At 42.3% G+C, this 288358-nt stretch overlaps 6 protein-coding genes across 15 annotated transcripts; 2 read left to right on the forward strand and 4 right to left on the reverse strand.

Moving 5' to 3' along the window:
• Positions 1 to 10207: 10207 nt before the first annotated feature.
• Positions 10208 to 11848, reverse strand: CPN2 (carboxypeptidase N subunit 2). Its single transcript, XM_036243936.1, has one exon. It carries the CDS (start codon positions 11846 to 11848, stop codon positions 10208 to 10210), a length of 1641 nt encoding a protein of 546 aa, XP_036099829.1.
• A 13118-nt stretch (positions 11849 to 24966) lies between these two features.
• Positions 24967 to 26721, reverse strand: LRRC15 (leucine rich repeat containing 15). The gene has a single exon (XM_036243902.1). It carries the CDS (start codon positions 26719 to 26721, stop codon positions 24967 to 24969), a length of 1755 nt encoding a protein of 584 aa, XP_036099795.1.
• Positions 26722 to 63354: 36633 nt separating this feature from the next.
• On the forward strand, positions 63355 to 63595 carry LOC118617840 (cytochrome c oxidase subunit 6C-like). The gene has a single exon (XM_036243869.1). It carries the CDS (start codon positions 63355 to 63357, stop codon positions 63574 to 63576), a length of 222 nt encoding a protein of 73 aa, XP_036099762.1. The 3' UTR covers positions 63577 to 63595.
• Positions 63596 to 66638: 3043 nt separating this feature from the next.
• Positions 66639 to 71700, reverse strand: GP5 (glycoprotein V platelet). 2 transcript variants are annotated; one of them, XM_036242423.1, is made up of 2 exons: positions 71549 to 71700; positions 66639 to 70680 (listed from the first exon to the last, which is right to left on the reverse strand). In XM_036242423.1, exons 1-2 carry the CDS (start codon positions 71631 to 71633, stop codon positions 69002 to 69004), a joined length of 1764 nt encoding a protein of 587 aa, XP_036098316.1. In that variant the 5' UTR covers positions 71634 to 71700; the 3' UTR covers positions 66639 to 69001. The 2 variants fall into 2 exon arrangements, with proteins under 2 accessions (XP_036098316.1, XP_036098317.1); XM_036242424.1 differs by having other exon boundaries at positions 66639 to 70787; positions 71549 to 71636.
• Positions 71701 to 75341: 3641 nt separating this feature from the next.
• Positions 75342 to 189519, reverse strand: ATP13A3 (ATPase 13A3). 9 transcript variants are annotated; one of them, XM_036242420.1, is made up of 34 exons: positions 189473 to 189519; positions 188650 to 188693; positions 157343 to 157429; positions 155725 to 155898; positions 154844 to 155026; positions 154480 to 154550; positions 151927 to 152007; positions 150685 to 150754; positions 148641 to 148775; positions 148129 to 148201; positions 145550 to 145681; positions 143972 to 144151; positions 143539 to 143696; positions 141554 to 141742; positions 139705 to 139766; positions 134178 to 134328; positions 131264 to 131380; positions 130643 to 130660; positions 130397 to 130550; positions 130181 to 130301; positions 124016 to 124140; positions 121662 to 121837; positions 121029 to 121151; positions 120870 to 120949; positions 119976 to 120018; positions 119778 to 119887; positions 119372 to 119468; positions 118398 to 118470; positions 115777 to 115954; positions 114338 to 114525; positions 101235 to 101323; positions 88554 to 88634; positions 86863 to 86952; positions 75342 to 78800 (listed from the first exon to the last, which is right to left on the reverse strand). In XM_036242420.1, the coding sequence occupies exons 3-34, from the start codon at positions 157391 to 157393 to the stop codon at positions 78603 to 78605; spliced, it is 3771 nt and encodes a 1256-aa protein (XP_036098313.1). In that variant the 5' UTR covers positions 157394 to 157429; positions 188650 to 188693; positions 189473 to 189519; the 3' UTR covers positions 75342 to 78602. The 9 variants fall into 9 exon arrangements, 8 of the variants coding, with proteins under 8 accessions (XP_036098313.1, XP_036098314.1, XP_036098315.1 ...); XM_036242421.1 differs by lacking the exons at positions 188650 to 188693; positions 189473 to 189519 and adding an exon at positions 168894 to 168916; XM_036242422.1 differs by lacking the exons at positions 188650 to 188693; positions 189473 to 189519 and adding an exon at positions 166374 to 166395.
• A 94797-nt stretch (positions 189520 to 284316) lies between these two features.
• On the forward strand, positions 284317 to 284637 carry LOC118617720 (60S ribosomal protein L34-like). The gene has a single exon (XM_036243698.1). It carries the CDS (start codon positions 284317 to 284319, stop codon positions 284635 to 284637), a length of 321 nt encoding a protein of 106 aa, XP_036099591.1.
• Positions 284638 to 288358: the final 3721 nt, after the last annotated feature.

The raw sequence follows: 288358 nt of genomic DNA on the forward strand, positions 1-288358 counted from the left end.
CAAAGAGTAGTGGCTGGCACCCAGATTCCAGAACAAAAATAGAATGTGTCCAGGGACTGACTACAGATTCCCCATTCAACCTCCAAGTGTGCGCCAGAGGCCCCCTCCTCTCCTAAGAGTCACATGTCCTCTCATGCAGGAGGAGGTGTGCACCCACACTGGCTTCAGGGGGACTCAGTGGGATTTCCCACGGGGGAGGAATTCTGTTCTGGGCTCACCTCCCTCCCCAGCAGCTTTCTCAGCTTCAAGGGCACAGGGACAGACCTCTGGGTGCCATGGCTGATGACGCAGCTGGTAAAGATGACAAAAGACCCAGGCTTCAGGGACAGATGCAAGAACAAACTGCAGCAAGCATGTTGATCATAGCGTACTCCTGCACCACCACCACCACCAAAGCCCTGGATGATGGGGGAGAATCAGAGGTCAGTGGAGCCATTGCCATCTCTCTTGGCCTGCCGGGGTCGGTGCAACACAATGAGCCACAAGCACATGCAGGTAGGGGTGAGGGGAAGTATAGCAAGGGAGCAAGCGCTCCAGATTTTTGGATGCAGCCCAATTTATTAGCAGAGTAGTTCCCCAAGTTACATGTGGATTTACGTAAATAATTTCCTTGAGACAGCACCTCTGCAAACCCTATAGCCTAGCCTTGTCTCTCACTTTTTACGGCAGAAAGAGACTTCAAAGCTAAAAAATAACAAACCCAGGCATGCCTGGGCCCACAGCCCATTATCCTCACTGGGTGGTCTTCCAACCCTTTGTCATGCAAACCTTATCTTATTCACATGCAAAGGAAGCATCCAGTGATACTCAAGGCGGTTTTCCAGCCTTTCAGCCAAACCTATCTGTCCACACACACTTTGATCCTAGGCTGGACAGCTCAAAAGAATGCATATCACAAGGTTGCAATCGTTCATCCACCAAACCCCCATCCCTACAGCCATCACTGAGTCTTTGTGGTGCTGCTGAGAACAAGGTGATTTGTTGTGGGAAAGGTGAACCCAGACAGAGGGAGGCCTTGGCTGCAGGACCTCCCAGGACACCCAGTTAGTGGGAGTTCCTCCTTGGATGAGCTTAGCCCCACCTGGTGGTGATGAGCTCCCAGCTGGAGAGGGTCTGGGAGTTCAGACAGAGGAAAGCATATCCCAATGGGGCCTGGGCTCTGATCCAATGCTGGGAAGACCTCAAAGACTGGTGTTCTGGGCATGAGGGTAGGTAATAGAAGGGTTCAAGTTGAAGGTCACCAGGGGTGGGTCACTGTGTGGTTTGATAGTAGTTCGCTGAGAGGAAGCAGATGAGGATGTGGTAGGAGGCTCAGTGTGGTGGGCTGCAGGGGGTGGTGGCTGTTGGGTGCCCTTGGTGACAATAGTAATGCTCCTGAGGATAGTGCAGCCTCAGTGAGGTCATCTATAAGAAAGCAGGCCTCTGTGTTGTTGCACAGGATGGCAGTGAGGAAGACCTCCCACCTGGGGGGTCTTCTGGGACCACCTGGGGAGCAATGTCATGGATGAGAGCTTAGGTGGGGATGCAACAGCCCCTTGAGACAAGTTCACCACCTCAGCGACTGCTGGAGGGACTTCAGATTTTGCAAAAGAAAACACACTCTCTCCAAAGAGGCTATTTAATTGGCCTCCATGCTAAATCCATGATTCCCCAAGCAGAGCTGAAATCTGGTTATGAGAAACAACCAGCTTCTTGACTGAGGGAGATCTGGCAGAAGCACAGAGCGGTCAGGAGTTCCAACCACCTCCTGGGAGAGTGGCGTGGCGCTGTGTACCGGGCCTGGGGTATCCCAGTGAGTTTCCCTGTGTGTGTTCCGCTCACCCAAAGAGGGCATAAGAGGGAGCCTCCCAGGAGGATGCTTTCCAAATTCATAATTTCCAGTTCAAGGAGTTCCCAGAAACATTCGGTACCATTGTCCTGAACGCTCAATTCATTAGGTTGTCCTGAATCCTGACGGGTGGCATCCAGTTCTGGCTTCTGCTAGTGGAAGGGTGTCAGTGGGACAGTCTCTGAAAGATTATATTAGGAAGGGCAGCGATCTTTCTCTCTCTGCCAAATACACAAAGGTCAGCTGGTACCCTTGTCCCATGGGTAAGAAAGAAGTGTCAGTATCATATAGGAACAGTTCTCCAACTCTCAAGGTCATCAAACAGTCTCTTTTCCTGATTTATCTGTCATTCTCAAGACCGCGTTTCTGCTTCTGCAGCTGGCAGGGTGGTGTCTGGGGACCTCAGGGATGGGCCTGCAGGGGGTGAAGGAGGGGCCTCGAGAAACACTGAGCACACCTGCCTTCCAGACAGCTCCTGCTTCAAACGTCTTGGACAAATGCTGTGCAAATTCCAACTTGTTCAACCTTGCAGGAACATAATGTTCCCCATGAAATAACAGAAATGTCCTTGACCGTGAAGTTTCTCTCCATGAAGGCTGGCCCCAAAGTCTCTGGAATGTCTGTGAAATCCAGCTTGACAAGGAAAAGTTGTTGTTGAGACCATCTATTCTACAGGATTGGAGCCAAAGGACAGAGGCCAGCCAGCCACATTGTCTTGAGAAAAATAAAAAGAGCCTTGGAGTCTGCGATGGATGAAACGTATTAAACAATGGCATCAAGGAAAATGGCCTTCCTGTCCGCCATGGGGCCACTGGCCCAAAGCCCCAAGAGCCCCAGTCCTGCAGAAAGGTGCTCCACCCACAGCAGGAAGAGGGCACATCCTTCAAGCCATGGCTTCTGTGAAGACCACACCTGTGAGAAGCAGCAGCTTGGGAGAAGCTGAGACTGGGGGTATTTAGACTGGAGTTGGGAGGGTTGAAGAGCTGGGATGATTGAGGGAACTGAAGGCTGCTTCCACATCTAAAGGGCTGTTGTGCAGACAGGGGTGTTAGGCCAGCAGGAATGTTATAGGGAGGCTCACGTGGATAGTCGCTGCTGCCCAGGGAAGCCTGGGCTGCATCAGAAGGGAGGGAGCAACTGTCACTGGGCACAACCAATGTGCATTTCCTGAGAGGTCAGGCTACAAGGCCATGACAGCACTCTGCACATCAGCTGTGGCCCAGAAGTCTAGCTGCCGCAGAGATCTAAGAATCTAGACTCTGGCTGGGCCCTCCCCCAGGTGCCCAGGTGCCCCAGACCAGGTGAGCATACCTTGGAGGGTATGTCTGTGAGGATGTTTCCTGAAAAGAATAGTATTTGAATCTGTAGGCTGAGTAAAGAAGGTCGCCCTCACCAATGTGGGTGGGCACCATCCAGTCCACTGAGGGCCAGAATAGGGCAAAAAGGCAGAGCACGGAGGAAAGGTGAATTTGCTCTCTGTGGTTGAGCTGAGACACGCATCTTCTCCTGCCCTCCAGAGCTCCTGGTTCTCAGCCTTCGGGCTCCGGTGGAATCACACCACCGACTTTCTGGTTCTCAGCCTGAGGGGCAGGCAGATCGTGGGACTTCTCGGCTCTATAATTCCATGAGTCAATTCCTATAATAAATCTCCCCTATATATATCTCGATAAATCCTACTGGTTCTAGTTCTCTGGAGACCCTGACATCTAGCTTTTCTCCTTCTGTTACTTTGAACAGCCGATCTCACTGACATCCAACACCCTGTTTATGGCAAACAATCTTTAACATCGCCTTCAAGCTCCTAAAATAAACATCACGGGAAATATAATCAGATCTCACAGAGAACCTTAAAACTAAATGTTCTAACTGTAATAAATTAGAAATAAAAGGGAGGTTATAATTTAAAATATATATTCATTTCAGGTGCAAATGCTTGGCTAAGACCTCAGGGGACTTGGTGAAGTAATTAGAGGCTCTCACCTACTTATACTGAGTGAAGATGCATTTAAGAGGAAAGGAGCGTTGAAGTTGCTTTTCCTTTGTATTTGGCTGTTTAAAGATGAAGCATTCCCAAGGGGGAAAGATTTTCCAAACTGCTGCCCTCTGATAAAATTCCAAAGAAAACGAAGCACCATCTTCCAAACATGGATATGCTACGATGCGGTCCTGGAAAGAAAGACACGAACCGACTTTGGCTTGTACCTAAAGGGTCGCGGCGAGGCGGAGGTCGTCACCCCAGGACGATTCACCCAGCGCAGTCGGACAGCTCACGGCCCGCGGAACGCGCCCCTTCTCTGGGACAACGAGGCCGCCCGAGCCCATGCAAACGCGGCGAGGTGGCGGGGCCCGGGATGGGGACGTCAGCCTCCGCACCGGCTGCTCCTCGGGCGCGGGCGGCCAGCGGACCCAGCACGGTTCCAGGGTTGCAGGAGACAGAGCCTCGCCAGCTCCGCCCGTCTGCCGGGAAGGTGCTCGGATGTGCCGGCGGGAGGGGGTGGGGCGGTTCCCGGGGGACCCGGCGGGACTTCCTGGGAGTAACGCGCGGCGTCGCCCTTAAGGACGGTGGCTCCCGGTGAGGGGAGCTGTTCTTCAGCACGCCACGGAGGGGCGCCGGAGACCCCGCCTCGGAACGTTTGCAGGTTTGTGAAAAGTTGAAATGGAATGTCTGCTGCTGCAAGCTAAACATGGATGAGAAAGAATTCATTATTGGACTTGGGTTGTGCTAAATGGCGCTCTCTCTCTCTCTCTCTCTCTCTCTCTCTCTCTCTCTCTCTCGTACGTGCCCCTAACGGGAACCAAACCCGGGACTTCTGGTCCGCAGGCCGACGCGCCAACCGCTGAGCCAAAACTACCAGGGCTAATTAGCCCACTCTAAAACCATAGAACTTATATACATGTATGCGTAACCATGGGCATGGACAGCAATGCTGGAGACGGGGATCGGGAGGAGGGTGTCAATGGGGAGAAGAGGAGAAACATCTGTAACAAAAATAAATAAATAAACAAACAAATAAATGGCCCAATCTTTGGCAGTGCCATTCAGTTTTCCAATATCCACAGTTAGCACTGAAAATTTTTGTAAATGGCCTTTCCAATCCTCCCAAATAATACAATTTTGATATGACAGCAATTTTAATGTGCTCCAGCAGCAGAAATGGAAACAGGCAACAAAATGCGATGCCGCCCGGCTGGTGTGATGCTGCCCCGCTGGTGTGGTTCAGTGGTTGAGCGTCCTCCCATGGGCTGAGAGGTCCTGGTTGGATTCCCCATCAGGGCACATGCCTGGGTTTCGGGCTTGATCCCCAGTGGGGGACGTGCAGAGGCAGCCCAACGATGTTTCTATGTTTGTGTCTCTCACATGTGTTTCTCTGTCTCTCTAAAAAAATAAAATAAAATAAAACAAAACATATTTTTAAAAATTGTGATGGCCAAGCAATTGGCCAGTTCTTGCCTCCCTCAACACCCACCACACTTCTCTAGAAATAATAATGGCATAATAGATACTGTTTGGTTTTGTGTGTGTGTGTTTGAGAACATACCATGTGTTATTGTTTGGGGTTCTTTACAAGAATGCACATATTTTCTATTCTTCAGTAACACTGTGGGTGTTACTATTATGCACATGATAAACAGTATGAATGAGGCAACTGTAGCACAGAGAACTGGAGTAACTTGGCCAGGGTTACACTGCTGGCAAGTGGCAGAGAATCACTGAAGAAGGGTGAACATTAGAGGCAATAGGTAAGGAGCCCCACCTGCTGGAAGGAGGTGCTTTGGAATGACTCAGGCGTCCTCATACTATAAGAGAACAAGACAGCATGTACTCAGCTTGTTCTTTCTTCAAAATCTACTGAGAACACAAAGATGATAAGATAAAAAAACATCAATAAGAAAAACACCTATAAAATATTTTTATCTTCAGTGTTGTGGCTTCTTTTGTTTCATGAGTTCATCCAGAGCATTACACCAGGTGTGTCTGACACATTGGCTCCACTGCCTGGGTCTGAGCTACAGATAGTGGTGCAGCCTGGAACTGAACAGAATTGAGCCCTGAGTTTTCAATCCTGGCTGAGCATTAGAATCCCTGGGGGAGATTTTTTAAATAGCTAATATCTGGGTCTCCCCCAAGCCAATTAAATCACTTTCTGGAATAAGGTCCAGGCAACTGTTGTTGGTTTTTTAAACCTCCCCAGGTGATCTAGCGTTCATTCAGCAATGAGACCAAACTCCTTTTTATGTAGATGAGGAAACCGAGGCCCGAAAGGAGCCATGCTTTGCCAAAAACTAAATGTTAAGGAAGGGAGGAGCCAAGTGTCCTGGTTTCCACTCCAGAGCTCATCCAAACCTCTACAGCTGCACCAGCCCGGGATTGCCCACAAGGAGCCAGCAGCAGGCCCTGGGGACCGCTGGGGTGCATGGCACGCTCAGAGCTGACCCTTCACCTGCTTACCTCAGTCTGAGCTGGGGGATGCTGGGCGCCTCCTGCCCTAAGATCCCAGTACCCCTGAGTGGTCAGGACTTCCCGCTGCAGAATCTGCCCTGGCCTCCGACCCCAAGGAGAACCGTCCACCACCCTCACCTCCACCCCATTGTTTTTCCACCTTCATCAGGCGGTTGAGTCGCCAGATTATATACTGGCTACCCAGTTAAAATTTGGATTTCAAATTAACTATGTATAGTTTTTATTTTTATTTATTTATTTATTTTATCCTCACCCAAGGACATTTTTCCATTTTTTCTTCAGATAAAGTGGAAGGGAGAGAGAGAAACATCGATGTGAAGGGACACATCGAGTGGTTGCCACCCGCAGAACCCAACCAGGGCCGGGGACAAACTGCAACCGAAGTACATGCCCTTAGCGGGAACCGAACCCGGGTCTCTCCGGACTGCAGGCCGATGCTCTAACCGCTGAGCCAACCGGCCAGGGCAACTGTGTATAGTTTTTAGTATAAGCATGTCCCATGCAGTACACGTATGTTTCTTTGCTAAATCTGGCGTTCCCACCTACAAGCGCACAGTGACTCTGGCCTCAGCTAGCGCACTGCAAAGGGAGAACAAGCAGCCAGGCCAGACTCCACAAGCCCTGGCTGCCGGCCAGTGCTCTTTCCCCGACACCGTTTGGCACAGAGAGAAAGTACTGTATTTTCACTTAATAAAGAGTTATAATTGGGGGGAATATATAACTAAGAGAAATGTATGCTCAATTATCTTGTTCATTTATTCCCAGCAGTAGACGTGTAACTATTTGGACCATGAGCTGGAGACGTGTGAGGCGCCTGTGTGTGCTAGGTGTGAAGCCGCTTCCCGCCGACAGGGGGCCTCACACCAGCTGGAGGCCAGCAGCCTCATGCGGCCACACACCTGCCCAGTGAGAGCAGAAGACTGGGGGCCGGCCTTACAGGATGCTCAGTGGCTCAGGGCCTCGGCCTTCCTGGGGAGGCAAAGTTCCCCAACCTTGGAATGATCTGGTAAGGTTATTCTTAAATCAAATGTTTCTGGGACTTGAACCAAATGAATTGGGGACAGAGAGTTTGTTCCTTTGGTGAACCTGCTGAACTACCTTCCATCACCTTAGAGTTGAATTGATTTGAGCCTCAGGAAATGTGTGTTTTTTAAGTCATCACTGGGGCGCAGATGGTGTGGCTCAGTGGTTGAGCATTGACCCATGGACCAAGAGGTCACCAGTTCAATTCCTGGTCAGGGCACATGCCCAGGTTGTGGGCTCCATCCCCAGTAGGAGGCATATAAGAGGCAGCCGATAGATGTTTCTATCCCTCTCCCTCTCCCTTCCTCTCTCTCTAAAAATCACTAAAACATTTTTTTTTTTAAAAGTGATCACTGGAGATGAGGGAGAAATGTGCTTTCTTGTCTGAAGTGGCATCTTGCTCCTTCCTTTCTTCAAACCTGCTCCTGTCTTTGCTCAGTGGCTTCACTGTCCTCCCTGCCACCCAGGTAAGAAACCTGAGACTCACTTCAGGGTTCTCCCCACCCCCCATCTTTCAACCCCACCCACCCAGCCCTTGACACCCCTCAGCAAACCCTTTCTTTGACTCAGACCTGCTAGAGTGTCTTTGGAGACACTGTGCCCACCAGCAGTACCTGGAGGGCCCCCTATGCCCACACCCTGGCCCACACTGGATGTGATCCAGTTTTCTCATTTTTGTAAGATTAAGAGGTACAAAGTGATACCTGTAGAGTTTGAATTCACATTGAGGTCTTTTAAAGCATCCGTGTACGCGCTGTTCAGATGCTTCAACCTTTCAATGTCCTTAGTGTCTGGCCCTTGTGGCTCTGATCTCAAGTCAGACAAGAGTCCTCACTGTTTTCCCTGCCTCTTGCTCTCCTCAGGGGCACTCGGCCAACCGTCTAAAGCACGGGCAGGAGCGTGGACCTCCTCAGCATAAAGTCCTTCAGTGACTGCCAGGCGTCCTTAATGACCACCCAGACGGCTCACTCGGTCCTTCAGGGTCTCACAGCATCTGTCTCCAGCTGGCTTTCCAGCTTTGTCTCCTCCTTTCCTGCCACCAGGAGCCACTGCAGACACTCACGGCCTTGGCCTCGCGTCTTGCCTGTCCCTCCTTGGCTCACACTCCTTGCACACATCTCGCTTGTTGCCCCCTCAAGGCGTGGGGTCAAAGGCAGCCTTCCCCAAGGTCTGCGCGAGCCAGACCTCCACCTGCCCTGAACTCCGCAGGGCTGGCCCAGCACCGAACACATCGTGCTGGTGTCTTTGTCCCCTGTGCCCTTGTCCGATATCGCCCACCAGAGTTCGAGCTCCCAGAGGGTCTGCTGTACATCTGATTCCTTTCTCCCTTCCCTACCGCAGCCTTTCACCCAGGCCAGTCCCCCGCGCAGGCAGGAGCACCAGGCGGGAGCTGCAAGGTGACTCGGTGCAGGGAGACGAAGCGCCTCTCTGGGCTGGGAGCTGGGAAGGAGAAATGGACAGAGGGCTACTCAGAAGCACTTTTTGATTACTTGGCCATGAGGGTTAAGGGGAGGAGAGCCTGGAGAACACCCCCAGCTCCTGGGCTTGGCAGTGTGCTGGACGGGCGTACAGGAGCAGCAGGGGACAGAGTTTGGTTCAGACATGTTTGTGACTGTGATGACAGGACACAGGCCGCTGAGCAGGCAAATAGCATGGAGCCAAAGGACCCCTGCCTGAGACGGAGATTTGGGGTCCTCAGCGTAGAGATGGCCAGGAAGGCCAGTGACAGCGAACCTGAGGAGGCGAAGACGGAAGAGGATGCTGGGAGGCGGAAGGATGGCTGAGCTGAGTACGAGGGTGGTGCCCTGAAAACCAAGGGAGAAGGATTTCAGTGGGTGACCGCTGCACGGAGCCAGATGCTGCGAGAAAACCGAGGCTGGAGCATCGGCCGGCCCACCCAGCTCACTGTCCTCCCTCTCTCCTCGCCGCTCTTCCTTCTCTCTCTCCTTCTTTCTTTCTTTGTTTATTGACTATATTGGAGCGACACTGGTTAATAAAATTATATAGGTCTCAGGGGTACAATTCTACAATACATCATCTGCGTATTGTATTGTGTGTTCACCACCCCAAGTCAAGTCTCCTTTTACTCTTTGACCTCCCCCACCCCATTCCCTCTGGTTATCACTATCTCATTGTCTGTCTGTGAGTGTTGTTTGTTTTTCTTAATCAGGGAACTGCCTTCTCCTAGGCTGAACAGCCGCAGCCGCAAACCCCCCCCCATCCCCCCCACCCCCCCCACCCCACCCCCCCCACCCCCCCCCCCCCCACCCCCCCCCCCCCCCGCTCTGGGATTCTGCAGACTGGCAGACTGAGCCAAACAGCGGGTGTTTCCCTCCCAAGGCACCTTTCATCCTGAGCTCTGGATGCAGCCCCGGAGGCAGAAGCTCACCAGGAGTTCCCGGCACACCGGTCAGACCCTCGTTCTCATCTCTCTGGCCGCCTCTGCTTCTGTTGACTCCTATATCGATTAAAAACCATTTCCAGGGGGAGAAAGACAGACAGACATGCGGCTTTCGAACTGGTTGTCAAAGAGGGAGGCAGCTGACTAAGGGTTGGAACTTCAGGGTGGGGATGAGAGTGGGTGGGGATTAAATAATAGAAAAACACCAGGGGAGTGGCCTTATTTTATTCTCCAGACCGTGATGCGGCTTAATGGGTGCTTTGCAAAGCTTAAGGAAGGCCTTGTTAGGTCCTGGACTCCAAGGGGTAATGAAGGGCGGGGAGGAGGAGACTCTGGGTTGTGGACTTGGCCTCCTCCACCTCCTCCAGCTTGGACATGTACCTCCATCCTTTGCATCTGAAAAACGAGCTTCAGCTCCCCCTGTACCCTCACCTCTTGCTCGGTCAGGCCTCAGAGGCCATCTGCCCGGACTCCTGCCCAGTACCCCCTGCACCTACGGCTCCCCTGCCCGAGCCTCAATAGACACAGTGACGCTCACGGTGCCGCAGCTCGACTTCAGTTCCCACTCCTGAGTGGCATTGTACGCCATTCCCGGGGAGCCTGTGCCCTGCCTAGGAGACAGCTGGACGTTTAGCCAGCGACACTGGGCCTCGTCACACGCAAGCACCACGGTACCTTCAGGGTTGCTGTAGGTGCACCGTCTCCAGGCTGCCCTTCCCTTTGCAGCCAGGTCCCAGCCGCCCCCCAGCTCCCCATCCTCTAGCCCTGGGGCCTGGAAGCCCAAGCGGTCCCGGGCGACAGGGCACACCAGCTGCTCCTCCTTCAAGGCAGGCAGCACCTGGCCCTTCAGGTAGGCAGGGCCCGCACAGTAGGTCTGGATGTTGAAGATCCTGTCACTGTACTGGTGCAGCCAGCTGAAGAGGTAGGACAGGTGGCAGTCACACTGCCAGGGGTTGCCGTGCAGGGCGAGGTTGAACAGGTCGTAGTTGGTGTCGAAGATGCCCTCTGGCAGCGTGGTCAGGAGGTTCCGGGAGAGGCTGAGCAGCGCGAGCTGGGACAGGTTCTGGAAGAGGTCTGCGGGCAGCGCCGTCAGGTTGTTGCTGCCCAGGTAGAGCTTGATCAGCTTGGTGAGGTTCCTGAAGACGCCGGCGGGGAGGTGAGTGATGGCGTTGTGTGAGAGCGTGAGGGAACTGAGGTTGGATAATTTGGCAAAGGTTCCCTCAGAGACAGTCTCCAGCTGGTTGTGGGACAGGGACAGGCCAACCAGGGCTGGGGTCTGGGCAAAGAGGCCGGCGGGCAGCACCCGCAGGGCATTCCCCTGCAAATTCAGGAAGGTCAGGCTGCCCAGGGCGGAGAAGACGGAGGGCGGCAGGTGCCCGATGGCGTTGTGCTGCAGCCACAGCTTCTCCAGGCAGAAGAGCTGTGAGAACACGGCCGGGGGCAGCGCCGAGATGGAGTTGCCATCTAGGAAGAGCTCCCGCAGGCTGCCCAGTCCGGCGAACACACGCTGGGGCAGGCTGGAGAGCAGGTTGTTGCTCAGCCGGAGGGTCTGCAGGCCACCTAGGGACTCAAACAGCTCCTCGGGCAGCTGGGCCAGGAGATTCTGAGCAAGGTTGAGGGTTTTCAGGTATTTCAGAGGCTGGAAGAGCCTCTTGGGCAGTGTCTGGAGCCGGTTGCCCTGCAGCTGGAGGGACTCCAGGGCGCCCATGTGGGAGAAGAGGCCCTCGGGCAGAGCCGCCAGCATGTTGAAGTTGAGGGTGAACCTGCCCAGCGAAGTCAGGTTGGAGAAGACCGCGCTGAGGTTGAAGAAGGTACTGCCGGTGATCTCCAAGTCCTGGAGCCTGGGCAGCCCCCCGAAGGCATCTGGCTCCAAGTGCTGGAGCTGAGTGTTGAGGAAGACCACCTTGGTCAGTTTGGGGCTGCTGCTGAAGGCCCTGGTTCCAACCGTGGTGAACGAGGTCTCTACGAAGACGATGTCCGTGGCGTGGGGCGGGATGTCCAGTGGGATGGTGGCCAGCGCCTCGTCAGAGCAGAACACCACCTGGCTGAAGCAGTCACATCCCACAGGGCAGGGCTGGCTGGGCCTGGCCAGGAGCAGGAGGCAGGCCCAGGGCAGCCAGGCTCCGGGAAGCATCTCCTAGATCCGAACGGAAGAGAAAACAGAAGTGGTGCCTGTCGAGGGCTGTGCACCTTGGGGACGGCCGCTCCGCACGGAGCCAGGTGGGGACTAGCTCTGTCAGGGAGGCCAGCTGTTTGGACAGCAGTTTATGTTTTTAACGGTTCACATACTACCTCACAGCAGCCTTGCAAGGTTAGTGGAACCAGGCTTCTAACCTCCTGACGGCAAGAATGGCATATGGCCCGTCCACAGCCACCCTGCAGGGTGCTGGCAGGACCAAGACCCAGGCCTCCTGGATTTCCTGTGTTCTTTCCAGATCGGAGAAAGGGGCAGAAAGGAGGCAGAAGGGCATGGAAGAAGGGCATAAAAGTCTGTGGGGATTGTGAAATTTTTAAGATAATATGTAAAATATGGGCAGATTGTTCCTAAATTGGAAATGTTTAAGCCATACCCTTCGTGCGTTTCCAAATCTCAGCACACTCTAGAGCCTAGTTAGGAAGAGATCTTACCATCTGCTCTTTGCACCTCTGCTGGGGGTGAAAGCAGCCTGGGTGGCAACGGGGCTCTTATCTTGAAATAAGTCTGTAGTACTGCTGCCAAAATGCTCTCCTCCTGCCCCTGGGTCCAACCCTCCCAGCAGGGGGCCAGGAACGTCCCCAGTGTGTGGGCAAGAGGGTCCCAGATGCCGGGATTTCACAGACCAGTGGGTTTTTGTTTTTAGGGCTTTGTTTTAAATAAGAGAAGGGGAGCAGGTTTTTAGTTTACTATATCTTAATTATTTTAAGAAAAAAAAAATGCCAGCATCCACCCACATGTCACAAGTTGGTGATTCAGCTTAAAACTGTGTTTTGGCTGTCTCAGTCCTTTGATGCACAAACCATTAGCCACCATGTAAAAATTGAGAAATATCACATTAAAAGTCCAGATCTCAGGGGAGTTACTGCTGTTCCCAGCCACATCACTGTTCCCATGGCTCCTAGTGGTTCGGAGTCCATACATTAGAATTCCAGCTCCATCACTCCCAGCTATGTGATCTTGAGTTTGTTACCTAGTCCGTCCCTGCCCCATTTTTTATCTGTAAAATGGAGATAATAACAGCACCTATTGTGTTAGCATAACTGAGGATTAAATGAATAAATGTAGGTAAAGATTTTAGATCAGTGTCTGAGATAGAGTGAGCAGTTAATAAATTATATAAATTATTGTTAAATGTTGCAAGCTACCATCATTACAGAAAAAAAGTACTTGAAGCCCTGGCCAGTTTGGCTCAGCGGTTAAAGCGTCGGCCTGCGGTCTGGAGAGACCCGGGTTCGGTTCCCGCTAAGGGCGTGTACTTCGGTTGCAGTTTGTCCCCGGCCCTGGTTGGTCGTGCGGGTGGCAGCCACTCGATGTGTCCCTTTCACGTCGATGTTTCTCTCACTCTCTCTCTCTTCCTCTCTCTCCCTCCCACTCTATCTGTACAAAAAATGGAAAAATGTCCTTGGGTGAGGATAAAAAAAAAAAAAAAAAAGTACTTGAACACCAAAATAATAGGAAAAACAAAATGCCCTTTAGATAGAATACATTTGGAAGGAAGGGAGGGACGGAGGATGGAAGAAAGGAAGAAAAGATGGAAAACCCTCAGGCAACATAATTCTCATTCTCCACTTCCCTGTCTTCAGTGAGAATTCACAATTGGCCCCAGCTGCCTCTCTGCTGCCCTCTTCTGGCTGCCTCATCTCAAAATTCAGCTTTGGGTTAAAGGGCTTCATGTGTCAAAGTCTCCAGCTAACATGGTGCTTACAAATGCCCCTGTACCCTCCTCCCATTCAGACACCCATTTTTTCAGGAGTTTTTCAGCCTAATCAATAGGGGAGTGACCATTTCTCCCTGAGAACGTGCACACCTCCCCTGAGGCTCCGCTGATGCACACAGACACCGAGTAAGCTGCAAGAGGTGGGTTTCACACCGTGGTAGGTGCAGCAGCTACTCAGGACACAAGAGGGAAGGGGACAAGCCTCAGGCATGTGTGTGCCTCCAGGTTCCATGGCCCCTAGACCAGCGGTTACAGAGTTCAGCTTTAGCCTGGGACGTTCCTCTCTTTTGATTGTGTGCACAGAGTACAGGTAAGAAGCAGAGGGCCTGGCCGAAGAAGGGTGAGGCAGCCATTGTCCCACCACACCTGCCACCTGGGCTGCCCTGGGGATCCCGACAGATGCCTTCCCTGACCCCAGAAACGAGGCACTAGGCATTATATTTCTCCATCCTAGCACCCAGCACAGTCCTCCAAAGCGAAGTGTTTTCGCGGCTGTCCTTTGGTGATAAGATGGGTGGACCCCTCTCCATACTCTCAGCGTCCAGCGCAGTGTTGACTTACAATGGGCTCAGCTAGTGTTTGTGGAACTGAATCCCCATGGCTGGGAGGAGCAGCCTGGCAGACAGAGCACCCATCCCTGGAGGGGAACAAGCCCAGAGTGAAGGACCCCCAGCCAGGCTGGGAGCATGGCTTCGAATCCACCCCACCTCCAGTAAGAGGAAAATAATTCTTTAACATGCCATAATGTTATCATGTGCCCATCCTCTTCCTTGATAACCCCTTTTGTCTTGGTTCTCACAGGCAAGTTCCAGAAAAAAAATCCACTAGAATGAACATGAGGGCCCTAAGGACTATCTGGCCAGCCTCCTCAGGGTGTCCACAGTGGGGCTTGGGTTTGAACCCAGATCTGAGAGGCACAGGTGGAGAAAAGCACCTACTGAGCCAGCCTGAGAAGGTGTCCCCTCTTCCCTTGGTCTGTGCCTCTGACTTCTAATCCACTGTTATTGGGAAATATATGCTTCAGAATTTTTCGATAAAGGCAGTAACTTGAGGTTCAGGACTTGAATCAAAACGATGGCATCAGTCTCACAGAAAATCAAGTGTAGACACATCGGCTTTGGCTCAGGCAGGAGTGAGAGAGCTGAGGGGGAACCTCACTGATGCGGGGGGGCACTGCGGAGGGGGCTGTTCCCACCTGCCAGTTCCCAAAGCTTCCACACATGCATCTCAATACCCAGAGCAAAGGTAGAAGGACCCAGAACAGAGAAGCTGGGGGTCCCAGAGCCATAGCAACTGACCCAAAGGCACACGCTAAGAAGCAAGGGGCCAGGACCAGTCCGGATGGCCTGAGTTCTAAGCAAGGGCTTGCTGAGACACCCTGGGTATGACTTCCACATTGAGGCAGTGGAGTGGGTGGGAGTAGATAGGCCCACTCCTCACATTCGCGGGACCCATGGTGAATATATGCAAGGGACCTCACCTACTGTCTGTCCCCTTCTCTTCCCCCGACTCTCCAGTGAGTATATACCTTATGTGCACTTCTGTGAAATGGTTGGGTTAAGAAAGATGGGCCTGGGGAGGCAATCCACATAGGCCCTGGGTCCTGCGTACCTAAAACATGCTTTAAAATGGGGCACAGCCCTTGCTGGTGTTGCTCAGTGGTTAGAGCGTTGGCCCGCACACTGAAGGGTTGTGGGTTTGATTCCCAGTCAAGGGCACTTACCTGGGTTTCAGGTTCGATCCCTGGCGGTGGTCACGGTGCCTTCAGGAGGCAACCAGTTGATTTGTCTCTCTCACATCGATGTCTCTCTCTCTCTCTCTCTCTCTCTCTCCCCTTCCCTCCCTCTTTTCCACTCTCTCCAAAAACCAATGGAAAAAATATCCTCGGGTGAAGATTAACAAAATAAATAAATACATAAATAAAATAGGGCACAGCCTCTGATGGAAGTGTCCCTTTGGTTTCGCAAACTTCTTACCCCTCAGGGTGTCATAGTGGGAGGAGAGCCAGACAGGGCCTTTGAAGTTTAGAGCAAGACCCCTCTTGCCCCAATCTCCTGGGGCAGGAGGAAGCAGAGGATGGTACTCAAGGGGAGGGTGTGGAACACACAATTTCCAGGGGATCCACGCCTAGGCATGCTCACATCACTCTAGAATGGCAAAGAGGTTGTGTTCTGGAGCCAGACAGTCTGCGTTTAACCTTACCTCCATCCCTTCTTAGCTGCGTGGCCTTGACTGAATTACCTAACCTCTCTGTGCTTCGATGTTCTCATCTTTAAAACAATGAGCTTCCATACTACCTTCCTCATGGGGTGGTTCTGAGGACTGAATGAGAAAATGCACTCGAAGCTCCAGACACAGAGCCTGGCAGAGCGCCTGCTCCACGGCATCCGTGACTGATCATTCTGAGCTCAGCCAGCCCCTGCTTTGTTCTGAGGTAGTCACAGAGGCGGGCCATGGAATAACTGATGAGCTCATTCAACCACCCCGTTTAGGACCAGCGAGGTTCATGACGGTCCGTGGCACTTTTTCTGGCTCTCTCCTCCCAGCCAAGGGGGAGGTGTAACTGTTGTGTCCTTGGTTTAGTCGCACAGATTCTAATGGCTCTGGCCAGGACGCCCTGGCCTTGGGCCCCTTCCCCAGCCCACCCTCCAGAGCAGGTCACTGGGGGCTCTAGACATCAGAGTGCCCTGACCAGGCACTGTGGAGGCTGGCACCAGACAGCGGGCAGCAGCCAGAAGATCCCTGCTTCCCATCTGAAAAACCACCTCTGTACTTATGTAGAGACCAGAAATGCCCACAAAAATGTTCCATGCTCTCAGCAAGCCTGGTTGTTTGGGGGGCAGGGGGGCGTGGGGATGACTGGTTGCAAATGTACTCTTTCCTCTTCTCAAATTGCCTCTGGGTCGGTGCATTTCTGTGTGTGCCAGGGCCAGTCTGCCGTCCACCACAGGGCTGACACTCGCTGCCTGCGAGGGTGGTGGGAGCCCAGAGCCCCTGCCGGCCTCACCAGGTCCCGGGGAAGCTCTGCTGCTCCCTGGACCTCAGGCTCCCTCCCTCTCCGCCCAGGAAAATAAGCCAAGTGGCTGAGGCTGTCCCTCCCCGCCAGCCAGCCCTCCCCAACCTGCTGCCCAGTGTGTCCCCAGCCAGCCGTGAAGTAACCCCTCAGAGTCCCTATTTATGCATTTGTAAATTGAGAGCAATCGTGATAATAATAATACCTAAATTACAGCATTGTCAGGGTTATTGTGGCAATTTAATGAGATAAGCAAATTTCTCACCCTTTGGGGTGTCATAGCATTGGGCGGGTGACGTTGTGATATCATCAGAAATATATATTTGGCCTTTGTCCTGGCTCCCGGCACAGAGCTCCGAACACCCCTGGAATTTCCTGAGTGATGAGAGGAGCCTCTGGGTTCACGACAAGCCCCTTTCAGCCCGCGCCCGAGTTTGTGTAAATGAAGTGACTCCTGACGGACCCCTCCAGAGCTTCCGATTATACACAAGAGATTTGCCGTGGTTATCTCTGAACAACAGAATTGTGGGTGATTCGATTTTTAAAAATTTTGCTTAATCCTATGCTTTCTACATTTTTTAAATAATAACAAGGTATCACTTTTGTAATAAGATTGAAAGTTATTATGAAAATTGAGATAATTGTGCACAACACAGAGCACAGCTCCAGGCACATAACGGGCTTCCTCGATTTTTCCCTTCCTCAAAGGTACAGGGCGCAGGCTCGAGGGAGCGTGTCTATCAGCTGCCGTACCATTTGGAAGGGAGGAGAGCTGACCCTGAAATACAAGGAGGCTGTGAACTGGGCATGTCCTTTCTTCCAGTGCTCCCGGGCCCCCACTCCAGCCCCTGCTCACACAGTCCCTCCCGCTTTAGAATGGCCGAGCCCACCTCTCCCCATCCCCATCCCCCTACTTCCCAGGCCAGTGCGAGTCCCACTTCCCTGGGGAGCCTTCCGCACTGCACCTCCTCTGAGGCCCCAAGTCGCTCTTGTCCTCTGTGGACTGCTCGGGTCCTTTGCTCGGTCTCCTCGTCGTGGGCACCCCCGCCGCTGAGCCCCGCAGCCTCTGCCCCGGCTGTGCACCGAGCCTGGCTGAGGGCTGAGCCCACAGAGGCTGCCGGGCCCTGCGGGCTGAACTGAGCGGAATGTGTTCATCGTCATCGTGACCCTGTATCTCAGGTCTGACTCTTCATCCTATTGGTGGAGTTCAGATTCTACCTACTTGCTGCATGGGCTTGGGCAGGTCACTTCACCTTTCTAGCTTCAGTTTCCCCATCCCCTAGGGTTATGGTTTATACTCACTTGCATGATAAGTGTGTTAAACTAGAGAGTAAACATAAGCACTTAACACAGTGCCTGGCAAACAGTACACGTTCAGTAAAAGGCAGCTGCATACACAGTTTATTCCGAGAGTGACTATATGCTTTATCACCTAAACCAGAACTCTTCCGGAAATAGAAGGAGAGCTACTGATATTATGCCAGGATGACAGGCACACATGAGGGTGCAGCCAGGAAACCTGGGTAATGGTCACCCTACTTACCCCCACATTCACCAGGAGCTCCCTGAGTGCAGGGACCAGTCCCCTCCGTCTCAGAGTCCCCCACCTCCACCTGCCTCCTGCCCCGCTCAGCCCAGCACCACCGCAGTGAGAGCCTCGGGGGCTTCTCCTCCCAGGGCAGGGAGACAGGGATACTTCCGCCTGCCTGGAGCTGGGGACACGCTCCAAAGCCTGAGAGGAGTGGCCAGCCCTTCCTGCCGCCCCCACCCCCAGCCAGGACTCCAGATTCTGCCCATGTTCCCACAGGCCCAGGAGCCCTGTAGTGACTCCAGGAGACTTACCATGAGGGGCTGGGCGGGAGGGGACCTGCTGCCCTAGTTCTTCCTTGGGAGCAGAAAGCTGTCTGGTGTGGTCTGTGGTCAGCGTGGACCCAGCAGCCCGGAGCTGATCAAAGTTCCAGGAAGCAGTTCCTCCCCTCACGTGGCCTGAGCGTTCCTGACATGTCACCCAGGTCACAGGAGAGCAGAGAATCTGGGGCAAGGCCTCTGGATATTACAAAATGATCCTGAACTGTTCCCGTAGACTCATCCCCAGTGGGGCCAAAATCCATCTGAGGTCACAAGCTTGGCACCTGGCAGACCCCAGGGCACCTACCAGGCCAGAGAAAGTTCCCAGAGGGCCGCTCCAGGAGTGAGAACTGGGACCAGGGCTCTGTGCTCGAGCTCTGCCTTTTGAAAGGCCAGGCTGGTGTCCGGGAGCCAGACCTCAGCCAGAGAGCCAGCCCTGGGCGCCTGCTTGGTTCTCAACACCAAGGGCAATTCTAAGAAAGTTCTGGGCGTATTGTTTTGTTTTGTTTTGTTTGTTTATTTCTTTCATAAACCAACTTTCTAAACACTTTCTGAGTTAAAAGAGGAAAAAGTCCTGAGGAGGTGAATTTTGGCCCAATATGTATGGAGAGGAACATTTTCACCTTATCCAGGGATGAACATTGCTTTGGGAGGTAGTGATTGTCCTGTCTCTGGAGCTGTTTATCCAGGGGCTGCAGCACGAAGTGAGAAGCATGTGTGTGCATGTGCGTGTGTGCACATGTGTGTGCATGTATATGTGTGTGTGTGTGTTTTCAGGGGTGCAGGGTGAGGGGATGACCGAGATAAGCAATCTAAGATAATTTTTAATGCCCAGATTCTACATTCAAATACTCTGATGGCTTTCAAACTCGTCACATGATATCAATATTTATGTCACTCTTTCTCAAGTCCAAACTAACGGTGTTTTTTGGCATGTGAGCAGATTTCATCAGCCAAATTGCAAACACCTGACAGAGTGTAGCAAGGAAGCATTCGTCAATGGAGATATATTTCAAGTCCACACTTGGCGGAGAAAAATGGGAGCATGTAAGAGGGGAGAAAGGTTGTGAACAAAAGGTCCGTCCCCAGCCTCAGTAGCACCCAGGCTGGCAGGGGCTGGGGGTGCAGGGCACCTCTGGAGGAGACCCACAACCAGGCCAAGGGAACAGGTTCTTAAGGCAGCGACACTGGCCTCCAGAAAAAGAGCATGTCTGTCTGTCTGTCTGTGTCATGGTGAACAACAGAAAGTTGGCATTCCACACATCTGCGTTTGAATCCTAGCTCTTCAGCAAACTAGCCAGTCCTTACACAACTTGTTTAATCTTCACAAGTCTCTTCACTGTCATCTGTGGAATGGGTGTGGCAGAGGGCCTGGGAGGCATGTGTGTGCGTGTGTGTGTGTGTGTGTGTGTGTGTGTACACATGGCAAGTTAAACTGCAGATATATGCAGGTGGAAGGACATGTGAGCTTATGCGGAGGGAAGATTTACATTAAGAACTCCATGAATCTCCTGGGAACTGGGATGAAGGCTCTACCTCCTCTCCCATTATCCAAAATTCCAGAAACCTGGCTGAGTGGACAGGTGCAGTGGTTAGAAGAGGACACCAAGGCCCTGCCCCTAGTCACCAAAACAGTCCAGCCCTGCGATATAGTGGCCACACTGTTGACTCCTGTCGAGGTCCAGCCTCCTGGGACAGGCTCACATCTGGCAGAAGGGATCTAAGAACTAAGACATCCCAGGAAAACATGGTTTGAAACCCTTTCCTAGGCATGGCAACGGGATACAGGGGCAGCAGAGAGGATCATCTCTCCCTTCAGAACTGAGCCTGTGTCAATAGCTGTGGCAGCCCCTGGAACCTGGACACCTGGAGTAGTTTTTGGGTCACCTGGATGCACTCAGATGGCCTGAGAGCCTGTGACTCACTGAGCCTGGTGCTGAGCACTGATAGGAGTTCAGAGGTGCAGGACAGTCCTACCCACCTACGGCTGTGCACGTGCACACATGTGCGTGCGCGGGCACATTAAATGAAGACTGAGTGGACTTCAGTGCCTTCTGGTGACATAGAGGAATCCAGCCTGGGAGTCGGGAGGTCTGCCCATGTGCAAGCTCAGCCTCTAGTCCACTTCCTGTCTTGATCACACTTTCTTCATCCATAAAACAGGTGAGACCTACTCTTACGTCCCCTTCCTGACAGAGTGACCAATAGATATAGTTTGTTATTGCATTTGTGGTCCACACTCACTTTCCAAGGACCTTTTCCCAGCCCAGAACCTGTTCCCTGTGAGGGGCTGTCTGGGCCAGCCTCGTACACACGGGTCAAGAGTAGAGCCACCAGGTGTGAGACCCCGTAGCCAAGACATCCACAGAGAGCACATGTCTGTGTAGACTATTTATTGTTGATTCTGTACACCAAGCTGTTACAAGCAGTATCCAGCAAAGGCAGAGCCCCCGAAAAATGGACCCCCAACCCTGCCCACCAGGGCTCACACTCTATAAAACCCTGGGGGCTGAGAAATCTCTAAAGCACCAAACTCCTGGGACTATTGGCAATGATTCTCTAAGCAAGGCAACCATGGTCTACTTGTGAAGATCAGTCCATCCTTAGGTGAAGGAGAAAGCTCAGACTGGGAGGACTTCGGCCTGGAGGACACCCACCCACCCTCTCTGAAATGCCTGCCTCCCCGAGACCACCGCTGCCTCCCCAAGCCAGGATTCAGTTCTGACTGTGGGATCCACGTGGGAAAACTTGGACAGGTTTGCAGCTAAAAGCTGGGATACATCCACTCTCTAGCTACCAAGTCTAATTATCTAGTTCTCTACAGCTCCATTAGCTTCCTGGGTTAGAAAGACCCTGAAGCTGCTCTACACTGACACCCAGAAGGCTGAGGCTGCTGCCTGAAGGCGCCTGAGCCCTGTCTGTGCCTTTAAATTCCAAGGAGCGGAGCAATGCACACAGCCCAGCAATTGCCATGAGAGGGGCCAACTTTTCAAGTTTAAAGGATGGATTGGCTTAATTTTCCCCCATATTTACAAAGTTTTTGATCTGCACAGAACCAAATGAGGTCTCTGTGGCTAAGACTCCGGGGAACAGCAGGAGAGTACCTCCCATTTTCTTTGGTTTAATGACGAATGCCCAGGACAGGCCATGAGGTCTTGTACCAAGTTTGAAGAGAGAAGGAAAAGCCACAGCCTACTGAGTAGTGTTGCAGCGTGGCCGCCTGAGGCCCCGCAGAGGGGGCAAGGAAGTGCTCATGCTCAGGAGCGTTCTGAGGATCAAAAAGGAAAAGCCTGTTAAGTGCTCTAAAGGGTAGCTATGCACAGCAAGCATTTTTGAAAAACAGTCGTTCTCACTGGCTTTTATAATCTTTCCTCCAACACTGACCCTCCACTCCAAATGCAGGCTCCTGGTCTGGCAAGGTGGCCCAGAAGCCGGTGAGAGAGGAGGGAAGTGAAATGAACTGTGCGCTACCTCTACTTTCGAGGGCCAAGTGGCTCGCTCCAGCCCTGAGAAGTGAGCACGTGTATCATCCTGTTGCAAAGGAAACTACCCAGCGTTTCTGACAGCTCCCTGCCCAGTCTACACGGCTCAGAGAGGCCAAAAGTCCTGCCAAAGAAGAGGAGGCTGGATGGCTCCATCCACTCTGATGGGAGACAGGAACAGGCAAGTTCAGAAGGTCAGATAAAGGGTCCACCACCCCCACCTGGAGTGCTCCTGGGTGGGGTCATCTGAGGACAGCTGCCCTCAGGCCAGCCTTTGGCCTGGGGACATATGTTGATATCCTGGGGTAGAGAGGAGGGTACTCGGATGCCATGGCCAATGCTGGAAGCACCCAGGGGTTCTGGGTTCAGATGGGCAGGAAACACTGGATGCAGAAGACTCTTCCTCACCTCACTGCCACCTGTGGGGCCCACCTGTGCTGTTGCAGAGTGAGGCACCGGAGCAGCCTCACAGGAGCACCCTGAGGAACGCAGTGCAAACCACACTTCCTGTCTGAAGCAGAGAAGGCGAGCTTCCCTCTTGGCCCTGGACGCAGACTACCATTAGTGGGATGCTGCTCATGCCCCAAGCTCTGAGCTCACCTCCTTTGGGGCCTCAGCAAGCATCAGTATATGTCTACCAGTTGCTACGAATATTTTGAAAACATTTTGGAGACCTAGATTTACCTTGGGGAGACGATGTCTTTTGCCTCTGACAGGCCCTGTCTCTCCTAGATTCCCAGATTCCCTGAAACAGAGTAAAAAGCTACCAAGAGTGCTAGTTCTTTTTGTTAATTCTCACCAGAGAATAATTTTTCATTGGTTTTTTGTTTTTTTAAGAGTTAGTGGAAGGGAGGGGGGAAGGGGAGAGAGAGAGAGAGACAGCAATCAGTTGCCTCTGCACGCACCCTGACCAGGGCCAGGGATCAAACCTGCAACCCAGATTAATGTCCTTGCTGGGGAATTGAACCCACAACCCTCTGCTGTGCAGGCCGATGCTCTAACCACTGCGCCAAGCCAGCTAGGGCAAGAGCACTAGTTCTTACACACATCCCTTCCTGGACCCTTTTTGTTAGGGGCCTGTCAGCATTATTCTGCTAAGGCCACAAGAGATTTATTTACTTGTCTTATGGAGCAGAAGGAACCAGTAAGAGTCAGTCAGGATTGATGGCAGATTTTCACATCTTTATAGTGTTGGCTGTAGCTCTTTCCAGGGCAAACATGGACATCTGTAATTCTCCATTTAGAACTTTTTTTTCTAAACTGGTAGACCAGTTGTCCAGAGAAAGATATCTCTTGCCACAAGTATAATTCTTTTACTATTGTGAATATGTGTGTGGCAGGAAGGGTGACGAGGGTAGGTAGTCATATGACTGTGACTCAAGGGGGAGAATAACCTTGGACCAAACAACTCTCATAACCAGACCACAGGCAGGAGTTGCTCCAGACAGCCTCAGACCCCGTGTGACTTCTCTGTGTATCCCGATGTTTCCTGCTATATATAAGAATTCTGAAGTTCAGTTTCTAGCTGACGGTAATGCTGATGGAGAATTTCACCACCACACTAGAGGGATTGCTGGGTTCCATTACACTTGGCTGTTCAATTAAAGGATCTCATCTCTGAGGTATTTAACTTGCCCCAAATGGAGAGTGAAAATTAAAAACAAATATAGGCATATCATGCCCATAAAAGGTCCAGGCAGCAGTGCCTCCACTGAACAGCAGACGGCTTGTTGGCAGGGAATGGCATGTGGGCCTCTATAGTCGAGATGCTTCTGACCCGGCCAATCTGGTGCCTCGGGGACTGGGGATTTAACAAAATCTTCTACCCAGGCCAGCGTGTACCCACATCTTCTCCTCCATCCCTGGCAGCTGGACCTTCACAAGGCCAGACGGGGTGGGGGCATTGGAGGGCCGGCCCGTCCTGGCCCATGGAAGCCAGTTCCCAGGTAAGTTCATGCCATCTCCATAAGCCCCAGTCCTCTCCAGTAAAAGCCTGGGATAGAGGTTACTGGTGATGTCCTGTTTCTTGATCTGAACGCTTATTACGCGGTGCATACAGTTTGTAAAAATCCATCAAACTATACACTTTCATGCTCCCGCTTTTCTGTATGTGTGTTATCCTTCAATAAACAGTTAAAAGGAAAAAACCCTAGGGGTAGACACAAGGGCCCCCAGGTACTAGGCTGCTTTCTCCATTCAGTACCAATAAGCTGATTTTAGCATTTTTAGGGGTCAGAAATTCTACACGATTTCATTCCTTAAAGGACTAAACATTTTAAAGCAAAGTTTGCAGCTTGCAAATATCTTTCTCTAAAAGGCTGGACTGATTGCTCTGTGCCTTTCTTCCTTTTCAGATGAGGATCTCGAGAGCCGCTGATGATGGCCCTGTCTCCGGGGCCTGAGCGCAGCCTGCCTTCCCCCCTCTTTCACTGCACCCTGAGAGCCCGTGTGCTCGGCGGTTCTTGAGAAGCCAGCTGGTGGTCTGAAGCCTTCTTTGAGGACAGAACTCACCCTGCCTTCAGAAGCAGAACATAAAGAAGAACTTCATTTGAAGTGACAGGGCGAAGCCATGCCACAAACAAAAGGAGCAGAAAAGGGAAATCAACTTACAGAATACTTGGCAGAGAGGCTGTCCCAGTGGAGAACTATGTCCACAAAGTGAGCAGGCATGTAATAAGTGAGTCTACAGAGACCAGCAGGGGTGCAGGCACAGGGAAGGCTGTCCACGGAGGAGAGCTGGGGAGGCTTTGGGGGAGGGGCCGCCTTGAAGGAAGCCCAGGGATTTGAATTGGAAATCCTACAGGGTCAGATCTCCCTGGTGGTAAGAAGCTCCTGCAAGAGCAGGTCAGGAAAAGGTTTGGGTGCCTTCCTCTCTGGGACCAGAGAGAGGGAGCAGGGGATAGCTCTGTGGACCCAGGGGTGAAGGCTGAAGGATGAAATCCCTGGAGGCACCAGTAGTCCCACCATTCCCCAGCCCAGCCTCCAGCTTGCCTCCTTAACACTCATTGGGTGCCTTCATCTGCATCAGAACTGCATGGCTCCTCTTCTTACAGCAGCAACCGCAGATGCAGGCAGCCAGGGAGCAGGCCAGGGCAATGATGCCAATGACAATGGCAGCAATGGCCAGCCCACTCTGGGCCCGGGTCATGCCCCACACGCTGCGGTCATCGGTGTCCCCAATGGTGGTCAGATCAGTGTAGTCCTCTATGGTGCTGGTGAACTCAGTTGTGGTGGAGATGGGGGTGGTTTCAGGATAGCTGGACACATCCGTGTACTGTGGTGTTTCTGGGTAGCTGGGCACCTCGGAGATCACTGGGACTTGGACACTGGGGGCAGCAACATTGACATTGATGATGATGAGGGACTGGCCTCGGACACTGGCTGGGCTGAAACACACCGGGAGGGTGTCTGTCCCCAACCTGGGCTTGTTGAGCAGGAGCCAATTGTGGAGCGGAAGGATGTCTGAGTCACACCTCCAGGGATTGTCATAGAGACGAAGCTCACATAGGTTCCCTAGGTGATCAAAGATGCCCAGAGGTAGATTCTCCAGCTGGTTGTTCTGTAGCTGGATGGTCATGAGGCCATTGACATTGGCGAAGATATTCCCTGGGATCAGTCTGAGGCGGTTGTTCTGCAGGGAGATGTTCTGCAGGTTGGTCAACATGCGGAAGACGTTCCCATCCAGCTCCTGCAGTGCATTGGTGTGGAGGGACAGCTCCCGCAGCTCTGATAGCCCATTGAAGGCTCCGGGGGAGATGTGGTTGATCTGGTTGCGGCTGAGGATCAGGACCTGCAACTGGTGGAGGTTGCTGAAGACGTTGTCAGGTAGAGAAGTGAGGTGGTTGTCGTAGAGCCAAAGCTCTCGAAGGTTGTGCATGGGCCCAAAGACCCCTGGAGAGAGCTCCTTCAGGGAATTCCCAAAGAGGGTGAGACGGTTGAGCTGGGGCAGCTGCATGAAGATGCCGGGGGGCAGCTGGGAGATGTGGTTGTTGGACAGATAGATCTTCTGGAGGTTACGGTTGTTATGGAAAAGGCCAGGGGAGAGCACACCAATCTGGTTTTGCTGCAGGGCCAGCTCTTGGAGGTTGCTCAGCCCATCAAAAGTGCCCATGGGAATGTCTGAGAGCCTGTTCTCACACAGCCGGAGAACCTGGAGGTTGCCCAGGCGCTGGAAGATCCTGGGCGACAGGTAGGTGAGGCTATTCTTGCACAGATTGAGCTTGTTGAGGACCACCAGGTGGTCGAAGACGCCATCAGGGATGTATTCCAAGTGATTGCCATGTAACTGCAGCTCCTTGAGGTTGCTGAACTGGGAGAAGTGTGCCGGCTGGATCTGCACCAGCTGATTGCTGGACAGAAGAAGCGACTCAAGGTTGTCCAGGCCCTGGAAGAGGTCGAAAGGCAGAACCTGAAGCTTATTGTTCGCAAGACTGAGGTAACGCAGCGAGCCCAGGTTGCGGAAGGTACCAGGCATGATCTGGGACAGTTCATTCTTCTCGATCCTCAGGGCGATGAGGGCCGAGATGTTGAGGAACGGGGACTCGTTGAGTTCGGTGATGTGTGTGTTGAGAATCTGCAGGCTCATGGCGTTCCAGGGCAGAGGGGTGGGCACTACCATAATGCGTGCCCCGGTGCACTCCACCTGGGAGGCCCTGGAGCAGGTACACTCGCTAGGGCAGCCATAGTAGGCGAACCCTGCACCCCAGACTTGGCAGCCCACCAACAAAAGGAGATAGTGTTTCAGTGGCATGGCCTGTGCAGGGGGAGAGAGCACATGGGTCAGGGTCATCTCACCAAAACAGCAGCTGTTTTTAAGCCAACGTCAATCTTTAGTACCAAAACCAGCTTGCCTTTGAACCCCATCCCCACATACCCAACTTATACTCCCTATGATTTGACAGCAAAGCTCTTTGCCTTCCCCCATGCTTTCCTACCTTGCCCAAGCAGTCCCCCCACCGGCAGCACTCTTTGTCCTCATCCAAACCTTTCCCATACCTCCAAGTCTGGCTCTCATCCAAACCTTTCCCATACCTCCAAGTCTGGCTCTCATACAAAGCTTTCCCACATCCCACAAGTCGGCATTAGCTACTCTCCCATGCAGGTGGTCTTCCCAACCTCCATTATGGCCCACACCACAGCCAGCTCTGTTTGTCTTGTCTTCCCATCTGTCTCCTTCACTAGTCAATAAATGTTTCAAGGGTAAGGATGCTCATCTTTCATCTCTGTAGGTTCCTTAAGACAGGAATAGTATTTTATCCATCTCTGTACCCCTCACAGCACCTGAACTTGTTATATGAACATAGCTTCCTCAGGAGGGACAAAGAGGAAATGAAGAACAAATAGGGCCTAAACCTTGGACAAATGTTTAAGTCCACAAACACGGTGGCCTGCTGGGAGGAGCCACAGACAGTGGAGGCAGGACCATGCTGCTGATCTGGTGGGATAGACCGCATGAGGCATGGCTCTTCCTCGCCCTGAGCCCTGCCCCGCCCTGCCCCACCCCACCCCACCCCACCCCATCTCACCCCACCCCACCCCAACCCATCTCACCCCTTCCCATCTCATCCCCACTACCAACAACCTGTCTCTTTGTTACCATGTTTCACCTGTGCATCATCTAGGTTTATTTCAAACAGCCTTCCCAATGAAAGGAAATAATCTGCACCACTTCCTGTCTCACTGGAAGGGGCTGCTGCCACTCAGCCGACGCCTGGGGTCTCTCTTCTGGGGTCTAGTCCACAAAGAAACATTGGGGGGCCTTGAGTAAGTCCCAGAAAATTTAGGATGCACTTTGAGCTAAAAGGTGGTAGGTCCAGATGCTCCCATAGGCATGGTGGTGATCTTGGAATGAAGCCAAATTCACAAAGGTTTAGTGTTTGAGGTCAGGGTTGATGATAACATTACACACACACACACACACACACACACACACAAAATGTATAGAACATGGAGACATGAAACATGAAGACTGATCCTGGCATTGAACATCTAAGTACCACTAACCAGTGGTTTGACCTTCAATGAAGTGTGAGGCCCCCTAGCTCAGCTTCATCATCTGTGAAGTGGGGATGGTAATCTCGGCCCCCTCTTGAGGCTGGTGAGGAACAAATGGGAGAATGCTGTGAGGATGTCCTATGCAAATGTGTGTGGTTGTTCCAAGCTCATCCACAATATGAACTTTATAGACAGGAAGACCTCAAAGTGCTTCTAACCTTGGCATTCTTAGTCAAGGGACTAAGGATCTCTGTGTATCTGTACTTTCCACCTGAGGTCCAACGAGGTCTCTAAGTTGCAAAGGGTTAAGAACTGCTGATCATACATTCCCATCATTTTATGGGAAATGTAGGAAGCAGGGAAACTGAGCCTCAAAGCTTAAAGCCCAGAGGTCCAGGTCCCTGGGTGAGAATTTTGAGTGTTAAGGCAGTGCCTCTCCGTTTTATTTTTGTCTAGTGCAAGAGGAAGTTTATTTAGCACAGGGCAGAGAGTGAGCCTACTGGGCTGTGTGGACGTAGGAAACAAGTTACAGAAGCAGAGGAAGAGCCCTGGAGAAAGAAAGCAAAGATACACGCCCGAAGACGGAAGGCTTGTGTCAGTGCAGAAGGGGGGGGGGGGGCTCTCTTTTCACTGAGCCAAAACCCCGAAGCAGAGGAGAGAGCCAGGTGGATGCACACAAGCACACCCTGGCTGGGTGGAGAAGGTGTTGCCCTCGTCTCCTTTTGTTCCCCTGAACTCATGGGCCCAGGACTCAGAAGAATCTAGGCTTCCCAATCTGGCCTCAGCTCAATGTACTCCCCCTCGGCCCCCCAACAAGCTTACTCTGAGGGCAAAACCCAAGTTCATGTCTTGCCCACCCAGACCTTGATTTTTCATTTATTCACAGCCCATGCAAGCCCTGACCTGCTGTACTTTTGTATTAAGGGTTCAACGAAGTATGTAGAATAGTGGAGAAAAGAAAGAGTAAAAACTTAGCCAATGAAGTTCAGTGCAAAGAAATGGGGCCAGATTGAGCTATGGACACATCTATAAAGATGAACTTAACAGACAAATGCTAGGTCCAGATTTGAGAACAAAAAATAAACAGCCTAAATGGGGGTCATGGAAAAGGTGACTCAACATCTACCCTGGGGAAAAAGACTTGATGGAATGAAGAATGGAGTCTTTCCACAAAAGGTAACATGATCTTAGACTGCATTAATAGAAATATTAAGAATAGAACAAAGGAGGTTAAGGTCTTACTCTACCTGCCCTGATGAGGCCACATCTGTAGTACTGTGCTCAGTTCCACCCTGAACTTCAAGAAGGGCAATGACAAACTGGTCTCTTGAAGGCCTTCCATGATAAGGGGACCCGGAAACCAGAACATCCCCTTGGGATGATTTACAAAAGGTGAAGCTCTAATTGCTCCTGGTGACATTTATTTACAATGTATATCCTATACCTGGCATGCTTCAAAATGGTGTTGCGGCCCAAGTGTCAGAGACTTAGGCACTAAATTAAATGCCCACAACTAGGCAAGCCCAGGACAGTCTCTGTGGAGTTTCCCATCTGTAAATGAGGGTGTGGGTGAGATCCCCTCTGAGGACCCATCTGAGTCTGCATTGCCCATCTAGGCAGGGGACATCCGCCAGCCACAGGAAGGGCCCAGAGCCACGGCAGGGTGCCTTGTGGCTTGGGAGGCGGAGAGGATAGATAAGTTCCTTATGGGAACAGAACCACTGTTGTTGGAAATGAACCACACACAGCTTGACAAATATTGGAAGAATTTTCCGATTTTCCTTTTTATAAATCCTCATGTACTCAGAGCCCACCCCAGCACCATAGGCAGCGGTTTCCTGTTTTCCAGCACTTGTCCCTGCTGCAGCTATACTGACTGCTCCAAAGGACCTGCGAAGAGCCCACCTCAGACCAGCTGCACAGCCCTCAGGGGAGGGAGGGGCTGCAGAACCGGGGCTGGAGAGCCAGCTGGGCCCTGGGATTTTCAACAAGTGTCGCAGGCATAGGCGGCAGCCCACAGCCCTCAGGAGCCCAGCACACAGCAACCTAATAGCCCACGCCGCCCAGTGCTGCTTGGCAGCCATGACAAATGCCAGTTAAAGACCCACAAAGCTGCCCTAATTACACCCTCCCCTCCCAGGCGGCAGAGTGCATCCTCAGTCACTGCAGCACTCGGTCCAGGCCCTGTTCTGGGAAGGGGCACAGCCTGGCGTCTGTTGCTGGCCCAGGAATTCAGTGAGCTGAGCAGACAGATAGCTCACCTGGACAGTGATGCGGTCCCTCCCCAGGAGTAGACGTGCTTGGAGCAGGCGCTCCGGCTGTAGGTCTCTTCAAGAACAGCCTGTGATTCATGAACAAACACATAATTAGCCTCGAAGCCCTGGCCTTTGTGGGTCGGGACTTTTGGGGTTTAATACCATCATTCACAGTCTCTAAACACAAGGTTCCTGGGAGGAGACGGCTCCTTCTGTAATGCCACGGAGGAAAGCTTTTGGAAAGAGCCTGGGAGATAAATGTGCGACTCTGGTCTTGATACGAAGCTTGAGTGTGACTTTGGGCGAATTCTCCAGGCCTCAGTTTCCCCTCCTGTAAAGACTTCCAAGGGCCCTTGGCAGCTCTGGAGCCCACATTCTCTTCCTTGCAGGTCATAGGGCGCTGCCTGCAGTGCCACTGGCCCAGCCCCACCCTCATGCCCAGGCTTTCAGAACTCGCACCCATCTTCCGGGCCCCCTTGTGCCAGGCAGAGCAATCCCACTTGTCAATCAGTGAATCGACACATAGCCGACAGTCATTTCATGGTATCTGGGAGCTGAGACAGGCCTTGGGGAGCCTCTGGTCCTGCCCCCTCCCAAGCACCTGGGGAACCTGGGGCCCAGAGAGGTCTTCCTTCCTGGCCCATGCTTGCTCCCCGCCAAGGTCTCCCTAAACATGGCTTCATCTGCAGCGAGATGTTGCCCCATCCAGCTGATCGAGACAACAGGTTAGGAACCGCTGGGGGGGTGTCTCCTTCCCTCACCCCACCAGCCAGTGCGGCCTTGATCAAGCTACTCATAGGTGCTCTGTCCTAAGGGTCTGGAGGCACCGTCTGACTGGGAGGCCCTGAACATCCAGACCTCCCCACCTCACAAACAGGAGTAAGTGCCCGTCCCCCAGGTCAGTACGTAACGATCGCCTGGAGTGCCTGGGAAGCTTGCTTATACAACTGCCCTCAGCACTGTAGTTGTCAGGATTAAATGAGTTAATACTCTAAAGCCCTGAGCTTCATTCTTGGCATAAAATGAGTGTCTAATAAATGTTGCTTACAATTATTGTTCATTTTGCTGTGGAGTGAAACCAAGGTCTCTGGAGGCTCCACCCACAGAGATCCTGGTCCCCAGGTCTGAAAGGCCTGAGCCCTTGCACATTCAACAAATTCCCCAAATGACTATGATGCGGGTGTCCGCAGTCCATGCCCAGAGGCACCACTCAAAGCCTAGACCAGCTGGGACCCCATGCTCATAACCTGCATCGTTTCCTGCCAAGAACAGAGAGAATGCCCTGCGATGGATGCCACAGGCCTGCTAGGCTCCCAGTATCATTATTTCCTCCAGTGGCCCTTTCTGTATCCCCATTAGTATAAACTCCCCCAGAGTTTATACTAAGTTAAACCCAGTGGGAAAAGCTGCTTCCAGAAGCAGACCTTAGAGCTCAGGGCATTGAGGTGTAAGGGCCTTTGGAGACCATCTCCTCAAACCATACTGTCATTTTGTACATAGGAAAATTAAGGGACCCAGAGGGTGGAAGAGACTTGCCCAAGGTCACACAGTCACTTGAAGATTCCTGGCACTCAGGACTCTACTTGGCCACAGAGCTTGTGAACCTCTGGACCTTGTCACAAGCACTCAGGGCCTTGTCAAGCATGTGTCTGGCAGTGGTTGGAAGGAGACAAGAGGTGGCTTTGCTCCCTGTCCTAAATGACCTCAGGCTCGTATACAATCCACCCTCTAGCTGTCCAGCAGTATGAGCAAAGGTCAAGTTGCTCTCCCGACTCCCAGACTTGAGGGCTGTTCTTCCTTAGAGCTGCTGGGATGCGTGTGTTGGCTCAGTTTCATCTGAGTGGCCTGGGACCGGAGGGAAGAAAAGAAGGGGACACCACACAGCCCCATGGAGGGTAACGCCCACTTTAGGAATTCTCTGCCCCGAATACAAAGCATCCCAGAATCCAAGAGAAGACTGGCCACACCTTCATCCCCTCACCGGGATCAGTTGTTGACCCCATCTCTCATGACCCTTCACAACCCAAATATTGTTCGTTTGTTTAAAACAGAAAGTGAGTAAGAAAAAGCAAGTCCTTCCCAGCCCCAAGGTTGGAGAAGTGGGGCTTCCTGCAGAGCCCAAGTCGGGCTGTAATTAGCTTGGCAAAAGCACAGGAGATACTGGTAAACTTGCCAGCCAAGCAGGGAGAAGCTCCCACCCTGGGCTTTTACGTAAGAAGTCATGGGGTACAGCCCCTTCTCAGGGTAATACCTAGGGGCTCCAAATAGATAGAAATGGATCAGCCCCTCATCAAAGCATCTTGGAAATGGTTTCCAAATCCTGTGCCCCAGAAGCCAAGGGAGGCAGTGAAGTCAGAAGCTGCAGCCCATCTCTTGTGGTCGGGGTTTAGGGAAGCAAATTGCCATGTGTAATCATAGCCTCCGAGGGCTTGTTGGCAGGGTCCAGTGGACAGCTTCTCTCCCATCGCTTCTTATTTCTCTACATCTGGATCTATTCCCACCTGTGCACCACCCCCACCCCCTCCATTTACTGAGCAAGCCCAGGTGGCATCCCCAGGACCTGGGGAGAACCTTCCATGGGTGCCCTGACTTTCTGCAGAGTCCATTCAGAACCCTTCCCCCTGGCCCAACCTCTCTCACATGCTAATCTCATCACTGCAGAGCCCGCCCAGCTGACTCAGGACCACAGGCAAACGGGACTGTCTGGCCCTGAATGCATCCCAGATGTTCAGTAAGAGAAATGACAGCCGTTAGAGAATTCTAAATTAGGAGACAGTGTCACCAAAGCATCATCTGGAAGCCACCTGAGATACGGTGATATAATCCCAGATATGCCTAAAGGAGGAGTATCCAGCACCTTCGGTCTGGGTTATGTCATCCAAGAGAGAGTTGCAGCCTGCCCTTAGATGACATACTTGGCCCTGGAGGTAGACTGGCTCTCTACACTCTGGCCCAGGTGGGCTCTGGAAAGTTCTGGTTTTCCACCGTTGGCTCCTTGGCCCCAGCCCTGCCTTTATGTCTGAGCAGAGATGCTGGTAGAGGTGAACGGCCAGTGTTAGGTGCACACCACCCTCCACACACATCCATCTCCAGCCCTGACTGCTCAAAGCCAGCAGCCTCTGCCACGCCCGACACTGGCTGGCAGGAGCGGAAAGCTGCCAGGATGGGGTCGCCTAAGCCACACACAAACTTAGAACCCGGAGCGCTTCTGCCCACAGCTGAATGCCAGGCTGGAAAACCAGGCCCCAGCACAGCTGCTGAAGTCGCCTTTGTAGCAGCTGTGTGAGAGAGCACAGGTCCTCGCCTGGGACCCCCCCTGAAACAAGGTCTCCGTGGTCCCCTACAGACCCAAATGCAGGGCAGGCCACCGGCTGCCACCCCAGTAAGTGCTGGGGAGGAGGACATGGGTTCAAATGGCCCGAACCCTGAGAAACTCTTCCCAGCGGAGCTAGTATCCCAAGGAGGTAACTCATTGGGTAACTGGTGTGATAATTTGGTAACTTTCAATGTGTCTTGCGTCTTCAAAACGTCTTCTCCGCCCTCCGGGTTGGCACCATGGGACAGTAAGGGCAAGGGAAGGCTGGGGCCAGATCGGCGAGGGGCTGCTGGCCCCAGGCGCTGGCTTGCGGTGGACGGGAGCACCCCTCCAGCGCAGGCTGTTTGGCGGCGTCCTGAGAGCATCCCCAGGCACCACGCCAGCCCGGCCCCTTCTGGAGTCTCTCGCCAGGGGAGCGGGGTCCGCAGAAAATGGGGGTGGGGTATGAGGGCCAGATCTTTCCCGGAGGATAGAGGGAAGGGAAGAGATGGGGCCGGCCCACTCACTCACTTACCAGCAGCTCGGCGCCCGCCCGCCCGCCGTCGACCAGAGGGAGCTGGAGAGGAGGACGTGGGAGGCTCAAGGCTGCAGCATGAGTGCGGCTTGCTGGGCGCTCCCGGTATTTAACCGGTCCCGGCTGAGTCACCGCAGGGGGCAGTGTCTGCGCGGTGGCGGGGAGGGGCGACGGCCAGGCAGCGCCCCGACGTGCAAGGACAGTTATTACCACCGAAAGAGCCACAGTCTGGGTGCTCAGGCAGAGGGGTTTTTTACTTTTTTTAGGAGCACATTGTGGTCTTTTCTCTTTTCCTAATGTTTCTTTTGGACCCACTTGCTGCATTGGCCATTGTGGATCTAGAAAAGGCATTCATTCTTTTTTTTTTTTTTTTTTACTATACTGGAGAGTTATTTCAAATTTACAGAAAACATGCAAGAATAATACTACAAGGAGCACTCTTCTTGGTTTAACCCTATTCACCTACTGTTAACATTTTGGAGAAATCATTTAATTCCAAAGAAAAAGTTAGACCCACGGTGTCCCTTCTAAAAACAATGTTTCGCCCTGGTCAGTTTGGCTCAGCAGTTAGAGTGTCAGCCCGCGGACCAGAGAGACCCGGGTTCGGTTCCCGCTAAGAACACGTACCTCGGTTGCAGTTTGTCCTTGGTCCCGGTTGGCGTCGTGTGGGTGGCAACCACTCGATGTGTCTCTCTCACATCAATGTTTTTCTCTCTCTTCCTCCCTCTCTCCTTCCTGCTCTATCTGAAGATAAATGCAAAAATGTCCTCGGGTGAGGATAAAAATTTTTTTAAAAAAAACAATGTTTCAATTCCCTTCTGACATCATCCAATGTCCCCTCACTGTCCCCTCATATACAAAGCAGTCAAGGGGCATATCTGAGGTGAGCTACTCCCACCTCTGTGTGGAAGGCCATGTCTGGACACTCCTGGAAGAGACTAGAAGACATTTCTATTCATGGTGTCACCAAGAGGGCTGGGGAAGAGGCAGACGAAGACATAGTTGAAGAGACAAGAGGCTGCCATACCCCTGCTTCTGCTCCAAGAAGGAGCCTCAACGAGGTCTGAACTGCATTTGACTAAGCCACATGCTCCCCTGGCTCAGTGTACCCTCTCAGCCAAGTGGGGAGAGTGATATTTACACACAGTGCCTCATGGAATGCCAAGAGCCTTAATTAATGTTTGCATGGTGCTTTGAGATCTGTGATGAAAGGAAAACATAAAAGTGCATAGTGTTATTAATGGAATAGTCATTTGGGTGGCTTGCCATGGTCAAGCTCTACTGCCTGAATCATGCCACATGCCTCCTCACTATGGCACCATGATTCAGAGCCAGAAACAAAAAGTGCCCTGTCCATGAGCCCAAGTGACACGTGCCCAAGAAGGGCAGGCACTGCTTACAGTAGGTCTGCACACAACTGCCAGCCCAACCCCTTCAACCCAGCCCCCCTTCCAAATACTACTCCACGTGGAGAAATCCACCCCTCTTACTTCCCTGGTACTTCCACATCCCAAAACTGGGGTCTTCAACTGCATTTCTATAGAACCTGCAAGGATAAGAATGTGCCCCCTTTACCTTCTTTCCTTTCTTTCAAATCCTAACATTCAGCCACTCGATGCCACACCCTGTGCTGGGAGCTGTGCACGACCCAGGGATGAATCAGATACATTTCTTGCCCATAAAGAGCGGACACTCGGTGGGGAGGGAGGAAGAATTTGCACTGATGAAGCACCTATTGTGAACCAGAGAGCCACAGGTCCCTTATTACATTTATACATTATTTCATCTATACCAAATTTCTCAACCATGCCATTGCTGACACTTGAAGCCAGAGAAGTCTTTGTTGTAAGGAGCTGCCCTGTGTCTTGTAAGATGCTTAGAGCATCCCTGTTCTCTACCCACCAGATACCAGTATCATACCTCCCAAGTTGTGACAACCAAGAATGTCACCTGGGGAATACACACACACACACACACACACACACACACACACACACACACAGTTAAGACCACTGGTCTACCAAATCCTGTAAGTGGGAGTAATTGCCCTCATTTTACAGATAGGAAAACTGAGGCTCAGGGCAGTTAACTAATTTCCCCAAGGTCACACGCTAAGTGACAGAACCAGGATTCAACCCCCAGCCTGTTCATTGATTGTATGAGATTTCCACCACCGTTGTTAGGTTGTGTGTTTCGATGCACATAACCACTATAGATAGAAGGGAGGCTGTGCAGATTAAGGATTGCGAGATGATGCAGGGAGTGAGGTTACTGGCAGAACCTTCCTCAGGGTCAGGTTGATAAGTGCGGGTGCATTTAAAGGGATGGGGCTTGGGCTTCATGTAGAAGGTGGCTTCAAACGATGAGTGAGACCTGGAAATGGGGGGGGGGGGCACGAGTAAAGGAAAATAATCAAATCAGAGCAAGAAGGAGAGAGGGCTCTGGACCAAGGACTGAGTTTGACTGGAGCCCAGGTGGTGGCAGGCTTCTTTGGGGAGGTTTGCGATACCTCCCTAAGGAGTGCAATATCCCTCTGCAGGCCATAGGGAGCCAGTGAGGGTTGCGGAGGAGGAGAGAGGCACAGTTAGAGCCACACTGCAGGAAGTGTAGTACGGCAGGGTTTCCAGGTTTCATGGCGGAGCCTTGGGTGTCCACAGGGCCTCCAGTGTTCAAAGCACTCCTGTCATCCTCTTTGGTCCTCACGGTAGGAAGTGGTTTCAGCACAGTGACCAGGCCATGCAAGAAGGACCATTTCCCAAACCGAGGGCGGCTGTTGGGTTCCAGCTATGGGGCCTCTGAGTTTTAGTCCACTGAGACCTCTCTCTTTCATGAAGGACATTCTCTCCTACAGAGAAAACAAAATGGTCCAGCCAGCCCAGAGGTGCAATCTATTAGTGGTGAAAGTAAAAGCCTGATTCAGCACCCGCAGGCCCTGAAACCCTCAGGGCTCACTTCCCAGTCCCCCTGGGAGAACCAGAAGGGCCAGGGTTGCCTCAGGGCTTCAGAGAGCTCTGATCCTTCCCATCTACACATGCTTCTCGAGTCTAGTTAATAAGCATAGAAGCCAGGGATTTGGAGGCCATGTGACCTAGCCTCCCCACTGGGGAGGAAATCCCTCCATAGTACCCTGGAGAGACGGAGTTATGACCCTGCTAGGTCCACGTAGGAATGGGGTGGGTGGTACTACAGGATGAGGTCCCTTGGTAGATTGGCAGAATAAAAAAGATGGAGAACACCCAGGGTTGGTAAGGGTGCAGGTGGTCTTTAATGATGGGGATATAAATTGCTAGAGCCATAGTTATTAAACTCAAAATATGTAAACCCATTCCCCACGGTCAATGCCAGTAGGTAGACATGATCATGTGTGTGTTTACAAAGCTGTGCATTCAAGAATGCTCAGTAAGCATCGTTTGTAATAATAGATCATTGTAAATAATGCAAATGTCTGTCCATAAGACAATGATTCCATGCATTGTGAAAATCCAGACCCAGAAGCCAGTTTGAAAAGACAGCATACATCTTTATTTGCTGAGGAAGAAAAATATATCTACCGTATTGAGCAGATTAATAGAGTAGGGAAAACGTAGATTTACAGTTGTGAGTCCGTGAAACACAGAGTTTATTCTTATATTATTATTTATTAATTTTTGTATTATTTTCCATATTAACAACTGTAAACCTACATATGCCCCACCCTGTATATTAATCTGCTTAATATAGTGGATATATTTTTCTCCCTCAGCAAACAAAGATGTATGCTATCTTTTCAAATTGGCTTCTGCACAATTTTTCTTTGTTCCTTCTCACATGTGTTGGGGAAGGTCCCTGACAGAGGCCTGGTGTGTGCTCTGTCAGTCCTGCCATGGGAGTCTGTCCACATGAACACAGGGACGCCTGTTGGTCTGAGACTCACAGCTCTGAGGAACGACCTACAGTTCACGCAGAAATCTCACCCAGCTGTATATCTACATGGGTGCGCATGCATGTGCTTACACACAAAACACATGTGCCTGCGTATTTATACACATGCATGTGTATATACATAGGTGTACATGCATGTACAGATGCACATGTATGTATGTGTATACACATCTGTGCATGTATATACACACATATATATCTTTGTATCTATATAGCAATATTTAGAAAAGAATGTGGAAGGAGTCACTCAAAACTGCTACAATAATGGCGGGGGAACAGCGATGAATGGAGATTTTTGTATAACGATGTGTTATGTTCCATTTAAATAAAAATTAGATGCATTCCTGAATTGCATGTAATTGACAATTAGAACAACCATTTCAAAAGACAAAAAACAAAGTTCTATTTCTTTCTTTTTCTTTTTTTAATCCTCACCCGAGGATATTTTTCCATTTATCTTCAGATAGAATGGGAAGGAGGGAGGGAGAGAGAGAGAGAGAGAGAAACATCGATGTGAGAGCGACACATCAACTGGTTGCCTCCCACACAACCCTGACCAGGGCCGGGGACAAACCGCAACCAAGGTATGTGCTCTTGGCCGGAATCGAACCCAAGACTCTGGTCTGCAGGCCGACGCTCAAATCACTGAGCCAAACCAGCCAGAGCAAAGTTCTATTTCTTTAAATGTTTCTTTTTATGACACTGAAACTGACTCCCTGGAACCTCCACTAAGTGGTTCCCTTCCCCCCTTTAGGCCCCATGGTGCCTGCCTCACCCCTGGGCCAGCCCCTCAGATGTTTGGGACCCCCAAAGAGGCTCACCCCATTCCCAAGCCTCCTCCTCTCCTGCACTGTCGAACACATCACACAGTCCCTTCCCCCATTCGTCCTGATGCTCACTGTGGGGGCCCAGCATCCACTCAGCAAACGGGGCTCATCGAGTGGCAGACCCTGGGTTAGGTATCAGTGCACAGAGCAAATTCATTCTGAAGGGGACCCAAACCCATGAACACTCACAGTCAACTGTAAGGCATGCACGGGATAGAGCCACATGACGGAGCCACCAAGCCCGCCTGGGCTGTGGGAAGACGGCTTCTCCAAGGAGGTAACTCTTGGCCTAAGCCTGGTAAGATGAGCAGGTGTTTGGGCAATCTGGGAAGAACAAATAACATCTGCAAAGGCTCAAAGGCATGAAAGACCATGGCACAGTCAGCATGTGGCATATGGTTCAGGGTAACCAGAGAGCAGGTGCATGTGAGAGCTTAGCAGAAACACTATCCTGGGGAGAAGGCAAGAGACAACGTATGAAAGGTTTCACCACTGGGGCCCATTCTGTAGGCTATGAAGGGCCACAGGAGGATTTAGCCAGGGACAGATGTGGTCAGACTGGTGTAGGGCAGTGGATTCCATCCGGGATTGTTCTGCCTCCCTCCCAGGGGAACGTGGCAGTGTCTGGAGACATGTGTGATGGTCACAACTTGAAGAATGCAGGTGGCATCTAGTGAGTACAGGACAGAGATGCTGCTGAACACCCTCCAGCACACAGGACAGCTGCTCACAACCCAGAATGACCTGGGCTGAGATGTCAGTCGCGCTGAAGCTGAGAAATGCTGGGCTAGAGAAGACGGACAGCTCCGGCGGCACCATAGAGGGAGCGTTAGGGGCAGGGGGTGGCAGAGAATGGAGACGCAGAGTGATGGGGACAGAAAGACCTAATGAAACATTCTAGTGACAGCTCAGAGGAGAGAAGATGGAAACCTGAGTTAAGACGGGCGGTGAGAATGGAGAGGGACTGAGTCAGGGGATAATATAAGAAGTGGACGTGGTGCACAGGGTTGGGATTCGTGGTGGTAGTCAGTGGGATAATACTGTGGGCTGTTGTGATGTGGATGGATTAGGCCACCATAACAAAGTGAGCTAAAAATAGCAAGAACTTAAAGTGGATGTTTGTTTCTCATCTAGGCTTGAGATGGTGGCTTGATTGTATCAGAGACTGGCACCCCATCTCTCTACTCACTCTGACATCCTAAATCTATGGTTGTCATCTTACGTCCTCAATGGCTGTATCAGCTTCTGCCTTCCTGTTCATACTTCGGCCAAAGAAAAAGAAGGATACGGGAAGTGGAGGACTCAGTTCTTCCACTTAAAGGATTGACCTAGAAGCTATCATGTTACTTCTGTTCGCATTCTATTGGCCAGGACTCAGTCCTGTGGCTGCCCCTACCTGCAAAAGAAATGCAGTCTTGAGCTGAGCTCCACGTATAAAATTAAAACTTTCATAACTGCGGGAGTACGCCAAGTAGCCACGGGGGAGCTATTAACAGTCCATTCCACAGGTGATGAAGGAGAAAAATTCATAAAGGGAAGCGGCCAGTTTCTTGGCATGGGTGACCGAGTGGGTGGTGGAAGCCATCGGAGGGCTAGCGAACAAGGTGGCAGACTCGTTGCGAACAGGCTGCCTTGAAGCCCTGTGAAACCACAATGTAGATTTCAAACTGAGTCTGACATCAGATCAGAGCTCAGGGGACAGTTCTGGGTTGGGACAGGGGTCTAAGTAGCCATAGATAAGAGGAGATTGTCCAAAAATTGGGCTTAATCTGGAGTCAACAAACCCCGCTGTTAAAGCAGGCCCTCTCCACCTAAAGGACTGAAAGGGAGATCAGCCTACGAATTTCCTGAAATTGTATGTCCAGGTATGTGGAAACGTGCTGTGCATGTGCCCTTTGCTGGGGAGACAGCTCATGACTGTCATCAGATTCTCAAGGGTGTAGAGTGAGGTAAGAAGAGGGCCCCCAATATTACTGAGGCAGGCAAAGAAGAGGAGTCAACTGAAGGGACCAAGAAAGAGCAGTGAGGGGGTATTGGAGCAGCAGGACGGGGTGTATGTAGAGTTGGGAGGGCAGAGATTTAAGGAGAATTTGGTGGCCTGTGGATGAGGCACACAGGACATGTGGAAGCCTGCGGCAAGGGCTCAGTCAGTGGTGTGAGGGGTGATGGGGGGGGGGGGGAGTAGAAGGAACAGGTTCAAAGGGTTCCTGGAGCAGACATGGGGCTGTTAGGATGACAGAGGATGAAATACATCTATCAGTTTAGTGGAAATGTCCAGGGGAGACGGAGGAATTGAGATGAGCAGATATAGACTGAAAGGGCTTGGGCTTCTGGGGTGGTTTCCAAATCCCAGCTCTGCCTGTCGCTGACTGGGACTTCAGAAACTTAATCCACCTCTCTGAGCCTCATTGTCCCTGTGTGCAAACCCAGATAACCACCTGCCTTGTGCGAATGATGAAAGGCTTAGAAGAAAATCATGTGTGACATGCCCATCTCAAGTCCTGATCACAGCGGATGCTCAGTAAGTGGAAGTTCTTCCTCCCTCCCCACCCTTCCCTTCTTACAGGACGGTTTCTTGCAGGAAAAGGGCAGTCTTTGAGGAAATGACTTTCTTCCTACTTGTCCCAAAGGGGCAGAATTTGGTCTATTGAAAGTACTGCACACCATCCTCACATGGGAAGAATGAAGCCAGAAACACCAAAAATATATAAAATAATAATAATGGGATAAACAAGCAGACAGTCACCTTCTTAAAATCCCCAGTGACAGCTCCCAGACTCATGTCCATTCATACCTAGTTATTAGTGGTGTTTCTCCTAAGACAGGTGTCATGAGATTGCTCTTGGTCCCCAGCGTTCTGTTCCTGATGATGTGTTTAGAGGCATGAGTGTTCCAAGGAGGCTGTTTGGTCAGAGGTTGTCAAGCCTGGGAGCTGTGGGTGGAGGAGAGAGGATTTCACATGTGAAAAAGCAATCCTCAAACAAACAACCCTATTAAAACATAGGCAAAAGACTTGAGTAGACATTTCTCCAAGGAAGATACACAAATAACCAATAAGCACATAAAAAGATGCCTAACATCACTAGTCATCAGAGAAATGCAAATCAAAACCACCATAGGATACCACTTCATACCCACTAAGATAGCTACCATCCAAAAAGCAGAAAATAATAAGTAATGAAAAAGGATGTGGAAACATTGGAGTCCCTTGTGCATTGTTGGTGAGAGTGTAAAATGGCACAGCTGCTGTGAAAAACTGCATGGTGGTTCCTCAAAATAAACATAAAATAACCATATGATCCAGCAATTGTACTTCTGATTATATACCCCAAAGAACTGGAAGCAGGGTCTCAAAGAGATGCTTCTTGTACACCAAGTTCATAGTAGCATTATTCACAATAGTCTAAAGCAACCCAAGTTGCTGACAAATAAGTAGATAAACAAAATGTGGTGCATACATACAATGAAATGTTATTCAGTCCTTTGTTTGTTTGGTTGGTTTTTGTTAATCCTCACCCAAGGATATTTTTCCCATTGATATTTAGAGAGAGAGAGAAACATCGATGTGAAAGAGATACATCAATTGGTTGCCTCCCAAATGTGCTCCGACTGGGCAGGGATCGAACCTGCAACCCTTGACCTGGAATCGAACTGGAAAAACCCCTCAGTCAGGGGGCTGAGCCAAACTGGCCAGAGCATGCTAGTCAGTCTTAAAGAGAAAGGAAGTTCTGACATATGCTATAACATGGATGAACCTTGAAAACAATATGGTAAATGTAATAAGCCAGTCACAAAAGGACAAATACTATATGACTCCACTTATATGAGGTACCTAAAGTATTAAAATTCATGGAGGATGTGGGGATAAGGAATGGAAAGTTAATGCTTAATGCTTGGGACAATGAAAAAGTTCTGGAGATGAATCAGGATGATGGTTGCATAACAATATAAATATACTTAATGCCAGTGAACTGTACAGTTAAAATGGTAAAATTTATGTTATGTATATTTTACCGAAAAAAAAAAAAGAAAAGCAATCCTCACATCAAATTGTACTAGAGAACGGAGGACTATTATTTAACTGGTGAGATGTTTTTCTATAAAATTCAAAATTAGACCTTTCTGAAAACTATCAAAAATAAAGAACACAGGTCCTGGCCAGTGTGGGTCAGTGGTTAGAGCATCAGCCCATGCATCTAAGTGTCTCAGGTTCGATTCCCAGTCAAGGCACATACCAGGTTGCAGGTTCAATCCCCAGCCCCAGTTGGGGCACATGAGGGAGGCAACGGATCAATGTGTCTCTCACATTGATGTTCCTCTTTCTCTTTCTCTCTCTCCCTCCCTTCTACTCTCTCTAAAAATGAATGGAAAATATATATATACATCCTCGGGTAAGGATTTGGAAGGAAGGAAGGAAGGAAGGAAGGAAGGAAGGAAGGAAGGAAGGAAGGAAGGAAGGAAGGAACCCAATCTGAGTGAGCTGGTCCTGGTCCACCAGTGGGCAGGTCGTTGAACCCACCTCTGGGCTCTGGGCTCAGCTCCCCTTGGTAGGCAGGCGTGTCTGAGCTTTCAAGAAAAGCTGGTCTGTCTTGGTGACAAAACTGAAGCCATTTCCCTCCTCTATAATTTTGTCTTTCACATATTTTCCACATTTTCTGTAATTGACTTAATGATTTTATAATGAAGAAAACATTCCTTAAATTCTCTGTATTTTAAGGACCTCATCCTCCACTCTGGCAAGAACTCAGCGTTTCTCAAGAGGAACCTCCACTGCCCAGGATTAGCCCCGCAGTGAAATCTCTTTTTTTCAGGTGAGTCATGCTGGTAGCATCAGATGGGTGGGCTAGGTTACAGTCCACACGAACAAATGTCCCAGCAAACTCTATGGCCATCAGCTGGGCAGGCAGACACTCTGGGAGTCGCAGAGACAAACTGGGATGATCTTCAACCTCCATCCTCAGGGTTCAGTCTCAGGGGACTGAGATGAGTAAACAACAAACTTAGAGCACCCCAAACTAAAACCAGCCCTGACCTCATGCAAGCAACATGTCCTAAAGGGACAGAGGGGGGAAAGGCTTGTCTAGCCAGGAGAGATCACGGAAAGCATGGTGGGATGGATGCAGGGCTTTGGAGGATGAATGGGATCCTGAAAGGGTTTAGAAGGGTGGGTAAGTGTTCCAGGGCAGGGCCTTGGGCTGAGCAAAGGCTCAAAGGCAAGAAAGGGTGCTGTGTTTGGGGAAGTGAGCCTTTTCAGGGAACTGGATATGAAGCTCTTGTCTGCCAGGTTTACAAACTTGGTCTTTTTTCCATAGGTACAGAACCTGGTGGTCATTATTTTTTTCATTTATTTTATCCATAGACCAGTCCACTTGGATCTAATGGTCTGAATCTGCCTTCTCCATCCACCAGTCTCCAGGACAGTCTGAGACTAATTCAGGTAAGTTTGCCAAATGCCTATTTAAGCATCATTTTTCAAAGAGTCCATCCATCTCTTTTCCTCAAAGGGATTTCGTTTTTGAAAACAGACAGTTAACAACTAGGGGAGGCTAAGGAAACAGGGCTAGTTTCAGGAAGGGGAAGGGAAAAGTTCTCTTTGGCCTAAAGCAATTTATTCAAGTTACATTTAATTGTACATTTTAATATGAGACTTCCAAATTTTATGCCACAATAAAACAGAGCAACCTTTGAAATGATTAAACTAGCAACCTGGTAGTCTTCGTGGCCAGAGCGGCTTCCAGCGCGTCACCACACCTAATTAAAGGTCGGAGATAGGTGCTGTAAGAGCTGCTGTGTTTTTCTTAATTATTACATGAATGGACAGGTCTGTTTTTAATGCCCGACATGACTGAAGGTTGCAAATAACTCTACACAGAGGCACGTGGACTAAACCCAGGAAGCCTCATTCTTCCCCTGCTGCCCACTTTGAGACACCTGTCTTGTACATCACTCCTGTGACAAATTCCTCTCAGTCTACAACCCAAAAAGGAACAGGTAAATGCTGTTATCTGGGTAAACAGGTTCAAGAACACATGGAAGGCTAGGAGCCCAGTAAATGGACTTTTGCCAGCCACTTCCTCCTTTGGGTATCAGTTTTTTCATCCATAAAGTGGGTTCATTACATGAGATAACCATTTACGACAGCCTATTATTCTATTAAAAAAAAATCGTAACTTTTCATCTTATCTCACCTAATAAAGGAGAAGCCAGGAAGGCAGGGAGGGAAGGGGGAAGGGAACACAGGCAAAATTTGTTTACTGTTCATATTTGCATCCACCTTGACTCATTTCAGACCCTCCTGACTTCTTGCACTACCTGTCATACACGTCAGTGCCCAGACCGAAGAGCTGCTCAGTACTTGCTGCATCCGACCCTCCTTCTGGGCTCCTCCCACGGCGCAGGCGCATAGAGTGAGCCAAGATGGCGGCCCCCATGGAGCTGGAGCTGCAGAAGGTAAAAGGGTCTTGAGCATGCAGAAGCGTCTCTCCGGATGCGGAGGAAACTGGGGACAGAAATTCGGGTGAGGCTGTAGTCCTGCGGAAGAAAAGAGACTCCAGGGGTCTGAGAATGGTTTCACAGAGTCCTAAGGTGGGCCTGGTCTCCTATGGCTGGGCCGGGATTAGTGGCTCTTCCAGGACAGGAGCTGGTCAGGCTGGGTCCAGTTAAGTGTGCAGCGACCGCTGGCCTGTCCCCTCTTTATGACCTCCAGAACCATTTTGTCGTGCTTGAAGCAGTTCCATAGTAAGACCAGTGGGAGCCCTTTCAGACCGCTTGCCCAAGCTGAGGCATCTGGAATTCTGCCTCCTCATTCGCTTAGAAAAACTCCAAGGCCAGCCTGGGTTTCAGGCCGTATATTCGAGCTCATACCTTGAAAGTCCCATATCTATAGTGTAGAAAGTCAGATGTTCTTGTAGCAATGCTCATTTCTGGCCTTTGACCCCCACATCTGTTTCTGAAGGATTTGTCAAAAAAGAAAAACGTTCAGTAAAGTTTTCCAAGTAAAATCAGTATCAAGGAATTGGGTTTCCCCTTTGTTCAAACAATTGCTTATAAATGTGTTACTACTCACTCAGAAACATTTTTACCACCTAAGAGTGGCCAGGGTTCTCACACCACTAACCACATGCTTTGGGTGAGGGGTGGGAGAAGGACAGGGATTGGAAAGGACCCTAGACTTCATCTAGTTTAAATCTATGCTTTTCTAGAAAAGGAAACCAAATTCCAGAAATCTCAGTCAGAGGTTGGGACTAGAATCCAGTATTCTTTGTTTTACCCCACTCCTAATTTATGTTCTTCAGAAGAGGAACATGTTACTTCTTAAGACTCCCTCTAGTCAACCTTTGCATAAGAAGTAAGACGGATGAGATTGTTGTTACTCCTAATAAATGAAGCTGTTTGTTATTGCTCTGAGGGGAAATGCAGCTAAATGATAATAATGAACCCAGGTTCCACTGTCAGACCATCACCTGACTCCTTGGAGTGACAGACTGTCCTCTCTGGCATTATCCTTGCCCAGCTGGCAAATTAAGGGAAATGGTTGAGCCTTGCTTCTGACAGCAGAGGACCTCGAGGACAGGAATGCTGTGATGGTGCTTATTACAACCGGGAATGGAGAATGAAGGTGGGAATGAACAAGTGGTTAACAGTATGGATGGAGTTCCAGATGACAAGTGACAAGGAGGAGAAAGCTGGTGTCAAGGCCAAATAAGGATGTCCATGGACTCTCCCCCTGCTCTGATCCACCCACCCTATCCCTTCTGCATGGTGTTTCCTCACCCTAGGACAGAGTCATGGCTCTCAGAACTGGTGACTCTGGGTAGATCAGCTTCCTGGTCATGTCAGAGTGAGACAGGCTGAGCCTCCCTTCGATGGATGGGAATGCCCTTCAGTTACTTTTTAAACCTCTCCTAGGTAAGATTAAAGTTTCTCTACAGGCACTCCCCAAACATTTGTGCCTGCGCCAGTCAGTGCCAGCCCAATGCCAGGCCACAACGGGAACCTGGAGCACAAAGAAATCCACTCTGCCCCTGCACCAATCAAATCTGGAGAAGAAAGAAATTTACCCTGTGCCTGCGTGAGGAAACCCTGTGCTATGTGAGCCAGACCCTCGCAGCCGTTCAGGGAGCCACACTCTCTGTTAATGTGTGCTCCCTTGATGCATCAAGCGCTCCCCGTTTCTTATTCCCCCCTACCTTGTTTTCAATAAACCTTTTAAATCTGTTTCTTCTCCTCTCTTGATTTCTATCCTGAGTGGGAGCAAGAACCTCTTTGCCAGTGACAGAACTGTGTATCCATCCATCCACCACCATCTAGTTGTGTATTTATTCTTGTCACTCCTTGTTCCAGAAAGGATTTGAGGTAGCTCAAATAAAATGTAACAAAATAACATTAAGTTAAAAGTAGGAAGAAAAGCCCTGGCTGGTGTGGCTCAGTTGGGTGGGCATCAACCTGTATACCGAAAGGATGCAGGTTTGATTCCCGGTCTGGGCACATGCCAGGGCTCTGGGCTGTATCCCCTGTAGGGGGAGTGCAGGAGGCAGCTGACCAGTGTTTTGTTTTCACATTGATGGTTTTTTCTTTCTCCTCCCTTCCTCCTTTCTAAAAAAAATAATAATAAAAACTCTTAAAAGAAAAAAAAAGTAGGAAGGAAAGAAGGAAGAAAAACAAAGGTGAAAGACTGAAAGAGATCCAGGAGTGAAACTAAAAGTGAACACCTCAGGGTTCATTTTGTGTTAACTCATGCAGCTGCACCTATGATGTATGTACTTTTCTGTATGGATACATGGATGGCAATTTAAAAAGGGGTAGACTGCTGGGGAAGGCAGGAAGGGGGTGGGAGCGGGAAGGAGGGGGGTCACTGGGGAAAAATGGGGGACATCTGTAATACTTTCAATAATAAAATAAATAAAAAGAAAAAAAGGGGGGTAGACTGGACTGACCTGCAGTTTTACCCTGTTCTTCTCCCTTCTCCCCACCTGAAAGGCACATGTGAGGTGGAAGTGCTGCAGCCTCGGGGCCAACGCCACCGGCCATAGACGGGAGTGGAAGAGGGCACAGGCTGGAGACCTGGCTGACCGTGGAGTTGCTGCACTGCCGCGGATGGTCTCCCTCTGTGCTCACTGACACATGAATGGGGCCATCTCCCACTTGGCCAGACCAGCGTCATCAGAGATTCTCTGACATGCAGTTCTGATGCAGAAGGCAACCGAAGCCAAGGCCTTTGTGAGACTCCCTAGGCAGCAGGCAGTGACGGAGAAGGGAGGAGGGCATGGTCAGGGGCGTGGGGTGTCTCGCAACATTCAGTGGCTGAGGAGAGGGGGCCAAGCCTGCAGGGGAAACCAAGGTGAAACAACTGGAGAGGTAGGAACAGGGAGGGGAATCTTGCTAAAGTGGGCCTTGCATTTGCCTCAAAACTTTCCATCAGGCCATGAGAAAAAGGAAACCAAGTCCGTTTATCCCACCAGATACAAAGACCAGTGACTGAGGAAGAGTTCAGCAACCCTGGGACACAGAGCAGATGAGCATTTCTTGTACTGTGGACACTTGGTCACTTAGTCCAACCATCCTCAACATCAAGCATCCTAACAAGAGTCAGAGCCATGAGCTCTGAGGGCTTGTTTCTTACCAGATCACTCCACGGGAGGCTATAGGGAGGCAGGCATGAGCCACGTGTCTCTTTGCAGCAACTCTCCCGAAGCGTGGTTCTGCTCACCTGAGCAGACATCGGTGGCCATGAGCAGGCCAACCCTGCTCCCTCTGCCAAGTCCCTCCAGAAAATACAGACCCAGCCATGCTGCAGTTGACCCCTTAGGAAATCTACAAAGGGAGAGTCTCTCAATGCCCAACAAAAAAACACCTGGAATCTGAGCAAAAACAGGAATTTCTCAGGGAGAAAGGAAGCTGCAGAAATTGGTTTTCAACTGGACATTTAAGTGACATCATATAACTCAATCTATAAACCAAGCCCAAAGGGCTGGGCTCTGTTTAAGAGGCTAGTGCTGCAGACCTGTCAGGAGATTGACATGCTTGGGAAACTGTGTCACCCATGATGGGTTAGGTCCCTGTGAATCAGCCCACTCCTACTGCAGGCACCTTCTCAGTAAGGGCGGCCCTGGGAGAGGCAGCCCCAGCAAGCATCTCCACGGCCCTGCTGGCTCTCTCATCCAACCACTGGGCTGCCCAGACCACTCTGGTCTCCCTGCTGCCTCAGCCTTGATGACAACTCAAGGGCTGTATGGTCTAGGAGTCCCAGGCCACATGTAGAAAGATCCTTGAGTTCACAGGATGTCTATGGCATTGAAAGGAACCTTCTGACTTGACAGTTGAGAGAACTGAGTCCAGAGAAGAGAACTTGCCCAAGGTCATAGAGTGAGGGGCACAGCCAAGTTGAAAGTACACATTTATTCTCTCTTCTTTCTTCCATCCCTCCCTCCCTCCTTCTTTCTCTGCCTCTTCTCTCCCCCTCTCCCTTCTTCCCTCTTCTCTCTCATCATGAAGCACCTGAACTCAACACATCGGACCCCAGGTGCAATAGTACCTGCTGACTTGACATGCCTCCCAGATGCTCCCAGGGAGAGACCAAGTCCCGGGAGAGCCTGACCTCCTGGACCACCAGGGTTCAGTGGACCTTCTGGATATATTAATTCCTCACACAAAGCTCTGCAAGTCACAGAGCACTTTCTCACTCATGTCCCAAGAACGCCTGCTTACTGCCATCCATGGGGTTAGAGCAGGGCCACAATAGCCCAGGGACTTCTTGCTGTTGCACTAGAAAGAGCCAGATTTTGTGCTTGGTGCCAGAGGATGAGCTTTCTCTTTGTGGGCAGGGACCGGGCAGCGAGTAGCTGCTGAGGGACTCAGAGGCATGTTTCTAGTTAGCCAGGAGCCTTGGGCCCAGCCAGAGCATGGGCCAAACCAGGGACTGAGAGGACCTTACCAGGGTTCCCTCCAACCCAGAGTCATGAGAACAACCAGCCAAAGTGCGTTTTTGTGAAGACTGGTGCAGGCAGTAGGAGCACATGGGGACGAGAACACCAGGGCAGGCACGCTGATTCTCCACGCAGTCTGGGAAAGGGTCCTTTCTGTAGCCCCTTAGTGTCAGGAGGGAGTTAAGTAGGGTCAGCCATTCGAGTGCAGCCTGGGGGTAGGCAGAGGGACAGGTGACGGGGATTTGTCTGAAAGAACGTGGGTCCATGGACAAGGGAGGGAAAGTAATTCCACTTAGACTCTGGGTTCCTGTAGCATCAGATAGGAAGGACACTCTGGTTCAGACCTCCACTGTACAGATGGGGATACTAAGGCCCAGTGAGAGGAAAGGGTTGACTTGAAGTTACCCAGCTGCTCAGTAGCGGGGCTCCTGGGCATCTAGAGGAAGGAGCGCAGGGAGATGAGAGAAAGCCAGACACACTCTGGCCAGGGGCCAGCCCCGGAAGGACTGGACGCAAACCTTGGATTGAGCTTTTCCAAAGCAATCTGGGAGGCCTCTGTGGGCCAGTGACAGGCCCCTCCCTGGAAACAGCAAGCTGCAAAAAGCTGTTGTTGGGACGGCTGGTTTTATGTGTGTGTGTGTTTGAGGACATAGACTGACCCAGGGCAGGGTCGACTGATCACCAGTTGTATGAGGGAAAGGGGTCTTAAAGAGTATTTAAAAGCTTCACACCTGTCACCATCACACACAGGAATTTCTTCCACCTGGGTTTGCTGACTGCAGCCTGAACTCCTCCAGAAACAGCCCAGGTCCCCACATGCTGGCCACTCCAACCCTGGAGGGCACTGACCGAGTTCTTCCTTGGACTCGGCCAAAATCTCCTCCCCTGCTCACCCTGTGCTTCCTATCTATGGGTGTTCATTCTGCCCCTGGAAAACCACATGAAACAAATCCCTTCCTCTCCCCTGATTCAACCCTGGTTAAACACAGTGACCAACACCCCCAAATCCTGTCTGTTCCTGGCTGAGCACCCGTTTCCATGTGACTGGGTTCCACTCCTTCACCCAGCTCCCCTCCACCTCCCCCCACCTCCCCACCTCTTTTTTACTACACTCTCTCCACTTGATTCATTGTCACCCCCAGGATTGAACATAACATTCAGCTTGAAAGCCAACATCTCAAACCACCCTCCCTCTAGAAGCCTAAGAACACGTGTTATCCACATGCCCCTCTCTCCTGTTATCTAGTGTTTGGCCCCCCGGATCCAAGCTTCAGATGGGAAGGCCACATTTGCTCAGAGATAGCAAAGTTAAGGGCCCCGTGCCCACAATTAAATATATGTGGCAAATCCTGATTTTCCAAAACCTTAATAAGGAAGAGTATTTAAGGGCAATGGGGTCAGAGGTGAAATTCTCCACTGGTGCAGCACGTGTTGAAGCCAACCTCTGTCAGGTCTGATTCTGAAGGCTCTGTATATGCATTCAAGTGAGCACTAACCCTGAGTGTCTGCTGTGCCCTGCGATGCCATGGTGGAAAGACTACTTAATATATAGCTTTTACCCCAAGGAGCCGAGCTAAGGAGACCAGTATATACAGAATTACAGTACAGCGTGCTGGATGCTGTGACAGGCATGGCCACGGGACCGGTCAGTTTCCTATTGCTGCTGCAAATAAACCCAAAACGGGTCTCACTGGGGTAAAATCAGTGTCGGCAGGGCTGGAGCTCGAGGAGAGGATCCGTGTCCTTGCCTTCTCCAGCTCCCGGAGGCTGCCCACACCCTTGGGCCATCAGCAGTGTTGCATCTTCAGATCCCTCTAAATCCTGCCTCCTTCCCTCACTTTCCAGGACTGCTGTGATTACTTAGGGTTTGCCTAGATAATCCAGGATAATCTTCCCATTTCAAGGTTCTTAACCTAATCACTTCTGCATAATCCCTTTTGCCTTGTAAAGTAACGCAGACCAGAGGGAACGACCAACTGGGTCTGAGGGAAGAGGCGTTACATCCGAATGGATCCTTAGGCAGGGGTGGGGAATGTGAGGCCTGCTTAAGGCCCACGAAATCATTTGGTCTGTCCCTGCAAAGACAACCACAAGCGGAACTTGAAATTCAATAAATCTAGGAGCTTTTTTTTATAACAACATAAATTTATATAAAGTGAATCATAATAATAACATAAATTTTGAGGAACAAGCAAGGAACGTCCATTATGGGATAGATAGGACATGAGTACATGACGGGACAGATACGTATGCTTCTCGTCGGCTGCCCTCGGCCTGTCTGCCTGTGTCACAGTGGCTCAGAGGACAGTCAGTGCCAGGCAGGCTGGGAGTGTACATGTTTCCAAAGTGTTAACATTCTGTAGCGAAACTATGGCGATCCGGTGATGAGATGAGATGCAATGAGATGATTCCTTGCAACATTGATGACCTTGCCTCCGATGATTGACAACGATGTTGTTGATTTCTTTATTGACACAGATGATAATGCCAATCCAACCTTTATCTACACATCCATGACCAACAATCCTCGAAAAAACTGAATGTCAGATGAAGATTAAGGAAATGACAGTACACAGAAAAGACCTCAGAGGTGCTGATATAAATGTTGGATATGTTCCAACCCCAAGATGCAGGATTAGAACGGCGATCAAAGCAAAATAATCATATCACTAGTGACACACACACTGGACACTTATTGAAACTTAAGTGGTGTGACATCCTACAAATGACAGCAAAGAAAAGAAAAGTTGATGCAGGGTGTCAAAATTATTTTTTTTGGTGTTGAAGTCAAAGGCAAACCTGTGTGTATTGTTTGTGGTGATGCATTAGCAGTAAAGTAAAAAGCCAATCTGGAGCATCGTTACAGCCCAAAACATGCTAAACTCAATGAATGGGAGGCCAAAGGCGTCGATAAAATCAATGCTCTTCAGCGGAGTTGGGAATCACAATAAGCCACTTTCACTAGGACTCGTGACAGAGACAATGTTATTCAGACGAGTTATGTAGTGAGCAGACTAATGGCAAAGAAGCTGAGGCCTCACGTAGAGAAGAGTTTGTGGGAGTACATGTTGGCTGCTGCGGAGTTGTTAGCACCAGACAAAGTTAAGTTGTTTCAGAGTTAGTTTGTCTTGGTAAACCATCTCAGATCGGATTACTGACCTAGCACAAGATATTGAAAAAACACTGAAGGATTCTGCAGGAGATTTCCAGTTTTTCTCTTTGGCTTGTGACAATGGACACAACAAATACTGCCCAACTGGCCGTTTTTGTTCGTGGGATAACTGCAGAGTTTGACCCGTGAGAGGAACTGCTGTCACTGGAAGCCGTGCATGGCACTGCGAGAGGTGAGGACTTGTTTGAGAGGCTTGTTTTATCAATGAAAAACCTTGAGCTAGCATTTGAAAAGTGAAGTGGCCTTACCACAGATGGAGCTCCAGCCACGGTTGGCTCGCAAAAAAGGTTAATTGCATTTGTCAAGAAAGAACTGAACAATCTCAGTCTTGATCCAAGTGATTTAATTATATGCCACTTCTTCATTCACCAAGAAGGTCTGTGCACAGTTGTTGCAGCTCAACAATGTGACATCAACAGTAGTGTCATGCATACATTTTGTCAAAGCAGAGGGTTTAACAGCTGCCAGTTTAAGGAATTACTAAATGATCTTGACTCTGAGTATGGTGATCTTGTTTATCGCTGTGAATTGTGGTGCCCGAGTCACGAAAACATGCTCATGAGGTTTTACAAACTGCAGGATGAAGTCAAGTAATTCATAGAACGGAAGGGAGAACCTGTCAGGGCACTCAATGACAGCAAGTGGCTGTGTGATTTAGCGTTCATGGTGGACAGTACCAAGTACTTCTCAGAGCTGAACATCAAGGTGCAGGGCCCCAATCAGCTTCTCAGCTCCCTGCTTTCAAACGTGAAACCATTTGAAGCTAAATTAAAGCTGTGGAAAGTGCAACTTGAAAGGAATGACAAAGTGCATTTTCCCACTCTGGAAGGACAAAAGCCTTCTAGGACATTTGAAAATGCTCGTGAATGTGCGAAACTAATTGAAGCATTTAATGAAAGAAGGATATGAAAAGTAAACAAGTGGAATTGAACATCTTTGCTACACTGTTCAATGTGGAACCAGCTGATGTGCCTGATAACCTACAACATGAAATCTTTCAGCTGCAAAGCAATGATGAGCTGAAAGCTAGGTACACCACCTTCCACTGCTTGAGTTCTATAAACATTCACATGAGCAGTGAAAAATTTCCCACTTTGAGGAGACACGCATTGAAATATGCATTTGTATTTATTCAGAACAACTTAACTGCTGCCAGCAATTCTTTTCAAAACTCACCAATGCAAAGAGTCGACTGCGCTCCAGACTGACCAACGCAAACCTGGAAAAGCAGTTGTGAGTAGCAACATCATCAATACCATATATTATCACACACCCCACCAAAGAAAAGCAGTTCCTGCCATCACATTAGGGGTGAGTTAATTAAATGTTTGACCAAATATAGCAGGATAAATTTTAAGTTGATAATTTTGTATGGCCCGCAAATGATGTTATAAATATCCAAATGGCCCGCTTTAAGGCTTTGCAGGAGTGTTATGCAGGAACACCCCGGTAAAAAGGGAAGAGATTTACCAGAAGAATTTACAGGGCACAGAGACAAAAAAGCATGGCTGGGGGAGAGATAAACCACAGAACTTATATGCATGTATGCATGAACAATGGACATGGACAACAAAGCTGGGGACCGGGGTGTGTGTGGGGGGGAGAGAAACATCTGTAACAAAAATTAATTAATTAATTAATAAAATTTTTTTTAAAAAGCATGGCTACTTTTTGTTCTTTATTGTTGTTTGCTTGCTTTTCTTTCCCAGAAGAACCAGTCTCTGCCTGATTTCTCCTAGAGTTGTGAGGCTCACTACATTTCAAGGCAGCTTATTTCTTCCGGTTGACAGATATGAACAGAGAAGAATCTTCCTTAAATTGAACCCTGGTGTTTTCATCATCCCTGGAAATGTCATAGATCTCACAGTGCCCAGAAGTTTCTCTGACACTGGACCTCAGATGGACCAAATGCACCTAGGCAGGTCTCCAGCCCAATAACGTAGTAGAGCAATGGATTCTGAAGACTGGACAGTCTGCAGAACTTCACCGATGCCATCTTCTCTACTCTTGTCCTACAAATCCACTGAAAAAAACTTGAACCGAGGCTGAATTTGAACTTGAGCTTCAAAAGCAAATACTCAGCAACCTGACATTTTCTGTTTCTCTCCTGATGTCACTGTAAACATAAACCCCTGGGGTTTGGAGCCAGGGCGCAGGCCCAATGCTCTGCCTTCTGCCTGGGCCGAGCTGGGGTCTGGTAGGCCTCAGTGGGTGTCCCTGCCATGGCAGTCAGGAGGGGTGGTGGCTCTGGGCTGTGGGGCCAGTGCAGGGAAGACATTGCCATGGGAGAGGCTTACTGAGAAGACACAACCTACACCCCTGTTGTCTCCTTGCATCCTCTGTTGATACCTCGTGTTCCTGAGCCTCCTCTGTGCAGGTGGCACTGTTCTTGGTTACACTCTGGGGTGTGGAGGCGATGGAGTGGATACCATCCTGCCCTCATGGTATGCCAACAACAAGGAGACCCTTCACTGCTGGCCAGGGCTTCAGTTTACAGCACACGTTTACATGCATCATCATCTTGGACTCTTATAACAGCTGGCAAGGATGGGGAGACTGAGACACGGCAGAGCTGAGACCCTCCTTTGAGAGCAACTCCACTGTTCTCACCACTTGGGCTCACTGCCCGTGGGCTCTGGGCAGTTCCTGCTGGGGCAGGGCCAAGCCGGCACTTAGATTTCTACCTCTTTTCTCTCAAGTCCTGGCCCTCTCAATTACCTCTGTCCCACCCTTTTTTCTTTTGTATTCCACTCGTTTAGTCTCCTCTGATCTCCTCACCAGCCACTGCCCACAAGTAGTTCAGCTCTCAGGGAGCCTCTGCCAGGCCCCAGGGGCTAGAACCCTGGGTCAGGTGTCCACAACCACGAATGTGTGTGCTCATGGGCTTGCATCTCCCTGGTCAGCAGGCCAGGGTTGGGTACTGGCCGCATCCACGTCAGAGGAAGCAGTAAGGAGGGGCTTGAAGAGCTCAAGACCAGAAGCCAGGAGACTTGAGCTCACATGACAGGCCTGCCAATCATACCTTAGGTACAGTGCTGTCTGGTTCTCTCATTGGTAAAATGAAATAGTAACACTTACCTCCCAGGGCAGTGAGGGTTAGGAAAATCGAAGTCATGGTGCCGGCCACAGCCAGATGTTTAAAGGGTTGGTTGAATGTAGTAGTAGCTGGAACACAAAACCTTCCCAAGGGTTGGACTTGGAAATGGCAGAGTCTGTGCTGGGGTAATAAAAGCACCTGGAAGCATGGGTAGAGAGGTGGAAGGGGCTAGAGGAAGGTGTCATTGGGCAGGGTTGTTTTTCCCCTGGGCATCTCAGGCTCCAGTACTCTGGACCCAGCCACTGGACTCAATTAGTGCTTGTCTCTTCATGATGTTGATGAAATCGCCTTTGTAACATTCCAGATGCCTAATGAGGGTGTGTACAGCAACTAGGCACTGAGTCCTGGAATTTCCCTGCCTTCGGCACGCCCAGGTAGTAATGGTCTTTAAAAGCTGGGAAGCCCAGAGTGACTTCTTCCCAAAACAGCCTTAGTCAGGCCCAGCCTCAGCAGAGACTCAGAGCCCAACCTGCAGTGGTTCCAGAAAAATAAGCCAATTACAACCTGAAGTGGGGTGGGGGAACGGGGGAGAAGTCCAAAGTGCGGGAGGAACCCAGGACCCAGGACAAGGTAAACCCAATTTTGCCCAGAGGAAGTCAAAGAAAATTCCAGAACAGGAAGCTGGTTGAAAGAAATGAATGGACTTCCAGTTAACATGCCAATCATTTGTACCCAGTTGTCTCTCCCTCCATGAATCCCACTTAGATGGTAAAGGCATTGAAATGGTATAAACCCACAACACCACAGGGAGAGGGAAGAGATTACCAATAGACTAGAGAATTCCCCAAGTTTATGGAACAGAGCTGTGGAAGGTAGATGAGGGAACGGAATGCCCTGGCCCATCTGGCTCAGTGGTTAGAGCTTCTCCCGTGGACCAGAGTCCTGGATTCGGTGCCCGCTAAGGGCATGTACCCTGTTTGCAGTTTGTCCTGGGCCCTGGTTGGTCGTGCGGGTGGCAGCCACTCCATGTGTCCCTGTCACGTCGATGTTTCTCTCCCCCACCACACTCTGTCTGAACAAAAATGGAAAAATGTCCTTGGGTGAGGATTAAAAATAAAATAAAATAAAAAAGTTATTTAAAGAAATTTCAAGGTCCTGGAGAAATAGCCCCCCGCAAACATTCTGGCATGTGCAGGTTCCCAGGCCACACTTAGCTTGCTGCCCTAGAACGCCAGAAGGAAGCTGGCCAGTCAACAACTCTGCCCATGCGCACGAAGCCCCTGAAGTTTATTATGTTCATTGTCTCACTTCAAAACTATGAACCAATAACCAAGTTTTTAAGAGAAGCAAGCAAGCAACAGTAACAACAAAAATCCCGGAGAAAGACAGGTATACAGCTCAGAAAGTGAAAGGGAACTTTAAAAAGTACAACATTTTAAACTCTACTATCCTAAGAAAGATCCCAAAGAGACTGCATCTATAAAACAAGAATAAAAGCTAATAAGAAAAAAACAAAAACAAAAAACAAACTAAGAACAGGGATCACAGAATTTGAAAATTGCAGAAATTAAAATTTTAATTAAATTGTTGGAAGATAGAGTTGAGAAATCTCTAGAAAGGAGAAAAGAGAGATAAAAAGGATTACAAGAGAGGACAAAAAATTATCAAGGAAATAGTATAAGAGAATTTCACACAACATAAGGACATAAATGTCCAGAGGACTCCGGTGTCTCCGGCAGTGTGAGTCAAATAGAGAGCAATACATGGCCCATCACATTGAAACCAGAACACGAAGGACATGGAAGAGATCTGAAAGGCTTCCAAAAAAAGAGTCAACTATAAATAATGAAAACAAACTCTCACCAGCAATCTAGGTCTGAGAAAATAATTTGAATTTGTTCCCAGCTAACCTAGCAATCAAGTGTGAGAGGAGAACAAAGAATAAAGATATTACCCTGGCTGGTCTGGCTCAGTGGTTGGACCATCGGCCTGTGGACTAGAGAGTCCTGGGTTTGGTTCCCGCTAGGGGCATGTACCAAAAAAAAAAAAAAAGAATAAAGATATTTTCAGGCAAAGACTCAGAAAAGAGATGCCCTCTGTATTCCTTCTTCTACGAACTTATAAGATGACGGAGTAAACTGGGAAATTAGGAAACAGTGGAAGCAACCAAGAAAAGCTTCAGGAAAACAGTTGGGTAGCAGGCTGAGTGGTTTGTAGAAATTCTAGAAAAATTATAGAGGTAAGGGCTTGAAAGGAGATGTAATTACAAGGTACTCCTTACACTGTGGTAAATAGTATTTACAAAGGCACAATGCTATCAACTCCTTTTTTATTAAGATTGTTCAACAATCACCAAATTTTAATTATGATAACAGCATATAAAAGTCATCAATCTTGACAGATATTGGGAGGTGGGAGGGGAAAGGAGAGCTTAGGACAAATAAGAGCACCGATGTCAACTTACAGAGCAAGGTGTTAATAGAGACCATTACGTTAATGGAACTAGACATAAGGTGAAATTTAAAGTAGAAGAACTATATATGGTGCTAGGCCTTTAAGGTTGAATCACATGAAACTGTTGTTTTTTAAGTCAAAATAGTTGAATACTAGAAATTGTATATGATTCAACCTAATATAAATAAGCATAATATATCAATCAATTAAATTTCATTACAAAAAAATTTTAAAAACAAATTTTAAAAGGTCAAACCAAAAATTAGATAACAAGATACTGAGGATGGTAGTCTGTGTTCACTGGACAGTTAAGACAGTAAAATCCATGCCATGTTTAGAAATAGAAAAGAAGATTGAATCCTTTAAAACTGGTTAGAAAAAAGTATAGTTTTGTATGCATGTTTAAAAAAGAGAACCATGCCCAGCTGTTATGGCTCAGTGGTTGAGTGTCGACCCATGCACCAAGACGTCGCTGGTTCAATTCCCTGTCAGGGCACATGCCCAGGTTGTTGGCCAAATCCCCAGAGGGGGGCAGCAGGAGGCGGCCAACTGTTCTCTCTCATTGTTGTCTCTATTTCTCTCCCTCTCCCTTCCTCTCTCTCTCAAAATCAATTTTAAAAAGTAAATTTAAATTTTGAAATAAAAACATCAAACATAACCACTGAAAGAATAACAACAACAAAACCCAGCATATATGAGAGCGAGTAATATGAACTTACCAGTCCACCAGAGGGCATGAAAGAAGTGGGGGAAGCAAAGAAAGAACATGGAAAATAGAAAACAAACAATAACTTTGAAGTAAGAATACAGCAGTAACCAGCTACAATAAACAGAAGCAGGTCAATTTCAGTTATTAACAGAAAGATGCTATTAAAATAAATTTTAGAAAAATCCATATTTATGCTGCTTACAATAGATACACCTAAGTAAAACTAAAGAAAAAAGGTGAAACTAAAGAATGGAAAATATATACTAGGTAGATACTAACCAAAAGAAAGCTGGTGTGGATGCAAAACAAACACATAAAATAGACTTTTAAAAAGAAAACATTACAGGATTAAAGAATGACACTGAATAATATAACTTAAAAATAAAACCTTACATAACACTAAAACCTTAAATAAAAAAATAAAAAAAAACACTACAGAAATAACCTTATAAAAGATTAAATTAGCCCTGGCCAGTTTGGCTCAGCGGTTAGAGCGTCGGCCTGTGGTCCAGAGAGATCCAGGTTCGGTTCCCGCTAAGGGCACGTACCTCGGTTGCAGTTTCTCCCCGGCCCTGGTTGGGTCGCGCAGGTGGCGGCCACTCGACGTGTCCCTTTCATGTCAATGTTTTTTTCTCTCTCTCTCTTCCTCTCTCTCCCTCCTGCTCTGTCTGAACAAAAAATGAAAAAATGTCCTCGGGTAAGGATAAAAAAAAAAGATTAAATTAACCAGAAATTCAAAATTTCTATGTGGCTAATTTTACACACACACACACACACACACACACACACACACAATATGTAAATGTATAAATACATAAAAAATATAAATACATATAAATTGATAGAATTATAACAGGAGCCCTGGCCGGTTTGAATCAGCAGCGTCAGCCCTCGGTTCGAAGGGTACAGGCTTCAGTTTTAATTCTCAGCCCCGGGATCCTGTGGGAGGCAACCAATTGATGTGTCTCTCTCACATCAGTGTTTTGCTCTCTCCCTCCCGCCCTTCCACTCTATCCAAAAATCAATGGAAAAAATATCCTCAGATGAGAATAAAAAATAAAAAAAAAGAATTACAATAGGAACTTAACGCATTTACAACCAAATTTTTAATTAATTAATTAATCAACAAACCAAAACTTAGTAAGTTTACAGAAGCCCTGGACAATGCAATTAGCAAGCTTCATCTGGTGGAGATATAATATGCTGAACCCAAGTTAAAAAATTTTTTTTCTCAAGCACATAGAAAACTTGTCCCAAGATTGACTATGCATTAGGCCATAAAACAAATTTCAAAAATGTTCAAAGAATTGGGATCATACAGACCACAGTTGAGTTAGAAATCAATAATAAAAGGGTTAAAAAACTTGGAATATAAAGCACACTTCTAAGTAACTCAGCTCAAAGGAAAAGTTGTAATGGAAATGCAAAAATACAGAACTGAACATTAACAGAGAATTAACATTAACAATAATACCACAGCTTAAAACTGGAATTGCTGCCCAAGCTGTACTTAGGGGAGATTTATATTCTGAAAAAGAAGAAAGAATGAAAATTAATGGGCTAGGTATCCAACCTAAGGAGTCATGAGGAAAAGACAACTAAATAGACTCAAGGAAAATAGAGGAAGAAAATAATAAAGATAAAAGCTGACAATACATGAAATAGGCAACATAATAGAGAGGTTGAACAAAGCCCAGAGTTTGTTCTTAGTAAAAGCTAATAAAATAAAAAAATATACACACCTACCAAAATGACTGCCATCAACAAATCATCAAACAACAAGTGCTAGCAAGGGTGTGGAGAAAAGGGGACTCTAGTACACTGCTGGTGGGAATGCAGACTGGTGCAGCCACTATGGAAAACAATATGGTGTTTCCTCAAAAAATGAAAAATTGATCCCTGGCCAGTTTGGCTCAGCAGTTGGAGCATCGGCCTGTAAACCAGAGAGTTATGGGCTCAGTTCCTGCTAGGGGCACGTACAAAAAAAAATTGAACTGCCATTTGACCCGGTGATCCCAGTTCTAGGAATATACCCTAAGAACCCTGAAACACCAATCAGAAAGAATATATGTACCCCCTCTATGTTCATAGCAGCACTATTTACATTTGCTAAGATCTGGAAACAGCCCAAGTGTCCATCAATAGATGAGTGGACAAAAAAGCTGTGGTACATATACACAATGGAATACTATACAGCTGTAAGAAAGAGAGATCTCTTATCCTTTGAGACGACATGGAAGGACCTGGAGAGTATTATGCTAAACGAAACAAACCAAGCAGAGAAAGACAAATATCACATGATCTCACTTCTCTGTGGAATATAATGAACAAAACAAGCTGAGGAACAAAATAGACCCAGAGACATGGAAATGGGGTGCAGACTGACAAACCTCAGAAGAAATGGATGTGGGGGAAGGGAAGAGATAAACCACAGAACTTTTACGCATGTATATGTAAACAAGGATGTAGACAATAATGCTGGGGGATTGGGAGGAGGCTGTCAATGGGGGGGGGGGGGTGAGAAAAACATCTGTAACAAAAATAAATAAATAAGACTGGTGCAGCCACTATGGAAAACAATATGGTGTTACCTCAAAAAATTCAAAATTGAACTTCCATTTGACCCAGTGATCCCACTTCTGGGAATATACCCTAAGAAGCCTAAAACACCAATCAGAAAGAATATATGTAGCCCCATGGTTGTAGCAGCACTATTTACAATCGCTAAGATCTGGAAACAGCCCAAGTGTCCATCAGTAGGCGAATGGATCAAAAAGCTGTGATACATATACACAATGGAGTACTACGCAGCTATAAGAAAGAAAGATCTCTTATCCTTTGAGACGACATGGAGGGACCTTAAAAGTATCATCCTAAGTGAAACAAGCCAAACAGAGAAAGATAAGTTTCATATGATCTCACTTATTTGTGGAATATAATGAACATAACAGTCTGAGGAATGGGGTAGTCCCAGAGACGAGGAAGCGGGGTACAGACTGACAATCCCCTAAAGAGGGGGGTGGTGGGGGAGAGATAAACCACAGAACTTATATGCATGTATGCATGAACAGTGGACATGGACAACAATCTGGGGAAAGGGCAGGGAGGGAGGGGGAAGGGGGGAAAAAGGAGAAACATCTGTAACAAAAATGTATTAATAAAATAAATAAATAAATAAATAAATAAATAAATAAATAAATAAAATTAAAAAAAGAAAAAGAAAAAAATTAAAAATAAATAAATAAATAAATTTTTAAAATAAATAAATAAATATATTGCAAGACTGATCAAGAAAAAAGGAAGGTGGTATAAACAATACTAGGGATAAAAAAAGGACAACTATAAATACAGCAGAGATTTTAAAGCAAAATAAAAATTAAAATATTATGAAGGTGCATTGTTGACCCACCTTTGGTTGGATAGCGTGGTCCCATGGAGCTAGGAGGGTTCATTCCTAGGAAATCTTAATGTCAGCATTAGTCTTGCTGAATGATGGACCACTGGGGATGGGACAAGATGGCAACCTTTGATGGAAGTCAAGGCCGAATTTTTTTCAAAAGTGAAAAGCAGGTCCATGAGAGAGAGTCAGGTCTTCCAGGTCTTCATTAAGAAAAACACTCCAGATTATTTCTAACCTATAAGCTATCATGACCCAAGTTTTACTATCTGTTTCATTTTTTGTGTATTTTGCATCTAGTATAACATTTACTTATAGTTTGAGGACTCACTATACACGTCATTTTCACAGTCTGACCATGAGGTGGGTTCCCATTTACTGTGGCCCGTCTGCTTCCCATTGCAAACACTCCAGTGCCACTCATTATTAGTCTGATTCCTGCTAGTTGTGCACTTGGAAGCTGTAACCTTCAAGGTTTATTTGGGGACAAGGCTATAAGAAGACAATGCTGTAAATTACGATTACCATCTAAAAATTCCAGAGGCAAGGACAGCGAGTTTCACGAGTAAATTCCTTGTGCCTCAGCAGCAGTTATAGAGGGCCATGTTTTAGCCATTTCATCTTCCATTTGAATGAACAAAGTTAGTAGTCCTTGTCGGGTTAAGGTGTAAGCACATTCCCATAATTAGGTTCTAGCATTTATATATAAAATTATTTTATCAATATTCCTTTTTCACTAACCTTCTACAATGTCCCTTGTTCTTCTTAGTTTGTCTCTATTTACTCATTTAGAAACAACTAACTGGTTATCCATTTATCTTTCAGGAAGGATGGATGTTGGCGTGAGGAGAATATAATGACCATGTCGTCCAGTGCTTTGACAAAACCTCAGATGGGTGGCCTGGCCAAGCGTCTGATTTCAATTGTTGGAGCCATCTGTATATCACCAGGGGTTGCAGCTTTCTATAATTTTGCTGTGGTTGAACCAAGAAAGAAGGCATACATTGATTTCTACAGAAATTTTGATTCCATGAAAAATTTTGAGGAGATGAGGAAGGCTGGTATCATTCAGAGTGCAAAGTGATCTTGGAATGTAAAGAATTTCTTTGGGTTGAATTCCATGGAAGTTTGTCACTGGCCTGGGTTCCTGGACTATGAAACATGAATATCTGAGCTAAGGGACAGTTTCTCTTGATAAATAAACAAGTGCGACATATTGTGGACAGTCAGTCTTTGCTCAGCTATTCTTCATGATATAATTCTGGGCACTTGCTTTAGAATTGGTTAGGGATTTTAACTGGTTTATGAACCTTACAAAGATAACTTAATTTCAGTATTAAAAATTTCATTATTGTTGGGCCACTGTGGCTCAGTGGTTGAGTGTTGGCCCATGCACCAAGAGGTCACTGGTTCAATTCTTGGTCAGGGCACATGCCCAGGTTGGGCCAAATTCCCAGTGAGAGGCATGCAGGAGGCAGCCAGTCGATGTTCTCTCTCATTGATATTTCTCTCTCTCTCTAACTCTCTCTCTCTCTTTCCCTCTCATTTCCTCTCTCTGTAAAATCAATAAAGAAAAAATAAATTTATTTTAGGACAAAAATAAATAAATAACTTAGTAGGACAAACTACTTATTTTTAACTCCTCTTAAACACACACATCCCTTTCCTTCTTTTTGCAATAGCATTTTTTTCTAAATTTCAAAAGAGAAATCACACACAAAAAATATTGATAATACAAAAGTTATCTCATACACCTTCGGCAAATTATAAATAGTTGAGCTATATACACAAGGTTTGAGAAAAGCCCAATGAAGTATAACTATTATTATGACCAATATTATTAGCAGACACGTAAAGACAAACAAATCAAGTTCAACATCAATTTGTAGGTATACAGGCCTTGTCGACGTCTTGGGAAAGCTGTCTCTGCGGCTTCTCATGCTCAAGAAGTCTGATTTCCGCTATAGGAGGAGGCAAATGTCAGAGACAGGAGCAGATGTCTATTCATGGTTTAGACACCTGATAAGGTCCCTTCCAACGATGTTGGAGTCTTTAATTAATGTCTTTTCTAATGGACAAACTCTTCCTAGTCGTGGTCTTTGAAGTCTTTATCTGCCGGGAGCACACTGTGAAATGAATGTCACTTATTTATCAGTCCCTATAAGCCGGTTAATAAGTTCTTGAAAATAATGCACAGTGTCTCCTTTTAGTAAGATTGGTTCATATGCCCCTTCATCCAGATGCATAGGGTGACCAGTGACTATTTAATGAGAAAAGCTCTGTGTTTACCAAGATAAGTGGATTTCAGGTTGAGGAGCACTATAAGGAGAGCTTTTGGCTAAGGGACATTAAAAGCTCCTGAAAATTTGCCTAGTTGAGTTTTAATTGTACCATTTGTATGTTCCACCCATCCAGAGAACTAGGGTGATAGGCACAATGAAAATACTGTGGAACAGGCCAAATGTTACTAGTGGATTGCATTGTCTGCCCAGTGAAATGAGTCCCTTAGTTACTGTAACTCAGAGGGAATTCCCCAGTTGAGAATTAATTTTTCCCAATAATAATTTACCTGCTGTTAAGTCTGTCACTGTCCTGTAAGGCAATGACTCGACCCAATAGGGGGAAATCATGCAAATCATAACTAACACATATTTGTATTTTTTTGCAATGGTGGCATTTGGATAAAATTCAATTACCACACCTTAAGTGGATCTGAAGGAAGTGGGAAATGTCCTTGGGACCCGTGGGATGGATTTCCAGGGTTATAGTTGGACAGATAAAGCATCTGCTATACACTTTACAAGCTACAGTAGAAGGCCCCCAGTGTGTTAGCTCATGTACATGTTAAAGTATAGGTAACTGAGTCCCTTTAGATAAGATCGGTTTCAGATTGGGTCCAAGCCATACCTTTTGGCCTGGGTCAAAAGTACACCCCCCCTTGGTTGTCATACCCTCTTCCCTTCTCCTGCAGCTCTCCATCGCAACTGGAAACAGGGAGGTCCGGAATTCCGAGGAAAACCCACCCGAGCTCCCCTGATACAGACAGAGGAGCCAGTGGGGCACAGTAGGAAGAATTTCTTAAACAAGATTTTGTAAAAGCCCAACCATAAAGTTATATTGATAACTTTGACTAGATCAAAGAGCTTCTGTTCTATAAAAGACAGTATAAGCAAAGTAAAATAAGAAGCCACAAAATGAAAAGGGGTTGTTAGTTGCAAGACATACAACTCACAGAGGATTTGTGTCCAGGCTGTGTGAAAAAGTCCTACAAATCAAAAGGAAGAGGACAAAATGCCCCGTTATAAATTGGTCAATGTATATGCACAGATCATTCTTAAAAGAAGAAATCTGAATGTTCAATAAACATTTTTTTTTTATCCTCACTCGAGGACTTTTTTGCATTTATCTTTAGATAAAGCGGGAGAGAGAGAGGGAGGAAGAGAGAGAGAGAAACATCGACGTGAGAGAGACACATCGACTGATTGCCACCCAACTGGGGCGGGGACAAACTGCAACTGAGGTATGTGCCCTTAGTGGGAACCAAACCCAAGACTCTCCAGTCTGCGGGTCGACGCTCTAACCGCTGAGCCAAACTGGCCAGGGCTCAATAGACATTTAAAAATAAATTTAACTTCACTAGTTATCAGGGAAATAAAAGATAAAACAAGTTACCATTTCATACCTATCAAATTGACAGAAATTTAAAATTCTGACATTATTAAGAGTTGGGGAGGAAGTAGAGTAATGGAGAATTAAAAAAAGAGAGAAAACACTGGGAATATGTCCATCAACAAGGGGACAGATAAATTGTGGTCTATTTGTTCAATAGACTATTATGCAGCTATTAAAATGAATGAACTAGCGTCAAATGCTTCATATGGATAAATCTCAAAAATGTTAGCCCAGAAGGAAATAGTTGAAGATGCTTACGCAGAACAGCCTCATTTATATACAATTTGGAAACAGGCAAAGCCTTACTTCATCTTGTTCAGAGTTGCAGACACACGTAGTAAAGGTATAAAACACACCTGGGGATGTGAAAAAAAGTTATTAAGTAGGTTACCTCAAAGGAGAGAAGGAGAACAATGAGAACAGGAGCCTTCGACTTTATCTGTCGTATTTTATTCAGTTAAAAAATATATCTGAAGCAAATAGAGCAAAGTATACAGATTTTATAAAGTGGGTTCAGGTGTTCAAGTTGTTCTCCTTACTTCTCTGAATGTTTAAAGATAATGGCCAGGAGTTCAGGGAAGATGTTTCCATTGAGGGGACACCAAAATGTAAACCCAATGGAAGTGTGTACTTTGTTTTAACCACTGCTTATCCCGCACTTAGAAGACGGCCTGGTTCAGAGCAGGTACTCAACAAATATTTGCTGAATGAAAGAACATGGCAATGGCAATGAGACATGTTCGAACGTGGCGTGTTCAAAAGAGCTAATCATAATAATAGCCAACTTCTCTTGAGTCCCACTTGCACCACTGACTTAACTACCTGGCCTGGATTGTTTCATTCTGCCCTTGCAGCCATGGCAAGGACCATCATTATTCTCACTCCACCGGTGAGGAAATGGAGGCTTACAGAGTAAGGTCGCTCGCCTGAGAGCACAGCGGTTAGGACTGGAGAGGGCAGTGCATCAAAAAAGTCTGGGTTTTATGCTGCAGGTGGTCACAAAAGTTGGAGCTGTGGAAATAAATAAGACAAGGAGGCACATGAACATATACACATACCAGAGTGAAGGGTGACCAGGAGCAGATGGGGCGAGGAGGGTGCCTCATGCCCCAGAGCCTGCGAGGGGGCTCGTGGCAGGGAACACTGTAGGCTGCCTGGGCAGCCAGGAGAGGCTTTAACAGGAGACGTTCAAATTTGGCCTTGAAGGAGAAGTGCCCTGACAATGCCCAAATTCCAGGAAGCCAGCAATTCCTGCTCCGCGTCCTGTTGGTGTTGTTCCGAGGATCATTGCTCTGGACTCTGAGCACAGAGCCTAGGCACACAGGCTCGAGACCACCCACACATGAAGACAAACTGGTTTGAAGGTAACCTTCAGTTTGAGAAAGTTTGCTCTCGCCTTTATATACCCAGAGAAGAAAAAACAACTCAGAGCTCTTCTTTAGAAGTCAGGACAGCAGTAGTACAGGTAATTGCTTGCCCTTTAATAAGAGCTAACATTGAGCATTTACTGTTCACAGGGCGCTGGGCTGTTATCACATGCTTTATTGCCTCTAATTCTCACAACTCTCTGAAGCAAGTACTCTTTATCCCTTTCCAGGGATGAGGAAACCCAGGCTTAGGGGAATTTAAGTGTCTTGCCCAAAGTCCTATGCAGTTAGTAAGTGGTGGAGCTGGGATTTGAACCCATGGTTGTTAACTCTCCAGCCCATGTTTTAACCACGGCTGCTCATAAGGACAGACATCCATTGAAAGCAACAGGGGTTGTGCTGTGTTTCACTTGGACGAATAAGTGAGAACATGATCAACCTTAATAAACTAGAAACCAAGCTTGCCATTACATTCATGAATACCTGTCACATGTTAGGTGCTCCATAAATGCTTGTGAAATGAGGTAGCATTTAGTGCCAGAAAATGAAAACCAACTCAGTGTCAAAGATACACTTCTCTCTCATAGCAGTTTCAGAGTCTTTGCATGCACACACACAGGGACTCTCTGAATCAATGTCCCCTCCCCCAACCCGCACACACAAGGGACACACACACACACTCTTCGACCTCCTGGGGAGCTCCCACTTCTTTCTCAAATCTCTGCTCCACCCACCCTTCCCGCGGCTCCTCCTCCTGCTCCTGGGCACTCAGCCCTAACCGCACGGTCCCGGCGTCCTGGCTTCCGTCACCCACCGAGCGCTGAGCGCCGGGAGGGAAGGCCCCGTGCTCCTTTCTCCCAGCCTAACACAGGGTAGGCTTACTCTGAAAATACGCGCTCAGCGAATGGAGTCCCGCCCTCCCAAATAACCCACAGAGATACAAAAAGTAAGGGGGCGGGGGAGACAAGGGAAAGAAGAGCTGACAGAGTTCTGCTTTTCAAACAGTAGATCAAGAGGACAATCAATCCTTCCCCCAGGAAAAGTCGCCATCACTTGGATCATGTGTATTCATTTTATTCATCTACTGCACACGCGCCAGACACCGACGACGTGCAGGAACCGGCCTGGCCTGGCGTTGGCTGGCTCATTCGCACCCTTCCTCAGTAAACTTTGCAGAGACCCCTCTGCACCGGGTACGGGGCACACGAGGATGAGGTAAACACAGTCCACCTCCGCAGGACCGCGCAGTGAAGCAGGATGAAGCCAAGCAGTTACAATTTACAAACGTAAGGGTCATTCTGTGAAAGGGGAGGGGGGAGGAGGAGGAGGAGGAAAGAGGGGATTGAGGGGGAAGGGGAGGGCGGCAGGGGAAGGGGAAGAGAAGACAACTGCAGCTTGTCTGGATTCTCCCAGAGCCACATTAACAATACTCTGGTCACGTTTTAATTACTTGCAAGGTTTTTCTTTGACTCAGACGAGAGCTCCCTCTCTGATTAATTTTCGAAAGAGCCAGCCGAGTTTAATCATAGCAAACACAATGATCCCTGTTATTACAGCCTGAATGCCTAAGAGCAGCAAATAAAGACCCCAGAACAGGCTGTGGTCTTGACGCTGGCCCTCGGCCACCGGCTGGGCCCACGCCCAGGGTCCTGAGCTGTTAGGCGCCAAGGCTGGGGGGCCTCGGGCGGAGGGCAGGGCCGGCCGGGTGGGGGCGGGAGAGGGAGGAGGCGGGACCCCAGTGCTCGGGCACCCCAGATCGCCGTCCTGCAGAGCCTGCAGCAGCAGGCCAGCAGGCTGCCCTGGGTGGCGGCACCGCGGCGGCATTTCCGTTCGGCTCACGAGGCCCGGGTGCTGTCGCAGCCACGCCAGGAACGGCCGCAGGCTACAGTCACAGCGCCAGGGATTGTGCCCCAGCAGGACCTTCGTCAGCCGGGGCAGCGCTCCAAACACGTCATCGGGCAGGGTCTCCAGCTCGTTGTGCTCGAGCAGGACCTCCTCCAGGCTACGGAGGTCGCGGAAGAGTCCGCGGGGCAGGGCGCGCAGCCTGTTGTGGCTCAGTGACACTTGCCGCAGCTGGCTGAGGCCGCGCAGCAGGCCGTCGGGGAGGGAGGCCAGGCTGTTGGCCTGCAGGTCGAGCACCTGGAGCTCGCCGAGGCCCCGGAAGGCGCCCTCCGGGAGCGCGCCCAGACGCGGGCTCAGGGTCACCTCCAACGCCTGCAAGCGGCTCAGGTTGCGGAAGACGGCGTCGGGCAGGGTGCGCAGCTGGGTGCCGCTCAGCTTCAACTCCCGCAAGCCGGCCATCCTCCCGAAGAGCACCCCCGGGAGCTCCTCCAGCGGGTTCTCGAACAACGTCAAGAAGGTCAAGTTGTGCAAATGAAGGAAGAGTGCAGAAGGCAGGAACTGGAGCTGGTTTCTGGAAAGAGTCAACGAGCTCAGGTTGCGGAGCCGGTCGAAGACCCCGGGCGCGACGGAACGGATGCGGTTTTTGTCGAGTCGCAGCTCCGTCAGGGCGCGCAGGTTGCTCAGTAGCCCCGAGTCCAGAGAGACGAGCTGGTTCGAGTGGAGCATGAGTTTCTCAAGCTTAGCCTGTGCTCCAAACAGTCCCTCGGGCAGGTGAGTCAAATTGTTTCCCGATAAATCCAACACTCTCAGGTTCCACAGATGCGTGAAGAGTCTCTCGGGAAGAAAAACGAGTTCATTGTGGTCCAGAAACAACTGTTCCAAGAGAACCATCTTATCCAAGAGCGCGGCTGGGAGATGAGTGATCTTGTTGCGCGACAGCCTCAGGGTTTTTAGTTTTATCAGGTCATCGAAGGTGCCGGGGGCGATGGCGGAAACGTGGCTGTCTGACAGGATCAGGCGCTGCAGGACCGTCATGCCACTGAAGCTGTGATTCTGCAAGGTGCCGCGGCCCATTTGGAAAAGCAGGATGTGCGTGAGGTTGGTGGGCAGGCGGAGGGCGGCCACGCGCGCCACGTCGCCGCCGGAGCACTGCGCCGCGTCGCGGACCGCACACCTGCACGCGGGCGGGCAGGGGAAGGGCTGGGCGCGCAGGAGCGCCAGCGCGGCGCACAGCAGGCTGCTCCTCAGCATGTCCGAAACCCGTGGGCCGCACGCACGAGCCAACGTTCGTATTCGATCTTGTAACCCTGGGAATTTAATTTTGCAGAGGCATGATTGTTTCGCCAGGATTATCACTGGTTTGGTAATCCAGCTGCAACTAAATCTCCCACTTTTCTTAGGCGTGCAGATTTCCCTAGGGGTGAAAAGAGCTGCATTCATTCTACACTGTGAGGTCTCATTCTTTTGTTTCACTGATTTTACACTCAGTACAAAGCATTGAAATTAAAGCGTTTTCAAAGCTATAGAAAAGCCAACACTCTAACATGTGTACATTGAGAGAACTCATTAAATAATCATTCTCACATTCAAGCTCCAGATATCACAGAGCAGTGCCCATTGTGGAAATAGCGTTGCTCTTGACTTTATACCTTATCCAGGGGTGCCTATAACCAAAAAGTCACGAGGGGACTAATTGCAATACCAACTACTCTACTAAAAAATGAACATCTCAACCCCCCCCCCCAAATAGTGAACACCCTCACTTAGCCACTCTGAAAAATGCAGGTAATAATATTTAACACTTATGCTATGCATTGTTCCCAGCATTTTATTTGAATCAATCTATTTAATCCTTACAGAACACTAGGAGGTAGGTACTATTATTATCCCTAAAGAATGAAGAAACTAAGGCATGTAAAGCTTAAGTAACTTAACCAGGGTCACAGAACTAGAATTTGAGAGTAGTATGTCTGAGCCATAAATATGAAAATTAATTTTCATGGCATTGAATCATCTGTGAAATATACACATTAATACTAATCTGCCAAAACAATGTTTCCCAAATGTAATTTTACACAAATTGTTTCTTATAGCTAAATTTTATTTCTTATGCACACAGGGACTAACCAAGCCCTCCAGTTGCCCATATTAATTTTTAAAAATATTTGGCCTTACCTGAAATGTTACTGCACCCCAAAGCAACTGAGAGGCTTAGAGCTTTGCCTGTGACTTGGCACTTTCCAAAGGAAAAGGGCAGCATCCCTGCATCCTCAGGATAAAGACTTAAACAGAATAAAAGTCATAGAAAGAGCCCTATCTCAGAGGGCATATTCTGGTTTTTAATGACAAATATTTTCGAACTGAAAGAGACCATATCTAAGTCCTACTGTCAACGCTGAATGGTAAGAGCAGGAGGGAGAGAAGTTTCTCCATAAATGGCACAACATAATTCTGTGAAGCTAGAAAAGCCTCTTTGGGGCTTCTTTTTCATACCACACTGCCCCAGGTCTCTAATCCAGTTTCACCTTCCTCCTTGGATGAATCATAAGGCTAAGACTATTCTTAAATGCTCCACTCAATTTCTTTCTTTTTAGAAATAGTAAGACTGAAACCCTTCTAAAATATGTTCAATTATGTATCACTGGGTTGGTTGAAGGGTATTCACATGTTCAGTTTAACTTGGGAATGTCAAACTGCTTCCCAATGCAGTTGTAGCAATACGTGATGCCACTGCAGTGCACAACAGTTCCTGTGCTGCATAGCTCTGCCCACACTTGGAATTTCTAAAAATGTGATCTTTGCAGTTAATATAAAACAATTATCAGTGTGGTTTTAATTTTCATCTCCCTAACAATGAACTTGAGCATCTTTTCATATTTTAAGAGCCATTTCCCCTTGAGAAATCTGAGTTTTCTTTCGCCTATGTGTCTAGGTACAAAGTATGTATGCTTATGTCTTTTAAAAACACTTTTATAAAAAACTGAATTATAGGCATTCTTTATATATTCTGGATACTAATCCTTTGGGTATAGGTGTTACAAATATCTTCAACTAGTTTGTGGTTTGCTTTTCACCTTCTTTATGAGGTCTTTTGACATAGGTCTTATGATAGGCAAAGTTATCAATCTTCTATAATTTGTGATTTTTGTGTCTATGAAAATAAATCCTCCTTTCCTGCCAAATCAGAAAAATACTTTTCTATAATGCCTTATTAAGTTTATAGTTCTGTCCTTCACTTTTAGGTCTTTAATCCATCTAGAGTTGATTTTTGTGTAAGATGTGAGTAGTCTTTTTTTTTTTTTTCATTAGGATAACGGGCTGTCCTAACTCTATTTATATAAATCCCTCTTCCCTCAGAGCTACAACGTCAGCACTGTCATGAACTAGGTAGGCTCTCATCAATGTGCGGCTCTGTTTCTGGGCTATGATAATTCCTGCACCAGTACCACACTGAAGTAACCTTTTAATGTTCAAAGCCTGAAAATATGCAGTGTTCTATAAAGTGTGAAGAACTAGACATTTTCTTGCTACATTGGTGGATATATAAATTGGGGCAAACTTTTTGGAGAAAAATTTAGTAGTATCAACCAAATTTAAAATATACATATTCTTTGTCCAGCAGTTCCACTGATAAAAATATAGCCTATAGATATGCTCATTAAGATATGTGCACAGCCCAGCCGGTGTGGCTCAGTGGTTGAGTGTCGATTGACCCACTGCACCAAGAGGCCACTGGTTCAATTCCCGGTCAGGGCACATGCCTAGGTTGTGGGCCGATCCCCAGCGGGATGCATGCAGGAGGCAGCCAATCGATGTTCTCTCTCATTGATGTTTCTATTGCTCTCTAAAATCAATAAAGAAAAATACTTTTAAAAAAGATATGAACACAAAAACATTTATTGTAAGATTGTAACAGAAAAATTAACAAAAACCTAAATGACCAGCAACAGGGAACAAGTTGTTGAAGTTATGGTACATCCACACAGTGGGCTGCATTACAGACTTTAAAGTGAATACAGCTGAGCTCCAAGTGCTGCCATAACTCTCTCAGATACACTGAATGAAAGAAAAGCAAGGCCGTGCAGCATATACAGTGGGATTCTACTTGTGTAACATTTTAAAAAACATATTGACAGGAAGATATATACATATTTCTTCTACATGTATTTTTTTAGCTCAGGCCGGTTTGGCTCAGCAGTTGGAGCACTGGCCTGCGGACCAGAGAGTCCCAGGTTTGGTTCTCACTAGGGGCACATACCAAAATAAAAATAAAAAAAATAAAAAAATTTTTAATATAAAAATAAAGTGATTTGGAAGAGAAAATGGCATCATTGAAGAAAAAAAAAAAACATAAGGACAAAGGTACTGAAACATACTGAAGAAAGTCCAGGCTTGAATTGTGAATTATAAACATTAACCTCTGGAATCATTGAGTGGAGTGGTGCAATACTCCTTATTTTATCCTGGTTGAGAAAGAATTCCCTGCTCCATGACACTTGCAGGTATAGAAAATGCACTGAAATCCAAGCAGCCTTTGATGTAGCCAAATGTAAGTCCAGTAAATGCTGAACTGACTGAAATTACCTTCTAAGTCATGAAGTCCTAAACCACAGGGAAAGGCACCCTCTACCAGGGATCATGGGCCACCCATCTTTGAGCTCTAATCAAAGGAAGGAACTCTAGAGCTCAGAACAAATATCCCGGTGATGCAGTGAGTCAGACATGCTCAGGCACACCAAGTGAAAGGCCCTTTGCCAATGAAAATGCCAGGGAGCAAGTGTGATAGATTGGGAAGAATTACTGTGGCATAATCAAAGTAAGACTTGGAATCAAATTCTGGTGAAGCTTCTTTTCCCCAAGAAGACCTCCAAATTTTGTTCTTTGAAGACAGCAGGACATTCTGATTCCCCAAGAAGGGAAAAACGGTACAGAGTTGCAGACAAGAGGGGAACACTGAGTCCATCTGCTGAACAAATAAACAAGGTATTGAGAATTATTTTGAGCAATGATGGCTCTAGTGTTCAGGTCCTTCGGAGCTAGAATCTATGTAACAGGTCAGAAATCTGCTGTCCTAAATGGCTTCTGTATAAGTCACAGAACCCTGGCCTGTGGGGTTTGGCCATTAAAAGCAAGTGTCTGCCTGGATAAGATACGCTTTTCTTCCTCTATAAGGAAGACTCAGAGGCCAGGACACAGCAGGGATTTCTCTGAACCTGCGGAGTAACCACAACCCCAACTATGAACAGGGACAACCTCAAACTCCTGGAATTCCTTCTGTCCTTCCCTGCAATATACACTAAGAATAAAGCAACTGGAAGTGATGTAGGGGGAAGAGAAGGGAAGATAAGAACTATGCCCACACCAGCAGGCTGTGGGGATATGATCATTTGCTATACAAACTATAGTGCTTGGGAGAACTTGAGCTCAAACTAGCCTTCATACCACCCAAATCCATCCAACCACAGCAAACCACACAGCCCATAGCCGAGGTTGCATGTCTCCTGCCACACCAGGAAACACCTGGTGCCCAAGCACAAAGACTCAACACAAATCTGCCTTCTCTGGGATTTCTATGGCCAGCAGATAGCTCCCAGCTTCTCTCCCTGGAGGGCTCTTTTTGTACCCATGGATGCCACTTCATTTCAAACGTACTCTTACATGATCTTAGCTTTTGGTTTGATCTTCCCAACTATTAATAAATAGACTAAGTCCCTAATCTTATAATTCACCATTTCCCTCAGATCTCCTAACACTTAACATCTGGCTCTACATTGTATGGGACTGATAGGTTTCCATGGATGGTCACAACACATAAATGTTAAATGTGGTATTTATTAACTTCAAAAATCCAAAGTTAAAAAAAGGGGGGGGGATATTAAGCAGGAAAATAAATACAGAGAGGGTAGTATTCATATAACTAAGAAGCAAACAAATGTATAAAGACACAGAAAAAAAGGAAATGCTATTTCATTCATTTACATTTTTATTTTGAATAGCTTCAATCAAAAAAGATTTCATAAGGTTATTTACAGTGCTGAATGTACAATTACGAATGTATGCCTTTTGACATTAGGGTACCATTCTTGAGCAGCAATACAATTTAAAAAATATAAAGATGCAGTATTATTTCTGATATAAAGTTTATTAAAAAAATTCTAAAGTCTTAGGGAATTAACAAATCATAACAGGAAGTTTTTATTTTATTAATTTAATGTGCACATAATTACCAAATTTTAATACATAAAAAATATGTGTAAATACCCACAGAATGTACAAAAATTAACATCCCACATTTTGTTAAAAGTTCCCAACCACCTCCCACCATAAATATACAAAAGCCTATTTTCAGATATGTCAAAATTACATGCAAGAAATGGTAGAATGTTTTCTAAAGCTTGAATTTTGCTCTTTTCTGAATAGTGTATGTATAGCTGTTTTGGAAACAGAATATATAAACACTGATATTTTACCATGCCTTTGAAACTGTGCAGTATTTTCATAAACAGAAAAAACAAAATAAATACAGTAAAAACTGCAACAGTTTTGTTTAAATGTAAGTGCAATTTGAAAAGCTTTTGAATGCAAGGATTATAAAACTAATATAAAAAGTATTTATTTTGTTGTTGGCTTAGCAACTTTTATTCAAGCATTATTTGCAGCATTGCTTTACAGCAGTTGGTGCTAAAAGATACAAAACAAAGTTACCACTATTTATATTTGAGGGAGGGGGAAAAAAACAAACTTTAAACAACCCTGAGGGAGACACACATTACAAATCTTGTTATTTATTTAAAAAGTTAAAAAGTTACATATCATTATTTAACAATTACTCTCCCAGACATTTCTGTCCTTAAGTATGTGCATAAATAAAATTTAAATCAGCAATATTTATTAATCTTAATACACCAAAATAATATATGTACAGATTTTAAAATTTAGGTCTGTATACACTCAAATAATTTAATGTGAAATTCAGACTCAAAATTACTATGTAATGGTGACCTAACGAGAGGACTCTATCTATGGCACTGAGTAGGACCCACACCTATATTCAGAGACATTCTTCAAATAATATTCTGGAAGCCATCAATTACAACTTGAACAACCTACTTTAGTCTATGTTCAAACCTAATTTCCTACAAATGCTTTTCCACTTACTTAAAAACCTTATTCCTTTGAAAACAATATGGACAGATGAGATATAAAACCCTTATAAAATCTAAATGTTAAAAAAAAAAAAGGTGTAAAAAATATAGTTCTTTATAATCATGCTTTTAAAGATGTTAAATACAAACTGATAATTGGGTTTTTAAGCTGCTACTTAGCAATTACCTTAATTATATACTTCAGTATTTAAATCAAAGAATAAGATTTACAATTCTGGGATATCACTGAAGAGTAACACTTGTACATGTTGAAAATAAACATGGAAATTATAAAACAATCAAGAAAATAAGTAACTATAGAAACAGTGCTAATTCACAGCTCAAGAGGTCTAAGATGCATAGCTTCATAGAATCATTCATGGAACAATTGTTCTTATCATCTAATGTATATTAATATCATATTATATTTTTGATGGAAAACTTCCATTATATTTTTGTAAGAAACTTCAGTGGCAATAGCAATAACTGTGATCCTGAGTGTAATTTACATTTTCCTATAGTTACCAAATTATCATTCATGTCTCTGAACCACAAAAAAATGAGAACCATTTGATTCTATAGTTCTGGGTAACATTTAGTAAATTGGTAAGTATAGAGTAGGAAAATAATGACCAGCTAGAAGTGAAAAGTACATGCGTGCTACTGGTTAAGGAAGAACACAGGATAATGTCACATACTTTTAGTAGTTTAGTGTCCATTTTACAGCAATATCAGTTTCCTTGTTTATCATAATTGTGGGCTTTGTCAAACTGCTGGATCTTACTTATAAAGGCATTTTTAAAGTTACTTTTATTTTGTTTAGAATTTAAATATTAACTAGGTTAAACAAAGGTGAAAAATATTATCCACATGTCTTTTAGTTCAATGAATGTCTATTCTTTAACTTTATTTCTATTTTTCTTTTCTCCCAGAAAGTTCCACAACCAAAAAATATTACTCATTTATAAACATCCAATCCAAAATAGGTACTCTGACCTCTGGCGCCACCTAATGGCATAAAACAAACTCTCACCAAGTTCATACTGCAAAAGCAAGAGCAGTGGTTCTAAACTATTTTTAAACCCTCATTATCGATAGGATAGACAAACATCAAATCTTAAAATTTTTAGTAGGCAAAAGTCTAACAAATTTTTTTTAAAAAAACTAACTCACTATCATCCAATGTCTGTAGGTAATTAAAAAGTAGAAAATAAAAAGATTTAAAATAATAATAAAACCTGAGAGAGAGAAAAAAAAAAACAGGTATGAAGAGGCATTAGAAAGATAGATCCACATCTATTACCAAAAGAAATAATCTTTCTTCCTAGTGAAAAAGGTTTTACAACATATAACTGAAGCAAATATACTACTGACACCAGACAGCACAAGGTACATTAATAGTTTTGAGGGACGTCTCAAGAAGGCAGTGAAGCACCTTGCTGATTAGAAAAATAAAACCCAGGCGGTTTGTACAGAAGATAAAAAACCATAAGTGGAAATTACCTGAGTTGTTCTATAAGCAACACCATGCAACTCACTCCCAACTCTGGCTATCAAAGGAATCTGGTGTATATATATATAGAATTCTTTGGAAGAAATGTTGGAATCAAATGAAAACAGGGTTTTTTTACCTATTTTCACTAGAGGCTAACACTCATTTTATTTCTCAGTCATAAATTTAGGGCCTGTATATAAATGAGGAGTTTTTCTAAGAGGAGTCATGAAAATAAATTTAAAGGTATAAACTAAGTCTTAAAAGCTAATGTCTAAAACCCTACCAAATACCAACTTTCTTCTATATCCTGTAATAAAACAGTATCACTGAAGGTAACAATCAAGAAAATTATGGAAATATTATATTCAGAGCTACTGAATGAAGAAAGAGGACTTCATAGATTGATTATTAATTTAACTGGCAGGCCAATCTTTTATTTGTTTTGTTTTAAAAAAAAGCTCTCAAATCAGCTACTATATTAGAAGGAACACAAACAGAAATAATGCCATTCTGACACACAGGATCAGAAAGTCCTAAATTGCATACTGTTCAATACTGCTACTAGCATACCACCAAGACTGATGTGCTGCTATGTTATGGTGATGATCTGACATGATCCATTTTCCTTAACTAAAGCTTTAGCTTCTGTTGTTGTCTGAGGTTTTGGTGGCCATTCCGGATCAATCAGGAGCTCCTGAGCCAGATACATGTATTTTGCTTTCGGTATCTTCTTTCTACAGTCCAGGATCCAGGACAAGCAGCATTTCCCCCAATGATCCACTGACTCCTAAGGAAATAAGGAAAAAGAACACCCTAGTAGATTAAAGACTAATTGTTTTTAAAAAGTTTCTTAAAGCAGAGTACTTCAACATGAAAAAATAAGAGGAAAGGACTTCTGAGCACAAATTTTTTTTAAATCCACATAAAAAAGTCAGCTTTCAATTATTTAGGAACATTTTTAAGATTAGATTGTTTTAGTTATCAACGTAATTTCTTTAGTTTTATATACCTATCCTCTTGTGTATGGATACATTTTAAAAATAACTTGCAGATCTGGATAACACAAAACATTGAATGCATTAAAAATAGCTTTAAATTGTTCAGGAAGAGAAAATATTTTAAATATTTAATATGGAAACCTTCATATTCTATCCCATACTATCCTTTGGTACTATTATTCCTAACAACTTAGCTACCTGATCATTTTTGGAAGGAGTATAAAAATATCATTGTTACTGTTAATATTACCTTTCAAAACAAAACATTATGAAAATATTGTTAGGTCAAAATTAGAACTTGGATCATGTTTAACATCAATTATTTCTTTTAAAACCACATTTCCATTAATATAAAAGCAATTTTATTTTATAATGATGGTTTCCTTTGGTATTCCACCTCTGGAAAGAGGTACATGCAAGGCTATAAAGCAAGTACTATTTTTTAGTATTATTTCATTATAAAAAGCTCTGCTGTCATTGAAATCCTTCTGCTCAATCCTGATGTTTTTAATGACTAATCTTAGAGAAATAATTCTTGAAGAAAAAGAAAGCATATTCCTTTGTTATTGTACAGAAATAGAAATTCAATAGAGGCTCTCAAATTTATCTTAACTGAAATTTGTGATTAAAAAAATAAAGTAAAACTAAACAACTATACAGAGACTTGTACTTATATTCACCTCTAAAGAATAGTCAATTTTTAATTATTTTGGCTGTTGCTTTTCCAAAACAAAATTTAAGTTTACTATGTTGTCAACATAAACCCAGGCTACAACTAGGTCTACTGTCAACTGAAGTAAACTCACAAAATGGAAGCATAACTAAGAGGAGCGTTCTAATCTTAACATCCAAAATAGCTTCACCATCAAGAAAAGCAGATTTGCTCTAACATGTGTGTTCTGAAACATGTTTCCAAATTTGCCAATGGAGAACAGCAAAATATTTTAAAATGAAAACTCTTTTTATATTTTTCCATATTTGGACTTGTTAGGTCTTCTCATTTTATTGAGACAACCACCAATAAAACCACCGCTCTTTCCTTCTCCAAAACTGTGGTGTGGATATGCAGCAGCATTAAGACCATTATACAAAATAACTGAGTGCTTTTTAAGGTCTGTTTACTTTGTCAACAAAACACAGTAAGCTGTACTGCTACCAAGAATTTATAGGCAGAAACTGTGGTCATGAGTAAGGTCACTTTACAATTCTGGGGGAAAGGGGAAGTACAGATTTGACGATTAGCCATCTAGCTAAAAAGAAAGTTATTACCATCACCTTAAAAGCCCACAAGAAAACAGTTTGCATAAAATACAGAAGAGCCCTGGCTGGTTTGGCTCAATGGTTAAAGCATTGGCCCTCAGACCAAAGGGTCATGGGCTTGATTCCAGTCAAGGGCACGTAGGTTGTAGGTTTGATCCCTGGCTCTGGTCAGGGCCATGTGGGAGGTAAACAATCAATGTGTCTCTCACATGGATGTTTCTTTCTCTCTTCCTCTCTCCCTCCCTCGTTAAAAATTAATGGAAAAATATCCTCAGGTGAGGATTAATAACATCAACAAAAGATAGAGAAGAGACTAGAGCCGTGGTTCTCAACCTTCCTGATGCCGCGACCCTTTAATACAGTTCCTCATGTTGTGGTGACCCCCAACCATAAAATTATTTTTGTTCCTACTTCATAACTGTAATTTTGCTACTGTTATGAATCGCTATCAGAAATATGTATTTTCCGATGGTCTTAGGTGACCCCTGTGAAAGGGTCATTTAACCCACAAAGGGGTCGCAACCCACAGGCTGAGAACTGCTGGACTAGACAGAGGGTCCTTCGGGTGATCCACATGACCAACAATTCCTTTCCAGGGTTGGCTCATGCACAACAAACCTGAACATGTAACCTGAGGTGAGAGCTCACCACTTAGATCTATCTCTACCCCTGAGGTGTTTAAAGTCTTCAAGTTAGTTGCGGAAAAGATCATTGTTCCTAAATCAATCTGAAAGCTGTCGCTGTTTATTTTATGGCATGTAGCACTGTTAAGGATCATAGGAAAAGGTTAATGGTGAATGGTGATTTTTAAGAAAAAACAAAACAAAAAACCCAGAAACATATAGGCGTTGCCTGTCCAGATGAGAGGCAGGGTTAAAGGGTACTGCAGAGCAGGCTAAGTTAAAGAAAGTCACAGCCAAATGTATTCAAATGGAAGACACACATACATCTCTATCTAAATCTGTTCCCGACCTGTGGAGAGTGAGGCAAGCAATAAAATTAAAACCAATGTCAATGCCAACAGAATCACTATTGAACAGTATTCTTTTTTAAATCCCCAATCAAGGAGATATATATGTGTGTGTGTGTGTGTGTGTAATATATATGTGTGTGTTTTATATATATAAATATATATATATTATATACACAAACACACATATATTATATATATAATATATATTATATATATATTTTAATTTTTAACGGAGAGAAAGAGAAACATCAATACATCGATCGGTTGCCTCCTGTATGCACCACCCCCCCGCACCCAGGAATCAAACCCACAACCTTTCAGTGTATGGGGAAAATGCTCCAACCAACTGAGCCACCTGGCCAGGGCTGAATAGTCTTCTTTTTACAATAATGTGCATGTTTTAAAAAATCCTCAAGTCCCTATTAAAAGCAAGGTACACTTGTTATAATTCAGAAAAACATAAAGTCACAAGAAACATGAGGGATAGCATACTCCAGTGTAATTAGACACATTATTTTGTTCCTGTGCCCTCACCTCCCCCACACCATACACAAAAATTACATTATAAGTAAACATAGATTTATCAGTGTACAAGCACAAACATATACAAACAACTTCAAACAATATAATTCACTGGAAGGGAACATAACAGGCGTCACAGGCATGCTGGAATGAGAACTCGGTCAGGGAGAGAAGATGGTGGCGAGAAGGGCAAGCACTGTGCAACAAGGAGCGCAGAGGGGAGCGGCACAGGACTCAGAAGGAGCACTCGGGTTTCCCCGAATGTCTAGGCACAAGTCTCTGAAGCAGGAGAACACAGGAGCCACAGTAACTGGAGCTCTGGTTTGCTCCTGAAAGGAAACCCAGTTAAATAACCAAGTGTATCCCTCAGAAAAAGGAAAGAAGCTACTGCAAACCAACAGAAAAACCATAAAGAACTTTCAAAAAGATCTACAGCTAAAATTCTCCTGCTTCTTAGACCATTACAAACTGTTCATTCCAAAACCCCAATGCCAGTTTAATTGTTGCAGTGTCTTTTAGGAAATGTTTTCATGGGTAGCATGTAAAATATAAAGCCATGCTTATAATAGTACTATGGTTTTCATAAAAGTCTTCTTCCATACCAATCCCGAATATAAAGTAAATAAAGACAATCAGAATTAGCAGTCTATCTAAATAAGCACAAACAATATTCTAAGTGGCACAAAGACTACAGCTAACACTTGGATTTTCCCCCAAAAAGGAAAATATAATCAGGCACAAATCCTCAGGCAGGATCAAACCACTCAACCCTAGTTCCACATCTACACCAGGCAGCCTCGTTTTACCAGACAGAGGACAGACACCAACGTTTCTCAGTAAGAGAACATGCAGCACAGGTCTTCTCAGACAGGGTAAAGCCGTGCAGAGATGATGGAACCCTAACTGGAAATGTTTCATTCAGTAAGTCAAGGGTGAAGTTCAAAGGCATTTTTGAAGAATATTTTTGCTTGAAAGTCACTAATTTGTCAAGATTTTTTTTTTTTTTGGTCAGAGAATAAGTATTAACATCTGGGGGGGGGGGCATTTAGCTATACAAATGTTTTAATTTTGATTATTTGCATGTGGTTTACTTAACCGGTTTTCAATTTGATTCAGGCCACTGAGCATCCATAAGAAAAACAATCACTATGGGAAATAAATTAGTATTATGTAAAAATCCTTCCTGTATCTAAATTAGGTTAGTTGTTTGAATATTCAGTAGGCCAAGTAGAACACAATATCTAAAATATCTACTATTAAATAAAAAATGATACTTACAAGTTTATTTTGTCTTTAAAGAACAGACAGAAGCTTTCTGGTATAGAAATATTATGGACCTGGGTCCAGATAAATCTGAATCTGAATTCCAGTTCTAACACTGTTTCCTCATCTGTGGAAATTGGGAAAGAGAAACTAAAGACATTCATGTATCTCAAGGTTGTTGTAAAATTAGAATTTTTACAAAATGCCTTATATGGTGCCTACCATAAAAAGTAGGTATTAAGAACAGTAGCTACTGTTTGTGTCCATTTTGTCAGGTGACTGTTATATTAACTTACACCTGTATGATCCCATATATGTGAGCCAATGTGGCACAGTAGGAAAACACTCCTCTTGAAATCAGAATCCCTGGCTTCAACTCCCAATTCCACCATTCATTAGATGCAAAATCTTGGCAAGTGGACTGAATGCTATTTCTCCATGTATAAAATGAAGTTAGAAATGCCTTAAAATTGGAAGGATCCTGGAAGTGTGTAGCACCTTGTAGATCACCAGACATTTTGGACATGGTTACTAGAGATTTTCAGATGAGGATCTTGAATTCCCAATCAACTGTCTAAGACCTGAAGCCTAGCGCAGGGCCTCTAGCTTTTAACCCAACTCAGTGGTAACTGGATATATGGTAAGGAAGGAAAAGAAGAAACAGAGATTTTCTTACCCCAACATTAATACAGGAGGTTGGGAGTTGCAGTCTGAGAAGACCTCATGGGATTCTTGGTAGAAAGCGCACAGAATGGGCAAATGTGCAACAAGAGTTGTAATGAGGGAAAGTTATGGCAGCCCAGGAGCCCTAGGTACAGCTGGCCACCCTCATCTTTACTTTCTTTTTCATTTTATGGCAGGGTTTTTCAACCTGGGCACTACTGGCATCTTAGACTAGATATTATGGGTTGTCCTTCTTACTAATGTAGGATGTTTATTTAGCAGCATCCCCCAGACTCAAACTGTCAAATGTCCTGGGGTGGCAGTGGGGGTTGCCCTTGGTTGAGAACCAGAGTCTTACAGTAATATGACTAGCTGGCTCTTGAATGGTCACAAATATGAACAGTTTACACCACAGTACACAGATAAATGTCAGAAGACAAAAGTCTATCATTCTGCGCTAAGGGATTATAAAAACTCTCTTGTTTTCTTAATCATGACCATAGAAAAGGAAGACTAAAATCTTGCCTAGTCAGTGATTCTCAGAACTGGTAAGCACACGGGATGTGCTGAAGCCACCGGCTCTAGACCACTCTCCCTACCTTCACTTTCTCCCCTAAACACTTCAGAGGCAGGACTGCACATAGAGACACAAACTCTTAAAGATATGGACAGGCCCTGGCAGGTATGGCTCAGCGATTAGAGCATTGGCCTGCAGGCCAAAGAGTCGTGGGTTTGATTCCGGTCAAGGGCACATGCTTTGGTTGCGGTTCAATCCATGGCCCTGGTTGGGGTCATGTGGGAGGCAACCAATCGATGTGTCTCTCTTATATCAATGTTTCTCTCTCTCTTCCTCTCTCTCCCTCACACTGTCTAAAGATAAATGGAAAAATATTCTCAGGTGAGGATTAAAAGGAAAAAAAAGATCCTTATTAATAAATGTTTAAAAAATATTTAGCACCCAACTGGTGGGGCTCAGTGGGTGAGCGTTGACCCATACACCAAGAGGTTACTGGTTCAATTCCCAGTCAGGGCACATGCCCAGGTTGTGGGCCAAATCCCCAGTGGGGGGCATGCAGGAGGCAGCCAATCGATGTTCTCTCTCTTTCTCTCTCTCTTTCTAAAATCAATAAAGGAAAAAAAAATCATTCCTTTAAAAAAATAGATTTAGCAAATGATAGAATTTTCTCCCATTTAATTTTAGTTGAAAAGTGAAGAGTGATTTTCAATTCAAATGTTTAAAATGAGTTTTTGTTTTGTTTTTTATCCTCATCTGAGGACATTTTTCCATTTTTTGTTCAGATAGAGTGGGAGGAAGAGAGAGAGAGAGAAAGAGAGAGAGATCGACGTGAAAGAGACACATCGATTGGCTGCCACCCACATGACCAACCAGGGCCGGGGACAGACTGCAACCGAGGTACGCGTCCTTAGTGGGAACCAAACCCGGGTCTCTCTGGACCACAGGCTGACTCTAACCGCTGAGCTAAACCGGCCAGGGCTAAAATAAGCTTTTGATTCCCAATTCTGACTAAATCAAAGCATAACTGTTCTTCAGAATCTGCATTTGCTTCCTGTTTAGATCAACAGTCTGAGATTTCTCTGGAGAAGCTGAACACTCAATGTAATTTTTTTCCTTGGCCTAAACTTTACCAATACAAGTATCTCATATGAGGACTGATGATATGAGCCCAAGTTAACACTCTGAAGTAATGTAGTAAGGTAACCAAAAGAAATATAGACACAGAGATTTAGCTAAAGGACTTGAGCCCCTACCTAATACAACTTTGGTCATAGCCACTACTAGAAACAGCTGGGCATTACACTGCTTTGAGAAAAAGTAACTGAAGCTGATTAAAAACTTCTCCCATCATTACAAAACTATCACTACTCATCATAAAGCATTAGAAACGGAAATGGCACTCTTCAGGACCTCTTATAAAAGGATCTTGTGAGCCTTGGCCAGTTTGGCTCAGCAGTTAAAGCGTTAGCCCACAGACTAAAGACTCTCTGGTTTGATTCTGCTCAAGGGCACATATCTCAGTTGCAATTCTGGCCCAGGCCCTGGTCGGGGTCATGCAGGAGGCAACCGATTGATGTATCTCTCTCACGTAGATGTCCCTCCACCCACATCTGAAGATAAATGGAAAATATCCTCGGGTGAGGATTTAAAAAAAGAAAAAGATCTTGTGATATGACACTGAGCATCAAGCCTGCTAAATTAATAAAGGTCGGAAGTTACTTCTTAGGTTAAAAAAAATAAGTGAAAGACCCAACTCAGCAATGCTGAGGAATCCTTTTGAACTCTACAAGCTTCCTTGTGTGGCTCATGATGAGCAAAAGATTTAGGTTTAGAAATCCTTAGTAAAAGATTTAGAACACATCATCCACTGACAAATGGGCAAACTAATGAGATGTGGCATCAAGTTCTCTATACCCAAAAAGCTGTACAGTTGTATGTAATTCAATGGCATCAATTTGAAAAATAAGACTAACCTATATTTTCTATGAAAAGTTGTATGTCAATACCCTAATACCAGGAAATGGGTTTTATTCATCTGATTCTCTTCTTTTTTTATCACAGAGCTAGCATATCTTTCAAGTAATAGGCTATTTCATGAGTCCAAAAAGTAAAAAATCCTAAGCCATGCTTTGTATAAAGATGTACACTGTGTGAAAATTTTCCTGAATGATGAGAGACATATGTTAAGGAAAACCTAAAAGCTTCCCCAAATTAAAACATAGTAACAAGAAATCAGAAATAATTGCTGGAAATTTTAACCTTTGACTTCTGATCCATTTAGAAATAATTCTCATTTCATAACCTTGTTTACATAAATCTCATTTAGCGTCTAATGGGACTCAGGAAAACCAAAAACATAACATTTAAGCCAGGCAGAAATGGAAAAGTTAACTCTCACCACTGAGGACAAAACCTTTACAGACACACAAGGTAAGGATTGGAATGGAAAAGAGACTTATGAAATTTCTGAAGTCCTGAAAAGCCTGAAACAGGTTTCACATGAATTTTCTAAGACACCTTATAAGAAATGAAAATGCCAGGCATAAGGAAAAAGGATAAAGCAACACATAACAGAACACTCTACAGAACACAGGGTACACAACTGACAGTCTAGGTAGACATGAAGAATTGAGAGCAAGCGCTGATTTCCAACCTGTGCTGGCTGTGTGGTGGTGAAGCGATACTCTCCTTGTCTGTCTCGATTGAACACAACTTTCCAAAGGACCATGTCAAGGCAGAAGTTCTGAGAGATATTCCAGTGAGTTAAGAATTAAAAATGACTAAGTCATTCTTTATTAATGCGTACATTTAAAAAGGATCACACAATACTCAATCATTAGTAAAAAAACATGATTTGATTTTTATGTAGAAATTTCAGTTAATATTGCAAAAGGACAAAGAATAACATGACTTTTATCACAAATATAAATCATCATAAAATTCTTGATACAATGGGACCTCTAAATTTTCCACAAAATATTACTTTTATATGAATAACTGGGTCTTTCCCATATTAAAATAATTCTTATAATCCAATATTTTCTTAACAATGAGTTGTTTCCATTGTATAAAATTAATTCTATATCTATATGTAGCTATATCTATATATGAGTATGATTACATCAGAGCAAATAGTTATTTAATTAAATTATGATTATTTAATTATTATAATTAAATAATTATTTTGATAGTGAGCAAGAATAACAAACTACAAGGGATTATGAAAGGATTCCCTAAAATATTCTGTGTTTTTTTTTAATTTATCTTAAACATTTGAGTGAAAAGATGAACTTATCCCATAGAAAAAGAAACACTTTAAAATACAATGCCTTGTATGGGCTTTGTATTGTCCATACAATAGCAAAAATTCATTCCACTGGACAACTTAAAAAGATTAGTACCAGTACCATAATATCCATGCTGCCAACGATGATCCAAATTTAAATACCAAGTCATCTTTTAGAAAGGTAACAAATTAAGCATAATTTCCAAGTCTAGAACTATTATCACTACATTTAACAAATTACCTAATTTTAATTTAAAATCATGCCTTTTAGAACCCTTAACTTAAAACCCTTAACTGTTATCTCTTTTATATATTGTTACTGTAGGAGTGAATAATAATAGTTCAGACAAAATTATACTATAAGTAGCAAATGAGAACCAGTAGCTTCTTTTATAGAAGCGGATCTAAAGGCAATCCTAATAGGAAAGTAATTGTACAATGTACAATGGATCAAAGAGTACTTAAGACCTGGGAACTTAAAAGCAAATTATCAAGGAGGAAATTCCAGTAATCAATGCTGAAATTGGGTAAATTCATAATGGACATTATTTTAGACTCTCAATAAACTCTATTAGTAATATTTCATAGAGAAAGCCCCCTCCCTTTTCTTCCTTAATTGGGAGATTTTACCATATATCACAGGACTCAGTGGTACCAGCCCACTGTGATGTCTTGGCCACCCAGTTTATAGGCCACCTGAGCACCAATCTCTACTCCCCACCACCCCCAGCTTGGTGGTGCCCTCTTTATTGATGTATCTCCTACCTTCCTCCAAACAATTCTGAGCATCAATCTTCTCTCCTTTCTATCAATCACTAATTTTTGTTATCTCATTGCTATTTTCTCCTATCTGTATGAGTGCAGCTAAGTAATATCTCTTAATATGATTACTACCAGTTAATGAAAAATGTCAAAGAAAAGGCTAAATAAATTTAACTAAAATAAAACTGAAACTTTGTGGGCTTCTATACTGCTACTTGTCCTCTTCCCCCATTACCATTAAATCACCAAGAATCCCAAAGCAGCAAGGTAGCCATTTGATGATCTGAAGTGCTTACCTCCACCATGACAGACACAAGGGCATTTACAAGAACAATGATGAGCATAGTTATACGCCACTGATAGGGTACACACACTATCTGTAAGACAAAAATGTTGAAGTTAAAATTATAGTATGTAATGTAAAATGTAAAATTATAGTACAGTATGATATTTATAGCATTATATTATAGCTTTAAAATTAATTGAATTCCTATTATGTACCAAGCATATTCACATAGAATACCTACTCAATCCTCAACAGTACTACAAGGTAAGATAGTATGTCCACTTTTCAGATGATAAAACTCAAAGTGTTAACAACTTAAGGCTAAAAAAATATTAAAGTGGCTGAGCTTTGAGTCAAATCCTCACATTCAATAGCCCATGCTCTACTAGACCATAAATTTCTAAGAAGTGCCTATTTTAAAAATAAAATTCTGGCCCTGGCCAGTTTGGCTCAGCGGTTGGAGCGCTGGCCTGCGGTACAGAGAGACCCGGGTTCGGTCCCCAGCCCTGGTTGGTCATGAGGGTGGCAGCCACTCGATGTGTCCCTTCACATCGATGTTTCTCTCTCTCTCTCTCTTCCTCTCTCTCCCTCCCGCTCTATCTGAACAAAAAATGGAAAAATGTCCTTGGGTGAGGATAAAAAATAAAAAAAATAAAATTCTGTCTTTACAATGAAGCAGATACTGATCTAATAATAAAGTATTTCTCAAAACTCTACACTGTTATAAAGGCAAGTGCATGAAAGAACTATAAAGATTAATTTAAGAAATACAATCGCCCTGGCCGGTTTGGCTCAGCGGTTAGAGCGTCAGCCTGCGGTCCTGAGAGACCCGGGTTCGGTTCCCGCTAAGGGCGTGTACCTCGGTTGCAGTTTGTCCCCGGCCCTGGTCAGTTGTGCGGGTGGCAACCACTCGATGTGTCCCTTCACATCGATGTTTCTCTCTCTCTGTTCCTCTCTCTCCCTCCCACTCTACCTGAACAAAAAATGGAAAAATGTCCTCGGGTGATGATAAAAAAAAAAAAAAAAAAAAAAAAGAAATACAATCTAAAAATAACAAAAAAGGATTAAAAAAAAAGAAATACAATCTGTGTTTTTACTTTAAAATCTATGATTAATTTCCAAGGCCTAAAAAAAAAATCTTATTCATCCTTTTAGTCAGCAAATATTCACTGAGTATCTAAGATACTGTGCTAGGTGCTGAGGAGTGATATGATCTAATATTTTAGAAAAACACCTATGACTCCAGCAAGAAGGTTTTGAGGGGTGAAGGCTGCTATAGTGATCCAGGCAAAAGATTATAGTAGCTTGAACTAGAGTGGTGGGCATCATGATAAGAAATATATATTTGGTCTCTGTCCCTGGTTCATGACTTAGCTCTTAAAACTCTTGTAATTTCCTGAGCAATGGAGGTGATAGGAGTGCCTTACACAGAGCTTCTACATCCCTTAGAATTTCCTGGGGATCAGGAATGGTTTTTGTTCTAATGAGGCTACTCTTGGTGGGCCCCTGGATAGCTTCAGGATGGGGGTGGTCACCAGAAAGACTAAGCCATGATTAGAAGCTTAAACCTTTCAGCTCCACTTCCTCATCCTCCAGGGAGGAAAGAGTAGGTGGAAATTGAGTTAATAACTGATCATGCCTAGTGATAAAGCCTCCATTAAAAAAATCTCTAAACTACAGGTTTTGGAGAGCTTCCAGGTTGGCCAACACATCCATGTGCTAGGAAGGTGGTGCATCCCAACTCCACAGGGACAGAAGCTCCTGTGCTCAGGACACTCCCAGAAGACTCCTGTCCATGTAACTCTTCACATTTATTATTATTTATTATTTATAATAAACTAATAAACTTAAGTGTTTCCCTAAGTTCTTAGAGCTGTTAAAGCAAATTATCAAACCTGAAAAGGGGGTTGTAGAAACCAATTTATAGCTGGTTGGTCAGAGTACAGGTGACAACCTGGGACTTACAACTGGTGTCTGAAGTTGTGGTATATTCTTGTGGGAATGACTGAGCCTTTAACCTATAGGGTTGGCACTAACTACAGGTAGTTAGTGTCAGAATTGAATTGCAAGATACCCAGTTGGTGTCCAGAGAGTTGGAGAATTGTTTGGTGTGGGAACAATCCCCAAACATTTGGTGTCAGAAATGTTATGAGTAGAGAAAACAAGTTTCCTTTTAGGTGACAAATGGGATTGGAGTAAAAAGAAAAACAAAGATTCAGAATAAGAAAATCAACAGACTGGCTACAGAAAGAAAAGGAACAGACAAGGACACATATACACTCTTCTGACTTGGGTAAATAGTGGTGCCAAGGAATGAAGTCAAAGTAGAGTTGAGGAAGAAAATGATGAGCTTAGTTATTAAAATGCTGAGTGAGGGAACTGATGAGTGAACCATGTAGACAATATTCAGTATGTCAGTGGAGTAGATATTCAGGTCTAAAGCTCAGTTGTGAGAGCTAGGCTAAGGGTAAAAAGTTGGGAGTCTTCATTACATAGATGACTTCACCCATAGATGGGTGAAGCCATGACTACAGATGACATCACTTAAATATACAGAGCAAGATCAGGGATAATTACAGAAATGTGAAGAACACAAAACATGTAAAGGACAAGCAGAATTTGAAACCACAATGGAGAATGAGAATGAGGAGTAACAGAAGTAGGGAAAAAATCACAAGAGAGCAAAACATCACAAAATTCCAGAGGGAATATCTCAGAATGATAGAGTCCAATAAGAATAAAAATAAAAAATTAATGGGACAAGTCCATTGGACTTTAGAAGAAGGCTATTAATTGCCTTAGCAGGACAGTTTCAGTAGACTGGTAGGTGTAGAATCCAGACTAGTTCATGAGTGTGTGGGAGATGAACTGAATTTTCGTAGCACTCTTTCAAGAAATAATTTGGCTGTGAAGCAGAAGACACATGTTGCAGGAGGGAAATGTGTGTTCTGTTTTGTTTTCTTCTTTTGCTTAAAGTGCTTATCTAAATCCATCAATGAAACATGGGGTAACACATACTCATACACTGCCGGTAAGATTATAAACTGTCAACCTTTTCCAAGTTCAATAACGCAGTATTTATAAAAGTTAAAATTCTAGATGCCCTTTGACCAAGCAATTCCACTTCTATATATTTAACCTCTAAGTATACATTTGTCCTTCTTAATGAAATGTGCAAATATTTGCAATACGGCATTTCTTATAATAGCAAAACACTGGAAACAACCTAAATACCCATTCAAAAGGATTAGTTAAATTATGGAAAAGTCCACGAAACGAAATACTCATTCCACAAAGCTCATATAACTTAGATACGTAAACCTCTCAATAACATACAACAAAGGAAAATTAAGTCTGATCTCACTCATGCAACCAGAAGCAGAATTTCTAAACAAAATCCTAGCAAACCAAATCCAGACAGTATAAAATAGAATGCACCATAATCAAACTGGGTTTATTAAATGCAGTGTTAGTTCAACATATGAATACCAATCAACTAATTCACCACATCTCTAGGGAGAACTGTGATCATTTTAGTAGCTGTAGAAAAAGCGTTAGGTAAAATTAATCATCTGTATATGGCAACAACACTATAGAAGGAAGCTTCCTCAACCTGATAGACATTATATGCCAGAAACCCAGCCAACAATGTGTCCAATGGTGAAATACTAGGAGTTAACCCTTTCAAGCCAGGGACAAGACAAGCATATCACTACCATTACAACCAACATTAATAAGGTTAATAGACATGAAAAAATATATACAAAGCGTAAGTACTGAACTCTCAGAAACAAAACATTTGTCATTATTTATAGATGATTATCTAAAATAGAAAAGCCCAGAGAATCTAAAAATTTTTAGAGTAAATTTTGAAAAGGCTGCTGGATATGACATGAATATACAAGTGTACTCTTTATGTCAGCATAAAAGAATTAGAAAGCCCTGGCCAGTTTGGCTCAGCAGTTGGAGTGTCAGCCTGCAGACCAGAAAGTCCCAGGTTTGGTTCCCGCTAGACGCTAGTGGCTAGAGGCATGTACCAAAAAAAAAAAAAAAAAAAAAAAAAGAAAATATAATTTTAAACAGATATTTATCAGAGGAACAAAAACAACAATATTCCAGAAATACATCTAACAAAAATTTGTATTAAAACTTTTTAGGAAGAAAACTGTCAGGCCTTATTCAAAGAAATACAAGAAGACCTAAAGAAATGGAAGGAAATATTGTTCATGGAAAGGGAGACTGAATTCTCCCTCAGATTTATTTATAAATCCAGTGTAATTGTAATAAAAATTCCAAGAGGGCTTTTCCTGATACCTGACAAGCTAAAATCTTAAATTTTATATGGAGGACTAAAGCTCAAGAGCAGCCAAAAGATTATGATAAACAACAATATGAGGTGAGGATAGGGTCCTGCCCAACCATATATCAAGATTTCTTACAACATCATAGTAATCTAGACAATGAGGTCATACATATGAAATGGTCATACATATGAAAAACTGAGATGACAGAGATATCACTGAAAGATCGGTGAGAAAGATGAGATTATGCAATGAATAATGCTGAAACAGCCCTGGCCACTTTTGCTCAGTGGTTAGAGCATTGGCCTGCGGACCAGAGTCCCGGGTTCAGTTCCCATTACACGTTATGTGCCTTGGTTGCAGTTTGTCCCTGGCCCTGGATGGGGTAGTGTGGGTGGCAATGAGTTGATGTGTGTTTCTCTCACATCGATGTTTCTCTCCCTCTTCCTCCTCTATCTGAAGATAAATGCAAAAATGTCCTTGGGTGAGGATAAAAAAAAATAATAATAATAATTCTGAAACAAACAGGTATTCGTGAGGAAAACAATGAAATTGAATGCTTATCTCAAAAGCTATAAATTAATTCCAAATGGATAAAAGACTATGAAAGAGGAATCTCTTTATGACCTTGAGAGAGACAAATCTGCCAAACTAAGACACAAAAATCACAGAATATGAAGAAAAAAAAATTATGCTGGACTACTGTAAAGTTATAAAACTGTTTTTTTGTTTCTTTTTATAAATCCTCACCTGAGGATACTTTTCCATTTTTCTTCAGATAGAGTGGGAAGGAAGGCAGGAGGGAAAAAGAGAAAGAGAGGAAGAGAGGGAGAAAGAGAGGAAAAAAGAGAGAGAGAGAAACATCAATGTGAGAGAGACACATCGATTGGTCGCCTCCCGCACGACCCCAACCACGGCCTGGAACTGAACCAAAACCAAGGCACATGCCCTTGACTGGAATTGACTCTTTGGTCCTCTGGCCAATGTTCTAACCACTGAGCCAAACTGGCCAGGGCTATAAAACTGTTTTAAAGAAAGATATTATAAACAAAAGGACAAGCTACAAACTGGAAAAAGTTATTTAGCACATATATACCAAATACATTAGGAACTCCTAAAAAGAAAAGACAACATCCTAAAAGAAAAAAATGGGCAGAGATTCCAAAACGGTGGTGCAGTGAATGGAAGCTACACAGACCATCTCCCAGGACCAAACTGGAATTACAACTAAAATAAAAACAAATCATTGGGAAAAAAACAACAACAGAAAAGCAGATTGCGAGGACCATATAACCAGGGACACTGAATTGATCCTAGTAGGACTGCGAAGACATGAGAGAGGGGCTGGGAGCCCGTGGACAGCAGCAGTCTTAGCTGTGAGCAGTGCCCTCGGGGTTAAAATCCCAAGCCCGCTCCACAGAGCAGAGGGCTGGGACAGACACTAAAATAGCCACAGCCACTCACCTTGGGCTCCAGCAGAGGGAGGGCAGACAGGACTGGAACTGTGTGGGAACACTCGGGATTTGGAGGGCATTCAAAGCTTTTGCTGAGCTGTGGCCATGCAGGACAGTGGCCATCTTACTCCTTCCCAGGGTTCTGGGGAGATTCAACCCCACCCAGGTGGGCCATTGAAATGAAAATTGAGGCTCATTAACAACCAGCATCCGCCCCATCCTCAGGAAATCCTCTTATGCAGAACACCTGAGGGAGTTTTTTCATTCAACTGAGAAACCAAGGCTCTTCAAGGAACCGGGATTAATACCTTCAGGCAAAAAGCTAGAGGATAACTGAACCACTCCTGGGCTTGCTAATCTACCCAGGAAAGTAAGACTTGACAGTGGTGTTAAACGTGGGTCCTACCACATTTATTGAAACCCAGTAGAGGGAGCCACAAACAGCAGAACACCAATACCCACAGGAAAAATTTGGCAGGCTCCAAAACCCACTGAGATAGCCAAAATGTTGATACAAAGAAACAAATCCCAAATGAAAGAACAAAAGACCTCTACCGAAGATTAGATAAATGAAATGGAGTTAAGTTATTAGAGGTAGAGTTCAGAGCCATGATCTTGAGGAAGCTCAATAGCATGAGTAAGGACATCAACACCATGAGTAAAGGCATAGAAACATTGAAAATCAACCAATTAAAAGTGAAAAACCACCAGGAAGAAATGAAGAATGACATAGGAGAAATAACACATTGGAAAAACTAAACAGCAGACTAGAGGAAGTTGGGGACCAGATGAGTGAATTAGAAGACAGGGTAGGAAAAACATCAACCAATCAGAAAACCAAAAGAGAAAAACAATTAAAAAACAGGAATACAGCTTAAGAGAACTGTGAGACAACAGGAAACATAATAATATTCGCATCATAGGAGTCCCTGAAGAAGAAGAAAATGAGCAACGGTTAGAGAATATATTTCAAGAAATAGTGACAGAAAACTTCCCTAATTTCATGAAGGAAAAAGGCATTCAAGTTCAAGAAGCACAGAGAGCCCCAAGTAAGAAGAACCCAAACAGGCCCACACCAAGACACATAATAATTAAAATGCCAAAAATTAAAGACAAAGAGAGAACCCTAAAGGCAGCAAGAGATAAGCAATAGGTTACTTACAAAGGAACACCCATAAGGCACTCAGCTTACTACTCAACAGAAACACTACAGGCCAGAAGGGAATGGAACAAAGTAATCAAGGTCATGAAAAACAAGGATCTGAATCCAAGACTAATCTATCCAGCAAGACTATCATTCAAAATAGAAGGTCAAATAATGAGCTTTCCAGACAAATAAAAAGAAAAAGGCTAAGGGAATACATTAGTACCAAACCATCACTGAAAGAAATGTTAAAAGGACTGATGTAATTAGTAGAAGAAATAGAAAGAAAAATATAACCACAATAAACAAAAATGGCAATAAATAAGTACATATCAATAACAACCATAAATGTACATGGATTGAACGTTCCAATCAAAAGACAGAGTACCTGATTGGCTAAGAAAGCATGACTCATATATATGTTGTTTACAAGAGACCCACCTCACAACAAAGAAGTCACATAGATTGAAAGTGAAGGGTGAAAACAAATCTTCCAAACCAAAGAAAAAGAAAAAGAAAAAAAAGCTGGAGTAGCAATACTCATATCTGATAAAATAGATTTCAAACTGGAGGCCATAACTAGAGACAAAGAAGGCCACTACATAACATGGAAAGGATCTAACCAACAGAAGGATATAACCTTGGTAAACATATATGCACCCAACACAGGAGCACCAAAATACATGAAAAAACTTCTGGAGGTCTTCAAAGGAGAAATCGACAGCAATACAATCATAGCAGGGGACCTAAAAACCTGACTGACATCACTAGATATATCCTCTAGACAAAAAATTAACAAGGAAACAGAGACTCTACATGAAGTACTAGACCAAATGGATTTAATAGATATCTAGAGAATTACACCCCAAACCTACAGAATTCACATTCTTCTCAAGTGCACCTGAGACATTCTCAAAGACAGACCACATGTTAGGACACAAACTAAGTCTCTACAAGTTCAAGAACACTGAAATCATATCAAGCATCTCCTCAGATCACAATGGCATGAAACTAGAAATCAATTACAACAAGAACACACAAAGACATTTAAACACATGGAGGCTATATAGCATGTTATTGAACAATAAATAGGTTACTGAGAAGATCAAGAAAGAGATTTGAAACTTCCTGGAAACCAATGAAAATGAACACACAACACAAAATCTATGGGATGCAGCTAATGTAGTTCTGAGGGAAGTTCATAGCACTACAGGCCTACCTCAAGAAACAAGAAAAATTTCTAATTGACTGTCTAACCTCACAACTTAAAGAACTAGAAAACAAACAAAAAGAAAACCCCACAGCAAGTAGAAGGAAGGAACTAGTAAAGATCAAAACAGAAATAAATGACATAGAAACCAAAAAAAACAATTCAAAGGATCAATGAAACAAAAAGCTGGTTTTTCGAAAAGATAAACAAGATCGATGGATCCTTAGCTAGACTCACCAAGAAACAAAGAGAGAGAACCCAAATCCATAAAATCAGAAGTGAAAGAGGAGAAGTAACAACTGACACCACAGAAATACACAGGATCGTTAACAACTACTATGAACAATTATAAGGCAACAAATTTGACAATCTAAGCCAAGTGGACAAATTTCTAGAAACACACAGTTTCCCAAAACTGGAACAGGAAAAGACAGAAAACTTGAACAGAACAATAACAACTAAGGAAATTCAAGATGTAATCAAACTCTCCCAGCACACAAAAGCCCAGGCCCGGATGGCTTCACAGGGGAGTTTTATCGAACATTCAAAGAGGAACTAACACCCATTCTCCTCAAACTATTTCAAAAAAATTCAAGAAGAAGGAAGACTTCCAAATTCGTTTTATGAGGCCAGCATAATTCGAATTCCAAAACCAGAAAAAGACACTACAAAGAAAGGAAACTACAGGCCAATATCTCTGATGAACATAGATGCCAAAATCCTGAACAAAATACTAGCAAGTCAGATCCAGCAATACATCAAAAAAATTTTCACCATGACCAAGTGGGATTCATCCCAGGGATGCAAGGCTGGTACAATATTCACAAATCAATAAATGTGATACACCACATAAACAAAATGAAAGATAAAAACCACATGATCATATCAATAGACCCCAAAAAAGCATTCAACAAAATCCAGCACCCATTTCTGATAAAAACGCTCAGCAATGTGGGAATAGAGATGTCATATCTCGACATAATAAAGGACATATATGAAAGACTTACAGCCAACATCATACTCAATGGGAAGAAACTAGAAGCAGTTCCCTTAGAACAGGAACAAGACAGGGATGTCCACTTTCACCACTCTTATTTAACATAGTACTGGAAGTTTTAGCCACAGAAATCAGACATGAAAAAAAAATAAGTGATCCAAATTGGAAAGGAGGAAGCAAAACTGTCATTATTCACAGATGACATGATATTATACCTAGAAAACCGTAAAGACTCCATCAAAAATCTACTAGACTTAAACAAATTTGGCAACGTACTACTGCTACACAAAATTAATGTCAAGAAATTGATAGCATTCTTATACACCGATGATGAACTCACAGAAAGAGAAACTGAAAATACAATCTCATTTACCATCGTGGCAAAAAATTAAGATACCTAGGAATAAACTTAACTAAAGAAGTAAAGGACCTATTTGCAGAAAACTACAGGACATTGAAAAAAGAAATAGAGGAAGACATGAAAAAGTGGAAGCACATACCTTGTTCATGGATTGGAAGAATTAACATCATTAAAATGTCCATACTACCCAAAGCAATCTATAGATTCAATGCTATCCCCATCAAAATACTAACAACATATTTCATGGAACTAGAACAAATACTTCAAAGGTTTATTTGGAACCAAAAAGACACCGAATAGCCACAGCAATTTGGAAAAAGAAGGACAAAGTAGATGGGTTCACAAACAATACTGGATATCAGGGTATACTATTAGGCTACTGTAATCAAAACAGCCTGGTACTGGCCCAAGAAAAGGCATATAGACCAGTGGAACAGAACAGAGAACCCAGAAGTTGACCCAAGACATTATGCTCAATTAATATTTGACAAAGGTGGCAAGGGCATACAATTAAGTAAAGACAGCCTCTTTAATAAATGGTGTTGGGAAAATTGGACAGCTACATGCAAAAAAAATGAAACTAGACCATCAACTTACACCATACACAAGAATAAACTCAAAATGAATAAAAGACTTAAATGTGACTCGTGAGTCCATAAAAATCCTAGAAGAAAATGTAGGCAACAAAATTTCAGACATCATAACCAACAGAATTTTCACTGATACATCACCTAAGGCAACAGAAGCAAATGAGAAAATGAACACATGGGACAACATCAAACTCAAAAGCTTCTGCACAGCAAAAGAAACAACCATCAAAATGGAAAGGGAACCCACTGTATTGGAGAGCATAACTGCCAATGATACATTAGATAAGGGGTTAATTTCAAAAATATATAGAGTACTCATACAATTCAACAAAAGGAAAAGAAAGAACCCAATTAAAAAATGGGCAGAGGAGCTGAACAGACACCTCTCCAAAGAGGACATACAAATGGCCAAGAGACATATGAAGAAATGTTCAACATCACTAATCATCAGAGAGATGCAAATTAAAACAACAATGAGTTGTCAGATGGCCGCCATCAACATATTACCAAACAGCAAGAGCTGGCGAGGGTATGGCGAAAAGGGGACTCTTGTGCACTGCTGGTGGGAATGCAGACTGGTGCAGCTACTATGGAAAACACTATGGTGTTACCTCAAAAATTAAAAATTGAATTGCCATTTGACCCAGTGATCCCACTTTTAGAAATATACCCTAGGAAGCCTGAAACATCAGTCAGAAAGAATATATGTACCCCCATGTCCTTAGCAGCACTATTTACAATAGCTAAGATCTGGAAACAGCCCAAGTGTCCATCAGTAGATGAATGGATAAAAAAGCTGTGGTACATATATACAATGGAGTACTGTGCAGCTATCAGAAAGAAAGATCTCTTATCCTTTGAGACAACATGGAGGGACCTGTAGAGTATTATCCTAAGCAAAACAAGCCAAGCAAAAAAAGACAAATATCACATGATCTCACTTATTTGTGGAATATAATGAACATAATAATCTGAGGAACAGGGTAGACCCAGAGACATGGAAGTAGGGTACAGACTGACAACCGTCGGTAGAGAGGGTAGGGGAGGAGGGAAGAGATAAACCACAGAACTTATATGCATATACGCATAACCGATGGACTTGGACAGCAAAGCTGGGGATAGGGTGGGGGGGATGGGGAGGAGGATGTCAATGGGGAAAAAAGGAGAATGATCTGTAACAAATTAATAAAAATTTTCAAAAAAGAAAAAAATGGGCAAAAAGCAGCATGAATAGGCAATTCACAAAGAAATTAAAGTTGCTAAAAAGAAATATGAGAAAGCTCAACCCCAATGGCAATTTAAAATTAATAATTTGCAAATTAAAATCATGATGACATAACATTTAACATACACTAGATGCTTTGGAAAATGACTTGGCACATTTGAAAGTTGAAGTGTACATGCTCAAATTTATACTGGAATAAATGAGAGGAATCCCATGGTATAGCAAGGTAGAGTGGATGGTAGTGGAAGTAGTATTTTATCACGGACATTGTTTAAAATTCCCAGCACATGGTGATATTTTAAAAGATGGACTTTTAGTGGGCTTAACTGCTGTTATTTCAATTCTCTACAGCAATACACCACCCTCTTATTTGTTCCTGGGATGTACCACCCCATCCCCACTCTTTGGTTCAGCATTTTTCTACTTCCTATACACTAAGAGTGCAAGAATGTTCATAACAGTCTGTTAATACAGGAAAATAAACAACTCAATTTATACTAACAAAGAATGGAAAAATGAATTACAGTATAATCCTATAGTGGAACACTACATAGCAGTGAAAATGAAAAGCATGTATCAGCATGGATGAGAAATAACACTGATTGTAAAAAACAAGTCATAGAAAAATAGACAGCAAGATACCATTTTCATAAAGTTCAAAAACAAACTATCTTTTATGACTTCATACTACATGACAAGTATATAATGAAAGCAAGACAATGAGGTAAAAAATTAGAATAGTGGTTCTCTCAGGGTGTTTGGACAAAGGCACACCATAGTGCCTCACTGGTGTTGGTAATGCTACCTTTTTTAGGTTTGATAATGGACTCATGAATGTTATTGTGTTACTACTATGCTTAACAAATTAAATATGTGTGCATATTCTTTTGTATAAAACAAGTATTTCATCATTCATAAAGTTTTTAATGAACAAAAGTATGGAGAATTCAATGGACAGTGAAGAAGTGGCAATGTGTGCAGAATACTCAAGAAGTATGTTGGTAAGGGACAGATAAATAACAAAATCAAAGTTTTCTTTATTTTTAAAGACCAAAGGACATTTGTTTATAGAAATACAGGAAATGGAATCAAAAGCAAACTGAAGAAACAGGGGGAAAAAATTGCAAGTAGAGTCAATGTAAACTGCTGGTTTAATTATGTTTTTATTCTTTATAGAGTATCTTTGGGTTAATATAACTATCTTAGGGATACTGAAAAAAATAAATGTAGACAGTTCACTCTCTTTCCCAAGTAACAAAAAAGTAGAGGGGTAAATTTTAAGTCATGAGAAGTCTCATTTGGCTGTGTAAATTTCATGTAATACTAATATGTCATTTTCTGTTACAGTCCCAGATACTATCACTCCTCAGACAACCAGTAATAAATGATGTGCTTAAATTAAGCCTTACCTGAAGAACCTGGTCAATAGAGGCAACTGGATGCAACATGATGAATAATATGAAAACATACAAAATAATCAGAGACAAAACAAAAAGATCTGAAAAAGAAAGAACAATTGAATTAGGAAGTTCCTTTATATAAAAAGGTATATAATGACAACTGCTACACTGTCAAGCCTGTTAATCCTAAATTTGGTTTTGAATACTGAATGCTGCTATTTAAGTTGATGAAGTATATAAAGTATGCTCTATTTTATTTTCTAGAGTATGATACATCATTCAGGACTAAAGGTTCGTTTATGTGATGTGAAAATAAAAAGCATTAAGAAAAAAAAAAGAGACCTTTATAGACATTTATTTGTATTTCTCCCAGATACACAGCTACTTTGTAAGATAATCCATAAACCAATCATAACTCACAAATAGGAGACTAGACTATATATATATGGCAAAATGAGATTATCATTTAAACATGTATGCAATGGCAATTATTGTTGATTATAAAATGCTGAATAACATTTATTCTCAGTATTAGGTATATTATAATCCTAAACAGAGGCATTCTAAGTTGAATGTAAGTATATTTCTGTTAAGTGAATTCCACTTTTTCATTGACTTTAATATTTCCACAGAAAATGTTAGCCAAAACCTAAAAACTGAGTTGATTTATTATGGTAAATGTGGGCTGCCCCTATGGCTTGCTGTGATAGCTAAAAACAGTAAAGCCCACCCTGCAGTACTTTGTATCACTTTCCCAACTCCAAATAAAAAATTCCTGCTTCTGGCCCTTTTGCTAACTATGTGCATTCATGCATGCATGTATACAAGCATACCCTTATATAATGAGCCATAAGAGAGGCTCAGAAATTTCCCAACTATACTCATAGCTCTCAACCGTTTTTACCTATTTTCTTTGGTCTGAATATTTATTTACAAGTTTCTACTTGAGGTCAGCTTCAAACTTAAACTTTACCAAGACCACATATAACCAAAACCTTATCATGAAGCCTTCAGATTGAATAAAGGAGTCAATATCCCATTTTATAGACCATAAATTGGGGGTGGGGGTATCTCAACACTTATTAAATGTGGGAGTCATATGTAAATATACACTTTATTATTATGTCAGTTCAAAATTACAGGACTTCCGGTCAAGATGGTGGCGTAGGTAAATGCGGTATCGAGTCCTCCCACAACCACATCAAAGTTACAACTAAACAGAACAACCATCATTCAAAACCACCTGAAATCAAGCTGAGTGTAAGTCCAACAACTACGGAATTAAAGCAGCAGCCACGTTGAAACTGGTAGGAGGGGCAGAGGTGGATGGGCTGGCCCTCACCCATGTGTGGCAGATAAAAATCAGTAGGGACACCTTGGTTGGAAGGTCCTCCCTGAGGACTGAGGTGTCCCCGTCCCACACCAGGCGCCCAGCTCAGGGTTCCAGTGCCAAGAAGAGAATCACCATAACTTCTGACTGGAAAAACCAGCGGGAACTGAGGCTGAGGTGGCTGGAGTCCCAGGTGGCTCCTCTTAAAGGGCCCGAGCACGGACTTATTCACATTCACACCCTCCAGGTTCCAGAGTGGGGAAGGCCGCTTGAAAGGCACCAGAGACATATGGGGAAGAACTGAGCTGTTTGGCATTGGAGCGAGGGCTGGAGAAGCGGCTTTCTCCTGGACAGACGTGCTTGCTATCAGAGGCCTTTGTTCCTTTAGTGAGCCCTTCCCGGGGGTGGCAGATGCCGCCATATCTGAGACTCCAGCAACCTAGCTCATACTGTTTTCCCGGCCCTGGTGATTCCCTGAGGCCCTGCTATTGCCAGTTGCTTTACCCCAGGATTGACCTGTTTCGATCCTGCTTCAGGTTTTCCTAAATTCTTTCAAACAAGAAGCATCTGGACTCAGCTAGTCCCATATCTCTCATTAAGTAATAACATAGAAACAAACACAGGGAGGCAGCCAAAATGAGGAGACAAAGAAACAGGTCCCAAATGAAAGAACAAAACAAAGCCACAGGAAAAGAACTAAGCAAAATGGAGATAAGCAACCTAACAGATGCAGAGTTCAAAACACTGCTTATAAGGATGCTTATAAGGATGCTCAATGAACTTAGTTAGAACCTCAATGAACTTAGTGAGGACTTCAAGAGCATAAAAACTGAGCAGTCAGAAATGAAGGATGCACAGTCAGAAATGAAAGCGGCACTAACTGAAATAAAGAATAATTTACAGATTCAATAGTAGAGTAGGTAAAGCCAAGAAGCAAACTATCGATTTGGAATATAAGGAAGCAAAACACACCCAATCAGAATAGAAAAAAGAAAAAAGAATCCAAAAAAATGAGGATAGTGTGAGGAGCCTTTGGGACAACTTCAAGCATGCCAACACCTGCATCTTGGGGGTGCCAGAAAGAGAAGAGAGAGAACCAGAAATCAAAAACCTATTTGAAAAATAATGACAGAAAACTTCCCTAACTTGGTGAAGGAAACAGACATACAAGTCCAGGAAGCACAGAGAGTCCCAAACAAGATGAACCCCAAGAGGCCCACACCAAGACACATCATCATCAAAATGCAAAAGGTTCAAGACAAAGAGAGAATCTTAAAAGCAGCAAGAGAAAAGCAGTCAGTTACCTACAAGGGAGTTCCCATAAGACTGTCAGCTGATTTCTCAAAAGAAACTTTGCAGGCCAGAGGGAGTGGCAAGAAATATTCAGAGTGATGAAAAGCAAGAACCTACAACCAAGATTACTCTATCCTGCAAAGCTGTCATTTAGAATCGATGGGCATACATAAAGAGTTTCCCAGACAAGGAAAAGCTAAAAGAGTTCATCACTACCAAACCATTATTATATGAAATGTTGAAAGGTCTTCTTGAAGAAAAAGATAAAAAATATGAACAAATAAAATGGCAGTGAATACATATCTATCGACAATTGAATCTACAAACAAAATGAACAGCAGGACAGATACATTCTCATAGATACAGAGAACATTTTGTTGGTTGCCAGATGGGAGAGGGGTAGGGGGAATGGGTGAAAAAGGTGAAGGAATTAAGAAGTACAGATAGGCCCTGGCCAGTTTGGCTCAGCAGTTGGAGTGTCAGCCTTAGACCAGAGAGTCCCGGGTTCGGTTCCCACTAGGGGCACATACCAAAAAAAAAAAGTACAAACTGGTTGTTAGACAGACAAACCTCAAAGGGAAGGGAGGGTGGGGTGGGAAGACATAAACGAAAGAACGTTTATGTATATATGCATAACCAAAGGAGACAGACAGTGTGGGGAAAGGCAGGAGGGGGGGCAGGAGTGGGGAGCAGGGGATCAATAGGGGAAAAATAAGGAACATCTGTAACACATTCAACAATACAGATAAAAAAAAATTACAGGCCGGTATTTATAGTTCTATAAAAACAACATGTTTTTTGAGGATTCCAAAATGGCGGCGGAGTGAACCAAAGCTACACACACTGACTCCCAGAACCAAACTGGAATTACAATTATAACACAGACAAATCGACGGGAAAAAGCAACAGAAAATCAGCTTGCGAGGACCATATAACCAGGGACACTGACTCGATCCTGGTAGGATTGTGGAGGTGCAAAACGGGGGCTGGGAGCCCACAGACAGCAGCAGCCTTAGCTGGGAACAGCGCCCTCGGGTTAAACTCCCAAGAGGCTCCACAGCGCAAAGGGCTGGGACAGAGGCTAAAATAGCCACAGCAACTCACCTTAGGCTCCGGCAGAGGGAAGGCAGACTGGACTGTAACTGTGTGGGGACACTCGGGATTTGGAGGGCACTCAGAGCTTTTGCTGAGTTGCTGCCACGCAGGACAGTGGCCATCTTGCTCCTTCCCAGGGCTCTGGGGAGAGGGAGCAGCCCCTCCCTCAGAGATCCACCCCCACCTGTGGTTCATTGAAATGCTAATTGAGGCTCATTAACAACCAGCATCTGCCCCACCCTCGGGAAATCTCCTTATGCTGAGCACCTGAGGGAGTTTTTCAATCACCTGACAACCCAAACCTCTTCAAGTAACCTCGACTGCTAGCCTCCAGGCAAAAAGCTAGAGGATAACAGTACCTTTCCTGGGCTAGCAACTTTAATCAGGAAAGCAAGACTTGACAGTGGTGTTTAATGTGGGTCCTCCCTCGCTCATCTAAACCCAGGAGAGGTAGCCACAAACAGCAGAACACCAATACCCACAGGGAAAACTTGACAGGCTCCAAAGCCCACTGTGATAGCCAAAATGGTGAAACACAGAAACAAAAGCCAAATGAAAGAACAAGAGACCTCCACCGAAGATGAGATCAATGTGAAGCAGTTAGGCAAGTTAACAGAGCTAGAATTCAGAGCCATGATCTTGAGGAAGCTCAACAGCATGAGTAAGGACATAGAGATGCTGAAAATTAACCAATTGGAAATTAAAAACCACCAAGAAGAGATCAAAAATGACATATCAGAAATGAAAAACACATTGGAAGGTCTAAATATCAGAGTAGAGGAAGCTGAGGACCAGATCACTGAGTTAGAAGACAGGGTAGAAAAAAATCAACCAATCAGAAAACCAAAAGAAAAAAAATGATTCAAAAACAGAAAGACTGCTTAAGAGAACTGTGGGACAACTGGAAACGTAATAATATTCGCAACGGTTAGAGAATATATTCAAAGCAATAGTGACAGAAAACTTCCCTAATTTGGTGAAGGAAGAAGGCATTCAAGTTCAAGAAGCAAAGAGAGCCCCAAGTAAGAAGAACCCTAACAGGCCCACACCAAGACACATAGTAATTAAAATGCCAAAAATTAAAGACAAAGAGAGAACCCTAAAGGCAGCAAGAGATAAGCAACAGGTTACCTACAAAGGAAACCCCATAAGGCTCTCAGCTGACTACTGAACAGAAACACTACAGGCCAGAAGGGAATGACACAAAGTAATCAATGTCATGAAAAAGAAGGATCTGAATCCAAGACTACTCTACCCAGCAAGGCTATCATTCAAAATAGAAGGTCAAATAAAGAGCTTCCCAGACAAAAAAAGGCTAAGGGAATACATTAGCACCAAACCAGCACTGCAAGAAATGTTAAGAGGACTACTGTAATTAGTAGAAGATATAGGAAGAAAAATATAACCACACTAAACAAAAATGGTAATAGACAACTACATATCAATAATCACCTTAAATGTAAATGGACTGAATGCTCTGATAAAAAGACACAGATAGCTGATTGGATAAGAAAGCATGACTCATCTATATGTTGTTTCAAGAGACCCACCTCACAACAAAAGACTCACATAGGTTGAAAGTGAAAGGATGGAAAAAAATTTTCCAAGCAAACGAAAAGCAAAAAAAGGCTGGGGTAGCCATACTCATATCTGATAAAATAGATTTCTAAATGAAGACCATAACTAGAGACAAAGAAGGCCACTACATACTATTGAAAGGATCTATCCAACAGGAAGATATAACCTTGATAAATATATATGCACCCAATATAGGAGCACCAAAATATATTAAAAATCTTCTGGAGGACTTCCAAAGAGAAATCGACAGCAATACAATCATAGCTGGGGACTTCAACACCCCGCTGACACCAATGGATAGGTCCTCTAGACAAAAAATTAGCATGGAAACAGACTCTAAATGAAGCACTAGACCAAATGGATTTAATAGATATCTACAGAGGATTACACCCCCAAAACTACAGAATTCACATTCTTCTCAAGTGTATCTGAGACATTCTCAAAGACAGACCACATGATAGGACATAAACTAAATCTCTACAAGTTCAAGAAGACTGAAATCACATCAAGCATCTTCCCAGGTCATAATGGCATGAAACTAGAAATCAATTGCAACAAGAACATGCAAAGACATTTCAACACATGGAGGCTAAATAACATGTTATTGAACAATGAATAGGTTACCAAAAGAAATCAAGGAAGAAATTAAAAACTTCCTAGAAACCAATGAAAATCAACACACAACAACACAAAATCTATGGGATGCAGCTAAAGCAGTTCTGAGAGGGAAGTTCATAGCACTACAAGCCTACCTCAAGAAACAAGAAAAATTTCTAATTGACTGTCTAACCTCACAACTTAAAGAACTAGAAAGCAAACAAAAAGAAAACCCCACAGCAAGTAGAAAGAAGGAACTAGTAAAGATCAGAGTAGAAATAAATAACATAGAGACCAAAAAACAATTTAAAGGATCAATGAAACAAAAAGCTGGTTTTTCGAAAAGATAAACAAGATCGATGGACCCTTAGCTAGACTCACCAAGAAACAGAGAGAACCCAAATACACAAAATCAGAAGTGAAAGAGGAGAAGTAACAACCAACACCACAGAAATACAAAAATTCGTTAACAACTACTATGAACAATTATATGGCAACTTGAACAGACCAATAACAACTAAGGAAATTGAAGAGGTAATCAAGACTCTCCCAGCAAACAAAAGCTCAGGCCCGGATGCCTTCACGGGGGAGTTTTACCAAACATTCAAAAAAGAACTAACACCCATTCTCCTCAAACTATTTCAAAAAATTCAAGAAGGAAGACTTCCAAACTCGTTCTATGAAGCCAGCATAATTCGAATTCCAAAACCAGAAAAAGACACTACAAAGAAAGGAAACTATAGGCCAATATCCCTGATGAACATAGATGCCAAAATCCTGAACAAAATACTAGGAAATCGGATCCAGCAATACATCAAAAAAATTTTCACCATGACCAAGTGGGATTCATCCCAGGGATGCAAGGCTGGTACAATATTCACAAATCAATAAATGTGATACACCACATAAACAAAATGAAAGATAAAAACCACATGATCATATCAATAAACCCCAAAAAAGCATTCAACAAAATCCAGCACCCATTTCTGATAAAAACGCTCAGCAATGTGGGAATAGAGGTGTCATATCTCGACATAATAAAGGACATATATGAAAGACCTACAGCCAACATCATACCCAATGGGAAGAAACTAGAAGCGTTTCCCTTAAGAACAGGAACAAGACAGGGATGTCCACTTTCACCACTCTTATTTAACATAGTACTGGAAGTCTTAGCCACAGAAATCAGACATGAAGAAAAAATAAAAGTGATCCAAATTGGAAAGGAGGAAGCGAAAGTGTCATTATTTGCAGATGACATGATATTATATGTAGAAAACCCTAATGACTCCATCAGCAATCAACTAGACTTAATAAATGCATTTGGCAAAGTAGCAGAATACAAAATTAATGTCAAGAAATAGACGGCATTTGTATACACCAATGATGAATTCAGAGAAAGAGAAAATGAAAATACAATCCCATTTAACATCGCGGCAAAAAAATTAACATACCTAGGAATAAACTTAATTAAAGAAGTAAAGGACCTATTTGCAGAAAACTACAGGACATTGAAAAAAGAAATAGAGGAAGGCATGAAAAAGTGAGAGCACATACCTTGTTCATGGACTGGAAGAATTAACATCATTAAAATGTCCATACTACCCAAAGCAATCTATAGATTCAATGCAATCCCCATCAAAATACCAACAACATATTTCACAGAACTAGAACAAATACTTCAAAAGTTCATATGGAACCAAAAAAGTCCCCGAATAGCCACAGCAATCTGGAAAAAGAAGGACAAAGTACATGGGATCACAATACCAGATATCAGGTTATACTACAAAGCTATTGTAACCAAAACAGCCTGGTACTGGCACAAGAACAGGCATATAGATCAGTGGAACAGAACTGAGAACCCAGAAATGGACCCAAGGCAATATGCTCAATTAATATTTGACAAAGGAGGCAAGAGCATACAGTGGAGTCAAGACAGCCTCTTTAATAAATGGTGTTGGGAAAATTGGACAGCTACATGCAAAAAAATGAAACTGGACCATCAACTTACACCATACACAAAAATAAACTCAAAATGGATAAAAGACTTAAATGTGATCCATAAAAATTCTAAAAGAAAATGTAGGCAATAAAATTTCGGACATCATATGCAGCAGAATTTTCACTGATACATCACCTAAGGCAACAGAAACAAAGGAAAAAATGAACACATGGGACTACATCAAACTAAAAAGCTTCTGCACAGCAAAAGAAACAATCATCAAAATGGAAAGGCAACCCACTGTATGGGAGAATATCGTTGCCAATGATACATCAGATAAGGGGTTAATTTCCAAAATATATAGAGTACTCATACAACTCAACAAAAGGAAGGCAACGGACCCAATTAAAAAATGGGCAGGGAAGCTAAATAGACACCTCTCCAAACAGGACATACAAATGGCCAAGAGACATATGAAGAAATGCTCAACGTCACTAATCATCAGCGAGATGCAAATTAAAACAACAATGAGGTATCACCTCACACCTGTCAGAATGGCCGCCATCAGCAAATCATCAAACAAGTGTTGGTGAGGGTGTGGAGAAAAGGAGACTCTAGTACACCGCTGGTGGGAATGCAGACTGGTGCAGCCACTATGGAAAACAATATGGTGGTACCTCAAAAAATTAAAAATTGAACTGCCATTTAACCCAGTGATCCCACTTCTAGGAATAACCCTAAGAAGCCTGAAACACCAATCAGAAGAATATATGTACCCCCATGTTCATAGCAGCACTATTTACAATAGCTAAGATCTGGAAACAGCCCAAATGTCCATCAGTAGACGAATGGACAAAAAAGCTGTGGTACATATACACAATGGAGTACTATGCAGCTGTAAGAAAGAAAGATCTCTTATCCTTTGAGACCACATGGAGGAACCTGGAAAGTATTGTCCTAAGTGAAATAAGCCAAGCAGAAAAAGACAAATACCACATGATCTCACTTATAAACAGAATATAATGAACAAAACAGTCTGAGGAATACGGTAGACCCAGAAACATGGAAGTAGCGTACAGACTGACATCCCTCAGAAGAGGAGGTGCGAAGAGATAAACCACAGAGCTTATATGCATGTATGCATAACCAATGGACAAAAAAGCGGGGGGGATGGGGACGGGGGTGCCAATGGGTTAAAAAAGGGTAAACATCTGTAACATAAAAAATTTTAAAAAACAAACAGGTTTTACATATACATATATATTGTTTTTATAATACATAAATTATATAGTCATTCAAATAGTTATTATGATCAGTTAAAGAAAAAGTGTTTAGAAAATGGCAGTTGGGAGTACACAAACACACAAACTAAAAAGAAAAATCAGAAAAAAGGAATGGTCAGAATACAAATGCCAAAGAGAAATGTGGAGACAGAAGTTTTGTTTCAATAAAGTAACAGGCCATATTGAATGTTTTTCAAATCCTATTGCACTTTCACAAACTATAAGCAAAAACGGATTTGTAATCTAGCTCCTGGCATGTTGCAAGAAACTTCTCACAGCCACCTCAACACTGTTTCTCAAATTTTCATGTCTTTCTCCTTGAGCAACCCCCTTTGATCACACCTCTAAACTCTGTCAAGATTTCCATGGGAAGGAGAAAATAAATGACTGAATCTTTCCTCTGTTTAGCCAGGGGAGAAAAAGAGGCACTATTCAAAGTAATTTAACAGGGGACGTGAATGGATGACAGATTTATATAACCACTCAAATGAAATGATCAATAAGGATTTCAATCAAGAATGGAAAAATTAGGTATTCATTTTAGAGAGGTAAGAGTTTCTAGTAGACTATGCTCTCAGCCCCTGGCTTCTCCTAGCCTTGTCAGTAATGTCTCAGTAATCCTATCAAAGTGCAAGTAGACAGCTGTCGAAACAAAAGCTGTGTTGGTGGTAATTAAGGGCCAGCAGAGAATGGTCCTTAAGTTAAAGATTTAGATTGTTTAGATTCTGCCACTAAGCTATGTGAACATGAGCAAGTCATTCAGAGTCAAATTATTTAAACTATAAAATGGGGATATAATGAGATTTCTGTAGCAAAGAATAGATTTAAGTACTTAAAATACAATATAATACATAAAATCCTGTTATTATAAAATATGTCCCAGCTTATGGCATCATAGACTTGTTCATGATACCAGATACTTTTGATAAAATATGACACCAAAATGAGGCACAGTAAAGGATTTCCTTCATATTCCCTTTGGTAAGTGAATCAAAAATAAAACCTTAGCCCTGGTCAGTTTGGCTCAGCCATTAGAGCGTCAGCCTGCGGACCAGAGAGACCGTTCAGTTCCCGCTAAAGGCATGTACCTCAGTTGCAGTTTGTCCCCAGCCCCGGTTAGGTGGCAACCGGTCGATGTGTCTCTCTCACATCAATGTTTCTCTCTCTCTCTCTCCCTCCTGCTCTATCTGAAGATAAATGCAAAAATGACCTCGGGTAAGGATAAAAAAATAAATAAATAAAATAAAATAAAACCTTACATAGAGTTAAAAAATCCCACAATACTCATCTATGGTTGATACATATCTCCTCTTGTTCCTTCCTCAAAAATACTAACTGGGATCTTCTGGCCTATAACCAATTTCGTCTTTTTATTCCTATCCCTCCTTCCTTACTCAGGTACTTGTCTTTAGAAGACCACCTTGTCCTGCAGGGCCTCTAGGTTATCTGCTTCAATCAATTCAGGCATGGCAGATGAACAGGAAAATGATACATAGGCCAAGAATAGGAGAGATACTGGCAGTTAAGTGATAATGCCTTCAGACTGAGAAAAGACATGGATATCACAAGCAGTCAATTATAGGGATCAAGTAAGAAACTGGCAAAAACTGAAGCCAAAATCCCAAGAAATCACACCTAGTTAAATAAGAGTGCAAGAATTTAGTCCATATCATCATGGCCCGTGAAATGATAGTATAGTCAAACAAAGAAATATACTAACTGGGCTAAGCTAGAGTTGAAAATAGGTAACCACACACTGAAATTAGGTTTTTCTTAGAATCAAACTGAACCAGAAGACAGCCAAAAACTCTGGAGAGAATGCCTAAGATTGATTTTGTAAAATAGTAATCTCAAGATAGATTTAATATATTACACTGTTTAGATACAAAGAACAGCAACTAGCATGTCCTAACAAAGAACTATAAACTATCTACTCTGGGAGAAAATAAAAAGTTGTCCATTCTAATAAAGTCTTAATTCCCCATTCATTTCTCTCTATATTTATACTTTACATTGCATATTACTTTATATAGTTATACTTAAGTAATTTCTTTTTCTTTCCTACTTTTCTTACTTTACTCATCAGTATTCCAAGATTAGCGGATGTGAATGACAGACAAAAAGACAAGATGTGAAAATTAGCAAAGTATGTATCTGTTGCCTTTACAGTTCCCATTGTATTTTTTAGGAAGTGTGTTTTATGACGGCATGCACTTCTGTTTATCCACCACAGACATGCACAAACTGCTCAAAGTAAGAACAAAGGTTCTGTGGCTATATTTCTACAATATATAATTTTTAATACACGTTTTAAAAACATAGTCTAGTGGTCAACAATTAAGTTTATTATTCATTTAAGTGAATATTAAGTGGGAATACAAAATATGTAAACCTTTGTGTTTTTTTGAAGTTTTTCAAATATTATAAAAGATGCATTTTAAAGACAGGCAACTAATAGTCTCACTTTCTATTTTTTTTGAATTGGAGAAGCATAGCCCGGCCAGTATGGCTTAGTGGTTGAGTGTCAACCCATGCACCAAGTGGTCACTGGTTCAATTCCCAGTCAGGGCACATGCCAAGGTTGTGGGCCAGATCCCCAGTGAGGGGCTTGCTGGAGATGGCCAATCGATGTTCTCTCTCATCAATGTTTCTATTTCTTTCTCCCTCTCCCTTACTTTCTCTCTAAAAATCAAGAAAAAATATTTTTTTTAAACTGGAGAAGTACAGAGAGGGTAGATTTACTTAGATCTCTAAAACTAACTTTTCTGATGTGGCTATCTTGCTTACCAACCAATCTGAACACCAGTTTTCTTTATAGAAAGAAAGCATTGTTTTTTGATAGATGCTTTAGCTACGTTTAGGCATGCTCAATGTTTCCTTAAATTTAAAAATATTAAACTAAAATTAAAACATGTATATCAAAATTACTTATTAAGTTCACCTTCTAATAAGGTAAGTTTAATTAGCAAATCCTCTTAAAAATATAGTGATAAACCTTCTATGGAAGGCTTTCGTCCCACAATATGGTTCTAACATGATTCTCAGTAACATAGTTTCTATTTGTTAGAGAGGAAATATCAGTTCTTAAGGAAAAAAAGTAAAAACACTTAAATATTATAGATACTTTTATTTGAACAGTCTTATCTGTCCAAAATATAAAGTAATAAAGTCTGCTCTACAAACCACATTGGGTATAAGTATAGAATAAGGTAACGTATGTGAAAATACTTTCTAAACTTTAACATGAGGCAGAAATGCTAGTAACTGTTATTCCTATGACATGTCGGAATCTGTGACCTAACATTCTGCCAACCCGAACACTGGCATTTCTCCACAACTACAGCAATAGAATAACTACTACTCATTCCAAGATGCTGCCATAGTCATAGTTCTATATGAAAATAAAAATTAACTTGTTCTATATATTAATTAGTATGTTTCCAATCAGGGATCAAATCCACAACCTGGGCATGTGCTGTGACCAGGAATGGTACTGGTGACCTTTCAGTGTATGAGATAAAGCTCAACCAACTAAGCCACACTAACCAGGGCTAGAACTGGTGGCTTTATTTATTTATTTTTAAGAAAGTTAGTTTTTAAAAAAATATGTTTCTATTGATTTTTTTAGAAAGAGAGGAAGGGAGAGGGAGAGACAGAAACATGGATTAGCTGCCTCCTGCACACTCCCTACAGGGAATTGAGCCTGCAACCCATGCACCCCGCACTGGGAATCAAACCGGAGACCTCTTGGTGCATAGGACAATGCTCAACCAACTGAACCACACCAGCTAGGTAGTGGTGGCTTTAATTTTAAACTTAGGGTGGCAGCTACCATGAGAATAAAACAAGATAGTAAACATCTAAATCATTAATTAGGTTTATTCTATTTGTGAATATATCTTTTATTTTGAAAAGACAGTTTTAACTCTACTCTTCTTTCATTATTTTTAAAGAAGTTAAGCAGGATGGAAATCACAATAAATGCCAAACTTACAATTCTTGTAGCAAGGTTGCCTGAAGGGTTTTCCTTTTGAAAAGGCAATTGCCACTATGAGGTACTGAAAACTGGAGATAAAAAACACTGTGGTATTTTCATAATTTTGTATATTATGTGGATCATCTTCAGTTTCATTGTACAAATGTGAAGAATTTCCATATTGGCTTCCTGTTGTATTACAAGCACTAAAATACACACCAAAAAAATCTTGTTACTAAACACAATACCAATTTCCCAACAGAAACCAATTTTACCTTGTCTTGAATCACTATCATAAAATAAATAGAAATAAGCTAGAGAGCACAAGATCCAACACTATTAAGATATATGACACAGGTAGAAGAACACTAAGGGTTTTTTCACTTTAGTCACATTTCATTCAGTTATAAAATGAGAAGAAACTTCACTAAATAAAAATCCCCTCCTGCTTTTTCAATTTGCGGAGTAATTTTAGTAAAGGTACACAGACCTTGGATTTGACCTTAGCTCTGCCAGTTTTTAGCTATATTTGGGGAAATACTAATTTCTGAGCCCATGTCCTGATCTGTAAGTGTCAATACCACCTGCTCATTCACAGGTTTACTGTGGGGAAAGAGTAAGATAACACATGTAAATGCCCAGCAAAGCACTTGGCACTGAGATGGGCCTTAATATTCTCCAGCTATGGCTCTCTCATCTCTACTTCCAGGTGGGTAGGACTGTCAAACATATATAGGACTAAGTATAAGAAATCCGCAATATCCATTACTAAAACATCAACTATAATAAGCATAGTAAAGTGGTAACAAAATGTTGATCTGTTACAAATCTAGAAAGATTCTTGAGAACAATCCCATATACTCCTTTTCATAGGCAGTGTTTATATGTACATGTCAGCAAACAGTAATATTAAGTTTCTAAAACTTTAAAGATAAGTAATCTCCTTCAATCAAGCAAACTAAATGTTTGCATCTAAAAATTTAAATCTACAAAATTACTTTAGTGAATAGCTTGTATGTTTAAGTAATTAAAATAATGTTATCATGATTTGTGAACTGTAGAACACTCTATCCATATACAAATAATACTATTTTAAAAAGAACTTAGGTTTTAAAATTTCATTTCCTAAACTGGGGTTAGAAAAGTTAGAAACACCTATATTCTGGGTTTAGAAAAGTTTCTAGTGATTAATTTCAATTTTTTCATTATACAGATCAGGAAATCAAGGCTCAGTAGCAAATTAAGAAACTGGTCCAACTTGATAGTGTTTAAGATCTTGCCAGACCATCTTCCTACAGACAGAAGAAGTTATTATCATATAAAGTCAAATACAAGCCAAATTATTTAAGTGTTCAATCAAACTACATGCAAAACTTTTATGCAAATTTTAGACTTCTTTTTATATGCACGTATGTTACACACACTTTTCAGTTTTCTAAACAGATTAACCAACTTACTCTGAATGTGGACGCCATACTTCATACCAAGGTTGCTGCTTGACCCAAAAAAACCCCAAAGATTGAAATCCAATGCAGACAATGATCTGAGACAAAACGGAGAAGAGAAGGGCCCCCGATATGAGACCTGAAGGTGGTCTTTGTGCCACAAGTTCCTTCCAAGCAGGATTTAAACTCACTATATTGAGAAGAAAAAGATGAAAGGTTTGTAGCTAACCTAATATGTTACTATAAAATACATAATCAGACTCATTTAGGAACTTTAGATTTTTGTTTTTGTCTGACAAATCTTTAACATGAAAAATGTCCAAAATCCAAGCCAGATGTCCACAAGTAATATGTAAAAATAAACAATTTAGGCCCGACTGTTGTGGCTCAGTGGTTGAGTATCGACCCATGTAACAAGAGGTTGCCAGTTTGATTCCTAGTCAGGGCACATGCCCAGGTTGTGGGCCAAATCCCCAGTTGGGGGCATGCAGGAGGCAGCCAATCGATATTTCTCTCTCCTTGATGTTTCTATCTCTCTCTCCCTCTTCCTTCCTCTCTCTCTACAATCAATAAAGAAAAAAAATTTTTTTAAATAAATAAATAAAAAATAAACAATTTAGCCCTGGCCGGTTTGGCTCAGCGGTTAGAGCGTTGGTCTGCAGACCAAAGAGTCCCGGGTTCAGTCCCCACTAGGGGCATGTACCTCAGTTGCAGTTTGTCCCCGGCCCCAGTTGGGGTCGTGTGGGGTGTGGGTGGCAACCAGTCAATGTGTCTCTCTCACATCGATGATTCTCTCTCTCTCTCTTCCTTCCTCTCTCCCTCCCGCTCTAGCTGAAGATAAATGCAAAAATGTCCTCAGGTGAGGATAAAAAAATCAAATCAAATCAAATCAAATTAAATTAAAAATAAATAAATAAATAATTTAGGCTTTTCCAAAAATGATTCAGGAGTACTTTTTATTCTATTGAAATTCAGAGTACAATACTAGTACAAGTAAAAAGAACACTAAATATAAGCATATAAACTAAGATTAATTGTCGCCCTATATGTATAACTAAGAATTTATTTCTAAATCTTGAATTGCAAAACTACAGTTAAAATAATACAGATTTCTTCCTCTTAAGGAGACATTAACAAAGGTTTGAAGCAATATAAACATAACATAAAAAACAGTAACATAAAAAAGGCTTTGACTGTTTATTAAGGTGGTATCCACTGAGTTTCTTCATGGTAAAGTTTCTATTTTTTTCTTTTTACATAAATAATTTGTATACTGAGGCTATGTATAACTCCCATTCCTCATCAAACTTTCATTTACTAATTTTTGTGTTTGTTTTTTTTTAGAGGGAGGGTGGGAGGCAGAAACATCAATCAGTTGCCTCCTGTATGAACACTGACTAGTAGTCAAACCAGCAACCTTTTTTTTTGGTATACAGGGCAACACTCCAACCAACTGAGCCACTGGGCCAGAGCTCATTCTCTAGCTGTAGCATCCATTAAAGGTTGTCTATGATGTATTACAGAACTGTACACCTGAGACCTATATTATTTTATTAATCAATATCAGCCTAATAAATGCAATAAAAAATGAAGAAAAATTGTCTAAATTAGTCATTCTCAACCAACATGATTTCTCCCTCAGGAAACATCTGACAATGTCTGAAGATACTTTTGGTTATCACAACTGGGAGAGTGTTACTGGCATCTAGTTGGGTAGAGGCCAGAAACGCTGGTAAGCATAGTACAATGCACAGAATAGTCTCCCACAACAAAGAATTATTTGGGCTAAAATGTCACTAAAACCAGGCAGGCTCTTTCAATGGTTTAAGTCCATCATTGCATTTATTCACTCATTCATTCATTACCTGCCTGTTTGCCTGCCAGTATGAACTGTAAATTTTTATTTTATTAAATGGGTCAGATCCCAATACCATCATTATTAATTTTGATGTGAATATCACCAATACTGGGATAAACCAACACCTTGTGTCTCCTTATATAATATACTTAGAAAGACATAGCATCATGTCTGTGATATTCCCACCAAGAATTCATAAACTTGTTTGAGAAACATCAGATAAAGCCATATAACTGGCATATTTTCTTTCATAAATGCCAATGTCAAGAGGCCCCAAAAAAGGCTAATGCAATATTCCAGATTAAAGAAGAATAAAGAGACATGATAATTACATGAAGTTTGTAAGCCTTGATTAGATCCTGGGCTAAGAGGATAGGAAAAAAGATAGGTATAAAGGACATTATTGGAACATATGACAAAACTTGAATACCAGCTGTGGATTAGATAATATTGTATCAATGTTCAATTTCCTGATCTTTATAACTATGTTTAATTATATAAGAGAATGGCTTTGTTTTTAGGCAATATATACTAAAATATTCAGAGGCAAAGGCACATGAAAACATAAATTTATACTCAAGTATTTCAGAAAAGAATGGAGAAGAATAAAATAAATGGAGCAAAACATAAGCAACTGGTAATAAAAGGAAATATAAACAGGAAATATGAAGAGGTATCCACAATGTTACAATCATTGATGTAAATTTACTAAAGTTTAATAAGTCACATTGGAATTTCATATGCTTTGAAATCAATAACAAAACAAACTACTCACTTGTAAATACCACTACCAAAATGATTGCCAGATCAATGAAGAGAAACTGGAAGTCTCCTAGGTTACTTAATACCTATAGAAGTAATTTTTTTTAAACATAATTAGTTTTCAGAAACTATTTTTATACCACTTTCTCTTGGGTTTAGTTTCTTCCCCCCCAATAATTACTACTAAATGACACTTGGACCTGCTTAAAAAGTGAAATACATATGCCTTTCAAATCAGAGAAATACAACATATTTGCAAACATTCAATTTAAAATATTAGTATAAAAGTCATCTCCTAACAAGTCGTTCAATAAAAGTATTTTAAAAGGTTTTTGGCAAAAGGAAAACACAAACTTTTACTCACAATATTCAATATTCTTGAAAATTAGTATCTTGAAGCTTCCTTAATATCTAACAACACCCCTCCTGATACTTTCTACAAATGATAAAAAAGTATAGTTTCACAAAGACTCCTTGGGATGTCACCAATGTTCACTTAGAGATATATATATATAAAGTGAGATCACTTCCAGTATAAAATCTGATGGAGTACCCATGGACACACCACTGTTTAAGCTTTTTTTCCCCAAATTCATAATGTCCTACAACTGCTGAAACATCTTTTCTCATTCCTGCCTTTCCCTGTAAGTGTATAGCCAAGTTAACTGTAATTCTGAAATATGTCACAGCTTGGCATTTGGAAGAATTCTAAAAAAGATGTACAATCTGTACTAAAGGCAAAAAGAATCCAATCATCTTTTATTCACAAGGTTCTGCCACAGTTTTTGGCCTTAAGGAAAATGTTATTCCACATTAATGAGATTTTCCAATCTGTTACACAAAACGTAGTAAACTAAATAAAAATTCACAACTGCTACTTAAGTTCCATAACTAATGGATACATTCAAAAATCAAACATATATGCTCATATCTTAATTTAAATGTCTTAACACTAAGTGCCATCTCTGAAGCAGTATTAGTACTCACAGAATACAGTAGAGTAACACTGAAGTACTGTATAATGCTGTACAAAGCCATGAATTTAAACACACAGAAGGAAGTTATTAAAGCAGCACGGCCTTCCCTGTGAAAACAAATGTTGGCATATGAATAAAGGCATTTTAAATTCCTCCTCCAAACCACAATTATATCATGACAGATGAACATCAGTATTCAAGTGCTATAATAAAGCACATTTCTACCCAAAGAACTAAGCCAAAGTAGAATTGGAAGAGATGAGGAGTAACAATCAATCTGATGACAATAACTAACAGATCAAATATACCAAAAAAAACCATAAAAACAAATTCATATTACTTTCTATGATAACTTTTTTCTATATTATTAAAGCAAGCTACAAAGAGACAACAGGGAAATTTTCTATTTGTCCTACCTAATAAGATTTGGCACACAAGAAATACTAGGAGTTTTGGAGGTAAAGGGAGATGCCACTGAAGCCTCGAGCTCTGATAAGGAAATGCCTCCATGTGCCCTCTTCAGAGCCTAAAAGTGTGAAAAAGGAAACGGGTTAAGTTTTGTGAATGTGACTTAGGCTAGAGAAAAAAATGTAAGTTTCAAAAAGTATACTTACACCACAATCATTTGCACCATCACCACACATCCCAACAAAGTAACTAGGAAACACAAATTAAGTAACCATTTTGATTAATTTCTTAAAACACACGACACTTAACATAATATTTCTCTAATATAGTACTATGGAGAGCTAATAAACCAAGATTCCTTCAAGGAAACAAATGAATGTTTTCATGTCCACAGGCATGTGGCTCTGCACCAGCATGCATGTCAAATTCCCTGGGTAGTCTCATATTTATGTCACAAAATAGACACATCAGTTTATCATTTTATCATCTCAATTTCCTAATCTTTAGAGCAAAGTACGTGGGCTTATATAGTCTTTAGCACACTTACTTGTAAGGCTATCAGTAAAGAGTTCTCTCTTAAAAATTTGAAACATAATTATTTATTAAGTCTATACCCATGCCCTGGCCGGTTTAGCTCAGCGGTTAGTGTCAGCCCAAGGACCGGAGTCCAGGGTTCAATTCCAGTCAAGGGCACATGCCTTGGTTGCAGTTCAATCCCCAGCCCTGGTCGGGGTCATGCGGGAGGCAACTGGTTGATGTCTCTGTCTCTCCCTGTCTCTCTCTCCCTCTCCCTCTCATACCTAAAAATCAATGAAAAAAAATCCTCTGGTGAGGATTTTCAAAAAAAACTATAAAGTCACTTCTATCAAACTGAAATGAAAGAACTCTACCTCATAGATATGACCTGGAAAAGAAATTGCATATTGTACTCGAGCTGTCAGAGCCTACACGAGCACACAAGCCTCTTTTAAAAAGACATTTCAAGTTATCACCTACCTATCTTATAGGGAACAATAATATATACAAAAAATATTAATTACTTTTCTGGGTTTAAAAATGAAACTACAAGTCATTAAACACACACACACACCAATACTCACTCTACATTTTGCAATGCTTCTACTAATTGTGTCTTCTGATCGGGTGCCATACGAGCAAACACGGTGCCGTGTAACATCAACTGAAAAATATATTAATTCTTTTAAAATACTGTTCAGAATGTATTCATGTGAACACATACATAAACCCAAATCACTAACCTTTGGAACAAGGTCTTGAAAATGCTCCAGTATCACCGAAAATGATTTTCCATTCATTGCAAAATGATAACGAGTCACCGGAAGATCCTCTAAGGTATCATGGACCAATTTAATTGGAATAGCCTGTGTATACAACATTCAGAACAATAGCTAGGCAGCCAAACCAAGTAACACCACCCTATTTTAAATATATTTGATCCAAAACTAAATTATTTCATTTGACATTTTACACAAAACAGTGAAAGTTTAACACTTATTGAAATTAAAAGAAAATTCAATTTTAAGGGGAATCTATCTATTTAGTAAAAAAAAAAAAAAAGAAAGAAAATAAAAACTTAAGGAAGGCTAAATACCAGCCTCAATTTGAAATGATCCATGAACTAAATATTATGTCCCACCTGCATCATTTATCACTACTTTTAAAATAGGATAAATCTTTGGGATTCTTACACTTTAAAACTGTGCTTCTCAACTTTGTCTATCAAAATTTAAAACACTGAGATTCCTGGGTCTAATGAATCAGAAGCCCAGGCTTCTGTTTTTGTTTTATTAAATTTTAATAAACCACATTTTATTTTTTAGACTAAATTAAAACAAGCAAACTTCAAAAGGGGAAATACATTTTGACATTACCTCCGAGTCAATTGCTGACGAATTACTGCACTGTGTTAGAGTGTCTGCATAATGCCAATTTATCTTAGCAACTTTCCCATCCTTTGGAGGTAATGCTTCAGCAATAATTACTTTATCCTGAGGTAGTATCATTCCACAGTCTCTGGCCACAGAGACAGCAGTTAACATGTTGTCACCTAATTTTCAAAATATTAAAAACACTTAAAATTAAATGAAAATGAAAACATAAATGTATTAACTGACAAGTACTTAATGAGAATCTACTATAGTCCCCATGACTGGGCTGAGCAAAATGAAGATAACGTGTGGTCTTTACTCTTGGAATTTAAATAAAATCAGAACATACTTATCAAAGGAAGCCATGTCAGAACATTCTCACCCACAATTTTTAAAGCCAAATAAATTCTCAATCTATATTTTTTTTAATCCTCACCTAAGAGTGTGTTTTTATTTATTTTAGAGAGAGAAACATCAATGTGAGAGAGAAACATTAGTTGGTTGCCTCCGATATGCACCCTGATGGGGAATAGAATCCACAACCTAGGTATCTGCCCTGACTAGGAATCGAACCCGCAACTTTTTGGTGCATGGGACAACACTCCAACCAAAAGATCCACCCAATTAGTGCCATTGTCAATCTTTTCGAGTCATGCAGTAGTAGTACCCACTCAACACTTGGTACCATGCTACATACAGAGTAGGTGCTCAATATATATTTATTGAAATTACCTAAGAGTGCAATTGGTGATCTGTTTAAGAATACTAGAATAGTATCACAGGAAAAATAAATGAATGATAAAAGCAAGATTACACAAAACTAAAAGATAGAAAAGATAATAAAAATATAATCTTTATAAGATGTAAAAAGAAGCAAGACAGACAACTTCTCGGTCATGAGGAAGAACAGCACTGAAGGACAGGCTCAAGAGAAGAAAATAATAGCATACAGGAGAAGCCGGCAAAGGTTTTGGGAGCCCACTGCTATCTGAACTCAAGGGCAATATTATCCCCCCGCCCCCAACTCCCACACACGAGTTTTAAGGGTGTCTTCCTTTGACCAGACAGACCCCACCTTAGGACAACAAAACCATAGTCATGGCAGAGAAAGAGGGGGAAGAGATAGAGATAGAAAGTGCTTTGAAGCAGTCACTAAAACCAGTAATTGATGGGATGCTAATAAATTTAGTTACTTGAGCTGTATCGTCATAACTATGCTATTAGGTGAATCTCAGAGTCTAAAACATAAAAATGTGCTTATCCTTTAACATATAAGTCTTACTGAACACATAAATGCCATAAAGAGAATATCTTAATTTTGATTACTTACTAAGAAAAAAACACTTCTAGCTGCCACAATTTCACACAGCTAAGAAATGGCAATTATCCAATATTCTCAACAATACAGCCCTGGCTGGTTTGGCTCAGCGGTTAGAGCATCAGCCTTTGGTCCAGAGTCCCAGGTTCGGTTCCCGCTAAGGGCATGTACCTCGGTTGCAGTTTGTCCCTGGCCCTGGTTGGTCATGCGGGTGGCAGCCACTTGATGTGTCCCTTTCGCGTCGAAGTTTCTCTCTCTCTCTCTCTCTCTCTCATTCCCACTCTATCTGAACAAAAAATGGAAAAATGTTCTCGACTGAGGATAAAAAAAAACAATACAATAACACCAGGAGAATCATTCATCTATAGTAATTTTTTTAAAAAAGCCTATTTCCACTTTTATGCTGATTCAAGCGATTATAATAAATGTACCATCTTATACATAAAAATGTAATTCTAACAAATATTTATATCATTTTCCATGTGCATGGCAGTTCTGAAAAGTACAGAAAACCTCCAGATAACTAAAAGATACTCTTAACCCTCAAAAATCTCATATTCACCCAGCCGGTGTGGCTCAGTGGTTGAGTGTCGACCCATGCACCAAGAGGTCGCTGGCTTGATTTCCAGTCATGCCACGTGCCTAGGTTACGGGCCCAATCACCAGGGGGGAGCATGTAGGAGGCGGCCAATCGATGCTTTCTATCATCGATGTTTCTCTCTCTCTCTCCTCCCCTTCCTCTCTAAAAATCAATTTAAAAAAAAAAAAGAGAGAGATAAAAAGGAGCAGAGTTTAAATTTTTATAGTGTTCCCTTGACTATCTTACTCTAATTTCTATAAATAGAATTTGTCAGACTTCAAAAGAATATTGCCACATTAGTTTATACCTTGAAAAATACTCAGAGCTGAAATAGGGCAATATAGGATGCAGCCACTATATAATATGCTTTTATAACCAACTGATCATTTGTAAATATTATGTAACTTGAACTCTAAGAGTCACACTCAATTTTTTCTGTGTCCTTTTATAAAGTCTAACCTGTGACCATGACAGTGCGAATGTTGGCTTTATGCAAATCTTCAAGTACTGCAGGGGTTTCTTGCTTTAATTTGTTCTGCATTATAATTAATCCCATAAAATCCATGTTGTTTTCAATGGCATCTCTGCAGATAAAGAAATTTTAACACACAATGGTTTAGTCAAGAGAACAGGCTATTTTCTCTTTATATTGATAAAGCAATTTAAAATATCCAAAAATTATAAACTAAGACATTTTATACGCAGAATTAATCACATATGTGTGTGCTTATGAGTTCAGTATCTCAAAAAAACTTAAACCTGAAAAGACAATTCCCAAGAAATACATTTTGAAATTAAATTTTACCCTTTGAAATGCAGGAATATAAGGATTATTTGGAAACATATAGTTGGCTCTCCACAGCCCCAGGGGTTCTTGGAACCAATCCCTACACAGATATCAAGGGACAACTGTATACCTTTGTAAGACACTAAATACTTATAGTACTGAGAAATGTTCAACTTGTATCCCACTCACCAAAAGAGCGAGCATAAATAAATGTATTTCTTTTACTGTCCTCCACACAACATACCCTAACTTAAATGTTAAAAGAAAAAGAAAAAACAATTAAACTAGATTCTTTATCAAGTTTTTGATGAATTTTATAAACTCTTGATCAAATTCTTGATCCTTGAAGTGTGATCTAAGAAGTATCAGATAGTCAACAATAAACTCTACATAGAACCCAGAGATAAGTCTTTTAGAATATTCATATTCAATAAAGATGCTATTCCTTCAAATAGCTGAGTACCTACAATGCACCAAGCACTATGGTAATCTTTAGGATGTCAAAGATGAAAAGACATGCTCTCTACTCTTTGGGAAACAACATGCAAGCAAAGAGATACACACAAAAATAATAAGAGCCTCAGCACTATGATGGACATGAAGTCTGTTCAGTGTGTTAAAGAAATCTCAAGCTACCACAGTTAAATCAGAAACATTTTTTCAATGGAAAAAGGGGGCTTAAGGTTACAGACCAAAATTTCACACTTACAATAACCAAATGGGTTTTCTACACAAAATTCGACAAAAAAATTCCTTTACATAACTATAAATCTAAACATCTTTGATACATAATTTAGAACAATGGGTGTTAAAGGATAGTTAAGAAAACTTAATACAAATGGTATAGCTGGTGGCAGTAGGAGAAACAAGCCTTGAAACCTGAAAATGCATTTCATAGTGCAAAGCTCTACAAATGTGAAACTACTGGGTCAAAAGCACTGCAGCCATTTTCCTATGTGGTACTAGCTCTTTCTGGCTGCAGCTGGTTTCTTAACTTTCCTATGATACAGGTCAAGGAAATTTTGCCCTCTAATTAATGAATAGCACAATATCTGATTGGAGAGATAAAGGTTCAAGTTGTTAGAGAAATGCCAAAACCTATTCCCAGAAGGTAGAATGGACACACAGAGGTCTCAGTTGAAAAGTAAGGATGAAGGGGAGCAGAGAGAGAGAGAAGCTGATACAGGAATAGAGTATTCTGGGCAGAAGGAATAGCCTATCCAAGGGCATAGAAAGATGCCTGAATATAACAGACTCAAGAATTAAAGACAATTTAACAGTTAGTCCTTAGGAGGGAAATGGTGAAAGGTGAAGTTGTAGATAAAAAAAGAGCCCAATATGTCCTTCACAGAAATCAGAATACAGTATTTTACATTTTGGCTCCCAATCATGTATATGCATTAAATCAGTGATTATCACTTGGGGGAGGGTGGGGCACACATTCATACTTAGACCACATCCCTCAAAAATTGTTTTATAATTAGAATTCTGAATGTAGTTTTTCCTTTTAGTTAATTTGGTTATCTACCCTATTCCTTTAGTTCTCACTCAGAAAATATGATTGTCCTACAAACACTTTTTTTTCTTATTTTTATTTTTTTAATCCTCACCCGAGGATATTTTTCCATTTTTTTTGTACAGATAGAATGGGAGGGAGAGAGAGGAAGGGAGAGAGAGTGAGAAACATCGACGTGAAGGGACACATCGAGCGGCCGCCACCCGCACGACCAACCAGGGCCGGGGACAAACTGCAACCGAAGTACGTGCCCTTAGCGGGAACCGAACCCGGGTCTCTCCAGACCACAGGCCGACGCTCTAACCGCTGAGCCAAACTGGCCAGGGCGTCCTACAAACACTTTTTACTTAACGTGCCTAGAATAATTAACAGAAGTTCTAATAGTCCATAATTTAATGCCCTATGGGTGAGTATTTGCACTATGTTATTTGCACTATTTAAACATGAACTTACTACACACATGAGAAAATATATCTTCAGGCTGGATTCCTAGAACTGCACTTCTAGGTCAAATTATAAAAGCAAATTATAATGTTCTTTAGAATTTACAGTAGTGTAGTAGCAATATGTTGTTACAATTTTCTCAAACCTTCCCTAACACTCGCTATTATCAATCTTTCCAATTTTGCCAACCTTAGGAAATAAGCGATGTCATAATGTTGTTTATTTTGTACTTCCCGAAGAACTGAAGTGTTCTATCATTTTCATGTGTTTACTGGCCATTTATTTATTTTTTTTCTGATATTTATCTGTTTGTATTATTTGCCTATTTTTGAAAATTGTGTTTTGTTTTCTTTCCTGATGCATATACCTGATTGTGAACTCCTTTAGTAGGTGATGGGGAACGATTTATAAGAATTCCATGGCCTAGCTGGTTTGGAGCAGCAGTTACGAGTTGGCCTGCACAATATCCCTGATGAACATAGATGCCAAAATCCTGAACAAAATACTAGCAAATCGGATCCAGCAATACACCAAAAAAATTGTCCACCATGACCAAGTGGGATTCATCCCACGGATGCAAGGTTGGTACAATATTCGTAAATCCATAAATATGATACACCATATAAATAAAATGAAGAATAAAAACCACATGAAAATATCAATAGATGTTGAAAAAGCCTTCGACAAAATCCAGCATCCATTTCTGATAAAAACGCTCAGCAGTGTGGGAATAGAGGGATCATATCTCGACATAATAAAGGCCATATATGAAAGAACTACAGCCAACATCATATTCAATGGGCAAAAACTAAAAGCATTTCCCTTAAGAACAGGAACAAGGAAATGATGCCCACTTTGCCACTCCTATTTAACATAGTACTGGAAGTCTTAGCCACAGCAATCAGACAGGAAGAAAAAATAAAAGGGATCCAAATTGGAAAGGAGGAAGTGAAATTGTCATTATTTGCAGATGACATGATACTATACATAGAAAACCCCAAAGACTCCATCAAAAGTTTACTGGATTTAATAAATGAATTTGGCAAAGTAGCAGGATACAAAATTAACGTCAAGAAATTGATGGCATTCTTATACACCAATGATGAACTCACAGAAAGAGAAACTAAGAAAACAATCCCATTTACCATTGCGGCAAAAAAATTAAGATACCTAGGAATAAACTTAACCAAAGAAATAAAGGACCTATTCGCAGAAAACTACAGGTCATTGAAAAAAGAAATAGAGGAAGATATAAAAAAATGGAAGCACATACCCTGTTCATGGATTGGGAGAATTAACATCATTAAAATGTCCATATTACCCAAAGCAATATATAGATTCAACGCAATCCCCATCAAAATACCAACGGCATACTTCACAGAATTAGAACAATTACTTCAAAAGTTCATATGGAACTAAAAAAGGCCTCGAATAGCCACAGCAATCTTGAAAAGGAAGAACAAAGTTGGAGGGATCACAATACCAGATTTCAGGTTATACTACAAAGCCACTATAATCAAAACAGCCTGGTACTGGCACAAGAACAGGTATATAGACCAGTGGAACAGAACAGAGAACCCAGAAATGGACCCAAGGCAATATTCTCAATTAATATTTGACAAAGGTGGCAAAAGCATACAGTGGAGTAAGAACAGTCTCTTCAATAAATGGTGCTGGGAAAATTGGTCAGCTACTCGCAGAAAAATGAAACTAGACCATCAACATACACCCTACACGAAAATAAACTCAAAATGGATAAAAGACTTAAATGTAACTCATGAATCCATAAAAATCCTAGAAGAGACTGTAGGCAACAAAATTTCAGACATCATACGCAGCAGAATTTTTACTGACACCTCACCTAAGGCAATAGAAACAAAGGAGAAAATGAACACATGGGACTACATCAAACTCAAAAGCTTCTGCACAGCGAAAGATACAATCATCAAAACGGAAAGGCAACCCACTGCATGGGAGAACATAATTGTCAATGATATATCAGATAAGGGGTTAATTTCCAATATATAGATAGTGCTCATACAACTCCACAAAAGGAAGACAAAGAATCCAATTAAAAAATGGGCAGAGGAACTAAATAGACACCTCTCCAAACAGGACATACAAATGGCTAAGAAACATATGAAGAAATGCTCAACATCACTAACCATCACAGAGATGCAAATTAAAACAACAATGAGGTATCACCTCACACCTGTCAGAATGGCCGCCATCAACAAATCATCAAACAACAAGTGTTGGCGAGGGTGTGGAGAAAAGGGGACTCTAGTGCATTGCTGGTGGGAATGCAGAATGGTGCAGCCACTATGGAAAACAATATGGTGCTATCTCAAAAAATTAAAAATTGAACTTCCATTTGACCCAGTGATCCCACTTCTAGGAATATACCCTAAGAAGCCTAAAACACCAGTCAGAAAGAATATATGTACCCCCATGTTTGTAGCAGCACTATTTACAATAGCTAAGATCTGGAAACAGCCCAAGTGTCCATCAGTAGACGAATGGATAAAAAAGCTGTGGTACATATACACAATGGAGTACTACGCAGCTGTAAGAAAGAAAGATCTCTTATCCTTTGAGACCACATGGAGGGACCTGGAAAGTATCATCCTAAGTGAAACAAGCCAAACAGAGAAAGACAAGTTTCATATGATCTCACTTATTTGTGGAATATAATGAACATAACAGTCTGAGGAATGGGGTAGTCCCAGAGACGCGGAAGCGGGGTACAGACTGACAATACCCTAAAGAGGGGGGGGGTGGGGGAGAGATAAACCACAGAACTTATATGCATGTATGCATGAACAGTGGACATAGACAACAATCTGGGGAAAGGGCAGGGAGGGAGGGGGAGAGGGGAATCAGTGGAAGAAAAAGGAGAAACATCTATAACAAAAATTAATTAATAAAAAAATCAATGAAAACATATTTTAAAAATAAATAAAACTATCATTTTTTAAAAGTTTGTGATTAAAAAAAAAAAAAAGAGTTGGTCTGCAGACCAAAGGGTCGAGGGTTCGATTCCTGGTAAAGGGCACGTGCCTAGGTTGCAGGTTTGATCCCCAGACTTGCCATGAGAGAGGCAACCAATCAATGTATCTCTCTCACATCAATGTTTCTTTTTCTCTCTCCCTCTTCCCTTCTGTCCTTTCTAGTCTATCTTTAAAAAAATCAATCAATTAATGGAAAAATACCCGTGAGTGAGGATTAACCAAAAAAGAATCCCAGGTAGAAAGGAAGAAGACTGCTATTAGATCTGAATGTTTAAAAGCTCTCTCTCTGAAGGCAGTGTGGAACACAGACAGCCAATGACTATTGGTTTCTGCTTGCTTACAACTGCTAGGTACACCATGAAAGATTTCTAAACAAAAATGTTATTCTCAAAGGGTAAGTTTATATCCATTACAGTAAAAGTGACAATCCTTGAATGTCAAACCCATGTCTATACATGGACATAATTGTGATACTGGTAATACCATTTGACCTTTAGAGTAGAGGGTAATTGCGTTTTGTGACTCATGATACTCTGTCTAAATAAGTACTTGGTTTTAACCACTGGACAAAAGCAAGTTGATCATTTTGGAAAAACGAACTTCTGTAGAATTAGGTTTACTAAAACATAATTAAGTTCCTAGAACATGCCTGACACATAGCAGGGACTCAGTAAATATTTAACAAATAAATTGAATATAGTTCCAAAGAGCTAGACTTTTATCTCAATCAACTAAAACATTGCATTATGTATATTTGCATACATTAAATATTTAATAAACACCCAATTACATACAAATTATTGTGTGACTTACATACACATAAATAATGCATCAGAAAAACTAGAAAAATCGTTTATCAACCTTACCTGCTAATATTCTGTACTTTATGCCATGTCAGTTTTGACTCCAATTTTCTGTGTGCAAGAGCAATTACACGGAAGCCCTGTTTAGTGTAATCTTCCAAAACTTTTTCAAAATCAACAGGAACTGTAAAAGGAAAAAATAAATATAGACTGTTAGAATTGCTAATACAAGCTTATACAAATATCAGAATTGTATTCAAAGCCTAGTTGGCTCCTTACCTGTTTCAGATTTACAAAGACTGGCAATGACCTCAGGTGCTCCTTTCATGTAAGCATCCATTTTTTTATCGCCTAGCACCCTTGCAACCACACTCATACGTTGCAAAGCAGAAGAAAATGGGAACTGGCGAACAATTCCTATCTCATAAATAGCCTGTATAATTTCAAAAGATGCACAAAGCATTTATTATTCTTTAAGAATTAAAACAAATACACTTAGGTAACAAGTAAACATTCTTCACTTACTGGAAGTTCAAACAGCTCCTAAAACAAAACAAAAAGAATAAAGAAATAGTATAGATTAAGTCCATTAATATACTCAGGACAAAAAACAACTATGAATCCACAAAACATTATTTGGCAAATGGCAAAAAAATTCGATTATTTCAAAGTCATGTTTTAAAATTGCTTCTCCCCTGCCTCCCATTTTGAAAAAGTATATTCTTGAATATTTTCAAATATTCTGCTATCCTAAAAACACTAATATATTAAATACTAAAATAAACTATGGGGAACATATTTAAAAATTCACCTAAAAATAAAGCCTCTCACATATTCTTTCTATTAAATTCTAAGAATACAGGTGCTATTTGAAAGGATTAATCACCATGTCACCACATATCTAAATCACAAGGCACTAAGCTGTTCAATAAATAGGAAGAAAAAGTAATGGTACTGAGAAATAAATCTCAATATTTTACAAAAAATACCTGCAATACCCCAGGTGTAGTTTCTAATAAATGCAGTTAAAATATTCATATCTGCATGAGAATTAAAGAACATGTGATTTCTTTTTCTAGTTATATTTTAAAGTGAAGACTGAATGTGGGCAGTAATAGTATAATCCAGCTTAAAGTGATTTCGCACCATTTCTTGGTTTCCAGCAGGTGTAGATTCAGGAAGAAGTTGTTTTGGAGGACGAACCACAGTTGGCATAATTCGATTATGAAGTGCTGTTTCCTCTTCAGTTGCTTCTTCTAGAATCTGAAAGGAAAATATTCAACATACTGCTTCATAAAACTTAATTCACTAGTTCCACTTTTAAATGAAACACTATGGCTATTTTCAGTGAAGTAAAAAAAATATTGGGAGTCCAAAAAGTAAACGAGCACTACTAGATTATTAACATAAATAAAACAAAATATAAACAAACTACTTAAAGTCCTAGCAACACATGGGTGAAAGGAGAAAGAAGTTAGCAGTAGAATAAAGAAATAGAGAAAGCCTGGCCGGTGTGGCTCAGTGGTTAAGCATTAACCCATGCACCAAGAGGTCACTGGTTCAATTCCTGGTCAGGGTACATGCCCAGGTTGTGAGCCAAATACCCAGCATGGGGCATGCAGAAGGTGGCCAATCGATGTTCTCTCTCATCAATGTTTCTATCTCTTTCTCTCCCTTCCTTTCTCTCTAAAATCAATAAAGAAAAAAAATTTTTTTTAAGAAATAGAGAAAAATTTCTCTAATTCTGCTCCCATAACCTGTTGGGCTTAGAGACTAGTACCACCAAACAAACAAACAAACAAACAAAAAAAGTTCTTAACCATTCCAAAAGCTTCAGTCTATCATCCAGGGATTCCTTTCTGCTAACAGAACAGTGTTAAAAACTATATGGAGCTCAGATATGGTTAGTAGAACCAGTGGATCAAGTAGAATCAGTGGATCAAGAACACACTGAGGTCCAAAGACGTAAATATATTGTTCCTGTTTGAATTTTTCTAGTTAGGGTATCACTAACCTAACCCCTTAACAATTACTTTAAAAACAATTTTTTTTTTTTTTTTTGTAAAAAGTTTAAATAACTTGTATTGAAAATACACAGAAATGAAAAACAAGCTAATTTAAGTATAACTGGAGGAATCAATCAACAGGAGAATAATGGGAGACAGGAACTATGCCCAATTACCCAATTTTATACAATTCTAAGACACACTTTAACATCTCTGAAATTGGGAGGCATCTCATAGGGAATCTCTCACACCAAATAGCAGTAGTTCCCAGTTAGGGAAAACATTCCACTGATCCTTTCTGATAAGACCAAGCATCAAAGCATCTAAGTCAATAAAACTTGCTATAATCCAAACTTACTAATTCAATACATTTTTTAAAATTCTACAAACAAAACACTAAAATCTACCGAAAATCTATTCAGTTGGAGAAAAGCCTTAGAGAACATCAAAAACAAATCAGTCCTATTGTGCTTTACTCTCTACAAATAAAGTGGGCCTCCTTTAGGAAATTAAATTCGACAAGTACTTACTGTGAGCTTTCAGAAGCTGGCAGAGAGCACTTATCTACTCGTTCATCTCCTTCCCCTTCAAATATGAACAACACACACACACACACACACACACACACACTAAACCTATAAAAGTAAACAAAAAGGATAGTAGGGAGAGGATATTTCCAATAAGGAGATAAAAGGCAATACTGAAACACACTGATGAATATAGCAATGAAGGAAATAGGAGCCCAGAATAAATGACATACAGGAGAGGTGGAAACATTTCTCACCAGCCAGAATAGCTGAAATAAGCAAAAAACCAAAATCAGGGAGTCATTCCCTAGAGATATGGACTCCTATCTAAGAGGAGGAAGGGCTCCAATATGAGGGTTACCACTCGAGTAAAGCCCTGCTTGTGCAAGCACTTGGAGTGTGTGAGGAGCTCACCTGAAGACTAATTCTGTTCCTCTGAAACTAAAGAATGTCTGCTGATGAGAACCCACCCTGGACACACAAGCTCCCCTGAGCCAGTCTTCCCATTCAGGGGAGATGCTTTTTAAGAAAATAGTTTTACATACCAATGGGTAAAGATAAAAACCTTACTGCAACTAACCAGAGTTATCAAATCAGACCTTCATTCTTAAATATAAAAGTATTATCAAGATGTATAATGCAAACAACAAGCATGAAGAAAGATTAAGGGTAGGGAAGAAGAACAATAATGACCCAGAGAAAATAAATCATTAGAAGCCAGAAGGGAATTTTATTTTTTTATCCTCACCCGAGGACATTTTTCCATTTTTGTTCAGATAAAGCAGGAGGGAGAGAGGAAAAGAGAGAAACATCAGCGTGAAAGGGACACAGAGTGGCTGCCTCCCATATGACACCAACCAGGGCCAGGGACAAACCGCAACCGAGGTACGTGCCCTTAGCGAGAACCAAAACTGTGTCTCTCTGGATCGCGGGCCAATGCTCTAACCGCTGAGCCAAACCGGCCAGGGCAGAAGGGAACTTTAAAAATTAAACTATCATTGCATCTATAAAAGAACTGAGTGCTGTGAAATGATTAACAACCAAAGAACATAAGCAAGCACATAGCAATTAAAATTATCAATGGCAAAACATATGGAAAGAACAAACACAAACCTCTGTGTGTGTAAGGACACAGGAAGTAGAAGATGGGGACAAAGAACACTAAAGATACATCACTACTATACACCTTTTATCTGACCAACAAATTGTGATGCTGAAGATCATCTTACTGACTCAGGCTTACTACCCCAAGTTGCGGATAGCTGATATCTATTATACACATAAAACAGGGGTCATCCTCTATTGAAGGCGTTTAAGTGAGTCAATATAACTAAAACAGACTTTTTTTTTTAACACAATTATAATGATCACTCCAGTGATTCACTTTTAGAAATTACATAGTTCCTTTCATGGAACAAGATAAACAGTTGTCAAAACAACCAGCAGAAACAATCCCTCTGGCAAGGTAATTTTTACTCTATTTCCCTAAAGTTACTGTGCTTTAAAACTTTAAAACATTAAACTTACCCATCCGATGGCTTCAAACATTTTCAAATCAAGTGGATCACCAGAAAGCACTCCTTCAATTTTTGTGAGTGAATGGCAAGTAGCCATACAAGCAACAAACTGAGACTTTACCAACATCTGATTGCAAACGTTTTCTTCTGGCAAAAGAAAACTAAATAGGAAATATACTGAATTAGATTAATGAATTCCAAGACTCAAGACAATATTCTAACAATATTCAGGTTTAGTAATTTTTAAAAATGGAAATAAAATGTTTGCATTTCTACATTTGTTTTAAAATCCTCACCCAAGTGCCTGGTCGGTATGGCTCAGGTCTGGTTTCAGGGCCCAATCTTTGAACCACTGCACTATTCAGGATGGGATTTGGGTTTCACTACATGCTACTGACTGGTCCGAAAATCCCCAAATTATAAAAGTAACATTCAAGTTTGTCTGGCATCACTGATACCACTCTTAGCTAAGCTCTTGGCCAAGCAAAGTCAAAGCTCTCTAGAGAAGAGCTCCCACAACACAGCCACAAAGGAGGGAGTTTCCCAGGAAAATCCTGCTAAAGATAAGTTCATAATTTTAAAATGCACCAGAAAACAATTATCATTAGCCAACAGACACAAAAAAGAAAGAATTAGAATCCCATAAATTTCAAATAATAGAATAGCCATCTAAAAAATGTGAAAATGACTTCCGGTCAAGATGGTGGTATAGGTAGATGCAGTACTAGTCTCCTCCCACAACCACATCAAAATTGCAACTATATCACAGAACAACCATCACTCAGAACGACCTGAAATTGAGCTGAATGGAAGTCCTACAATTAGGGAATTTTAAAAAACCACATAGAGACTGTCTGCAGCATGGGGAAGGCAGCTTGAGAGGCATCAGAGGCGTACTGGGAAGAACTGAGTTGTTTGGCATGAGGGTGACATGACAGCTGGAGAGACAAACGTGCTGGCAGAGTCCTTGTTCCTTTGGTGAGCCCTTCCCCAACAAGGCTGGCAGACTGGTGCCATATCTGGGACTCCAGCAACCTAGTTCCATCAACCTCTTTGCCCCGCCCTGGTGATTCCCTGGGGCCCTGCCCCACCCAACTTTCAGGCCCATCCAAGCTGTTTCCAGTAGCTTTACCATTGGATTGACCTGTCTTGGCTCCTGCTTCAGATTTTCCTAAATTCTCTCAAACAAGCAGCATCTGGCCTCAGCAAGCCCCATACCTCTCATAAGTGGCCCCAGGCTTGGCACTAGAAGTAGCCAGCCTTGGTTCACAATTTAGCCTTGCCTGGGCAACTCCAAGCCCAGCACAGGAAGCAGCCGTCTACAGACTGCTTTGTAGCTTATGCTAGGTGGCCGCAGGTAGAACACAGGCAGTGGCTGACTTTACCCCAGAGCCAGCACACCCAGTAGCTTCAGGCCACGTCAAAGCACCATCACCCAACCACCCCCACAAGTGACACACTCAAGGAGTGGACTCAGTGGGGACCAGAGCCCTGTTGAAATAAGTCTTGCTCTATGTGGTGGGCCCCTACACGGCTGATCTTCCCAAGTAGTCAAAGGCCAGTGGTCAGTGGGCACAGCCAGTCCTTACAGCTGATCAGCCTGAGTACATCCCTCCCATTGACGTGCCAACAGCAATCAAGACCCAAGTACAACAGAAGGGTATACAGTCCACACCAGGGGTACACCTTGAGGGCCCAGCTTGGGTGATCAGGCAGGCTGTGCCACTGGAACCTACAGGACACCTACTATAACAGGCCACCCTACAAAGCCTAGGAGACACAGCAACTCTACCTAATACATAGAAACAAACACAAGGAAGGCAGCCAAAATGAGGTGACAAAGAAACATATCCCAAATGACAGAACAGAACAAAACTCCAGGAAAAGAACTAAATGAAACAGAGATAAGCAATCTAACAGATGCAGAGTTCGAAACACTTCTTACAAGGATGCTCAAGGGGATGTGAGGGCGATCTGGCTGTGACATCTGTCACCCCACTGATCGCCAGGGTTGATTCGGCTGATCTGGCTGGCTAGGCAGGTGTCCCCCTTCTCCCTCAACCGATCCATGTTCGTCCCTCCCAAAGCTGCGCGCTTGGTTGAAGAGGACAACCTTCCCCCCAGAGGAGAGGACCGGTCTTCAGTCAAGGGTATATGAGTAGCTGCGCTCCCCTGCTAGAACCACCAAACAAGCTCTTAAGGATGCTCAAGGAACTTAGTGAGGACCTCAAGAGCATAAAAAGGGACCAATCAGAAAAGGGACCAATCAGAAAAGAAAGGTGCACAGTCAGAAATGAAGGAAGCACTTACTGAAATTAAGAATAATTTACAGGAAATCAATAGTAGAATAAGTGAAGCTAAGAAGCAAACCATCGATTTGGAATATAAGGAAGCAAAAACACCCAATCAGAACAACAAAAAGAAAAAAGAATCCAAAAAAATGAGGATAGTGTGAGGAGCCTCTCGGACAACTTCAAGCAGACCAACATTTGCATCATGGGGGTGCCGGAAGGAGAAGAGAGAGACCAAGAAATTGAAAACCTATTTGAAAAAATAATGACAGAAAACTTCCCTAACTTGGTGAAGGAAACAGACATACAAGTCCAAGAAGCACAGGGAGTCCAAAATAAGATGAACCCCAAGAGGCCCACACCAAGACACATCATCATCAAAATGCAAAAGGTTCAAGACAAAGGGAGAATCTTAAAAGCAGCAAGAGAAAAGCAGTTAGTTACCTACAAGGGAGCTCCCATAAGACCGTCAGCTGATTTCTCAAAAGAAACTTTGCAGGCCAGAAGGGAGTGGCAAAAAATATTCAGAGTGATGAAAAGCAAGAACCTACAACCAAGATTACTCTATCCTGCGAAGCTGTCATTTAGAATCGATGGCCATATAAAGAGTTTCTCAGACAAAAAAAAAAAGCTAAAGGAGTTCATCACCACCAAACCAGTATATGAAATGTTGAAGCGTCTTCTTGAAGATTAAAAATATGAACAATAAGATGGCAATAAAGACGTATCTATCAACAATTGAATCTACAATCAAAATAAACAAGCAAAACAGACTCATAGATACAGAGAACTTTTTTTTGGTTGCCAGATGGGAGGGGGTTTGGGAGGATGGGAGAAAAAAAGTGAAGGTCTTAAGAAGTATAAATTGGTTGCTAGACTGAGGAACCTCAAAGGGTAGGGGGCAGGGGTGGGAAGAGATAAACTAAAAAACTTATATGCATAACCAATAGACACTAACAATAGTGTGAAGAAGGCAGGAGGGATGCAGGAGAAGGGAGGAGGGGGTCAATGGGGGGGGAAAGAAAGGATATCTGCAATACATTCAACAACATTGATAAGTTTGTTTTAAAAAAGAAAAAAATGCAAAAGTTATCTTAAATTTAAGACTTAGAAAAAGAACAAGACACCATGAGGGGAGAAGAGGAGAGGCAGATTTGGAAAGAACAAAATAAAATTTCTTGTCCAGCATATGGTCAGGATTTCCAGGTGAAGAGAAAACAAGAATGGGGAAAAGGCCATAATGAAGCAAAAAGAGGTTGAAAAATTTCCAGAGTGTATGAAAACCAAAATGAGTCCTGCACAAGTAAAAGATGGTGAAAATGCAGAAATCAAACATAAAAAAATATTTTTAAAACAACTAAGGAGAAAATATATTACTAAAGAGACTAAGACTTCTCAACAGCAATAACAAAATGAGTCTGGAGAAATGGGACACCACCTTCAAAGTGCTGAAAGAACAAAACTTGTCAACCTAGAAATATAAGCAGTTACAGCATCATTCAAGAGCAATAGCAAAACAAAGAATTACTAATGAATGTAGTTATAGAAGATGGCAATTTAATACAGAGGAATGGGATACAAGAAGCAATGGTTAGTGAAGATATTTGTAAAAGCTAGGTAAATCTTGTCATGCGGATGGTAGAAAACCAAAATCATAATCATCAAATATTATGCAACAAATGCATGTAAGAAAGGAAGGGAATAATCAAAGTACAAGTATTCTATAGTCTCTACAGACCATGGGTTCTTTGGAGACATTTAGAAACCAATAAAGATACCCACGAACTTTAGACTCTTCACATGAATTATTAATAACTTAAGGATAAATAGTAAAAGATTAGGATGTTTAAATTCTGAGAAAATGTGAAAAAATATGTAAAAATATGTGTATGAATATATCTGAAATCACAATAAATGTAAACATAATGGCACAGAAAGGCTGAGAAGTAAAGATTTGGGGAAGTAAAAGGTTTGAGAGGTAAAGATATGCAAAGTAAAATTAGGCAAAGAAAGCTGGTGTGTAACTATATAAAAACATTAGATGAAATACAATGTAAGGCAAGATGCATCATTGGGGATAAATAAGGTCGCAATGTGACAACCTATTTACCAAGAAGATGTAACAACTCTGAAACCGTATGAACCAAATAATCAACCAAACTCCCATAGACTTTTGAGAGAAAAAAATGACATAAACACAACTATAACAGTAAAATGTCTAGGCATCAAAAGATAGGGGGGAAAAAAAAAAAGTAAAAAGAAGAGATAGACTGTTGGAATATTTTTCAATGCACAGTATTTAAAAAATATTACCATCCATAAAATACAACAGAATAGAAAAACTAGGCTATAAACTGGCAATACACAAAAGAATGTGAAAATATGCTTAGTTTTATGAGTAATGAAGAAACTATAAATAAAACCACAATAAAATATCATTTGACATCTATCCATTTGGCAAAAATTAGAAGTCTGACAATATCAAGTTTGACAAGGATGTGGAGCAACAGGATTTCTTACCCACTGAGGGAGAGTGAGTTAGCACCTCGATCACTTAGAGAACAATTGAGCAATACCAACTAAGGTTGAAGCCACACCTGTTATATATATATAAACCCCAGCACTGCCATTTTAGGAAGTGAGTTTACTGAAACTCAACTACATGCTCACAAGGAGTTGTGTACAACAATGTTAACTGCAACACTTGTGAAAGTGGAAGGTAAAAGGGAGGAAAAATAAAAATAAAAATAAAAAAAGGAAACTGTCCTTTAGTAGAACAGATATTATGCTTCAATCATATATATAACGGAATACTAAACAACAACGAAGATTAGCAAATTAGAATTATACATATCAACACTGATAAATCTTAAAAACAATGTTAAATGGCAAAAAAGCAGCAAAAACGCATACAGGGCATCAATTGTGTATATTTTTTAATAGATCTTGTTTATATATAGATATGCATGTAGTAAAAATATAAAAACATGCAAAGATAATAATACAACACAATTTTAGAATGATGATAGCAGTAGGAAAAGTGATAGATTAAAACTTTAGCATTATCTGTAATATTTTAAATCTTTTAAAAGATCTGAAGCAAATACAACAAAATGTCAACTGTTTAATCTTTGTGGTGGGTACACAAGCTTCTGTTATATTACTTTCTAGATGTCTGCATGTTTCATATATTAAAATATTTATTTAACATTAACTAACAAATAAACAAGTCTAGCTAATATTTACCATGTATTTTCCACTCGTTGAATACCCCAAAGATCTAAACCATCTTCAGTAAGAGTCCCAGTCTAAAAAAAGTACATATACAAAATATGAATAATGCCTCCAAAAACAAAATCATTTAAAGTTATGCTACATATACTCAATAGAGGACTATACAGCTGTAAACAAACAAAAGAAACAGTAAGATCTCTGTATACTGACAGAGAATAACTTCTAGGACAAATAGTTAAAGTAGGGGTATGGATCCTCTATGTATGAAAAAACCTAGTGTACATCTGTATATTTACAGGCTTATATTTCTAAAAACAAAAATGTGGAACAACACACTAATTAACTTATCAATCAATAAAGGATGCCGACATAGGAGAAAGAGATTAAGGCATAAAAAGGGAAAAAGTTAAATGACATCAGGGGAAGCAATCAGCCAAATCAAGGATGTAAATAACTGGTTTCTTCAACAAGATGAAAACAACTGTTACAGACTAATTGCAACCAATGCAGTTATTTGGACTCTGGCTGAAAAAACACACTGCAAAATTTTAGAACATTTTTTGAGAAAAGCAGGAAAATCTCAATATGAACTGGATATTACCTAATAATAAGAAATTGTTAATTTTGTGGAGTAAGCATTATAACAATATTGTGGTAATGTTTTTTTAAAAACATCTAGAGATATATACTGAGGCATATGGGTTGATATAATGTCTGATGCTGCCACCTTCAAAATGAGGGACTAGATGAAGTTTTAAAGCTGGCTACATGAGGGTTTATTACACTTGATCTTTCTGCACTTTTGTGTCTGCTTAAAAATTTTACAAGTGCCCAGCTGGTGTGGCTCAGTGGTTGAGGGTCGACCCATGCACCAAAAGGTCACTGGTTCAATTCCCAATCAGGGCACATGCCCAGGTTGTGGGCCAAATCCCCAGTGGGGGCATGCAGGAAGTGGCCAATCAATGTTCTCTGTTATTGATGTTATCTCTCCCTTTCTCTCTCTAAAAAGAAAAAGAAAAAAATGTTTACTAGTAATGTTTTCAAAAAAAAGCATAAGTGAAATTTTCTAAACAGATAAATATGAAATTTAGTCTTGGGATGTGATTTTTTTTAAGAGAGTATTTGTCTCCTTTGGCTGGTGAGCACATGATGCAATATACAGATGACATATTATAGAATTGTACACTTGAAATTTATATAACCTTATTAACCAATGTCACTCCAATAAATTTTACAAAAAGTAAAATAAAAATAAAATGTGAAAAAATATTGTCTCCCATTTTTTCCTTTAATAATAAAGATGCACAAAAATCAAATTCTTATATCAGTTACCTTAGTTTAATTCTCAAAATAAAACTTTTAGGAAAACTAATTTCAGTTAAGAAAAGGAGAACCTACTTTGAGAGGCAAGGTATACTTCACACAGGTACAAAACTTGTTATTTTCATACAAAAGAGAAAAATCAGTGACCTTCATTATTTTGAAACATATTCAATAAATCAGAGCCAACACTAAACATATATACAATAGTAATAAAATTCCAGCAAATATATTTGTTTGGAGCCTAGTCTGTTAAAAATATGAAAGATCAGAAAAGGCCTTTACTACTACTACTACAAGATATAATTCTGGATATGAATGATTAGATAACTGCAGATTTGGGCAAATAAGCAATATCCAAAATATTAAAAATTTTAAAAATAATGAGAATATACAAAAATGATACATATGCCAATTAAGTTGAAAAAGAGGAACATTAAAGAATGTGTACAAATTGGTTGCTAATGAATACAGAAAACATTAATCTAAGTATTTAAACCTACAAAGTAACCCTTGAGAATGATCATGAAACTCAACCAACCTTGTCAAAACAAACAAGATTCAGCTGTCCACATATATTTATCCTTTGGGGACTGATGCAGAAAATACCAATTTTTTTCAGTCTTCTTTGGGCATATACAATACCAGCAGTCATTGCAGCAGGAAGTGCAGGTGGCACAGTAATTGTAATGATATCAAGAGACTCGATAATTATTACTCCAACCTCTACCTATAATTCATACAAAAATAAGTGTCAGACATCCAACCCCCAAATTTACTAATCTAGTAAGGTTCTTTCTTTCTTTTAATTTTTTTGGTTAATCTGCACCCAAGGATATTATTTCATTATTTTGTATATGTGTGTGTTTTAAGTGAGAGGTGGAAAGGAGAGAAGGAGAGAGAGAAACCTTGATGTGATGAAAGAAACACATCAATTGGTTGCCTCCTGCATGACCCTGACCTGGGTCCAAGATCAAACTTGCAACCCAGGTACATGTCCTTGACCAGGATTCAAACCCTTCAATCCACAGGCAGACACTCTAACTGCTAGTGAAAAATCAATAAAGCATTTTCAATTTAATATATAATAAGTGTGTGTGTATAAATACATTTATTAGCCCTTCATAATCTTTTCCCTTCAGAGATTCTGCAAAATAGGAAGCTCAATAAGTTGTCAATGGACTATGAAATGACAGTTATTTTTAAAGAAAATTCTTATTTTAATAACTATACATACTTCACACACTACACACTTCGAAGTTCAACAAACATTTTTCAGATATTGACTCTTACTACAAGCACTGTACTGTATCAGTCTCTACAGGGAATAGAACAAAAATTCGACAAAGTCCGTTAGAAGTACCTCCAATTAAGTAATAGCAAATAATTTTATTTCTTTTAATCCTCACCCAAGGATATTTTTTTTCCATTTATCTTCAGATAGAGTGGGATGGAGGTAGGGAGAGCGAGAGTCAGAGAGAGAGAGAAACATTGATGGGAGAGAGACACATCGACTGGCTGCCTCGCACACAACCCCAACCAGGGCCAAACTGCAACTGAGGTACGTGTCCTTAGCCAGAATCAAACCATCAACTCTTTGGTTCACAGGCCAACACTGTAACCACAGAGCCAAACCAGCCAGGGCAGCAGCAAATAATTTTAATGCTGTGTGTCCCAGAAGTTAAAAAATGAGAAAATCGCCCTGGCCGGTTTGGCTCAGCGGATGGAACGTCGGCCTGCGGTCCAGAGAGACCCGGGTTCGGTTCCCGCTAAGGGCACGTACCTCGGTTGCAGTTTGTCCCCGGTCCTGGTTGGTCATGCCGGTGGCAGCCACTCGATGTGTCCCTTCACATCGATGTTTCTCTCTCTCTCTCTCTTCCTCCCGCTCTATCTGAACAAAAAAATGGAAAAATGTTCTCGGGTGAGGATAAAAAAAAAAAAAAGAGAGAGAAAATCAAGCTTCTGGTATGTGGCTGCCCCTCCTTTTGTTAAGTCACAAGAGAGAAGTGAAACACCATCTAATGCAAAGACATTCAAAAGAACTTCCTGCTATGGTGAAAATGTTCCGCATCTGTACTTTCAAATATAGTAGTTATTAGTCTCATATGACTTTTTAAAGTTATATTTACTTTACGTTAATAAAAATTTTAGTCCTGGCCAGTTTGTCTCAGCTGTTAGTGTCGGCCAGCAGACCAAGGAGACCCGGGTTTGGTTTCAGCCAAGGGCACATGCCTTGCTTGCGGTTCATCCCTGGCCCCGGCTGGGGTTGTGCAGGTGGCAACCAATTGATGTCTCTCTCTCTCTTTCTCTCTCTCTCTCCCCCCCCCCTCTCTTTCTCTCTCTCCCCCTCCCTCCCACTCTGTCTGAAGATAAATATAAAAATATCCTCGGGAGAGGATTAAAAATAAATAAACAAACAAACAAAATAAAAATTTTAGTTCTTCAGTCTCACTAGCCACTTTCAAATCCTCAGTAGTTACATGGATAATTAAAATTCAAACCCCACAAAGAGTCCCATGTACGTACCTCATTTAAAATGCTATTGATAATAGTGTAGATAAATCCGATGGCAGCTACTGCCACAAGACACAGAAGAAACAAGTAGGCATCTCTGTAGAGTTTAAAATCAGTTGGTTTGGGATACAATATGGAGCGAACAAGTTGTCCTTTGGAAGTACTAAATCCTTTTTAAAAATTTAAAGAAGAAAATTACTTATGTTTTTATTTAAAAAATGAGAATTCTCTCTCAAAACAGAATCTCTATTTACTTACGTATTTATGTATGTATGTAATGGCTTAGGAGTACAGCTTAGTGGTTAGGCAATCGTAATTTACATAGTGTTCCCCTTGATATTTCCAGTAACCCAAGTGGTTATCACAATATCAAAACAGAATCTCTTTTTAACCTTTTCAATAGGCATCAATTATGTAACTATTTAAGAGATTAAATGTTTTTTACCTGTTCTAACTACTATAGCCTTGACAAGTTCTCCAGTGTAGAAACGAGTCTGAATAACAGTAGTCCCACAAAACAAAGTGTGTCGTTTATGTATTTCTGGACTATATAATTCATCTCCCATTCCTTTTATGTCCACTGAAGGATTTGGCAAATTAGTCTTTGTCACTGGAACACTTTCTCCTTGAAAAAAATCATAAATTAAAGCAAAGAAATCAGTGCCAAACACTTACAATTTGAAGTATTAAACACCCTAAGTGTTATTATATTGTTTATAATAGGTATTAAAATGCAGTTATCATAATGGATAACATAACATTCAATTAGCTTTACGTCTACCAATTTCCTTGCCACAAAACATTAAATCTTGTCTCCCACAATAATTCCTAAAAGTGATTTGTGATTCAAAGATAATCATTTTGAAATGATTGGCAAGTTTCAAATGAGGAGACCAAGTAAGAGTTGCCTTAGCCTCAGCACCTGTTCTCTTCTCCCCTAAAAACTGAATTGGAAAGCACGCTGCAATCTCAACCACACAGAGATGTGAAGACCTACTCCTAACCCCCAGTAAACAGACAGAAACACACACACACACACACACACACACACACACACACAGAAGAGAAAAAGCATCTGGAGAAGGGAGAGAATAATAAGTAGTATGGTAGTTCTCTCAAACAATAATAAACGGCCAAAATCTTTTTAACACTGACATTTAATTCTGTGTAGCATCCACACTTCTCGCTTCAAAGCCAACAAGTGTGTGGGGATATTTACGTGTGTGCGTGTGTTTTAAGACAAGACTCTTAAGTTTGAAAACATTACATAGGAATCACTTTCTTGTCAGATTGACTATGACAATAAAAGAAAATTCACGTGAGCCCTAGTGGATTTGGCTCAGCTGTTAGAGCATCTGCTTGAGAACCAAAGGATACTGGGTTCAATTCCCAGTCAAGTGTACGTACCTGAGTTGTGGGTTCGATCCCCAGCCCTGGGTCATACGGGAGGCAACCAATCAATGTGTCTCTCTCCCTCCCTTCCTTCTTCCCACTGTATCTAAAAATCAATGTAAAAATATCCTCAGGTGAGGATTAACCAAAAAAAAAAATTCTTGTAAAGATATAAAGCTCTATCTTCAGACTGTGAATTTCCAAAAGGAAATCATTTTGAAGTCTACTGCTCCCCACTTTAAGAAAAATATAGTTTATTCCCACTTTTTACACATCAAATAGGGAAGTAAATATGCTGGATTCTCTGTAGGCTAAGGACTTCTTTCCTCTTCCCTTACTATAAAGAATTTATGTCCTCATGTCAAAAAGAGTAGCCAGGTGTATGCCTAGAAATGCGGTGATGACCAGCACAGTGATTTGGTATTGCAGCTGAGTATAATGCAGAATTTGGTCTCCTCAGAATAAAAATAAAAACAAAAAACACTTCAATATCCATGATAGTCATAACACTCATAAATAAAGGATACAAACGACGTAGCTAATTTTTAAATAGATTAATCAGTAACCACTTAATAATCCAGTATCATTATAAATAACTCATCTGATTTTTACACATTTTTTTTTAGTTTACCTGTTAACATGCTTTCATTTACAATGCAAGTACCATTAATAAGTACTGCATCACAAGGCATGACTGTCCCATTTAATGGAATGACCATAACATCTCCCGGCACAAGGTCTGTAGAAAAGATCTCTTCTCTTTCTGGATTTAAAGAAAGAGAAAGGGGCAAGGGGGAAAAGTCTGAGAAGAATATTCTTTAACTTAGAATAAACATAAACAAACAAAAGTTCACCTGATTTCAATGAGGTATTTAAAATATAATGGAGTTAAACAGGAAAATTCCAAAAAAACAAGATGTTTCAACAAATAAGATTGTTATTCCTTAGCAAAGCATGGTGTTTAAGGATGTTGGGTAGTTTGTCCCCTGAAAGGAAGCCAACTGTGCACAGGTGATGCCAGTCTTCTCTGACCAAACAGGTAGGTGGGCTTCAACACTCATTATAACACTCAATGATCAATTTTACCTAATAGCCCTCTTAAAAAATAGTAAGTCCTCATGAGAGCCCCTGCAATGGGTAAATAAACTTGGATTTCTATAATCCCTCAGAAACAGAAGAAAGCACTGAAAATTTTAGCATACTTTCTCTTTTAACAGCATTTTCTACAGCATTCATCTTCTCATTGCCACTGTTTATAACCTATAAAATCTCATTGCCTTCTCAATATTCTTAAAATAGTCCTAATACTACTTTTGATATTATTTTAAGTAAAATTATAAAATAAACATTGTGGTATTTTATCTATTTCATTATTTCCTTAGAAATTTGTATTTTATATCTAAGTTAGCTAAACACTTTTTAAAAAGATCTTCCCAAGTAAAAGGTCTTTCTTTAGGATTATCTTATATTTGGGCATTCTCTCTCACTCCCTAACTCTTTTTCCAACCTTGGTTTAATACTATGCTCAGAAGACAGTTACACTAGTATGTAAACAAAAATGGATAAGGAGAAAACTACAGTTTGTGACATTAGTGTGTAGGACAAACACTCTTTCCTTTGTAAAACAAACAAAAATCTAGTTTACTAAGCTGAGGAAAAAACTATTGAAGGATTCTAATGATATTTAGGACATAGTAAGCATAATCTTCATTTGTAAATAAGATACCTATTTTTAAAACTGTTAACAACACTTGAACTTCAACTCCTCTTAGGTCTACCAGGAAGCAAAATAGCAATGATCTGTCAGACTATACAAAGGGGACAGGGTGATGTAAGTTGAATGGTACATATGTCCTAGCATTCCCAGTATCTTCAGCAGCAGCAGCAGCAGCAGCAGAGCAGGAAGAGGAAGAGCACCAATAAGTTGACCCATCTAAGATTGCAGCCAGGGGAGGCAGACAGATACTCCCAATTAAAATAGCAAGTGACCAGGAAGTACAGGGAAGGAAGTAACCTGCTAGGCCAGACTGTTTACACTTGGATGTGGTGTACTGAGCCAAGAAAATGGAGACCGATTTGGTGTTCCTGATAAATGTAAGTGGTTATTGTCCCCAAGGCCCATGATGCTGTGCTACCTCCTCCATATCTCCTTTACCTCAATTTCTCACCAAACTAACATGTCCAAAACACTATCCTTCCCTACAATTCTGCTTCTCCTTCTATTTAATTAAATGGTACCAACAACCACCCCCCCAGCATGACATCACTCTATGACCTTGCATCTAACGAATCATAAAATCCTGGTCGATGCTAACATTTAAATAGCTTTCAAACCCCTATCATTTCTCTCCACTTCCACAACTTCCACCTTGATCCATTTCATGCCTTCGATATTATTCCCCTCTAAACCAGTGTGAACAAGGCAGCCAGAATAATTTTTTCCAAAAAGGCAAATAATGATCAGATCACTTCCCTGCTTAAAACCCTGAAATAGCTTTCCATTGTTTTGGAATAAGACAAAATTCCTTAACATGTCTTAAAAGGCTGTCCCTCATCTACTTTCCACATCTACCATACTGAATTCTTTCATTTATTACAATGACTAAACTCCAGGCCTGGGCACTTAGAACCCTCTTCCTCTCCCTCACTCATCCCCACCATACCATCTTCTCACCTACCTCTTATCTAATTCAACCACTTCAAAAATACATTTTTCAATGCTCTCTTTCTAATATCTAATAAGCTCCTTGCATTTGTCACACTTTATTTTCACTGTTTATCATCTATCTTTCCAATTAGTCTAAAATTCAATGATGGTGAAGACCATGTCCATCTTGGTAATCACTGCATCCCCAGAAACTATCACAGTACCTGTTACACTATAGAAAAAGAAAAATACAATTTTATTTATTTATTTATTTATTTTTTTATGGTATGTGCCCCTGGCGGGAATCGAACCCAGGACTCTCTGGTCCGCAGGCCGATGCTTAACCGCTGAGCCAAACTGGCCAGGGCACAGAAAAATACAATTTTCCATAAATGAATTAATTTGACACAAATTCAGATGAGTACAAATTCAAAAATGTATTTATATCTTAAGAAATGAATGTGTGTGTAGAGAGAGAGATCACATAGGCTTGCTTCATATATTAGTGCTTAATGGAAATTTTTTTTGATTTATTTTTATCAATAGTCACCAGAAGTTCTTACCTTCATTTACTCTGCAAACTGAAACTCTCACAGTACTGTGAGCTGCCACCATGTCATGCAACATAATATATTGCTGAAATAAGAAAAAAAAAATCAAAACTAGCTAATATAAACCCACTCTTCAAGATATTAAAAAGTGAGGGTGCTATAAAATAAAGTTAATGCAATAAATGTTTATAACTCTACCTTTAAAAATGTCAAGACTAAAAGATTAAAAAATTATTCAACGTTTTAGCTAAAAACAAAATAAAAAGCACTTTATCCCTGAAAAAAGTAGACCCAGTATTCCAGGCTGTGGTAAGCAACTATAGGTCCCTATGGCCTCTAAGTAGTCGAGTGATAATCTGACTCTAAAACCATCTGCCTTCCCCACCTCAAAAAAAAAAAAAAAAAGTACATATTTATATAACTAAAAGAAAATCTGTATTGCATATTACTTTGTACCAAGTATTATTCTATGCACCTTACAAAATACAAATACAGTTGTGAAATCCATAATAAATTGGACTTACCTTTTTAATGGAATATAGGGAGCTTAGAATTGATACTACAGACATAATCACAATAGCTAGAGCATAGTAATAGTATTCATCAGTGCACCACAGTATAACACTGAACAGTTGGAAAATGTAAAATGGGTTGAGAACCTAAAAAAACAAGATTTTTAAGTCAAATTGAATGAGATATTTATAACCATACAAATTTTCTACCTTTTCATTTAAGAAGTAACCAACAAGATACATACAGGATAAGCTCTGTGGTACCCTAGGGTGACATGTACCACCCAAAGATAAGGGCAAGACACTAACATATTACTTTTATTTATTTATTGTCATTAAATAACTGAAATTTGGCTAAATAAGCTTAATTTAAATTATGTACATATATTTGACTCATACCAAACCTAGAAACAGCTACAATGTGTGAATTTAGCTGTTTCTCCATTCTGCCTTAGCAATAAAGTACGTTTACTTACAATAAATACTGACCTATTAAAAGATACAAAACTTTTAATCAATTGGAACAAATGGTGACTTTTTATGAACTCTAAATATAATGTATTTATAAGTCAAAGGTTCACTGCTCTCCAATGGAAAGGCAAATATGAGATAATAAGTTATATTGCTTTGCTTTCACTCAGGAAACAATTAAGGATTAAAACCTGAATGAAAAAGAGATAAAAGAGCCCTGCAATGGACTTCATTTACCCAAATTTCATAGTATGTTATCAATTTCATTAACAGCACCTCAAAATCTTAAAATTGATGCTTCCATACTTTTCAAGGCACTTCACATAGATAGTCCCATTTAACTTCCACATTGAATAAGATCATCAGAAAGGACTTACTCCACTTTTATAAATAAAGGAGCAGCAAAAAGAAAGATTTTCTGATGATCAAAGTTAGTTACTGATGGAACCATTATTACAAACCAGGCTTTCTAATTCCTAATCATTATACTTTGCTATGTTCTAGGAAGCAACATTATATGGTCACTCTCAGGAACTGATGAAAAACAATCTGTTATTTCTACTAAAAGTATTCACCCAATACAGCTAGTTTGATCTTAAGCAAAAAGTTAAAATACAGATGGGAGAGCCTAACTCTGCTAGGCAATATCACTTATTGCCTTCCTTTACATGCACAACCTTTATTCATACCTCTTCTATAGCACTTACAACTGAACAGTCACTACAATAACTATTGACATGTTTTCCTCCCACGCCAAAGTGAAAATTCCTTGATATGATCATCAGGTCATGTTCTGTATTCCAAACTTCTGGAACAATGCCTACTTTCTAATAATGTACCACAAAATGTCACGTGAATAAATAAAACATGATAAACTGTTTAAAATTCAGAAAACAAAAGACAGGAGTATACACTTATAAGACAGGGCAAGACTTAGATGTGTAACTTCCCGGGGGGTTATTTTATTTTATTTTTTTACCTTCCACGTGGAAAAAAAAGAAAACAACAAAAAATAAAAGAAAACAGAAAACTAAGAATGTCTCATGACTTAAATCATGGCTCTTTTATAATTTTTTAATATGTTTTTTATTTTTAGAGAGGAAGAGAGAGATAGCAACATTAATGTGAGAGAGAAACATCGATTGTCGCCTCCTACATACCCCGCAACCAGGAATCAAACCTGAAACCTGGGCATGTGCCCTGACCAAGAATCAAACTGGGACCTCTTAGTCCATGGAATGACTCTCAATACACTAAGCCATACCAGCCAGGCAAATCAAGGCTGTTTAATAAAGATAATTTTTTTAAAACGTTTTTGTTTCTTTATTGATTTTAGAGAGAGGGGAATGGAGAGGGAGAGATGGACAGAAACACTGATGAGAGGGAATATCAATTGGCTGCCTCCTGCATGTCCCCCAGTGAGGAATTGGCCCACAACCTGGGCATGTGCCCTGACCGGGAATCAAACTGGTGACCTTTTGGTGCATGGGTCGATGCTCAACCAGTGAGCCACACCGGCCAGGCAAATCAAGACTCTTTTAAATTAACAAATCAATCAATCACAAATTTTGTACAATAGTCTTACCTCCTTAATTAGAAGCTTAAGAACAGAAGGCACTTTCACAGATATTTCATTTACTCCATAAAGCAATTTTCTGTGACAAGAAAATATAATAATAGTGTTATACAGTATATTACATAACTATAATTTTGTGAAGGTATTTCATTACATCAGGCTCAAACCATACACTGCTCCTAAATCTAGAACTTAAACATTCATGTTTCTAGATACTTGTCTTCTACAATTCAAATTCTCTACCTATAGTATTTAAATCAAAGTAGCCAATACTGGATATCAGTATACTGGATATACTGTTATCATTTTGTTTTATTCTATCTCATATTTTTTTGTGTGCCAAGTATCTTTCCCACTAGTCTATAATAATTGTGTCAGCAAAGGCTTTCTTTTCCATTTTTGGAACACAAGAGTCTCAACAATTTTGAATTGCAATTAATTTTTGCAAAAGACTAAACAAATAAATATGAGTGACCCGGCACTATTTTCCTAATAAGAATACTGTACTAAGAATGTTTATTTCAAAACACTGTACATTTGACATTTTTTAAAAATACTTAAGAAAAGTTGCTTAAATCCTTCTGCTTAAATTCCCTATAACAGTATGTAATTCCTGCCTCTTAAGAAGTATAAGTCTAAAGGAATAAACTCTCATATTCGAACACTTAGAAGAAAAACATGCTACAGGCATATAATAAAATTTCTAATTTATTTTGAAAATGGCATTTATCTTTAAAATACACAATACACCAAATATATTTTTATACTTTAGCAGAGAATAACATGATAAAAAAGATTACGTCTCTCAATTTACAAATTTTCACTATGGTAAATCTGAGCTCATGCTTATAATTCCTAATATATAGCAGTAAAATTTAAGATGCTATCAATTATAAGATATAGCAATTATTTTGAATATCATCAAAAAGTATAAAGGATGATGCTCCATCCACTGCATGACACATCCCCCTTTTAGAAATGTTAAAATGTGGGGAAATGTGTACCTTAGAATTGGTGAAATATGGTATATTTTCAGGGGTATCAACTTCAAAATATCAGCTTCAACATTTTTATAATTCTTAAACTGAGAGACAGCCTTACCCAATAAAACATCAATAAGCTATCAACTACTATGTCTATAATATTTAAATATTTGTAATCTGTACAACTATATGGTAAAAAGGTGGACTATATATAGTACTGTATTTAGAAATTCTGTAATAGATCTGACTATAGTTGGATAAAAATTACCTGTAGGCATGCATCCCCTTTGTCAGTCCTGCACTATGCTTTTCATAAATTGACGTACAAGAAACACCTTCATCCAGTCCCCTAAATAAATCCAAAGTTTTTACTTTAAACAAAGTTTAAAATATCCAAATGTCTCAATGCCTCATTTTTCTATATTCTGACTTTAAAGTGTGACTTCCTTCCAAATAGAAATCCTTGACACAAAATGAGATAATGAATGAGAATTTTAAAATCTCAAATTCCTAAGATAAACAATAATGAAAGGTGTGTTTTAAAAGTGGCAACTTGTAAGTTATACAATGTATCTATCACATGATAAGATGGCTCTATATAATCAAGTTTATATAATAATATTATTATCCTTTAAGGCTGTGTGCCAAAGCTGTAGGAGCTAATAATTAAACTAATAAAATTAAAGGTAAAGTAGGACCAGTTTAAGAATTCCAAATTTAAAATTTGAAAAGTTTTCCTTTTTATTTAGTTTCCCCTGCTTCAATTTTTTAAGCATCACACTAAGAAATCCTATTCATTATTTTCTTTCCACAAAAGCATCAACCAAAATCTTTCCCTCATTCAATACATAGAGTACAGAATTTATATGAGTCACAGGCAATGTCTAAAATCTGTAACAATACTAACTAGGATTCAATTAACCTATCTACTTTGCCCCAAAAATGTCTTAATTATGCTGAGATATTAGTTTTAACTGAGATACTAGTCATAGAACTCTAAAGAGAATCCTACACATCGTTTAACTCCAATCCTTTTCACTTTTTTCAGGTAGGGAAATTAAGCTCCATAAGTAACTATTATCACTGGTATAAGCTTAAACTCTACAAGTTTCTATGGTTGGCAAAAGCTGCACATTAATATGTTCGACATTTTTCCCCACTGAAGTTGATGACTCCTCCAAAGGCAGCAGGGATCCACTCCAAGCCAGTTTTTTATTAAATTTTTTTTTTTTTAATCCTCACCCAAGGACATTTTCCCATTTTTTTGTTCAGGTAGAGCGGGAGAGAGAGAGAGGAACAGAGAGAGAGAGAAACATCGATGTGAAAGGAACACATCGAGTGGCTGCCACCCGCACGACCGACCAGGGCCGGGGACAAACTGCAACCGAGGTACGCGCCCTTAGCGGGAACCGAACCCGGGTCTCTCAGGACCGCAGGCCGACGCTCTAACCGCTGAGCCAAACCGGCCAGGGCCCAAGCCAGTTTTTTAGAAACCAAAATGGCAGCTCACTGGCAGTATTCTAATTTTTTCTTTTTTTTGCTTAATCCTCACCCAAGGGTACTTTTCCATTGATTTTTAGGTAGAGTGGAAAGGGGAGGGGGAGTGGAGAGAAAGAAAGTAGGGGAGGGGGGACACACACATGGATGTGAGAGAAACACATAGATTGGTTGCCTCCTGCATGACCTCGACCAGGGCCAGGGATCAAACCTGCAACCTAGGTACGTGTCCTTGACCAGGAATTGAACCCGAGACCCTTCTGTCCATGGGCTGATGCTCTAACCACTGAGCCAAACCAGCCAGGGCTCATTGGCAGTATTCTGTAAGGCAATGGTTCTTAACTAGGAATGGTCTTCAGAACAAGCATGTGGAAATGCCCTGGTCCATTCCACAATATTCCAATTCTTTAGGGGGGGGGGGTGTCCAGGCATGAATATTTTAAATGTTCATAAGATGATTCTTTTGGATTGCTAATATTAAGAATTTCTTTAGCACTCTTAAGCAATGATACTTGAGTGTTTATAATAATCACTTTAATAAAAATAGAATCCTAATTAATTTAGTACTTATATAACTTGAAGCCTCCACAAAAATAAATTTTAAGAGATTATTTCAATTTGTCCTACCCAAGGATTAACATATTTGACTATGTCCAATCTTTATCCACAGAGTAAAGTTAAATGTCTCTGTATCTATCTCTTCAAGCTTCAATTACAAGTGGGTGAAACTATGAGCAGATTGGGAGGTGACAGTTCAGACAGGTATACTCAAAGTTCACCTTGATGAACCCTCAAAAAGAAAAGAACTCAGCCCTGGCCGGTTTGCCTCAGCAGTTAGAGCATCGGCCTGCGGACCAGAGAGTCCTGGGTTCGGTTCCTGCTAAGGGCACATACCTTGGTTGTAGTTTGTCCCCGGTCCCAGTTGGGATTGTGTGGGTGGCAACCACTGGATGTGTCTCTCTCATCAATGTTTCTCTCTCTGTCCTCCTCCCTCCCGCTCTATCTGAAGATAAACACAAAAGTGTCCTCAGGTGAGGATTTAAAAAAAAAAAGAAAAAGAAAAGAACTCAGACTCAGTGAATTTTATGATCCTACTACTTCTAACTTTTATGTAAATTTTGCCAAGACACTAGTTGCCAGTGAGATTTATTCTAAAATGGTTAATTAGTATTCAAACAACACTGGGAGTTGCTAATGAATAAGCAAACAAAAGTTCTATAACAAAAACCTGTTAAATTTTATGTAACACTAGAATGAATTCTTTTCTATCTAAAATATTTTCAATATATTCATAATACAATCCAAACAAAAGAAAATTACTTACCTTAAGAAATCAAAATTGTGAAGGGTATCATTCCAGAAATATTTTACACTATGGTGGGTGAAATAACGAATCTGTAGAACACATGTAAGTGTTACATCAAAAAGCATTATCATCACTTGTTATCAATTAAGTTTACTAACACAAATCTATCATATAACAACATATTAAAATTAAAGTGGTCACGTGACATGTAATCTGTTTCTTCTAGCAATATCTAAATTGTTATAGTGACAAATGGGTACTTTATATGCATATAAATTTATCTCAAAAATAACTGCAAGCACAAAATTATAGACTATCTATGATAGCATAAAATGTAACAATTCTGATTTTTAAAGAAACTTTGAAACTAAGATCACAGTACCTGTTCTGGTTGCGTCTGTGAATATTTACTTATCTCAAGACCGTTCTCTTCAGCCAGATTTTCAGTTAAAAGAACAGCATGGCCATTTGAAACCTTATCAGCCACAGATTTTGGACTCAAAAATGGATGAGTTTTCAGAGAAAGCAAGCGAATTTTTGCACAAAACCACATTCTGAATTCATCCTTATAAGAGAGAAAGGCAAAGAATAAATTATGTATATTATACAACTGCCTATATTTTTGATTTCCATTCTTTACATTATATTATTTACTCATTTCTAATTGAGAAAGCACCACTTCCTACTCACTAAATGTTAAACCATTTCGTAAAGACACATAAACTCAAACATGCAGTGCTTTCCACTGCTCACCCTTTAAATGACATACTTTACTAACACAATATCCCATAAAAGTTCATGAGTAATTTCTTAATTTACCCATCAATATACTGAGACTAGAAATCAAAGTGTCTTATAAAATGCTTCCAATTATAATAATTAAAAAAAACAAAAACAAACAAAAAAAAACCACAAAACCCTGGGATGTAGCAGCATCACATAGTAGAGGCAGCTGGTCTGGTGACTGAGAGATCTAAGATATAGTCCTAACTGTTCAGTGATTTAACAGACAAGCATCTAATCTTTCAGTGCTCAAGAGCCTAAAAGGAAGGGGTGGATTTGATCATTCTGTAAGATTCCTTATACCCTAATTGCTCTGATAATGTTCACTTCAAATACAGATGCTTCAGAAATACTAGGATTAGTAGTCCTCATTACATTGTAGTGGTGATGTTCTCTTCATATATTATTTAGAACAAAGTACATACGAAGACATTCTTTTACTTCTCAAATAATCAGCTACAAGTAAATCCATGGACTTACAGTAGTCCTCAGCAACACCACTTCACAGTCTTTAATTGCAGCTCTAATACAGGTCGCCTTCACCCGCCACTCAGGCATCCAATAGAGGAGGAGGAGGAGAAAGCCACCAGTGCAAACCACTCCTACAGAAACTATGGCAAGCTTCCAGCGACACAAATTATAGCCATAAATCTCCTGTATAGACAAGTAATCATAATTAATCATCAAATGATTTTTTAAAATCCTCAAATTTGAAAGATAAAGTCCAAAGTTCTTTGTTTTCCAGATGGTTATTATTGTCTTGTCAGATAAACTGCAAACCCCTAATTTATCTTTAAATTTTGTTTCTGACAAGTTCATTGTCAAAGGTATACTTTTAAGTGGCTAAATCTGTTGATATTTACACATAATATCTGTTGATATTATGGTTCTACATTTGATATTATCCTTAGTAACATAACACTTTCCCACTGACATTGTATATTCACATTTAGTATACTTTCCTAGAACTTTTATAATTCCATTTTTACATTTTTTTTTAAATTCTTCTAGAACTTGTCTTGTTGTAAGGTAGATCTTTTTAAATAAACTTTTAAATTTGAAATAATTTCTGATTTGCTGGAAAGTTACAAAAATATTAAGAATTGCTATATACTCTTTGTTCAGTTTCCCCTAATATTAACACCTTGGTACATTTGTCAAAATCGAAAAGATTAACACTGTTCACTATTATTAAGTAAATCTCATCTTTATGAGGATTTCACCAGTTCTTTCAGTGTTTTATTTTTGTTTCAGGATTTAATCCAGAATATCATGTTGCATTTAGACGAGATCGGTTTTAACTTTTTTTCCCCCAAATCATTAACTAATTGTCCCAATACCACTATGACTGATCAGTCTGACCTCCTGACCCAAATTATTTCAATTGTTTCAGTTACCAGCACCCCACCCTAACAAGGGCTGCCAAATTTAGCAAATGAAAATACAGAGGGCCTAGGTAAATTTAAATTCCAGATAAAAAAATTAATAATTTTTGTTGTTGTTGCCCTCTGCAATATTTTGGACAGGCTTATACTAAAAATGTATTCTTTGATTATCTGAAATCGATACTAACATCTAACAGGGAGTCTTATACAGGGTGGGGCAAAAGCAGATTTACAGTTATGAGTATGTGAGTTTATTCTTGTCGTATTCTTTATTGTATTATTTTCCATAAGAACAACTGTAAACCTACTTTTATCCTAACCTATACTTTACCTGACAACTCTATCTCCCCTCAACACACACAAAAAAGAGTTGAGAAGTTTTTTTTATTAAACTGATTTAAAATTTTTCCATAAATAAAAATTAGAAATCTTGTATTTGGGTTTATATTTAAACATTAGCTAACATAACTTCTCAAATTACCTAATAAAAAAACATATCTCTTTCCTCTAAGTTTTAACAGTTCACAAGTGAAACAGGAATTATTCTAAAACAAATAGAAATATTACATAATCTCAATTCAAAAACACAGTCAGGATGAGGAAAGCACATCGACTTTATGGGTTTTTGTAAATTTACTTTTTAATTCCCTAGAATAATAAATTGCACAGATAAATTCTTCACACTTTATAAGTAAATTATAAATACTGGTTACCATTTCATCTTCTTGACCCTGGTTGATAGTCTTCCTTTCTTCTTTGTCCATATCTACAGTGATTTGCTTCACAACAGTTGAAGACAACTGAGAAATGAGAGAGGAACAAATGTTAGGGAGTTATTATCTACCTTATTAGACTACATAACTTCGTATTATCACATTTCTTGTTGTGATATATGTATCAAAGTTTAACTGGTATTTGATCACTTAAGTGCTAAGAGCTGGTTCTAATGACATTTTCAATGGTGTGCCAGTTCTTGCACCTGCATTACTTAACTATCACAAAACTTGGCATATTCCATTAATAAATTTATACTAGCAACAGCCTTGCTACAAAACAATTTAAATTCTGGAAGAAACTACTACAGAATCTTCTGTTTTCATTCTCCAGACTCAGAGAAGTAACCTAGATGTGCTGTAAAATGCTTCACACTACTCAATTTATTGCTTAAAGTATAGTGAAGAGGTTAAGCACCAGCAGTGAAACCACCCCGAAACCTCTCAGGGATTAAAGTATCATCCTTCATCGTTTTATGAGGCCAGCATAATTCTAATTCCAAAACCAGAAAAAGACACTATTAAGAAAGAAAACTACAGGACAACATCCCTGATGAACACAGACACCAAAATCCTGAACAAAATACTAGCAAATCGGATCCAGCAAAACATCAAAAAAATTTTTCACCATGACCAAGTGGGATTCATCCCAAGGATGCAAGGCTGGTACAATATTTGCAAATCAATAAATGTGTTACACCACATAAACAAAATGAAGAATAAAAACCACATGATCGTATCAATAGATGCTGAAAAAGCATTCAACAAAATCCAGCATCCATTTGATAAAAACGCTCAGCAATGTGGGAATAGAGGGATCATATCTCGACATAATAAAGGCCATATATGAAAGACCTACAGCCAACATCATACTCAATGGGCAGAAACTAAAAAGATTTCCCTTAAGAACAGGAACAAGATAGGGATGCCCACTTTCGCCACTCTTATTTAACATAGTACTAGAAGTCTTAGCCACAGCAATCAGACAGGAAGAAAAAATAAAAGGGATCCAAATTGGAAAGGAGGAAGTGAAATTGTCATTATTTGCAGATGACATGATACTATACATAGAAAACCCCAAAGACTCCATCAAAAGTTTACTGGATTTAATAAATGAATTTGGCAAAGTAGCAGGATACAAAATTAACGTCAAGAAATCGATGGCATTCTTATACACCAATGATGAACTCACAGAAAGAGAAACTAAGAAAACAATTCCATTTACCATTGCGGAAAAAAAATTAAGATACCTAGGAATAAACTTAACTAAAGAAGTAAAGGACCTATTTGCAGAAAACTACAGGTCACTGAGAAAAGAAATAGAGTAAGATATAAAAAAGTGGAAGCACATACCTTGTTCATGGATTGGAAGAATTCACATCATTAAAATATTCACATTACCCAAAGCAATCTATAGATTCAATGCAATCCCCATCAAAATACAAACAACATATTTCACAGAACTAGAACAAATACTTCAAAAGTTCATTATGGAACCAAAAAAAACCCTGAAGAGCCACAGCAATCTGGAAAAAGAAGGACAAAGTAGGTGGGATCACAATACCAGATATCAGGTTATACTACAAAGCTATTGTAACCAAAACAGCCTGGTACTGGCAAAAGAACAGGCATACAGACCAATGGAACAGAACTGAGAACCCAGAAATGGACCCAAGACATTATGCTCAATTAATATTTGACAAAGGTGGCAAGATATACAATTAAGTAAAGACAGCCTCTTTAATAAATGGTGTTGGAAAAATTGGACAGCTGCATGCAAAAAAATGAAACTAGACCATCAACTTACACCATACACAAAAATAAACTCAAAATGGAAGAAACATTTAAAAGTGACCCATGAATCCATAAAAATTCTGGAAGAAAATGTAGGCAACAAAATTTTGGACATCATATGCAGCAGAATTTTCACTGATACATCACCTAAGGCAACAGAAACAAAGGAAAAAATGAACACATGGGACTACATCAAACTAAAAAGCTTCTGCACAGCAAAAGAAATAACCATCAAAATGGAAAGGCAACCCACTGTATGGGAGAGCATCACTGCCAAAGATACAGCAGACAGGGGTTCATTTCCAAAATATATACTCATACAACTCAACAAAAGGAAGACAAAGAATCCAGTTAAAAAATGGGCAGAGGACCTAAAGAGACACCTCTCTAAACAGGACATACAAATGGCTAAGAGACATATGAAGAAATATTCAACATCACTAATCATCAGAGAGACGCAAATTAAAACAACGAGGTATCACCTCACACCTGTCAGAATGGCCGCCATCAACAAATCATCAAACAAGTGTTGGCGAGGGTGTGGAGAAAAGGGGACTCTAGTACACTGCTGGTGGGAATGCAGACTGGTACAGCCGCTATGGAAAACAATATGGTGTTACCTCAAAAAATTAAAAATTGAACTGCCATTTGACCCAGTGATCCCACTTCTAGGAATATACCCTAAGAAGCCTGTAACACCAGTCAGAAAGAATATATGTACCCCCATGTTTGTAGCAGCACTATTTACAATAGCTAAGATCTGGAAACAGCCCAAATTTCCATCAGTAGACAAATGGATAAAAAAGCTGTGGTACTTATACACAATGGAGTACTATGCAGCTGTAAGAAAGAAAGATCTCTTATCCTTTAAGATGACATGGAGGGACCTGGAAAGTATTGTCCTAAGTGAAATAAGCCAAGCAGAAAAAGATAAATACCACATGATCTCACTTATTTGTGGAATATAATGAACATAACAGTCTGAGGAATAGGGCAGACCCAGAAACATGGAAGTAGGGAACAGACTGACATCCCTCAGAAGAGGGGGTGGTGGGGGGAAGAAAGAGATAAACCACAGAATTTATATGCATGCACACATAACCAATGGACATGGACAACAAAGCTGAGGACGGGGTGGGGGAGATGGGGAGGAAGGTGTCAATGGGGTAAAAAAGGAGAAACATCTGTAACAAAAATAAAATAAAATAAATAATAATTTAAAAAAATAATAATAAAATAAATTATCATCCTTCAAATATTTACTGAGTGAGCATCTATTACATGAATGACATTCCCTGGCCATGAGTCACTCCGTGTGGCAGGTATAGCATTATTGAAGGTAACTGCTTTCCCCATTCTGATTCCAAGTCCACTAAGCAATCTTATAATTGTTTCTGACTGCTCATGATGATGCTTGTCTAGGAGAAAATTCACTGAGCTCATCAACACAGTTCTTTTTCCTGTATTTTAAAAAAATTAGATTAATTTCAAACAGACATTTAGCCACACATTAAAGAGATTTGCAAATTGTAAACAATGCCTATTTTCTCATAATTTTTTTTGTTTGTTTTGGCAAACAGATATTTTTCAGAAAAATGCTACTTAATATGTCATAAATTGCCTTCACCTGTGTGGCTCAGAGCATCAGCCCATGCACCAAAGTTTTGTGGATTTGATTCCTGGTCAAGGGTTCCATCCCCAACCCCAGTCAAGACACATGCAGGAGGCAACCAATCAATGTGTCTCTCTAAAAGTTTTCTTCTCTCTCTCTCCCACACCTCCCACTCTGTCTGAAGATAAATGTAAAAATATCCTCGGGTCCACCCGGCCAGTGTAGATCAGTGGTTGAGCATCTACCCATGCACCAAGAGGTCGCCAGTTCGATTCTTGGTCAGGGCACATGCCCAGGTTGTGGGCCTGATCCCCAGTGTGGGGCATGCAGGATGTGGCCAATTGATGTTCTCTCTCATCAATGTTTCTCTCTCTCTCTCTCCCTCTCCCTTCCTCTCTCTAAAATCAATAAAGAAAAAAATTTTTTTAATATCCTCGGGTGAAGATTAACAAAAAAAGTAATAAATGTATTACTGTTATGTCTTATCCAACTAGTATTCTCAAAGATATATCAGTTTTAACTAACATGGTATCAACAGATAAAATGCACATAAACAAAAGATTTTTAGAGTCCACAATAAACTTTCAAGGTTGGTAGTCTGAGCCCAAAGGATTTGAGAGCCACTGCTTTAGACTAGGCTGATCTCTGCAGAACAGTGGTAGGTAATATAATCACCTTCATTCCAGATGCCATACTTCTAACTCATCTAGCCAGTGTGCAGCATAGGCCCGACAAATGGTAAGCACTCAAAAAAACTTGAGTGAACAATACTTGCTGTGCTAAGAGAGCAATAGCTGTTTAATGTTTATATGACATGAATTAATAGCCAAGTAAAACCAACTGTAGGATTTTAAACTAATCCCATATGTAAGACTACTGAAATCTCAGCAAAATGACCAATGAAAATATTGATGCTTCCTATACCAACACCCAACATTTATCTGTCTACCTTCTGGTAGCCCTGGAGATGGGGGTCAGGGCTAAGTAGAGCCAGTAAAGCCAGGGCTTTCTATAGATATAAAATGCAGCAGATTTAAGATAGATGATAGATTTAGGGGTAGGGGTCAGGGTCGGGGTCGGGGTAGGGATAGACAGACCAACCAGGTAGGTAGGTAGGTAGGTAGACAGACAGACAGACAGACAGACAGATAGATATGACTTAGTGCCATCTTGAAAAAGAAACTTTACAGGTATCTGGTCCAATTTCTCCAAAATAAGCCATGTTATCACACAAAACCCTTTAGGAAATTTAGTAACAATTTCTATTTAGTGTAGGGTAGTGTTACAGCCCTGAAACATGTTACTACCATGTGAAGAATGATCCATCAAATCAGTATGACTCGAGGAGGCAGTTCTTCTCAAGGGCCTGCTGCAATGAGCTATGGGGAGAATGAACAAACCCAACCTCTTCTCTGTAGAAAAGATCAGCAGTTGATACCTGAATGTGTAAGGGACAGCCCTACCCTGCAAGATTTAAATGTGCACATGCCTGCTTTCAAAGGGTAACACAAAGGCACTCTGCCCTGATGCTGTTCCCACAAAAAAATACCAGTCTCGGGTTCTTAACCATTATAATGTCTGTGGTTCTTCCATATGTCTGGACTGAATCTCAGGATCATCACTCAAAATTCATCAAACTCTTTTTTTTTTTTTTTAATTTTTTTCTTTATTGATTTTTAGACAGAAAGGAAGGGAGAAGGAGAGAGAGAGAGAAACATCCATGAGAGAGCACATTGATTGGCCGCCTCCTGCATGCCCCCCCCCTGAGGATCGGGCCCACAACCTGGGCATGTGCCCTGACCAGGAATCGAACCGGTGACATCTTGGTGCATGGGTCAATGCTCAACCACTGAGCCACACCGGCTGGGCTCAAACTCATTTTTTATAATTAATTACATATAATTCTGATCCCCATTTCCCATCACCACCATTTAAAATATGTTTCCTGAGGATAGAACCTATTTTAAATTCTTATGTGTATGTCGAGACTTCTACTTCCAACCAAGGTGGAAAGACAGGGACCAATCTGCCCTCCTGCCTAAAACAACAATAAAATGGACAAAATATATAAAACAAGTTATCAAGAAACTGGACATGAGGCAATGAAGGAGACTGGTACAGAGATAGGGAGCAAACTAGATGAGCTTCACAATTATCCCAGTTTACAAAGTAAAGAGTCTACAGGCTGCAAAAAAGGGAGGGCAGGGAACCCAAGAGGAGTAGGGCAGTCCCCCTGAGTTGGGGAGATGAAGCTGGGTGTATGTGGGGGCACCAAAGTGACCAGGTTTGATAGGAAGATTGCCAGAGGAGAGATCTATACAGAGAAAGAACACTCAAAACCTGCAAGATGATCCTCTCAAGTCTTCCACTGAGTACTAATCAGTGCTTATGTGTGAGGAAAGTACCAGAAACTAGGAAAAGAATCACCCAAAAGGATTAAGGGGAAAAAATCATCAGAGCTCACAGAAAGCTGGGACGAGTGCCTGTTCCCACCAACCAGAGTGATAAACCTCATTAGTCACAAGGAATCAGGGAGTTTTCAGAAGGGCTTTGCTTTAGTAGTGGGATCCAATTAGCCCTAACCTAAAAACTACTCTGGTGGTCCTGACTAACAAAGCTTTTAAGATTTGAAAGAATTCAACTGTTTCTAAATAATTTAACTGCTTCACAGAATAAAGTTCAAGGAGATTTTTAGAAATACAAAATATCTTGTCCCAGTAAGTCAAAATGTCTAACATCCAAATTCAGCTCAACAGACATGAAAGAAGAAAATACAACCATAATGAGAAAAATCAATCAATAGAATCGGTTGACAAGGACATTGAAACAGCTGCTGTCACTGTAGTCTATATGTTTAAATACCAAGAGGAAAGTCTGAACATGTTAAACAGAGACAAATGATGAAAATATCAAATTGAACATAATATAAAAATACAATGTCTCAAATGAAAAATATACTAGATGAAATTAACATCAGATTTGACACTGCAGAAGAAAAAGAAACTTGAAGATACAGTAAAAGGATATCCACAATGAAAAATGGAGGAGAAAAAAACTAGGAAAAACACACACACCACCACCACCACAGTCACTACCATCACTACCAGTAAACTGTGAGACAACTTCAAGTGACCTACTATATTTGCAACCTAGCAGGGACCACAAAATATGTAATAATAGCCTGGCCAGAGTGGCTCTGTGGTTGAGCATTGACCCATGCACCAAGAGGTCACTGGTTTGATTCCTGGTCAGGGCACATGCCCAGGTTGTGGGCCTGATCCCCAGTGTGGGGCATGCAGGATGTGGCCAATTGATGTTCTCTCAAATCAATGTTTCTGTCTCTCTCTCCCTCTCCCTTTCTCTCTCTTTCTAAAACCAATAAAGAAAAAAAAATTTAACATGTAATAATATAACAATCAAAAATTTTCCAAGTTATATGAAAAAATTGTAAGCCCACAGCTCTAGGAAGTCCAACTAATACTAAGCAAAGAAACAATAAAAATGTATACCAAGAATGTCCTTGCCCTGGCCAGTTTGGCTCAGTGGTTAGAGCGTCAGCCTGCGGTCCGGAGAGACCCAGGTTCGGTTCCCGCTAAGGGCATGTACCTTGGTTGCAGTTTGTCCCCAGCCCTGGTTGGTCGTGCGGGTGGCAGCCACTCGATGTGTCCCTTTCACATCGAGATGTTTCTCTCTCTCTCTTCCTCTCCCTCCCTCCCACTCTATCTGAACAAAAAATGGAAAAATGTCCTCGGGTGAGGATAAAAAAAAAAAGAATGTCCTCATCAAACTGCTTAAAACAAATAATCTAAAAAAATCTTGAAAGGAGCCAGCAAAATCTGACATGTTACATACAAGAATAAGAACGACATCAGACTTCTTGCTAAAAATAATCAGGTGAGAAGACAGCAGAGCAACATCTTTGAAATACTGAGAAAAAGCCCTAGCAAGTGTGGCTCAGTTGGTTAAGCACTGTCCCACCATTCACCAAAAGGTCACCAGTTCAATTCCTGGTCAGGGTTGTGGGCTCAATCCCCAGTAGGGGGCATGCAAGAGGCAGCTGATTGATGTTTCTCTTTCACATGGATGTTTCCTTTCCTTGCTCTCTAAAATCAATAAAAATATACTGTTTTAAAAAAGAAATACTGAGCCCAGTCAGTATGGCTCACTGGTTGAGCATCAACCCCTGCACCAAGAGGTCGCCAATTCAATTGCCGGTTAGGGCACATGCCCAGATCATGGGCCAAATCCCCAGTGGGGGGCATGCAGGAGGTGGTCAATAGATGTTCTCATTTCTCCTTTCCTCTCTCTCTAAAAATCAATAAAAACAACATTTGAAAAGAAAAAAGAAATACTTGAGAAAAGAAACTACTCAGAGAATTCTATACCCAACAGTAATATCTTCCAAAATCAAAGGTAAAATAACGCTGGAAAAAAATTATCATCATCAAACCTGCACTAGAAAAAAATGTTTTGAATAAGTTCTTAGGCAGGCCCTGGCTGGTTTTGCTTAGTGGTTAGAGCGTCAGCCTGAAGACTGAAGGGTTGCAGGTTCAATTCCTGGTCAAGGGCATATACCTGCATTGCAGGTTCAAGCTCAGGCCCGTAGGACTGCATCAGGAGGCAACCAATGAAGTGTCACACTCACACTGATGGGTATGTGTCTCTCTCTCTCCCCTCCCTCCACTCGCTCTAAGAATCAATGGAAAAAATATCCTTAGGTGAGGATAAACAAAATAAGTAAATAAATAATTAAAAGTCCTTAGGTAGGAACAAACAACAACAAAAAAAAACCTAATGGAAATATGGGTCTCCACAAAGGAATGAAGAACACCAGAAATGACAAATGTGTGGGTAAATATACATAACAGCACAAAGACCAAGAAGAAACGAAAGTATACTTTAGTAAGGTTCTTATACTATACATGTAGTGTAATGTCACTTAAAGGTAAACTGTAATAAGTTAAATAAGTATACCATAAACTCTATAGTTACCACTAAAATAGTGATAGCTAAAAAAATCAACAAAGGGTTTAAAAAAGGTGAGATAAATTAAAAACAAATATCAAGTCCGGCCGGTGTGGCTCAGTGGTTGAGCATCAACCCATACACCAACAAACAGGTCACCGGTTTGATTCCAGGACAGGGCATATGCCCGGGTTTTGGGCCTGATCCTCAGTGGGGGGCATGAAGGAGGTGGCCAATCGATGTTTCTCTCTCTCTCTCCCTTTCCCTTCTTCTCTCTCTAAAATCAATAAAGAAAAAAAATTTTTAATTAAAAAACTATATATATATATATATATATATCAAGATGGCTGACTGAAGCCTAACCATATTAATGAGATTAAATATAAATGGCCTAAACATCAATTAAAAGGCAGAGATTTTTATATTTTTGAAAAGCAAGAATATAGGCAACTACATGCAACTGAAATATAAAGGCAAAACAAGTAGGTTAAAGTAAAAGGAAGGAAGATATACCATGCAAAACTATTCAAAATAAAGCTGAAGTGAATGTATTAATATCAGACATAATTGATTTCAAAGCAAAAAAAAAAAAAAAATTACCAAGGATAAAGCCTTTTCATAATGATAAAGGGGTCAATTCGTGAAGATAAAATAATAATCCTAAAAAAAAGGTATACATTTAACAGACCTTCAAAATACACAAAGCAGAAATTGATAAAACTGGAAGGAAATAGAGAAAGAACAAGTAAATTAAAAATACTAGTTAGTACACAGAAGATCTAAAAAACAGTATCAATCAAGTGGTCTCCATTGGTTTTTACAGAACACACTATTCAACCAAAGCAAAATATATTTTTTTAACTAGTACACAGAACATTTATCAAGAAGAAACACATTCTTGGACATGAAAAGATTCAAGTCATACAAAGTATATTCTGAATACAATGGAATTAAATTTGAAACCAGTAACAGAAACATAAATAGAAAAGCCTTAATATTTGGAAACAAAATAATATACTTCTAAAAATCCATGAGTCAAAGAAATCAGTGGGGAAAATACTAAGTATTCCAAACTGAATAAAAATGAAGATGTAACATACTAAAATTTGTGGGCTGCCACTAAAATAGTATTTAGAAAATGTATAGCACTACATTCCAGTATCTGAAAAGAAAGGTCTCAAATTATGACCTCTACTTCTACCTGAAGAAAGTAGAAAAACAGCAAACTATATCTAGAGTAAGCACTAAAGGGAAATAATAAAATTCAATGTAGAAATCAATTCAATAAGAAACAAAAAAAATGAAAGAAAGAAAGAAAGAAAGAAAGGAAGGAAGGAAGGAAGGAAGGAAGGAAGGAAGGAAGGAAGGAAGGAAGGAAGGAAGGAAAGGAAGGAAAGAGAGAACGAACGAACTGGTTCTTTGGAACCAATAAAATTGCTCATTTCTAATTTCTAATTAGTTTCAACGAGAAGGAAGTGGCAGGGAGACCCAAATTATCAATATCAGGAATAAGACATAAGACATCACTAAAAATTCTGCACATATCAGAAGGATAATTAAGAAATGTAATGAGCCCTGGCCGGTTTGGCTCAGCGGTTAGAGTGTTGGCCTGCGGTCCAGAGAGACCCGGTTCGGTTCCCGCTAAGGGCATGTACCTTGGTTGCAGTTTGTCCCCGGCCCTGGTTGGGTTGTGCAGGTGGCAGCCACTCAATGTGTCCCTTTCACGTCGATGTTTCTCTCTCTCTCTCTCTCTCTCTCTCTCTCTCTCTCTCTCTCTCTCTCTCCCCCTCCTTCCTTCCCTCAGGTGAGGATAAAAAAAAAAAAAAAAGGAAATGTAATGAACAACTTTACACTAATACCTCCCCTTTTCTGCAAGTTTGAACTTAGTTCCAAATAAAAAAATTTTAATGTAAAAACTTATCTTTATTGGTCAGGGGATGGCCATGAATTAATACTGCTAAATCCAAGTTAAAATTTGAGTAATAGGTACAATAACCTACTTTTCAGTATGTAGAAATTATCCATAATATGAAGTTTTTTTTAATAAAATAAAATCACCCATCTGAAGCTTTTAAATACAGGAACATTTTCATTTCTACACCAAAGAATATAAATCTTGAGAACTCTGCCTCTATAAGTCTAAAATCAATCGATTCAACCTATTATGTAAGAGGCATTATCCATAAACACATACAGCTGAGTTTTGAATCTAACTCTTCTTTACTCTTGTTTTTTATCCAATTGCCTAGAAATAAAGATGTGTTTCCCAACTTCTGTAAATCCCAATTTTTCACTGTAGAATGTACTAGTAGATAAGTAAGGATGTTTTTTATAATTTTAGAAAAAGAATTATCATTAGAATTGCATGATTTCATTTAATCCATGTACTTATAACTATTTAAAACCTTTTCCTCAAAAATCTAATGAGTTCACCTTAACTACACATAACTATATTCTCATCTTCTACAGTTAAAAACTAACCAACACAAAAAATACTCCAATTAATTATTTTTAAATGAGTGATTATACATGGTGCACTGCCTATAACAATCTATTTTTCAATTCTTGACCAAATTATCTCCTTACTCTTTTTACAAGTGTTATTTCTCTGAAATTAAGCTTACTTTTAAAGGTAAAATTCTTAACTCTTACTCAAGTTGAAATATTTAAAAAATTTAAATTAAAAGTTGCTCTAAAAGCCACCAATTATTATTCTCTTTAAACATATTATACTGCATAGGAAATTACCAAGAGTTCACCTTTTACATAAACTTTTAGTAAAACCTAATGAGACAACTCCAAGTTTACATTTAAAACATATGCATACTGTAAATGTATATTTAAGTTTTAAGAATGTATCTAAGTAGAAATCCCTTAACATTTCTATGACTCTATAGAAATTAAAATCTATATAAACACGTTTTAAAACATACTGCTTATCAAAATGAAAACGATTTTAAATATTATCCTACCATATATCTAATTAGACATCTGAAGCATTAATATCAAACTTCTAAAACCCATTTAACTTACAAAAGTATAACTTTCATGGTGTGCTGGAATGCATTTTTTTAATCAAGTCAATTTCAAGATCATAGGAAACAAAGAAACTTTTCTTACCAATAGCACTGTATCATTCCTTCCAATTGCTGATATTAGCAGAGCTTTCAAAACCTGGCTCTTAATAATAAAATAAAATAAAACTAAGCATAAAAATCCATTCAAATGAGAATTTTCTGCCAAATATTTGTTTTGATTCTTTTTGAACCGTTTTCAAATGTGACATTAAAATTTAGGATTTTTTTAACTCATTGATTTTAAATGGGTTTTCAGAAGACATACCCCTCTGCTATCTGACTACCACTGGTAGAGCTCCTATTACTTGAATAAATCATATTGAGCCAGCCACACAGTGAAAACTCAATTCCACAGTGCATGCCTGAGCCTTGATGTTATCTAAATAGCAAGGAGCTTATAGGCTATTGTGCTTAACCAAACCCTTCCTTGCATTTACAATGAACTTGATTTTTTATGAGTGAAAACAGCAACACAGAAAAGTGAAGCTATCAGAAATAAATCTCACTAAGACTAATTTTTTTAGTTTACTTATTTTTTCCTATTGTATAATTACTAGGAACCATTTAAAGTACATCTTTAACCTAGGATAAGAGTTAGTCATATCTCATTTCCTAAAACAAGACGAATTGGCTTCAACAGGCAAAGAAATCCCCAAATTTGAGGCAAATTTCTAAGCCATCTTTTGCCTCAAAACCTGAATTTCTTTCATTATCTGTGCCAAGAGTATTATAATACCATGAAGGGTTTTCCTTAAGGATATTCGATGTATGTGCCAAGAATTCCAAAATAAGTAATTTCACAAAGTGATTTAGAGAATGATCTACAACTCAAGTAAAACTTCAAACAAAGCAATTTTGAACATATTTTTAACTTATTTACTTCAATATTTGCCAACTTCAGCAACACTGAAGTAAAAGAAATTAAAAATGTCTTCATTCAAAATTCACAAAACCAAGTAAGTTAGTACAAAAAAAATTCTCAAATGGCATTTTTTTTTCATCCTCACCCGAGGACATTTTTGCATTCATCTTCATAGAGGGAGAGGGAGGGAGAAAGGAAGAGAGAGAGAGAAACACTGATGTCAGAGAGACCAACTGGCTGCCACCCACACAACTCCAACTGGAGCTGGGGACAAACTGCAACCGAGGTACATGCCCTTAGCAGGAACCAAACTCGGGTCTCTCTGGACCACGGGCCGACACTCTAACTGCTGAGCCAAACCAACCAGGGCTCAAATGGCATTTTTTTTAAATATAGCTTGTAACATATACCTCCAGATTTTTAAAAATTAAATCCGAACTAAGACTTTTGGGCCATCAGGTATTGTTGAAAGAGAATGAATGAATCCTCCCACTTTGTTTTGTAGTTCTCTCTATATTTTTTTTTCTGAGAATTAAACACAGCTACCCATGTTAAATAAAAATTTGATAAATTCATCTTTTAAGGAGCACTCAGCAAAAGGTATTTTTAAAGATCCTGAAGTAAGTTTGGCTGGTGTGACTCACTGTTTGAGTGTTGAATCCCATGTACCAAGAGGTCACTGGTTCAATTCTAGACGAAAGACATGCCCAGGGTTTGGGCTTAATCTCCAGTAGGGGACATGCAGGAGGCAGCCAACTGATGTTTCTCTCTCATCAATGTTTCTATCTCTTTCCCCCTCTCCCTCCCTCCCTATCTAAAAATCAGTAATATATAGATATATATTATTAGAACCACAGGCCGACGCTCTAACCGCTGAGCCAAACCGGCCAGGGCTAAAATATATATTTTTAAAAAAGAGCCTGAAGAGCCCTGGCCGGATTGGCTCAGCAATTGGACCAGAGCGTCAGGCTGTGGACCAGAGTCCTGGGTTCGGTTCCCACTAGGGGGCACGTCCCCCCCCCGAAAAGAAAAGATCCTGAAGTAATAAACAGCACAGCCAGCATTCTCAATATTGTTTCATTCTCAAATAAAGCAGTTATACCTTACAAATAAAAAAAAAAAAAAAAGCCCTAATACATATAAAACCTTACTCTGCTCATTGAACCACTTCAATTTTAATATCTATACAAATATTTGTGTAAAAAGTGAAAAAAAAGCTCAGTCTCCCAATTATAGTAACCAAATTGTGACAACTCCCTGAGAGCAAAACTTACTACTTCAAGTCAGCTCCTAACAATAAGAATGACATAATATAATATAATGAATACATGGAAATTTTACAAGGATACCAGCTAAATTTTAACAAAGCTCCACTCAATACCCATTTTATCACTTCCCATCTTGAACTTTCTCTTATAATACATGCTTTTGTTTCTGTGTTTAGGCTTAAGGAAGACCATTGTGTTCAACATAGACCAAAGCAAGACTGTATTTACATTTGTAAGGTGCAATCTTTGTATAATTATACTTTTTTTTGTATTTTACAAAACAATGTCATAGTTACAACAAAATAAGTTATAATTAGGAAAGATAATGTAATTATCTATCAGAGATTCAATATAAGAATATTAAAAGTTATAATTTGGCTACCAGGGGTGACAGTGTGTTTGGGTAGAAGTGAGGGAGAAACTTCAGTACTTTCTGAATGCTTCTACCATCTACATGTAATAATATTTTTAAGTAGTTAAGTAAAAAAATAAAGGAAAGAAGGAAAGCTGAGCATATGCATAAACTTCTAATTCTACAATGCATGGCCAACCATGGGTCTGGACTTGTAGGAATCTTCAAAGTACATCATGGTGCTCTGTCAGACTATTCTCCAGATTCTCTGGATTTCACTCTGTAGCCCAAGCAAGTAGTCATTTTTTTAATTTTTAAAAAATTTTTCAATTATAGTTGATATATAATATGACATTTGCCCAGCCGGTGTGGCTCAGTGGTTGAGCGTCAACCCATGCACCAAGAGGTCGCCAGTTTGATTCCTGGTCAGGGCACATGCCCAGGTTGTGGGCCAAATCCCCAGTGGGGGGCATGCAGGAGGTGGACAATCAATGTTCTATCTCATGGATGTTTCTCTCTCTCTAAAATCAATAAAGAAGAAAAAAAAAAAAAAACCCTGGCCAGTTTGGCTCAGCAGTTAGCATGTCGGCCTGCAGTCCAGAGAGACCTGGGTTCGGTTCCCGATAAGGGCACGTACCTCGGTTGCAGTTTGTCCCCAGCCCTGGTTGGGTCGTGCAGGTGGCAACCACTCAATTGTGTCCCTTTCACGTCGATGTTTCTCTCTCTCTCTCTCTTCCTCGCTCTCCCTCCCACTCTATCTGAACAAGAAATGAAAAAATGTCCTCAGGTGAGGATGAAAAAAAAAAAAATATATATATATATATATGACATTAGTTTCAGGTGTACCACGTAGTGATTAGACATTTATATAACTTATGACATAATCACCCTGGGCATATAGTCATTTTGAAGACTTCTTTAACAAGTAATTTCTCATAAGCTACAGTTAGCTGTTTATATTTCTTTTTTATAAAGGAAGTATTGCCTTTGTATATAGCCTGCTGTTACACTTTTCCTTCACATTTTGGCTCCACTAAGTACTAGCCAGTGACATAGCATAAGTACACTAGCAAGAAATTCAAAATTATTTCAAATTAGCAAGAAAATCAAATTAATTCATCTATAAGCATTAAGTAAACATATATGCCATATTAACTGCCATATTAGGAACAGTAGGAGATATACAACTTCACCCCAAAATACATAATACAAAACAAAAACAATTGTAAAAAGCACAGAACTCGAGTCAGTTTTAATTTGTCCTTAAATGATAATTCAATATGAACTATTTGCAAGTTGCTTCAACTGTCTTGGTTTCAACTTCTTCACTAAAATCAGACAGATGTAATAATTCATATATAATGCAGTTCAACCATCCAAGTTTTTGACCTAGGAAGTAGTACTGCCTTTGTATATAGCCTGCTGTTACACTTTTCCACCAGCAAGTGGCATTCCAACACTGGTAAGGAAGGAGGCTGACAGTTTTCTCAAGTCTTCACAGAGCAATTGCTGATGAAGGGTGATTAAGGATAAGTTATTTAAGATCTTTATTTAGTACCACCAGAGGTACTAATAAGGAAAAGTAGGAGTTTCCTATATAATCGAGACTGTTTCATGTGTCTCTATAGAAATATAAGACATGCAGTAAACACAAAACAAATGATAATGGCGAGGGGGAGGATGACAGGTACATTATTATTCCCTTTATACTATAGATTACTTCCAAATTCACAATTGTCTAAAACTAGAATTTAGGGATCTTACAATACTGTGGAGCAGAGGAGAACAGTAACAATTAAAAAGCACATGAACCTATAAGAAAACAAGATGAGGTAAAAGTATCAAATATGTCTTGCCCATAGCTGGCCAAAAAAAAAAAAAAGACAAGAGCACTTTTATATGTTGCTGTCAAGAGGGTACTACTTTCTGGAAAACCAACTGATAATAAATTAAAATTTAAGATCCCCATATACTTTGACCCCACAATTCCAATTAGAAATTCATGTCACTTGTACCTATACATATATGTTACTATTAACCATCTCTTCAAATTCCTCTGCATTGTTAGATTTACAGAATAAGTGAAAGTTCTGTGCTTTGGGGGGGAATACAAAAGTTTTCTTCTTTTAGGGGGGATACAATAACTTCGTTGAAACAAAACAAGGGTATTTTCAAACAAGCACAAAAGATATAGTGTGGCATGGGCATCTAATACAATAGGAACTGACAAATCAAAAGTTCTAATAACAGCTTGTATAAACAAACCAATCTTAAGTGAGCCTGACTCCCTAAACTAAAAGTTATACTTATTTTTTTTCCTGGTACATGCCCCTAATGGGAACCAAACCCGGGACTCTCTGGTCCGCAGGCTGACGCTCCAACCGCTGAGCCAAACCGACCAGGGCTAAAAGTTATACTTTTAAGTTCAGAGGTAAGATGAGGTTTTATTGTTAAGTAATATGTAAATCAATGCTTATTCCACTCTAATACAAATTAGTGACTATTTCTTCCAAACTGTAGTGCTAGTGATTCAAATCCCTAGTAACTTGACATTCAATTAGCAATTTAAAAGATTCATACTCTCATTTTAGCATAGCTAAAAGCAGGATGCAACTTAGATGAAACTATTGTTGCTATTGGCAGATGACTGTCCTGATGCAGTGGTCACTGCATGCACATGCTCAAAGTTGGTCTCAGCTGTTCATAGTATTGTCTGTTTCAGTTGAGTAAAGTGCATTCTTGGTAGTACAGCTCTGAGTTTAAATTGTTGATTAAACTATTCAAAAATATTACATTGTAGCTGCATATTGAAACAAAAAGTAATAGTGTAAACAGATAAGTAACAAAACAGAGTAGAGAAGGGCCAGGATGAGAAGAGGAGTGGGAATAGGGGGTGGGGGCAGAGGAAAGAGGAGGGAAGAACAGAAGAAAACACTCAGAAGAATTATACCTCTAAGTCTTCAGTATGTTAAGGAGTTACACAGAATCCCCAGAGTTGTTCATTTTCCTTATTAAAAGCAAGCCCAGTCAGACTGACAAACGTCAGAGGTGGGGGAGGGACGAGATAAACCAAAGAACGTACATGCATGTATGGGTAACCAATGTACATGAACAACAATGCTGGGGGGGGGGGGGGGGGGATAGAGAGGGAGGTGTGGGGGTGGGGCAAGCCTAAAATAATTATTTTTCATTACTCATCATGCTTCACTTCAGGATTATGATGTTTGCAAAAAAGAAAAATCAGTTTTATTTGCAATCTGTATACTACAGTATGTTTCACATTTCCTTCTTCCAGACCTTATAAAGACCCAAACACAAAGAAGCACAAAATCACCCTGGCTGGTTTTGCCTCAGCGGTTAGAGCATCGGCCCACGGACCAGAGAGACCTGGGTTCCGTAACCACTAAGGGCACATACCTCAGTTGCAGTTTGGCCCTGGCCCCAGTTGGGGTTGTGTGAGTGGCAACTAGTTGATGTGTCTCTCTCACATCAATGTTTCTCTCTCTCTCTCTTCCTCCTTCTCTCCCTCCTGCCCTATCTGAAGATAAATGCAAAAATGTCCTCTTGTGGGGGGAAAAAAAGGCACAAAATCACTAGTAAACTCTTCTGCACAAAAAATACAATCCTAAAACTTTACAATTATAAGTAATAGGCACTTAGATCAACTCTTTAAAATTATGTGAATTAGCCTTTTTCTACTTTACTCCTTTTTCCCAATTTGAAACCCACTCATGATGGTTCGGCATAGGAAGGAAGTACAGTCATCCCTCACCACTTTGCACTTTGACTTCCACGGCTTCACTGTATCTCAGTTTTTTCAAATATATTAATTAAAAAGTTAATCGAGACAGTGAAAACGATACAGTGAGTGCTCGGTTGTCTGAGTCAATTATACACCCCTATATTACAATTAAAATTAAAATTACTGTATGTATAAACTGTAGGCTTATGTATTCGAGCACCCCAGGAATCCTTCAACGTCAGGTGCAACTGCTAGAGTCTGGAACAGATTAACGGTGATAAACGAGGGATGCCTGTACAAGAGTCTTAGCATCTGTGTTTAACAAATATTTTTTAAATGCAGCATATTATTATTATTATATTATTATTTGCATTTATCTTCAGATAAGAGTGGGAGGGAGAAGAAGTAAGAGAGAGAGAAACATCAGAAATATCGATGTGAGAGACACATCAAATGGTTGCCACCCACACAACCCAAACCGGGCTGGGGACAAACCAGAACCAAGGTACGTGTCCTTAGCGGAAACCGAATCCAGGACTCTCTGGTTCGCAGGCTGATGCTCTAACCACTGAGCCAGACTGGCCAGGGCAAAATATAGCACTTTAAATTGCTGTTGAAGAGGATAATGGTCTTGCTCATGGTACAACCACTGTAGAAATCTGAACTTTCTCATTTTCTGTGGTTATTCTACAATCCATTATTAAGGGTTTGTTGTTGTTTTTTAATCCTCACCCCAGGATATTTTTCCACCTGTCTTCAGAGTGGGAGGTAGGGAGGGAAGGAGAGACAGAGAGAGAGAAAAGGAGAGAGAGAAACATTGACGTGAGAGAGAGATTATCGACTGGCTGCCTCCCACATGACCAGGGTCAGGGACCTAGCTGCAACTGAGTCATGCGCCCTTAAGAATTGAACCCGTGACTCTTCAGTTTTCGGGCTGACACTCCAATCGCTGAGCCAAACCAGCCAGGGCCTATTAAGGATTTTTTAACAAATCAATGTATTGGGGTACTTTGCCAACCATAATAATGACATTTATACAGGAATTTTTAATTTATAAAATACTTCTACAGACATTATCTACTTTACTTATCAGTTTCCAATCAATATTGCCTTTTAAAAACAGGAAAGAAATTAATCTTCACTTAACCAAAATTAGCATTTTTCACATTCCCTGGAAAGTCAATCATGGAGTAACTTAATATCAAAAAAACCTTACCAACAAATTAAGGAATGATATGCTGACAGCACCATCTTCCAAGGGTCTATTTTTAAAAGCCAAGTGTATTTGAAAAAAGAAAAGTAGTGACTAGGTTCCCAAGATGACCCACAAATGACCTTTTTTACTCCCACAGTTAAGCTGAATTATATGTCATATTACATTAGCCTGGGTTGTGGGGCAGGTAGCCAGGTTACCAAGCTTCTACTTCCTCTGCCTACTTCTTAATTATTAATATTCTCCAAGCCTCCACTTCCTCTGCCCACTTCTTAAATATTCATTTTCTCCAGGCTTTTCTCCTTGTAACATCACCAGGGCCCAAGGATGGCACTATTTGGCCCATCTACGGTGGCTACTATCAATCAGTTCTTTTTGTACTGATCTCATGAGCTCCAGACCCACAGATTCAAACCTCTCCCATACATGTTTGCATTCAGCTAAAATTCAATAGGTTCATCTTATCTTTCTTCCCAAAAACCTGCCCCACCACAAACCGCCACCAATTCTCTCTACTTAATGAAAACAATTTGCCTAAAAATTCATGCCAGGAATTTGGAAGTTATCCTACACTCCTCCCTATCCCATACCTTCCATATCCAACTGGGCACTAAGTCTCATCATTTCTACCTTTCTCAGATCTACCTCACCAATGGCACTGCCTCAACTCGGGTCCGGCCGGATTCCCTCTCTAGTAGCCCTCATTCAAATCAATAAACAAACCAGATGTGACCATTTCTCTCTCTGCTTAAAATGTCCATAGCTTCCCATTGTCTGCAGCAACATTTCCCAAACTGGTATGAGTCCTTCCAAAATACAATATTAAAATGGCATTGCATTCTTTAAATTAAAGAGAGAGACTGTATTAAACAAAGTTATGAAGTCCTCTCACTCGCAAGACTTTGAGAAGTCTTACAATACACAATACAATGTGTTTCCCTATTGAGGGGAATTGGGGCAGACATAAGGCCCAACTGGGATCCAAGGACAAAGATGCAACTGGAAGACACGTAAAATCCTTCAGAATCTGGCCCTGCCTAGGTATCAACACCATCTGCCATTCATCAGTGGTTATCATTCACCTCTCACAAACGTTACATCCTATCTACATAAAAAACAATTTAGAATTCCTAAAAGAGCCTACTGTTTCCTGACTCCATTCCTTCTACCAAGAATGGGCTTCCCTAACAGGTTTGTTATAGAGCTCCTACTCCAGACCCCAATCAAGTATCTTCTCTAATAAACTTTGATTGTTCCTTCCACCTCCCAGCAAAGGACTTTTCCCACATTTGTCCCTTTCTCCATATGTGGCAGAGCACTTGTCCCACAATATTGAACATACAGACTAAAAGCTTTAAAGGTTGGAAACCAGGCTAACACCCAGCAATGTAGCTGAATGAATGAGACAGGGCAAGACAGGGGTTATGAGAAATGAGTAAAATCCTTCCATTTTCTGGGCAAAATTTCACAATAAAGCAGTTTGTCTCTGGCATGCCTCCACATCTCATCCCTATGCCCCTTTCCTCACTCTCCCAATGCCCTCTTCCCCAGTCCCTTAGTGACATCATGTAACCCTATACAACCACCACCACAGCACTGGGCTCATCACTACCAACTACTTCCTCTTCCTCTCAATCAGAAATCATTCTGTTCAGACATTAATACATAAATGAGTTTTAGCTTCTTAAAGCTGGTATACCTAAGAGACATCTCTAAGTGTTATAAAGCACCAGAAATACCAGAAAAGGTGCTATCAGACATCCTCCTGAGGTGAAGGGAAACTCCCCTCCTTGGTTCTTGTCAATCTCGCGAGAAAGAATTCAAACTACAAATGGTTGTGTTGTAGTAAAGCAAATTTATTAAAGAAACAATGTAAATAAATTTATTAAAGAGGCAAGGCAAGCAAATCTTATCAAAATAAGTCTGGCTTATGAAGCAGAGGCGGACTTCCCGGCTAGTCTGAGAAGTGCTTGCCTGGTAGAGGTTTGGCTTCATATACTTTACTGTCTACAGGTTTTAACATTTCTCTGCCCGATATCTTGGTACAGAGTAGATCTTATGGTCTTCCTTTTACTTTGTTTATGGCTTTCGCAAAATTTATGAGAAGCATTTGGCAATTTTATCCTGACAAGCCCCGAGACTGCTGGCTTCTCTGTTTAACAGTAAGATGAAAATTCCCTCTTCTTTCCTCCTTCCCCAAAACGACTGACTTCTTTATATAGTGGGTGAAATAAACTCTTCCTTCTTTCCTTCACCCAACCTCTCTCCTGCCTTAGCAATTTCAGGGTGATTTATGCTATGCATTCTGTGGTTAGGGAGAAGAGGTATTAAAACATCTCTTTCTTTCCTGCACTCTTTGATTAGGGAGGAGAGGTATTAGCCATTTGCTCTCAAAATAAGGTTTTCCCACAAACTGGCTACAATCTGCCTAAATTGTTCAACTTTGTTCAATTTTTTGTCTCAGTTTCCCTATTCCTCCTGCCCTGGAATTTTCCTAGCTTCTCTTTATCCTATATCATAACCAACAAAATATAAAACAGTATGGAGCAGATGTGGGGAGTGGGCACTGTAGTTCCCCTTAGAGGCAGGCCTATAAGAGTCTGGAAATCTTCCTGACTTGGCTTTCTACTTCTTCACCTCACCTACTCCTGCACAGCAGCAGTAGTGAGCATTACTGGCAGAAATAAAAACTTTTTTTTTTTAAAGAAAGTCATTTGTTAGAATGTCACTGTCTACATGTGCCAAGTACTGTGTTAAATGCTGGAGATTACACAAATTATATATATCTAACCTCAAGGAGCCAATTCTTTTTTTGTTTTTTTAATTGATTTTTAGAGAGAGAGGAAGGGATATTGAGAGAGAGATAGAAACATCGATAAGAGAGAACATCAACTGACTGCCTCCTGCATGCCCCCCACTGGGGATTGAGCCCAGAACCTGGGCATGTGCCCTGACTGGGAATCGAACCAACGAACTCTTGGTGCATGGGTCGACGCTCAACCACTGAGCCACACCGGCCAGGCAAGGAGCCAATTCTTAAACACACGTCAGGAAAGTAAACAAACATATATTAAATAAAGTGGTTGAGTGCTGCAATAAAGTAGGTATCATGGGAGCAGGGAGAAAAACAGGGAAGGGAGAGGACAGAGAACAGAAAAGACTTTGGAGAACTGTCCTTCACCTAAGACTTGAAGGGTGTGAGGTTCATCAAGCAAAGCAGCAGCCAAAAGGGGAAATAACAGAGGGATGAAATCCAAGTAGAGGAATTACCATATGCAGAAGTACTAGAAGAAAAATCCTAAAAAATGTCAGGAATACAAAATAACTTAGTCTGGAGCACAGAGTGGCCTCTAAGGAAACCCAGATGTGGAGCAAAAAAAAAAAAGATTATCATGCTAAGTGAAATAAGCTAGTCAGAGTAAGACAAATACCACATGATCTCACTTATATGCGGAACCTAATGAAAGAAATAAATTTGACAAACAAAACAGAAATACAGGCATGGATACATGGAACAGACTGACAGCTGTCAGTGGGGAGAGGGGTTGGGGACTGAATGAAAGATGAAAAGATGAATCAAAAAATATATATACATAATACACTGACTCAGACAAACGTGTGGTGATAGCCAGAGGGAAAGGAGTCAGGGGTGGGTGGGGGTGAATAAATAGGATGGAAAGAGACTTTGCTTGGGGTAGTGGACTCACGATGCAGTGTGCAGATTATGTTTTATTGAGTTGCACACGTGAAACCTGCATGGTTTTGCAAACCAATGTCACTCCAATATATTCAACAAAAAGTAAATAAATAAAAAATATAACTTTATATTTATAAATACTTATATTTATAAACATAAATTTATATTACAAATATATATATGTAACATATATTACGTGTGGCTCAGTGGTTGAGCGTCAACCCACGCACAAAGAGGTCACCGGTTCAATTACCGGTCAGAGCACATGCCCAGGTTGTGGGCCTGATCCCCAGTGGGGGGGCATGCAGGAGGCGGCCAATCAATATTCTCGCTCATCGATGTTTCTCTCTCTCTCTCCCTCTCACTTCCTCTCTTTCTAAAATCAATAAAGGAAAAAAAATTTTTTAAAGAAAAAAAATATATATATAATAAAATAAATGAGCACCTATAACACACACACACACAAAAAATGGGACAGGATCAGATTATGATGAAGACCTTATTTGACATGATAAAGATATAGATTAACTTGTACTCCAAGGAGATTCTGAATATTTTCCAAATGAAAAGAGACCCAACGCAGGCCAAAGGGCCACATTCCAAAGAATACAATGTAAATGATGTCCTATGGACTTGTGCAATGCAACACGATGGTTTCTAAGATGCCAGAACTCATTCATCAATGTACATTCAGTATCTAGGCCTGTGCCTAGCACATATAGAAACTAAAAAAGTATTGAACAGTTAGATATAAGAATACAATTCTAAGGGCATAGCCAAGAGGCTATAACAAAGCCTCCTTCCTTACTACCTGCAAAATCACAACTCTTAATGCATTACAATAATTGGTAATTGCCACAACTTTTAATGGACTATGAGGATCATTCACAATGGGCTGCACCAGCAAAAAGAAAGTATTCAGGGGAAAAAAACACATCAAGATGCTTCTGAATCTGACTAAATGAAGCAGGTTATTCTATTCTTCTTACCAAAAACTGAACAGAAAATAACCATGGGTTAGCTCAAAATTATTCATCAACTGACTCTAAGGTAGTGGTAATAACTATTAAAAGCCTATTTTCATATCAAAAGGATCCATGAAATAAAAATTTATTTTAACTAAGAATTTGTTAGGTTATTCTAGTCTTTCAAATCATTAAGTGCTCCAGACACCAGTAGGCTACTTACCTGTAGTACTTTATATTTTACTTAGGAAACTAAATTATATTATTATAATTGGCATGTAAATGAGGATTCCATCTCTTATGCTTGGGAAAATATAAGGAAAAAAAATTTTAAGAGAAACTTTAGGAAATCATGGACAAAAATTAATTATAAATGAGCTTAAAAACTGATGCCTTAAGAAGCTAAAGCATAATCTAGACAGAAATGAAAAATCTTTGATCTATGAAGAACCAATAACCCACATTTTAAAGAAATCAATCCAAAGACCACAGAAGTAAAATAACATTTCAGGTCTTCTTTTTAAAGAAAAGATGTAGACACATTTAACTAATTGGTATTTTCAAATGAAAATAAGGCACATAAACTCCTACTGAATACATACAATTAAACATGCTTTTAAAATTTTATAATGTGGCCAGGGAGAGAGACAATGGGTAATAGTAACACAGAGACTCAGGGAGAGGGGGAGGAGACTGCTGCACATACACCCAGAGTCACAAAGAGAAAGACAAAAATACACATAAAATGTACACTAGAGATGCATGAGATTAAGGATGTTGTTACCAAGGATGCAAAAACCACAGTAGTTTTGCTATGAAAAGCCTGAATATAACATCATGTCATTATTGCATGATGCTCCACTAAAAAAAAAAAAAAAAAAGCAATCCTCAATCATATCCCCCCACCAGCCACATGCTCTTCTCTCTTTCTCATACACACACACAGTATTGAATATGTTAAATATTACTAATAAAATAAATAGTAAATTACCATTTACTAAGCCTCACACTACTCAGGTAGGTTTTATTACTGCCATTCAGCAAATGAAAAAAACTAAAAAATGTTAAGTGACTTGACCCAAACTACAAATTAGTAATTGAAGAAGCTAGAATTCAAAATGACTTGTGGATGGCTCTGAAGCCTACATTTTAACCAATACACCATGCCTTCTCCCAGGGCATCTTTAGCCACGATAATGTCTTTTTAAAGACTGGTGTTTTCTTACATACAATGCTATCCCAACAATAATTTTTAGATTCAGACACTTTAAATTCCATGGAAAACATTAACAATTTATATAGTTCTTTTAAAATAATGATGATTTTGGTAGCAGTAAAGAAGACAACTCTTAAAAACACTGAAAGTAGCCCAACCGGTGTGGCTTAGTGGTTGAATATCAACCCATTCACCAAGAGGTCACCAGTTTGATTCCCAGTCAGGGCACATGCCCAGGTTATGGGCCAAATCCCCAGTGGGGGGCATGGTGGAGGCGGCCAACTGATGTTCTCTCTCATCAATGTTTCTATCTCTCTCTCCCTCTCCCTTCCTCTCTCCAAAATCAATAAAGAAAAAAATAAATGGAAAAAAAAAAAAAAACACTGAAAGTAGCTGAATATCAACCTAGAATTATACAAAATACCAACAGTTCCCCAATATTCCCAATTTTATTACTTAGCCTTTTAATTACGTTAGGTTCTTTTGTGTGGTATAGCCCTAGAGAGAGCAGATTTTCATAAATACCTAGTTTCTTTCTCCATTATTCACAGTGTGGAGTCACATCATATATGCATTTAATTACACCCATTCAACTATCTGTGCTAAAATAAAAGAGAAAAATACTTTAAGTTTTTTTTGTTTGTTTGTTTTCTTTATTGATTTAGAGAGAAAGGAAGTGAGAAGGAGAGAGAGATAGAAACATTGATGAGAGAGATCATCAATTGGCTGCCTCCTGCATGCCCCCCCCCACTGGGGATTTGGCCAACAACCTGGGCATGTGCCCTGACCTGGAATTAAACCAGCGACCTCTTGGTGCAAGGGTCGATGCTCAACCACTAAGCCACACCAGCCGGACAAGAAAAATACTTTATTTTTGTTTTTTGTTTTTTTATCCTCATCCGAGGACATTTTTCCATTTTTTGTACAGACAGAGTGGGAGGGAGAGAGAGGAAGAGAGAGAGAGGGAAACATCAATGTGAAAGGGACACATCGAGTGGCTGCCACCCGCACGACCAACCAGGGCCGGGGACAAACTGCAACCGAGGTACGTGCCCTTAGCAGGAACCGAACCCGGGTCTCTCCAGACCGCAGGCAGACGCTCTAACCGCTGAGCCAAACCGACCAGGGCCAAGAAAAATACTTTAAATAATGGTGGCTGGATGTCTGCCTTATATCCCTGTACCAGAGTAAGCATGCAATGGAGACTAAATGTGCTGTTCCTCAGCCAATCTAAAGATCTATTCATCTAAACAGTATCCCACACAGCCGATTATGATCCAGCTCACCAATAAAGTAACCTGTTCTAAAAGCTGGAGGAAAAACTGGTGGCTGGAATTGAAAAATAATATATCAGTTAACCATTTTTTCAAACTGGTGCCTTTCTAAAGGTTTTTTTCAAGGGTAATTTTGATAAGATTTTTACCTTAAGTGAGAATTTAGACCCTCAGCCCCCACATAAAGGTGATTTCACTTTCTTTAGCTGTGTAGATCAGAAAAAAATAGAAACCAAATCACTTTTCATTTATATGAAAGTGAATTAGTAACTAATGTATTTTTCAACCTATCTCACAAAGATAGAAAAAAATAAAACAGGAATACATATACGGGAGCTATTCCATGACTTTTTTTTTTTAAACATTTTTTAAAATATTTTTTCTTTATTAATTGTAGAGAGAGGAAAAGAGAGAGAGAGAGAGAAACATTGATTGGCCACCTCCTTACATGTCCCCCACTGGGAATCAGGCCCACAACCTGCACATGTGCCCTGACCAGGAATAGAACTGCAACCTCTTGGTGCATGGGCTGATGCTCAACCACTGAGCCACACCGGTCGGGCCCATGACTTGTTTTTAAATAAACTAAAAATGTAATAAAAGTCTGTCAAGTAATCAAAAGCAACCCTTAAAAGTTGGTTCTCAGCAGGAAAAAATAAAACACACACACAATGAATTCTGAGATAAGTCATTATGTACTAGAGTACAAAATAAAGGTTAAGGGTGAAAAGAATATCCAACCAAGAAGAAGCTTCTAACCCCAGATACTTTAGTAGCATCATTTATCTCTCTAGATATCAGTTTCCTTTGCTGTAAAAAGAAAGAACTAGTCTATGACCTATCTATGACCATTCAGCATTATTATTTTCCAATCTCATACCTCTTTATTTCAATGTCCAACTCACAAATTCCTTTGTAAAAAAAATAAGAAAAACTAAATAAAATAAGAGTCAATGAATCTAGCTTGCTATCACTGAGGTAGAAATGTCTTTCATATAACACAACAGTTATAAATATTTTTATTTAAAATTTCTGAGGCCCTGGCCAGCATGACCCAGTGGTTAGAGCACCAAACCTTGCACTGAAGGGCAGCAGGTTCGATTCCCGGTCAAGGGCAGTGTTTGATCTCCAGCTTTGGTCGAGACATACTCGAGAGGCAATACACTGGTGTGTCATTGTGTCGATTTCTTTCTCTCTCCCTCTTTTTCTTTCTCTTTCACTCTCTCTCCCTTTCCCTCCTTTCCTCTCTCTCTTCTATTCTCTCTAAAAAAAAGGGGGGGGCACAAATCCTCAGGTAAGGACTAATGAAATTTCTGAGAAAGATTCTACAGACATCACCAAGTTCCACATTATATCATTAGGAAATGCTACTTTACACAGTTAACTCACTTTCCCCAGAAATTTAATTTCTTACCTAACTAGCACATGAGTGTCAACAGATCAAGATCCACAGGGAATAAGTGAAAGAGAGTCAACAAAAGGGAGACATTTTAATTAAGAGATTAATTACAATTCAATTCATCTCACCTCACACACATAAATAGATTTCAAACATAAAGGTACTTCTTATATTCTCAATTCATACTAGTATTAGTGGTCTTCGGTGATAGGAAGAGGTAAAAGATACAGTTTTCACTTGTACCTTGAAAAGAACATGCCTCGAGGAGCTCTGTTTCATAGGTCTAATAGCAGCCTCTTTCCTTGGGAAGACAGCTTGTGATACATAAGTCTTGTTTTCAATTTGGCAGTCTTAAAGTTTGCTATTTGAGTTAATGTTTTACCCTTCTCAGGCCTAGCAAAGGCCCCAGTATGAGCCTTCGGGTCAAAGATATTACTAGATCCAGTGTTGGGATAGTTTTCTCTGGAGAATTGTTCTATGGAAACTTCACCAATCCCTATCTTCAACTTTCCTCATTCTCAGACATTTGATTATTTGAACAGCTCTCTCTTTACTTCATTCTATTTTTTCCCCTTCTTACTAATTACCATAAAATAATTTTTAACTCACTATCATAACAAGGACGATTTGTCCATTTTTCATGACATTTCACATTACATTTATTTTTTAATCTTACTAATACAAATGTTTTAAATTAACTTTTATAATTACTAATTACCATTAACTTCAGGACATTCTACCTTATAAATACCACCTGTTTATCTCCAGATTAAATATGACCAGAGCATATTTTTTACCTAAATCTCCAAAATATGTGCCCCAATTCTGATCTTCACTTATTTCTTTACTCTCAAAATATGAAGATCCACAAAACTCAAATAAGACTCTAATTCTAAATTATTTCCTTGCCTCTTGCATATTTCCTGGATAAGCCAAGGGAGTTAATTAGAACATAGTTCTGATGACTACAGATTTACTCTCTCTGTAGGTCAGTTAGTTTATTTCATACAGATAAACTATGTTCCAAAACCAAAGACTAAATCCCATCAACTATCTCCTGGATCCAGATTTAACCAGAAGACCTATATGGCACATTCAGAATGCATTCTATCACTGGAATAAGCATTCTGATGATGTATCAAGTAGATGTCAGACACTACGTTATCTTCTTTTTTTTTTTGTATCCTCACCCGAGGACATTTTTCCATTTTTTTGTTCAGATAAAGGGGGGGGGGGGGAGAAACATCGATGTGAAAGGGACACATCAAATGGCCGCCACCCACACAACCCAACCAGGGCTGGGGGAAAACTGCAACCAAGGTACATGCCCTTAGCAGGAACCGAACCCAGGCCTCTTCCGATCACAGGCCGACACTCTAACCGCTGAGCAAAACTGGTCAGGGCACTTCGTATCTTCTTTAGCTTACCACTGTGAATTGTTTTAAGAGTTTTAAGAGTGTTGTCTTTAATAAGTGGCAAACTGCTAAGTCCTATTCAACTTATGTCTCCCACTTAGTACTTAAACAGTTAGTTTAGATTAATTACCAAGTATACACATGAACAGAATCCAGCTTTAGATAAACCAAGTAATCAAGATCATTTGAAATTCTATTTCTCTCTTCCAAGATTTTAGAAATTACAACCATCTTGTTGTCATTTCCACCTTAAAGTTCTTATTTCCACCATCACCCAGACCATTGGGAAAAAATACAGAAGACCAAGTTTCACAAGATGCCCCCATCATCACTGATCACAGCCCATCTCCTAGGATTGCTATTAATCTTAGGAATAAAGTATATTCACATTTTAAAACCTTATATTGGGGGGGGGCAGGGGCAGAGTATAAATAAAATTTTTTTAAATAAAAAAAAAAAACGCTTATATTCACAGTGGTTGCAAAACCACCATGCTATACAACACAGCTTGATTCAGTAAATGGAATGGAAGAGTGAAAGAAACTATTATGTGACAGGAAGAGTGTTACTTTCTTTACATATGTCCTCAGCTAATCCTCAAAACTCCGAGGTATTAGTATTCTTTGTTAACTAAAAAAATAAAGGAAGAAAAACAGAGAAGTTAAGCAACTTACAGTATAAGGGACTTTGAAGACAGCCAGGATCCTAGCTCTCTGTTACTGTATGTGACCAGAGATTTCTATTTCTAGGTTTACCAGGTTAACTGTATTTGACTCTGGGCAACTAACATCTCTGAACTTCACTTTCCTCATTTGTAAAATGGGGTTTGAATGAGACACTTCATATCAAGTGTTTAATTCAAAACCTAGAATACAGTAAGCTTACTCAATAACTATTAGCACTGGTCAAAGTCAAACAACTAGTTAAGTCAGAAATCAAATTCAGGTCTGATTCCCAAGTCTATGCTTTCCCTACTACAAAATGCTATAGCTGCCAACATGCACTTATTATCCACATAAGAATTCATTCTTGAAACAGTGACATATATGGGAAACTGATGTTACCTAAATGAAATAACTATTAAAGGCTAACTAAACCAACAGAAGTATTTTAGCTCTAATATCTAAGAACAAAACCAAGTAGAAAACTCATCAGAAGATACTGTCTAGACACTCAGGCTTCGCTCTGACTACTACAAAATTATTTTCCTATGTAGAAACGCATCCTATTTATCTCAAACCAATTGTAAATTAAAATTTTAATTACCAGAGATGTTCCAAATAAAGCTTCCTGGTTGGCTTGGATGAAGAAATCAACCCTCCTACTACATAATTTGAACACTGCATCAAACTGAAGACTGTCCACTGTATTTTTTTTTAATGTTTTTATTTATTTTTTTAGAAAGAGGAAGGGAGAGAGAGATAGAAACAACAATGTGAAAGAGAAACATTGATCCGCTGCCTACTGCACAACCCCTACTCTGGATAGAGCCCACAACCCAGGCATGTGCCCTAACCAAGAATCAAACTGGGACCTTTCAGTCCATGGGACAACGCTCAATCCACTGAGCCACACCATCCGGGCTCAACTGTATTTTCAAAATAAACTGCTACTTAATATTGTTAGTTATTTATAACTGTAGTACTTATAAATTGAGACAACCAAACATTGTCATAACTTTTCCTACCCAACCCCCTGACCCAGAACAAGCTTTGTTGTTCTAACATTATTTTTAAAATCTCCCATAACAATCTAAGGGTAGAAAATGACAAACTAAGACAAGTAGCAAAAGTAAATTTCCATAACAATTATTAATAGGCTTACTATTTCAAACAACTGAGCCACACCAGCCAGGGCTCAACAGGCTTCCTATTTCAAACAATGTCCAGGAACAAATTTGCCTCTAAAAAGGGTTGCTAAACCAGAATGGGATGCCCACATACATTTATTTTGGCAACTGTAGCCTATTCAGGAAGGCAACAAGCCTTCTGAGAAAAGAATGCCACTTATATTCCAGTGAAACTAAGTTAATACAAATGCCATGGTAAAGAGACTGAGTTCTAGCCAAAGGTAGAACATTTTAACTATGTAATCACCCTTCAAAAGACAATCAAATCAGAACATCTTACTTTAGTAACAAAGCTTTTAGAAGATAGTGTTTATTTTGCAATAACAGTTAACATTTCTGCATTTTAAAATTCTAACCTCTGACTCATAGATCTAAAATAGTCATTACATACACAAAATAGTTTAGTTCAGAATCATGTGTAGGAAGCACTGCTTTCTGTTTCTAGGTTTACGACTCCATACCCATTCATTTTGCACTAATATAACCACTAAATATAGCTCTAAGACACTGATGATTAAAAGTAGTTAATTATGTGAGTGATTCATACCTCTTATGTCCAGACACCAAGATCCAAAGATGTTTCTGTCAGATCTATAGGAAGAGGAAACAAAAATCACCTGTCACAAAAGCTTTGCAAACTGGGAAGCTACTGTCAATTCCCAATCCGATTCATTGGTTAGTACCCACATCAACCCCCCCAAAAAGAGGTCGATAACCTAACTTTGTGAAGGGAAGGGGGAGAAGGAAAGACTATAGAGTAGCCTCCTAAGTATTGGAGGGAAGGGCCCTGGTTTTTCCAGTCCTCACTAGTCAAAGGGGAGAGCCCTTAGGCAAGTCAAAAGTCATTTTTTCCTCTCTGGGCCTCACTTAGTTTATCTGGAAAAGGCGATGATTCGCGAGGAGCTTAACTATTCCGTGGCTAAGGGCGAACTCAAGCTTCCTTCCGTCAGCACCCGCAGAGCCCCACCAAGCGCCCTGCCAGTACCCCTACCTGCGACCGCACCATCTCCCGGGCTTTCTCTAAGGGCTGGAGACCATCCCACTCCCGAGCCCCACCACGCATCGCCCTCCCCCGCCCTCCAAGCAGCGCGTCCAAACCAGGCCTTCACGCCACAACGTGGATCCTGCCTTCTCACCTCACCTGTCCCGGACAGACCTTCCGCGGTCTTCACGATCACGACTCGACACACACCTCCCCCGAGAAGTGATGCCCAATTTTGGCCCGAGGGGGCTGACCATAAGCTCACCTGGTACTCGCCACTCCTGCAATACCATCCGCCTCCTCCAACGTCCCCCATCACCACTACCCACCCGCTCCACGCTCCGCTAGCCTCGCCCTTCGGCACCCGGAGAAAGCCCGGGCCACTCACCGGCCACCGCAGCGCCGTCTCCTCGGCGGCCTCCCGCCGGAGCAGCCCAGTGGCCACCGGGGGCCGGGGCTGCGGCCCGCCGCTGTCGCCGCCGCCGCCTCGCCTCAGCCCAGCCCCATCACCCTCGGCCGGCGCTGGCGGCCGCGGGTCGCTCGGGGTCGAGGCGCCGCTGCCGCCGCCGCGCTGCGGCTCGAGGTAAGGGGAGGGAGGCGCCGCGGCGGGCCCGGGCCGAGCCGGGCTCAGGGAAGTCCGCGCTGCCCTGCTCGGTGCCCGCGGCAGAGGCGTGCAGCCGGGACACAGCGAGAACAAGAGAGGGCGGCTGGAGGAGGAGGAGGACAGGGGAGGGGGGCGGTCTGCACTTGGAAACGGCCTCCCGCCGCCAGCGACGTAGTGATCCCCCCTCCCCTCCGCGGTGGCTCTCAGATCACGCTGCTGCGGGGAGAGCCAGCGGGCGGGGGAGCGCGCGGCGAGCTCGGGACTCCCGCGCCGGACGTGAGGTCACGTGATTGCCTCAACCCAGCGCCGGGGCGGAGGGGCGCAGAGGGGACGTCGAAGGGGCGGGGCCAACGGCAGTGGGAGGGGCGTTGAGGCAGGCTCCGCCCATCCCCTCGCATTTTTAGTGCCCACCCCAAGGTGTTGAGGAAAGAAAGCTTAGGGGGAGGGAGCTCTAAAAGAGCTGGGTGTTGGAGGGGGTTTCTAATAAAGGATGGCTTTGGGGCGCTGGGAGTGGCGAGAGGAGGTGGAATTTACCACCTGGCTGTTGCAAAGGCAAGGTCATAGTCCAAATCCCTGTTTTATGAACAGGGAAACTGAGGCCCAGTGATTGGCCTAGACTTGACTTGCCCAGAATCAAGGTCACGGAGGAAGCATGTGCTAGATTGATAGAGAGGAAACCAGATCCTAGCTCCCAATCAGGTCTCTCATTCCTTAACCCCCTACCCTCAGAAACAAACAAAAAACTACTATAGTTCGCGTCTGACAACCGGCTCGGTGAGTCTGCCCGCCTCGGGCAGAGGACTGGGAGGCGTACCAAGTGAAAGCTCCCACGCGCCCACTAAACTGTCTCCGGCGGGAAGGAGTTTCTTCCGACAGTGCTAGATGCATATTAAATACTTCCCTCCGCAGAAGATTTATCTCGGGGCAGGGCCCCGGCCGGATATACAAATCGCGAGTTTGGTTTTCGCGGAGTCCCTTGCGCGTGCTCAGCCACCTGCTGTCTCGGGCTCTGGCCTTCTTTCTGCTCTGAATCTACCTTGCCCATAATGCGGGCCAATAGTGTTATTGTTATTACACCTCCCGCTATCAGAATTCTTAGCTTCTTGAGCATAAGAAAGGGAAGGGACAGCACGGGGTAGTTCCTGGTCCACCCATCTGGAACATTTTTTCAGAGGCAGGGAGCATTCAGGCTCTGGTTTATAGCACATAGCCATACTCTGCCACCTCTGGTCTGCGACACATGGTGACACCTTATCTGGGGCAGCACACCGCCCCCAGAATTCAACAGCACCGAAGTCACCTTACCGGGAGCCAGGAAAACGCTGATCCTGCCCCCCTAGATTGTGTAGAGGTGGACAGTGTTAGTGCTACTGACGTGGTGGCGTGAACAGCGAACTGGACTGGAATAGATCCACACTTCTCCTCCCAACACCTGGATTCAGTCTCACCGTTTGTTTTCTTCTTTTTTTAATCCTCACCTGAGGATATTTTTCTATTGATTTTTTTATAATAGTGGAAGGGAGAAGTGAAGGGAGAGAGAAAGAAAAAGAAACATCCATATGAGACACACAGATTGGTTGCCTCCTGCACCAGGGCAGGATCAAGTTTATAACCCAGGTACATTCCCTTGATCCGGAATCAAAACAGAGAGCCCTGGGTCCCCGGCCAGGGCCAACACGCTAACCGCTAAGCTGAACCGGCCTGGGCTCTTCCTTCTTTCCTTTCTTTCTTCCTTCCTTCTTCCTTCCTCCCTGCCTTCCTTCCTTCCTTCCTTCCTCCCTTCCTTCTTCTCTCTTTCTTTCTTTTCTTTCTTTCTTTCTCTCTGTCTCTGTCTCTCTGTCTCTCTATGTCTCTCTCTCTGTCCTTTCTTACGGGTGTTCAAATTATTAAATGAGATAAGGGAAGTGGAAGTGTTGTGCAAACTATAAGAAGTTGTCTCCATGGGGTTGAGCCCTTAAAGTCGCCTCCACCTCTCCCAGCTCCTTGGCTCTTGGCTGTTTCCCCTCGGCCTTTAAACAAGCTCAAATCTCTCAAGTCCTAAAAACAAAACTATCAAGCCAACCTCCACTCAAAGTGCCCTCTCCAGTTAGCTTCCAAATGTTTCTCTGCCATGCAGACCTCTTAACCAGTGGTCTACCCTGGCTGTCTCTACTTCCTCACTTCTCAGCACTTGGCAATCTGGCCTCCCAATTCTTACATCTCAGTGAGTAAGGCCTCTTCCTCCTTTGGTGGCATCCTTAAGTGACATCAATTGTGAATCTGCACCTTGAATGCAAGATGCCACCTTATGCCCACAGCTCTTCTCACTCCACCCTCAAAGGATAACCTCCACCCTCATGGTTTCAACTACCAAATCAACAATCTCCAGGCCAGGCCTCTTCCACGAAAGTTAAACCCAAATATCCAAGTGTGTGCCAGGCAGTTCTATCTAGATATCACAGGGGCATGTCCAAAACTGAACTAATTCTCTACCTCCATAGCTGCTCCTCCCTCAGCTGTTGGCATCACCATCTGCTGACACCACCATCTACAATAATCAGGATTAGAAAGCTGGAAATGAGTGAGTCATTCTTGATTCAGCCTTTTGCCTTATCTGATCACCCAGGCTATCTATTCCACCTCCTTAATAAGCCTCAAATCTCTGCCTCCATTCCCACCAGCATGCGTTCCAGCCATCCTTTTCATCCTGAACCATTGCAGCAGCCTCCTAACAGTCTCCTTCAGACAAACTCATTCTCCGTTCAGCCTCCAGAATGAACTAAAATGCACTCATTTAAAATCCAGCAGAGGTTTCCCAGGCTTCTAGCTGTGTGTGTACTTCCAAGGCATCCAGCATCAATCTGTCAATGCACTCAGGATTCTAAAGGACCTTGGAGAGCCCCAGACTTCAAGGGGCAGCCAAAATTCCCAGAGTAAGGCAGTACACACCCAGGCAAAGGAAAACTATAGGAGGAAAAAGAACAATGGAATATTTTCAAAAATTCCTTGCTACAGAGGTTTCGGGTATAGAAAGAAGAGAATTTGGACACAGATGGGAGAAGATGCTGAGTCACTGGGAAAGGCTTGAGCATGTGTATAGGCTGCTGGAAAAGACTGAGCCAGAAAAGGAGAGCTAGAGAGTAAAGCAAGCCCTGAGAAGTTCTGGAAGACTTATTGATTCTCTGCACATGCGGATTCTGGGCCGGGTCCAGCCCTTTTGTTCTCTGATCCTACTCACTCTTTAAGACCCAACCTGTGATCACAACCCTTCCAGTTAATAGATAACAAATAGGCGACAGGTTTCCCAGTATGTTCTAACTCTATTTTCCACAAAGACTGTTTTGAACCCCCTCAATTCTCAAAACCCCCATCCTTGCATGACTTCCCCTCTCACCATCATCACCTTATCTCCTATTTCACTGGAAAAACAAAAGCCTACCATCAACAGGGAACATCAACAAATGGATATATTCACCCACACTTGCATCCAGTGTTTCTCCCTCACTTCAGTTTTGCAGAGGGGCAATGCCTCCTCCTGAGAGCGTTCTAGCCCTTCACAGTACCTCCCATAGGTCACTGGTGTTGCCAAGGCAGGTGGACACTTTTTTTTGGGGGGGGGGGTACGTGCCCCTAGCGGAAACTGAACCTGGGACTCTCTGATCCACAGGGTGATGCTCTAACCGCTGAGCCAAACTGACCAGGGCAGGCGGACACTTTTTAGGCCTTATCTTTCTAGCCTTCTCAGAAACATTTAGCTCCCATTCTTGAAACACTTTTCTGTTAGTCTGATAACTCTGTTTTGAAATTCTTCCTCCTTTTTTTATTTTTTTAACTCTTTCTCAACCTATCATGGGTGCTTCCTCTGTCATCTAAATGATGCTACTCCTCAGGGCTCAATCAGGGCCTAGTTCCCTTTCTAAACCAGTTTTATTGTTTTGTTTTTTAAATTTGTCATCTATAAATCTTACAAAAGTTGTGGATGGGCTTCAGGGGGTCTATAAATTTCTTAAACTTAATTGTAAATACTTTTAAAGGAAGAAATAGAGTTTTCATCAGCTTCACAAAGGTATCTGGGCCCCCTGAAAAAGGATAAGTGCACTGATTCACATGCATTCTCCTTGCTGACCTCATCCACCATGCCTGTAGCTAATATCTGTGCGAACATTAATAGCTCTCCACGGTATACCCACAGCCCAGGCCTCTCTGCACAGTCCCTGCCCCTAGCTTCCTATCACCTTCACATGATGCCTCACTACTATTTTATAAACTCACTTACCCAAAACTCAACTCCTGCCCTGCTTCTCTAAACCAGCTCCTTTGAAAGGCTTCTCAATCTTTGCAAAACACACTGTTACCCACCTAGCTGCTCAAGCCCGAAACCTGGGAATCATTCTGCCTAATCCGATACTAAATGCATTTTAAATCCTTCCCCATCTCTCCATCTCTACTGCCACTAGCACAATCCAAGCTGCCTCCATTTCTCACCTGGAAATATTGCCTTAGCCCCAACTCATCTCCCCACTTTCACTCTTCCCCCCTTCCAGTCTATTCTCACACAGCAGCCAGAGGGTATTACTGGGTGTGACTTGGAGTACAGCTCTTGATGAAGGCTTTCTTATGCTTCCCATTTCACTGGGAATAAAATGTGAACTTCTCTGACCTACAGGGTCCAGTGTTGGATGTGGCCTGCCCACTCCCCCCCTTCACAGGCACTCCTCCACCTTCACCCTCCTCCCACCCCCAGCACTTCTTCCCTCTCACCTCATTCCAACCACAGTAGGCCTTCTTTCGGTTCCTTAAACACACCAAGCTCTTTCCTGCCTCAGGACTTCTGAGAAAACCTTCTTTCTCTTCCCTTTTTTTCCTTGCCTGGCTAACTCTTACAAGTTTCAGCTCCTGGCTTAAATGCGTGTACACCAGTTCTTGAAAAAGGCCTTCCCCAGACCCTCATTCTTTATTTTCTGATGACTTCCATTTATTTTCTTTAATAACAATTCTCATAATTTTAATTACCTGTGAGCTTATATATGTACTCAACACCTGTCTCTCCCATCAGACTTCACGCTCTGTAAAGATGGGGACCAGATGCGGCTCCAGATTTTTCTCAAAGGGGCTTAAAAGTGGCTGTCATTTTGGAAGAGGAAATACATGTTTGTCTTGAGGCTGTGTTTGCATGGCACTTTAGTAAGATTTTTTAAGTATCAGTTGTGCATTTTATAAATGGGGGAAGGACTTTTGGAATTATGGGGAAGGGGCACATAAAGCATCCCCTCTCCCTTCCAAGCCAGCTCTTGTTTCTGCTTCTGGCAAATATTGAGTTGGTCTGATTTATTATGATAGACCCAACACTAGAAAGCTGGGCATGTGGTTGACTCTCAAATATTAGTAGTCTGATGAATGAATAAATTTATATTCTCAAATATCATCTCCTTCAAATGTTTTCCCTGACTCCCAGGCTAAGAATCCCACTTTTGTGTGTCTTTTTCACTTTATTTACAACCTTGAATAAGTAATATCTATTTATTGACACTGTTTAGTGTCTGTGTCTTCCATCCGTCTGTGTCATATTCATGGTTTTTGTTACAGTTCTGAATATTTTATGTTATTCAATCATCACAACAATGCCAATACTAAAAGTAGCCATTCCTATTATCTGTATTTTTTATAGATGAGTACATTTTACATGTATTAAATCATTAAATCTTTAGAGTAATCCTAGGAAGTAGGTACTATTTATTATTTCTATATTTCCAGATGAAACTGAGGAAAGCTTAAAATTCCATATTATGGAATAGAAAAAGATGTTAAATAATTCATTCAAGGTCACAGAGCTAGTAAAAAATAGCACAGCCAGGATTCAACCCAGGCAACTTGGCTCCAAGGCCAAACTCTTCACCAAAATGACCAAATGAAGTCATGGGAAGTTATCTTCTGGGATCCAAACTCTGGATTATCTGTTTAAGCACCCAAAGGCTGAGCTCCTCATGAGTAAGGACCTAACTCACACATCTCTGGATTTTCAGTTCCTAGCAGAGAACCTAGTACATGGCAGTACTCACTAATAAATATGTCAAGTGAATAACAAATGATTATTGATTTTCACAACTACCATGTCAGACTAGCAATGAAATGGTTATGATTCTTATCTTATAGAAAAGAAACATGAGGTTTACAAGTTCACAAGAGGAAATGACTTTAACTGTCCTTTTGATTGACTCCAGGCCTCTTTTGTATTTCCTCTGCTGCTTCCATAAAAGGTTAGAGGACACATGTCTAGGAAGACTTAGCCTTAAGAAAAGCAAAAAAAAAAAAAACAAAAAAACCCCACAGCACTCAGTGTCTTTCCTAGAAAAAGTGACCATTAAAAGTACTTTATTGGGGAAGGGGGGGGCAGGAAAAAATAAACCAAAGAACGTATATGCATATATGCATAACCAATGGACACAGACAATGGCACGGTGAAGGTGGGGGGCAGAGAGAAGGGCGTCAAAGGGGGGGGGGAGGATGGACAGCTGTAATAAAAAAATTAATAAATTAAGTATTAAAGACTAAAAAATAAAAACAAACAAGTTTTTAAAAAGATATTATAACAATATCTCTCTTTCCTTTAGCTCCTCCTAAACCATTCTGTCCCTATTGAGCTTGAACTCTACGAAGGTGCTCAGGTATTTCTGTGTGTGTGTGTGTGTGTGTGTGTGTGTGTGTGTGTGTGTGTGTGTTGGAGCAGGAACAGGGAGCAAAGCTGTGAGTCAGAAGTCTGGAAATCAGAGTCCGGAGGCACCACTGAGTAGCTTCTGTTGCTAAGCAATGTAATCTTTTTTTTTTTTCCTGTCTCTTCAACAAAGCAATAGCTGGGGGCCCAGCATTCTTCCCAGGCTGTGGTGTCCTAGGATATGGTGCAGCACTGAATATTGTTTACCAACTCACTATTTAGGACATAGGGCCCCTCCTGGAGGAGTGCTAACTGTTGGCATAAAGCTAGTCATGTGCCAGTAAACTGGTCCTCCAACAGGAGAAAAGCCATGATTTGTAGCACATGCCAATTTTATGGTGTAAATACTCCTCCTGCGGCCAATTCAAGCTACCAACAGTTTAAGCTGCTCACAAAATTCCTGAACATTTAGCAATCTAGTCCAATGAGCTGGCACAATCTGACTCCAGCACACTGCTGCTTGTAGTAACGCCTCGTGTGGATGGGGAAAGGACAAATACAAACAGCCTTTTAACTGATGGTTTCAGGGGCAAGGCCTGACTCATAGGCTGCTACAGGGAATGTCCTGGTGTTTAGATGTGTAATGTATTTATTTCTTTGAAACTCAGTTTTAATGGAAATTATATTACCTACCTCACAAAAATAGTTGATTATCTAACGAACACTAATATACCACTTACCATCTGCTAGGAACTATTTAGTACTTGACATATTTACTTATTTAATCTTTTTTTTTTTTTTTTTTTTTTATCCTCACTCGAGGACATTCTTTCATTTTCTGTTCAGATAGAGCAGGAGAGAGAGAGAGAGAAACATTGACGTGAAAGGGACACATTGAGTGGCTGCCACCCACACGACCCAACCAGGGCCGGGGACAAACTGCAACCGAGGTACATGCCCTTAGCAGGAACTGAACCCGGGTCTCTCTGGACCGCAGGCCAATGCTCTAACTGCTGAGCCAAACCGGCCAGGGCTTATTTAATCTTTATAACAACACTGTGCAGTAAGTACTACTATCAACTTAAAGATGAAAAGACGAAAGCAAAGAGAAGTTAACTGAGTTCTCTAAGGTCACACAGCTAGCAAATAACAGAGCCAGAGTTTGAGCCTGGCTCCAGAATCCATGCTTTTACCTTCTAGGACCCCAAGTCAAAGCCAGTCACCTATTTTTATAGTTTTATCCAAACACAGCCATGTTTATTCATATACATCTTGCCATGGATGCTTTTGTGTTACAGCAGCAGAGTTTAGTAGTTGGGATAGAGACCATATGACCTACAAAGCCCAAAATATTTCCTGTCTGGTCCTATACAGAAAAAGCTGGCTGGCCGTGGCCAGTTTACCTCAGTGGTTAGAGCGTCGGCCTTTGGTCTAGAGGACCCGGGTTAGGTTCCCATTAAGGGCACATACCTTGGTTGCAGTTTGTCCCTGGCTCTGGTTGGGTTGGGTGGGAGGCAGCCACTTGATGTGTCTCTTTCACATCAATGTTTCTATCTCTCTTCCTCTCTCTCCCTCCCACTCTATCTGAACAAAAAATGGAAAAATGTCCTCGGGTGAGGATTAAAAAAAAAAAAGAAATTGTTGGGAGCCAGCTATGTTTCTGACAGAGTCCATGGAGCCTGGAGGTCTTGAGTCAGAGACTTGACCTCCCACATAATTTCAAGGAATTAGGCTTGCATTATGTTTGTGCAGCTCGGGGCTAAGTGTGACCCAATGTACCTTGAAATACCTGAGATAACAGACTGGGTGTTCCTGTTATTCACAAGGCAAACAAATCCTATACAGCTTTGTTGTAGCCCTGGGCATTATATCAAGAAGATCCTATTTTCTTATATCACTAAGCATTTGCTGTAAGGTATAAAAGGCATGTAATAAAGCATATCGAGGCTGATCCTACTGAGGACAGTCCTCCTGATCCCATATCCGTGTCGTTGTCTTCATTCCCACAGCTCAAACTCAGGGACTCTGCTCTTCAGGCTGGTTCCTGGCAAAGTGGCACCCGAACAGGGACCTGAGTACTCAAGACCCAAGTAAAGGTAAGGTGAGGAACTCCTCTAATGCAGCGCGCGTGCAGTAAGGAAAGGGAAAAAGGAGCAATAGATTAAATAGTCAGGAGTAAAAGAAAATGGGACAAGTAGGGTCATCTCAGTGCCTTTTGCACAGTTAATTCGGTCTATGCTCTGGGCGAGGGGAGCCAAGGTATCTGAGGAGCAAATACTTAAATTTTTAAAGTTTATTGAATGGATTTGTCCTTGGTTTCTAGGGGAAGGAACGGTTAACTTGAAAACATGGGACAAGGTAGGAGAAAAATTAAGAGAATGGTATACTGCTCATGGCCCAGACAAAGTTTCTGTAGATACATTTTCTCTGTGGAGTTTAGTGAGGGATTCGTTGGACCCCACTCATGAAGCTGAGCGATCCCCAAGAGAAATGGAAAAGCCTCTGAGGGCAGAGAATGAAGAGAAGGATTCTGAATGGGATGCAGAGGACTTACGTTCCGAAGATCAGGAGGAGTTAGATAATGCTGCAGCTCATTATCATGATGATGGCTTGGGGAAGCCCCCTATAGATATTGTGGGGCAGCTTACTCAATTGGTACAGTCCCTAAAAAGGCCCTCATATACTGAGGCCTGTCCCTCTGCTCCTATTGCTCCTGAGCCTGCTTCTGCTTATTTCCCCTCAAAAGGAAGTGGGAGGATGATGACTACTGGGGACAGTTCCTCGCCGCTGCAGCGAGCTCTAATGTGAGCAGAGGAACGAGGGGAGGATGACTGGGATTGGGGATTTCACTTATTCCCAGTAGTAGAAGCACATGATTCTAATAATCCTGATCAAGTGTAAAGGTCATATTCTCCTCTATCTATGAAGATATGAAGATATGAAGAGAGCCGAAAACCGCCGCAGCCCAATATGGATCCACGGTGCCGTATACTCTAGCAGTTCGAGAAGGAATTTAGGACACTTACCCCTAATGATTGGAAAACATTAGCGAAAGCCTGTCTTCTGGGAGGGATTACCTGACTTGGAAAGCTGAGCACTATGATCGGGCCTGTTAGCTGCCCGCCGCGATCAGGCTGACAGTATTCCCACTACTATGAAATGTTAGTAGGAGAGGGGCATATGTTACTAATAATGCTCAAGCTGTATTCCCGGGAGAAGCATATCAGACTATTAATGCTGTAGCACTGCGTGCCTGGAGGGCTCTGCCTACTACAGGAAAGACAGAGGAACTATCAAAAATTAGACAAGGGCCAGATGAACCATACGCCGATTTCGTAGCTAGACTAGTACAGGCCACAGGAAGAACAGTTACAGATGAGGAAGCATGCAATATCCTAACTACTTAACTGGCTTTTGAGAATGCAAATCCTGCCTGTCAAGGGGCTATTCGACCATGGAAGAAAAAGGGAGATGATTATATCAGGTTTTGTGCAGACATAGGTCCCTCCCATATTCAGGGTCTTACCCTTGCAGCTGCTTTGCAGGGAACTACACTGCAAGGGCTAATACAACAGCAGCGAAAAGAAAAAATGGGAAAAGGAAAATGTTACAACTGTGGAAAGAAAGGTCATTTTAGCAGAGAATGTCTCTTGAAAGGGGGAGGGGTCAATAATCATGTACAGGGTAGCAATCAACGCACACCTGGCCTATGTCCAAAATGCCAAAAGGGAAAGCGTTCGGCTAATGAATGTAGGTCAGAAACAGACAAAGATGGGAATCCTCTTAATCAGCAGGGAAACTCTCGACAGGGGCAGCCTCAGCCCCTGCAAACAATTGGGGCAATGTCGGTATACAAGCCGCAAGCCTACCTGGCCGGCGAGGGGTACAGGACCTCTACGGAGCCACCCTAGGGAGTGCAGGACTGGACATATGTACCTCTTCCTACTTCATAATAACACCTGAAATGGGACCTCAAGCTATTTCTACTGGAATTTATGGGCCTCTGCCCTCCGGAACAGTGGGGCTATTATTATTAGGACTCACTATGAGAGGGCTACAGGTGTTACCTGGAGTCATAGGAAATGATTATACAGGAGAAATTAAGTCATGTGCACAACTCCTAGAGAAATTATAACTATTACAGCAGGGATGAAAACGGCACAACTAGTGTTAGTTCCTCTTAAAGTAACAGGACAAACTCTATCCTCTCAAAACAGGGGGTCTCATGGATTTGGCTCCACTGATGCAGCACATTGGGTGCAAGCCATTGGTTCTCAATGACCAGAAAGAACATTAACTATCAATGGAAAAAGGTCTAAAGGACTTTTAGACACAGGGCTGATGTATCAGTAATAAGTCAGTGTCATTGGCCTGACTCATGGCCAGTAACTTCGGCTATGACCACCCTGCAAGGAACAGGACAGACAAACTCTCCCTCACAAAGTTTGCAGATTTTAACCTGGCAAGATGATAAAGGAGAGACAGGACAATTTCAGTTTCAACCATATGTTTTGCCACTTCCTCCCAGTAAACCTGTGGGGAAGAGATATACTGCAAGAAATGGGAGTATTAATTTATAGTCCTAATAAGAAAGTAGCTCGACAAATGTTAGATCAAGGATATCTACCTGAAGAGGAAATGGGCAAGCATGGTCAAGGCAGGGAAGTCCCTACACAGCCTAAAGGTAATCAGGATAGACGAGGTTTAGGATACGGGCAAAATTTATAGCAAGGGTCACTGTTATTCCTGCCTCCCTTACTGCAGACCCAATAGTCTGGTTAACAGATGATACAGTTTGGGTGGAGCAGTGGCCTTTGACCTCAGAAAAAATACAAGCTGTAGGCAACAAAATTTCAGACATCATACACAGCAGAATTTTCACTGATACATCACCTAAGGCAACAGAAACAAAGGAGAAAATGAACACATGGGACTACATCAAACTAAAAAGCTTCTGCACAGCAAAAGATACAATCATCAAAATGGAAAGGCAACCCACTGTATGGGAGAGCATAATTCCAACCATATATCAGATAAGGGGTTAATTTCCAATATATAGAGAGTGCTCATACAACTCAACAAAAGGAAGACAAAGAACCCAATTAAAAAGTGGGCAGAGGAACTAAAGAGACACCTCTCCAAACAGGACATACAAATGGCTAAGAGACATATGAAGAAATGCTCAACATCACTAATCATCAGAGAGATGCAAATTAAAACAACAATGAGGTATCACCTCACATCTGTCAGAATGGCCGCCATCAACAAATCATCAAACAACAAGTGTTGGCGAGGGTGTGGAGAAAGGGGGACTCTAGTACACCGCTGGTGGGAATGCAGACTGGTGCAGCCACTATGGAAAACAATGTGGTGTTACCTCAAAAAATAAAAAATTGAACTCCCATTTGACCCAGTGATCCCACTTGTAGGACTATACCCTAAGAAGCCTGAAACACCAATCAGAAAGAACATATGTACCCCCATGTTTGTAGCAGCACTATTTACAATAGCTAAGATCTGGAAACAGCCCAAGTGTCCATCAGTAGATGAATGGATAAAAAAGCAGTGGTGCATATACACAATGGAGTACTATGCAGCTGTCAGAAAGAAAGATCTCTTATCCTTTGAGACTACATGGAGGGACCTGGAAAGTATTATCCTAAGCTAAACAAGCCAAACAGAGAAAGACAAGTATCATATGATCTCACTTATTTGTGGAATATAATGAACATTACAGTCTGAGGAATGCGGTAATCACAGAGACGTGGAAGTGGGGTACAGACTGACAACCCCCAGAAGAGGAGGGGGTGGGGGGAGACATAAACCACAGAACTTATATGCATGTGTGCATGAACAATGGACCTGAACAACAAAGTTGGGGACAGGGTGAGGAGAGGGGAAGGGGGGAATCAGGTGAAAAAGGAGAAACATCTGTAAATAAATTAATTAAATAAAATTTTTTAAAATTTTTTAAAAAAAGAAAAAATACAAGCTGCTCAACAGCTGGTGAAGGAACAGCTGGAGCAAGAACACATAGAATCCTCTAATAGTCCCTGGAATACTCCCATTTTTGTATTTAAGAAAAAATCTGAAAAGTGGAAATTGCTGCAAGATTTACGAGCAGTTAATAAGACCATGCATCTTATGGGACCTTTGCAACCAGGCCTCCCCTCTCCTGTAGCTATTCCTAAAGGATATCATCTTATTGTAATTGATTTAAAGGCTTGTTTTTTCACCATTCCATTACATCCAAAAGATGGAGAGTGATTTGCCTTTAGTGTCCCCTCAACTAATTTTAAAGAACCTATGCAAAGATATCATTGGAAGGTCCTGCCTCAGGGTATGGCTAACAGTCCCACATTACATCAAAAATTTGTTGCTGCGGCCATCATTGGCACACGAACCACCTTTCCAGAAGCTTATGTTATTCATTATATGGATGACATTTTGCTCGCACATGAAGATCTTGTTCTGTTGCAAGATATTTATGCTTCCCTGAAGGAACAATTGCTGCAACACAGATTAATCTTAGCACCTGAAAAAGTGCAACATACAGCCCCCTATAATTATCTAGGAAAAGTAATTGAAGGACAGAAGATAAAATCTCAAAAGTTTCCGTTTAGAACAGATCATTTACAAACCTTAAATGATTTTCAAAAATTACTGGGAGATATAAATTGGTTAAGGACTTGCCTGGATATTACTACAGGAGAATTCAAACCTCTTTTTGACATATTAAAAGGAGACTGTAATCCAACTAGTCCTTGTCAATTAACTAATGAAGGAAAGGCAGTATTAAAAGTAGTAGAAGATGGCCCTGGCCAGTTTGGCTCAGCGGTTAGAGCATCAGCCCGCGGACCAGAGAGTCCTGGGTTTGGTTCCCACTAAGGGCACGTACTTCGGTTGCAGTTTATCCCCAGCCCTGGTTGGGGTTATGTGGGTGGCAACCACTCGATGTATCTCTCTCACATCGATGTTTCTCTCTCCCCCTCCCCCTCCAACTTTGTCTGAAAATAAATGCAAAAATGTCTTTGGGTGAGGATAAAAAAAAACAAAAACAAAAAACAAATCTTAAAAAGAAAAAGTAGTAGAAGATGCCATGGCTACCCAGACAGTTCAGAGAATAGACTATCAATCTCCTTGGCAATTTCTTATCCTCCCTACGGTATACCTACCTGCAGGATTGTTTTGGCAACAAGGTCCTATAGAATGGATTCACCTCTCCTCCTCTCGAAAAAAGGTGATCACCCCTTATGCTAATTCCTTGCTCAGCTCCTCATGCAAGGAAGAAAAAGAGCCATTGAATTATTTGGCACAGAGCCTCCTCTCATTATTGTACCTTATACCAGTCAGCAGCAACAATGGTTATGGCAAAACGAGGAAAGCTGGCAATTGGCATTAATTGGTTTTACAGGACAAATGGATTGGCATTATCCAGCTAATAAATTCCTACAGTTATTCATCCAAATCCAATTATATTTCCAAAAATTATCCAAACGCAGCCTATTGTGGATGCTGCGCTGGTGTTCACTGATGGCTCTACCACTGGAATTGCTAGTTATGTTGTTAATGGGCGAGGTTATGTTTTGCAGACCTCGCATAGCTCAGCCCAATGATTGGAGCTAGAAGCAGTACTAGCAGTATTTAAACAAGTATCACAGTCCTTTAATCTGTATACAGATTCAAAATATATTGTTTCCCTAATGAGAGGTTTAGAAACAGCTACTCTTACTGAAAGTGACCCTTCTACAGTTATTACCATGTTTTTAAATTTACAACAATTAATTCAACAATGGCAAGATCCTTGTTTTATTGGTCATGTTTGAGTACATTCCAGCCTAACTGGCCCCTTAGCAGCAGGGAATGCACAAGCAGATGCCTTAACACGGGGGACATATTTTGTTGCCTCTGCAATTGATCAAGCTAGGGCTTCTCATGCTATTCATCATCAAAACTCAGCAGGGTTAAGAAGGCAATTTAATATTACCTGTGAAGTTGCTTGTCAGATAGTTAAATCATGCCCTGCATGCCCTGAGCATTTGCCCCCAGTACCTCAATATGGTATAAACCCTCGTGGGTTGTTCCCAGGAAAATTATGGCAAATGGATGTTACCCATGCTCCTGAATTTGGAAGGCAATCTTATGTGCATGTCACTATCGACACTCAGGATTTTTAGTTGCTACTGCTAGGACAGGAGAAAATGTTACACAAGTTGTTGGTCACCTACTGACTTGTTTGCTGTCCTAGGCATTCCAGCCATTATAAAAACAGACAACAGTTCTGCCTATACTAGTAAAAGTTTTGTGCAATTTTGCCAAACATTCAAAATCTCCCACTCTGCAGGCATTCCGTACAATCCCCAAGGGCAAGGTATTATTCAAATGAGCCAATCAGTCTCTTAAGTCTCAAATTTAAAAAAGTAGAGAAGGGGGAGTACGGCCCTCTTACGCCCAATAATATCTTAAAGCTAGCTCTCTATACTTTTAATTTGTTAAGTTCCGACGCATCGGGACACTCTGCTGCTGAAAGGCACTGGCTTCTCCCTCTGGTAAGTACACAGAAGTCTGCTGGAAAGATCCCCTAACTAACAAGTGGCAAGGACCAGACTCTAATCTGGGGGCGAGGTTATGTTTGTGTTTTTCCTAGGAATCAACCAAATCCGCGTTGGGTCCCAGAGCGACTCGTCCAACAGGATGGAACCAGTCGATTTAACCAACAAGATGCGCCGCCTGAGCATTCGTGCTCCACAACCATACCCTCACACTCGTCCTTGGAGGCCGAGAGGGACATGGGAGGCTGCCATTCTGATCAGAGGTCAAATCAAGAGATTGACACAGGAAGCGAAGGACCACCTGGTTGCTAGAGGCTCTACTGACCCGTCCTCTATGTTCCTAATGATGCTGGCTCTAATCTCCAACCAGGTAATGGGACTTCGTGCTGAACGGACTTATTGGGCTTACGTGCCTGATCCTCCTTTGCTTAGGGCTGTGGAATGGGATGATCCCACGGTCCCAGTTTTTGTATCAAACACGGAAATTCTAGGCCTCCCATCTGCAGACCATCTCACGCCCCAGTGGGTTGGAAGATTTAATTATACAGGAAAATCTCTTCAGAAACAGAGACTACTGGGTGTGTGAAAGTGGGTAAGGACCCTAAGATGACTTATGGATTACTTAACGCTTCTGAAGAAAGTTTTGGAACATTTCAACAGAAGAAATGGAGTATTTATATGACTGGATTTCCCTCCGGGGGAAAGAAGCTTGGAGGAGTAATAACTCCCCCCAGTCTTCCCCCTTGTGGAAATGCTGCACATGTATTTAAAACTTATCCAGGATGGAAACAATGCCTCTATGGATTGGCTGTACAGTACCCTACTGAAGGGACAGGAGAGGTCCTATATGACTGGTCAAGGATAATCCCGAGGGTACATCGATTTATCAACTAATGGGAACTCCAGGGGGTTTTATAGAAGGCATGTTGGTTATGCAGCAAGGTCGCATACAAAGAAATGCATGGAAACTGGTAGCTAATCTAGACTTATATTTGGGGGTAATGCTTGCTATCATTGTGATAATATTCTTACGTCTGTTCCCAGTCTGCATCCGGGCAGGAATGCAGAGCATTTCCGAGCTGCAAACAGGAATCCACCGACTGAATTTAAAAAGTAAAGAAGGGGGGAGATGTTGGGAGCCGGCTATGTTTCTGACAGAGTCCATGGAGCCTGGAGGTCTTGAGTCAGAGACTTACCTCCCCCTCAATCTCAAGGAATTAGGCTTGGATTGTGTTTGTGCAGCTCAGGGCCAAGTGTGACCCAAAGTACCTTGAAATACCTGAGATAACAGACTGGGTGTTCCTGGGTGCTCCTGTTATCCACAAGGCAAACTAATTCTATACAGCATTGTTATAGCCCTGGGCATTATATCAAGAAGATCCTATTTTCTTATATCACTAAGCATTTGCTGTAAGGTATAAAAGGCATGTAATAAAGCATATCGAGGCTGATCCTGCTGAGGACAGTCCTGATCCCATATCCGTGTCGTTGTCTTCATTCTCACAGCTCAAACTCAGGGACTCTGCTCTCCAGGCTGGTTCCTGGCAAAGAAAAAGCTGGCTGACCCCTGCTCTATGGTGGCCTGCCTGTTTGTATGGGATGAGACAATAGTTATTATTAGGAGCTGGGTAGTCCCCACCTTCAATCTGGCTCTGAAGTTGTATTTTGGGCCAATAATGCAAGTGAAAAATAATGTCAAGATTGTGACTCTACCTTAACATTTGTATAATAATTGTGTCAGTGAAATAGCATTCAGGTATAAACTTCAGTTACAAATGATGCATGAAATGTGTATTAATAGAAACATATATTTGACTTTATGAGATCCATCTCAGGGTTGGAATTAATTCAGAGATTATTCATCCCAGCCTTGACTCTCCACTCTGGGATACTGTATCGGGTTTCTGAAGTTAATGCTGTAAATCCCTTATGATCATCCTTTGAATCCTGCAAAATGATTCCCCTATATAGACATGGATTTTTTGCATAGCTGAGCAAAGGTACCTTTTGTGGAGCTCAGGTAGCAGGTTCACCTCTCCAAGCTGTCCTTCTGTCTCCCAAACAACTTCACCACGTGGTTGTTTCTGATACCAAGCAGAGAAGCTCCTCAAAGCCTATCGCTCACTGGTCTCCTGTATAGTCGTTAAAAACTTTGCCTGACCTTTGCAGCTACTTCCTGTAAGCCTCTCAGAGACTACAAGTCACTTGTGATCTATTTGCAGATCTGGCAGTTCTGGCTTCTAGAACCAATGGGGAACAAGCCCAGCTGCAGATGGCCGAATGTTTCCTTTGTGCTCCTGACAAAAAAATTGCTCAGTGACATGCCTGTAGGTCTGACAGGCTTCTGATTACCTTGCTCAGGCCAGGAGATTGACATGGCACTATGAACCACAGGTCAATATCTCAAGATCAGCAGAAGGCTGTTTGTTATCTTTTGTTTGCAAAAGACAGTTGTTCCTTTATAGTAATAAAGAAAAGGAATCTATTTATTCTTCTTGTTGGTTTTTCTTTTTTCCTTAAAGATGCCTGATCAGAATTGGTAAATTAAGGCAATACTGATTGAGCTCCCACGCAGAAGTTTTATTGCCAAAGAATTCCTTTCATAAACTTTTCAAAAGTGAGTTGATCCAAAACATACCTCCATCAGGAGGTTACCTGTAATGTAATCCAGTCTAGAAAGTAGAGTCCAAACAGCTTGAGGTTCAAATTCCTCAAGAGCTGCAGGCAGAAAGTGAAAAAGAACAGGTTTCAAGAGAAACCACTAGAAACATCTCGCTATTCTCATGGTGTTCTTTGTCACTAAACTCCTTAAATATACTTAAATAGCTCATATCATCAGCAAAGACAACCAAAGGGAAACCTCTTGGGAATTTACTAAAAGTCCCAACTTTTAGTAAACGATTTATAATCATTTAAGCTTATGTGATTTTTAGGGTACCTTTAAATAAATGTATAAACTTAGTTTCAGTGTTTCAATAATAAATGTAAAGAAAACTCAGGACCCTAACAATCTCAAATATTCCTTCAAGGGTTACCTAAATAGTTGATGGGGTTCCTGCAATACTTGATTTTATCTTTCATTAGAAATTGTGTTCCTAAAAATAAAAATCATGCCCAACTCCACCTTCCATCATACCAATTCAAATATTCATAGATATAATTACAAGCTCCAACAAGAAGATAGTCATAGACAACTTTTTATCAGCCCACAATATGTGGCCACAGTAGTAGGTGGTCAATAATTGTTATTGATGGTACATGACCTCCATGAAGTCAGGAATTTTCTTTTTTAAATATGTTTTTATTTATTTTTTTAAAGAGAAAGGAAGAGAGGGAAAGATAGAAACATCGATGTGAGAGAGAAACATCAATCGACTGCCTCCTGCATACTTCTCACTAGGGATCGAGCCCACAACCCAGGCATGTGCCCTGACCAGGAATTGAACCGGCAACTTCTCAGTCCATGGGATCATGCTCAATCCACTGTGTTACACCAGCCCAGCAGGAACTTTCTTGATATTGTTCATTACTATAACCCCAGTGACTAGAACAATAACCACCAGGTAGCAGCCACTCAAGAAATATTGAATAAATAAGCCTATAGATTTAATAAATTTAGGAAAAGGAGATTTAAAATTCTTAACTTTTTTTTTTCCCCAGTAAATTTGGCCCTCCTTACAAGAGTCAGGGATCAATCAGAGAAGTAGAATCAGTAGAAGATATATATGTAAATATATATATTTATTGTAAGGAATTGACCTGTATCAGCCATTTTCAACCAGTGTGCCGCAAGAATTTTTAAAACATGCAGTACCTGACTTATTTAATCAGGGGCACTGACCTCTTTTCCCTTAGATTGTCAAATAAAAAAATGACAACAGAGCCCTGGCCAGTTTGGCTCAGCGGTTAGAGCGTCAGCCTGCGGTCCAGAGAGACCCAGGTTCAGTTCCCGCTAAGGGCGTGTACCTTGGTTGCAGTTTGTCCCCAGCCCTGGTTGGGTCGTGCGGCTGGTGACCACTTGATGTGTCCCTTTCACGTCAATGTTTCTCTCTCTCTCTCTTCCTCTCTCTCCCTCCCACTCTATCTGAACAAAAAACAAAAAAAATGTCCTCAGGTGAGGATAAAAAAAAAATGACAACAGAGAACACAACAATAGCTATCCAGTGTGAATGCCCTGTCTTGAACCATTAATATACAGGTCATATAATAGAGTTGAATCTTATTGATCACGTTGCATAATAATATTGAATCTGGTTAATTCTAGGTACCAGAAATTCTTATATACAAATATAGCCACCTGATTATTTTTTTAACTTTTTTTAAAATTTATTTTTGTTATAGATGTTTCTCCTTTTTTCCTCACTCATTCCCCCATTCCCCTCCCTCCCCGCCCTGTCCCCAGCTTTGTTGTCCATGTCCGTTGTCCATGTCCATTGTTCATGCAAACATGCATATAAGTTCTGTGGTTTATCTCTCCCCCACCACCCCCTCTTCTGGGGATTGTCAGTCTGTACCCCACTTCCACGTCTCTGTGACTACCCCATTTCTCAGACCGTTATGTTCATTATATTCCACAAATAAGTGAGATCATATGATACTTGTCTTTCTCTGTTTGGCTTGTTTCACGTAGGATAATACTTTCCAGGTCCCTCCATGTAGTCTCAAAGGATAAGAGATCTTTCTTTCTTTCTTACAACTGCATAGTACTCCATTGTGTATATGTACCACAGCTTTTTTATCCATTCGTCTACTGATGGACACTTAGGCTGTTTCCAGATCTTAGCTATTGTAAATAGTGCTGCTACAAACATATGTTCTTTCTGATTAGTGTTTCAGGCTTCTTAGGGTATAGTCCTACAAGTGGGATCACTGGGTCAAATGGGAGTTCAATTTTTAATTTTTTGAGGTAATACCATATTGTTTTCCACAGTGGTGACACCAGTCTGCATTCCCAGCAGCAGTGCACTAGAGTCCCCTTTTCTCCACACCCTCGCCAACACTTGTTGTTTGATGATTTGTTGATGGCGGCCATTCTGACAGATGTGAGGTGATACCTCATTGTTGTTTTAATTTGCATCTCTCTGATGATTAGTGATGTTGAGCATTTCTTCATATGTCTCTTAGCCATTTGTATGTCCTGTTTGGAGAGGTGTCTCTTTAGTTCCTCTGCCCATTTTTTAATTGGGTTCTTTGTCTTCCTTTCGTTGAGTTGTATGAGCACTCTATATATATATTGGAAATTAACCCCTTATCTGATATATGGTTGGAATTATGCTCTCCCATACAGTGGGTTGCCTTTCCATTTTGGTGGTTGTTTCTTTTGCTGTGTAATTTTTTTTTTTTTTTATCCTCACCTGAGGACATTTTTGCATTTATCTTCAGATAGAGCTGGAGCGAGAGTGGGAGGAAGAGAGAGAGAGAAACATCAATGTGAAAGGGATACATCCAGTGGTTGACACCCGCACGACCCAACCAGGGCCAGAGGCAAACTGCAACCTACGTACGTGCCCTTAATGGGAACCGAACCCAGGTCTCTCTGGACCGCAGGTCGATGCTCTAACCGCTGAGCCAAACTGGCCAGGGCTGATTGTTTTTTTTTTAAGTCAGTTTGGAGCAAAAAGGAAGGATAGGTAATTACTATTATTATTATTATTTTTTGTAAATCAATCAAAATTATACTTTTTTTTTTTTTTTTGGTGGATCAGCAAAGAATATAATATATTTTTTGGTGTGCTGCAGAATTTTAGTAATTAATTTATGTGTGTGACATGAGATGAAAATGGTTGAAAATTGCTGGCCTATATGATGGTGGAGCTAAAAATCTGCAGGGCAGCTGCTCTGGAAGGGCACTCTTAAATGGAATTTCTGTCAGGTTGTCAAGGAAGCCTCAGCTCTACCCTTAGGGCCTTTCAAATGATTGAATTAGTCCTACCCACATTATTTAGGATAATCTCCCTCATTTAAAAGTCAAGTGATGGTGAGAATCCTCCCATGGACTAAGGGATCCTGGTTCTTAAGTCCCCGATTTGATTCCCGATCAGGGCACTTGCTTACATTGCCCCAGAGTGGGGAGGGGAGTGCAGGAAGCAGGCAATGATAAATGTTTCTCTCTCTCTAAAAAATCAATAAAAACTTATTTTTAAAAATGTCAAGTGAGCCCTGGCCAGTTTGGCTCAGCGGTTAGAGCGTCGGCCTGCGGTCCGGAGAGACCCGGGTTCGGTTCCCGCTAAGGGCACGTACTTCGGTTGCAGTTTGTCCCCAGCCCTGGTTGGTTGTGCGGGTGGCAGCCACTCAATGTGTCCCTTCACGTCGATGTTTCTCACTCTCGCTCCCTTCCTCTCTCTCCCTCCCACTCTATCTGTACAAAAAATGGAAAATATCCTCGGGTGAGGATAAAAAAATAAATAAATAAAAATGTCAAGTGATTGTGGACTTTAACCATATCTACAAAATATCTTTTTTATTCCCTTACAAAATACCTTGATAACAACACCCAGATTAGTGTTTGAGTGACGAACTGGAGATATAGTCTAGCCAAACTGACACGTAAAAAAGACTATCACCTCCTTCAAACACCTATCTAGGAACTTTGGAAGTAACTCCTTCCATACACATATTTATTCCCTTTTCTTAGTTCTTATTAGAAGGGCTAATTGTAAAATGTTCACATCTTAGAAATGTTTGCATCCTCTGCCCTGGATATTTTAGTTATGGAACTCTAGTAACATAGCCTAGTTGGTTAAAAGGATTACAGATGAAGAAACCCAAACATGGACGAATTGTCCAAGGTCACATAGCTGGGTAGTTGAAGGACCAGTGTGTCCCTCCAAAGCCACTTCTCTATTACCTTATACAAGAATTTAAAATAGAGAAAATGCATATACAGAGATGGTCACTTAGATATCTTTTATACAGGCAGGTGAACACGAGATGACATGTCAAGAGCACCACAGGTCAACTGGCCATCAGGGGCCACAGGGCTGGCCTGTTGGAGGAGGGACAGGAGGCAAATCCTGGTGAGAAGCTGGTCTACAGCCAGACGCCTTCCCTTCATAAGGCAGCTCACAAAGCAGCAACTGCATTCCTGAACCAAACACTGAGACATAGATTTTGACAAATAAATAGGAATTTTTTTATTTGTGAGTTTATTTGGGATGCCCTAAAGAGGTTTAAGAAATCATATGTATTTATATGTTAATGAGTGGGTTTTGTTACACAAATAAAATGTTATAAAGTCAGAAAAGAAAGAAAAAAAAAGATATCTTTTATTATGGGGAAGAATGGAAGAAGGGAAAACCTAAAGCTCCAAAGACAGTCAGCAAAATTGGAATGTAATTTATAATACATCCACATGATGGACTGTTGTGCAAATGTTAACAGTATATTTACAAAGGACAGAAATAATAAAGATTAGAGTAGAAATAAATTGAATAGAGAATATAAAAACATTAGAGAAAATCAATGTAATCAACACTTGAACCTTTTCTTTGAATTTATTTTTTGTTGAATTTATCAGGATGATATTGGTTCATAAAAACATACAGATTTCAAGTGTACAACTCAAGAAACATCATCTGTACACTGCCTCATGCACCCATCACCCCAAGCAAAGTCTCTTTCTGTCCCCATTTCCCCCTTTGCCCACCTCCATCTATCCCCCACCCCCTTTCCCTCTGGCTACCACCACACTGTTGTCTGAGTCTATGTGTTATATATATGTTTTTTGGTTAATCTCTTTACTTACTTTCATCCAGTCCCCCAATCTCCCTCCCCTCTGACAGCTGTCAATCTGTTCCATGTATCCAGGTCTCTGTTTTTATTTTGCTCATCAACTCAAAATTTGATTCTTGGAAAATTTTAACAACATTGACAAACCTTTAGCTAAGTGACCAAGAATAAAAGAGAGAGGACTCAAATTACTAAAATCAAGAATGAAAAAGAGTGGAGGTGGAAGAGGAGATAAATCATAATGGGAGGAAAAAAATGAAAGAGTATATCATTACCTTACAAAAAAAATTGTAAACGAATACTGTGAATAATTGTATGCCAACAAATTATATACCTAGACAAAATAATACTTCCTAGAAAGACACCAACTATCAAAACTAACTTGAGCAGAAATAAAAATCTAAATAAACCTATAACAAGTAAAGAGATCAAATTCGTAGTTTTTTAAAAACCTGCCACAGGGAATAGCCCAGGACCAGATGACTTCACTGATGAATTTTACAGACATTTAAAGAATACCAATTCTTGACAGTCCTGCGTGGCTGCACTCAGCAAAATCTCTGAGCACTCTCCAAATCCCGAGTGTCCCCACACAGTTCCAGTCCAGTCTGCCTTCCCTCTGCCGGAGCCCAAGGTTCCAGCTTCAGTGGGAGCTCCTTTCCCAGTGACACCTCAGTCCATGGTTTATACCCAACCAGGATTAGAGACCAGCAATCCTCCCACTCTATCCACAGGAAATAAACCCTGGGAGGACAGCTGCGGAGAGTGTTTGGAGCACCCAACTCAAGTCACAGGACCGGACTTGAGGCTAAACTGCAGAACATTCATTTTGAAAACCCACCTGAAAATAGCTGATTGGAAATACTGCGAGTGGGGAGCATGGAGAGGGGCCAGGAGAAGATGTGAAGTGGCAATGTATGAGAATTCTATGTGCTCAAAGTTCTGGTCAACAGTTACCGCTATTAATATTTTAAATTTTGAGAGACTTCCAATCAAGATGGCAGTGTAAGTAAATGCGGTATCATCTCCTCCCACAACCATATCAAAATTACAACAAAACTACAACACAATCATCATTCAGAACCACCTGAAATTGAGCTGAATGGAAATCCTACAACTACAAAATTAAAGAAGCAGCCACACCAAGACTGGTGGAGGTACAGCCAGGCTGGTCTCACACCCACGTGTGGCGGATAAAATTCAGGAGACACCTCAGCTGGGAAGGTCCTCCCTGAGGAGTGAGGGGTCCCCATCCCACACCAGGAACCCAGCTCAGGGTCCCAGTGCCAGGAAGAAAACTCCCCATCACTTCTGGCTGTAAAACAAGCGGGAACTGAGGCTGAGGGAGGATGCGGCTACAGAAGCCCCAGGCAGCTCCTCTTAAAGGGCCCATGCACTAACTTACTCCGACTTGCTCCCTCTGAACTCGGAGGGGAGGCAGCTTGAGGGGCACCAGAGAACAGGGAAGCACTGAGCTGTTTGGCCTTGGGACAAGGGCTGGAGGGGCAGTTTTCTCCTGGACAGTCGTGCTGGTAAAGGCCACTGTTCCTTTGATGAGCCCTTCCCCACAGAGTAGGCAGAGTAGGCAGACAACCGCCATATCTGGGACCCCAGCAACCTGGCTCACACAGTTGACCCTGCCCTGGTGAGGCCCCGCCCCACCCAACTTTCGGGCCCACCCAAGCTGTTCCCAAAGACTTTACCATAGGATTTTTTACCACCCAACCACCTCCACAAGTGACACACTCAATGAGTGGACTCAGTGGGTACCAGAGCCCTGATGAAGTAAGTCTTGCTGTGTGTGTTGGGCCCCTACACAGTTGATCCTCCAAGGTAGTCAGAGGCCAGTGACTAGTGGGCACAGCCAGTCCTTGCAGCTGATCAGCCTGAATAAATCCCTCCCACTGACATGCCAACAGCAATCAAGACTCAAATACAACAGAAGGGAGTACAGTCCACACTAGGGGTACACCTTGAGGGCCCAGCTGAGGTGATCAGGGAGACTGTGCCACTGGATCCTACAGGACACCTACAACAGTAGACCACCCTACAAAGCCTAGGAGATATAACAACTCTGCCTAATACATAGAAACAATCACAGAGAAGCAACCAAACTTAGGAGACAAAGAAGCATGTCCCAAATGAAAGAAAAGAACAAAACTCCTGGAAAAGTACTAACAAAATGGAGATAAGCAATCAATCAGATGCCAAGTTCAAAACACAGGTGATAAGGTTGCTCAAGGAACTTGGTGAGACATTCAAAGGACTTAGTGACACCTTCAAGGAACTTAAGGAGACCTCTGAGGAACTTAGAACATCAACAACATAAAAAAGGACCAGACAGAAATTAAGGATGCACTAACTGAAATAAAGAATAATTTACAGGGAATCAATAGTAGAGTAGATAAAGCCAAGAAGCAAACCATCGGTTTGGAATATAAGGAAGCAGAAAACACCCAACCATAACAGCAAAAAAAAAAAAAAGAATCCAAAAAAATGAATATAGTGTAGGAGCCTCTGGGACAACTTCAAGCGTGCCAACATTTGTATCATAGGGATGCCAGAAGAAGAAGACAGAGAACCAGAAATTGAAAACCTATTTGAAACAATAATGACAGAAAACTTCCCTAACTTGGTGAAGGAAACAGACATGAAAGTCCAAGAAGCACAGAGAATCCCAAACAAGATGAACCCAAAGAGGTCCATACCAAGACATATCATTATCAAAATGCCAAAGGTTAAACACAAAGAGAGAATCTTAAAAGCAGTGAGAGAAAAGCAGTCCATTACCTACAAAGGAGCTCCCATAAGACTGTCAGTTGATTTCTCAAAAGACACTTTGCAGGCCAGAAAGAAGTGGCAAGAGATATTCAAGGTAATGAAAAGCAATGACCTACAACCAAGATTACTCTATCCTGCAAAGCTATCATTTAGAATCAATGGACATATCCCAAGTTTCCCAGACAAGAAAAAGTTAAAGGAATTCATCACCACCAAACCAGTATTATATGAAATGTCTTCTTGAAGGTGAAGAAGAACAAAAATATGAACAATAAAATAGCAATTAATACATATCTATCAACAATTGGATCTATAAACAAAATGAGCAAGCAGAACAGAAACAGACTCATAGATACAGAGAACTTTTTGTTGCTTGCCAGATAGGCAGGGACAGGGGGGTGGGTGAAAAAGATGAAGGAATTAAGAAGTACAAATTGGTTGTTAGACCGATGAACCTCAAAGGGAAGGGGGGAGGGAGGGAAAAATGAGATAAACCAAAGAACTTCTATGCATATATGCATAACCAATGGAGACCAACAATAGTTTGGGGAAGGTAGGAGGGGGGTAGGATTGGGGAGGAGGGGGTCAATGAGAAAAACTGAGAAACATCTGTAATACATTCAACAATAAAGATGAGTTAAAAAAAAAAAAAACATTTAAAAAAAAAAAAAAAGAATACCAATTCTTCACAAACTCTTCCAAAAAATAAAATAGGTGGGAACACTTTCCAACTCATTCTATGAAACCAATATTAACCTGATAGCCAAAACAAAGACATTGCAAGAAAACTGCAAACCAATATCCCTTATGAATCTACACACAAATATTCTTAACAAACTACTAGCAAACCAAGTCCAGTTACATATAAATAGGGTTTGTCACCATGACCGAGTGGGATTTATCTCAGAAGTGTAAAGGTTGATTTTACATAAGAAATTTAGTAAATGTAATACACCATGTTAATAAAGGACAAAACTCATCTCAATAGATGTAGAAAAAGTATTTAACAAAATTCAATACCCTTTCATGATAACATTCATACCAAAGTTCCAAACAGTATAATTCATAATAACCAAAAACGGGAAACCATCCACATGTCCAACATCTGATGAATGAATAAAAAACATGTAATATGTTCATACAATAAATTATTTAGCAAAAAAAATAAAATACTGATACATGTTAAAACATAGATGAACCTTGAAAAGCTTACACTAAGTAAAACAAGTCAGCCACAAAAGGCCACATTTTTTTTTAATACTCACCCAAGACTTCCGGTCAAGATGGCGGCGTAGGTAAATGTGGTATCGCGTTCTCCCACAACCACATCAAAATTACAACTAAACTACAGAACAACCATCAAAACTGCCTGAAATCAAGCTGAATGGAAGTCCTACAACTACGGAATTAAAGCAGCAGCCACATCCAGACTGGTAGGAGGGGCGGCGGCACAAGGGGCAGCGGCAGCGCGAGGGTCTAGTCCAACACCCAACTGTGGCGGATAAAAATCAGGAGGACACCTCGGCTGGGAAGGTCCTTCCTGAGGACTGAGGGGTCCCTGTCCCACACCAGGTGCCCCGCTCAGGGTTCCAGTGCCAGGAAGAGAACCCCCATAACTTCTGGCTGGAAAAACCAGCAGGAACTGAGGCTCAGGGACGCTGACGCGGCTGGAGCCCCAGGCAGGTCCTTTAAGGGCCCGCGCATGGACTTATCGGACTCTCTCCCTCTAAGCTCGGAGGGGAGGCAGCTCCAGGGGCACCAGAGACATACAGGGAAGAACTGAGCTGTTTGGCACTGGAACGAGGGCTGGAGAGGGGGCTTTCTCCCGGACAAACATGCTGTCAGAGGCCTTTGTTCCTTTGGTGAGCCCTTCCCTGGGGCGGCAGATAGAAGCCATATCTGGGACTCCAGCAACCTGGCTCACACTGGTAGCCCCGCCCTGGTGACTCCCTGAGGTGAGGCCCCGCCCCGCCCCGCCCCGCCCCGCCCCACCCCACCCCACCCCACCCCACCCCACCCCACCCCACCCAACTTTCAGGCCCACCCCACCCAACTTTCAAGCCCACCCAAGCTGTTGCCACTTGCTTAACCATAGGATTGGCCTGTCTTGGATCCTGCTTCAGGTTTTTCCTAAATTCTTTCAAACAAGCAGCATCTGGTCTCAGATAGCCCCAACCGCTCATTAAGTAATACACAGAAACAAACACAGGGAGGCAGCCAAAATGAGGAGACAAAGAAACAGGTCCCAAATGAAAGAACAGAATAAAACCCCAAGAAAAGAACTAAGCGAAATGGAGATAAGCAACCTAACAGATGCTGAGTTCAAAATACTGCTTATAAGGATGCTCAGTGAACTTAGTGAGAACCTCAGTGAACTTAGTGAGGGCCTCAAGAGCATAAAAAAGGACGAGTCAGAAATCATGGATGCACAGTTAGAATTGAAGAAGGCATTAACTGAAATAAAGAATAATTTACACAGCTTCAATAATAGAGTACGTAAATCCAAGAAGCAAACCATCGATTTGGAATATAAGGAAGCAAAAAATCCCCAATCAGAACAGCAAAAAGAAAAAGAATCCAAAAAAATGAGGATAGTGTAAGGAGCCTCTGGGACAACTTCAAGCATGCCTACATTTGCATCTTGGGGGTGCCAGAAGGAGAAGAGCGAGAACAAGAAATTGAAAACCTGTTTGAAACAATAATGGCAGAAAACTTTCCTAACTTGGTGAAGGAAACAGACATACACGCCCAGGAAGCATCAAGAATCCCAAACAAGATGAACCCCAAGAGGCCCACACTAAGACACATCATCATCAAAATGCAAAAGGTTCAAGACAAAGAGAGAATCTTAAAAGCAGCAAGAGAAAGGCAGCTAGTTACCTACAAGGGAGTTCCCATAAGGCCGTCAGCTGATTTCTCAAAAGAAACTTTGCAGGCCAGAAGGGAGTGGCAAGAAATATTCAGAGTGATGAAAACCAAGAACCTACAACCAAGATTACTCTATCCTGCAAAGCTGTCATTTAGAATCGATGGCCATATAAAGACTTTCCCAGACAAAAAAAAGTTAAAGGAGTTCATCACCACCAACCCGTTATTATATGAAATGATGAAGGGTCTTTTTGAAGAAAAAGATAAAATATATGAACAAACAAAATGGCAATGAATACATATCTATCAACAACGGAATTTATAAACAAAATGAATAGGTAGAACAGAAACATTCTCATAGATACAGAGAACATTTTGTTGGTTGCCAGTTGGGAGGGGGGTTGGGGGAATGGGTGAAAAAGATAAAGAGATTAAGAAGTACAAATTCATTGCTAGACTGACAAACCTCAAAGGGAAAGGGGTTGGGGTGGGGGGTGGGAAGAAATAAACCAAAGAACTTATATGCATAACCAATGGACACAGACAATAGTGTGGGAAAAGGCAGGAGGGGGGCGGGAGTGGGGAGGAGGGGTTCAATGGGGGGAAAATGTGGAACATCTGTAATACATTTTACATTCAACAATAAAGATTTAAAAATAAAATAAAGAGATGAGTCTGTGAAAGGAAATGAGGCAGACCAAGCATCTGAAAAGTACAGTGAAGACCTGGGGTTGGAGGAGTGGGGTGGAGGGGGTCAATGGGAAAAAAAAACTGTTGGAAGGAGTGGAATCTGTAATACTTTCAACAATAAAAATACATTTTTCAAAAAGAAAAGAAAAATACTCACCCAAGGATCTTTTTCCACTGATTTTTAGAGAGAGTGGAAGAGAGAGAGAGAGAGAGAAACATCGATGTGAGAGAGATATATCTACTGGTTACCTCCTGCATGACCCCGACTGGGGCTGGGGATCAAACCTGCAACCCAGGTATTTAAGGCCACATATTCTATGATTCCATGTATATGAATTGTCCAGAATAAGCAATAAAGACAGAAAGTAGACTAGTTTTTGCCAGGACTAGGGCATGAGGGAATGGATGAAGAGTGAGTGGTTGCTAATGAGTAGAGTTTTCTTTTGGGGTCATGAAAATATTCTGAAATTAGATAGTGGTGATGGTTGGATAACTCTGTGAATATTCTATAAACCACTGACTTATATTCTTTTTTTTTTTTTTTCCTCACCCGAGGACATTTTTCCATTTTTTGTTCAGATAGAGCGGGAGGGAGAGAGAGGAAGAGAGAGAGAGAAACATCGATGTGAAGGGACACATCGAGTGGCTGCCACCCTCACGACCAACCAGGGCCAGGGACAAACTGCAACCGAGGTATGTGCCCTTAGCGGGAACCGAACCCGGGTCTCTCTGTACCGCAGGCCGACGCTCCAACCGCTGAGCCAAACCGGCCAGGGCAACTTGTATTCTTTAAAAAGATGATTTTTTATGGTACATGAATGATATCTCAAAAAAGTTATTTTAAAAAATAATATATTTACAAAGAGTTTTAAATAGCATAAAGGCTCTAAGTCATGGTTCAGTTGTGTGTTAACTTAAACCTTATGTTCCTCCAGGTAATGTAATTCAATTTAGACCACCAGACGGCTTCAGATGAAGTCATATTAATCTATCTTGTGCCTCACAGAGTCACCCTAAGAGCATTTCATTGGAATATTTTCCCTGTAATTCTTATCTAAATTGCTATAATAACTAGCCATAAGGAGCTTAATTCTGTATTTTTTAAAATTTATTTTCATTAATTTATCTTTGTTACAGATGTTTCTCCTCCCCCCACCCCTGCAGACCTCCTCCTTCCTACCTGCCCCAAGCATTGTTATCTATGTGATTTTTTTTTTTTGTGTGTGTGTGTGTGTGTGTGGTATGTGCCCCTAGCAGGAACCAAACCCGGGACTCTCTGGTCCACAGGCCGACGCTCAACCACTGAACCAAAATGTCCAGGGCATCTATGTGATTTTTTCTTTTTTTTGTTCAGATAGAATGGGAGGGAGAGAGAGAGAGAGAAACATCAACGTGAAAGGAACACATCGAGCGGCTGCCACCCGCACGACCCAACCAGGGCCAGGGACAAACTGCAACCGAGGTATGTGCCCTTAGCGGGAACCGAACCCAGGTCTCTCTGGACTGCAGGCCGACGCTCTAACTGCTGAGCCAAACCGGCCAGGGCTATGTGATTTTTTTAAATTATTTTTATTAATTTGTTTTTGTTACAGATGTTTCTTCTCCCCCCCCCCCATTAATTTTGTATTTTTTTGCACAAATACTGAGAATATTGTGCATCCCCTCATGACATCACTCAGTACCTGTATTATAAAATACTTCATGAAAAATTTATATTGCAATTTATTTTAGGAAAAACAATGTCCCCTAAGAATGATCTTTTCTGATAATTCAAACTATTGAACTGATTGTAATTTTTTTATAGCTTTGGGAAAAGCTCAGTTGAGCCAAAGCAATCATCTTGATTGAAATATTTTTAACATATTTGTATCACCATTTTTTCATTCTGGTTTTCTCCTTCTATTTAAAATTTGCTATTTTCTGGCATGAAATTTTGGTGTTAGTCTCCCCAAATTCCAATATTTCTTTGGAAGATTGGTCCAGGATTTTGGACTAAGGTTCAATATTTAATTGTGCCTCATATTAAGTTAAATAAAAGTTTCTCTACATTGGCACTATAGACATTTGAGCTGGATACTTCTTTGGGGGAGGGAGGCTGGGGAGACGGGGAGGAGGCTGCCCTGAGCACGTAGGATATTTAGCAGCGTCTTGACCTCCATTCACTAGATGCAGCAGCATCTTCCCAGTTTAAGAATCTGAATGTATTCAGACATTGCCAAATGTCCCCTGGAGGACAGAATTTCCTCTGATTGAGAACCACTACATTAAATCATTATTGAGTAACTGACCCTCATCATTCTTTCCAGTAACTCTTTCATCACTCTAGGTGGATGGAATCAAACCCAAAACCCTTCGTCTCTGGGCCAATGTTTTAACCACGGCATCAGTTTTAATTTACTTAGGTGTGATAATGGTGTTCTGGTATCATAGGAGATTGTTCTTGTTCTTGAGATACCTGTGGAAAGTACCATATCTGCAACTTTCAAATGCATCAACAACATACCAACAAAGATAGATAGATAGAGTCCTGCAGGTGTGGCTCAGTGGTTGAGCATCAACACCTGCACAAAGAGGTCGCTGGTTATATCCCCAGTCAGAACATGAGCCCAGGGTGTGAGCCCAATCCCCAGTGGGGAGCATGCAGGACACAGCCATTTGATGTTCTCTCTCATCAATGTTTCTGTCTCTCTCTCCCGCTCATTTCCTCTCTCTCTCAAATCAATAAAGGAAAAAATTAAAAAAAAAAAAAAGATAGAGATTCCAAAATGGCAGCAGAGTGAATGGAAGCTACACAGACCATCTCCCAGGACCAAACTGGAATTACAACTAAAATAAAGACAAATCAATGGGAAAAAGCAACAGAAAAGCAGCTTGCGAGGATTATATAACCTGGGACACTGACTCAATCCTGGTAGGATTGCGGAGGCACGAGAGGGGGGCTGGGAGCCCACAAACAGCAGCAGCCTTAGCTATGAGCAGCACCCTCGGTTAAACTCCCAAGCGGCTCCACAGCGCAGAGCCGGGACAGATGCTAAAATAGCCACAGCCAGTCACTTTGGGCTCCAGCAGAGGGAGGGCAGACTGGAACTGTGTGAGAACACTCGGGATTTGGAGGGGGCTCAGAGCTTTTGCTAAGTTGCAGTCACGTAAGATGGTGACCATCTTACTCCTTCCCAGGGCTCTGGAGAGAGGCAGCGGCCCCTCCCTTGGAGATTCAACCCCACCCAGGTGGGCCATTGAAATGCAAATTGAGGCTCACTAACAACCACCATCTGCCCCACCCTTGGGAAATCCCCTTACGCTGAGCATCTGAGGGAGTTTTTCATTCAACTGAGAACCCAAGGCTCTTCAAGTAACCACTACTGGTATCCTCCAGGCAAAAAGCTAGAGGATAACAGTACCATTCCTGGGCTAGCAACTCTAACCAGGAAAGTAAGACTTGACGGTGCTGTTTAACATCCCTCGCCCATCCAAACCCAGGACAGGGAGCCACAAACAGCAGAACACCAACACTCACAGAGAAAATTTGGCAGGCTCCAAAGCCCACTGTGATAGCCAAAATAGTGAAACACAGAAACAAAAGCCAAATGAAAGAACAAGAGACCTTTACCAAAGATGAGATAAATGTGGAGCAGTTAAGCAAGTTAACAGAGCTAGAATTCAGAGCCATGATCTTGAGGAAGCTCAATAGCATGAGTAAGGACATAGAAATGTTGAAAATCAACCAATTGGAAATTAAAAACCACCAAGAAGAAATGAAGAATGACATATCAGAAATAAAAAACACACTGGAAGGTCTAAACAGCAGAGTAGAGGAAGCTGAGGACTGGATCAGTCAATTAGAAGACAGGGTAGAAAAAATCAACCAGCCAGAAAACCAAAAGGAAAAAACAATAAAAAAAAACAGGAAGACAGCTTAAGAGAACTGTGGGACAACTGGAAATGTAATAATATTCGCATCATAAGAGTCCCCGAAGAAGAAAATGAGCAAGGGTTAGAGAATATATTTGAAGAAACAATGACAGAAAACTTCCCTAATTTGGTGAAGGAAGAAGGTATTCAAGTTCAAGAAGCAAAGAGAGCCCCAAGTAAGAAGAACCCAAACAGGCCCACACCAAGACACACAGTAATTAAAATGCCAAAAATTAAAGACAAAGAGAGAATCCTAAAAGCAGCAAGAGATAAGCAACAGGTTACCTACAAAGGAACCCCCATAAGGCCCTCAGCTGACTTCTCTGTACCACAGGCCGACGCTCCAACCGCTGAGCCAAACCGGCCAGGGCGTCAGCTGACTTCTCAACGGAAACACTACAGGCCAGAAGGGAATGGCATAAAGTAATCAAGGGCATTGAAAAATAAGGACCTGAATCCAAGACTACTCTACCCAGCAAGGCTGTCATTCAAAAATAGAAGGCCAAATAAAGAGCTTCCCAGACAAAAAAAGACTAAGGGAATATATTAACACCAAACCAGCACTGCAAGAAATGTTCAAAGGACTGCTGTAATTAGAAGAAATAGGAAGAAAAATATAACCACAATAAACAAAAATGGCAATATATGAGTACATATCAATAATAACCATAAATGTAAATGGACTGAATGCTCCAATAAAAAGACACAGAGTAGCTTATTGGATAAGAAAGCATGACTCATTTATATGTTGTTTACAAGAGACCCACCTCACAACAAAAGAGTCACATAGCTTGAAAGTGAAAGAATGGAAAAAAATCTTCCAAGCAAATGAAAAGGGAAAAAAAGCTGGGGTAGCAATACTCATATCTGATAAAATAGATTTCAAAAAGAAGGCCACTATATAATATTGAAAGGATTTATCCAACAGGAAGATATAACCTTGATAAACATATATGCACCCAATATAGGAGCACCAAAATATATTAAAAATCTTCTGGAGGACTTCAAAGAGAAAGAAATTGACGGCAATACAATCATAGCAGGGGACTTCAACACCCTGCTGACATCTTCTAGACAAAAAATTAGCAAGGAAACAGAAACTCTAAATGAAGCACTAGACCAAATGGATTTAATAAATATCTACAGAGAATTACACCCCAAAACTACAGAATTCACATTCTTCTCAAGTGCACATGGGTCATTCTCAAAGGTAGACCACATGTTAGGATACAAACTAAATCTCTACAAGTTCAAGAAGATTGAAATCATATCAAGCATCTTCTCAGATCACAATGGCATGAAACTAGAAATCAATTGCAACAAGAATATATGCAAAGACATTTGAACACATGGAGGCTAATAGCATGTTATTAAACAATGAATGGGTTACTAAGGAGATCAAAGAAGAAATTAAAAACTTCCTGGAAACCAATGAAAATCAACACACAACAACACAAAATCTATGGGATGCAGCAAAAACAGTTCTGAGAGTGAAGTTTATAGCACTACAGGCCTACCTCAAGAAATAAGAAAAGTTTCTAATAGACTGTCTAACCTCATAACTTAAAGAATTAGAAAGCAAACAAAAAGAAAATCCCAGAGCAAGTAGAAGGAAGGAAATAGTAAAGATCAGAACAGAAATAAATGACATAGAGACCAAAAAAACAATTCAAAGCATCAATGAAACAAAGAGCTGGTTTTTTAAAAAGATAAACAAGATTGATGCACCCTTAGCTAGACTCACCAAGAAACAAAGAGAGAGAACCCAAATACACATAATCAGAAATGAAAGAGGACAAGTAACAATTGACACTGCAGAAATACAAAAGATTGTTAACAACTACTATGAATAATTATATGGCAACGAATTCGACAATCTAAGTGAAATGGACAAATTTCTAGAAACATATAGTCTCCCAAAACTGGACTGGGAAGAGATAAAAAACTTGAACAGACCAATAACAACTAAGGAAATTGAAGAGGTAATCAAGACTCTCCCAGCAAACAAAAGCCCTGGCCTGGATGGCTTCTTGGGGGAGTTTTACCAAACATTCAAAAAAGAACTAACACCCATTCTCCTCAAACTATTTCAAAAAATTCAAGAAGAAGAAAGACTTCCAAACTCGTTTTATGAGGCCAGCATAATTCTAATTCCAAAACCAGAAAAAGACACTACGAAGAAAGAAAACTATATAACAGTCAGGAATAGGGTAGACCCAGAAACATAGAAGTAGGGTACAGACTGACAACCCTCAGAAGAGGGAGTGGTAGGGGGAGGGAAGAGATAAACCACAGAATGTATATGCATGTATGCATTACCAATGGACATGGACAACGAAGCCGGGGATGGGGTGGTGGGGAAAGGGAGGAGGGTGTCAATGAGGTAAAAAAGGAGAAACATCTGTAACAAAAATAAAATTAAAAATTAAAATAAATAAATAAAAGATAGATAGATGATAGATAGATATAGATAGATAGATGATATAGATAGATAGAATAGTAACATATTATCTTAAAATTTTTTAATGAAAGAGATAGATAGATAGATAGATAGATAGATAGATAGATAGATAGATAGATAGAATAGTAACATATTATCTTAAAATTTTTTAATGAAAGATGTATCGAAGTTTGTTGTACTATTCTTTCAATTTCTCTGAATGTATGAAATATTTTCATGATGGAAGGTTGAGGAGAAATTAACAAACCTTAATGCACCGATTTTTAAAGAGTAACCCACAGATCACTTTGAGTGGGTGGGGTCCATGGTTATGCTTCAAGGACCCCATGAACTCCCCCATAGCTGTAGGCAACATCCTGTGTGCAGATATAGGTCTACTTTTTTCCGGAGAGAGATTGTGTAGCTCTTGTCCAATTTTTTTTTTAAGAGTCCTATGACTCCAGAAGGCCTGAAGCCTTGAGGTTGATCTGGAGATTTCAGGTTTCATGGCTACAGATGTTTGAGAATTTTGTACTTCTAGATATTTCCCTGGTGCTCAAATCACTTGTTGGATATGGCTGCCTAAAGTCATAGGATCTTAGAACTGAAAGGGGTCTTAGGAATGATCTAATTCAACCGTGAAGACAAAAGCTCTGAAATAGGCCTCTCCAAGGTCAGGCAGTTAACTTAGTGGTAGAGGCAGAGGCTAAATCCTGGTCTGATTGCCAGGTTTCCACTCTGTTCATCCGAAGAACAAGCCTTGTCTGTCAGTACTTGACCTCCTCAGTTTCTCTGTAGACTCGAAAAGCCAACAAACATTTTTACTTGGCCACACAGCTGACCTGACCTGCTTCCCCTCCCCTTCCCTTCTCTGATATCCCTCTACTATCCTACCTGGCTTACTCCTTACCTGCCACATGGTCTCCTTGGGGTTCTTCTGACACAAGCAGCACATATGACCGTAGGGCCTTTGCTCTGCTGATCCTTATAGCAGTGCTCTCCCTCCAAGCACTTGCTTGGCCAACTGCCTCGCCTTCTTCTGCTCAGGTCTTCCCATGTGACGACCTGTTTAATACTCCTTCCATCACCACCCTAACCATACTCGATCTTACTGTTTATTTTTTCCTATCAACTGTCACCTTCCAACACCCTACACAATTTTCTTGTTCATTCTACTTTTGTTTCTGGTTAAATTTCCCCAAGGGCAGAGGTCTTTGTTTTATTTGCCGATCTATTGAAAGTGCCCAGAGCAGTGTGTGGCACACAGGAGGTGCTCAATTCTGGAAATGTTTGCTCTCTGCAAATCAGGCCTTCGTTTCTTTCTTTCTTTTTTTTTTTTATTCTCACCTGAGGACATTTTTGCATTTATCTTCAGACAGAGTGGGGGGGGGGGGGGAAACATCGACATGAGAGAGACACATCGAGTGGTTGCCACCCGCACAACCCCCACTGAGGCCGGGGACAAACTGCAACTGAGATACGTGCCCTTAGCGGGAACCGAACCCGGGACTCTCTGGTCCATGGGCCGATGCTCCAACTGCTGAGCCAAACCGGCCAGGGCCAGGCCTTCATTTCAACTTAAGTCTTAATAAAGAGGACCACAAAGGGGGGCGGGGCTAGATAGAAAAGGTGGGGTGGGGATTATACTGGGTGTTTTCATTATTTAAAAGGTTGGATTTAAGCTTTTGGTTTGATAAAATATATGAATACTCATAGGACCAGTAGCTCAGCCCTCTTTTGCACAATGTCAGTTAGCTCTGCTCTGTACACAAAACAGATCGGCAGCATCTCTTCCAGCCTGAAGGCTTATATATTGCAATTCACACGTAATAAGTTCCTAAATATTAAATACGTGAATGACTCCCTAATAAGGTGTTGATTTACTACATCACAGGCATAATTAAGAGGCATCAATTCAGGCCTGTCAGGATTAAGTTTAAAGCTAGAAAGCTTAGCTTCCAGAGCCAAGCAAATCAGAAAACAGCATGTGCATGAGGCAGAGGAACATTTACACACGAGCTAAGACTCGCAGCTGTGTTTTTCTAAGACCCTCACCTTTGCGCTGTCCCCGCTGGGTTTCCACACTGAGTGTGCGATTGAAGCTAAGAAGAACCCAGAGTGCTGATCCACTGTCGGGCTCTGTGGAATGTTCCATAAACAGTCACTCTGCAGTTTGTTTTTCTTTCTATATTTTTTTTCTTTTTCCTTTTTGCTGAATTTATTGGGATGACACTGGTTAACAAAATTATACAGGTTTTAGGTGCACAATGCCGTAACACATCATCTGTAAACTGTATTGTGTACTCACCACCCCAAGTCAAGAATCTGTTCATCACCATGTATACCCTCCTACCCTTCTCCACCTGCCTTCCCTGTTCTCCCCCCTCACTCTGCAGTTTTAAAGCTTTAGAAGGAGACCCTGACCTAGTATTTATGAAGACAGGTCCACTCTCATCTCCAAGTGTATTTGTGGGTATTCATTGCTAAATTTCCCCAGAAACTGAGGTTAAACTTCAGAGAGGAAAAATGTGTCAGCTAAACACTTCCAGTGTTTTTGCTAGTAACTTTTCATTGTAAACATACGTGTATTGTCTTACCATGACCTCAAGTTGCAGATGAACAAACGGATCGACTGGTAAGGGATTTTGAAAAATTAGGACAAAATGTGGCCAGGCTTTCTTTCTTCACCCTCAGCATGTTGCACACCTGGGCCTTTCAGAAATCACAAAATTCCTCTCTTCCCTGTGGGACAATCTCACCCCCTACACACACTTTTTAAAAAATGTTTCTTTAGGGTTTTGTTTTTTTGTCCTTTATTTTTAGAAAGAGAGGAAGGGAGAGGGAGAAATCGGTAGAAAAGTCAATGAGACAGAACATCGATTGGCCACCTCCTGCATGCCCCCCCACTGGGGGTTTGGCCTACACCTGGGCATGTGCCCTGACTGGGAATTGAACCAGCGACCTCTTGGTGCATGGGTCGATACTCAACTACTGAGCCACACCAGCCGAGCTCATCCCTTTTTTTTTTTTTAATCCTCATCCGAGGACATTTTTCCATTTTTTGTTCAGATAGAGTGGGAGAAAAGAAAGGGGGAGAGAGAGAGAACCATCAACGTGAAAGGGACACATCGAGTGGCTGCCACTCGCACAACCCAACCAGGGCCAGGGACAAACTGCAACCAAAGTACATGCCCTTAGTGGGAACCAAACCCAGATCTCCGGAACCGTAGGCCAATGCTCTAATCGCTGAGCCAAATTGGCCAGGGCTCATCCCTTTTTTTGATGCAAGTTTACCTGAAACATTACTGGTCTCCATAGTGACAAATCATCACCACTGCTCACATGTTTCTAGATTGCTAGACACAAGGAAAAGAGGTTTAATGAGAGGTTCTTTTTTTAAAAAAAAAAAAAAAAAATAGCCTTCCTTTTTGTGGTTGATATCACCATCCCTCATTAAAGAACTATTACTGAATGACTACTGTGTTATAGAATAAGCCAAGCACTGGAGAAACAATAGGACAAAAACACTGCTCCCATTCCAAGAGTTTAGCAAAACAGAAAAAATAAGAAAGCAGGAAATTGCCCTGGCTGGCCTGGTATTTCAGTTGGTTAGAGCATCATCCTGATGCACCAAGACTGCAGGTGCAATCCTTATTAAGGCACATACAAGAAGCAACAAATGAATGCATAAATAAATGGAACAACAAATTGATGTTTCTCTCTCCCTCTTTCTTTCTCTCTCTCTCTCTCTGTCTCTCTCTCTCTCTCTCTCGCTCGCTGTCTGTCTCAAAACAAAACAAACAAAAGGATTCCCAGGCCTCTCCCCTAGAGATTCAGCACTTGGTTCAGGCTTCTGCAGCCCACTATCTCTCCAGGGAGCTGTGACTATACTTTTATATGCAGTCACTGCTGTGCCCTCTTCTTATTTAGGTTCCTCTACTGTCTCTCCAACCTTGCTTGAAAGACTTGGACTCCTGGGTCACCAGTTTACCCTCAGAGGCACCAGGACATGCTATTCAAATGAAGTACAAACAGAAATTAGGCACTGTGGGTTTAATTCTCAGTGTCCTCTCTCTTGAGTTAGATTTTCAATTACTTGGCATGTTTTATCTCCTTGAATCAACAGCTATCATTTGAAAGAGCGAAAGATGGTCAGGACACATGCCCAGGTTGCAGGCCCGATCCCCAGTGGGGGGCATGTAGCAGGCAGCCAACTGATGTTCTCTCTCATCGATGTTTCTATCTCTTTCTCTCTCTCAAAAAATCAAGAAAGAAAATAAATAAATTAATTTAATTTAATTAAATAAATGAGGGAAAGATGATTGGTAACTCTTTGCTTCCCAGGGTCTCAGTTTCCCCATTTGAAGAATGTGGGGCCCTGGCCAGTTTGGCTCAGCAGTTGATCATCAGCCTGCGGACCAGAGAGTCCAGGGTTCAGTTCCTGCTAGGGGCACGTACCACACACACACAAAAAGAATGTGGGGCATATTTTTTAGTGTCTATGAATCCATCAAACACAATAACATCTTTGAAGAGTACTTTAAAGTGTATAAAATACTTTGACAACAGGATTTTGTTGAATATAAAAACAACCAGTTCTAGATCTTCAGTATATCATGCTAAATGAAATAAATCAGGAGGAGAACCATATGATTTCATTCGTATGTAAGGTATCAAACAAAAAGCAACAAATGAACAAATGAACAAACAGACTCATAGACATAGACAAGAGAATGGTTTTTACCAGAGGGGGAGGGGGTAGGAGAGGGAAGGAGATTAGACCTTGGGTGGTGAGGACAGAATGGACTATACAGATGTTGTATTATAAAGTTGTATGTCTGAAACTTACATAATGTTATTAATCAAAGTCACCCCAATACGTTTAATTCAAACAAAAAGTTTTTTAAATGCTCAATAAATATTTGCTGACATGATGACATCCATGATTTTGTGTAACCTGAAAGAAGCCTACTTAATGTCAAAGTTTCCTCTAATCTTTAAGTCTGAGAACCATTTAAAGTTTTTTAAATGACTAACAATCACAATATAGTAGAATTAATTTTTTTAACTCCTAAGTTTAATTCTAAATATTGTCACAACCTGAGGAAAATGGTTTAGGCACAGATGCCAGCTAAAAAACAAAACAAAACAAAAAAGAAGGAGGAAGGGGCACACTCTCCATAATACTTTTCTGCTCTGCTGTATAAGTGGTATTGTATTTGAAACAAATGTCTCCCCATGTGTCCATTTCTATCTAGATTGACTGATTGCATTCAACATGTTCATTATTCAGCCTCCATTTTGTCATCCTATTTTATTTTGTGTGACAGTCTATTTCAAAATGTAGCTCTTTTCAGAAGAGTGCCTGCCCATTCGCCTACAGCTGACCTTAACGGAAGGTGCTAGGCACACACCTGCACAAGGTCAGTTTCCGGGCACTCACTTGGGCACGTGGTGCTCTGCTCTCTCAGGTACACCCTCTGGGTAAACACAAGTTCTGCTGCGCTGCCATCACCACCAGGGTTCCCCTTTCACTGTTGCTGTGTCTCTGATGCCAGTCCTAAGGACAGTGAACTTTAAAAACAAACTTCCCTTTCTTCTCTAATCTAGTAGGAAAACCAAACCCAGTCAGGAACCAATCAAATGGAAGAAAGTGTGGCTAAATCAAATAAACATTGAACTTAACTTTCTCTGACATGTGTCCCCAGAATCTCTTGACAAGTGACAGGGTCTAGGGGACAGACTGTTTTGGAGAGTCTGGCTGAGGGGGCTATTGCAGGGATCGAGGACTATACTGCGTTTAAGCAGGCATGAAAGGGAACAAGGAGACAGAGTCCTCTTCCTCTATTACTACCTTCCTCCTATCATCAGCCCCTGGACCTTAAAAAGCTTAAGAGCCAGGCGGCCAGAATCATTTCCCCTTGGGACACTCCCAGGCAAAATGGGAAAATATATAACCTGGGAATTTTGATACTTCAAGTATAAAAGCTTCATTTTACTGATGGGAAAACAGGCCCAGAGAAGGAAGGAGACCGTTGCCAAAGTGATATGCCAGCTGGTAGCAGAGTTGATAATGGAACCCAGGGTCCTCTTAACACCCTCACACCCTCCCCAAATGTGATCTTGCCCCCCAGTAGTAGCTCTTTTTCTAGTTGTTGTATTGCTATCAGGAGCCCTTTTCTTCCCATTTAGTGAGACTGGGGATCTGAGAGCCATTAACTATTACTCTTTATCCCACTGTTCCAGTTAATGAATCCTACTGAATCTTACTTTAAAATATATTACCCTCTATTCCAGTTGCCATCACCCTGGGCAGCGATGCTTCAGCCGGGCTCCTGCGACCTCCTGGCCTCTGGCCTCTCTCTAGTCCAGCTAGCATGCTGTGCAGAGCTACCAGTTGTCACGCGTGCCGTCACTGTGTTGGGGACTCTACATTCATTATCTCATCTGCTCCTCAAAAAGCTTTTATTACCCTCATTTTATAGATGCAGAAACTGAGGCTCAGGGCAGTTAAATAATATGTCTAAGACTGTACAGCTAGCAAGTGGCAGAACTGGAATTTTTAAACTCCAGGTAGTTTGGTGCCAAAGTCCAAACTCCTAACTACAATACCATATTGCTTTTTTCTGAAGCACCAATATTGCCACGTAACTCCTCTGCTCAGAAACCGTCCCCTGCCTGTGGCAGTTCAAAGTCCTAGTTTGACAGTCACTGAACAGTTGGGCTCTCGCTAGCCTTCAGGAAGTTAATTAACCTCTCTGGGTCTCAATTTCCTGATCTGTTAGTTGAGGATGATCATAATAGTAACCATCCCAAGGGGCTGTCTTGAGGATTAAATGGAGGTGGCCCAGGCAAAGCACTTAGCTCAGTTCCCAGCACTAAGTGACTCTTTTTTTTTTTTTTTTTTATCCTCACCCGAGGACATTTTTCCTTTTTTGTTGTTGTTGTTGTTCAGGTAGCGTGGGAGGGAGAGAGAGGAACAGAGAGAGAGAGAGAAACATCGATGTGAAAGGAACACATCGAGTGGCTGCCGCCCGCATGACCGACCAGGGCCAGGGACAAACTGCAACCGAGGTACGTGCCCTTAGCGGGAACCGAACCCAGGTCTCTCTGGACCGCAGGCTGATGCTCTAACTGCTGAACCAAACTGGCCAGGGCATGAAGTGACTCTTGATCAATGTTTGCTACCTTTGGACCCTATTTTTCACAACTTCCTTAAAGGACTCCAACTAGGATGTTGCTGCAAACAGTGCTTGTTGCCAAACTGCCGGTGCACTTTTCCCCTTCCCAGAAATTTTCCCCACTCACATTCCCAAATGCCAAGATAGCCAAACCCTCCCGTCCTCCGGGCTCTCTTCTCCAGCCACCCCTCCCCCCATGAGTCTAAATTCCTGGAACACTATTCCCACCATACTTTTGTTTTCACACTACCTCATTTGTTGACTCATTTGTTAATTGCGTAATCTAGTGCCTCCTCTGATAATAACAATAATTATATTTGACGTCATGCTTTACAGAGGGCTTCATGTCACAACTGTGCCTCTAAATCTTTATAAGAGCCTTGGACGTTCCCAGTTTACTTTATTTTTTAAATAAAGCACTGTTATTTATTAATTTTTCTTTATTGATTTTTAGAGAGAGAGGACGTGAGAGGGAGAGAGAGATAGAAACATCAATGAGAGAGAACATTGATTGGCTGCCTCCTACATGCCCCTTACTGAGGATTTGGCCCACAACCTGGGCATGTGCCCTGACAGGGAATCAAACCTGCGACCTCTTGATGCATGGGTTGATGCTTAACCACTGGGCCACACCAGGCAGACGTTCCCATTTTATTTTATTACTTTTTTAAATATTTTTTGTTAATTAATTTTTGTTACAGATGTTTCTCCTTTTTCCCCCACTGATTTCCCCCCTCCTCCCTCCCTGCCCTGTCCCCAGCTCTGCTGTCCACGTCCATTGTTCATGCACACATGCATATAAGTTCTGTGATTTATCTCGACGTTCCCATTTTAGAGTGGCCTTAGTTTCCTCAGCTCTTCAGTCCCAGGGACCATGGGGTGCAGGACGGTGATGCAGATGGGGTCCCCATCTTCAGGAACCTGGCAGCTTTGTATGCAAAGCAAGGTCTCTCCACACCCTGTGACAATCCAGGACAGACAGTGGCACAGTCTGGTGGAGGGGATGAGAGATGGTGCCATCCATTTTCAGGCACAAGCGTGACTGGCTGGGCAGATGTACACTTCACCAAACAGTGCCTACAGCACATGCGAACACACCCTTGCAGAAACAAAAGCTGCTTGCTGTTTAGAAAATCCTTGCTGTCATCAGACGCTGGAAGAGCAGCTCTGAGAGAAACACCAACTGCCATCTTTCCAGGTGGCCGGCTCTGCCCTGGGTTGACCTCTTCAACGCCGAGCTGCAGACCACGTGGCACCGTCTCCTGATCTCAATTTAGTTTCCTGAGGGAGAGAGTTGACTGAACTTTGACAAAAATAAATTATCTGGAACATTTTAGCCCTGGCCGGTTTGGCTCGGCGATTAGAGCATCGGTCCTAGGTCCAGAGAGACCCGGGTTCGGTTCTGCTAAGGGCACGTACTGCGTTGCAGTTTGTCCCCGCCCCGGTTGGGGTGGTGCAGGCTGTGCAGGAAGCAGCCTCTCGATGTGTCCCTTTCATGTCGATGTTTCTCTCTCTCTCTCTTCCTCTCTCTCCCTCCCACTCTATCTGAACAGAAATGGAAAGATGTCCTTGGGTGAGGATTTAAAAAATAAAATAAATAAAAATAAATAAATAGAACATTTTACTTTATGAGGCTGATTTTGCTTTCACATGCCTACTGGCGTTCTTTTATCGACCACAGGAGCAGTGGGCCCGGGAGGGTAAAGTCGCAGCCTGTCTCAGAGGAGGATTTGGGATTCTACAAAGGGGCAAGGAGAGCACCCTAAGCATTTCAGCAGCACTGAACAAACCACCTGTCAAGTTGGTCCCTCTCATCAGCTCTTCAGGGAGATCTCGATGACCTCTCTCCAGGTCCTAATCCCTTCACTGTATTTTTATAACTGTAATTCAATACACAACAGAAATCAGTTTTCTGGATAATGTGTCGCTATCTAGCAATTTTATATAGACATTTATACCCTCTGACTCAGAAATTTCACTTCTAGGAATCCATCCTAAAGACGTGTGGTCAAAATATACAAAAATGAAGTAATACACGCAAGGCTATTCATTGCAGCGCTATTGGTAGTAACTAAAGACTGGAAATCAGCAATGGCTGTAATAGGGGACTGTAAATAAACCAGGGTGCCAATACAAAATGAAATACTAGGCAGCGGGGAAAGGAAATGAAGAATATTTCTACATTACATGGAGTGATCACCAGGATATACAGTATCATGATATGTAAAATGCCAGATAAAGAAAATTATTATAGTATGCCATCATTGTTGAGAGAAACATGAATATAAAACAAACTCATTTGTCAAGTTGGTGGCCTAACCACACAGTGAGGAATTATTTCAGTGACCTTGAGATTCAGGAATTTGACTGTACAGCCCTGATGGAATATCCCTAAACACCAAACCAAACAAAACATAACCTTAAACTGTTCCCATGGCCAGTTTGGCTCAGCGGTTAGAGCGTCGACCTGCGAACCAGAGAGTCCTGGGTTTGGTTCCCGCTAAGGGCACGTACCTCGGTGGCAGTTTGTCCCTGGCCCCAGTTGAGGTTATGTGGGTGGCAACTAGTCGATGTGTCTCTCTCACATCGATGTTTCTCTCTCTCTCTCTTCCTCCCTCTCTCCTTCCCACTCTATCTGAAGATAAATGCAAAAACCTCCGCAGGTGAGGATTAGGGAAAAAAAGGAAAGAAAACTGTTTTTAGCAAGAACAGTGAAATGTGGCAGAGTTGGTATTGTTATGCTAAGACTGTTTTGTATGTATGATGGAATAAAGCAATGAATAATTACATTGGTTGTTTTGAAAACTGGGACTCTTTTTTTTTTTTTTTATCCTCACCCGAGGACATTTTTCCATTTTTTGTTCAAGTAGAGTGGGATGGAGAGAGAGGAACAGAGAGAGAGAGAGAAACATCGATGTGAAAGGAACACATCGAGTGGCTGCCACCCGCACGACCGACCAGGGTTGGGGACAAACTGCAACTGAGGTACGTGCCCTTAGCGGGAACCGAACCCGGGTCTCTCTGGACCGCAGGCCAACGCTCTAACCGCTGAGCCAAACCGGCCAGGGCAAAACTGGGACTCTTGACATGAGAAAATGGATGTAAGATAGAGTTGAATAGAAAGTATAGTCCTGAATTTGAAATACCAGTATGAACTCATAATGTTATTTTCTTGTAAAACAGTTTTTTTCCTAGAAATCACCATCCATTCAGGAGCAAGAATTTCTTGTACCCAGAGTGTGGTCTCTCAATGTCATTCACTAAAAGGACCCAGGGCTCCTTAGGAAAATAGCTAATTGCAGATCTGGAGTCCTAGGAAAGAAATATTCAGGATGAGCCTGAAACATCACACTACACACCAGACAGCAAAACACCTGTCAAGGACAACAGAGTGACATCAACAGGGAGGTGGTCAGCTTTGCCCTGGGTTGCCCTCAAACATGCAGTGGCAGGACACCAGGAGTCAACTTGAAGAGCCTCCCACCAACTAAAGATGAGACAACAGAATTCAATAAGAATTATAACTGCAATAGATTGAAATTCACCAAATATGCTTTAAACCATAAATTAATAATAATCATAATTTTTTTATTATTTTTAAAATTAAATGTATTGGGGTGATATTGGTTAATAAGATCACATAGATTTTAAGTAAGGTTTTTTTATTTTTTATTTATTTTATTTTTATTTTTTTATCCTCACCCGAGGATATTTTTCCATTTTTTGTACAGATAGAGTGGGAGGGAGAGAGAGGAAGGGAGAGAGAGAGAGAAACATCGACGTGAAGGGACACATCGAGTGGCTGCCACCCACACGACCAACCAGGGCCGGGGACAAACTGCAACCGAAGTACGTGCCCTTAGCGGGAACTGAACCCGAGTCTCTCCGGACCGCAGGCCGACGCTCTAACCTCTGAGCCAAACTGGCCAGGGCGGTTTTTTTAAAAATTAAATCTTGTTGGTCCCGTTTGGTTGGTGATGGAGATCCAGTCACTACAGTATTTTGAAAACTGGTAAATAGAAAAAAGGAATTATTTTACCATTCGAATGATAATTATACCTTAGATTAACCACATAGGTGATCAGGAAAAGCTTCTCTTTCTGATATATTCCAGCTGTTGAATGAGGAAGGAGCAGAAGGATGAATGTATCACCACTCTGCAATGCCTAGTGAAGTAGGGGACTTGGGCTTGATCACTGATGACTATCTAAAGACAAATAGTCAGATATTCCCAGGTGTTAGGTGCCTCCGGAGGACGTGCCAGTCATGGAGTAGTCTTGTGAAAACGGCAAACCGAAATCTGATCGATCACCGACCTGCCAGCATCACTATTCTTGCACTTTGGGATCATTACTAAGCAAAATAAGGGTTACCTGAACACAAGCACTTCGACACTCCCACAGTGGATCTGATAACTGAGGTGGCTGCAAAGTGTGACTAATGGACAGGTAGCCTATATAGCACGAAGACACTGGACAAAGGGATGATTCATGTCCTGGGTGGCAGGGAGCCAGACAGTAACAGATTTCCTCAAGCTACTCAGAACAGTGAGCAATTAAAAACTTATAAATTATTTTTGGAATTTTCCATTTAACATTTTCATTTTCAGACCACAATGAGCATGGGTAACTAAAATCATGGAAATCGAAACCGAGGGTAAGAGGGGACGACTGTACTGAAATCTTTATGGATGACAATGATATGATGATATGATCTGCCTCAGAATAATCCAGAGAGGGATTAGTAATAAAACAAGATTAGCCATGAGTTATTCATTGTTATAGCTGGGTGATACTGTCATGGGGGTTCATTGTACTGCTCCCTCTCCTTTTGTTACGATAGAAATTTTCCATAGTAAAAGAAACAAAAGGAAGGAAGGAAGGAAGGAAGGAAGGAAGGAAGGAAGGAAGGAAGGAAGGAAGGAAGGAAGGAAGGAAGGAAGGAAGGAAGGAAGGAAGGGAGGGAAGCCACAGAAAAGCAAAACAAAAATAAAAATAAAGACATTTCTCGTGACAAGGACCCTGTGTGTATTATCCCTGCTGAAGCACAGCACCAAGCACCGGGTCTGCTCCTCAGGCAGCGCTTGGTGGATTCACTGAGCTTGAGGGTTCGCTTCAGTAGAGAGGGTGCCACTTCTCCTGGGTTTGCGGAGTGTCCCTCTGCACCGTGGGGTCTGACTACTGACACAACAGTAGTAAGGACGAGAAATCATTCTGCAGGATGCAGGGACAGGCTCCCTATTAGCTGCTCCTACTGATAAGTTAAGTCTTTTATTCTTTTCTTTACATTTATTCACTACCCAAGTATTAAATGTCTTCTAGGGGTGTGTGTGTGTGTGTGTGTGTGTGTGTGTGCACCACACGACATCGTAAGGTCTTAAAATGAGCCCAAAGCAGCCGTATGGCATAGAGGAAAGTGGATTTTTGTTGTTGTCAATTCTCACCTGAGAATATTTTTTCCATTGATTTTTAGAGAAGGGGGGATCGATGTGAGAGAGACACATTGATTGGTTGCCTCACACATGGGCCCCAACAGGGGTGGGGATGGAACCTGCCACCTAGGTACGTGCCCTTGACTGGAAATTGAATGACAGACCCTTTGGTTTGTAGGCTGATCTTCTAACTGCTGAGCCACACTAGCCAAAGCAAGAAAGTGGATTGTGAAGCTAGAGTCAGTTTCAGCTTGGCTTAGCCACTTACTAGCTGTGTGGCTGTGACAAGTTCCAGCTCTGGACCCAATTTCCTCGGTAAACTGGGGATAACACTCACCACATTTTTGTGGTCAGAATTAGAGATAGCAATTGGAAAACACTTGGCAGAGTTCCTGGCACATGGTAGCCACTTCTATTTATTACTGGAGAGAAGTTTGTCCGTACTTTGGCCTTCTCTCTTTTTGGAATGACTGATACGGAGCCCAGGTGATAAGACTCGTGGAAACGGGTAGAGGGACCCAGGAATTTGCTTTTCCTAGCAGGGGAAAAATAGAAAACTTCGCCTGAAAGTTCTTCTCGTTCTTCAAGGCTCCTTTCAAGTTCCAACTTCAGGCAAAATTAGTGTCATCTCCTTTCTCCACAGGTTTTCCACAAGTCTATTTTAACACATCAGTGATTCTTTTATATACATATATAGTTAATCCTCACCCAAAGATATTTTTCCATTGATTTTTCTTTTTTAACATAGAGTGGAAGGGAGGGAGGAAGAAAGAGAGAGAGAAGCATCAATGTGAGAGACACATTGACTGGTCCTGCACCACCCCGACCAGGGCCAGGTGTGTGCCCTTGACCGGGAATCAAACCTGAGACCCTTTGGTCTGTGGGCCAATGCACTAACTGCTGAACCAACCGGCCAGGGCAATGAAATATATTTTTATATACATCTGTTCCTCTTCTGTCTCCCTCTCCCACCCAGGTTATAAACTTCCCTCCAGAGCCAGAGCTCTCTTGATCTTTCTTCTCTCTGCCAGGTGCCCCGCACAGTGCCTGGCACATTGCAAGCTCTTGAACGATGCTTCCTGTCTAAAAAACTTGTCCAGCAAGAGCCAACTGTATGTGGTAGGAAGAATGAGGGCCCGCATTTCTCCTCCACTTTTAGCTCCATATCATAATATGCACACAAATAGAGATCGAATCTCGGACATTTATACAGCATTTTATGGTGTATATATACAGAGCCTTTTTGTGATTATTAATCTTACCATTTAAACCCTTCCAAAATCTTCCCTGGCCAGTTTTTCTCAGTGGTTAGAGCATCAGCCCTCAGACCAAAGAGTCCCGGGTTTGATTCCAGCCAAGGGCACTTACCTCAGTTGCGGTTCATCCCCGGCTCCGGTTGGGGTCATGCAGGTGGCAGCCAATTGATGTCTCTCTCACATCGATGTTTCTTTCTCTCTCTCTCTTTCTCTCTCTCTCCCCCTCCTACTGTCTGAAGATAAATGTAAAAATATCCTCAGGTAAAGATTAAAAAAATTTTTTTTACTTAAAAAAAAAAAAACCCTTCTAAAATCCATAACAATTCCTTATTGAAATTTATTTCATACTTTTTCTTCTTTCCCCTTAGTAATGTAGAGGTGACAGAATTCTGTCACAGTTCTCTGTAGACAACATTTATCTGCTGGACACATAGGGACAGGGTTTCTTAACCTGAAGACTTCAAGTTTCAGCTGTGTGTGAGCCCCTCAGATTGCATGCATGTGTGTACATATGTGCATTTTGGGATGTGGTGATTGTCCATGGTTTATAAGTAGGTTCTCATATGACTTCCTGACCTAACAATGAAGTGAAAAATAATGACAAGTGCTAAATGTTCACTGGGGATTCTCTACTTTTATTTATATTATTTTTTGCATTTATCTTCAGATACAGCTGGAGGGAGAAAGAGAGAGAAACATCGATGTGAGAGAGACACATCCAGTGGTTGCCACCCACAGGACCCCAACCAGGGCTGGGGACAAACTGCAACCAAGGTACATGCCCTTAGCGGGAACCGAACCCAGGACTCTCCGGTCTGCGGGCCAGCACTTTAACTGCTGAGCCAAACCGGCCAGGGGAGGGAGTCTCTACTTTTAAAAGATGGCAGAGGTAGCACTCACTCCTTATTTTCAGCAAACAAGGGAAGGTGTTATATTGTGATATAATAAGAAATACATATATTTGGTCTTCATACCTGATTCCTGACACAAGAGTTGAAATTTCCTGAGAGGGGTGTTTTTCATTCATAATAAGCTCCTTTGGACCATACCCGAGTTTATGCTAATGAGATGACTAGTGGGGTCCTAGATAACTTATGCATGGGGTTGGTTGCCATAGAAACCAATCCTATGATTAGAGAGTTGGAACTTTCAGGACCCTCCCCCCAGCTCTGGGGAAGGGAGAGGAACTGGAGATTGAGTTAATCAGCAGTGGCCACGTGATTTAATCAATTATGATTATGTAATGACGCCTCCATTAAAGCTTAGGACTCGGAGAACTTCCAGGTTGGCAAACATATCCACGATCTGGGAGGGTGACACACCCCAGCTCTACAGGGACAGAAGCTCCTGTGCACAGGACCCTTCTAGACTTCACCCTGTGTACTTCTTCATCTGCTTGTTCATTGGTTTGTTTTTTTTAGATAACTTTAACAGGTTTTTTTTATTTTTTAAAGAAAAACAGGAAGGGAGAAAGAGATAGAAACATTGATGTGAAAGAGAAACATTAACAGGCTGCCTCCTGCATGCCCCCTACTGGGGTTGGAGCCCGAAACCTGGGCATGTGCCCTGACTGGGAATCCCATGGGACAACACTCAATCCCCTGAGCCACACTGGCTGGGCTTATTAGTTTTTATAACAAACCAGTGATAGTAAGTAAAGTGTTTCCTGAATTCTATGAGTCATTCTAGCAAATTATCAAACCTGAAGTGGGGGCATTAGGGGATCCCCACCTTTGTAGCCAAGTGGGCACCCTGGGGACCCAATACTTTCTAAAATGGGGCAGTCTTATGGGGCAGTCTGAATCCTTGAATTGGTGGAGTCTAATGCTAATTCCAGGTAGTTAGTGTCAGAATAGAATAGAATTGTAGAATACCCAATTGGTGTCTGCAGACTGGAAAACTGATTCTTGGGAAAACTCGCATATTTGGTGTAAAAGTGTTGTGAGCAAAACACCCCAAGAGAAGGAAACATCCCTTTTTTTCTTTTTTTAAATCTTCACCCAAGGATATTTTTACATTTATCTTCAGGTAGAGTGGGAGGGAGAGAGAGAAACATCAATGTGAGAGAGACACATCGATTGGTTGCCACCTGCACAACTCTAACCAGGGCTGGGGAAGAACCACAACTGAGGTACATGCCCTTGGCTGGAATCAAACCCGGGACTCTTTGCTTCAAGGGCCGATGCTCTACTGCTGAGCCATAATGTCCAGGGCAGAAGGAAACATGCTTTTCAATAACTTTAATGTATTTTATTATTGTACCAAGAATATTTCAGTAATGAACATTTGTGGGAAAAGGAAATCCATTGAGGGGAGAATGGACAAAAAATTAATGGTAGACCAGTGAGGAAACTTGAGTGTATATTGCTAAAAGACACTTGAAAATAATGTATATTTTTCTGCTTTGGGGTGAAATGCTCTAAAAATATCAATTAAATTCATCTTCTAATGTGTCATTTAAGGTCGCTGTTTCCTTATTGATTTTCTGTCTGGAAGATCTATCCAGTGATGTCATGCGGTGTTAAAGTCCCCTACTATGACTGTGTTACTGTCAATCTCTCTTTTTATATCCATCAATATTTGCTTTTATATATTTAGGTGTTTCTATGTTAGGTGTATAAATGTTTACAAGGGTTATATCTTCTTATCGAATTGATCCTTTTATCATTACAAAATGTCCTTCTTTGTCTCTTATTATAGACTTTGTTTTGTCTGATAAGCACTGCTTATAATCAGTCTGTTGTTTAATATAAGCAATAAAGCAATGCATTGCTTACATTAAAGTCTGTTTTATCTGATATAAGCATTGCTACCCCAGCTTTTTCAAAATTTGTATTTGCATGAAATATCTTTTCCATCCCTTTACTTTCAGTTTGTGTGTGTCTTTCTATCTGAAGTGAGTTTTTTGTAGGCAAAATATATATAGGTCTTGTTTCCCTATCTATTCAGCTACCCTGTCTTTTTATTGGAGCATTTAATCCATTTTCATTTAAAGTGATTACCGATAGGTACATAGTTATATATTTCTTTTCTTGTTTCTTCTTCATCTTGAAAAAGTCCCTTTAACATTTCTTGTAATACTGGTTTGGTGGTGATGAACTACTTTAGCTTTTTCTCTTCTGGAAATTTCTTTATTTTTTCTTCAATTTTAAATGATAACCTTGCTGGGTAGAGCAATCTTGGTTGTAGGTTCTTGCTTTTGTTACTTTAAATATTTTGTGTCAATCTCTTCTGGTTTGAAAGTTTCTGTTGAGAAATCAGCTAACAGACTTATGGGAGTTCTCTTGTAGGTAACTGTCTTGCTCTTGTTGCTTTTTAAGATTCTCTCTTTGTTTTTAACCTTTAGAAATTTAATTATGATGTGTCTTGATGTGGGCCTCTTTGAGTTTATCATGTTTGAGAACTTTGTGCTTCCTAGACTTGTGTGTCTTTTTCCTTCATCAGATTAAGAAAGTTTTCAGTCATTTTTTCAAATAGGTTCTCAATTCCTTGCTCTCTCTCTTCTCCTCTTCTACTTCTAGCAACTCTACAATGCAAATATTGTTATGCTTGATGTTGTCCCAGAGGTCCCTTAAACTATCCTCATTTTATTTTTTAGATTCTTTTATCTTTTTATTGTTCTGATTGGGTGCCCTTGAGTGGAATTGAACCCGAGACTCTTTGGTCTGTGGACTGACGCTTTAACCGCTGAGTCAAACTGACCAGGGCTCACAAGATCCTCTTATAAGAGGTCCCAGAGAGTGCCATTTTCTCAACACAAGGCCAATGTAGAGCAAAATGGCTTTATTGCATTCGTCTGGGTGCAAGCGGGCTGAGCCAAGAAGGGTTCAGCCTCGAATTAGGGTTGGAGTGTCGGTTATATATCCTATTTTTAGCTTCTGGCAGTTCCTGCTGATGTACTTTATCTGGCCCATTGTCCACCTTAAAGTAGTAGGGTTGGTCTGGTATCTCGTTAGGCATCTGTTGGGTTATCCATTGCTTTGCGGACGATCCAAATAAACCTTATCCATACTCAACAAAAGGCTGAGCCAAGGTCATGCAAGCAGCACAATTTCCACAGTTTCCGCCTTTTGCAAGCTTTTCCCTTTACCCTTTAAAACATTACCAACCCTTTCAGTGGCTATCACCAAAGTTGTATTAGGGGCTCAGTTCCTTTAGCTAAATCTCCTCTGTGCCTATATTTCTTTTGGTTACCTTACTACATTATTTGAGAGTGTTAACTTAGGCTCATATCATCAGTCCTCATATGAAGTACTTGTATTGGTAAAGTTTAGGCCAAGGAAAACATTTACATTGAGTTTTCAGCTTCTCCAGAGAAATCTCAGACTGTTGATCTAAACAAGAAGTAAATGTAGGTTCTGAAGAGCAGTTATACCCTGATTTAGTCAAAATTGGGTATCAAAAAGCTCCTTTTAAAAAAACCTTTATTGTTGAATTTAGAATGTATTACAGATGTTCCGCATTTTTCCCCCATTGACCCCCTCCTCCCCACTCCTGCCCCCCTCCCGCTTTTTCCTACACTATTGTCTGTGTCCATTGGTTATGCATATAAGTTCTTTGGTTTATTTCTTCCCACCCCCAACCCCTTTCCCTTTGAGGTTTGTCAGTCTAGCAATGAATTTGTACTTCTTAATCCCTTCACCTTTTTCACCCATTCTCCCAACCCCCTCCCATCTGGCAACCACAAAATGTTCTCTGTATCTATGAGAATGTTTCTGTTCTGCATGTTCATTTTGTTTGTAGATTCCATTGTTGATAGATATGTATTCATTGCCATTTTGTTTGTTCATATATTTTATCTTTTTCTTCAAAAAGACCCTTCATCATTTCATATAATAACGGTTTAGTGGTGATGAACTCCTTTAACTTTTTCTTGTCTGGGAAACTCTTTTTTTTTTTTTAACTTTTTTTTGTTTATCCTCACCCGAGGACATTTTTCCACTTTCTGTTCAGATAGAGCGGGAGAAAGAGAGAGAGAGAAACATCGACATGAAAGGGACACATCGAGTGGCCGCCACCCGCAAACCCAATCAGGGCCAGGGACAAACTGCAACCGAGGTACGCGCCCTTAGCGGGAACCGAACCCGGGTCTCTCTGGATCGCAGGCCGACGTTCTAACCGCTGAGCCAAACCAGCCAGGGCTGGGAAACTCTTTATATGGCCATCGATTCTAAATGACAGCTTTGCAGGATAGAGTAATCTTGGTTGTAGGTTCTTGCTTTTCATCACTCTGAATATTTCTTGCCACTCCCTTCTGGCCTGCAAAGTTTCTTTTGAGAAATCAGCTGACGGCCTTATGGGAACTCCCTTGAAGGTAACTAGCTGCCTTTCTCTTGCTGCTTTTAAGATTCTCTCTTTGTCTTGAACCTTTTGCATTTTGATGATGATGTGTCTTAGCGTGGGCCTCTTGGGGTTCATCTTGTTTGGGATTCTCTGTGCTTCCTGGATGTGTATGTCTGTTTCCTTCACCAAGTTAGGAAAGTTTTCTGCCATTGTTGTTTCAAATAGGTTTTCAATTTCTTGTTCTTGCTCTTCTCCTTCTGGCACTCCCAAGATGCAAATGTTGGCACGCTTGAAGTTGTCCCAGAGGCTCCTTACACTATCCTCATTTTTTTGGATTCTTTTTTCTTTTTGCTGTTCTGATGGGCATTTTTTGCTTCCTTATATTCCAAATCGATGGTTTGCTTCTTGGATTTAGTACTCTATTATTGAATCTGTGTAAATTATTCTTTATTTCAGTTAATGCCTCCTTCATTTCTGACTGTGTATCCATCATTTCTGACTGGTCCTTTTTTATGCTCTTGAGGCCCTCACTAAGTTCACTGAGGTTCTCACTAAGTTCATTGAGCATCCTTATAAGCAGTATTTTGAACTCAGCATCTGTTGGGTTGCTTATCTCCATTTCGCTTAGTTCTTTTCCTGGGGTTTTGTTCTGTTCTTTCATTTGGGACCTGTTTCTTTGTCTCCTCATTTTGGCTGCCTCCCTGTGTTTGTTTCTGTGTATTACTTAATGAGCGGTATGGGGCTATCTGAGACCAGATGCTGCTTGTTTGAAAGAATTTAGGAAAAACCTGAAGCAGGATCCAAGACAGGCCAATCCTATGGCTAAGCAAGTGGCAACAGCTTGGGTGGGCCTGAAAGTTGGGTGGGGTGGGGCGGGGCCTCAGGGAGTCAGCAGGGCGGGGCTACCAGTGTGAGCCAGGTTGCTGGAGTCCCAGATATGGCTTCTATCTGCCGCCCCAGGGAAGGGCTCACCAAAGGAACAAAGGCCTCTGACAGCATGTTTGTCCCGGAGAAAGCCCCCTCTCCAGCCCTTGCTCCAGTGCCAAACAGCTCAGTTCTTCCCTGTATGTCTCTGGTGCCCCTCGAGCTGCCTCCCCTCCGAGCTTAGAGGGAGAGAGTCCAATAAGTCTATGCGCGGGCCCTTTAAGGAGCTGCCTGTGGCTCCAGCCGCGTCAGCTTCCCTGAGCCTCAGTTCCTGCTGGTTTTTCCATCCAGAAGTTATGGGGACTTCTCTTCCTGGCACTGGAACCCTGAGCAGGGTGCCTGGTGTGGGACAGGGACCCCTCAGTCCTCAGGGAGGACCTTCCCAGCCGAGATGTCCTCCTGATTTTTATCCGCCACACATGGGTGTGGAACCAGCCCATTGCGCCTCTGCCCCTTCTACCAGTCTGGATGTGGCTGCTGCTTTAATTCCGTAGTTGTAGGACTTCCATTCAGCTTGGTTTCAGGCGGTTTTGAATGATGGTTGTTCTGTAGTTTAGCTGTAACTTTGATGTGGTTGTGGGAGGACACGATACCGCGTTTACCTATGCCACTATCTTGACCAGAAGTCAAAAAGCTCATTTTACACATTTGAATTGGAAATCACTCTTCACCTTTCAACTAAAATTAAATGGTAGAAAATTCTATCATTTGCTAAATCTCTATGTTGTTAAAGGAATTATCTTTCTTTCTTTTTTTCTTTATTGATTTTTTAGAGAGAAGAAGGAAGAGAGAGAGAGAAACATGGATGAGAGAGAACATCAATTGGCAGCCTCCTGCATGCCCCCCATTGGGGATTTGGCCCACAACCTGGGCATGTGCCCTGACCGAGAATCTGACCAGCAATATATTGGTGCATGGGTCAACACTCTACCACTGAGCCACGCTCCTTTTTAAAGCTTACTATCTCTTGGTTGAAGTTCTCACTGAGTTAATCTATTCTTCCTCTAAATTCCAGGTATTCAATTTTGAATGCTCCACTGGGGCTTCCAGGGTTTGGATGGAGCTCCTCTAAATGACCAACCACTTGTGAACTTCTTGAGGGCAGGGATCATGTTTCATCTGCCTCTAAAGTCCCAGTACTGCCCTGGCCGGTTTGGCTCAGTGGTTAGAGCGTTGGCCTGCGGTCTGGAGAGACCCGGGTTCGGTTCCCGCAAAGGGCGCTTGCCTCGGTTGCAGTTTGTCCCCGGCCGTGGTCGGTCGTGCGGGTGGCAGCCACTCGATGTGTTCCTTTCACGTCGATGTTTCTCTCTCTCTCTCTCTCTCTCTCTCTCTCTCTCTCTGTTCCTCTCTCTCCCTCCCACTCTACCTGAACAAAAAATGGAAAAATGTCCTTGGGTGAGGATAAAAAAATAATAAAAAATAAATAAATAAAGTCCCAGTACCTACAACATCAGGATTAAAAGACTTTTCTGGCAACCTGAATATGCATATGTTTAAGGCAGAATGCCCATTACTCTTCCCCGGACAGTCAGCATATGCCAGGGAACTTGAGGAGTATGGACTTCCTGGTGAAATCGCTCTCCTGTGACTTGCAAGGGCTCTGAGGATCAGAGCTTCTGATGGATCAGTTCCCTTATTAGGACCCGGTGGCCTGACCCTGCAAGTTAACCCAGAGGCTGGGGACCCCCTCAGCTGATGATAGAAATCCCCCACCTTACAGCCAGCTCCTCATGCTCTCATTCATCCTGGCCTGGGATACTCAGCCCCAGGATGGTCCCTACTCATAGTGAGAGCTGAGAAATTCAGGAAATGCAAGCAGAAACTGAGAAACACAGGCTACAGGCAGACTTTTTACCCCAGTCAGTTTACTGTGTGATCTTTGCCTTATCTTCATGTCATAATCCTCTAGCCAAGCCTATTAAATAAGTTCAAACATGAAGTTTTTTAGACTTGTCTTTCAGAGTTAGTCCGCTCAGCTGTTCAATAGTGATGAGAAACATTTAATGCCACTAAGCTAAATACACTTGTTAGTTCACCCAGCACTGGAGGGCTCAGGTCAGACTTGCAAACACCAGAACATATAGCAAGGACCAGACTCAGAGCCCTTGCAAGTCACAGGAGAGCGATTTCACCAGGAAGTCCATGCTCCTCAAGTTCCCTGGCATATCCTGACTGCCCTGGGAATGAGTAGCTGCCTGCTGTGCCCAAGGGGACACCTAAGCTGTTTAAAGATTGTTCTATAACCAGGAATCGTTTATATTCCAAAAGTTCTTGCTGCTTCATTTTCTCTAACCATCAAGAAACTAGGAGCCAGAAAAGATGTAGTTCAGAAAGATAGTGAGAGAACTAAAGCCTAGAATGGAGGTCTCCGAACAGACACGTGTTTGTGGTTCTATTCATGAAAATCTCTGCATCTCTGACCTCATCACCTGAGTAGCCTGTGGTCAAAGGCCTGCCACCCACCACAGTGGTTATGAATCTTCTACCAGCATTTGTACAGGGTTACAGCTATGTAACTGGAAAGAAAAAAAAAAACATATTAGCACAGTTAACCTATTGAGTGAATAAATAATGATTACTTATTCCTGATTCTATCTTTATAATGTGACAAGTTTGAGGGTTAAGAATTCTAATTTGCCATCTATTTTGCATTCATTTACATAAATGAGTTCCCAAGCCCCTGAGGAAATACCATGACTTAATTAGTTGAATCTGTAATAGCCAAATCCAGTTACGTGAAGCATTAGCACACCCACAATAAACAGAAGGACTTGTTATTTTTTTTTAGCAACTGATACACCCCAGAAACATTAAAGCTTTTCCAGAACAAGGTGAAGTGTGTATAAATAAATATATTATCCATGTCCCAGTATAGAAAAGTAGCTATTATAGGAACTGACATCTGTTACCCTAAATGGCAAAGAGAATAGGCACACTTTCTGCTCTACCCTTAGCTTATTCTGAAATAGGGGTGAGGGGGGAAAGAAGGGAATTGTATAAAAGAAAGACTTCCTTTAAAAACAAGTGAGGCAGAAGAAGGGCAGCCTGATTTCTAATCATTCATTCACTGAGAAAATATTGTTTCAGTTCCTGATATGAGCCAGCCTTTGTGTGAGGCAGTGACAGAATATCTAGTAAAACCCGGCATCCCATCTTTTGAAAAGAGCCTCACATAACTGCACGGGGTGAAGAACAGACTCCTAAGAAGATGTCTGCCATTGAGTGATAGAAGTGCCTTTCACTGGAAGCCCAAACTCCTGACCCCAGTCAAAGCTTTGCCACTAACTTGCTGTGTGAATTTGGGCAAATTGCTTCCCTTCTCTGGGTCTCAGTGTCCTCATTGTGGAATGAGAGGTGAGAAGAACTTGCAGAAGAAATGCAGTATGTATAGGCACTCCACAATCCTTTAGTATTTTTTTGGTCTATGGCTGGTCTGCTCTCCACAGAGACCAATTCAAACCTCCTCCACTCTGCTCAGATCCCCAACTCTCTTTCAATTCTCTTCACTCTTAGCAAGTGATCTTGCTTTCTACGGCACGAAGGAAACAGAAATCTCCGATGGGGATTGCTTCAATCTGCCACCACTGCATCCGTACACAGGCTCTTCTCTGTTTCTCAGCATGGACAAGGGGGAAGCATCTTTTCTCATCAGTATTTAAATTAAACATGTCCCTCCCTGGTCGGTTTGGCTCAGTGGTTAGAGCATCAGCATGAGGACCAAAGAGTCTCGGGTTCGATTCCTGGTCAAGGGTACGTACCTCGGTTGTGGTTCGGTCCCCGGCCCTGGTCAGTGTTGTGCAGTAGGTAACCAGTAGATGTGTCTCTCTCACATAGTCTCTCTCTCTCTCTCTCTCTCTTTCCCTCCCACCTGTCCAAAGATAAATGGAAAAATATCCTCGGGTGAGGATTAAAAAAAATAAAAATAGCCCAGCTGGTGTGGCTCAGTGGTTGAGCATCGACTCATGCACCAAGAGGTCACCAGTTGGTCAGGGCACATGCCCAGAATGTGGACCAAATCCTCAGTGGGGGCATGCAGAAGGTGGCCAATCGATGTTTCTATGTCTCTCTCCCTCTCCCCCTCCCCGTCCCATCGCTCCCCTCCCACTCTACAATAGCTGTGTGTGTCAGGTGTAAGGCCTGAGCTCCGGGGAGTCACATGACCGGGAGGTCGCATGACCCGGAAATGGATGTCCAGAGGAGAAATTGAAACCTACCTCGGGAGGCTCCGCCTTACCCGGATGTGGCTGAGGCGACACTCCTGGTCAATCCTTCCCATCTCTCTCTCTCTAAAATCAATAAAGAAAAATTAAATATATATATATAAAATAAACACGTTCCAGTCATTCTTATAATAAAAACAAAATAAATATAAACTTCCCTCTGGTTGGTACAATATCAGTTTTCCGTGGCTTGCAGGAATAATGATAACATCTAGGGAGAAGCACAGGACTCAAATTCAAGAAAATGAGGTTCTAATCCTGACTAATAAGGAGGTAAACAAACCACTTTGAACCCCTTTTCTCATCCATAAAGGGAAGTCATAATATGAGATCAATGTATCTAATGCTATACCATTTTACATATTTGTATTAAACTTTTACTAAGTATACTTTTACTGGTTGGTAATGTATGCTTTTTTTTCTCCTTTTCCAAAGTTCTTGAAAGTTAACCATACTCCCTACTCCCTGTCTTGTTTCTTCACCTTTCCGTCATTCTTCTTCAGCTGCCTCCATGTGGCTCCCCCTCCCCGCCCCATCGCTCCCCTCCCACTCTACAATAGCTGTGTCGGGTGTAAGGCCCGAGCTCGGGGAGTCACATGACCGGGAGGTCTCATGACCCGGAAATGGATGGCCGGAGGAGAAAGCGAAACCTACCTCGGGAGGCTCCGCCTTACCCGGATGTGGCTGAGGCGACACTCCTGGTCACATCCCACCACCCTTCCCAGCCAATCAACATACACCACGTTGAATCTCCCCAACAGCTAGCCAGTCACCTGACGCCGCACCTAATCACCCCACCCAGGTCCCTACCGTCCCTATAAATCTTCCCCGGGCGGGGAGGTAGCAGCGCGACTGCCCTGGCCCCCGCCACGTGGACCAGTGAACCTCCCCCGGGGGCTTCAATAAAACTTTTGGCCACCTTTGCGGCTCCGTTTCTCTTTCTTCCTCCGCGAGATACCTTACATCAGGGTCACTGGGACCTTTGTTACCGCCTTTCTTTTGACCTCTCAGCACAATGCCAAGCATAGTTAGTTGGTCACTTTCAACTTTTTATTTATTTTTAATTTTAATTTGTTTTATCCTCACCTGAGGACATTTTCACATTTATCTTCAGATAGAGCGGGACGGAGAGAGGGAGAAAGAGAGAGAGAAAAACATCGATGTGAGAGAGACATTGACTGGCTGCCACCCACACAACCCTAACTGGGGCTGGGGACAAACTGCAACTGAGGTACGTACCTTTAGTGGGAACCGTACCGGGACTCTCCGGACCGCGGGCTGATGCTCTAGCTGCTGAGCCAAACCAGCCAGGGCTCTCCTTTTTATTGATTTTTTTTTTTTTTTTTTTTAAGAGAGCGAGCAAGAGAGATAGAAACATCCATGTGAAAGAGAAACATCAATAGGCTGCCTCCTGCATGCCTCGCACTGGGGATCGAGCCCACAATCACACACACGCACAGACACCATACACATACAAACACACACCCGGCATGAGCCCTGACTGGGAATAGAACCAGGACCTCTCAGTCCATGTGACCACGCTCAAACCATTGAGCCACACAGGCCGGGCCACTTCCTCCTTGAAGCACTCTGTTTTCTTGGTCTTCCAACACCAAACACTCCTGATTCCTGTCTGGCCGCATCTTAAGTTTAGAGGGCTGTAGGACACAGTTGTGGGCCCATTCTCCTCTCACTCTTATGCTTTCTCCTTAAGCAATCTCATGTATTCTCAGGCTTAAATCAGGGATCAAGTCCCTGCTCACAAGTATTTATTGAGCATCTAGAATATGCCAGGTTCTGTGAGTTTTGGGTACAGAGTCCCTGGACTTTTCCAGCCAGAGAGAAAAGTTTTCTCTTTGGCATTGAAAACAAAATTTATTCTCCTATATGGGTATGTGCTGATTTTGCTGAATTTCAGATAAACTGTATTGAGTGTTTACTCTGTGCCAGGAGCTACTCTAACAGCTCTACAAGAATAAAATTTAACTCTCACAGCAATCCAATAAGGTGGAGACGTTTTAGAAAATAAGACATTATTGTTTAGAGCAGTTTTAGGTTTATAGCAAAATTTGAGCACAAAATACAGGGAGTTCCCATATACCCCTGTTCCCTCACACTCACAACCTCCCTCACTATAGATATTCTGCACCAGAGTGGTCCATTTGCTATAATTGATGAACTTGCATTGACACATCAAAGTCCATAGTTTACACTGGAGTTCACTCTTAGTGTTATACATTCCATGAGTATTGACAAATATATAATGACAGGTATCCACCATTATAGTATCATACAGAGTAGTTTTCACTGTCCTAATAATTCTCTGTGCTCTGCCTACCCCTACATACTCCCTAGCAACCACTCATATCTTTACTCTCTCCACAATTTTGTCTTTCTGGAAAGTCATACAGTTGGAATTATATAATATGTTGCTGTTTCATATTGGCTTCTTTCACTTAGTAATATGTATTTACATTTTCCCCAGGTCTTTTCATGGATCAATAGCTCATTTCATTTCAGTGCTAAATAAGATTCCATGTCTGGATGTACCATAGTTTCTTTTTCTTTTTTTAATCCTCACCCGAGGACATTTTTTGATATTTTGTTCAGATAGAGTGGGAGGGAGGGAGAGAGAGAGAAACATCGATGTGAAAGGGACACATCAAGTGGTTGCCACCCGCACGACCCAACCAGGGCTGGGGACAAACTGCAACCGAGGCACGTGCCCTTAGCGGGAACCGAACCCGGGTCTCTCCGGACTGCAGGCCGATGCTCTAACCGCTGAGCCAAACCGGCCAGGGCCCATAGTCTCTTTATCATTCACCTACTGAAGAACATCTTGGTTGCTTCAGAGTTTTGTCAATTATGATAAAGCTTTTATAAACATCCGTGTGCAGGTTTTTATGTGGGCATAAGTTTTAATTTATTTGGGTAAATACCAAGGACTACAATTGCTGAATAATATAGTGTTATAGACTGAATGTCTGTGTCCCTCTAAATTCATATGTTAAAGCCCTAACCCCTTAGCATGTCTATATTTGGATATGAGGCCCCTAAGAAAATAATTAACATCAAATGAGGTCATAAGTGGAGTGGGTTGCTGATCAGTTTGGATTAATGCTTTATAAAAAGAGACAATAGTCTGGCCGGTGTGGCTCAGTGGTTGAGCATTGACCCATGCACCAAGAGATCGTCGGTTCAATTCCTGGTCAGGACACATGCCCAGGTTGTGGTCCCAATTCCTAGTAGGGGGCATGCAGGATATGGCCAAAGGATGTGCTCTCTCATCCATGTTTCTATCTCTCTCTCCCTCTCACTTCCTCTCTCTCTAAAATCAATAAAGGAAAAAAAAATTTGTTAGTAAAAGTAAAAGTTGAAGTGACCACATGGTGCACTGTGGAATGTGGAGCAGATGGACACTTGAGCTCCAGCCAAGCTCTTCGGGAGAGCTCAGAGATTACCCCATCCTGATTTTTCACCTTGACTATACAATACACCACCCAGGGGAGCTTGTAAAAATACCATTTCCCTGCCTTACCCAGACCAACTGAATAAGAATCTGAGGGTGGGGCTCCTGTTTAGATATTTTTTCAAAGTTCCTCAGGTGATTAAATGTTTGCCTTCATACTGTTGAATTTTAAGAGTTTTTTGCATATTTTGAATAACAGTCCTTTATCGGCTGTGTCTTTTACAAATACTTTCTCTCACTCTCTGGCTTGTCATTTCATTGTAACAACAGTGTCTTTCACAGAGCAATAAAATCCAGCTTATCAATTTTTTTCATGAATGATTCTTTTGGTGTTGTATCTAAAAAGTCATAACCATATCCAAAGTTATCTAGATTTTCCCCTATGTTATCTTCTAAGAATTTGATAGTTTTGTGTTTTACATTTAGGTCCATAATCCACTTTAGGTTAATTTTTGTGAAAGATGTAAGGTCTGTGTCTAGATTCATGTTTTTTTGCATGTGGATGTCCAGTTGTTCCAGCACCATGTGTTTAGAAGGTTATCTTTTCTCCATAGAATTGCTTTAGACAGTACTGTTATACACATTTTACAGAAGAAGAAAAGTGAATGAACTTTCTCCAGGATCACGCAGCAAGTTATCGACAGATAAAATCCAGTTGAAGTTGTAAATCCAGTTCAGTAGATTACACTCTCATCCACAGCTCTCTGTTGCTTCTCTATTTCATGCCCCTCTCTGTACTAATGAAGAAACACATGTTTATTGTAGAAATAAACAGTCTAAAAGAAGCAAGTGAATATTACCCATAATTCCACTACCCAGAAATAACCACTGTTAACATTTTGTAATTTACCCTCCCAGCCTTCATCTCTGCTTAATTATATCTGTGGTAGGTTACTATTATAGAAATTGGATGATAGCATATTCTGTTTTGTAACCTGTATTTTGTCATTTAACAATAAATTATGAGCATTTTCCCATGTCAATAAATGTGCCTTTAGAATATACTTTTTATTGGATGTACAGTATACTCTCCTCATACAGATTTACCCTGACTTTTCAGCCTATCTCTTCTAGTGAGCATGTAGCTTGTTTTATTTCCCCTTGTGGTTGAATCTTTGCCAGCACATTTAATTATTCCTTAGGATAAATTTCTAGCAGGACAATTACATAGTCCAAGAGGGTATGGGAGTGCACTTTTATAAGCCTGTGCTCAAGTAGCTTCCTTGATCAAATGTCTGGCCACCACCTTCTGGAATCATAGTTGGAGGGCATTTGATATGACCAATGACCAGATTACATGCCAGTTTTTCTTTGTTTTTGAAGATATAAAATTCCATCTTTTTGGGGTCTTCATATGGAAAATTAGGAGAAGTTACAAATGGAAGCTGCTAGCTTGGTACCATTTTGAATAGCAAAGTCTTCTTTAATTTGATTCTGTGAAGGTGCCCGAGCCCCTGCCATGTGACTGTCACCAGAGCTAATTTACCCTCAAAGAGCTCAGCTTCCTGTATGCATGGGCATTCAACATGGGAGATAGGGACAGGAGCCCACACAGCTAGTTTGAGGGCCATGCAGACTGTGGCAAGTCATATTATAAAGTGTTCCGATAGCACAGAGAACAGGGTAATATAGGGTTTGGGAAAATGGATTTGAGAGCCAAGGGACAAGGGAAAGACTTGGACAATGGCCCAGAGATGTGGGAAGACTTTGGGGGTAGAGTCCTTGTAGCCACAATGAATAGAATGTCAGAATGTGTGTGTGTGTGTGCGCGCGCGTGCACACACACACACACACATACAAGGGGTGTTGAAGAGGATATGGCTCACTGTTGTGGAAAGTCTAAATGGTGTGAGGCTTTGAATGAGAGGTCACCAAGGTTAGTCCCTGTACTACAGGCAACAGGAAATTAGGGAAGAACTTTTAAAAATAATACATAGCCAGAGCAGGGTATCCAGGAACAAAAACAGACTTTGTATTAGGCTGTGGATTGGTCCCAGTTCTGGTCTCCTCCCCTCCCCTCTTTCCATCCTGGTGATTAGGAGAGCAGAGCTGGGAAGGCAAAAGAGCAGCCTGCCGTTCTCTAGCCTGACAAGTACGTGATTCTGACACTATTTCACCATAATGAGTCTCTTAGGTGGTAAGCCTCCAAATCGACTCAGCCTGTCTTGTACGCCAGCGGTAATGATTTTTTAGGAGTTGGGTGCTCTAAGGGTAAGGGGGGTGGGTAAAAAGAAGGGGTGTAAAGGTCCCTGGACAGTTCCTGGAATGCATGGGGTCCTGGCTCGAGTGCCCAGAGAAGTCACAATAGAATTCGAGAATTTGTTGTCAGGGGGAGGAAGGGGGCCCAAGGGGCAGAGGACAATGGGGTGAGGGCAGTTGAGGAAGTTTTCTTGGGGTACAACAATTGCTAGTTCCTTTTGTGGTTGCTGCTAATATAGCAGTCTGCTGTTCTCCCCTCTAATCTCCCTGTGGCCACCACAACCTTCCAACTGTCGCTGCATCCAAACGGCTGATATAAATCGCCATCGAAATGCAGCACGAACAGAAAGACACACCCTACAACACCGTGTGTTCTGCTGAACGTTGCAGTTTGGAATCCTTTTTCAAACGGACAAGTTTTAATAAGCCAAGGCTTGCATTCAATTCTGTTCAACTTGACGTTTTTTCTGTCCCTGGTCGGAGAGTTAGTCCTGAAGCCTGAGAAAGCACTGGAGAGGCATGTGCTGAGAGCTTCACACAGGCTGGTCTCTCTTGCCTTCACAGAAAGAAAAAAAAATCTCTTCCCCCAGCTCCCTACCCCAAGCTCAGGACTTACAGAGCATGGGGTGGGGGAGCCCTGGGGATCCTTTTGCAGCAGTCTGAATTGGTTGCTGAAAACAAATAAGCTCTAATTTAACCAATTTTTTCACAACACCAAGAAACGGGAAGAAACCCTGAGTTAAATAATATACATTTCCATTTTAACCCACCAGCAATCCTCTGGCCAGCTTGGTACAAGATGATATTATTGTTGTCCATCAGTCCCCTTTATCTGTGGGGATACATTCTAAGCCCCCAGGTGGATGCCTCAAACCTCAGATAATACTGAACCCTATATATACTGTTTTTTTCTATACATACATAGCTATGGTAAAGCTTAATTTATAAATCAGTCATAGTACAAGATTAACGACAATAAATAATAAAATAGAACAACTATAACAGCACACTGTAATAAAAAAATGTGAATGTGGCCCTGGCCAGTTTGGCTCAGCGGTTAGAGCGTCAGCCTGCGGTCCGGAGAGACCCGGGTTCGGTTCCCGCTAAGGGCACGTACTTCGGTTGCAGTTTGTCCCCGGCCCTGGTTGGTTGTGCGGTGGCAGCCACTCGATGTGTCCCTTCACATCGATGTTTCTCTCTCTCTCTCCCTTCCTCTCTCTCCCTCCCACTCTATCTGTACAAAAAATGGAGAAATATCCTCGGGTGAGGATAAAAAAAAAATGTGAATGTGGTCTCTCCCAAAATATTTTACCCTACTGTACTGACCCTTCTTTTTTTTTCCCAACAAGTCTTCTGTTGATTTTTTTAGAGAGAGAGGAAAGGAACGAGAAATAGAAACCTCGATGTGAGAGAGAAACATGGATCGGCTGCCTTCTGCGTGCCCCTACTGGGATCAAGCTGCAACCTGGGCATGTGTCCTGAGTGGGAAGCAAACCAGGACCTCTCAGTTCAGGAGATGACGCTCAATCCACTGAGCCACACCGACTGGGCTCACCTTTTTTCTTGTGATATAAAATAATAAAATGCATGATTTTATCATGCTACTCCAAATGGGATGCAATTTAAATTTTATAAATTGTTTATTTCTGGAATTTTTTGTTTAATATTTTTGGACCATGGTTGAATGTGGGTGACTAAAACCACAGAAAGTGAAACCACAGATAAGGGATGACTACTGTAATCAGGAATGATAATTTTAGAAATGACTGGTAGGAAAGTCATGCTAATTATTTCAAAACAAAAACCACATTTTTCAGATTTTTCTGTTGGCAACCTCTTCTGGAAGGAGTCTCAGAGTCAATTCATGTTTGGTGTTCTCTCTCATCTTCTGAGCTGTTCTGTGTTGGAGGGGTCCAAGGATCAGTCCTGGGGCTTCTAATTTCCGTGACTCACTCCCTGGGTCACCTGATTCCATTTGATTGCTTTCCGTATCATCACGCACAGGTGACTCCCAATGCCTCTCTTCAGATTCAGATTTCCAAGTGCCATGACATCCCTAGCCACGTGGGTGTTCCATAAGCATCCCCACCTCACGTTTTTCTCATCCTCCCTTCCCCAAAGCCTTTTTCTCTCATCTTCACTATTTCCATACATTGAAACTCTATTTCCAGCTGCTCAGGCCTCCAACCTTGAGTTCCTCTTGTGTTCCTTTCTCCCTCATGTAGATAAACATCCCAGGTCCTACTTGCTCTGCCTTCAAAATATACTCAGACTTCCTCTCAGTTCCTCTCTCTTTACTACCTTAGAGCAAGTCATCATTATCTTGATTCTGAGCATTCTAGATGCCTCTTAACTAACCCCCTACAGGCCTAGGGATCTTTTTATAACATGAGTCAGATCAGGTCATACCCTTCCAGGCTTCTTTCCAGGGGCCTGTCCCCTCTCTCTGACCTGCTCTCCTGCCCCTGCCCCAGGTTCGCTCTATCTTGGCCACTCTGGCCCCTTCCTTGAACAAGGCAAGCACTTTGCAGCCTCACCAGAGTTCACTCTTCCCCCAGATATGTGTGGCGTGATCACTTCCTGTTCCTCTTAATGTCTCTACTAAAATATCTCCTGATCAGAGAGGCCACCCCTGGCCACACCATCTAAAATGACATCCCCACTCTTTGGTGCTTTCTTGTCTCCTTGTCCTGTTTTTTCCTTCACTGCACTTTTGACCACTCAGCATTTTATCTATTCATTTGTTTGTTTATTGTCATCCTCCCCACACCAGACTATAAACTCAGTGAGAGGGCAAGGTTGTTGTTTGTTTTGCTCTTAAATCCCCAGTCCTTGGCACCTATTAGGCGCTCAATAAATTCATGTGACATGGGGGGATTGAAAGGCTCTTAGGGTTTATTCTGTCCAAGTGTATCACTCTACACATGAGAATACCACAGAGAGAACAACTGTCTGGAGCTCACTTAAAGATTAATAGCTGTGCTGGAACAAGTCCCTAAGTGGCCTAGCACCCAGCCAACTCCAGTATCTGAGGCCCATTTCACTCAACACCCAGCATACATTTGTCTGTGTGTGTTATCCAATATTTAAATTCACTATGTGGCCCTGGCCGGTTTAGTTCAGCAGTTAGCGCATCGGCCTGCAGTCCAGAGGGACCCGGGTTCAGTTCCCGCTAAGGGAATGTACCTCGGCTGCAGTTTGTCCCTGGCCCTGGTTAGGTCGTGCAGGTGGCAACCACTCGATGTGTCCCTTTCACATTGATGTTTCTCTCTCTTCCTCTCCCTCCCACATTATCTGAACAAAAAATGGAAGAAAAAAAAAATGCCCTCGGGTGAGGATAAAAATAAATAAATAAATAAATAAATGTATTATGTGCAATATACTCTGATGCTTATCTTCAATTCTAATGCTTTTTTATTTTTTAATTACAGTTTATTTATTTATTTTTTTTTATTTAAAAAAATTTTTTTATCCTCACCCTAGGACGTTTTCTGCATTTATCTTCAGATAGAGCGAGAGGAAGAGAGGGAGGGAGAGCGAGAAACATCGATGTGAGAGGGACACATCGACTGGTTGCCACCCACACAACCCCAACCAGGGCCGGGGACAAACTGCAACCAAGGTACATGCCCTTAGCGGAAACCGAACCCGGGACTCTCTAGTCCGGAGGCTGACGCTCTAACCACTGAGCCAAACTGGCCAGGGCTACAGTTTATTTTCAATATTATTTTGTATTGGGTTCAGGTGTATAGCATAGTGTTACACAATCATATACATTACAAAGTGTTTCTTTCAATATTTCCAGTTTCCATCTATTTCATTTTTTGAAAAATGTTGACCCTACTCCATTAAATTAATTTCATGTCCTATTAATGAGTCATGATCCAGTTTGAAACCAGTACATCATACTACAGTTTAAAAAAATCATTCCATATCTTTCTCTCTTGTTTTAATCTTCACCTAAAGATATGTTTTTATAGATTCTTAAAGAGAGAGGAAGGGAGAGAGAAAAAGTGATGTGAGAGAGAAACATCAATCCCTGACGGGGAATTGAACCTGCAACATTTTTGGTATATGGGACGATGCTCCAACCAACTGAGCCACTGGGCCAGGGCAGAGAGAAACATTGACTTGTTGTCCCACTTATTTATGCATTCATTAATTGCTCTTGTATGCGCCCTGCCTAGGGATCAAACCCAAAACCTTGTTGTATCAGGACGACACTCTAACCAACTAAGCTACCCCACCAGGGCTTTTTTTTTAAAATAGTACTAGAAAATATGGCCAATGCACAAGCACATTTTTTAAAGACTTTTAAAAATGCCAGAAGAAAATAATCTATAGACACTAATTCTATAGTTCATTTGGCTATGCAGAGAAATAAAAGAAATAGCTAAGGTCTGGTTTCTTGGCCCTCCTATCTCATGTATATTAATCTCAAAACGTCATCTTCTGATTCCATCCTTGTCTCCTTATTTACAGTTCTGAATTTCATGCTATGCCATGTCATATTCATTTTCTTGGTTTTGTGTCTTATTTTCTGCACCAACTCATGCTTATAAATTGCTGCTTTGTACTTCCAGTCAGAACAGTGCATTCCAAAAGGAGGCAAGAGGAATGGTTTTCACATAGCTGACTTTGTTTTGACAGTGATGGTATCTGATGGAGTGGGAAGTGATTATAGCCCAACACCCAGTCTCATTGTGCACGCCAATTATTCACAGCCGCTGGAGCAGGGAGATACATATGCGCACGAGGGTGAGACTGAGGAGCTGATCAAGCTGAGGACAGGGAATATATGGTTATGCAGAGCATAGAGGTCAAAGTCATGTTTAAAATCAAGTATTTAAAATATTGGCTTCAGCGCAATAACTCTGTGGTCTAAATTTACCCCACTCCTCCAACTCGCACAGGACTGAAAGAGCAGCTAGTGTTACCACTCAGGAAAAAGGCAGAACAGGGTTCACATTTGTTTCTAAAAGAAATCTCAAATAAAAGACGTAGAGAACTTGGCCTAGCTCCTTCAGATGCTGCGAAGGGTGCTCCAGGTAACTGGATATTATTGCAGGAGAACATGGTTATATAAACCAGATAATGTCACCTTCCTCATTACTATTGCTGCCCACCCACGTGGTTGGGACTTTCACTGGGAGTATACCACCCAGTTCAGGTCATTCAAGCTCTTCTCAATGACCTGGGAGAAACAGCGGTGACCAGGTGAGACTCAGGACTCTTGTCCCGGTTACTCTCCCTGTGCCTCCACCATCCATCCCTGCCCTGGGCTGTGCCCTCTGTGTGCTCCATAACTGCATCACCAGGCTCCCTGTTCCTCTGACTTCCTGTTGGGCTCAGCCATGGCAAGAGATTCCAGGTTGACATATTTATTCCGCGCTCCATCCCACCTCATCCGGGCTGCCTTGCTCCCGCTCTACTGTGCTCTGCAGTGGTCACATTGCTCGTGGCCCCAGCTCCTGTGGGAGGCCCTTCTGCCACTACTCCAGCCACATTCCCTCCCCTTTCCCTTGAGGCCTGGTCCTAGTCCCTGGGTGCTTCATCAGGCTGTTTGTTCCTTAACTCTGGCCACACCTTTGTAAATAGTCCCTTCTGTATGCTTTTATTCTGCCCCCTTCCCCCAGTCAAACACTCCGCATCTGCTGCCTGCTGGGACCCAGACTGGTGCACTTGGTACCACTTCCACCGGTGCTCCCGTCCTCGCTCACACCTGGGCCTCCCCAAGGTCCCTCTGGGCAGTACGCTTTGCTGCCTCCAAGTCTGACTTCTGGCCCCAGGCATGGGCCCCTGGGTCTTGCCCTCTACTTATGCACGTCCTTCTTGTTTGGGGTAGTTGCCAGCTACCAAAAGCCAGCAGCCAGCCAGCCGAGAGCTCCTGACTTTGTTACGCAGTTTTGAACAGGATCAGGTGGGGCCAAAGCGCACAGCAGGAATCCCAGGTTTTTCAGGCCTCTTTCCTTCCTGAGGGCTCCGGAGAGGCGGAAAGGGGCTGGTTCAAACTTGTCCTTAAGGGGAAATAGATTCTCAGGCCTGGAAAGTACATTAAAAGACATCTGGCCCAACCTCCTCCCTCTGCAGTAGGGAAACTAAGGCCCAGGAAGAAGGGACTCCCCTGCGATCAAGGTGTTGGTAGAAACAGGGTGAGAATCCAAAGATCCTGAGTATTCCTCACCAAATCTCAGTGTTGGAAGGCGCATTTAAGGTTGTACAGCTTGACCACAATAAATAGCAAAGTACAGGTTCTGCCCTTTTCAAAGGGGGACTGCCAGAGCCACAGTGGTCCCTGGGGACCTCCAAACTTCACCCTGTTCAGGGACAGTCCGTACAGTGCAGCAGGATGGGGTCTGTAGCAGAGGCACCAAAGAAACTCCCTTCCACTCAGGGTCATCAACAGCCCCACTGAGCGGAGCGACCTCCCTGGCAGTGGGCCAGCCTCCTGGGCAGCCGCCCCAGGTGTGAGCAGCAAGGCCTCCCAGCTTCATGTGAGTTGTCCCTGTGGCAGAGCGCTGGCTGCGTCCCCTGGCCAGGCTCCCTTCCCGGGGCCTCGGTTAAGCTAGGTTTCCAAGTCCGAGGAGGCCTGATGGGGCCACGTGGCTAAATGCTCAGGAACAGAAGCAAGCGAGAGTTATGGGCCACTTTCAGTTCATGGTGTCAAAGAAAAAGCTTTCTTTTCTTTTCTGTCCATCTGACTAAAAGCAAAATGTTGTAGACCAACGAGACAGACCAGACTCAGACTCCGAACTGGGTTCAAATTAAGAGAGCTTTATTAGCCTCACAGTGACTGTCCCACCTACACAGAGAGAGCAGCCCCGAGCTCAGGGGTAGGGTTGCTTATATAGTTGTCTTAGCCCCTGTTAAGAAATTGGGCTAAGGGTCTGCGAGTGAGCAAGCACCTACAGAAGCGGATACCTGCGGTTAGCCGTTATGTCCGAGGGGTAAGCAGTTCTATTTGCACAATATAGTGGTCAGCTCCAGCTGATGCCTGTCTCCTTCCCTCCTACCTAGTTCCTGCAATCCCCTTAGGGTCCAGGTCAAGGTCTACCAAGTGGGAATTTTTTAACTACAAGTTTTCACAGTACTTTAGCTGTATGTTCTTTTGTTTTATTGCCGTATTGTCTGTCCTTCATATTCCCCACTGGTCTTAGGGCTAATTCAAATCTTTGAATCTAGATGTTTCTTCAGTCTCTTCTACCGGGGCTAGTATTCTTTCCCTGATAAACTGCATTAAGCGATTGATCAGGATTGGGCCACAGGTTAACATTAACAGGAGGAGAATTAAGGGGCCCGAAAGGGCAGTGATAAGGGTAGTGAGCCATGGGGACCAGCCGAGTAAGTCCTCATACCGATTCTTGGGGGCTGACTGAGCTTTCTCTTGTTCGCTCAGCCGCTTTCTGACCAGGCTTAAGCTCTCCCTAATAACTCCAGAGTGGTTAGCATAAAAGCAACAGGTTTCTCCTAAGGCTAAAGAGAGAAGAAATAAACCTGTGGAATAATGGTAGCAAGAATACATAAGTCTTTGGTTTCAACGGAAAAGATGCAGGGAGTCAATCCTGAGGCGCAAGCAAACCAAGTCCCGCGGGTGCAGTTAGGACCCAAGTCTCTTGTGATGAGGGGCTTAATGGGGTTAGGGTGGTAGCGTCCCCGCATGAGTCTGCATAAGGGGAAGAGCTTAGGTTGTAGTTGTCGATGATGAAGCATGTCCCCTGTCCTTGTAGGTCTCTGAGGGTCAGGCAGGGGCCCGTACCTTCATAGCAGTGGCCGCCCTTGAGGAAAGAGACCAGGAGGAAACCCTGGGGAGCTTCACCTTCAGGCGATCCTCGGTCCTCTGTAAGGCCCATGGTTCAGGCATTTGCTCAGGGTGTGCTTTCTTTACCTGAGTGTGGTGAATCCAAAATTTCCGTCCTGCTACCTTAAGAGCAGTGGGCGTGGTCAGGATAACAGGAAAAGGGCCAGTCCAGCGAGGCTCCAGGGAAACAGGCTGATGTTTCTCGACCCAGACCCAGCACCAGGGGCGAAGTCGTGCAGTGGTATCTGGGGTGTCCCCGGTTGGGGTCTGGCATCCTTGATTAGCTGTCGGGTCTGTTCTCTCAGCCTCTGGATTGCGTGCAAAGAGCTGAGGAGGTTATGGTTTCCCAGGTTGGCTAACCAGGCTGGCTTGTCCCCTATTTTGGGTAGAATAGGGGGAGGTCGGCCAAACATGATTTCAAATGGGGTGAAACCCTTAAGAAAAGGGGTAGAGTGCACACGAAGGAGGGCAAACAGAAGGAGCCTTACCCAGTGTCTCAAGGTGGAGCTTAGTTAAAGTTTCCTTTAATGTCCTATTCATTCTCTCTACCTGCCCTGAACTCTGAGGCCTGTAGGCACAATGCAATTTCCACGTAATCCCTAAAGCTTTAGCTAACAATTTTGTGGTTTGAGCAATGAATGCCGGGCCATTGTTGGACCCCAGAGCTAGAGGGAGGCCAAATCGGGGGACTATCTCAGAGAGCAGTAACCGGGCTACCGTGGTTGCAGTTTCAGTCTTGGTAGGAAAAGCCTCAGTCCAGCCGGAGCAGGCATCTAGGAAAACAAGCAGATATTTATAGCCGTATTGGCCAGGGGCGACCTCAGTAATGTCAATTTCCCAGTGGTCACCGGGAGCTGTGCCTCGTTCTCGGGTCCCGAGGTCTGTTGTTTCCCGAGGGTGAGAGTTGACTTGGACACAGGCAGGGCATCTCCTTATTTCAGATTCTATCCATCTGTTGAGGTTTGGGACATAAAAGTCCCAGGCTATGAGACTGGAGTGTTTAGTCTTGCCCAGGTGGGTGCCCTGATGCAACTGAGAGCTCAGCTCTCAGCCTAGGGCCACAGGCAAGAGGATCCTCCCATCGGGGAGAAGCCTCCAGCTGTGTGCGATCCCTGGTTGCAGTTGAGCCTCCGTCCAAGTTCTTCCTCCTCTTGGGTATAGGAGGGCTCCTTGGGGAGGCTTTTCCCCGGAAGGACAGGAAGGACCTCTAGTGGCCCCCCTGGTCTTAGGGCAGCCTCCTTGGCTGTCTGATCGGCGAAGGCGTTCCCCTTAGCTTCAGGGGTGTCGGAGCTCCGGTGGCCCCGACAGTGGATAATGGCCACTTTTGTTGGTAGCCAAATGGCCTCTAGGAGGGCAAGAATTTCTTCTTTATTTTTGATCTGTTTCCCTCCTGAGGTTAGGAGTCCCCTTTCTTGGTAGAGGGCCCCGTGGACATGGGCTGTGGCGAAGGCATAGCGGCTGTCAGTGTAGATGTTTACTGACTTGCCTTTCGCCAATTTTAAAGCCTGAGTTAGAGCAATTAATTCAGCCCTCTGAGCTGAAGTCCCGTGCCCTGGTGCCTGGGCCCAGATGACCTTATCTTGCGTGACTACGGCCACTCCCACATATTGGACTCCTTCCCGGATGAAGCTGCTCCCATCTGTATAGAGAGCATGCTCTGGAGTTGGGAGAGGGTTGTCAGTTAGGTCAGACCTCAGGTTAGTTAGAGTCTCAGGAATGTCTGATCAATCATGAAGGAGAGCCTGAGGGTCATCATCGGGCAGCAGGGTGGCCAGATTGAGGGCAGAGGTCTTCAGGAACTGGATTCAGGAGGAGTCTAAGAGGAGTACCTGGTATTGGGTGATCCTGGCGTTAAACATCCACCAGTCCAGAGGGCTCCTGAGGAGAGCCTCAATAGAGTGCGCCCCAATGATCTGGAGGTCTTGCCCTAGAGTCAGCTTGGATGCTTCTTTAACTAGAAGGATAGTAGCTGCTATGGCCCGCAGGCAGCTGGGCCAGCCGGAGGCTACCGAGTCTAGTCTCTTAGATAAGTAGGCAACTGGTCTCTTCCAGGGCCCTAATGATTGGGTTAGGACCCCTTTGGCAATGCCTCGAGTCTCAGAGACAAGAGCTGAAAGGGTTTAGCGATATCAGGCAGAGCTAGGGCTGGAGCAGACATTAAGGCCCGTTTTTAGTTTCTCAAAGGCCTGTTGTTCTATCTCAGTCCAGATTAAGGCATTATCCCCCCCCCCCCCCCCGCCCCCGTGCTAGTGTAGAGAGGCTTAGCGATCTCGGCAAAGCTAGGGATCCAGAGGCTGCAGTACCCTACAGCCCCAAGAAATTCCCGAACCTGTCTCTTGGTCATGGGGGTAGGGATTTTCATGACCACCTCTATCCTACTATTGGAGAGCAACCGTTTTTCTTCTTCGAGTTCATAACCTAGGTAGGTTGCAGTGGTGGTGCATAACTGAGCTTTCTTGGCTGAAACCCAATATCCTAAGTGTTCTAGCTCTAGTAGAAGTGCCTTCGAGGCCTCTTCACATTCAGGAAGAGAAGCGGCTGCTAGAAGCAAATCATCTACATATTATAGCAGGGTGATGTGTTGGTACCTTTGCTCAAGGCCTCATCGAAGATGGTGGGAGAGTTCTTAAATCCTTGAGGCAATCGGGTCCAGGTCAGTTGTCCTGAGAATCCCCCTTCCAGATCAACCCATTCGAAGGCGAAGATGGGTTGGCTGAGAGGTCATAAAGGAATTGAAAAGAAGGCGTCCTTGAGGTCCAAGACAGTATAGTAAACAGGTTAGGGATCAGGCTCCGAAGCGTGTAAGGGTTTGGAATCGTGGGGTGGATGGTTTCCACCGGAGTGTTTACTTCCCTTAAGTCTTGGACCAGCCTAAAATCCTCAGTCCCAGGCTTCTTAACCGGCAAGAGGGGAGTGTTCCAGGCCGACTGGCAAGGTTTTAAAATGCCAGCTTCTCTGAGTCTGTCAATATGCGTGGTTATTCCTAGCTTGGCCTTTATGGAGATCGGGTATTGGCGGACCCGAATGGGGGTGGCATTGCTGCTTGGTTGTCCTATAACTGGAGCCTGATGCTTAGCTAGGCCAGGGGGGTTAGTCTCTGCCCAGACCCCCGGTATTCCCTTTTTCCATCTCTCGAGGAGAGCATTTGGGATTTCTCTGGTGGGCTCTCCTAACAGAAGGTATTCCTCAGATAAAGGCACAGAGAGCAGGAGAACCACCTGTTCCCCCAGGGTCAGGGTGGAGCCCTCCTGTTCGAAGGAGATAGTGGCCTGCAATTTCTGGAGATCTCGGCCAAGGAGGGGGTCGGGACAGTCCATGACTAGGAAGGGATGAGTGATAGTTCCTTTGCCTAGGTCAGTTATCCTCGCTGTAGTCCAAGGGTAGGATTTGGACTTCCCCGTCGCCCCTATAATTGGCGTTTTCTCAGATGAGAGTGGCCCTGTGGTCTCCTTTAGAACAGAACAGTTGACCAGTATCAACTAGAAATTCAACAGGATGGCCCCCAACTTGTAATGTTACCTTGGGCTCCCAGGAGCCTAACTTGTAGAAGCCACGGCCCCCTCATTCAGTGTCTTCCAGGAGGATGAGGTCCTTAGGTTTCTGTTGGGCCCCCCTCTTAGGGCAGTTTTTCTTCCAATGACCATATTCTCTGCAGTAGGCCCATTGGTTAGGGTCAGGAGGTGGCCCAGGTTTCCGTGGGGCTTGTCCCGTGGATCTAGGCCTATTTCCCTGTTGTTCTTTCCGATTCTTCTGAAGAGCGGCTATGACTACCTTTGTGACTCTTTTGGTATTAGCCGTTTCTGGGTCGTCCCTGGTGTTAGATACTCCCTGAGCTATTTCAACTAACTCATTAAGATTTTTTCCTTCAAAACCCTCTAATTTCTGGAGTTTCTTCCTAATGTCTGGGGCCGACTGGGTGACAAAAGCAATATTAATTGCCTGTCTATTCTCAGGGGCCTCCGGGTCTATGGGAGTAAAGAGGCGATAAGCCTCCATGAGACGTTCAAGAAAGGCCGCTGGGGATTCCCCTGCGGTTTGGACAGTCTCGCTTACCTTAGACAGATCAGTTGGCTTTTTGGCAGCTCCGCGGAAGCCCTGAAGTAGAGATCGACGATACTGGGCTAAAGCCTCCTTACCTTGATTGGTGTTTGGGTCCCAATCGGGTTGAAGGGTAGGGAGGTAGGCCTATAGTTGGCCGGATTTGTGCGGGGTTGGCCGTCTGGCCCGAGGACAGAGTTTGCTGCCTCTCTGTGGATCCTGTCCCTCTCCTCGGAGGTGAGCAGGACCTGCAACAATTGCTGACAGTCATCCCAGGTGGGCTGATGGGTGTGGAAGATCGTCTCTAGGGGAGAGATTAAACCTTGGGGTTTATCAGAGAAGGAGGGGTTCTGTTGTTTCCAATTATACAGGTTGCTAGTCGAGAAGGGGACATAGTCCATGAAGGGCCGAGTCTGGTCTCCACCCGGTGGTGGAGCGACCTGCCGGAGGGGCAGGACGGCAGCCCAGGAGTCTGGCACCTGCAGAGGAGGGTTATAAGGGGTGCCGCCACGTGTATGGGAAGGACTGAGCTGCTGAAGGGCTTCAGCAACGACCGTAGCGGGTGGCGGAGGCTGATAAGGGGGTGACCCCAAAGGGTCAGTGAGGGGGTCTTCTGGGGGACCTGAAAGAACAGGGTTAAGCCTTCGGGAGGAAGCAGGAGCCGAGGGCTTCTGAGGCTTCCGCAGAGGCTGGGCAATTGAAATCTTCCTATTAGGGCCCGAACATTTATTTTATTTTATATTATATTTTATTTATTATTTATTTATTTATTTGTTTGTTTGTTTTTTACAAGGCCACCAAAAATTTGGTTGCCCCCCCCCCCAAAAAAAAACAAAAATGGGAGAGAGAAGATGCATGAACATTTCTTAATATAATTAGGCTCGTCAGTAGCTATGTCAGCCCAAACATCAATATAGGGAATTTGGTCTGCGTGTCCGGGATTCCCATAGATGACACCTCGAACTGCAAACAAATAGCCTAAATGGAAAGTGCCCTGAGAGGGCCAGCAGACCTGGAAAGTGGACCACTCCAATCCGCAGAGTGCGCAGGGATCCAGGACCCACCGTGACATCGTGACCTGAGGCACACTTGGAGAAATCTGAGAAGTTATCAAGAAGACATTAAAGAGGGGTCTTAAGTTCTAAAGGTCCCTACCCATTTTGAAGGACACAGGCCGGCACAACACAGAAACACAAAACACAAAAGGACAAATGAATAAGACAGACAAAGGGGTTGCCAGATAAGCCGAACTGGGTCCAAAGCGACGTCTCGCTATGGCCCTGGGGCAGGATCTATGTGCTGGATCCAGCAGATCCATTTCCCCTCACTCTGCAGAGTTTTCAGAAACTCTGAGGGACGTCCCGTCTGCTGAACCGAACCTGGTCCCAGGGTTTCCAGATGCTCTCTGGATGGAATTTGGAGTAGAGACAATTCCCGGGCAGAACGGCGTCCGGGGCAGAGAACGTCTCTCCAAGGCCTTCCCTCCCCTAGACCACCCGTCCGCTCCTGGGATGGACCTGCCTCCTGAGTCTGAGAGAGAGAGAGAGAGAGAGGGAGAAACATGGACATGAAAGGGACATATTGAGTGGCTGCCACCCGCATGACCAACCAGGACCAGGGACAAACTGCAACCGAGGTACGCGCCCTTAGCAGGAACTGAACCTGGGTCTCTCTGGATCACAGGCTGACACTCTAACAACTGAGCCAAACCGGCCAGGGCTGTACCACAGCTTTTTTATCCATTTGTCTACTGATGGACATTTGGGCTGTTTCCAGATCTTAGCTATTGTAAATAGTGCTGCTACAAACATGGGGGTACATATATTCTTTCTGATTGGTGTTTCAGGCTTCTTAGGGTATATTCCTAGAAGCGGGATCCCCAGTGGGAAATGTTTAACTACAAGTTTTCACAGTACTTTAGCTGTATGTTCTTTTGTTTTATTGCCCTATTGTCTGTCCTTCATAAAAGGATTCCAAGATAGTGAAGTTACCACATGGGCCCAGCCAGGATGCTCACGTCTCTGGAAGACAGCTCTGTGGGAACACTGCCCCACCAGCCCACCCACCTTACTGTCATGGTTGACAAATAGATAAGCCAATGGTATGCCGAACACTGAGGCAAGGGGTGGAAGAGGGTGAGCAGCAGCCAACAGCCTTAATATAGAGAAATTATATATTAATATAGAAATTGAATAACTTTCCAGGTAACCCACACATTCTTCAGTCCCTCAGGCTTGATCTTTCAGAGACATCTGCAGGCCCTCCCTTCTGCTCTATCACGGAAGTCTAACTCCACAGTCTCTCGTCTGCCTCATGTCCTCTTTCCTTCCCTCACTCTCGCTCCTGCCCTCTATCTCCTAAACAGCTCAAATAGCTTCCTAGAGAGGAGGCTTTCTCCCCTTGGAAGTGCCCTTCTCACTCTGCCAGAACCATTTCTTTAAAGGGCCCTCTGACCCTCACCAGTCCTCAAACAGCCCACCTGGTCTGGCCCCTGGAGTTGCCGATCCCAGCAGTCAGTGCTGGGCCACTGAAAGCAAAGCAGCTGGAGAACAGCAACATTCCCTTTAGGTTTGCAAACGCACTCAGAGTCTCCGTTATCTCCTTTATTGTTCTAAAGGGACAATAATTTAAGAGCACTATTTACAAGTTGTTGATAACAACAACAATAATAGCAATGACAGAGATGATAGCCCTGCCCTTTTTTTCCATTGTAGAAACTTCCAGCCATTCACCCTATCAATCCCTTAAAATAGAGTCATTCCTATCTTGACTCTTCCCTTTTGGGACATGACCTGGGTTTCAATGTCTAATCTCCAAGATCCTGGGGTGGTACCCACATAGAGATTTAAAAAAAAAAAATTTTTTTTTTCTTCCGACCATAGGGGCTTTTCTGCTGAGAAGACAATGAAATTTCTGCTTTTTCCTACCCTTCTGGGGGAAGAAAGATTTCAGGGGGCACCACACCTAAACATCCTGAGCATTTCCAGCAAATCTCAGCTGATGGTAAGACTGGGGGTTGGGGACAGGATTATTACAGCTAGACCTATATTGTTCATGGTAAGTTTTGTGTTGTTGTTTTTTTTATTATTTATTTATTTATTATTATTATTTTTTAATCCTCACCCGAGGACATTTTTCGATATTTTGTTCAGATAGAGTGGGAGGGAGAGAGAGAGAGAGAGAAACATTGACGTGAAAGCGACACACCGAGTGGTTGCCACCCACATGACCCAACCAGGGCTGGGGACAAACTGCAACCAAGGTACGTGCCCTTAGTGGGAACCGAACCCGGGTCTCTCCAGACCGCAGGCCGATGCTCTAACCGCTGAGCCAAACCAGCCAGGGCTGTTTTGTTTTTTAAATCAGTGTAGGTGATCGGTTAAGTTAGATTTGTCTAGTCTTTTATCAGTTTCTCTTGACTTGCTCTTAAGTTCTTAACCAATAAAAATCTTCAGTGAGATAATTGTATATGATTATGGGATGGTGCCTTACTGAGTGAATTATTGACTGATGACTGAATGAATGGATATTATAACATATTAGCCTCATGGCCATGTGAGGCCATGAAAAGTAGGCTCACCAGAGTCAGGAGACCTGGGCCCCAGCATTGGCCTTGTTATAAACTCAGCCATGGAATTATAAGCAAGTCATTTCTGCAGACTGACACTTGGTTTCATCACATGTAAAATGAAGAAGTTAGACTAGACCATGTGGACATAGATCACCTGGGAATCTTGTTAAGTGCAGATTCTGAATCAGAGGGTCTAGGGTGGGTCCAAGATTCTTCATGTCTAACAAAGTTCAGGTGATGCCAATTCTTTTGGTCCATGGGCCACACTTTGAGTAGCAAGTCTTGCTAGATCTCCATGGTCCTTTTCCTCATCTTTTATAGTTCTATTATTATTATTATTTTTTAATCCTCACCCAAGGATATATTTTTCCAATTATTTTCAGACAGAGTGGGAGGGAGAGAGAGAGAGAAGGAGAGAGAGAAACATCAATGTGAGAGAGACACATTGATTGGTAGCCTCCCACATGAATCACAACCAAGGTATGTGCTCTTGACCGGAATCAAACCCATGACTCTTTGGACCATGGGTCAATGCTCTAACTACTGAGCCAAACCAGCCAGAACAATAGTTCTATTTGAAAGATTAGAATAGTCAGTTTATTCACAACTCAGCAGCCAGGCTCTTTATAAAAAAGTCTGACTCTTTGGCTTCCTATATCCAGACTAAATTTCAATTTTTACAATGTAGTCCTGCAAACCCCTACATGATCTGACTCCCCCAACTCCTTTACTTCTCTGACCCCATTTCCTACCACTTCTTCCCTTGCTTTTATATATATATATATATATATATATATATATATATATATATATATATATTTCAGCCACATTGATCACTGCTGTTCTAGGCCTGCACTAGCCTCAGAGCCTTTGCATATGCTATTCCCTCCACCTAGAATATTTCCAAATATCTGTATAGTTTGGTCTTTATTCAACTGTCACCTTATCAGAAAGACCTTCCCAAATCACCATATAATAATTGTTCCCCATTCATACTCTATTACTCTTTAACCCCTTATCCTGCTTAAGTTTCATTCATAACAAATACTTCTATCTAAGATTTTTTAAATTTTTTCTTGTCCATCTGGTGTGGCTCAGTGGTTGAGTGTAAACCCATGCACCAAGAGGTCGCCAGTTCGAGTCCCAGTTGGGACACATGCCCAGGTTGTGGGCCAGATACCCAGTGTGGAGCATGCAGGAGGCAGTCATCGATGTTTCTATCTCTCCCTCTCACTTCTCTCTCTAAATCAATAAAGGAAAAATTTTAAAAAATGAATAAAAAAAGGCAGAATGCTTTAAGAACAATTTTTTTTCTTTATTGATTTTAGAGAGAGGAAGGAAGAGGGAGAGAGAGATAGAAACATCAATGAGAGAGAACACTGATTGGCCGCCTCCTGCATTCCCCCCACTGGGAATTGGGCCCACAACCTGGGCATGTGCCCTGACTGAGAATCGAACAGGTGACCTCTTGGTGCATGGGTCGATGCTCAACCATTGAGCCACACTGGCTGGGCACCATCTAAGATTTTGTATAGAAGTTTTTGTAGTTAGCAATTGTCATATATTTAGTGGTATTTGATTATTATGTGTTTATTTGATTATACATACTTTATCTTTCTCCCCTACTAGAATGTAAGCCCCACGAGAGCAGGAGTTTACTCTTTATTACTCGCTATCTCCCCAGGACCTGAAAGTGCTCAATCATTATTTTTCAAATATGTAAATAAATGAACAGATGAATAGAAGAGTGAGGTAAGGATAGGCTATTAAAAAATGAGGCATGCCCTGACTGGTGTGGCTCAGTTGGTTGGAACCTTGTCCTGGGAACTGGAAGGTCATAGGTTTGATCCCCAGTCAGGGTGTATTTGGGAGGCAACGGATCAATGTGTCTCTCTCACATTAATGTTTCTCTCTCTCTCTCCCTCTTTCTCACCCTCTCCCTTCCTCCTTTGCTAAAATCAATTCTTTTTTTCTTTTTTTTTACCCTCACCCAAGGATACTTTTTCCATTTTTTGTTCAGATAGAGAGGGAGGGAGGGAGGAAGGGGGGGAGAGAGAGAGAGAGAGAGACAGAGAGAGAGAGAGAGAGAGAGAGAGGTGAAAGGGACACATTGAGTGGCTTGCCACCTGCATGACCCAACCAGGGCCGGGGACAAACTGCAACCGAGGTACGACATACCCTTAGCGGGAACTGAACCCGGATCTCTCTGGACCACAGGCCGACGCTCTAACCTCTGAGCCAAACTGGCCAGGGCAAATCAATTCTTTTTTTAAAAGGGCCCAATGATGTCATTTGAACCATCTGTACCCTCTCTATCTTTCAGAAAAGCTTCGCGTCCCCAAGCCACTTGGATAGAAGGAAGTCTGTGAGGAGAATGGTTTGGGGTTCACCTTGGCCACAGAGCTGTCTTTGCACTTATAACTCAGCCACTGTCACCTGAGAGATACCTGTCACCCTGCTGGAGTATCAGATGCATCAGGCCACCATCCAGATCACCAAATTAAGTCTCCTTACTCTACTCTAGGCCTGCCATTTGCCTCATCATTGTGACTTGGCTTCCCACATGACAAAGGACAGACTGGTCAGGCAGACCCAAATGCCTGCTATACTGGAATTTATACATCTCATTATAAATTAATCATTTGGCATTCTGCTTTATGGCCTCCAGTCTCCTCTGAATGAGTCAGCTTTCTGAGTCCCATTAACACTGGGGCCTGATGGGATCAAGTGTCTGAACCTTTAAGACCAGACCCTGGACAGCAGCTACTTCTATAATAGTTTGCTGCTACCCTGGGAAGGTCCTCAGCAGTCGGCCAGCTGGTCCTTCCCAGGCACCACTCCGCTTTACTGTAGGAGGTGTTTGGCATTTTCCCATAAACCCAGCAATTCCACTTAGAGGAGTTTACATTAAGGAGATAATCGGGTACATATGTAAAGACATATGTAGAAAAGTAGTTGTTATTGCATTGTCATCTCCCCTCTTCCTCAGCCGGAGGTGGTGTGGTGGTACTTTTGTATCCCATGCTGTCCCCAGAGTGTGAGTAGATGCTAGCCACCACCCCCACCCCACCCCACCCTGCCCCGTCCCCACCTCATATAGCGCCCATGGGAATTAATTGATGATGTTGTCTCTTCCTATAATTGTGAGGGGAAGTGTTGGTGACAGAGCAGTTGTTGGTTAAGTAAGCTGTATCCAGAGCCCAGAAGTAAATGAATATTTAGCCTCATTCAGTGACCAAGGAGTTAGGCAGCCATGTCTTTTGCTGGGGCCAGGACTGAAGTGCCTTTCACAAAGCAGCAGCTGGTGTGCGTGAGCAGAGTCCTGGACCATCGGCCGGTCTGGTCCTCAGTTCTTGCTGTTGCTGTGGGCACTACTGGGGAAACATTGCATCAGGACATCAGCCAAGGTCAGATGGGCTCCAGTCACTGACCTCACCTTGAGGCCTCCCCCTGGAGTATGGCAGCTTCTCCAGCAAACCAAAGGTCCCTTTTATAGTCACTTTCCCAGAGGAGAGAGTAACCCCACCCAGCCACCCACACACTTTGCAGGGAGCCTTCTCCCTACATTCACCCTTCTCACTTTGGGGGAACAAAGTTACTTTTACTTTCCAGGGATGATTCAACTTCCCAAGGCTGACCAACATGACCTCTTTCCCTGAAGCAGGAAATAACCTCCCAATTTAGAAAAAAAAAACCCCTGGGAACATTAATCCATCAGCCAGGATCTGGCTCACTATATTAAAGACATTCATAAAGCTTATTAAGGCTTATCATGAAACATATTAAGGTTTATCATGCAGCCATTAAAATGAAACTGTAGCTGAGTGTACACAAATAGTTAATTGAAAAGAAGAATGGGACAAAATTGCACTTTATATTCTTGTTCCAACATTACAACAATATGGATGTGCAAGTGTAAACATGTGCATGGAGAAATAATTGAACAATATTCATCAAAATACTAGCAATGATCATATCTGGGTGGTGAGATTTCTGGTAAGTCTTTTTTTTTTTATAATATTCCTCTGTATTATTTGAAATTCTATAATAAGCATGTTTATTTTATAATTAGGAAAAACTGCTTTCAGTTTGGAAGAAAGATTTCATTCAGTCTGATACACTTTAACATACAAAATGCTGTAATAGTGGCTGATACAAGGTACCAGGAAAACACAGGGTTGAGAGTGGCATTAACCCTGCCCACTATTTGGATGGTCAGCATGGCCTGGATGAGATGACCTCTATGGTAGATCTTCCCATTTCAAGAATTTATGATTCAAAGACGCCAAACAATATCTCCAGATCAAGACTATTTATAAGAATCATTTCCTTCATATAGAGTTGGAACTTCCATTAACTGCTTGTGTGTTTAGATGACATCATCTCTGAGATTTATGAGACATGACTCCTTTTCCTTGATGTTATCGAGGAGTTTCAGCAGTTGAGTTCCTTATATTTCTTTGTGTTTAAATGGTATCTGAAGAAGCTGTCATTTGTCAAGGTTTAATTGTTTCCATTATGTTTTTCCTGGTAAGTTTCCAAATATTGCTAGGCAGATTTGATAATGAGCCCAGCAAAGAGGGTGAGAGATGGATGTAACATGCCTACAAGTTCCAGGTTTCAGCCCAGATCTTTCCCTTTTTAGCCGTGTGACCTTGAGTTAGTCACATCTTTCTGGGCCCTACTTTTAAAAATTATTTTAAAATGGGGAAAGAAGTGAAGTTAGACAAATGAATTTTAAAGATCTCATCCAACTCTGACTCTGTGGTAAGTTTTAACTCTGAGATTATAACACAGTTTCTCATAGTCCTGCTCCTAAATATTCTTAATCTTATCTCTGTATCTAAACCTTCCAATAATTATAAAATTACATTCTTTTTTTCTTTTCTTTATTGCTTTTAGAGAGAGGGGTAGGGAGAGGGAGAGAGAGATAGAAACATCGATGAGAGAGAACATCGATTGGCTGCCTCCTACATGCCCCCCACTGGGGATTTGGTCCACAACCTGGGCATGTACCCTGACCGGGAATCAAACCAGCGACCTCTTGGTGCATGGGTCGATGCTCAACCACTGAGCCACACCGGCCCGACTACAATTATATTCTTGAATGGTGCCTCAGAATCCACTGCTTGAACCCTCCCACACCACCAGCACTAGGTGGTCACCCTGTATCTACTAACACCTACAGGGACAGGACACTCACTTCCGCCCAAAGCAGTTCATTTCCCTTTAGTTGGAAAGATCATTTAAAAGGTGTTCTTGGCAGAACTAAAATCTGCCACCCTGTAGCTCCTACCCAGTGTTCTGTACTCTGGGTTACTTTGCAAAGGGCATGCAAAAGGCACTCAACTTTTGTCCCCATTCACTGCCGATTGGCAGTCCCAGTGAAGGTGTTTCCTGACACTGATCTTGGAGGAGGGGTCTCCGCTTTCTATTTTAGACTTTAGAGCCCAAACATGGGTAAGCAGTTCTCTACCCAAAGCTCCAGTGATGAATGTGAACCATATAGAGTGGAAAGTCAGGCACTGAGTTTCTTTTCTCAGACTTTGTCCTTTTCCCCTGAGCAAAAGTCTGAAGCCTTATGCCCTGGCTTATAGCCAGGTGGATGGCCCCTCCTTTCCTAACATTAGCTCTTCTCTCTCTTATCACATCTCCTCTTTCTTTTTTAACACCCTAGAGTCCGTGCATCTCCCCACCTGCTTTTCCTGAGTTACCAACACTCTTATCAGAAATCTCCAGGTCGAAGTCCCTCTTGTGTCTGTAAACTGTTCAGTCTCCAGCATCTCTCTCTTCTCTCTCCACTTTCTGCCACTGCGTACAAAGAAGAGGTGGTTCTGAGACCCAACAATGAAAAAAGAGGACATCTAGGATAAAGGGGACTCCCATTTCAGAGTGCAATGTGCCTTCCCCCAAATATGATAGAAAAAAATTTAGACATATCTTGCACCTTAAGGATCACAGATTTGCAACTAGCAATTAAATGTGTCATGGAGAGCTAATGTATGACATAGTGATTATAGTCAACAATACTGTATTATAAACTTCAAAGACGTTAACAGACTAGATCTTCATTGTTCTTACCACAAAAAAATAATTATGTGATGTGATAGAGGTGTTAACTAACACTGTGGTGGTAATCATAGTGCAATATTTAAATCTGTCAAATTAACACCTTGCATATCTTAAACCCATAAAATGTTATATGTCAATTATATCTCAATTTAAAAAACAGAAAGAAAAAAGGACTAGTTAACCTTTAATAGGTCTACATAAGCACTTCATATTCTTTTTGCCAACATAATTTTAATCTTTCATTTTGTAGAGGAACAGAGGTCCCTAAATTTTCATTACAATGTTCTCCTCCATGAATTTGAGAAAATTATGCTCATGTGCTCCTGTCTAATTTTGGGGTTTCTCTATTGGATGGGAAGGTGAGAAATTGGAGGATCTTTGTAGAGAGGGGCTTCTAATGTCTTTATTAGTCAGGATTCAACTAGAGAAGAGCAAGTAGGAGATATATATTAATATATTAAGAGAGTCATTGCAAGGAATTGGCTTATGCAGTTGTGGGGGCTGGCTAGGAAGGTCTGAGATCCATGGGGCAGACCATCAGCAAAGGTAGGGTGGAACTCTCAGGTGGATTTCTTCTTCTTCAGGGAGCCTCAGCTCTGCTGTTGGACCTTTAACCGATTGAAACAGCTGGTTTTCTAGGCTAATCTCCCTTCCTTTAAGTCAACCCATTAAGGACTTTAATCATATCTATAAAATACTTTCACAGCAACATCTAGATTAATGTTTGATTGAATCATTGTTGTCTAGCCAATTGGACACATAAAAAAGACTGTCACATCCCTCAAATACCTATGTTGGAACTTTAGAAGTGACTCATTTCATATATAGTATATATATATGCTTATTTATTTTTTCTATTTATTTTAAGAAGAATTGATAGAAAGTGTGCCTTAATGTATCAAGTTTCTTTACCCAGCAGTCTGTTAATAAAGAGACATGCAGGGCCCCGAGTGTCTGGGTGGCAGTCTTTTGTTGTTGGCAGTCTTAACGTCCAGTTCAATGGTATCGTTGTGTTTTCCGATGGAAGCATTCCTCTCTTTGGAACTAAGACCTCTAGCCCAGCAGAGCCTAGGGTCACAAGATAAGAAAGCAGAAATTTTGCTATTGAATCATTTCCACCCATTAATTCCTGAACCCATGAATTCTGGCTATAGGAGAACCGGTACCACATATTGGATACTGACTTAGAGAATACACAGCATCTTAGAGGACACTGCCCCAGCTCTATGAGATATTGTCATCTACCTGGTGCTGTGGCTGAGTCTTCAAAAAGCCATTCCACCATTCTGTCAAGCCAGCTGATTCAGTATGATGAGGAGCATGGTAAGACTAGTGAATCCCATGAGCATCTGTTCATTGGTGCACTTTACTGGCTGTAAAGTGAGTTCCTTGATCAGAGGCAGTGCTGTGTGGGATACTGTGATGGAGTACACAGTATTCTGTAAGCTCACATATGGCAGTCTTGGCAGAATCACTTGCCAGGAAGGCAAATCCATATTCAGACTAGGTGGCTATTCCAACAAGAACAAAGTTCTGGCCCTTCCATGATGGAAATGGTCCAGTGTAATCAATTTGCCGTCAGGTAACCAGCAGATCACCCCAGAGTTATATAGGGAGCTCAGTGTTGGTCTCTGCTGCTGCTAGATTGGGCACCCAGCAATGGCCATAGCCAGATCAGCACTGGTGAGCGGAAATCCATGTTGCTGATCCCCGTGTATAACCTTCACCCCTACCACCATTCCCATTTGATCCTGTTTCTGTGGAGACTCCTGACTAATACAGAGGGGAAGAATGAGAGGGACAGTCAGAGGAAAGAATGGGTAAGTATTGGCAATTAATAAAATATAGATTTGGGCCCTGGCCGGTTTGGCTCAGCGGTTAGAGTGTCGGCCTGCGGTCCGGAGAGACCCGGGTTCAGTTCCCGCTAAGGGCGCGTACTTCGGTTGCAGTTTGTCCCCAGCCCTGGTTGGTCGTGCGGGTGGCAGCCACTTGATGTGTCCCTTCACGTCGATGTTTCTCTCTCTCTCTCCCTTCCTCTCTCTCCCTCCCACTCTATCTGTACAAAAAAATGGAAAAATATCCTTGGGTGAGGATAAAAAAAATATATATATATATAGATTTGGAACTGGGGAAAGAGACAAGAATGATTCTAAGGTTTTTCCTTGGAGACCCAAAGGCTAGGGTGCTTAACTGAGATAAGAAAGTCAGGAAGTTTGGAGGAGAAATGAGGGCATCTGATTGAACCAGTCTGTGCTTGAGGGCACGGGATACACCCAGGGGAGGATATATAGATTCCTGAAGGGAACTTGGGACTAGTTCTTGGAAAACAGTACTAGTCATGAGAAAACAATGGGACTCGTATCTATAGGGAGAGTTGAAATTTTAGAGTGGATGAGACCATGTAGATGATTTCAAAGGTCCTGTCCGGCTTTGACTATGATGAGTTTGAATTCTGGGATTATAATAATCCTGGTTCCACATATTCTTAAAGTTATCTTGGTATCTAAGTCTTTCAATAATTACAGATTTATATTGTTGATCAGTGTCTCTGAGACCACTGCTGGTATCTCTCCAACATCAGTCTTGCTAGAGAGTCACCCTGTGTCTACTAACACCTACAGGGACAGGAAGTTCACTCCTCCCGACACAGCCCATTTCTCCTTAGGAAGAAAGAAAAAAAGACTGATTCTTGAAAGAAGTCCAGAAAAAATGGGGTTAGGGGGAAGATTTGCCAGTAAAATAGAGAAAGCAGTAGGTAGACCAAAGAGGAACAAAGGGAGGTTGGTATCAGGGAAGTAAAAGGAAGGGTAGATCAAGAAGGTACAGGAGAATTAGAACTTAGGCTATTAGAGTTAGATAAGGAAGCCTCCTGATGACTGAGGAGAGGATAATACCAAAGCAGTGGTGGAGACCAAAGTCAGATTTCCAGGGCCTAAGATAGGTTTGGTGGGAGGAGTGGAGAGTGTTGATTGTTCAAGCAAAGACTCCTCTAGTGGACTTTGTACGACCTCCTCCATTAGCAAGGTGAATTCGAGCCTTCCTTAGTACTTGCAGATAAAAGACTCACATCTGTTATGAATACTCAAGACTATGTGAATGCCATTGAGAAGGCAGGTGTATAAGAATCCAGCTGTGAATGACTGCTTTATAAAATGGGATGAGTTTTGCAGGTGCAATTTTGTGGTAGCTCATGTGCAGCTAGGCTGGAGACATCTATTGCTGTGTCACCAATCATCTCCACAACTTAGTGGCAGGAAACAATAATGACTTACTATCCCATTACTTTCATGGGTCTGGAATTCAGACAGGGCACAGCAAGGACATCTTATGTCTTCTCCATGTCTCTGGGCCTCAGCTGAAGACTCAAGCTGAAGCTTACCTGGGACCAGAGGATCCACCTTCAGTCATAGTTCATTCATGGGCCTGGCAAGTTCAAGCTGGAAGTTGATTCCTCTTGACATGGGCTCTCCACAATGTTGCTTGTATGTCCTCGCAATGTGGCAGCTGGCTCCCCTGAGTGAGAAATTCAAAGACCCAAGGTAGAAACTGTAATTTTTGTGAATAAGCCCTCCTGGGAAGCCCTTCACCATCAGGTCTGCAATATCTTATTGGTCACATGGATCAGCGCTCTTCATTGTTTGAGAGGACTACACAAAGTGTGAAAATCAAGGGGATCATAGAGGCCACCTTGGAGGTTGGCTGCCATACCTGGCATGACAGAGATCAGTTAAAGCCAGATTGGAGCAATCCTGACAGAATGCTAAAGAGCAGGCAGCTGGCAGAGGCCCAGGCCTGCCTGAGGTGGTTCACCATCTTGGCTATTCCAACCAAGGGGTCAATACATGGTGTTTTGGTCTATCAGGTTTTTTTTTTTAGAGAGAAAGGGAGAGAGAAACATGGATGTGAGAAAGAAACATCGATAGGTTGCCTCCCACACATGCCATGACTGGGGATTGAAGCCGAAACCTGGTTATGTGCCCTGACTGGGAATCGAACCAATGACCTTTCAGTGTACAGGATGATGCTTAACCAATTGAGCCACACCAGCCAAATAACCTTCCTCGGTAGAGAGTTTATAGTTTCCTGAAAGGGAAGTGTCAGCTGGGACCTTCGGAGCAAAGCCACACAAAGCCACTTTGCTGGGGTGGGCATACTCTTTGCTTGCTACATGTCTATGGGATGTACGGTTTCTGAACGCAATTTCTGTGGCTGCTAATGAATTTAGAGCTGAGTGGGCAGGGGTAGGAAAACAACAGCAAGGCTTCAAAAAGGATTTTCCACTGAGCAAAGTTAAAAAGAAATTGACATGATGTAGTGGATTTGGATGAAAATAGTTTTCTCACTCTTTGTAAACAGAAAGCCATAAATATGTATGGAGGAGCCAGCAGGAATTTCCACTTTGACTCCTTATGGTTAATGTACATCTGCAGCTGTTCTACTGACCCACAGGACAACTGCAAGCCTAACATTTTTCCTTCTCATCATCTGTTCCACCCCCTGGTGGGAGCTTTCCTGCTATTTTGCCTTTCCGATGGAATGGTACAACTGGGGACAGCTGAGATAGCTCATGCCTAACACAGGGCAGGGAAAACCAGTGGGACAAGAGGTGAGTGTTACCAGACACTCACGGGACCTGACCTGAGTGGGTCCACGTAGGGCCAAGCTCATAGTGAGTGGGTTCTTGACTTCGTGAAGAAAAGATTTCCTAATGCAAGTCCAGGTGATTTTGAAAGTACATTTATTAAAGCTGGGGCCCTGGCTGGTTTTGCTCAGTGGTTAGGGCATCAGCTGGAGGACTGGAAAGTCCCAGGTTTGGTTCCCACTAAGGGCACATACCTTGGTTGCAGTTTGTCCCGGCCCCGGATGGGGTCATGCGGGTGGCAGCCGGTGGATATTTCTCTCTCACATCGATGTTTCTCTCTCTTTCTCCCTCTCTCCCTCCCACTCTATCTGAAGATGAATACAAAAATGTCCTAGGAAACTAGACCATCAACTTACACCATACACAAAAATAAACTCGAAATGGATAAAAGACTTAAATGTGACCCGTGAATCCATAAAAATCCTAGAAGAAAATGTAGGCAACAAAATTTCGGACATCACACACAGCAGAATTTTCACTGATACATCACCTAAGGCAGCAGAAATAAAGGAGAAAATGAACACATGGGACTATATCAAACTCAAAAGCTTCTGCACAGCAAAAGACACAATCATCAAAATGGAAAGGCAATCCACTGTATGGGAGAGCATAATTGCCAATGATGTATCAGATAAGGGGTTAATCTCCAATATATATAGAGTGCTCATACAACTCCACAAAAGGAAGACAAAGAACCCAATTAAAAAATGGGCAGAGGAGCTGAATAGACACCTCTCCAAACAGGACATACAAATGGCCAAAAGACATATGAAGAAATGCTCAACATCACTAATCATCAGAGAGATGCAAATTAAAACAACAATGAGGTATCACCTCACACCTGTCAGAATGGCCGCCATCAACAAATCATCAAACAACAAGTGTTGGCGAGGGTGTGGAGAAAAGGGGACTCTAGTACACTGCTGGTGGGAATACAGACTGGTGCCGCAGCTATGGAAAACAATATGGTGCTACCTCAAAAAATTAAAAATTGAACTTCCATTTGACCCAGTGATCCCACTGCTGGGAATATACCCTAAGAAGCCTGAAACACCAATCAGGAAGAATGTATGTACCTCCATGTTCATAGCAGCACTATTTACAATAGCTAAGATCTGGAAACAGCCCAAGTGTCCACCAGTAGACAAATGAATAAAAAAGCAGTGGTACATATACACAATGGAGTACTATGCAGTGGTAAGAAAGAAAGATCTCTTATCCTTTGAGACGACATGGAGGGACCTGGAAAGTATTATCCTAAGTGAAAGAAGCCAAGCAGAAAAAGACAAATACCACATGATCTCACTTATATATGGAATATAATGAACATAACAGTCTGAGGAATACAGTAGACCCAGACACATGGAAGTGGGGCACAGACTGACATCCCTCAGAAGAGGGGATGGGGGGGTAGGGGGGTGGGAAGAGATAAACCACAGAACTTATATGCATGTGTGCATGACCAATGGACATGGACAACTAAGCCGGGGACGGGGCGGAGGTGGGGTGGGGTGGGGGGCGCCAATGGGGTAAAAAGGTAAAATATCTGTAACAAAAAAAATAAATAAAAATTCATAAAAAAAAAAAAATGTCCTAGGGTGAGAATTTAAAAAAATAAAATAAAAAAATAAATAAAGCTGGGGACAGTGAAACAAGGAAGGGCTTAGGGTAGAAAAAGCAACAGGAGAGCCTGGGCTGGGCTGCCTTGGCTCTCTGGGAAGTTAAAGAAAAGGGGGCCTTGGGGACAGGTTCCGAGGATTAGCCTGGGATGAGCTGCTGCTGCCCATTGCTTCCCTGGTTGCAAGCCTCTTGGGGTCCCTTAGAGTTTAGGAGATGCATGCCTGTGGGGCAAAAAGAGAGGAAAGAAGAGGGGAAAGGGAATGGCACAGGCTGCTCCCCAGAAAGAGAGCACAGTGCGGGGTCCTTTACCTTGAGCTTTTCATCTCTCTTTTGCAGGCAGGAATCTTAGGGGAGGTCTCAGCAGATTATTCTCCATTTTCTAGGTGTGTTCTTTCAGGGTTGTGGTCTCTGACTGGTTGGTGCCAGGGCAGTGTGTCATTAGTTATTGTAGCTGGTCCTGACATCACCCACCTGGTTTTGCTGCTTTTCTGGGTCTGGAGCTGAAATACAACTGAAGCCTAGATGTTATCTCTAGGGAGGTGACCTTCTGTATCTGGCCATAAATTGCTTGGTCCGTTTGTTCAGCTATTTGTCTCAATTTCCCTATTCCACTTGTCTTGGCTTACTGGCCTGTCTCAAAAAAACCAAACAACCTCCCCCCCAAAAAAACTAGGTGAACATGGGAGAGCTACTGAGGTGCCAAAGCACAGCTGCAGAGCTTGCCTACTAGAAAAGTATTGCCCAGAGTGGGCTGTGTCTTTGTCCTGGAGCGTGGAGGGGACAGGAGCACCTCAGAGAGATGTACCCCTGTTCTCAGTGGAGGTCACTGCAGCTGAGACCTGTTGCTTCTAAGTAGCTAAGTCATGATGCAAAGGAAGGAATTTTCCTGCAGGAAAACAAGGGCTTCAGTTTCCATGACACAGCCTCTGCTGTTACTGTGCTGTGTGACCAGGGCAAGTCGCAAACTTCCCACCTGTCCTTTCCTCCTCTGTGCATAGTACTAACCTGCTCCTCTGGGGCTTGAACACGTCGTTATTAAGTACAGAAGAAATGAACAGATACTTACTGAACTCCAAAACCCCATTAGGTGAAAGCTGAAGTGTTACTTTGAGCAAAAGTGTTATTTTGCTCTGCAGTAATTACCTCGGTTTCTTCCAGTGCTGTGTGCCATTAAGCCAGGGCCACTGGCCTGGGGACTGGATGCTTGGACACCTGTTTGCTCGGCCTTGCTGTATGCCTGGAGTACATTGCTCCCCAGCGGGCCTGCCACTTTCAAATAAGGGACTTCCCTCTTCTGGGGGTGGTGACTTCAGGCATTCACAATGGTCCAGCGTTTGACATACCATCGGAGGCTGTCTTACAACACAGCCTCTAACAAAACGAGGCTGTCTCAAACCCCTGGTAATAGAATCATTTACCTTTATACCAAGAAGGTTGAAAAAACACCAAAGTCTGCATGTGGTATGTGCCCAGGCCAACTTCATGGAGTTCGTGCCATGAGACCTTACGTTCTAATGAGGTTGTCTAAAACGAAAACACATGGCAGCAGGGCCTATGATGGATTCACGTGTGCCAAATGTGTCCGAGACAGGATCAAGTGTGCTTTCCTTATCGAGGAGCAGAAAGTTGTTGTGAAGTATTGAAGGCACAAGCCCAGCGTCAGAAAGCTAAATTAAAAAATGAAGCTTTTTGAGTAATAAAAGCAAAATAAATAAAAGGGACTTGACCAATAGTGCTGTCTGCTCTGGTCTTTCGCGGCCTTGGATCTAAAAGTTGGAGTGGGTCCGGCTCGTGTGGCTCAGTGGTTGAGCATCGACCCATGCACCAAGAGGTTGCCAGTTTGATTCCCGGTCAGGGCACATGCCCAGGCTGTGGGCCAGATCTCCAGTGGGGGGCATGCAGGCGGCAGCCAATCGATGTTCTCTCTCATCGATGCTTCTCTCTCTCTCTCTCTCCCTTCCTCTCTCTCTAAAATTGGCAAAGGAAAAAAAAAATTAAAAAAATAAATAAATAAAAGTTGGAGTGGCCACATGGTACCACTGTGGAATGTGGAATGTCCAGCCCAGCTCTTCGGGAGAGCTCAGGATTACCCCATCCCGATTTTTCACCTTGACTATACAATACCCCCCCCAGGGGAGCTTGTAAAAATACCATTTCCCTGCCTTACCCAGACCAACTGAATAAGAATCTGAGGGTGGGGCTCCTGCTTAGATATTTTTTTAAAGGCTCCCGCAGGTGATTGAAATGTTCCATCAAGGCTGACATCACTTAATCCTTCATGATTTACAGCTCTCAGCAGAGAGAGGCTCAGGTCTGAGCACCAGCCCAAACACCCTGTTGGCATCAGAACTGGGACTGGGCTTCAAAGCTTGTGAACCCCAATTCTTGAAAAGTACTTCCTAGAGGGGCATGTCTTTTTGGATGACAGATCCCTTTGATAATTAGAGAAAAACCAAGGACTCTCACCCCAGAAAACATCGCAGAAGCATACCAACATAAGCCTAAAACTTTAGGGGCTTTACAGAGCCCCAGAGAGGACCATTGCTGGGTCTGTAAGGAGTCCCCTGTGTCTTAATTCATTGATAATTTAGTTGGGTGGCTTCTGGTAAAGATGGCGGAGTAAGTAAATGCAGTACACACCTCCTTCCACAACCACATCAAAATTACAAGTAAACTACAGAACAACCATCCTTCAGACCATCTGAAATCTAGCTGAACAGAAGTCCTATAACTAAGAATATAAAAAAGAAGCCATGTCAATACTGGTAGGAGGGGTGGAGACACAGAATGGGCTGGTCCCACTCCAGGCGGGGTATCTTAGCTGTGGAGGTCCCGTCTGAGGAGCCAGGGGTCCCAGCCCGAAGCCAAGCCCCCCAGCCAGGGTTCCAGTGCCAGGAAGAGGAGTCCCCATAATGTCTGGCTTTGAAAACCAGTGGGTATTGCGACAGAGAGAGACAAAGGGCTGTTGGAGTCTCAGGCATTCCTCTTTTTTTTTTTTTAAATAAAAAGCTAGTATTTTTTTAAATGTTTTTATTTATTTTTTAGGGAGAGAGATATAGAAACATCAATGTGAGAGAGAAACATTGATCAGCTGCCTCCTGCATGCTCCCTACTGGGGATCGAGCCCACATCCTGGACATGTGCCCTGACCAGGAATCAAACCGGGACCTCTCTGTCCATGGGATGATGCTCAATCCACTGAGCCACACCGGCCAGGCCCAGGCATTCCTCTTAAAGGGCCTATGCACAGACTTAGACTCACTTGCTCAGAGCTCCAGTGCTGGGACAGCAGCTCGAAAGGCCAGGTACATGGAGGAGTGGGGGGGGGGGGGGGGGGCGGGGACTGAACTGTGGGCTCAGGATGAGGGCTCGAGGGGCAGCTTTCTCCCAGAGCCATCCTTCCCCATAGAGCCATCAGGCAGGTGCTAGATCTGACTAACACTGTTTTTCTTCACCCTGAAGATTCCCTGAGACCCCACACCACCCAAGCCATTTCCAGTGGCTCTTTCATACAAATAACCTGTCTTGGCTCATGCTGTGAACTTTTCTAAAATCTCTCAAAGTTCACAAATCACAAATAAGAACCATTTGGCCTCAGCACATCCTATACCTCTTGCTGAGTGGCCCCCGGCCTGGCACTAGCAGCAGCCAGCCTTGGTTCACAGACTGGCCTCTCCTGGGCCCCTCCAAGCCAGTACAAGTAGCAGCCATGTGCAGATTGCTTTGTAGCTCTTGTTGGGAAGTCCTGGGCAGGGCACAGATGGTGACTTTGGCCTGCATCTCCTGGGAGGCCCCAGAGCCAGTGCAGCTGGTGTATAGCTTCAGATAATGCTGAAGCACCCAACCACCTCTATGAGTGACACACTCAAGGGGCAGACTCAGCAAGCACCAGAGTATGAATGAAGCAAGTCTTGCTTTGTGGGGTTGGCCCCTGAATAGCATATCCTTTGCTGTGGTCACAGCCAGTTCTTGCAGCCGATCTGCCTAGGGGGAGGTGGTCAATCCCTCTCATTGATGTGCCTAAAGCACTCAAGACTCAACTATAACAGGAGGGTATACGCAGCCTACATGGGAACATACCTGGAGCACCCAGCTAGAGTGACCAGGGAGGCTTTGCCACTGAGCCCTACAGGACATCTACAACATAAGGCCACTCTACCATGCCTGGGAGACACAACATCTCTATATCATACATAGAAACAAACACAGGGAGGCAGCCAAAATGAGGAGACAAAGAAACATGTCCAAAATGAAAGAACAGAACAAAACTCCAGGAAAAGAACTAGACAAAATGGAGACGACAATCTATCAGATGCAGGGTTCAAAACTCTGGTTATAAGGATGCTCAATGAACTTAGGGGAAGAGTAGAGAACCTTAGTGAGAACTTCAACAAAGAGACAGGAAACATAAAAATGGAAATAGAAAACATAAAAAATAACCAGTCAGAAATGAAGAATACAATAACTGTAATGAAGACTATGCTACAGGGAATCAACAGTAGAGTACATGAAGTAGAGGATCAAATCAGCGACTTGGGAGGTAAGGAAGCAGAAAGCACACAATCAGAACAGTAAAAAGAAAGCAGCATTAAAGAAAATGAGAGTTTAAGGAGCTTCTGGGACAACTTCAAGCATACCAACATTCACATCATGAGGGTGCCAGGAGCAAGAAGAGAGAGAGCAAGGAAAAGCTGTTTGAAAAAATAATGACTGAAAACTTTTCTACCTGGTGAATAGGAATACAAGTCCAGGAATCACAGAGAATCCCAAACAAGATGAACCCGAAGAGGCCCACACCAAGACACATCATAACTAACATGCCAAAGGTTAAAGATAAAGAAATAATCTTTGTTGTGGTGGTTGTTAATCCTCACCTGAGGACATTTTCCCATTAATTTTTAAAAATATGTTTTTATTGATTTTAGAGAGGGGGAAGGGAGAAGGAGAGAGAGACATAGAAATATCGATGAGAGAGACACATCAATCAGCTGCCTCCTGTACGCCCCCTATTGGGGATCGAGCCTGAAACCAGGCATGTGCCCTGATCAGGAATCAAATCTGTGACCTCTTGGTGCGTGGGATGACACTCAATTCACTGAGCCGCACCGGCCTGGCTTTCCATTGATTTTTAGATGTAGTGGAAGTAAGGGAGGAAGAGAGAGAGGAAAAAACATCAATGTGAGAGAGACACATTAATTGGTTGCCTCCCGCATGACCCCAACCAAGGCTATGGATCAAAACTGCAACCTAGGTTCGTGCCTTTGACCAGACTCTAACCCATGACACTTTGGTGCACAGGCCAACACTCTAACTGCTGAGCCAAACCAGCCAGGGCTAAATAAAGAATCTTAAAAGCAGCAAGAG

This window comes from Molossus molossus, unplaced genomic scaffold (assembly GCF_014108415.1).
Source record: "Molossus molossus isolate mMolMol1 unplaced genomic scaffold, mMolMol1.p scaffold_m16_p_5, whole genome shotgun sequence".
NCBI lineage: Eukaryota > Metazoa > Chordata > Mammalia > Chiroptera > Molossidae > Molossus > Molossus molossus.

Excerpts from the sequence above, each read along its gene's own strand:
- CPN2 (XM_036243936.1), bottom strand. The coding sequence starts at position 11,848 with ATGCTTCCCGGAGCCTGGCTGCCCTGGGCCTGCCTCCTGCTCCTGGCC.
- LRRC15 (XM_036243902.1), bottom strand. The coding sequence starts at position 26,721 with ATGCCACTGAAACACTATCTCCTTTTGTTGGTGGGCTGCCAAGTCTGG.
- LOC118617840 (XM_036243869.1), top strand. The coding sequence starts at position 63,355 with ATGTCGTCCAGTGCTTTGACAAAACCTCAGATGGGTGGCCTGGCCAAG.
- GP5 (XM_036242423.1), bottom strand. The coding sequence starts at position 71,633 with ATGCTGCCCTTTTCCTTTGGAAAGTGCCAAGTCACAGGCAAAGCTCTA. Across the intron at positions 70,681-71,548 it reads GGGGTGCAGTAACATTTCAG|GGTTACAAGATCGAATACGA; the intron begins GTAAGGCCAAAT and ends TTAAATTCCCAG.
- ATP13A3 (XM_036242415.1), bottom strand. The coding sequence starts at position 160,639 with ATGAGCTCAGTGAATTTTCTCCTAGACAAGCATCATCATGAGCAGTCA. Across the intron at positions 157,430-160,459 it reads ATGTAATAGATGCTCACTCA|TTGTCTTCAACTGTTGTGAA; the intron begins GTAAATATTTGA and ends CTCATTTCTCAG. Across the intron at positions 148,776-150,684 it reads TTAAGCTTCTAATTAAGGAG|GTTCTCAACCCATTTTACAT; the intron begins GTAAGACTATTG and ends TTGTTTTTTTAG.
- LOC118617720 (XM_036243698.1), top strand. The coding sequence starts at position 284,317 with ATGGTCCAGCGTTTGACATACCATCGGAGGCTGTCTTACAACACAGCC.